Source organism: Gadus morhua, chromosome 3, assembly GCF_902167405.1.
Source record: "Gadus morhua chromosome 3, gadMor3.0, whole genome shotgun sequence".
Classification (NCBI taxonomy): domain Eukaryota; kingdom Metazoa; phylum Chordata; class Actinopteri; order Gadiformes; family Gadidae; genus Gadus; species Gadus morhua.
In genome coordinates this window covers 3,465,754-3,754,111 of record NC_044050.1, presented here as the reverse complement: position 1 = coordinate 3,754,111, position 288,358 = coordinate 3,465,754, and the positions used below count along the sequence as shown (strand labels likewise).

The window sequence follows — 288,358 nt, the reverse complement described above, 5'->3', positions numbered from 1 at the left end:
ATTCAAAGCTTGTATAATGTTACGTTGCATAATGTTACCGGATAAATAAGGTGACTGAATGGTTTTGTAATCTACCACACATGGAATGAGCACATTTCTGTTAGACATCAAAACATTTATGTAACAGTTTGGAAGCATTATGCCCTAGGCCACCATCTACTTCAGATCAGATCATTAATTAAACCATTACACATGTTACACATGTGTAATGTTTTTTTTTATTCTTAAACAACCAGACAAAACAGAGACATTTTTGTTACTGAAGCCATAGTGGGTTCAGGCCAATATTTGCCAGAGAAAAGATTATCATGGATGCATGCCAACATCCACGGAGTGGATGAGTCCATCAACAGTCAGACCATCTAGAATCAGCTATAGGCCTGGTTGCTCCAGGGGATTAAACACACAGTATGAGAAAACGATTCAGCCCGCATGGTAAAATGGGTTAAAGCAGTGGTAGTAAAAGTCACGACAGAGGATAGCCCTTATTAGTTGGTCATATGCAATTCTTTATCAGGCCTATACACAATATATCATCAGAGGAAGCAGGAATGAAACTAGGGAGGTTTGTGTTGACTTTTTACCCAAGTGTGACCAAAACCGAACTAGAAGTAGTCAACAACAACCAACAATAGAAAAATAGCTTTTATCAAATTACATATACTGTATACAATATTTAGCCTTACTAACTTCCACTTGTAGTAGGCTAGGACTATTGCTATTACTGTTCAATATTAAATTAATCAAAAGGAACATTTGAATAAGCAGAAATTACCCTTCAATTAAACATTTACTAGCCTGCTACTATGTCATTACACTGACAAGGGAATTTTAACTATGAAATACATTCTATGATATTATATGATATATATGTAAGGGATACTGCCCGGCGAGGTATCCATTATCAGGAATTAATGGACACAGCGGAGGCCTTAGACGGTTGCCTCCGCGAAGTCCATTAATTCCTGATAATGGACGAAGGGCATTATCCGGCTTATAACACGGTCACTTGCCAAAGAAAATACATTAAGACCATTAATTTATATTTTCATGCGTTTTACAATCCAAATATAACGTTTTTCACAAGACATAACATTGTTTCCCTGATAATGCCTGAGTTTGACTAATACCTGGAACAACCATTACCCTCCCGTAAGGTTCATTCAGTCCAATGCTTAAAATATATCTGTCACATTCAGTAAGCCAATGCTGTGGTAAAGTGTGTGAAGTATGACCAAGTGTTTCTTTCTGTTCAATATATAGAACTTTATCAATCCCCTGTAGGATAAATTTGTTAATGTTAATGCCTATAAAACAATAAAAAAATAAATACAATACATGACGGTAACTCTAAAGTCAAACCGTCCAATCTGAAGGCTCTACTTAACCTCTCCCCTACTCACTTCCACTGCAAAGCGAACAGAACTGAGCATGGGAGGGTGTAGCCTAACTAGTTTGTGAACGACCCAGAGAAACGCAACGCAAATTCAATGTGAACATGTATGAGGCTTTGTAATAAAATCCAGGACGATTTGGAAATTCCGCCCGGACACGGAAGAGGGCATGTCCAGGCAAAAGAGGACGTCTGGTTACCCTACGTACGGGGAACCCATTTGATTCCTACCTGTTCCACTGTTAAATAGCGGCGCAAATTGGTGGGCGCTATACTGGTCATTTCTCTGAGTGAGAAATACGAAGTGTGGCGTATGAGCGTGTGCATTGGTTGAATTGCGTGTGTCTCACGCCGAATGCGTGAGACTTGAAAGCCCTGCATATTTATAATTTGAAATTCATCCCAGCCTTTATACCACAGATACTCTAGGGTCTATTGCATATAACCGCGTTGTCTGATTACAGTTTAATTAATTTTTCACAATTTACCAGCTCTCGGTTTGAAAGCTGAACAGACAATTTGACTGGAACTACTTAGCAGGTGTCCGAATATCAGGAGTTAATGCACACCCTACAGCCAATCAGAATCGAGTATTCCCCCAGGCCGTGGTATAACAGGAATGAATGGACACCTCGAAGGGCATTATCCCAATTTTACCATGGTCACTTGCCAAAGAAAATAAATTGAGACTATTCATTTATTATTATTTATTATTCATTTATATTTTCATGCGTTTTACAATCCAATTATAAAGTTATTCCCAAGCCATAACTTTGTTTCCCTGGTAACGCCTGAGGGTTTGACTAATACCTGGAAAAATCATTACCCTCCCGTAAGGTTCTTATGCAACGGAAACTTTGTTCACTCCTCCAGTAAATAGGACGGACCTTAACTACGCCTTGACAACAGGAGGTATTCTAGTCCGCTCAGCTATGAGCCAGAGAGCTAACGTTGTGCATTGTACATATTTATAATTCGAAATTCGTCCCAGCCTTTATTCCACAGATACTCTAGTCCAGGGGTGCCCAAACTTTCTACCAGTCAAACCTACCTTCAAGCGGGGGGGGGGGGGGGGGGGGGGGGGGGGGTGGTGGTGGTGGTGGTGGTTTGTATCGTGGACCTACGGACTTCAGTGGGGTTTCATTCCGTCTGCACACGGCGTCTTCTCAACAATAATCAATATTATCATCCTCCCACTCAGGGTGAAAATGGTAGGTCTTAACTCGTTTCCCCTCAGCCATGCCAACGTTTAGGACTGCGTAACTACCGTTGACGGCTTTCAACTACTGTTGACAGCGCATGCGCTACCGCGCGTATATGTCCCGCGCAAGACATGATTGCGGCTCTTGTCGCTCTCGCCTCTTTCTGCATAATGACATGCGCATGCATTTTTTTTTTATGCTTTATTGTGCATGCATTTTTTATCAGAATGCTTAACCTAAATAAACAAAATTCGGGATAATAATATTGCCTCGTCCGCTTCATGATTACATCGCCGTGTTCCAATATCCATACTATCCGTACTCAGTAGTCTAAGTTTGAGTACGTAGGGCGTTCCGATTCAGATCGGGCGAAAATAAGTGTACTGAAAACGGTGAAATCGCGAAGTGTGTGGCGATGTACACTTTTCGTACTCAACGGCAGCCATCTTAGCTACGTAGCGGAAGAGGGCGGAGCCAGGCTGAGCCAAAGTCGGCGCATGTTCCACATAGCCTGCATTAATAGTCATTTTGTAGCCGCAAATTTAAATAATGTCCCCTTGTGGTAAAATGTGTGACAGAGTGTGACAGAGTGACACACAAACTGACACACTTATAAGGAGTTTTTCACCCGCTCCGTATCCTTGCTTGCCCCAACAAGTTTGTGCGGCGTGCTTGATGTTTTGTTTCCGGTGTAGGCGCCGCAAACCATTAGGCATACCAGGCAACTGCCTGGGGCCCCACAATTGTTTGGGGGCCCCGGGCCACGGGGGGGGGCCCCTAGAGCCAAAAAAAAAAAAAATAATCGCTCCACTCCGCCGAGGCAGAGGAAGCAGCAGGCACATCGGCGCCGTCCACCACCTCGGAGGTCCCGGGGGTCAACGAGGTCGCTGGAGTCTCAACGGCAGGCAGACGTCCCCGGCGTGGGGGTTGCGCCACCTCCACCGGTCTGGATATGTCCACGTTAGCCGGCTTAACCCTATCCCAGGAAACGGTCTCAGGCCTACCCCCGACGTTCACCACCAGGCACTTGTGTCCGTGGCTCAAAACCCTGAACGGGCCATCGTAAGGAGGGCGTAGGGGACCACGGTGGGCGTTGTGGCGAACTAAAACATAGTCCACCGTGCACAGATCGGGGGGCATGCGGAAAGTGGGAGTGCCGTTTTGCGACGTGGGAACAGGCGCGAAAACCTTAGCGGTTTCCAGCAGGGAGGAACGTTGTCTGGCAGCCGACCAGGGAACCGATGCGTCAGGAATAAAATCGCCTGGCACTCGTATGGCCTGCCCGTAGACCAGCTCCGCCGAAGAGGACTGCAGGTCCTCCTTAGGGGCGCACCTGAGGCCGAGCATCACCCATGGCAGCCAATCTACCCAGTAGCCGTCCTTCAAGCTGGCCCGTAGGGCTGCCTTCATGGAATGGTGGAAACTTTTGCACAAGCCGTTTGCCTGGGGATGATAGGCGGTAGTGCGGTGCAGCTTGACCCCCAACCCCTCAGCCACCGCGTTCCAGAGTTCCGAGGTGAACTGCGAGCCCAGGTCCGAGGAGAGGTCTGAAGGAGTCCCAAAGCGCGCAACCCATGTGCCGATGAACGCGCGCGCCACGTCAGAAGCCGACGTCGAGGAGAGGGAACAGCTTCAGGCCAGCGGGTCGTCCTGTCAACCATGGTGAAGAGGTAGGTGAACCCGTGAGAGGAGGGAAGCGGTCCCACCAGGTCGACGTTGACGTGGTCGAACCTCCTTTCGGGAACAGTAAACTCTCCAAGGGGGGCCTTAATATGGCGGTGCACCTTGGACCGTTGACAGTCAACCCATGAGCTCACCCAAGCTCTAACGTCCTTTCTAAGCCCCTGCCCCACAAACCTCTGGGAAACCAATTTCACCGACGGCTTCCTGCCTGGGTGGGAAAGGCCATGAAACGCCTCAAAAACGGGCCGGCGCCAGGACACCGGGACCAGCGGTCGAGGCTGGCCTGTGGAGACGTCGCACCATAGCCTCACGTCCGAGCCGCCAACCGCAACCTCCACCAGGCGCAATCCCGTGTCTGAATCCCTCAGGGCCTGGACTCCATGGTCGGAGGCCTGGTCCACGCTCATGCGGACGTAATCCAGGCCCAGCTGGACGGCCCCGATGACTGTTCTCGAGAGGCAGTCTGCGACCACGTTGGACTTGCCAGCAATGTGTCGGATGTCCGTGGTGTACTCAGAGATGTACGCAAGCTGACGCTGCTGGCGGGCAGACCACGGCTCCGCCACCTTGGACATGCAGAATGTAAGAGGCTTGTGGTCCACGAAAGCCGCAAACTCTCGTCCTTCCAGGAGGAACCGGAAATGGCGGATCGCCAGCCAGGAGTCCAAGGAGTTCCCTGTCGAACGCGCTGTATTTGCGCTCCCTGGGGGTCAACTGGCGACTGAAAAAGGCGAGCGGCTGCCAGGCACCATCAACCCATTGTTCGTGCACTGCGCCGACGGCGTAGTCAGATGCGTTGGTGGTGATGGCGATGGGGGCATCATGCGACGGATGGGCCAACATGGCGGCTTGGACCAAGGCGGCCTTCGTGGCCTCGAGCGCCTTCTCCCTCTCCGCCGTCCAGTCGACAGCCTGGCCAGGGGACTTGTTCTTGAGAGCCCCGTACAGCGGGCGCATGACGTGAGCCGCCTGGCGGATGCACCGGTGGTAAAACGTCAGCATCCCCAGGAATTCCGGAGTGACCGAGCCGTGTGTGGGCAGGGGAAAGCAGAAATCGCCCCCACCTTCGACGGAAGAGGGGCTGCCCCATCTTTGTCGATGAGATGCCCCAGGAAGTGGATGAAGGACAACCCGAACAGGCAATTTGCCGGGTTGATGATTAGCCCGTGCTGGTCGAGCCTCATGAAGAGGTCGCGTAGGTGACCCTGGTGCTCCTTTTCGGAGGAGCTGGCGACCAGGAAGTCGTCCAAGTAAATAAAAACGAAGGGCATCTCCCTGAGCGCCGAGTCCATTAACCGCTGGAAGGTTCTGAGCTGCGTTCTTGAGCCCGAACGGCATACGCAGGAACTCGAACAACCCGAACGGCGTCACCACCGCTGTCTTGGCGATGTCCGAGGGATGCACCGGCACCTGGTGGTAACCGCGCACCAGGTCCACCTTTGAGAAGACCCGCTTGCCCGCCAGGTGTGCTGAGAAGTCCTGGATGTGCGGGATTGGGTAGCGGTCGGGCGTGGTAGCGTCGTTCAGGCGGGGGTAATCCCCACAAGGTCACCACCCGCCGTCTGGCTTGGGAACGATGTGGAGTGGTGAGGCCCAGGGGCTGTCCGAGCGGCGGATGATGCCCAGGCACTCCATGTTGGCGAACTCCGACCTAGCGACCTTCAGCCTGTCGGGTTAAGTCGTCGGGCCCTAGCGTAGACGGGTGGGCCCTTGGTGTTTATATGATGCTCTCCACCATGTTTCGCCGTGACCGCGGAAAAAGGTAGGTCGGGTTATACCGGGGAACTCCCTGAGCAGGCGTTGATATTCGTCCCCCTCTGAGAGGGAGCTGGAGAGCCTGCCGTAAGCCACTGGACCGCGGGCACATTCAAACGAGGAGAACGTCCGTGCGTCAACCAGGCGGTTGTTTTTTACGCCTACCAGCAGATTGTGCACACAAAGGAAATCCGTGCCGAGGAGGGGAAAGGAGATGGCGGCCGTGACAAAATCCCACCTGAATCGCTGGCCCCCAAAGCACAGGTCCGCAGTCTTTGTACCATACGTGCAGATGGGTGTGTGTCGTTAGCGGACCTCAACTGTGGACCGTGGACGCCAGGGGCGGTGTCCTCCACCGTAGCGGGCAGGACGCTCCTCTGAGCGCCGGTGTCGCAAAGAAACTCGCGGCCGGAGAGAGTGTCCCTGATTAATAGCCGGGTTGACGTGCCTGCACTCACAGCCACTAATGAGCGCAAGCCTTGGCGTTTCCCGTCGGCTTGAAGTTGCACGGGGACCAGCACCTCTTTGACTTAGCGCCGAAACGCGCGTGAAAATAGCACATACCATTGCTGGCACGGCCATCGGCGGTCACTGGGGCTCTGTTGGTTAGCCTGTCACTGTCCGTTGGGTAGGCACTGCGGGTTGGGGCAAGCACTTCGGGTGCGAAACTCTGAGCAGCCAGGAAAAATCGGTCGGCTTCCTCCGCCAACGCGCGTGGCTCAGTAATCCTCGTGCCCGCGAGCGCCGTCCGGACCTGTGGTGGCATGTGTTGGAGGAACAGCTCCATGAAGAGGAAGTTAGGTTCTTCCGCACCCACTAGGTTGAGCATCATCTCCATATGCTCAGAGGGTTTGCTGTCCCCGAGGCCCCGAATAGCCAACAACCGTTGGGCCCGCTCTGACTGCGACAGCCCAAAAGTCTTCAAGAGGAAGGCTTTGAGGTCCCTGTACTTGCCGTGGTCCGGGTCGCAGTGGATCTCCCCTGCGCCAAAACGAAGTGGTAGTAGCGTGTGGTGTCGTCCGTGACGTCACGGATGGCTAACTGCGCCTCCGTCTGCGCGAACCACGCCGTCGGTGAAAACTCCCAGAACTCCGGCAACTTAATAAAAGCATTATTCGCCATGTTCGTATCGGTCCCTGAAGCTTCAGCGAGACCTACGTCCGGGTCACCAGTGTAGTGCCGAGAGACGGGAGTCGGAGGCAAAGTATCCAGCACTAAGTTTTAATGAACAGAACACAATAAAACGTACATTCGGAAAGTCAAACCGGACTGAACTGGACGGTCGTACCGTCTGCTAAAAGGGTCCGTGCTAAACACGCCCCACACCCATAGTTCCGTGGGTGAATTATGTTAACCACCACAATATATATATATTCGGGGCTAATTAAATAATATCCGGGGCTGTAGCCCCGAATAAAACAGCCTAGTGACGCCACCGTCTTTTAATGTGTTGTTCACCCGCTCCGTCTCCAGCTTGTTCCATGCTTTAAGCATCCAGGCTACTAGTATGTGGCGTGCTGGGGCTCTCATGTTCCCCCCTGCGGTGTATTGCTTGTCCCCATCCCTCCCCTGCTATCCAGTTGTCATAAGATTCATGCAGACCGGCTTTTCCCCGGCGTTTCTCCCCCGACAAAATTTGAAATTCGGGCTGATGAACATGCAATTGTAACGTAGTTTGAGAAGGAAAGGAAAGACCAATCGTAATGTCTGGCTCACGTCGGATACTGAGTAGGTTAATGTTTACGTTAAGGATAGGAAAGTGCATCACATAGGCTACACCGGCAGCCAAAATGAGACACTAGTAATATATATATATATATTGTGGCGAATATCAAAAGCAGAGGCGTGCTATATTCTTTCATGGACTTTATTGAAAAATCCTGAGTTCACCGTAAAAGCTCAACGAGCACCCCGTAACCACATCTAAGCTCAACCAGCACCCCGTAACCACAACAAAGCTCAACGTCTTTTTAACTCCTCCCCTAACTTCCGCACCGCAAAGCATGATGGGAACACATCAACCAATAGCAGTCGTACAACAAAACAACAAAATTAACCCCAGCGCTACAATAAATAAATAGCCAAATAAACACTGTCATGCACCTACCCGATGTCAAGTGGACCGGGTTGAATTCACTGCGGATCTCCTGAATCTGTGCAAACTAGAGCAGCGCTAAACAGCAATATAGACATGATGCGCTATACATCGAGAATAAAATGTGCAACATTTTGCAACAAATGATAGTCCATTTATTTAAGCTCTCAACATCGGCCGTTAATCCCAGCACACGCAAAGTACATCCATGGAATCAGCCGTTCAAAGCCAGTCTGCATGAATTGTATGACAACTGGATGCCATCGTGCGTGTGTGTCACTCTGTTCGAGCCTGCACGAGAGTTCAATGTTGTCATCAGGGGCTGTATCACTGGGCTGTACCACTCGGGAGGGGGCGCCCAGTTACTCTGATCTAGACTAAATCGAATTGGTTGCGACGTTGTCAGATTGTACGTGTTGAGTGAGTGAGAGGTTGCGGTTGCACAGATCAGGCTGCCAGACGGCGCTGCAAGGAACTTTTATAAACGCAATATTGTTATCCCGCAGTAATCAACGACCCACAGGGAATTCTTCCAACTATCCCGTTTACCACTCCGTGTGTGTGCATGCAGGTGTTATCGATTGCCTGATAAACAAGTATTGTACGGTAATATTTGTACTGGTTCAAATAATACATTTGATAGTATTTCCCATCTTTGCTGAGCAAGAGTTTTGTTCGAAAGTTCAGTGATGAAACAAATAAACCACTGTCATGCACGGGGCTTCACAGATAATGCCAAAATGATTATCACGATTATTTTGATCAAGATATTTACCACGATTATTCATTGAAAAAAAAATCTTTCAAATTTCTACCACCCCTAGTGGTAGGAGCCACACACTGTGCTCAGCGTGGCCATGCCCCCCCCCCCCCCCCCCTTTTCAGGCTTCACGCCGCTGTGTGCAGGATGGACTCACGCAGTCGCAGACAGGTGTAAAGGGAGCGCTTGGTTTGCTTTGCAGCGGAGGTAGAGCGTATACTGCATGGGCGGGGCTCGTTTCTTTTTTGTTTTTGTTTTTTTTGCGAATTAATTATTTAAAAAAAATATCGCAAAAATATCGCGAGAACACTACGTGTCATCGTGGGACGCCAATATCGTCAGCGCGATAAAAATGAGATATAGTGTGCACTGCAGCCCTATTCTTCGTTTGCAACCACGTCATCAAAATGACGTAAAAAGTGCTTACGTCACGACGGCGGCCATCTTGGTAGGAAAACACAAGCAATAACACAGGCGTCTTCTAGCAGCGAACACAATAGTGCGATACAAAGGTCGGAATATTTCTCAAATTTAAGCGGTCCCGCCAGGGGAAGATACCAGCAGAAGGTTAACCTGTTAGGTTTCGATCCCTACAAGCTGAAAAAGTCTGATTTTAGCGAGGATCAGGCCCTTTTACAGAGCGTAGATTACGGGTTATAGGTTTCCTGGTAAAAATAAACTTAGAACTGCAGGCGCAAAAACTCTCTCACAAATTGATTGAGCCCCAAAACTTACCAGTTATGAAGTGATTACCAAAAATACGAGTGTTGGCGAGATTTATTTGTGCCATGTCGCCCCGGTGGATGTTCGAAATCCAAGTCGCTCCTCGGTCAACTCACGTGTCCGCTCACCTTGAGTTGTGAACACTTTTGGAATCCTTAAAAAACTGCAATTCCCATTCTCCCGTATGAAATTATTCGCACAGCCGTGCACAGCACAACTGGTAGGCATTATTAGCCAAACAAAATAATATAATATCGAAACAATTGAGGTTAGATACGCGCTTTGCGATTGAATGACCTCCACTAACGTGACTGAAACAAGTGGGCGCAATGTTGTGATTGCTTTCCTACCAAGATGGCCGACTTCCGGTGTGGTTACGTATTTTAATTAGCTGTGACGTCAGTTGCAAACGAAGAATACCCGATGTCAAGTGGACTGGGTTGAATTCACTGCGGGTCTCTCGTCTGTTATTTCATAGTATTTCGCATCTTGGCTGAGCAAGAGTTTTGTTCTAAAGTTCAGTGGTTGAAACAAATAAAATCCTGGGCTTTTGAAGTTTTACGGTACCACTGTCATGCACCTACCCGATGTCAAGTGGACCGGGTTGAATTCACTGCGAGTCTCTCTTCTTATAACCATCTGACCAAAGATCTTTTATTACTGTCTTTCTCAATGCATATATATATATATATATATATATATATATATATATATATATATATATACATTTATATATGATATTAAATGCTATATATATATATATATATATATATATATATATATATATACACATTTATATATGATATTAAATGCTACATATATATATATACACATTTATATATGATATTAAATGCTACATATATATATATATATATATATATATATATATATATATATATATATATATATATATATATATATATATATATATATATATATATATATATATATATATATATATATATATATAGCATTTAATATCATATATAATAATTCATATTATCCCTTATTCATCTATTTGAATAAGGCCATTTCAGGTCATAGGGTAGGCTTAGGCCAGTGAAGAACGAATACTCGGTCTCGTTTATCTCTTAGCGTGGTCTGTGTTTCCGGCGCTCCAACTCGACTCATCAGCCTTGAATCGCCGTCGCCAGACTCAACAGGACCGCCGCCTGCTTGCAGGCCTTCTGAGGGGAACCTTATTTCGTGATGATAATAAAGAGACCCGTCGAAGATACTAGATGAAAGGTAGTTTTCTGAAACCCTAAAATGGACCAAACGTTGACATTAAGTAGATTATGTGTATGTTGTGTCCGCGCAACGCCCCGTGACAGTAAAATGGCGTACTCTGAAACGAGCTAGCTGCTATGCTAGCATCATATATAATGTTGCTTGCACAGACCGCCTCTGTGTTTACAGCAGACGTTTGAACGGGTCGATTCAGATGTTTAGCTAGTGTGTTTCAATATGCCAGTTCGAAACACCAGCAGCAGGTTAGCTACACGCAGGCCTGATGGGTTATAACCGAGATGCCCATTCAAGGGTTTTAATTTGTAAATATCTCGACTGTAGCTTAACTCAAACACCAAGTGTGTAACCGCAGCATGCCTCTATCTTCACTTCACCCTATCTCTCATGTTGTCATGAGTAGCATTCTCTAACAACCTCAACCCTTTTGCATGACAAACCTCTCTCCGGGCTAACCTTTTCAATACGTTTCCATCTGGTACAGAAGCATTAAAAGGCAATATTCGGGATAATTATTTCAATGAATTTGACATTGTTTATTGTTTTATGTATACGTCTTCCTAGCGCTCGTAGTTCTGCATGCTGCTTTCTAAGATTATCAACCCAGTTCTCCATATGTTGAGCCAACCACATAATTTGTTTCAATTGTGTGGCCTTTCCTTTCTGGAATTTATTCAAGTTTACCAGCAGTTATACAGGCTGATTGGCTGTCGACAAAACCAAAAGATTATTATTTTTAGCTCTGAATCTGTTCGATGGATGGTGAGTGGGAGGTTTGGTTCCATCTTGATGCGTGTGTTAAACTTTACATGATATGCATTTAATGATGATTTGCATTTAAATCATTGAATTCTATTTAACAAGTTGCGTGGTTGATTAGAAATTATTTGGGCTTTTTGCTGGTAATCTAACAAGTTTGTGCCTTGGAAGCATAGCATTTAAAGCAAAACCAAACTTGGCTGAGGGGAATTGTAAATGCTTCTCAGTGATTCACAAGTGTTGCATAACATACCTTTGCTTTCCCCATCTTGAAAGAAAAATGTGTTGGACATCAGACTTCTGGAACATCATCCTAAATCTTTGTCTGGAAAAAGGAGCGACGCCTAGAAGTATTTTGTAATGTAAATAGGTTTTCTCCTATAACATTCTATTTCTGCTCTCCACCTCCCAGCCTTGCCGTGCTCACAGACAGTCGTTCGGAGTTCGTTCCTTCCCTCCGGTCGTTCCGGAGTGGAAACGTTGGTGCTCACAGCATAAACAGACGGACCCATTTACTTTATGGACCTGTTGCCAGTGCTGCCTTGGTCACAGCCCTCCGATTGGCTCAAATAGAGGCTCAGGCCCAAATTACTTTGAATCAGCTCAAGGTTCTTGCGACAATAACATCTGCCAACCAGTGTCATCACGGCAACAAGTTATCAACACAACCGCCTCACCCAGCCCTCCTTAATCGTATAATTAATATACCACAACTGTCTGGTGTCGGGCTAAACGCATCATCCGGAAACACAAACTACACAAACCCTCTGCAGTATCAGTCAAGAGCCATGTATCACCATCAGTCCCAGCAACAAGGGCCGCCGCAAGCTTTTACTAACAGACCAACACGCCCGTCTCAACAACAACCCGTTCAGCAGCAGCAGGGTCGCTCGGCCACTGATATTCTGTCCCAGGTGTTGGGTTTTCAGTTTCCTCCTCCGACACAGCTGCCCGATGAGCTGGAGTCAGCCCTAGCCATCAGGGGCTCAAGGGACATGGACCACCGTCTCATGGACCATATGAACCAACCAAACCCACACCAAAACCAGGGTTCATCTGAGCCCAGTGGCTACACCAACAGCCCAGTGGGGTTCCCCCCTGATAATCAGCCAGGCCACCCGCAAGCGGTGGACTGGTCAAGATACCCACCACCCAGTAAACTGTTTTCCGGTTCGTCAACTGCTTCCACCCACCAAGCTCAGAGACACCAGCTTCCTGGTGCACAGCAGCAGCAGAGACACCAGCTCCCTGGGGGGCAGCAGCCCCAGAACATGCAGAGCTGGAGTGCCTCTGGTTCTCCCTCTCCTCAGGCACCAGGCTCTCAGAGTGGAGGCAATGGTGGCAGAGGTGGAAGTGGTGGTCTGGACATGCAGGGGTTATACACCCCAGAGAGTGCAGGAAGCATCCTGGCTAGCTTTGGACTGTCCAATGAGGACCTTGAGGTGCTGAGTCACTATCCCGATGATCAGCTGACCCCGGACACTTTACCATTCATTCTCCGGGACATCCAAATCAACAAGTCACGCAGCACTCAAGGCATGCCGCCGCCAGCCTCCCGCTCCTCGCCCGTGAGGATGGGACACTCAGCATCCGCCAGCGTCTCCAGCCTCCTCAGGGTGACCCAGACAGCGGGCCAGGTCATTGACTATGGCCATGCGAGTCGTGCGACTGAAGAGGGCGGTGGCAGAGAAACCTTCAAGCGTGAGCAGTTGTCCAACGAGAGAACTGTGAAGATGGTTTACTCGGCGCCACCACCGCCGCAGCCCGCCACGACCAAACACAAATCAGAAACGCATGAGCGGCGTCACGTGCGTTTGGAACCTGCAGCTGAGTCAAACAAGCACGGAGATCTGGACTACCGACGTCCAAGCAGCGAGAACCGCAAGGCCAAAAGGTCCCCCGCGAGAGAGTTTGCATCCAAATATCTCCGTCCGGATCGTGATTACCGGCGGGACGGAGCCGAACCGAGGCCGACGTCTGAAACCATCAGCGAGAAGTTGTCGTCCAGACAACCCTCCTCCTCTGCATCCTCGTCCAAACCACAGAGCAGCAGCACCAAGAGATTACCGGCTCCCACCATGATATGTGATTTCTCAGCAGAGCCACCAAAGGTCTATCCTCATACCTGTTCCCTGTGCAACGCACAGTGTGATCGGGCCGAGGTAAGTGCCACCATGACATCATCTCAATGTCCACCTGGGCTCTGTAGGGGCCGGTTGATTATTTTGACTATGAAGGCTTTTTTTCCCAAAAGCACCAAATATAATAATTTATTTGTTCTTCTTTAATCCAATGGTATGGTTTTTTATCTAAAGTTCACCAGTATAGTATATGGCCAGACATAACTTCCCATTTGCATCACTGGCAAGGCTTTTTTTGTAGATGATCAAATTGATGATGCACTTTCGCCACCACCATCATTGTGGCAGGAGTTGTGTTGTTACTCCGCTAACGGAGCTATTGGAATTGAATTCTTATGTAACGGGTACTGCTTCAGTGATCAAAAGGTCCTTAAAAAGCACCAATGTTTTTGTCTTTTGTACATCGATATTTCCCCCTCAATATTTTCTTTCAACAACAGCCTTTTTTTTTCACTTGGAATTTTATTCCTCCTATACAAAGAGAGAATCTGTCTTTTCCCAGGGACTGAGCATTTGATGTTTTAAGATCAAGGTCAGTCAATTGGTCCAATTAACCCACCCAGGTGGAATCCTCGTCTATTTGTGGCACCGTGGGGCTTAAAATAACGCGGCTATTTAAAATGTTGCTGATGTTTATGTTCTTGTCTCTTTGGAAAGCAAACCTCTAGTTTTTACAGCTCCTGGTTTATTACTTTAGATGAGTTTTGTGGTTTTGGCTTAAAGACTATTTCAATTACAAAAGATGCCCCCGAATGCTTCATGCAGGGAACAAAGGAAAAGTTTTCTTGGTAATTCAAAGGCGCTATAGATAAACCAGGCCCTATGCCTTAAGATGCATTGTGTAATGGTTTGGCCAACCTCCACAAAATAGCGGGCAGCATATAAACAGAAGGTTTTGGTAGCCAACCCTATTGTGAGAGCTGAGATGATACGCCCTCTGGGCAGCACAGCCTCTTCCCCTCAAGTTGGGCTGCGGGGCGGGCTCCACGCTTGAGTGCCAGCAATCGCCTCTTGAGGTATAAAGTAGTATTCTGAGACAGTTACGGCCTACTTTAGATGGGCTTACTCAAAGGTAGTGTTGGAATTCATTTTAAATGACTTTTTTTTTTTTTTACATCTAACCTGACGGCTATCAGTAATTAAAATACTCTGAAACAATTGTTCCAGTAACTGGCTGTTGCAGGCCTTTTAAAAACCCATCCAATCATTTCATTCTCCCCGACTGGAATGATTGAATGGCTTAGCTGTCTGTTTCCCTACCTCACCGCTGACCTAGGCCCAACTGGCCTGTGCCCTCATTGCACAAGGCGTCTAGCGCAAGGCTAGGCAGACCTATTGCTAGGTTAGCTACAAAATCTATCTTACTCAAGCTGGCTTCTCCAAATTGCTTGCATACCTATGACAACAATTGCGAGTTTATCTTCAGCTTGCTTTGCTTGCTATAGATTTGCTTATGTAGTCAACACAAATGACAATATCATAGGTAAGCAGTATCTACATAATGAAGAGAAATGGAGGCAAATGTGACCTATATCCAAGATATGTATGATGTTTAGGAAAGTCATGAACACTGAATCATCATGACCACTGAAATAATTCGCTATATTGTCTGTTTGCGAGTACACTGCCATATTTCCTGGTCATTGGTAATTTGAGAATGTGTATATGGCTATGATATGAGGTTGACACAAACAACTGGTTACACCTGTTTCAACATCAATACATACTTTCACACCTGGCTATGGATTTAAATCATTCTGAATATTAAAGTCGTGCGTCTTTTATTTGATACATGTTGCTGTATTTGAAATATCAGGCGATGCAGTAAAATAGTCACACCTCTTCTTAAAGATTTTTTTAATTATTTTTTTTTTTTACTGCCACAGTTGTATATTCCCCAGAGTCATGTGGTCAGCGATCTACAACATACAAATCCTATTGATTTCATCCAGTCTCCCTAATTTTCATGTTTTCCAAGCATAGAAACTATTTCTAACTGCTCCTTTAAACCAACGTACATGGCAAACTTCAAGATGTTCGGAAGATTGCCTTTCTGTGTAACATAATAGGCTTTTGTTGTGCTGGAAGCAGTTGTATAGCCATAATATTGTATATCCATAAGAAGCACAATTCAGACTGGAAGCACTGTACTGCACTTTACATGAATGGCATTCTGTTTCTGGTATGAGGTAAATCGGGACCAAATCTTCAAGGAATAAAGTAAAAAAATGTAATTGAATGTCACGCGATTGAGATATCATGTGATGCAAGCTACCTCTCCTGGGAAGAATGCATTTTTGTTAGGTATGGCAGTATGGCCATCTCTTCTCTTGGTTGGGGTTTATATCTTTGTGTCCTAACAGTATTGTGCTCTCTCTTCACTGCAGGATTGGACAGACCATGTCAATACAGTGAACCACACCGCCGCCTGTAGAGACCTTCGCAACAAGTGAGGTTTTTTCTATGTCCGCATCAGGCTGTAAACTGAATGTCCTTGGCAAAGAAAAATCTGGAACTCGAAACAGAAATGTTGTTTTGGCATTTGTTTGCTGATGGTCTTTGCGTTTGCCAGCCACTGAGACTTTCAGATTGTCTTTGGGTACTCTATCTGTAAAATGGGATGTTATTAGTTTGGTTGCAAAGCAAGCAACACTATTGTTATTCAGTCTTGATCTTTTATAATAAGGTTGCTAAGCAAGCAACACTTTCTATTCTCTGTCGGAACCTTTTTAGTATTCTTCCGCCTCATTTTCAAGTATCTCCTCATACAGTTTTTGAGGGATCAACACCAAACCACTACCAAAACGTCTGGCAAATATCAGTGCAGTTTCCGTCTGCTTTTACAGACCAACCATTGTACTCATTTTTATTATCAATAATAATAATAAAGAATATAGAAAGTGATTGAGCAGAAATCAACCAAATGTGTTCCATATTTAAACTAGAGTTAGGCAGGAATCCATGAAATGAAAGACCACTTTGAATGCAGGGGCAGCTCCAACCCACGCTGAGCCGCCATTATGCCGTTATCACATGGCTGCTTCCACGGGACTTCAGTGCTCCAGACATTTGCGATCAATAGCTATTTGGAAAAAAGTACATTTGAAAGGACATTGGTTTTTGTCATCTTTTTTTCCTATTGCATTTTTTAAATGTTTCAATTTGTTAGAACGGATGTTGACAAGGTTTAATTTAGTTAGGTGCACATTTATTTCAGTTTGCGGCAGTTGCTGCATTTACAGAAGCTGTAACAACTAGCCACTTACAGTTCTTGTTGTCAATTTAAATCTGATCTTATATTTCCTTACCAGCTTAACTCCACCTTGTCTAACGGGTGTGTTTATCTCTAGGTACCCTGATTTGAAACCTGAAAGACCACGGTCAGTTCCCCTATGTTTTTAGTATTTTAAAAGGACATGTTTTGTTTTATCTTTGTCTTTTCACCTTGTCTACTGTAATCCTTGATCCATGATATGGTTTCAGGAAGGACCACGATGGAAGTCGGAGCCCATGGCCGGCCAGAGGCCACACCAGCTCCCGCTCCCTCTCCTGGTCCCCCAGCCCATCCCCCAGTAAACACAGACCGGGGCCCCTTCGCCACCGTCCCCACGCCAAGCCCTACCCTGCCCCCCGCCCCCACAGCCATCAGCGCCACTCAGGTAGGAAAGCACCTGTTGTAAAGACACACACACACACACACACACACACACACACACACACACACACACACACACACACACACACACACACACACACACACACACACACACACACACACACACCCACCCAGCAGTGCATGGCAATACATTTGACCTTTCAGATTCTTCATTTTTAGCAATTCTTCACGGTTTTCATTCAGCTGTCACTTTATTTGTTTCCAACCATTTACATTTTCTTAAATGGTGTGCATGTTTACATTGTTTACTACATTTAGACTTTTGAACTTTTGTTCAAATTCTTCACTTGATTCAAGCCATTTAACGTTTCTTTATCTCTTAATCAATGTGGGTTTATTAAAAAATATTTTCAACCTCACTTTGTACTACAGCACTGACCGCATTTACTGCAGGAAATGCATTTTCTAGTTTGATATAAATTGCCATATTATCAGAAGGTTTTAATATGTGCATAGGGACTTTTGAATCCACTTGAATGAACAGCCCTTTCTGATCCCTGTCCCGCGTCTGCTCTCCAAGGTGATAACTTCCATTACGACCACCACCACCGCCGCCGCTCCCAGTCCAACAGCCCCAGCCCGGGCCACCATGCGGGGGGCAACCGGCCGGACAGGAGGTCCTCCGGGTCCCCAGGTACAGAGTCTCATGCTCTATGAGCCCAAAGCTCACAACTAGCACTGTTGGTGTCGCCGGGCTGGGGGCTGTTGTGCTCTTATCATCCCTGCTGCCTGTCATGAAGGGGTTCAGTCGTCGACCCTATGTATCCTTATATTGAAAGTGTTTCCTGGTTTGTGCCTTGCTCTACCGGTGCTGCTCCCCGGCAGCCTCTCCATCATCGTCTTGGGGACAGCGAGTGCAAATCGGTTTTTTTTCTGATTAAGCCGACGTGTATCCACAGGAAGCTCGTCTCGCCATGGTCTGAAGCGCACGTACGCCGACCCGCGCTCCAAGCAGGGCTTGCGCTCCAAGGCTGCAGCCCCACGGGGCATCGCCCACGGGCCGGGGAAGACGGGGACCAAGCTGAAGCCCAGGCCGGTCGGGTCAAAGGTGACGGACCCGGTTAGTCTCTGTCTCCCACTCTTTGCTCTGCATTTTTGGGAACATCTCATGAGCAGATTGGTTGTGATTGGTGATGATCTAGCACTAGTAGTCTCTAGAACACACTTTGTTGAGCCACGGACACGTTGTTGAACCATAGACACGTTGTTGAACCATAGACATTAGGAAGGTGTTGGAAAGCCCTCTCATATGGGAGAACAAAACAAATACATTCTGTAATGTTTTCGTCTTGTATTTCTGAGTCCCAACACCCAGTCCAGCTGTTTTTTTTAACTAGGATTGACCATCACTTTAGTTTTGAGTATCTATCTACTTCAATTGTGATTGTTGGAATTAATTGTTGTCAGCCTCACTTGAAGGCCGCTTTGGATAAAAGTATCTGCTAAATGTAAACATTTCTTACCAATGTCTAATGTAAAGTCATCATCATGAAGTTGTCTAGAATAATGCCTGTATTGTTACAGACCGAGTGCCTGCATAGATCCATGATGCATTCGGTTTCTCTATGCTGAAGTGCACTATATTAAGGCCATACCTACAATCTAGTCACCTTACGGCGAAATTTACAGTTTTTATCTCAAAATAGGCCACTAACATGAATCGTGTAGATCCGAAAAGTTTTTTTTAGGGGGGGGACCGACCGACCAACCAACCATAGACTGTATAATAACCGACAGTATAATGAGCGAGAAACAAGTTTGCTATCTTCACAATGGAAAATCTTTGGCCAAATGACTCGCATTCCACGACCCCCAATCATAATCAAGATCAACCACAGCACGCGTTTTTTCCCCCATCGGTCCAGTCCTGGAAATGACAGTCAGTTATAGATAGATAGCATGGTTGGCATATTTTCATTAAATTTGGCCGGGTGGCGGTTTAACCAATCTAATTAAAGAATATAGACATTGTTTAAATTAAGTGACGATCCATCCCGTGTCGCGTCTCGTTGCAGCGCCTTCCTTATAGGCCACTAAGCAAACTTCTCATAGATGAGATTGCGCCTGGGTTTTTTTTTTTTAGATATTAGTTATATTTGAAAACAGCCCGTCATGAGCCGCGTTTACTTGGACACAATAAAAAATTATCATATATACGCCTCAATCGGAATACAATTCTCTGATCGGAATACAATTCCATGCGGAATAGGTGGTCCCGATTTTAGTCGATTTATAGTCCCCTATAATCAACATGTATACACTTATTCAAATTGGTTTGGGTTGGTGCGGCTACTTTTTACCTTAGAGCTGCAGTTGTTTTCAATTTGCCCGTCTGTACTTTTATGCACACTGAACTTGACTGCTGTCGAGGAATGTGGATTTTTGCCTGATTCACGTCTTTATTAACACTTGACCGGTAACTTATCAACCCCAATGTGTCCAGTTGCTAAGCGACGTCAACGTCTTTGGCAGACTATTTCTCTGCTGATCAACACTACGAATGGTAATTGTAAAAAGACACACCGTGTGAAGATATTGTTTCGTTTTGGCAAGAGGTCGTGTAGTAAGTGGGATAATGTATAGAACGTCGCCGGTCATTATCGAAAATAATAATACCCTTCAGGGCGAAGGATCGGACCGAACCGGACCCCGACGCAAATTTCGGGGCTTATTTTCCCAGTAATGACCGGCGATATTTACAACATTATCCCTTGCATATATCATACAAGTCCAGACTAAAATAACGTTTTTGCGCGAGAGACATACGAACGTGCGCTTACCACTTTTGTAAATACCATATATACAGTAAATTCGGATTGCATGATAGGAATAGATCTATTCTGATTAGAAATCTAATCTGTAGGGCTCACTCTGACTTCTCAGGCAACCAAAGGTCCCCCAGCTAAGAAGAAGAAGAGGGGGACCAACTGGCCCCCGCAGGGCTCCGGGGCTCAGGGACATCTTGTCCACCTGGCCGGCCTCCCTGTGGACGCCACCCTGCAGGAGGTGGCGGATCTGGTGGGGACATTCGGCAAGAACACCATCAACCTGTTGGCCCCTCCTGAGGAGAGGAGCAGGGCCATGTCCGAAAGAAAGGTACTGAACTGGTTGAGCTCCACTAAACCAGTAAACATGCTACACAGATAGAAAGATACTGAACTGGGTGAGCTCTCAAAGAAAACCCGTAGCCATGACAACATTGCTCCTATTCAACCAAAATCAGTTGCTTTGTTTTCTCTGAAGTCTCTGGCATATTTTTAAATGTGTTCTGCACTACTCCTCTCAATACTTGACACCATGGACGATCTATTTTTGCATCTCATCTTTCCCTCCCTCCCTCCTCTTCTCCCTACACCCACCACCATCCAGGCGTCGGTGTACATGGTGAAAGCGGAGGAGGCCCAGGCGCTGGTGGACTGCACCACCCTCAGCATCAGGCAGCAGGCGGTCACCGCCACCCTAGCCAAGGTATAGAAAGCGAGCGTGTCACAGGGACTATGACATGCCATGACTACCAACAATTGTCTAGCCTGTATTCCATGCTGTCCATATTTCTTCCTTTTGCTGGAGTTATGAATGGTTACCCTTTCATGAGACAAAATAAAGCATGGGGAGTTTTATTATCCCAGAACACAAAATATTAATTTCTTTTTCATCTTTAGAAACCCGTGGTGGCGCCAGCAGCCCCTGACCTCAAAGGGTACGTTGTGTCTACCGTTTCATCGCAACTCGCATGTTCTCTGCACTGCTGTCTGATGGTAAAGGTTAACATTCTCTCCTCACAGAAAGCCCAGCCGTGAACCCAAGAAACCTGCTGTCAGTGGCAAAGGTAAAATGTCATTGTGTTTAACTAGTGCAATGCCTGTGCATAAAGAGGTCCCTCAAGAGGAACCCACACTGGATGCTGCACCACTGTCAGTTGTAACCCTGCGTGGAAAGAGGGCCCTGGAGCTTTTGCATGCCACTTGGTCCAGAGGGGCCAATCGAAACCGCTCCACAATGAGCTTCCTCCGGTGTCCGAACAACTGCACTTCCTTTGGTCCATGTGGGGCCTGTTCTGAGCCCGTTCACTGCCTGCGTCCAACGGGCCAATTGTTGTCGTTGCCTTCTGAAGAATCGCTCATCCAGAACGACCTCCAACTCGACATAGCAAATAGGGGGTTTTCAGAATTAGGACGTTGATCTAGTTCGTTTTTTCTCTCCACATTTTAGTAAACGGCAATTGTACAGCAACCTGTTGAGGATACCAAAGGTCTATAAAGTGATGCGTGTTTTACTCAACAATCACTTTGTATTTTAAGCATTTGTGATCATACTTCTAAATAGTACATTCTAATTTATTATTTTTTGCTCCAACAGGCAAAGCTCCACAGAAGGCTTTCAAAGAGGTAGGCACTACATCATGACCATTACCTGATCAGCATTCAGTTTTAGTGGAAAATTGAGTTATTGATTCATTGTTTTATCGGCCTCTTTGTAAATTAGCCAACTCTTCCATTTTCAATTAAAGCAATTGATGCAAATGTTATGGATGGATATCCATGGTATCCTTTTGGTGCATTCACTTATAAACAAGCTTCTTTTCCCAATGTCTGGTTTCGCCTCCAGAAGGGCATGGTATTGATCCAAGGACTCCCTGACTCTGAGTGGACCAAGGCAGACCTCGTCGCCCTGGCCAAGCCCTTCGGTACCCCATCAGACGTTGTCATCGCGAGAGGCTGCCAAAAGGTGGGTGTCCTGAGAGGCTTGCTCGCCCAAAACGCTGTGGTGTGAAACATGGCGATGGCTCGCCTGACTCTGGCTTCCGCTGGGCACAGCATCTATGAATAATATCAGACAAATATATGGATGTTGCGTCCGTGCATGACTGAGGTTTGTTGAAGTTTCTGCCATTTGGTGACTGGTTCGCCAATCAGCAATGGAAACTCTCCATATTAGGAGCAGTGCGACATTGAGGGCGTTTAGATAATGTTTATAAAAACGTTTTTATATAAGAAATGAATTGTGAAATTGTTGTTAAAATTCTTAAATGTTTTTATCAATACATTTGCCAACCAGGACCTCTCAAAATGCTCAACACGAGGATGAACTTGGTGATGAGGTCCTAACCGAACGGCCCAAAAATAAATTGTCTCTGTCCAGGGGCGGAGCTACTGGGGGCCAAGGGGGGGGCCTCCCCCACTATAGAGCCTTGCCTCCCCAACGGCCTCCCTACCTTTTGTGTCCTTAAAAAAACTGTCCTCAAGCCTCTCAAAGCAATGAAACAAACAATAAGTGAACCATCGTTGTATAATTGTAGATAATCTTAAACCCTGCCCCATTCACTGCTGCAACACAGCCCAGCAAAGAGTGAAACGACTCGCCTGTCCTGTTTATCAAAAAGCAGGGATGCCCAGTACCGGTCGATCGTAAAGGTAGTGCAGGTATATTGCGCGACATTACGAAAAAAAATAAAAAAAATGTAACAAAAATTATCATCCCTATGACATGACACCACTTGATTGACGAAAATTGACTGTCAGACTTTGACAAACAGTTTCAAGACTGCTTTGCTTCAGCCGATGCTATATATATGTGCTATCCATTTACGGAAAGTGTTGAGGTTGATTTTACTCGAATCAAAATTGCAGCACTGTTTCACCTTAACATGTCTGCAGTGCAGGAGGATTTTGATAGTACAAGCTGATATTGAGCTGAAGTCCAGGGCAATATGCTACCACATTGACTGTATTATTTGGCTCGACCTATTTATGATGTCAGCCTTTTCCCACATAAAGATTATTAAGGGCAAAACCATTCCACCATAACTGATGGTCATTTGGAAGCTTGAGACTAGCTATAAGCAGCTACTGTACGGACTAGGGCTGGGCGATATGACCAAAATATCATATCCCGATATAGGTCATTCATATCCCGATAACGATATATATCAAGATATAGCACATTTTCTGTAAATTCACTGAATAAATAAATATTTTCCGCACTATAAGGCGCACTGGAGTATAATCCGCAGCAGCTAAATTGAATGATGTGTACAAATATAAGCCGCACTGGACTATAAACCACAGGTGTTTTAATGTTTAATTACCATTAGGGCTGGCCCGAATGCCATTTTTCAGGCTTCGAATACTCATTGGTTTTTCCAAGGGAATATTCGAATACTCGTTTCAGGAAAAAAACCATCAAAAACAACATAAATAATCCCTACGTTCTCCCTGGAACCGATTTTGACAGTATCTGCATATTTTGTTGAAGATTTAATAGCTTAAGTAGGTTGAAGTTCCTTAGTTTTTCCCCGTGAAAGCGAACAGCTGTTGTTCCGTTCCAAATCAGCTGTCCTCTGCCGCACCATTATATAAGCCGCAGAATTGAAAAATGGGGAAAAAGGCGCGTCTTATAGTCCGAAAATTACGGTAGTTTATATAAAATGACCACATGGAAAGGCCTATTTCGTAGCCCGTCTTTTAGGTACGAGCTCACTTTGTCTTGGCTGGTAGTGGGAGTCCTTCTCCTATTCAGAATTGTCACGTTCACTCTCCTCCATGATTGTTTGTGTTGCGTTCATGTGTGTGGAAGAATGTAAAGCGTCGTCCAGATGACGTAAAATATTAACGTAAAGAGTGAGATTTGCGACAAGACGATATAAACGATAGAGGATAATATGAAACGATAGACATTTTTATATCATCCCACGATATATATCGTCATATCGCCCAGCCCTAGTACGGACCATGCAACCCTTGCTGACTCCAGTCGGTGCAAGTCATCAGAGTATGTACTCAGTAGAGATAAATAAAATGTTAAGCATTTTTGTATCTATTTAGATCATTTTGACCTGGTCATTTTGAATGTAACTCCAAGAAGAAAAAGTGTGGGCACCCCTGAAAATAATGTCAGTGTCCCCTGGTAAAGTTTAAATCAACCAATTCAACATAAAATTAATTTCTTTATTAATTGAATGCATGCTAAAGGCGATTGAGCATCAGCAATAACAGCACGTCCATTATTAGCCAAAAGTGAAACGCTCGCTCATGGTGTGTAGAACCATTTTGCTTCTACACAACCCCCTTATTTGTTTTTTTTGTTCCCCTTCAAAGAACTCCAGCATTTTTTTGCCACCCCATGTTAAATTCTAGATCTGCAACTGGCTCTGTCACAGAATAGTTCCCTCCCGTTTCTTCCCTTTGACAAAGTATGCAACGGTTCATTTTGCCACCAAATGCCGCACGCCACATCAAGGCCATTAGAGGAACTACAAGCTAGTGTGATGTTCCCCTAGACTGGGTAGCCCCGCCCATTCTCCCGGCGATTTGAGTTCGCCCTTTACAAGGGTCTGGAGAAGAGCAATACATTTCTTTCTGCCGATACATTTTTGCGGGAGCCAATCACCAAGCTGGCTGTTCCCCTTGGCGCGCTATGGGCACTGAAGACAGGGAAGCGACGGCAAGCAGCCAATCGCGTACAGAGTCAGTTGAACTAGGCCCGTTGATCAAGCCTCTTGTGCTGAAGGAAATGACGGCAGCTTCCCCAGACCAACGTGCAATATATGATTGAGCTTGGTCTGGTGATAGCCAGACTAATGTTCCTCATGAGCCTCCGAACAGACGGTGATGGATGGCGCTTGCTATAACCGTGGAGCCCTTGTGTGTGGTTGTGCCAGGCGCTGCTGTGGCTGCCGGATGTGGCCTCCGCAGAAGAGATGGTGAAGGTTCACACCGTGACCCCGGTCCAGATGGAGGGATCTCGGCTGGAGATGGTCAGCCTCAGGCTGCCCTGTACCCTCAAAACCCCTGTAAGTGTTTTCCTCCCTGCTCTTGGTCCTGCCTCTGCCCCCTCTAGTGTACCCTCCTCCTCTCTCGTGTCCTCCTCTTTCCGAATCCTCTTTCAATCATCAATCTTTGGCATTCGATTTTGTTTCTTAAAGTTCAGTCAAGCTAAGTGTATTTGCGGTTGAAGGACATCAGAGTAAGGGGCATTGAGACTAGGAGGCTGTACTTGACTCGACTATATCAGTCAAACAGAATACAAACCACCCCCAGTCGCCCCCAGAGGTTTGCTTTACAAGCTAATCTGCTGTCTTAAATACAAGGCTAGCGTTATGTTGATGGGAAGAAAACATTTCTGGCTAAACGTTGTGTTTAACACTCTTAACCACATTGTTGTAGTGGAGACCTTGCATTTTACATCTGCACTCCATTATAACTTACCTACTGCACCTTTGAACTTACCACAATATTCTATCGAGATCATGTAATGCTACATGATAGTACTTTGTTAATAAAATATTTTTGTTCTATAAATGTTTTTCCCACCAAACTGAGCGATTTTAATCACATTCTTAACGTTGTACAGGTGGCCTTGTACAATCTGTTGAAGAAGAGGTCACCAGAGAACACAGAGGTGAGTTTGAATCCCTGTCCTCACATATTCCTGTGTTCCATTTGTGTGAGTCTCGAAGCCTAGAAAGTGTGTACAGGATGATGGTGTGGAGTAGAGATTTAGTGCAGATGCTAGTGCGTTCGGTTTTCTGCTTGACACCAACATCTTGTCCTTGATCCCTTCTCTACAAGGAGGATGATGCGGTGCCTGGTTCCCTTGGGGAGGCGCCCTGCCCCACGGGATGGAAGAATGTGCTGGTGATCACCAATGTACCAAACACGCCCTCGGGCCCCGATGAGGTTATCCAACTGGTCCGGCGACTTGGAACGTTACGGAACTTTCTAGTGCTTGAGAACCGCATGGTAAGACACTATTATTGTATACCTCTCTTAATTTATAATAACTTAACCGGGGAGTAGGTAGGACTTGTAGTTGTGCAAAGGTGCCAAAGAGTGATTGATAGGCTTGATCGATTCCCTGAACCAATCAGTGAAGAGATGTCCTGGCTGGTTATAAACACCCTTAAGGGGTCTAAAATCAAAACAGTCTCATACAGAGGCAGGAAATGTGAACACAAACTGATATTCTTGCAACCAAATAATAGCTCTTAAACTTTATCCACAGTAGTTTTAACATTTGATTAATTACCTGAGGCATTTCGTTGTTATGTTTGTTAATATTTTCCAACTCTCCTCCCCAAACATCTTAAATGCCAGACCATCTGCGAGATGGAGACGCCACAGATGGCGTTTTATATTTTCAGACGCTTCCAGAGGTTCCCTGGCGTCGCCCAGAACAAGGTCCTGTTGTTTACCCGCGAGGCCGACCCCAAACTGAAGACCTCCGCCGATCTCCATGTGACCAAGGTACGTCTGTCAGACATTAAGTAGTCTAGCTGTGGTTCTGCAGTTCTTATGGTTTGACTTGCCCCTATCCCTAAGTGAGATTGAGACTTTGTCTGTGCACAAAGCCAACCTTTCTATTCCAATCGGACCTGTCTGATGTTTTGTTATGCATCTCAAAAGTCTTCGCCTGCCAACGGTGACAAGAGCCAAAAGAAGCCAGCAGCTGTCAGGGAAAACGCGGACAGAAAAGCAGAGACCAAGACGGGCAAAGCTGAGGGCAAGGGTCAAGTACCAGAGCCTGCATGCACCCAGGACCGTCAACCCAAGACAGAGCAAATCAAGGCTGCAGAGGAACCGATGACTGCAGAGGAACCGATGACTGCAGTTGAACCGATGACTGCAGTGGAACCTCAGGCTGCAGTGGAACCTCAGGCTGCAGTGGAACCTCAGGCTGCAGTGGAACCTCAGGCTGCAGTGGAACCTCAGGCTGCAGTGGAACCTCAGGCTGCAGTGGAACCTCAGGCTGCAGTGGAACCTCAGGCTGCAGTGGAACCTCGGGCTGCAGATGAACCTCAAGCTGCAGTGGAACCGAAGACTGCAGTGGAACTCCAGGGTTCAGTGGAACAGAAGACTGCAGTAGAACCAATCGCTGCAGTGGAGAAGCAGGATGCATTGGAACCAAACGCTGCAGTTGAGAAGCAGGATACATTGGAACCACAGGGGTCGGTGGTTCCTCCCCTTGGAAAGAAGACCAAGACACCTCACACTGATGCTGCAGAGGGCGTGACTCCTGAACTGCCCAAGGTACTTCAATCATTCCTAAAAAGGCCATGTCTGAAGAAGTCACTCGGGCTTTTCCTATAAAGATAAAATGGTACTTCCAACTAGGCCAGTCACAATAACAAATTTTTCTGGGCGATTAATTGCCCCAGAAATTATTGCGATAAGCGATAATATTGCAGTTTTTCAACTAATATAATGATAATGGCATAATAATGAAAGTATACCCTTTCGAAGATCAATAAACTTTTATTTTTAAAGAACACTGGAACTGGACGTCTGGAAGACATTTAAAATATCCAGAATAAATTAACAAAACAACCAAAAACAATAAATAAAATGGACTGTCTATTTTAACAAAAAACGCTCTTGAATAAAAACCAAACACAACCAAAAACAACGAATAAAATTGACACACTAAATAAAAAGGATGTAAACACGATTGCGCTTCAAAAAATAATAAACACGTGTAACGCAAGGGCTCTGCCTCCCACACAGACCATGCAACAAGTGACTCACACGTGACGAGGGGGTTTACTCGTTGTGCCCTGTAATTATGAGCCCAAGCCCGATTTCAACCCGACATTTGTTACCTTAGGCCTACCCTGCTAAATATATATAATGTATATATAATGTATAGAACGCCGGTCATTATCGGGAAAATAAGCCCTGAACAGGGCGAACAGGCGACCGACGCGCAGCGGAGGTGTCTTGCTTCGCCCTGAAGGGGCTTATTTTCGATAATGACCGGCGACGTTCTATACATAATCCCGCTTATTACACGGCTACTTGCCAAAACGAAAAAATCCCTTCACATGGTGTGTCTTTTTACAATTTATTCGTTAGCAGCATTCGTAGTGTTGATCAGCAGAGAAATAGTCTAATAGTAGAACGGAGCGTTCCACGGCATTGAGAAGACCCGTGTAAAAAAGGCCTATAATATTTCTGTTTATGGCATAGATTTCTTCTCAGATTAGGCCAATAAAGCAATGATGTAAAAAAAAAAAAAGAGTGCGAATGGAAATTATTGTGGCCGGCAAAAAATTAACGCTCATTTTAATTTATCGCGCAATTAATTGATTTATTGCATATCGCGACAGGCCTACTTCCAACGCGAGTTAATCATTCTTTCTGTTTTGCTTAATGTCTTGTGTCTGCGAATCACATCTTGAACATTTCCTTCAGGTCACCCCAGCGATGGTGGAGGCACTGCTGGAGGAATGCAGGACAAGGAGCCTGAGCCGGCAGGGCCAGCTGGAGGCAGCAGTCCCCCCCTCCAACACCGCCGCCGCCAGAAAACCACAGACCCCCCAAAAGAAGAAATCTGCAGGCGGGCCGCCGGAGAAGAAGGAGCGAAGCCGAGAGGAGGGGAGAAAGAGGCAGGAGAAGGACTTGGAGAGGGAGGCCCGGCGGGACAGGGAGAGGAGAGACCGCAGAGACCGGGAGCGGGTTCGGGACTGGGAGAGAGAGGAGAGGAGGAAGAGGGACCGGGACCTGGGCTGGAGGGGGGAGGACGAAAGAGAGAGGAGGGACAGAGAGCGCTATGAGGGATCCAGAACCCAGCGGGAGGGCTCCTCCGGCTCCAAGTCCTCCGGGATATCGGAGGGCAGTCGGCTGAGCTCCAGGAGGGATGGCCCCGAGAGGAGTATGGCTGAGAAGGCAAACAAGGTGAGGAAGATACACGGCCTGCTCAGAGTCAGTGCGCTTGAGGACACCGGATATAAGTCACCACAGCAGCCTCTTCATAAACAAGTATCTTCATACATTATGCCCTCAGATAACTTTGGCATGTTATGTAGAAAGTTTTTTCATTCTTAAAGTAATGATCCCAATCACACAAGTGTGGACTTCTGTCCACACTTGTGGACAGAAGTGATGGCTCCATAATCAGTGATGTTCTGCATTGCTGTGTTCTCTTGTCCTGGCCTCATGAAACGACCACATGTTGAAGTGCAAACTTCAGTCCTCTGTTCCCTGTGTTAACCGGAGGTTGTGGACGAGGAGGAGGAGATGGACTGCTTCCCGTTTGACCTGGACAACTTTGTGACGGTGGACGAGGTGGGGGACGTGGCGGACCTCCCAGACGTCTCCTCTCTCCCCGAGCTCATGGAGGCAGACACGGGGGTCGTGGAGGAGGTCACCAGCGCTGCAGCGTCAGGAGACGCGGCTGCAACTGCCTCACAGGAGGAAACGCAGGTATGCAGCGCTTTGAGGTCACAACCACAATGAGTGAGGTTTCTTTAGGAATAACTACAAAAATTATAAGCTTCAGAAGGGATCACGATTGTTTTTTCCTGTTCTCTGCATAGGCCACAGCGTCACTCAGCGCCTTAGAGGAGGGCATGGCTGCTGGAGACCCGCCCCCGGGGCCTGACTCCCAGCCTGGGGACCCAGTGGACTCAGATCCTCAGCAGGGGGACCCGGCCTCCCAGGTCCTCCCTGATCCACTCAAAGCCCCAAGCCCCTCAGACGAGTCCCCGCCCCGGGTCCACAACCCCCCGGGCCAGAAGGTGTCCCCCTCGGAGGCAGAGGCCACAATCAAACCAGCAGGAACCACACCAGTATTGGGTACGTACTAGCTCATCTTGATTCAAGTGATGCCTTGATGTGTACTCTTCATCACCCCTAGAGTCAGTATGGTACCTTACCATCCATAAAGAATTTCATGCACTGCAGTAAGGGTCAGGTAATCGGTCCCAAATCTAAGATTCAGTTTGTTGACATGCACATTGGAAAGCCAATAATTCCAGCGTCAATCAACTATGAAAACTTAAAGGTATTGAATCTGTTTTGTGGGATTGCCTCCTTCACACCCAAAGGTTAAACCATTGCTGCTTAAATACATTATCCGGCCAACGGTAAAATTTAAATAGCTTCGTTAAAAATGTTTATGAACATGCGTAGAGGATATAAATGACCACTGTAAACATTCCACTTTTCTATTCTTGTTCCCATTGTCTCAATAGTGGAGGAGAGCAGGTCCCATTCCATTTCTGTGGTCCATTCTTTCCCAGCATGCACCATGGTCATAGCGGGCGACGACCCCAGTGTTTGGTCAAAGCCCTCCTCCCCTGGCGGCCGTTCGCCAGGAGACACCCCAGAAGAAGAAGAGAAGGTGGACCCCTGTTCGGACCCCACTCAGGTGAAGGAGGAGGTGGAGCCCATAGTTCCAGGGGAGCCAGGGGGCCAGACCGGGAGCGAGGGGGGGGAGGACGTGCTGCCCTCTGATGCAGGGGAAGGTACGTCTGATCTGCTCTAAGAGTGAACACTTTTACCCTGAGTAAGCCAATCACTGAGCGTAAGATGAACATGGGCGGATCAGTAATGTGGATTTGTACGTTGTGGGCATGTGATCACGTTAAGGATTTAAATTGACCATCTTCTAGCTTAATGGAATAATTCCCACATTATAGAATTGATGGTTAAAACACAGTAGGTGCTAAAATAGCCGTGGCAGAGCTACATTTCCGGCAAGACGGAGATGGGAATTAAAGTAAAACTGGACGATTTTTCAACCTTGAATCACTTTTTGTAATCAGACCAGTATTAAGCGAACACTGCAGCTGTAATCCGAGAGAACGTCTGAAATTTGGTCCAGGTTGAATTTCAATTTATTTTCAGGTCACTGCAAATCAGCTAGAACGTCAAATATTATGCTAACCAAAGGGCACATAGAGTGACTGGTCTGCCACATAAATAATAGATCCGTAATAGTCCCAGAATGATTATTATGTAGATTATGGAGCCATCTCTAACAGAACATATACCATTTCAGTGAAGGAGCAGGGCTCGGAGGACCTAGAGAAGAGCGATGTGGTGAGCAGGAAGAGCTCTCCTGGAGACGACGCCCTTATGCCCTTTGACCCCAGCAGTCCTGTTGGTAAGAGCCGTGGTTCTCGTCGGTATCCTCACACTGCGGCCGACCAGAGTCCGGGCGTTCAGTGGAGATCTCTATATATAAATACATGCTTTGTATTCGGTGGACGTACTGTATATACAGGTATTTAAACCGGTGGTGTTATGGCCTCACTTTGGACTGGTCCAAACCAGTTCAATGACTTCATGAGTCTTAGCAAGATGGATCAAAGCCTTACACAAAAATGAAACACTTTTTAAAGATATGTATTTTATTAGGCAATATTTTGGGCATTGTTTTACAGAATTTTGATTGGTAATTACTAGTGTTATTCGTTTTTAGAAATTTATGTAAACTGTCTAATGCCCGACTTTCTCAATGATTTTCAGGTTTGGAGTTCCTGGTTCCAAAGACCGGATTCTTCTGCAAAGTGTGCAACCGTTTCTTCACCGGAAGCCAGGAGGCACAAATCAGCCACTGCAAGACACTGAAACATTATGAAAGCCTGCAGGTGGAACATCAACATTAATTCATACAGTTAAATATGTAAAATTAATATCAATACATTATGTGAATTTATAAAACCAGTTCATGTTAGTTGAAGGGAGGGTTCAGTGCAAAGATTAACCTCCCTTTTTTTTTTCTGTCTTTCAGAAATATTTACAGCCCAAGAAGATGGAAAAATCTCCTGGCAAATCTACCACAAGCTAGGTCCGCCCAAGACGACCTGAACATCTATCATTCCTTGCCTTTTTTAAACAGTTTCTCCCTGTTGACGACTTAATGGGAGAAGAGGGTCCAGTGTTTTTCTTTTTGTAAAGTCGTCGTTCCTTTTCATTTTGAGTCGTTGATTTTCTGGTTACAATATATTAATTCATTTATTGAAAGTGGAAGTAGGTTGCTATGCCTAATAAAAGAGGATTTTATTAACTTACCTTCATGGTCATCATTTATTCAAACTTTTAAATCGTTAAGATCATTTTCATACTGCCTTATGCTTCAAATTTGCTGCATAATTGCCAAAGCAAAGGCTTCATGCACAGCCCATGTTCACTATACATCATAGGCTCCAGCTCAAGTTAACTACACATCATATGTTCCAGCCCATTTTAACTACACATCATAGGCTCCAGCCCATGTTTACTACACATAATAGGCTCCAGCCCATGTTTACTACACATCATAGGCTCCAGCCTGTTAACTACAGATCAACATCATAGGCACCAGACCGTGTTAACGATACATCATAGGCTCCAGCCCATGTTTACTACATCATAGGCTCCAGCCCGTTAACTACACATCATAGGCTCCAGACCATGTTCACTACACATCAAAGGCTTCAGCACATGTTAACCACAAATCATAGGCTCCAGCCCATGTGTTTACTCCGCAAAGTCGAATCAGGGCCTCGTTTCCCGATAACAATGGATCGACGCTCGTACGATCATTCTCACGTTGGATCTTGCGAACCATCGTGAATTTCTTTGGAGCGTTTGGACAGAGGTGCTGAAACGGGCTATGACGCAGGGGGAGACGCAGGAATTTCGCAGGAAAATGGGGTTAAAAAGGGTTAAAATATCTCCCCATCAAGGCCAACAGCAGAGTAGCATACGAAAAGAATAAACTGCAATAATATGAATGCTAAAGATATAAAAACACAATTGATTAGGCCTAGGCTGACATATATATCAGTCCTAATCCTGAACACACTGTGCATACATTTTTTCAAGTCATTTCCCCCATGAAATAATTCCATATTACAAAAATCCAAAATAGCTTGTGTGACGACTACATTTATCCTAATGTGCTGATTTTTGAAACATACTTGGCGCAGCAAAAGGCGACTTTATCTGCATATTCCGCATACGGTTTCATTGATTGTCTCTCTAGTCTAGAATATTTGTAGACATTAAAAATGCAACGTTCCATTCATTCATTATCATTCAAACGCAGAGGCTGGGCATTGACGCACAGCTGCTGACCCGATTAGGAGAGCTTGGTCTAGATCCTACCCATATTGTTGGGCAGGATGAAGTAGGCTATAGGCAGGGTTCGAGTTATGATTCCATCTCTGTGGGGGTCTCTTAAAGTTGATGACGGGGGGGGTGAAATCAAAAGAAATGTATTTATTAAGCACCTTTAATAAAAAAGTAATTGGTTGGGGGGAGATCTTATGTTTTATTTATGTTTTTGTCATGCCTGTCTGGGGGGGGGGGGGATATAGGACGTAAATATGGGCTATATGACACGGCTCTTCTCAATGCCGTGGAACGCTCCGTTCACTTGCACGGGCGCTTCACAACAACGCCAGCGTCTTCGGTTGCTAAAGGGCCACTCGCACTAGGGCCGCGGCCCCGTGCCCGAGCTCATTTGCATACTAAAGTCTAGAACGTTTGGCAAGTGTGACCAAGCCATTCGTATTCCAGCACGGAACAGCCCCTTGGCCACGGCACACTTTGGAGAGGTGTGCCGTGGCCAAAGTACAGATGCTAATGAGATGACGCGCGGATACGCAACGTGAGCTGGATGACGTAGTCCTTGCGCGACCCTTCTTTCTTTATAGGTCCATGCCCTTCTTTCTCACAACAATCATTTTAAACAATGGCGGCAAGTGGTTCACGAGCAGGTTTACGTTGGTGCGATAGTGAAGTCGAGTGTTTACTTGAAATTTGGGCAGACGACAGCATTCGCGTTGTTCTCCATTGTTATGGCGGCGAGGATGCTTGGTGATGACGTATTTATCGTATTACGACGTGATGACGTATGTATGAAGGAGCAATAATACCCAGGCCACGGCCTTTGGGAGCAGTGTGACCACGGACCAGCGGAGGGAGTGGGGAGGGGGGGAATCGTGCTGAATCTTCCTGCAGCACGGAACAGGCAAACTTGCCTAGTGTGAGTGTGCCCTCAGGCCCCGTTTACACGAAGGGAAAACGCAGATATTTCCATGCGGTTTGGCCTCTCATTTACACGAAAACGCCGTTTTTGTCACAGAAAACGATCATTTCTAAAAACTCTGGCCAAAGTGGGGATTTCTGAAAACGGCGGTTATGTGTTGTCGTGTCAACGGGGGGAAACAGGGTTTTAGGTTCTGAAGCGTCACATTATGCGCCAGGAAATGCTTAACGTCATATGAGCGCCCTATGTTTACAGTTTGTTTGTTAGAGGAAGACGCTCGTGTTATTCGTTGTTGTTCATTCTGCGGATTCTGATGGGCTTGCATGGCTTTAATTGCACTCGACGGCCTATTTATGCGTTTTGATGTAAACAACAACTTTTTTGAAAACGATAGTGTGCACAATGTTATTTTTGAAAACGGAGGGGGGGAAATATTTGTTTCTATAAATACCCTGCTACGTATAAATGTGGCCTCAGTGTCACAGCCCGGCTCAAGGTAATGACAAGGAGGAGACCACACATGGTTTTAGTTAAACTATAATTGTTTATGTAAACAACTAAAGATACAGTAAATTAAAGTGATGCAGGTCAATCAGTAATGAGTGCAGTGTGTGGATGAGTGGAGAATGTTATGTATGTGCAAAGCAAAGCTAACCCAAAACCCCTAACAAACCATACGTCAAAGGAGAGAGAGATCAAGTGGCTGGCTCCTACAGTTTATATAGCTGAGGAGCTCAGTCAGCCCGCATGGGTGTTAGTCATTACACTGATCACTCAATCAGGAGGTACCAGAGGGCTGTCTCATAAGCGACGTCCACGTCTTTGACTAACTATTTCTCTGCTGATCAACACTACGAATGGTAACAAATAAATTGTAAAAAGACACCTTGTGAAGTTATTTTTTCGTTTGGCAAGTAGCCGCTCCAGGTCGCAGCATCTCCGTTCCGCGTCGGTGTCCGGTTCGCCCTGTGTGGGCTTATTTTCCCGATAATGACCGGCGTTCTATTATCCCACTTAACGTCGATGATACTTTGCATGTGGAATGGAAAATAGCTGTATTTGTAATTACAATAATATGCTGCTGTATTTACAGAGACCCCCACAGATAGGCCTATTTGAGTTTGCTGCTTTCATGGGAGACAGATCTCTCTCTATGGGAGCTGAGCTCCCGCTGGCTCCCACCTAACTCGAACCCTGGCTATATAGCCAGGGTTTGAAGTTCCGAACCGGTTGTATTATTGGATCCCCCCGAATGTTTGAATTTATTTATGAATGAAGACACACGCATGCAATAATGAGTTCACGTCTGAGTGTAGACTACAAACGCCATTAACTATGGTCAGGGATGTTCTTTAGGCCTACTTTCTAGGGTCCAATAAATAGTGAACTTCATCACAGCCTCAGCAATGCCCTACAGTGCATAATGCAAACAATCGCAACAAAAAACGCCTGAATTGCCTCTGTCCTCAAGAATGCCGCTGTCAGGATGTCATTAGTTTTATTAAAGTTGCAGCATAAGCCTTAGCATTTAGATGTGTTGAAAGCTGAAGCTGAAGCTGAAGCTGGCTTAAATGGCTAACATTGTTCTATCGACGTTTACTCTAGGATGCACATTATTTACATTCTGTATGTTTCTTGTTGTCTTATATCGAGGACAAAAGGTGGACCTGTACGTTTGCTACATGGTATCCCGTTCACGCTGAGGTGGACCTGTTTGGTACAGGGAATCACCTTCACTCTGGACCTGTTTGGTACAGGGTATCAAGTTCACTCTGGACCTGTTTGGTACAGGGTATCACGTTCAGCCTGAGGTGGACCTGTTTGGTCCACCTCAGTTATGTTCACTCTGGACCTGTTTGGTACAGCGTATCACGTTCACCCTGAGGTGGACCTGTTTGGTACAGGGTATCATGTTCAATTTGTTGAAATAGGTGATCATAAATCTAAATATTTAAACATGCCTTGTAGAGTACCTCAAGGGTCCGTGTTAGGTCCGAAACTTTTCGATATACATTAATGACGTATGCAAATTATCAAATATACTGAAATTTATTCTATTTGTGGATGATGCATAAAAATTTGTTACGGTGATAATTTGAAGCATCTTTTGGAGGTCATCACAGCAGAAATTAAAAAATTAAAACATTGATTTGATGTCAACAAATTGTCTCTTAATTTAAGCAAAACAAAGATTATGCTATTTGGAAATCATGAAACCAAAAAAGTATAGAAAGAGCATATGAAATACATTTTCTGGGTGTGATCTTAAGCCACAAAATCTGCTGTAAATCACAGATTAATCACGTTAAAGCAAAAAAGGCAAAAACCATAGCGAAATTTGGAAAATCAAGATACATTCTGGACCACAAATCATTACTTACTCTCTATAATACACTCATATTAACATATCTGACTTACTGTGTGGAGATATGGGGAAATACTTACAAAACCAACTTACAGCCGTTATGCACATTACAAAAAAGAGCAATAAGGATCATCAATAAAGTTGGATATCTTGAACATACCAACTCATTATTCCTAAAGTCACACACACTGAAGCTCACCGATCTGGTTCAATTTAAGACTGCACAAATCATGTTCAAGGCAATAAATCAACTACTTCCAGGAAACATCCAAAAACTATTCATGGACAGACGGGGTGGCTATAATTTTGGAGGGGAACTTAATAAAAAAAATGCAATTTCAGAACAACTCTTAAAAGTATGTGCACTCTATATAGATGTCATGGTGAATATGAAGTTTTGTTTTCCGCCAGATGCGTTCAACCTTCCTGCATTCTTTTTTCTGGGCTGTTACAGAAGCAGCTTTCCTCCAGGGTGCCTTTTGCTTTCCAGAAGTCGTTTTAACCTTATAAGGGGCAATTACATCAATGACTTTCAACATTTTCAAATGAAAGTTTTCCACAAGATCATCAGCAGAACAAGGGTTGAGAGGTTTTGTAGTTGGGAGGAGCTGTCTCTATCAGAATGGTTGCACTGTTATTTTGTTCCAGCCATGTTTCAGTTAAAAACATACAATTCAGTTTAGAAGTGGTAATAAAATCATTAACTAAAAATGATTTTTTATTAAGAGACCAACATTAAGTAGACCCACCCTGATGGTGTTGTTGATAGGCTTTAAGGTTGTTTTTGGTTTGGAGGGAATAGGTATGAGATTTGTGAGGTTAGCAGTGCGTCTACGTTTCCCTTTGTTTACTCTCTTAGTGGTTACAGCAGGAATGAAAAAGTTGCCATGTTTTGACGTAGGCCACCTTGGGTTCAGCAGATTGTGTGTAACTTCCTTTATACTGTGTCTGCAGCTGAACCCTTTTTGTCTCAGTTAAACTCAGGACTACTATCAGTACGGGGGGGGGGGCTGGGGCGCCCTCCGCTTGGGTGTTATCAGCCTGTGGCCATGATGTGGCGATGCTATCATTGACACAGATGCAAGTTTGATGCCAACATATATTGCCAATAAATTCAGCTGGAGTTGTTGTTGTGGCGTCGGGCGGTGTCGATGGCGTCGGACGGGCTGTTGTCTGTCTTCAAGGTCTGTGGTCTGTCTTCTATCAGATATTGGCAGAGTAGATGTGTGGGGGAGGCTGTAGTCTCGCTTCTTCTCAACCTGTGCTCTGACTCTGGCCTGTGTGTGAGACCAGGGTAGATTTGTGGGAGAGCGAGAAGAGAAGATTAACAGTTTTGAGCCTAACCTGTTTGGGTGTTGGCCATCTGCTCTGAAAAGATATTTGCGCCCCCAGAACAAGTTGTAATTGTCAATAAAGCCCCTTCCGCTTTCATTGCAGACTCTGGAAAGCCATGTATTCAGTGCAAGTAGATGACTGAATCTGTTTATTCCCCTGTCAACTGTTGGTATGGGTCCACTGATGAATGACTTAATGCATATTTTGTCCAGTGTGTTCAATAGATCAGTGTAATCCCTCTTCAGAAGTTCTGACTGTTCTCTTCGAATATCATTAAATCCTGCATGCACAATAGCCTGTGAGATTTTGGGGTTTTCCAATATAATAGTGTATAGTTTCTGTTTGATATCACTAACCATCACATGTGGGAAGTAGCATGTTTTGATCTTCTTGCCGGTTATATCCTTTATGTCTGAGTCTCCTGAGTGTCTGGTTCATCTGCTTTCTGTGAGATGGATCGGCCCTTGTTGGCTTGAGGCTGGCGGTGGCAGACGCATTGTGTAGCTCGCCTCCGTGGCGACTGGTTCTTGTTCCATCTCTGTCCATCCGGACACATCTCGGGGCTCAGGGGTGCACGGGGGACAGATGCAAGCGCAGCTCGCCTCCATGGCGACTGGTTCTTGTTCCGGTTGGGAATTCATGAGCTTCAGCTTCCTCACACTCCTTTTCGGACAAAGACACTACATTTATTTTATAAATCTTGTTTACAACTCTGAAATGAACAAAATGAGGTGGACCTGTTTGGTACAGGGTGTCACCTTCACTCAGGACCTGTTTGGTACAGGGTATCACGTTGACTCTGGACCTATTTGGTACACGGTATCACGTTCACCCTATGGTGGGCTTGTTTGGTACAGGGTATCAAGTTCACTCTGGACCTGTTTGGTACAGGTTATCAAGTTCACTCTGGACCTGTTTGGTACAGGGTATGCTGGTCACTCTGGACCTGTTTGGTACAGGGTATCACATTCACTCTGAGGTGTACGTTTGGATCCTGTGTCGGTACCGCGCTGTTTCACCCTGTGCTGGTGCACAATGGCGTTCTAGTGTTTCTGCTGTGGTCATATTTTCAGCTGTACTGCTGTCTGTCTTGCCTTATCGTCTTGGGAAAATCAATAATCAAGACCGGACAGACGGGACTACAATGTGAGGGGGAAAGAAGGAAACCCAACACAACTAAACCAGCCAGCATCCAGAGTGATGTTGGTTTGTCATTACTTTTGTTTCTGCCTCCAATCTTGGCCACCAGCATAATGGCACACATGCTCCCACAGGAGGATGTGTTGGCCTTTCTTTTACAGCTCAGGTTTTAGCGTGACTACGGTTTTATCGTAACTATAGGTTTTATCGTGACTACAGGTTTTATCGTGACCAAAGATTTTAGCTTGACTACAGTTTTATCGTGACAACAGGGTAGAATTCGCTTCTTCTTAGGAGTATTGATCACTAAATAATAGTAGTAAACTGAGTTGCAGTTTATTTGCTCAGTGGTTAGGTTTGACAGATGACCAAAGGGTTTGGGATGAGTTTCAGGACTTCACAGATACAGAATCATTGAGCATATAATATGTACACATAATTTGCAATGGTGTGCATTTAGTGTTTTTGAATCCAACCTGATTCCCATTTGCGTATAAGGTAATGAGGAAGTTTGAAAATGTTTGTATGTGTATATGGTAAAAAGTTTACAAAAGTAGTCTATTATATATACATATATATATATATATGTATATATAGTATCTCAAAAAATTAGCATATCATGAAAAGGTTCTCTAAACGAGCTATTAACCTAATCATCTGAATCAACGAATTAACTCTAAACACCTGCATAAGATTCCTGAGGCTTTTAAAAACTACCAGCCTGGTTCATTACTCAAAACCGCAATCATGGGTAAGACTGCCGACCTGACTGCTGTCCAGAAGGCCATCATTGACACCCTCAAGCAAGAGGGTAAGACACAGAAAGAAATTTCTGAACGAATAGGCTGTTCCCAGAGTGCCGTATCAAGGCACCTCAGTGGGAAGTCTGTGGGAAGGAAAAATTGTGGCAGAAAACGCTGCACGACGACAAGAGGTGACCGGACCCTGAGGAAGATTGTGGAGAAGGGCCGATTCCAGACCTTGGGGGACCTACGGAAGCAGTGGACTGAGTCTGGAGTAGAAACATCCAGAGCCACCGTGCACAGGCGTGTGCAGGAAATGGGCTACAGGTGCCGCATTCCCCAGGTCAAGCCACTTTTGAACCAGAAACAGCGGCAGAAGCGCCTGACCTGGGCTACAGAGAAGCAGCACTGGACTGTTGCTCAGTGGTCCAAAGTACTTTTTTCGGATGAAAGCAAATTTTGCATGTCATTCGGAAATCAAGGTGCCAGAGTCTGGAGGAAGACTGGGGAGAAGGAAATGCCAAAATGCCTGAAGTCCAGTGTCAAGTACCCACAGTCAGTGATGGTCTGGGGTGCCATGTCAGCTGCTGGTGTTGGTCAACTGTGTTTTATCAAGGGCAGGGTCGATGCAGCTAGCTACCAGGAGATTTTGGAGCCCTTCATGCTTCCATCTGCTGAAAGGCTTTATGGAGATGAAGATTTCATTTTTCAGCACGACCTGGCACCTGCTCACAGTGCCAAAACCACTGATAAATGGTTTACTGACCATGGTATTACTGTGCTCAATAGGCCTGCCAACTCTCCTGACCTGAACCCCATAGAGAATCTGTGGGATATTGTGAAGAGAAAGTTGAGAGACGCAAGACCCAACACTCTGGATGAGCTTAAGGCCGCTATCGAAGCATCCTGGGCCTCCATAAGACCTCAGCACTGCCACAGGCTGATTGCCTCCATGCCAAGCCGCATTGAAGCAGTCATTTCTGCAAAAGGATTCCCGACCAAGTATTGAGTGCATAACTGAACATAATTATTTGAAGGTTGACTTTTTTTGTATTAAAAACACTTTTCTTTTATTGGTCGGATGAAATATGCCAATTTTTTGAGATAGGGATTTTTGGTTTTTCTTGACTTTTTTGCCAAAATCATCAATATTAAAACAATAAAAGGCTTGAACTACTTCAGTTGTGTGTAATGAATCTAAAATAGATGAAAGTCTAATGTTTATCAGTACATTACAGAAAATAATGAACTTTATCACAATATGCAATTTTTTTGAGAAGGACCTGTATATATATATATATATATATATATATATATATATATATATATATATATATATATATATATACATTTTTAAGAAGCAGAAACTAGTTCTTCCCATTTTCTTCATGTGAACACGCAATTCCTGTGCCTATTCCTAACCATATCCCTTAACCATGCTTTGTAGTTAGCAACATGCTGTTCCACCAACAGGAAAAACGATGTTACATTGTTTATAACACAGTACTTACTGGTGTTATTACATTGTAACTAAAGGCTTATGTAAAGTTTGGCCAAAAGTTATATATATTTTTTTCAGAATATATTTATTGTCGTTTTTGGATTTATTTTTAACAACAGACAGAGACAGACATTTGCACACTCATAATAAGGATACCAATAAAGTAATTACTTACATTAAATTAAATGAATAAATAAATAAAAATAAATAAATGAATAAATAGTTAATTTATATACAGAAAAATAAAGACATATATATATATATATATATATATATATATATATATATATATATATATATATAATGATAATCCCCCACTGCATATACAATTTAGTGGAATCTAATGTTTTCATATGTCATGACAGCCATGTATGGTTCCCAGAGCTAAGGGAAAGTCTTTCCGCTTGCCCTTAGCAATATACGTTAATCTTTCTGGTCCAATTGATCGATTGCAGTCACGTGACTTCACGCGAGCGTCCGCCATATTGGAGGTCAAATTTCAAGATGGGAAAATCGTTCGCGCAAAGTTACGTCGAATCGCTTACAAAAGAAGTTTGTGATAGTTATATAACAAAGCTCAAGAAGCTGAACATTAGTAAATGTCCTTCTGAGGACAAAGAGTTCGTTGATGAGCCAAAAACGTGGCCAGTTGTGGAATATGGTGACATTTATTCCTATTTCGTGTGCACAACGTCGCATTACACCAATGAAAATATGAAGGCCTACAAGAGTCTCGAGGCTTACAACTATTTTGCAAGCGGTTGGGTGCGAGATATTTTTGTGAAGAAGTTGTCCACGGATTCATTTCTATTGAAAGCCAAAGTCAACCCTTCCCAACGCTCTCCAGACAAGCCACATGAGGCCTGGGTGAACACACAGAATGATGGGACTGTGGTCAATGGTCACTGCACCTGCATGGCTGGGTAAGTGAATCAACATTGAATAAACTTGCTTGGTCATATCAGTGATAATTGTAGACAGTTTACTAATCAGTCTACTTTAGATGCACACAATGACACTTGTGAATAATTTAGATTTTTGTTTGTTTTTACAGCTTGGGTAGCATGTGTTCCCATGTCGCAGCCATCCTCTTCAAAGTGGAGGCATGTCACCGTACTGGCTTGACTACAGATGCATGTACATCACAACTCTGTAAATGGAACAAGACATTTGTGAAGAAGGTAAGTGTGAGATGATAGCTCAGTTGAAAAGATGACTGTACCATTGTCTGGTAGTTACATTTTTTGATGCCAAAAATGTTTGTGTACTGACAGATTAAATCTGGGCCAGTCGTTGATATGGATTTTTCCAAGCCAAATCACAACAAAACAACACGGACAGTCGAGCCTCAGCCTACCAAAGAGATCAAGGAGCCAAATCACAGTGATTTTATTGCATTCCTTGCTGATGTATGTTATGATTCATGAGTATGTTTATTATCTGATAGCCATCTGACTAATATCTGTAATAGCAAACACTGGTACCTTGTTTTGTTTGATCAAATAATTTCTTGTTGTCTGTTTTAGGTGCAAAAGGTAAACCCCACCACCGTCTTACTCAGTGTAGTGCCAGAGTTTTCTACAGCCACAGAGGAACCAACCCCTCTACACATGCCCATACCTCTTACTACACTACTATACAAACCCGAGTATAGAACCATGTCAACACCAGACTTTCAAAGAGAAGTTGATAAAGTGTTCCTCAGCCTTAAGGTAAGCACTGTCCTCCAGAAAACACTACATGAATGATCTCAACTTATTATGATGCATTTATTGTTTTTTTGGCTTTTTGTGGTGAGATAATATTGTTATCATAGTCTTCTTGCTGTGCTCAGATAACTGAATCTGAAAGTGCTGGTCTGGAGATGTTCACCAGAAGACAGCAGTTGAGTGATGACTGGCTGGAACAGAGAAAGGGGAGGATAACAGCTTCAACGCTATTCCGTGTTCTCCACACTGACCCCACATCACCTGCTCCCTCCCTTGTCAAAAGTATATGTGGGCTGTCATCATTTACTTCCAAAGCCACTGCACATGGGATTAAGTTTGAAAAGAAGGCCCGTAAGATGTATGTGAAAGAGAAATCAACTCAACACACCAAATTCAGGTACAACCTAGTTTTTGCCCTTACAGGTTTAAAACTATAGTTATTCTATTTACTTTCTTTATCATTGTATGAATGATTATTAACTAATATCCTATATTTTACAATTTTGTCATGTGTACAGGTACTCATCCTCTGGGTTGATCGTTAACCCTTTGTACCCACATCTCGGGGCTAGTCCCGATGGTATCATCAGCTGCAGCTGTTGCAGCGAAAAGGGTCTGCTGGAGGTGAAATGCCCCTATAAGCACAGGATGGTCCACCCAGTGGAAGCTAGCCAGATTGACCCAGATTTCCCCATTGAATTTGAAGTTGGAAATGGTGAGATCATTGGCTCATCCCTCAAACAAAACCACCCCCACTACACCCAGATCCAGTGTCAGCTGTCTATTTGTGAAAAGAGTTACTGTGACTTGATGATGTTCACCTTCCGTGGTAGCATAGTTACCAGAGTGTATAGAGAAGACAATTTTATTCCAAAGCATTTGGACAGGATAAATGCTGTATACAAATCTGGAATACTTCCAGAACTTATGACACGCCAATATAGAGATGTGATATGTGACCCCTGTGGCCCATCATCCGGTACCTCGTCCAGCTCAACATCCAGCTCTACTCCAGCCACTCAAAGGGCACCTCTCTCAACTAATGTTCCCCAACAAGCACCCACTGAAGCTGCACAAGAATTGTTTTGTTATTGCAGGAAACCAGATGATGGTTCCGAAGAAATGGTTGGGTGTGATTACCAAAACTGTGTGAACCAGTGGTACCATTTGAGCTGCCTTACATTATCAAAAGCCCCCAAGACCAAACTTTGGTTTTGCCCAGAGTGTAAGAGTTTGCAACCGCCTAAGAAAAAGAGGAAGTGATTTTGTTAGTTTGTTATATTTGGCATATTGTATCATATCTCTTGTTGTCAGTAATTTCCTCTGAAGTTTGCATTTAGTATGTATGTATATAATCATCAATATGTCGAAATGGCTATTGTTTGCTCTTTCAAGTGTGTGGTCACTGTACATATGTTTGAAGGAATTAATTGTATACTCAATGTATATTGTATTCTGTGTTGTGTATGTTTATTGTGTAGGTGTAATCATTCCAGGTCGTGTAATATGTAATTTCTCAATAACTATGTATTGGAATTAATGAATCATTTTTGCTGTTATATACATTTTTATTTGATTCAATACATCAGTATAACAATAATATCATGGGCAATGATACCAGATAGTTCAGAACATAGTATTTACATATTCACACATATCTAGCCAGACTCTGTTGCGGGCAATACACGTCCAATACACAACGAGTCGACCTCCAAAATGGCCGCCGAAGTCACGCGTGACGTCACATGCAATCGATCAATACAGTTCGACAGCTCTTTAATCCACATAGCCAGTGTTGGAGGATCCACATTTTTCCAACAGCGTGCAATGGCTGTCCTTGCTTGACGCAGTCCAAAGAATAGTAGTCTGTTCTTTGACACATGTGGAAAGTCTTTTGGATACACATACACTCCAAGGACACACAATTTAGGATCCAAAGGGAACCAGATTTTAAACATCTCTGACAAACATTTTATAACTGCCAAAAGTTATATTTTATTATGATATCAAAGTTCCAATGCTATTTTTAGATCACTCTAAACTCAGCACCGCTAAATCTGAGGCCATGACTCTTAGCAGGAAACCGATGGATTGCTTACTCCGGGTAGGAAATGAGTCCTTAGCCCAAGTGAAGGAGTTCAAGTACCTCGGGGTCTTGTTCGCCAGTGGGTACTATGGAGCGTGAGATTGGCCGGAGAATCGGAGCAGCGGGAGCGGTATTGCGTTTGCTTTACCGCACCGTTGTAACGAAAAGAGAGCTGAGCCGCAAGGCAAAGCTCTCGATCTACCGGTCGATCTTCGTTCCTATCCTCACCTATGGTCATGAGGGCTGGGTGATGACCGAAAGGACGAGATCGCGGGCGGCCGAGATGAGTTTTCTCAGAAGGGTGGCTGGCGTCTCCCTTATAGTCAGGTGGCTTAGCAAAAAAATGGGGACACGGCGGACAAAAGCACCAAATTTTTTCCACATGCTCTCCATCACTATACCTTTCAATTTAGAGGGGGTTCCACTTAATCAAGATGGTGGAAGGCGGCCATCTTGGATTTCCAAGATTTTCGCATGTAAAACCTATAAATGTCAATAAATCAGCTTCCAAGTCACTTAGAAGGTCAATCTTGGTGTCAAAAATTACATTTCCTGGGTCAATGAATGCAGTAAAGATGTTAGGAATATCAGTAAGTGATGTTTTACCAACAGTAGATCAAGATGGTGGAAGGCGGCCATCTTGGATTGACAAAACTTCTGCTATAAATGCTAATAAATCAATCTTCCAAGCCACTGTGAAGGTCAATCTTGGTGTCAAAATATACATTTTCTTTGTCAATGAATGCAATAAAGGTATTGAGAATATCATTAGATAATTATTTATGCCAAAAATATATTAATATATTAATTCTGGACACAGAATATAAAGGTAAACTGAACTTTAATGTTACACAAACAGGGGAAACAGTGGTGCACAAAAAATAACAAACCCCTTCCCTAAAAGAATTTCCCTTTGTGATAAAAAATCATCGTGCATCGTCCTGTATCGTGCTCAGCCTTTGTCCAACAGCATGCAGGGGAGAGAGAGAAGCGGAACCAGTACATCAGTCCCCCCCTGGAATTTCATTTACCTTCCCCCCCCCCCCAAAACCAACCCTCCTTTCTTATTAGTTTGCTAGTGTATTTAGTTGGTGTAACATTTGCAACTGCAAAGGCCTGTGCAATTCCACTGTGCTTTTTTGCATGAGCACCTTGCCGTACAGTCCTTTATACAACTGCATTTGATTAGTTCACTGCAGGCTTTTGAAGCGATTGGCAAGGTGCTCCACACAGGAAGCCAGGCCTGGCTGTCTACATCCAGTGTCCATCCCCATCCTTCAGGGCTGGGTATTGGCTGCTGGGTTTTTTCGGATGTTGACCAGATCCCAGACTGGTAAGTGACTCTTTTCACGTGTTGGATCAGTGCTCCTTGGGTTGGTGGAATATGTTCCATTGCCTTGGTCTTCTGGCAGAACAACTCTCTTCTTGCACCATTCACTGATTCCAATTCACTCGTCTTGTCATAAAGAACAACAGTGAAGCGCTCCAGACATCGGAAGTGTTGGGCATCTATGGTCACAGCAGTGTGCGGATTTGCTGCTATGTAGTTGAAGGCCTGTGTGACCTCTGGGTAGGAGTTCCAAGCAATCCATGCTGACTTCTTCCCCTTCCCACAGAATGCTGAGGTTGTGTCACAGCCTGTGTAGCAGTGGAAGACTGGAAGAGCGGTTGACTTGTCCTTTCCCAGAGCGTGGCTGATGGTATTTACATGCAGATAGGTGTAGTTCTTGCCAGTGCCAAAAGCAATCCAGATGTTTGCAGCTGGATACTGGGTGAGCAGGGCATGGAACTTGCCAATGAGGATCACAACAACATCTGTATCCACAGTGCGCACCAAGCAGGTAGAAGAGCCATGCTCCAGGGCATCAAGTAGGTGGATCAGTATCCTAGTATCGGCCTCTTCATGGTTGCATGGCAGCATGGAGTGGCTGGTGTCTGTGCCGACCACTCTGGTTCCAGAGGTAATGAAGACCAGCTTCCCCTCTGGCCACACAGTGGACTCAATCTTCCCTGAGATAAAGGTGAAGAGTTCCTCCTTGTTCTTAGGGTCACGCAGGAAATCCGGCCAATTCCCCGGCAGCTTGTTCTGACCAGACACCTTCCGTCGTATCCCTTTGCCTCGCTTCTCCCTGGTTGACTCTTTTAGACTGCTGGGGAAGTAAGTATCCCAGACGACGTCAACTCTTTTAGAGGTCCACAAGTGTTTCATGATGTGGGGAATAAAGACACAGCTGGCATATTCTTCAAACGTGGTGATGTTGGTAGGGGACAGGAAGTGGACCACAGCAGCTCCGTCAAGTACTTTGACATCAAAAGTAGCAGGAGGTTCCGGTTGTGTCTTCTGTGCAAGGACGTTTAGCAGATCTGACTTCTTTCCCAGCCGTAGTTTCCCTCTATCAGATAGAGAAGGAGGGTATGGATGGTTTTCGTGCTCAAAGAAGGTGCTCAGGTCCCCCTCTCTGTGTTGAGTGGCTATGTACAATCGTGAGAAGAGTGCCACATCATCCTTCAACATTGAGATCTGCCCTGCCTGCTTGCTCTTGGTCTTGGGTGTTGGGCATCTGAAGAGCGGCAGCGAGTTATGTTTGATGGGCTCATGGATGGAGTGTGTGCGGTCCACTATCACTGTCTTATTGTAGTTGTTGTACTGATCCCTGCCCACTGATTCCACAGTGCGGACAGTGTTGACCACAGACCCGTCAATCACATTCCGTGTGTCCAGCGTAAGTAGCTCTGGGGTGTTGTCTAGGAACGGATTGCTCATCCCACTGATGGTGGTCACCAGAGTGAGGGCTTGGCCTTTGAATATCTTCTGTGTGGACAGTCCTTCTTCGTGATGTTGTTGTTTCTTGACTTCTTCTGACATATACTCTTGCTCAAACTCTTTTAGGAGTCGTGCTTGTTCAGGCCCTGCGATCATCCACTTCTTGAAGGCAGAGGGATTTTCTGTGAGTCCCACTGCACCCCCGGAACCCTTCACCAGATCGTTGTTCTGCTCATGAGCCTGATCTATCGGCATGCTAGAGAATCTGTTTGTGGTCTTGTTAACGACCCAATGGCCATGTTCTTGATATTCCCTGTGAATGGATGAGGGCAAGCTTTCCATGTCGCGAATGTGGACAGGGATCCATCGTGCGTAGTTCTGGTGATCAAGGGCAAAGAACCATGGAACAAGAGCCTTGAGTGTCTCCACATAGAGTGGAAAATCCTGTTCTCTGTGGGCCCGCACAAATATCAGACCCAGAAGTTCCATGTTGAGGATGGTATCCCAGTACTGGAATGTTGGACTCTTTCTGATCATGTCTTGTCTCCAGGCTTCTTTGGTCTTCTCATCATGTGGTCCCTCAGGCATCATGTACAAGAAGGCATTGTGCTGCAACTTTGCCAGTGCCAGGGCGCTCACTTGATGGGCATGTCTTGTCCTGGTGAGGTGGGATGCTTTGAGGAAGGAGTCGGCTGTGCCAGTGGATGCAATGCCCGCCTCAGTCAGTGCTGTGGTCCATCCAGAAGCTTCCAAATAGTCACCAAATGTCTTCCACATTGCCATTTCGATATGGAGGCCACCAAACATGACTACACATTTGTCTTCACCATGTGTTTGAGGCCAGTTCCACTGAACATATTTGGCCAGTGCGTACAGTGGTGCGTCCACAGCCATTACTGGGATCTGTCCTGGATTCAGGAACTGTGTGGCTTCACGCTGTACATCCATCCCATGCTTGATCATGGAAGCCGTAGCAGCCTTCTCGTAGAACAGTGGCAAGAGCTGAGTGAGAGCAGGCTGCAGGTCATCTGATACATCATGTAGAGATGCGTGGTAGGCTGACCAGGCCACAATGTCTCCCTGGTCTAGCTCCTCCTTTTCGATCACCTTCAGTGAATGCTCAATCCAGCATTCCTCTTTCACATGTGCTCCACTAAGGTGTCCCTCGATTGTTTTTGTCGGATTGGGTGTCTTGGGAACAGCCACATTAGCCTTCTTGAGTGCAACTGCCGGCACATTGGTGAAGTTGTCAGGTAAGCGATGATTCCTTTTTGTTTCTGGCGAAGGCATGCCTATTCCATCCTGGCAGTGTCCCACATTAGACATGGAGGGGAACTGAAAAAGACTGATGCCTGTGCCATGGAAGGAACCTTTGGCTGTGGTGCTTGATGGGTTATGATCAATGTTGTCGAGAGCACTAACAGTGAAGAGGCCTTTGCGTAGCTGAGCAGGACACACAACACCGTTCTTCTCAATGTTCTCACAGACAGCTGTAGCCAGCTGATTCTCCACTTCCACCACCCGATCATAGCTGACACCGAGGCCCAAATCAAAGAGCTGTGTTATCACTTTCTTTGACCTGGTCTGCGTGTGCATACTTAGTCCGATGTAAAGTGGCAAGGGTGGTTCGTACTCCAGTGAATGTCGTGATTTGGAGGTTGAAGCCTTCTTCTTACAGTTAAACAAGATGGTCTGTGAGATAGTGAGGCAGGCCTGGGAGTCAGTAGTGCTCTGATCCTTCAGGTCTGCACCGACCAGCATCATTGTGACCAGGGTCTTGAGACTGGTGGGAACAGAGTTCTGCTGGCATTCCGAGGGGAACGAGGCATTGAACCTGAATCCAGCAGAGTTGAATATATCACGGCGCACAAGTTTGGCAGCCTTGGCTAGAATCAGTGCATCCTCCACATGGTCAGAGTTCAATGTCTGCTTCAACATTTCCTGCATTCCTGGTTCAAAAACAAGTACCACATTCTTTCCATCTCTTTGCTCCTGAGCATAGGGAAAGTACTTCAGGACTTGTTCCTTGAAGCGGACCTTGTTGATTTCCTTTGTGATACCAAGCTTGAGCAGGCGGTTTTCATACAGTTCACGCAGGGATGAGAACTTGAAGTGGAATTGACCACCTTCCACAGAATTTTCCACATGGCTGACAAGCTCTACAAAGGCTTTGGATTTGATTTGTCTCTCTTGTTTCTTACAGTCTGAGGAGTTTTGGCGTTGTCTTGTTAGCGATCGATGTCGATTTCGAAATCCAGTCAAGCAAGTCAGGTGATATTTTGCCTCTAAAGCAATGACGTCACCACCCGCAAGTCTGCTTGATAGTTCTGTATCACCCAGTTCTGTGGCCTTAACCTTGAGATTCTCATCTGCATCAAGACTCTCGTAGTTGTGAAGTCGTCCATCAGACTTTCCACAAAACAAACATGCGCTCTTGTCCAGAGGCTCACGCCGCTGTCGTTTCTCAGCTGCAGCACAGGTTTCAGAAAAACTAGCTCTCGCCCTCTTCCGTGCTCTTTCCAGTTTGTCTGCACAGAATTTAAAGTGACAAGACTTATGCCACTGTGCACGATGCCTGGCGAACTGCTCCACATTACTGGCCTCATCAAAAGGGAGTGGTACTGGCAGTTGATTCACCTCCCTGAAATAATTCACATTGTCCAGGAAGGATTTGTATGGCTCAGAATTCTCTTCAAATCCATCCGCATTTAAAGGGCATCGGAGTGGTTCATGAGTAGACTTTTGGCATACAATACACAATGTCCAATCCATCATGTGCACCAGATCATTAGTTCAAGTATGGCCCTGTCTTGTATCGTATAGTATCAGCTTGTCTAAGACAGTTCCTCTGATCCTGCAATATGACCAGAAAAATACTATTAGGCTTATTTTACCAGTAAAAAACACATGGCAATGACTGACCTTGAAGAAATAGCCTACTCTGCCTTATCTACCCTTACCTCTAATATTAGCCCATGCTTTCTTTTCTGAAAGAAACCTCGCTCTGCTTTCTCAATGACGAATTTTATGAACATAAAAACCACTGGACAAAAGTTACTAGCTTACATGAGCTACTGTTACAGGTACAGCTGTACGTTAGGGCTTTGACTTTTGGCCAAAAATCATATTCGAAGTTCGTTTGTTTATTAATATTAGTATTCGAATATATTCGAATATTTATTAATAATATTTTGACCATTAAATGCCTTCAGTAATACCTGGGCTGAATCCGAATACTTAGTACATACTATTTATGTTCAGTGTCTACTACTTGACCGTACTACACTTAGTACGGTCTACAGCTATACGTAGAACGCCAAGAACGGTCTACAGCTATGCGTAGAACGCCTCTGAACTCTTCCGAACACCGCCGTAACTCCACCGGATGTTTGGAGATGACGTGTCTCCCCTCAGATTCCGTACTACACAATGCACACTGAGCATTCGGACGCGCTATATTTGTGGCGTACTACAAAATGCATACTATAAGTATGAGTATTCGGATTCAGCCCTGGATTGGGCTTTGCGAGGTTTGTTTACAGGCGTTGCTATGGTTACCGGTCTTGCGTGTTCCAACGGTTTATTATGTTTCTAATAAATCGCTGTCTAATCAATACTTCATTCACTGCCTCTTCCGTGGTCATGGCAATATTATGAATAGACTGCATGGGTTCTCCGACGTCTCTCACTCTTGGCCTGCCCATAACAGGTTCGAATATTAAGGGCTGCCTAATATTCGTTCGAATTTTGATTTTTTTTTTTATATTCGAATCACGAAGTTCGAAGTCAAAGCCCTACTGTACGTATAATCTCCCTCTGTCTATTCCCCATCAATTCACAAGGACAAGAGAAAATGTATTTTGTACTTACATTTAATACCCCTGGAATTCACTGGAAGTTGATTGAAGATGGTATAGTTAGTAGTGTTGTTATAACCAGTCAACTGAACCAACGATCTTTTCACCAAACTGACAAAACCAAACTGTCAAAAATCCATCAACATTCCGTGCATGAGCTACTGTCCATTCTATTGGCTCCATTCTATTTTGAAGACTTGTGCTGGCTGCACAAGTGTAATTTAAGGCTCTCACAAATAATAGTATGGGTATATTATACATTTTCTGAATCATCAGAGTGCCTTGAGTATTGAAGTTGTTGAGTTTTGTGTCCCTGATGTTCCTTCATGCCCCAAGGATAAAAGAAAGATTGCAGTTTAGGCGGAAATTGTGATAAAATGTGTGTTATTTCTAGTTTAAAGTCGTCATGTGACCTCTGCATTTGTCAGACAGATTCAGTCCTGGGCTTAAATGAAAGCCTAAAAGGTCCCCTTTCCAATGATACCAAGCACCATATTATAGAATATTGACAATATCCCTATCATGAGCCTAAACCAGATATACACCAGTTCTCAAAAACTGAATTTATCTTAGGGGGTTAATAACCTCATGAGCTGAAAAAAAGTGATTTCGCTACCACCCCTGCACTGCTATCGTGATTTTTCTAGTACTAGGGGTGTATACCTTGCCAAAAAACAATGATAGCATTTGTCCCCCCGATGATACTGATCAACCCCCCTGGCTCATGGACTAATTGTAACTAAGATAATTGTCAACTAATTTGACTAATTGTGTAAATAGCATGCAAAAAAAATGATCTACTGTTGGTAAAACATCACTTACTGATATTCCTAACATCTTTACTGCATTCATTGACCCAGCAAATGTACATTTTGACACCAAGATTGACCTTCTAAGTGACTTGGAAGCTGATATATTGACATTTATAGGTTTTACATGCGAAAATCTTGGAAATCCAAGATGGCCGCCTTCCACCATCTTGATTAAGTGGAACCCCCTCTAAATTGAAAGGTATGGTGATGGAGAACCTGTATAAAAAATTTGGTGCTTTTGTCCGCCGTGTCCCCATTTTTCTCAAATCTGGTCCTAAGCCGCCTGACTATTAGGGATAGGGTGAGAAGCTCAGCCATCCGTGAGGAACTTGGATTAGAGCCGCTGCTCCTTTACTTAGAAAGGAGTCAGCTGAGGTGGTTCGGGCATCTGGTAAGGATGCCCACTGGGCGCCTTCCTTGGGAGGTGTTTCAGGCACGTCCAGTGGGGAGGAGACCTCGGGGAAGACCCAGGACTAGGTGGAGAGATTATATCTCAACACTGGCCTGGGAACGCCTCGGGATCCCCCCGTCAGAGTTGGTCAATGTGGCCCGGGAAAGGGAAGTCTGGGGCCCCCTGCTTGAGCTGCTCCCCCCGCGACCCGACCCCGGATAAGCGGACGAAAATGAGATGAGATGAGATGAGAAACTCACTCTAGGGGGTCTACAGAGCTGGTTTCATGGTGCTGTTGGTAAGATTGAAGAGTTTTTATTTGAGTAATTTCTTAGAAATGACGATGCCTTCCATGGGCTGTCTTTGAGTGAAATACTCTGGGAGGATATTGGTTTCAACTTGCCTACACATGACTGTAGAAGTAAATTAGGAGAACATCACTGCAAACTATTATATTTAATGATTCATTGGAGGATCATGGGAAGAGATTTCGCATCCACACACACCCTACATGATCATAAAATAGCTAAGTAACAAAAGTTGGTAAGCCTACATTGTTTCACCAAAAAGAGGTTTTAATACCCGATCAGACATCAGAGAAATCAATACAAATGTGTAATATACATAGGATATTTATTTCAAAACAGTTTGCCTATTGAACTTCTTTCTTTGGTTCATGATCGGCAACTGTATAAACTATGACTGCTGAAAGCTGATTCTAGTAAAGCCAGATTCTGCCTCAACTCGGTTTGCATTCCTTTTTCCTTATCGGTTCCCTTATGTCATATATTTTTCCTCTTCAATGATGCCTGTTGCTCCTCCTTTTGTCTTTATGCCAGAACAAAAGAGTTGTGAAACTTGCCGTGGCACGTAGGCCTATACATTGTTGAGGTTGATTGACATTTACGTCAACATGCTCATCAGTAGCAACATTCATGTCATGTCACCTGCATGCTTCTGGAATTGCACATAACAACTCTGTTGCTATTTTATATTGTTTTATTAAAAAAAATAAAAAAGCATATTCAATCTGATCTTGTAGACCTTTGGAAGCTATATTCTATACATTCTATATGTTATATTTTACATAGCCTACTTCCGATAAACATTATTCCTAGCCTTTTTATCCAAGCAGCCTATTTCGTTAAGGTGAGAGAGCAGGATAGCCTAAGTTAAGTTAAGTTATCCTTTATTTTCCCTTTTTTTTGGGGGGGAAATCCTTTCTCTGCTTTTGACCCATCCGGGAGCCGGTGAACACATGCACATACGCACACAGGAGTGACCTTGTCGGAGGTCCACATACATGGGGGCACACCGGCACACCCGGAGCAGTGGGCAGCCGCAGTGCAGCGCCCGGGGAAAGAGATTTTTAAAAGGTTTTAAAAGGATAGAGAGCAGGATAGAGAGCGGAATAAAGAGCATGACAGAGAGCGGGATAGAGAGCGGGATTAAGAGCAGGATAGAGAGCATGTTAGAGGACATGAGAGAGTGGGATAGAGAGCGGGATAGAGAGAAGGATAGAGAGCGGGATAGAGAGCTGGATAGAGAGCACGAGAGAGAGCAGGATGAGCGGGCAACGAAAACAACACCATCATAACGTGCTCAAGAAAGTTGAAAGAGGTATTTCTGGAAGGTTCCCGTGAGTAGGTGCACCTGTCGAGCCGGTTTGGTGGGACGTGGAGAGGAATGGTGGGCGGGCACGGGCCAGGGGTTCAGTGGTGAGGAGAGCGACGCACACAAACCTGAGAGGAACCTTACCTGAGAGAGCAGAGAGCGGCTCTAAGGAAGTGGGAGAACGCAACAGGTGCGTACTTCATTGAATAGAAACCTATATATTCAGAATACAGAGACTGCACGTTGCTAACCATTGAGAGAGAGCGGAGTTAACCAGGTGTGGTATGAAGTTGAGCACATTGGTTGTTGCGGTAACAACCTGTAGTTCCGCTCGCTCCCTGACCCGGCTCAGAGGAACCACATCTCAGCTCGGCGTTTCGTTGTGGTAGCAGAACATTAGGCTTTGTCTCTAAAGTTGAGTGAACAGGGTCGGTCGACATGCTAATGAAGAGGAAAACTGTTCTCAAATGCACTGAAAGCGGCTTGTCAACATCGTTGGAGGATTCTGGCATGAGGCCATACCTATGACAATAAGTCCCATTCATCACACCTGAGAAACTGGAACTTGGTAGTGTAACGCTAAGCCTATGGGAGGTCATTGAAAAGATTTTATTTGAGAAGCAAAATTTGTACTATAGCCTACTTTTAAACACATTCAGCATGCTTTTCTTACAACACCTTCTAACAGGAAATGTAGGACCTGTCTTTAAAATATGTGAGAAGAAGGCATGGGTGTGTGTGGATGGCTGTGTGCGTGCGTGCGTTTGTTCGAGCGTGTTTTGTGTGTTCGTGCGTGAGTGTGCATGAGGGCAAGCCAACAAAATGGGTGGTTAAAGATTATTGAAAGTTAACATTTAAGGTCAATAAATCCTATATTGTTTTATTTTATTGGCAGTAATCATTCATTTACTTTTGAACAAATAACAAGTCATGCAATTTGGTCAAACATAAAAATCACCAATGGCTAATTCATTATGGATTATTTGCTATAACTGTCCAATCTTTATGTATGTTAAATTGTACACAAAATTTCGACAAAACAACAGTTGTCAGTCATTTGAATGATTTGAATCTTTTTTAAATCAACCACGTCTTTCGTAAACAATCTTAATGCATCTTAATTCTAGGCTGCATAATCAGGAGTCAATATTTTTCCTTTCTCTGTCACTGCTGTTTGCCACAGTGCATACCTTGTTACATATAGATAGTTTGTGTGTATGTGTCCTTTCCAGATGAAATATTAACCAGATCATTATTTTTGATCATACCCAACACTGTAGAATATCGATACAAATGACTCTGAGTATCAATGACAATACCAAAATAAGTTTGTGTTTACATGTTATTCTGCGTTGTGGAATCTTATATTGTATTCATTTCATAAGAAACGGAACAGGGTATTAATACACGCATTACTGCTATGTTGAATGAACTATGAATGAATATCCCTATATCTATGAATGAATCTCATCCTGGTTGTAACATTGATTTAACAAGAGGTTAAGTTTTTAATGATGCCACCGTCAACTAACGACGTATTCGTGCAAGACATTTGCATACATATAGGCCTCTAAAGACACTATCATACATCAAGTCCCCACCTCTATAGGCCTCTAAAGACACTAGCATACATCAAGTCCCCTCCCCTAGAGGCCTCTAGAAGACACTAGCATACCCCAAGTCCCCACCCCTAGAGGCCTCTAAAGACACTATCATACATCAAGTCCCCACCCCTATAGGCCTCTAAAGACACTTTCATACACCAAGTCCCCACCCCTATAGGCCTCTAAAGAAGGGCTGTACGCTTACTTTTTAAAATGGTAGCACTGGTGCTAGCAAGCGAAAAAATTCAATAGCACAAAAATAATTTTGGTAGCACACATACTACAGTCAAAAAATAAAAATACCATATGAACAGAATAGGACGTATATACAAAAGTAAAACTATATGAACAAATTTAACAACAGTAAAGTGACAATGAACATATTCAATAGTAAAGTGACTATGAGAGCCTCTTTTAAGTCATCAGCAGCCAGAAGTGGTGAACACATTCAACAAAATTAAATAATTATTACAAATTTAACAAACACTTATTTATTAACCTCTGATGTCCTTTCCCCTACCTCGAGGCAATATTTACAAAACATATGCCGCTTTTCCACTGCATGGTACCAGCTCGACTCGACTCGACTCGACTCAGCTCGCATTTTTGGCGTTTCCACCGCGCAAACATGGTATCTGGTACCTGAAGTGGCTGCTTTTTTTAGTACCGCCTCGCTCTAGGTTCCAAGCGAGCTGAGCCGATGCTAAAAGGTGACGTCGGCAGACGGCCGGCCACTGATTGGCCAGAGAGTGTGACGAAGTCACGAGAGCAACATGGCAAACATGCTGGTAACAGCCATAGCAGCGCCGCAGCCAACATATTCCACTGCTTCAACTTCTTCAACATGCCAGCTAATAATACGAACACAAATACCATCGCATCGATGTCCTCCATTGTTGTTATGTGGGTTCTGTCCATGTGTGGGTTGCGTAGGTGTTGTTCGCGTCGCGTACAAAAATACGTCACGGCCCTTTCGCGCAGCCGACCCCGCCCACGTACAGGAGGTACTATTTGCGGTGCTACCGTGTCGAGTCGAGTCGAGTCGAGTCGTAGACCAGCCAATTGAACGTTTTTAACCACTAGGGGTTTAACCTGTACGTTTTCCCGCTGGCCGAGACGGAGTCATGGGTGGAGTCGGCTTCGTCCGAGGGTGCCGGTTCTGTGCTTGTGGTCGCCGAGTCAATCTCTTCCATACGTGTTTTTTTTTTCCAAGTTTCCATCTTTATTTGATGAAGAAGAACTTCCGAATACAGGGAAATACCTTTTCATTTTTCTGTTTTGCTTAAAAAGTAAATTTCCCGCGAACGTTACAAAGCCTCATCCTCAACGTGTGAATGTTGGGGAAATGTAGTTTTTTAGTAGTCGCGCGGAACTGGCGAGCCTCTAACTCAAAATACATTTCCCAATATTCAACGCTCCCATCATGCTCCCACACACTCGCGCTTAGTGGTGCTATTGAAAGCCGTACAGAAAGACATATTTTTTTTCGGCACGGGTCCTTCTCACCCTTTCGGACCGGTGCGAGTGGACTTGTATTTATCTTCGCACGCTAAATATTTCAATAGCAAATGCGATCAAAACTGTCGCACTGTACAGCCCTGTAAAGACACTAGCATACATCAAGTCCCCACCCCTAGGCCTCTAAAAGACACTAGCTTACCCCAAGTCCCTACCCCTATAGGTCTCTAAAGACACTAGCATACATCAAGTCCCCACCCCTATAGGCCCCTAGAAGACACTATCATACCCAAAGTCCCCACCCCTTTACTGTAGGCCTCTAGAAGCCTCTCGCTGCCTGGCCCTCAGCCCTTGGCCCGGCCCTCAGCCCTTCCACAGGATTGCCGGGAGAGTGAATCATGGATGGATGTTGGCATATAATTGTGCGTGCATGTGCGGCTACAGCTTGACTATCGATCATCAACAATTGTGACATCCATCTCTCTCCATTACGCTCTCTTCTCTCTCTTGTAAACACAAATAAATACAAAGCATGCATCTCAATATTCAGATTCAACTGAACTTCATTTATATTAATTTAGAAAAGCCCACACGCGCTTCAGTAGAGCCTGTGTACAATTTACTAAAGCGCGCATGCGACTTACTAAAGTGGACGTGCGAGAGATAAATCGTACTTGCGCTTTCTATAAACAATTACTCCAACTCCATGTCCCCTCCCGGGCTCCTCCTTCTGTCTATGGCACTGTCTGATCAATGCAATAGCGTAGGGCAGGGGCGTGTTAAGCCCACACAACCTTTAGTAGAGTTTGCATTCTACTTAATGTATGCTGTGACCAGTGTTGCCAAGAAAAACACACAAGAAGTTGCTTTTAGTGCTCTGAAAAGTTGCTAGAATTCGCTAGTTCGCGTAAAGACGTCAAATGTGACGTAACCATGCCTCATTTGCATACGTTGTGTTGTTGGTTCTCTGAAAAGTCGCTAGAACTCGCTGGTTTGCCTGATGACGTCATTCGTGAAGCCACGCGGCACGCCTCATTTGGATACGAGGGTTATAGTGTGGTTGAGATGCATCGTGCACAATCCGCACAAGTTGCTCTTGTGATGTAATTTCCTGGCTTGTAGCACATACAGCGCTCCCGTTTGTCTTTGTGAGTCATTGGCTAGTCATTGTAATTGTTAGCTACATTAGCCTCTTTAGCAAACTAGCTCGAAAACAAACAACAAAACTTTAAATTGTATTGCACGCACAGAGAGACTGTGCAATGCATAAATTGGTGACTGACCGGATTAAAGCAGCAATGTAATCAAGTGTAAGAGCATTTGAAATCAACATTAAAATGACTAACGTGGTACAAATACAAAGAAAATACATCTCTTTACGGGTGCAGCCATCTTTTTTTGTTGAGTCGTACGGTAGTCTCTCTGAACTCTCTGCACTCTCAAGAGCCCGAAAGGATTCGACCAAAAGGGGGCGTAAAAAAGCGTGAAATGACGCAATAAAGCTGGGGGATTTCCCACTGTGCAACTCGTGCGGGTGGTGTATGACGCATCTTGAACACACCAATATCCGGCCGAAGAAGGAAGGAAATTTAAAGGTTGGGTATGGGATTTGCGAAACGCCAGCAGATTCTGAAAATACACAACTCAAATGGTCCTACCCCCTCTCCTTCAACGCTGACTCTGACTCCACCCATTCAAAGTACATGGACGCGCAATCATGCACGAGCGCAAACATATGCACGAGAGCGAGCCAGGCTAGCTAGGTTGGAGTTTAGGGTTGTCTTCTAGTGCTAGGTCCAAATGTGGATTAGCTAGCTAGTTAGCTAGCTCCAGTAGGTACCGCAGGATAACAACAAACAGAAGCTTGCTCTGGGTCACAAGCTTTGAGAACGAGCACGAAGGGGTCACGAGCGGGGAGGGGGAGTGCAGTACGACCGTTTGATTGACGTACTTACTGTCCAATGCCACTCGGTGGTTCTGGAAATCATTGGCTGGAGTTTTTCGAGCCCTGCCCGTTCCACAGATGATTGACTTGTTTAATTTTCATGTTAGTACTTCTAACTCAGTGGCTGTAAAAGTGGGTTATGATAAGGATTTCAAGTAATTTTGCAAAAATGGCCGAAAAAGAGCATTCCATACCCAACCTTTAACTAAAGTGCGTGTGCGCTTTACACAAAATGTCCCCCCATCTCACGTCCCGGGCTCTGTAGTATGACATGCTGAAGCTACAGATAGCAACATTCCATTCCATTGCAAAATGTTATTTTAATCCACACAATTAGTCACTTCAAAGGTGCCGTGTGTAGGAGAGGCTACTCATTTCACTCCTTAATTACAGTCTTATATCATTAACACAGTGTTTTTGTGGATCTTCGTCTGAGCAGTGGTGTATTTTGATGTCCATATCCGATTGAGGGTTAAGCTTCTCCAACACTGATAGTATTACTCTACGTTGTGTGGGGCATTTCCTATACAATTTCTCATAACACTCATAAACAGCGACTAAAGAGTATCACAAAGTTGCCGTTGGTCCTTCCTAGAACTCTCATGTTTTTAGATCTCATGGTCTATATTTAAGGCATGGCAAGGCAAGGCAACTTTATTTATCTAGCACTATTCATACACAAGGCAGACTCAAAGTGCTTCACATATAAACATTGTCATACAATAAAATAAAATAATAGATAAGTAAAAAAAAACATATGCAAAGAAATGAGTAAAATAGGAAGTGCAATGTATTTAAGATCAGATAAACAGTCTCTCTGGCACCAACGTTGGGACTCCAACCCGACCTAAAGGAATTTGGTGTCCACGTCGGGACTCCAGCCCGACCTAAAAGGAACTTGGTCCTTTCTCTGGGACCCCAAGACGGATTCTAGTCAATTTCTATTCTAGGACTCTAACCCAGATTCTAGGACTCTAACCCAGACACACGTCGGGACTTTAACCACGAACCAAAGGCCTCTAACAAACAAAACTCAGGCCTTTCTCTTGGACTACAACCCGACCCAAAGGAACTTGGTCCTGTCTCTGGGACTCCAACCCAGATTCTAGGACTCTAATGCCGCGTTTCCACTGCAGGGTGCGGAACGGATCGGTTCGCAAAGGTGCGGTGGGGAGGGGGTGGTATAGCCCAGCTCAGTTCCGAGGTCGCGTTTCCACTGCCGACAGTACCCTTTAAGGTAGGCCGGATGTCGATCGCCGCGGCATCTACGTAAACATCGTAAACAACGTCTTCCTCCCCAAGAATGCAGACGAACGTCTCCACCTCCTTGTTCGCCCAAGCAAGCGTTTTACGCGACATGTTAATTGTAAAGAATAATAGTATATTATTAACAGTAGCCTCGAGGCTACTGTTGGTTTGTTTTTATCCCCACGTCGCCCGGAAGTGATGATTCTGTCGACCAATCAACGGAGGGGGTGTGTAGCTAGAATTTCCCGGGACCCTTTCAGGCGTCTCGTCTCGTTTTCAGTACCCCAACGGAGGAGTCCTGAAAACGAGGCCAAAACGGGTACGGCTAAGTCCGGGTCACGCCCACTTTTGGCGGTGGAAACGCAACCCGTACCGCACCTTTGCGAACCGATCCGTTCCGCACCCTGCAGTGGAAGCGCGCCATAAGCCAGACAGAACTTGGGTCTCAAACCCTTATCCTTAGTTCCTCACTGGTTTCAGATCATGTATCTTTCTGGTAAAAATAGAAAATAAAGGGAAAGTTAAAAAGGCATTTTAGTAATAAAATAGAAAATAAAGGCAAAGTTAAAAAAGCTTTTTTAGAAAGTGCAATGTATTTAAGATTTAGCAGAAAGCTAAAGCAAACATAAAAGTCATCGATCTTGTTTTAAAGGTGCTCAGAGACTCAAGACTCACCTGTTCAGACCTAGACTCTGCATAACCAGCCAGTCCCATCCCTCCTATTGGTTGTATGTTGACGTCTTGGCACTTAATGTACCGACTTAGTTTATGTCAAATTTAGCTATAGTACTTAGTTATGGAGCATCTTATCCTAGCTATCTTTGTTGTATTTGGGGAATGCGTTAACATAGCGATTGTTTTAGCTTTGCACTTGGCTTTACGAACATCCTTACTGTAACGACAGAAGCGATATATTTTTTTTTACTACATCCCATGTAGCCCAAGCCACAAATCCCATCCATCTACATACTAGTATATTCGATACATCTCCCTTAATCTAACCATCTTGATCTTACTCTCCTCAGCGTCTGTTTCTCTTCGTCTGTGGTCAAGTTGCGACCATGTCATCGGTGGCATCCTTCCTGTCCGAGGACCAGTTCACCTGCTCCATCTGCCTGGACATGTTCACCAACCCCGTGTCCACGCCCTGCGGACACAGCTTCTGCCTGGCCTGCATCTCCTGCTACTGGGATAAGTCGACCGGCCACAAGGCCTTCCTCTGCCCCATCTGCAAAGAGTCGTACCGCAGGCGGCCCGAGCTCCATATCAACCGCACCCTCAAGGACATCACCGAGCAGTTCAAGCTGCTGTCCGAGGGGGGGCCAGAGTCAGAGGGCTTCAGTGGGGTGGTGGGAGTTGGAGAATCCTCCAGGGAGGGCGGAGATGAGGGGCTGCGCAACGCCAAACATCCTCACCATCATCGGCCATCGAGGCAGATGCCGGGACACGTGATGGCCGAAATGAAGCTGCGGCTTCAGCCTGTGCAGGGCAGTGAGGAGGCATCGCATCCCTCTGGCAGGTATACGCATTGTGCAGAAGGTACAACACATGGTTATGTCAAGGTATTAGGTTACCAACGGTGAACTTAACCCCTTCATGTGATGTTATCTATATTTCTTTACATTCCGATGAACAAGTCCTACCAGCTCCGTCAGAAATACATACGAGAACACAAGATGAGAAAAAATGAGAGGCTGGAACTCGAGGACTTGAACGTTGTCCCGACTCCATACCAAAAGTATGACAGTGACAGAAAGGGACTTGGTGATGGCATCAAATTGTTGCATGACGAGTTGGACTTTGTTTTCGTTTTTTCTCTCTCTCTCTCTCTCCTCAAGGCCCTCGCAGAGCGATCCAGCCGACGCATCCGCCAACGTGCCTCTTTGCCCCATTCACCAGCGAGGCCTGAACTACTTCTGTCACAATCACCAGGTCTGTGTGTGCAGCTCCTGTCTGGAGACGGCAGAGCACCAGGGACACAGCGCCGCCCTGGCCAAGAGGGAGTGGGAGATGAGGAAGGTATGTGTGTGTGTGTGTGTGTGTGTGTGTGTGTGTGTGTGTGTGTGTGTGTGTGTGTGTGTGTGTGTGTGTGTGTGTGTGTGTGTGTGTGTGTGTGGGGGGGGGTAATTTCAAACCGGTGAAATAGCCTCATTGCAGAAGACCCTGGGACTGACTGAAACCATTGCTGTTCCACGTTCCTCTCTTTACAGTCCCAGTTGGGGATCACAGAGGGGGAGCTCAAGGACCTGGTCACACAGAGGGAGAGGAAAATGGAGGAAATAAAGAGAGCACTGAAAGATATAAAGGTTTTAGAGTCTGCAATTTCTACATCTCATCAGCTCCATATCCTTTTCTTATTGTTTGGTGTAGGAAAATACAGATGCACTTAAGTGATTTTGTTGTCTATGACAGAACAATGATGTATATGTTTGGGTTGGTGTCAGGAACCTAACCAAAAGTTAGATGGAGAGTCTTCTTTAATTACTCTGGGAAGGATAGGATTGCAGATAAAGTGGGGCACTTTCTTCCTCTTTAGAGTAGCTAGACTTGAAGGAAAACTGGATTTTTAACATGGAGCCTATGTTCCGATCATTTGGCCTCTAAGTGGACGAATGCGGGCAACGATCTTTAAGAGAGGTCCAGTATTGAGCCAGAACACCTCAGTGGTAATCTTTGGCAAAAGACGGTGTGGTTCTCTGGGGCGATATTCGGTGTGGTTCTCTGGGGCGATATTCGGTGTGGTTCTCTGGGGCGATATTCGGTGTGGTTCTCTGGGGCGATATTCGGTGTGGTTCTCTGGGGCGATATTCGCTCAATGTAAGCGCTTATGTTACCACTGACCGTCTCAGATTATATCATTATGGAATGGATCGAACAGAGAAATAAAACTTGTTTCTCTGCCGGTCGCTTGATCGCGTTGGTTTGATCCGTGCATTTACTTCATAAATATACACACACACACCTTTGTGATTCTGATGGCCATTCTAAACTCTCTTCAGTTGTTTTTCAACTAGGTTGTGCTGCTTTATAATTTTATATACAGTTACTCCAATTACAACTTAATTCTTTGATTATTCTTACCCTCGAATGTACGTCACTTTCATATATAGGCTACTTAGCTAAATAACTAAGTATATATACATATATATCTGTGTGTATGAATGGATGGAAGCAGATTCAGCCTCCTCTTCTCCATGTTGGATCCAGGTGTGTGCAGAGAGAGAGACGGCAGGCAGTGTGCAGGTGTTCTCCCAGTTTGTGTCTTGTGTGGAACGCTGTCAGTCCGAAGTCTTGGAGGTAACCACCTTTTCTGCACATGTGTACACTGTAATTTTCCACACACAGTAGTATACACACCCAACAGGCTTGTGCTGGGCCCTAGCGCTTTCTGGTGGCCCTCCTTTAACCTCTCACTACTCCACACTAAAGCCCAGGCGTGTCGTGGTCTGATCCTAGGCAATAGAACTGCAGCAGCGTTATGCCGAGCAGCGAGCCCAGGGTCTGGTCCGGGAGCTGGAGCTGGAGATAGCCCAGCTGAAGAAACGAAGCGCAAAGCTGATTCAGCTGGCGCAAACGGACGACTACATCACCTTCCTGGAAGTACGACTGGGGGGGGAAGAAAAAACAAGCAGGCAGATTGAGCCATTGATCAATCAATCTATCTATCAAAACATATCATGACCCCTCTGTCTTCCCATACCGGGAGCGTGCCTATGTTCCTACATCCCTATATTCCCATAACCCTATGTTCCCACTGCCCTATATTCCCACAGCCCTAAAAATTAAATTTGTCTTGCGACCCAGCAGCTGTTGCATGTAAAAACAGAAAACATGAATTACACACATTGACATGACACATTGAAACACAACATATTTACATACATGGGTACAGATAGTCGAGAGCACATTGTCCACCACTTCGCCTATCTCCGGTTTAGCATCAAAGTCGATTGATGGACAAAATACTTTTTTAGTCTAACCTTCTTGAAAAGTGGTACCTCGTATCTCCTTCCTGAGGGCAATAACCTGTATTCACTATACAAAACATGACTAGTGTTTGAGGTGATGTTTTTTGCCAACCTCAGCATGCTGTTGTCATACGTGGAAGTATACAGCTCCTGAAGTGGTTGTCGAAAAATCTTTGAACAAATGTTTAGTTGTTGTAACATTTGTGACTTTAGGGCTACAGATAGACATCCATACCAGTTGGTACTGCAGTACTGAAGAACACTCATAATGACAGAAGTGAAAAACAAAAGAAGAATCCTTCTACTGGCACCAAAAGATCTTAAACGGCGAAGGAAATAGATTATTTGCTTTGTTTTCTTACACACTGATTCAATCTGATCTTTCCAGGACAGAAGATGGTCTATTACTACTCCTAGGTATGTGTATGAACATACCTGATCGATCTGTTCACTATGAATAGTAATAGGAGATTTGCATATCTCCAGTGGTGCACCAAAAACAATCTCTTCTGTCTTTTTTGTGTTTATGATAAGAGCGTTGTTGTCACTCCATTCAACCACCTTATTTACTCTCTGCAGGTGCAGTCCAGGGTCACTGAAACTATTTAAAAGAGAAATTAAAACTGTGTCGTCAGAGTACTTTAGAATGTACTGATCTGGTCCTTTGCTCCTACCCTCAGACAGACATTCTTCAGAACGACAACTGTCAGTATAAAGAGTGAAGAGTACAGCTGAGCTTACACAACCCTGTGGAGCGCCAACATTTGTAGTTAATGCTGAGGAAAGGGTTCTGTTCACCTTTACTCTCTGTACTCTGTTGGTTAAGAAACATGCATACCAGTGAATCAAATATGGATTCAGTTCTAATTGGACCTTCTTTGACACCAATATATCAGACTGTATCGTGTTGAAGGCTGAAGAAAAGTCCAAGAACAACACCCTTGCATAGTTGTCTTTAGACTGATCTAGATGTTTTGTAATCAGGTGGGCCAGTGTGGCGACCGCATCCTCTGTACCGCAGCCCTTTTTAACAAGATATTGTAGCAGTATTCTTTCAAGTGATTTCATGATCACTGAAGTGAGGGCTATGGGTCTATAATCCTTATGCTCTTTAGGACATTGGATTTTTGGTAGTGGTTTTATGCAGGAGGTTTTCCAAGACAGAGGGATTGTGTGTGTGTCTACAGAGGTTTGGAATATAGGTTGCCACACTGGAGCCAGCTCAGATGCAAAGTTCTTGAGGAGGAAAGCACTGCACTCATCTGGCCCATTGGCTTTCCCTGTATTAGTACACCGAAACACCCTTCTCACATCCTCTTCGGTGATGGTAATTCTGTCTGAGGGGGCAGGTATTACAGCCTTAAGTATCTCAGTGCACTTTGAGGAATTATCTAATGATTCAAATCTAGCAAAGAATGTGTTTAGGTCATTGCTTAAGGCACCTTCATTTTCTGTCAAAATAGGTTTGGATGGGGATGACATTCCTGTCCTATTGAATGCGTCTTCCAAACGCTGTCTATGTGCCGTTCTTCTCGTCAGTCCAAGTAGTATTGTTCATTATGGAAAAGATCCGCTCAATGGGAGCATTTGTGCCAGGCAGACACAGCAAACTGACAAATTAGACATCGATTTTTGTATGGAATCTCCCTGCTTCTGAAATGCGCAAACATCTGCGCCCAGTGCGCGTACGCTGGTTTCCATCAGCATTCCACTGTGCGACCATCCCTGTTGCGTATGAGTTAATGATCGGGCTATAATAAGACCACATTGGCTATGTAATTGCTGACAACAGGGGACATTTCATAGTGGTTGGTGGAAACGGGGACATTTTAGCGTCCCAACAGGCTTTGTTGGGACTCGGGACACGCAAATCAAAATCAAGAATGTCCTGGCTAAACCAGGATGTCTGGTCACCCTATCTGACCACCTAAACTTTATTTGTCTCTCTCTGAACTTTTCACAAGAAACTGACGTATCAGGTGCAAGGTTTTCAGCGAATCAACGATCAGAGAATACTGCACTGAGAACGTAGTAAGCAGATATTAAAAGCAGTTACAGCTGTGGGCCTTAAACTCCTCGCCTGTAATTAAGAAACAACACGCTGTGGTCTGGTCTACTCTAGCCTAGTAATCAACAGCAAAATGAATAGATTAATAGAAATGTGGGACCATAGGGTTTCATTTTGAGAAAATTCTTAGAAATAAGAAAATTCTTAGAAATATGGGAACAAAGGGCTGTGGGAATATAGGGCCTCAAATACTTAGAAATGTGGGAACATATGGCTGTGGGACCATTGGGCTGTGGGAATATAGAGCTGACCCCCCCATACCCACCTTAACTTACGTATAAAATGCAAATATCCTTTCATATTTTAGTTATGTAAATATCAAAGCATTTAAGCTATAGTATAGTTTATTAGTAAGTGTGCCTTCAGTTTGACATCCCCTCCACTTTAGCTGATTTGGAGGGGTGGGGACTTTCTTCACTAGAGATCAACGTTACTAGCTGAATTTAATGTAATTTGAAGTCATCACTGATGCATTATCCAGCGTTTGGTTTGGTCTGTTTGGATCTCAAAGTAGTTGGTTCTTTAAATAGATTTATAACTGTTTCATGTCGTTAGGCCTCTGTTTCATGTCGTTAGGCCAGATCAGAATCAGTAAACTTAAATCAAAGATCTGGACCATTATAAGCTAAGTAAGTAATCTGCAAAGTGACCAGTGAATGACAAACAACTTGCATGTTATCTTTTAACCTTGCTCCCTCCCTTTAGACGTTTCACGTTCTTGCCAGCCCCCCACAGACAAAGAAATGGTCGGAGACCCACTTGAACTCTGAGGTGACGTCAGGGTCTCTACTCCAGGCCGTCACTGACATGATGGAGCGCTACCGGGAGGAGCTCTGCAAACTGCCACAGCTGGTGCTGAGGACCGATGGCAGCACAGGTGGGTACCCAGTCTTCTCAGATGAAATGTCTGTCTACCTTTTACTATATCCATTATTTATGGCTTGATTATGAAACAAATACCTGTTGTACTAACAGTAAATAACTCCTCAAGCTGTCAAACTTCATACACATGCCATGCATGTCTTTACAAGATTCCTGTACTATTGGTGCTGCCCAGAAGTGTGTGCCTGTCTTAACTCTTTATTGCCCTTGTAAGCTCTTTATTGCCTTTCTAAGCTCTTAAGTGCCTTTCTTAGCTCTTAAGTGCTTTTCTTAGCTCTTAATTGCTTTTCTTAGCTCTTAAGGGCCTTTCTTAGCTCTTCAGCACCATTACCACAATGTGACAAATCCACATTCTATTCTAACATGTGTGTTTTACATCAACAACTATCAAACTTATTATATAGTACTATTCATTGTAGAGCATAGCGACCTTAAGCACCTGTTAAGCTTTGTCGCCATATTGCATAATCTTTGGTTGTCTACATTGAACATTTGAAGATTATGTATTCAGGGAAATGAAATAAGTCAGTCGGTTAGCATCAGTAGGGTTTAGGGTTGGCTGCAATAGCAAATGTTACTGTAGCCTACTGAAGTAAACAATGTTTTTTTACGTTTTATGAACTAGGTCAGCATGCTTCTTCAGAGCAATCTGTTCCCCGGATCATTCCGAGTAAGTTTCTGACCTTTACTTTCCCACCACACACTTTAAAACACACTTTAAAACTTTAAAAGTTTACTTGAAGGAACTGAATGCATGTTAGACAGCAGGATTGTCTAGTGGTAAAACCATGCATCTGTCATCACAAAACTAAAGTATTTTTCCTCTGCAGAGGTGAGAAGGGTGCAGGAATATGCAGGTAAATACACGCACAGACATAAAAGCACACCTAATCTAAATCCAGACCGTTTGAATGGCGTAGGATTCCAACCCTGTTTCCCCCCCCCTGCCAGAGGACGTCACCCTGGACCCGAACACGGCCCATCCCCGGCTGATCATCGCAGTGGATGGGAAGCAGGTGTGCTGCGGGGACCGGCACCAGCCCGTGCTGGACACGGCTGAGCGCTTTGACCGTGTGGTGTGTGTTCTGGGACGCCAGGGCTTCACCTCAGGGAGACACTACTGGGAGGTGGGCACGCTCTCCACTTCCCCCCCACCTGTCCAACCTGACTGTTACCGGTCTGAAGTACACATAGTTGTGTTCTGTACAACTTTATCCTGACTTTGATGTATTTACCTTTTTTTCTCACCAGCGACAAGGTAAAATCCCTGTGTGTGAGTGTGCGTGTCGGTGTGTGTGTGTGTCTGTAGTGACATTAACCAGGCCTTGTTGTCCCTCAGGTGAAGGTCGGAGACAAGACAGACTGGGATCTGGGTGTGGCCAGCCGCTCCGTCAACCGGAAGGGCAAGATCACCGTGAGTCCGGCGCAGGGTTATTGGTTCCTGAGCCTGAGGGACCGGACGGAATACGCCTTCCGCACCGAGCCGGCGACGCCCCTGGCGCTCAGCCTCAGACCCTCGCGCATCGGCGTGTTTGTCGACTGTGAAAAAGGACAGGTGTCGTTTTTCGATGTGGAGGCTAAGAAGCTCATCTTTACGTTTGTGGATCATTTTGATGACATGATCCACCCCTTCTTCAGCCCGTGCACCAATAAGTCGGGTCAAAATGACGCAGCACTCGTTATCTGCCCTGTTGCAACACCAGAATAGACCCCAGAATAGGGTTCAACGTTGAAGAAAATTAAACACTGGCCTCAAGACAATCTTTATTGGCGCTCACTCAAAGTTCTTTACCTTCTTTACTCAAGTCACTGTTGGTTTTACCTGCCGTCCAATACTAAAGCAGTTTGTGCTCTTGGCATTTTATGAATTAAATATATATATTTGTATGCGTATAATCCCTTATGCTAAACCTTTATAACTGGTTGATGAATACACTTGTTAGTACATGTACTTCATCTGGAAAGAACTATGGATCGATTCCGCACGATGACAATTGAAACTAAGTACTAAGTCTGTCTTTACCTCTGCAAATCAATGATCACAATGTTTTGAAATAAACAATTGATTTGTTTTTGGCATATCTAAATAGTAAAACAGGGACAGTGTGAATATGTTTCATATGACCTGAAATACTGCAGCTAAACATGACAACTATGTTTCTAAACATCACCTTCTCAACCTGCACAGATTTTACAGAACTACGAAATATACTGAATTAGTATATGCTACACTTGAACCTCCTAAGATGGCTCAGCTTGATTGGTTCGCTATCTTGGGATATTGGGCAATATCACATGATTGAGATCTCATACTCAGGATATTGCTTTCCTCACAAAATGTCCCGCTTGTTCGCTAATAAAAAACAATAAATCCCTGCAAAAAGTGTTAGCTTGTTTACTTTTGTAGTGCTCACAGGCAGTATGTACTAAAATAATTATTCACCTCAGGCTCCTTGAACAGTGGGGAACTATTCCCCACTATTCACTTCGCCTTCGGCGAATAATTGTTAAATATCACTTGCTAGTGTTTTTTTCTCCACGTGGCCAGCATTCACTCAATAAGACCCAGCAACCAAAGCCAACAGACTGGATTTATGTCAAAACTCAGACAGCAGAGACGCCGGAACCAGTGGTGCAACCGAACCACCACTTTTATGAATAAAAACTACATGTATATTATATATATTTTATATATGTCGACGTCATGGCGTGGCAGTGGTGGTTGCAGCATGAACTAGGTCGATTCACAGTGTTGTGAGGGCAGCTCTCTGACCAAGCCCTTAATTTACCTTGCAAATCGCTGTGCAATGCTGTACCTGCATCTGTAAATAAATTCTAAGATAGACTACATCATCACTACACTAGGCTACAGTCAGTGTTGATCAACAATGAAAGCAGTAGCATAAGCGTTCAGACGTGCGTTTGTGGGTTCATGCATAGGCTACAGACTGATGGTACTTGGACAAATGTAAACAATGACCCAAAGGGTAAGGGGGTGTTATACCACAATAGTTTCATGTCAGAGTATACAGTTGGAGAGAATAATTGCAAATCACTTCAATAAAAACGAATAATGTGCTTGTGATTTACGTTATTAGCAGTCTAGTTTAGTTTAAGGTGACGTCCAGATTTTGAGTTGCGCGTCCTGAGTCCCGACACAAGCCTGTCGGGATGCAAAAATGTCCTGGTTTTCACCAACCACTATGAAATGTCCCCTGTTGTCATCGATTACATAGCCAACGTGGTCTTATTATAGACCGATCATTAACTTGTTCGACGAAACCTCATCCGTGAGGGCATAGGCCTACGCAACAGGGATGCTCGCACATTTGACTGCTCATGGAAAACCAGCGGACGGGCGCTGGGCGGAGATGTCACGCATTTCAGAAGCAGGCAGATTCCGTAAAAAATGTCTAATTTGCAGTTTACGTGTGCCTGCCTGGCACAAATGCTCACGTTGAGCAGATCTTTTCCATAATTAATAATAGCCTACTTGGACTGACGAGAGGAACCGCATGACCGTTGACCTTAGGGAAGACGTTGCTTGGCCAATTTTGATAGCACCCCTCCGCAATTCCACTGCGGCAGCTGTCAGCAAACAAATCGATTTTGGAGAAAATCACTCCTCGAACAAATGTGCGTAGGATAATTTGAAGAACGTTTGTCTCTGCGTTGAGATTTTATTTTATTATATTTCTTTCAAAAACTTTCTTCAGCTTCAGGCTGATGCATAAAGATAGTCCCACTGGATGTATAAAAAAAGACTCAATGTCTTTTTTTATATATTTTCCCTTAAATGTGTAGGCCTAAATAGGCCTGACAACGAATTAATATTGTAAAACATGTACAGTACTCATAATTACAATTTTACTTTAACCTTTCATTATCAGCCTAATTAAACCTTGAAGATTCATCATACATATTATACACTATTATTTAAATATTAAAAGTATGCTTTTTTTTATTCTTACTGTGCTTACCTCCAGTAAAACCATTATTGATTTGATATTGATAGTATACAGTGATTGCCGGGTTTTTATGTATTTAATAATTCACACATATGAACATCTCAATGCATTCTCTCTTATGTCTTGTTCACACCGAAATACATCTGAATACCTGAAAATCAAAGATTTTGATTGACCTAAAAATAAAGTAGCTTCCAATTCATTTATACTTTTATGATGGTTTGTACATGTCTCATCATCGCAATGGAAAAAAACACATGAATTAATTGTATATTAGGAAAACATAAAATTGAAACAATTCTTTAAGGAAAAATACATCAGTAAGTATATTCCAGTATATTCCATAGTAGGCACAATAGTGACTAAAATAAAATAAAAAAATATTTACAAGGCTGAATTGTTTTACAAGTCATGTCATGTTATGAACAAACCTCTACAGGGCAATGTTAAGAAAAACAGTTTTTAATATACATTTCTATGAAGTGAATAGAAAAAGACAATAAGTCATATATTCAGTAATTCATTAATGCATGCATCAGTATGTAATAATTGTTCCACATAACACAAACCAAGTTCTAATTGAGTACATAAAAGACGCCTCAATTTTTTTTTTTTATACATTTACAATGACAAAAGAACAATGCCCTTCTGATAACATTTTATACATGATGAGGCCAGCATGCGAATCAAAACGTTTATTTATTCTCCACACACTCAGATGCAGATATGCAGATAGATCATTGCATTTTGTGGGCATAATGTCATATCCATTGTGCATAATGTATACATCGGATATCAGTAGCTTAGTCATGTCTAAGAGATGAAGGTCCACCGGCAATGTGGGGTTGGGTTATTTGCTGACCTATTTATGCTTATGGGTCATTTTCATACTTGATATCATAGGCCACAGGTCCCTCCATGCTGAATCCAAGGTAGAAAGATACTATCTCCTGGCTGCCACCACTGCGAATATCTCCGAGGTAAACTGGACGCACTGGTATTTTAACGTTGCCGGGATAATGAACGTAAATGCCACGGCTTTCAGATTTACCTTTAACGCGGAGCAGCATCTTTTGGACGTCAGGGTCTTTCCATACAACACCAGATTGCCAGAGATAATGGGCTTTGCATGTTTTGCCACTGAGAGGGGGATGTTGCTTTGAAGTGACAATTTCATCAAGTTTCCGTTTAGAAACTATTTGTTTTAGTCCAGTGGACTTCCCAAGGAAGAAGTGAGCAATGGCACTTCTTGCTTGCATCATATGGGAAAAGCGCCGCTGATAAGATCTCTTAGCTGATGTCACATAGGCACTGATGTTCTGGTATGTAGCTAGGTCGAAAGGGGTGCTGCCTCTCGTGGGCCACATGAGCAGCATGGGTAGGTAGTACAACTCTGTACGATTTGAATTGGTCCCTTCGATTTGCAGTGCTTTTTTGACATGGTAGACCAATTCCTCATGTTTTTTCAGCAGTTTTGAAGTTGGTTTGATATTGTGAAGGACGATGTTTGCCAGTATGAAATTGACCATGTCTGATGTTGATGACTTACATTCCTCATTATAAAATATAAACTGCCATTTTTCAAGAATTTTCTCCATTTCAATCCCATTCTTGTCGTACAATATCTGCAGGATTCCAGCAAAAGTGTCAGCACGTTTAGATTCTAGGTAAAGTCTCTGATCCACTACCTCCTGGCCTAGACTTATTTTGGGTTTACTGGATTTTTCCTTTCTTTTCTCCTCCGATGACGGACAGAATATCTGGATGTACTTTCTAAAGCACTCGAACACCTTTGATTTGTTTCTAGAATCCAATGACTCCCTCTCCATCGACCTAGGTTTCATGTATGTAAAGTACTCCTCAAACACACAGAAAATGGCCTTTAGCCTTGGCTGCAGAGATACCAAAAACTTATCATGATCTCTTAGGACAGCTATGAAGTTAGCATTTGTTTCACTGTTTTGAAAGCTGCTCATTTGTAAGTTCCCTTTGAGCATTTGTAGGATGACATCTTTTTTGTGTCTTTCACTGATGGTAGAAAGAGGCAAACCTTGAATGACCTGAAGAACGTTCAGAATGACTTCTGACTCTCCATTGTAGCCTGACATATTGTAGGTCCGTTGCCTTTTTCTGTAAAGCGGATCATTTGGGTCAACTGACTCCTCCCGCTCAACTGTCTCCTCCCGCTCAGCTAGGTCCTGTGAGTGCCTGAAAGCATCTATAGCTTTGGATGCTAATTTAAGAGACTTGTCAAGGACCTCCGGGCTAAGGTCTTCAAGGTGGCTGCTTTCTTCTTTCAGTTGACTCTTGTACACTTGGCCAAGTGTATCTGCAATGTAGGAGTTCGATTTTTTTGAAAGTGCATCCTTTGCCCACTGTAGGGACAACGTGAAGTCTTTGGCTTTAAGGTAGAAATGTCTTGCTAGTGCTTGTGGCAATGTTGCACTTTTTTCAAATCTTAAAGTTGCCCTTTCTAAGACTTCCTTGACTTTGTCCGTTATCTCATCCTTATATATATGCTCAATTAAAGGGGAAAACAGCGTATCTTTGTCATCTCCCTCTTCTTTCCTGTTCCTTTTGAGTAGCATACTTTGGATGTTTTGGACAAGTAAATCTTTTCCCATCATGGTTTTGTAAAGAAGGTCACAATGCAACATGTCAATAATGATCTCACCATGAGAAAGTGTGTGTTCCTGAGTAAAGTGGTCAAGGCAGCTTCTCGCAATCATCCAGTGTAAGAATCGGACTGCCTTGTAGGTACCATGCTCTTCAACAGTGAAGTTGATAAGCAAAGTGAAGTAGGGATTCATTTCATTTTCAAGTGTTTCCTTCTTCCAAAACTCAGATTGTATGCCGACTAACTCCTTGCATAAAGAGAGTGACATGTAGGATCCATCAACATACGTGTTCAACAATGCTAAAAAACTGATCAGTCTGCCTTTTTTCGATGCTTTGTCCAAATCCTTCAGAGTGTTGTTCACCAAATTTGTGATATAGGTCTCACTGAAATTCTTGGTCATAATCATGAAAGCATAAAATGTTTCAGGTTTCATGTGGTGATCCTTGAGTTGTTTAAGTTTTTCAGAAAACAAACTCTGCTCCTTTACGGACAATTTGTTTGTGATAAACACATTCCCAAAATAGCTTTTTCTAGAGCACTCTCTGGGGAACTGGGATCTTTCACAATTCAGTACTATGATCTTTGGAGTATTTTGTGGATTTCTTTCAAGGACATTGAGCATGGACTGTTTTAGATCCCCTATATCATTCCAGTTGTCCACCAACAGCAGAACAGGTGTGTAGGCTGATTGGTCCTGGTTTCCACATGTCAAAAGCTTCTTTACTTGGACTGCTACCTCGTTGTTCAGTGCCATACTGTTATTCACAACAGCACATCGGAATTTATTCCTCAAATTCCAGAGAACATGCATTGCGAGAGTTGTTCCCCCACAGCCCGGGTGATGAAAGAGATTAACCATAACACATGGGGATGTCGAGCTCTCTGGGAAAGTGATCAGCTCATAAAGATCCTTGTATTTGTCTCGTTTGATGAATGGCAGGCATCCTGGCCTCTCTGAGAGGTAAAAGTCCCACCATGTGACTCGTCCGCCTCTGTAAAAGTTCTCTTCAGTTTTCCTTTTAAACTCGCCAAATGTCTCAGCTGTCTCAATTTCTGTGTTCTCACATTCATTTTCACTCAATATATCCAACACTGTCATCATCTCCTCCTCTTTTCTGCTCAAGATGACTGAGCTAGAACCAGTGGATGGCAGGTATCTCTCAACAGACAGGGTATGAGGTCCTTTCAGCTTGTGGATGGTACAGTTAACTTCATTCAGGCTCAGTTCATGTATGCATTTATTAGTGATATCCACTTTGCAACGTGTCTCAATAAGTTGCCTCCATTGCTTGAAGACATCAAAGTCTTTGCATAGGCACAGCATATGATCGCTGCCTTCCAATGTGCGATAGATTGCACAAAATGCCTCCATAATCGGGCTTGAGATGTCAGTTACTGCTGAGTGTAGAATGAAGAAAACCAGTAATCCATCTTTAGAAAACAGATCTGGATTACAGAGGAATGAAATCATGTTGTTGATTTCCCTGCAACGTTTCTTAAGCCAATCTCTGGGTTCTAATGGTTTATTAGCCATACTTTCCTCATTTACCCTTCCATTGCAGAACACCCAGCTTGTTTGCTTAAAGAGGTTGAGCTTTCCAATGACAGATGAATTACTTTCTCCAGTAGTGTACATGGATGGGTAGTGAAGGTTATCAATGCAATCCTTGCGGTAAAAACTACACGTTCCATTTATGTCTGACTCTGGGTCAAATTCCAGCACTGCAAAGGGATCCATTTCTTTCAGAAAGGTGAGGTTCTCTAGCTGGTTTGAGGGACATTTGTCGGTAACAACGATGAGCTGGAAGTCGTCGAATGTATCTCTTCCGCACATTATCAGTCGTTTAAGCTTTTGCCCCTGATGGCCTTGTGAGGGTGGTCTTTTATTCCTCTCTTCTGCTGATTTGCGTGCTAGGGCCCACACCTTGACTTTGTCAGTTATGCTTCTTATTTTCTCTTGTGTGACTCTGGGATTAGGATCTGCCAAAATATTGATGGCTACTGGGCCCTCACGAACAAACAGACATTGTGTTTTACATTGATGTGTTTCCTCTCCTGCTGACGCTGTTTTCAGGGAAGTGTAGAAAACATTTTCTTGTGTTATAGAATATGATGGAATGACATCAACCTCAATTACCCACTTATTTAAGCTTGTTCCATCATGACCCAGAATCTGAGAGAACTGAGGTGGCCTTATGCATGTTCTTGCAACATTTAAGTGTTCCTCCTCGAAGTACTCATTTAGGCACAATTCAAATTTCTCCATCAACTTACTGTCTGAAATTATTTGTTGCCCAATAACTTGTCCACATGCTTTTCCAGGCTGTTTTTTCACTCCAAAATGAATAGTGCCATTTGTACGAGAATTCATGCACCCTGCAGCAAAAATGAACACTCCCTGTATGAATTCATGAAGCACCTCTTTTTCAGAGAGCTCTTTTACGCTGGGTAGCATGTGGTACTCATGCACAGGGTCCAGTAGATTGCCCGGAGCCATTTCAGGAGGAAGTTCGTCATTCTCTTTGTAAAAGAAGGATTGGTCTATGTTGTCAAAGGGCCGTGTTGGACATATTCTAGTCACCAAGTTGGAACCAGTTGCAGAGTTTTTGGATGAATTCCCAATCATATCTTGGAAAATTGTCTTGTTATCCATCGTCTGCCCAGCTCCTCTGGATTGATCTAGCTCAATATGTTCCTCTACTAGCCGCATTGATGGAGATTGGCTTGAGAATCCACTGTCTGAAAACACAGTTTCAACATCTTCATTTGAATCCAGAGCTGCTGATTGCCCATTTCTCGCTTTCTGCATCACTGGACTGTGATGCTTTGGTCCATGGACATGGATCATATCTGTCTGGCTCCTAAACATCTTTACCTGACGTAGGATTTGAATGGCCGGTGCTGGCGAGACACCTAAATCGAATAGGTCTTTTTTTTCATAGCAGACCAAACAAGACCCGGACAACTCTTGTTCATAGAGACAAATCACAATCTTCTGTTGGACCTTAAGAAAAGTCAGCCACTCTTTCACATGCTCCTTAGTCCAATCCTCCATATGTTGTGGTAGTCCATCAAGCGCTTTCTGCAACCACACGTTCATGTTTTATTTGTATGAAGTAATGTAAGGTTACTTTTTATTTGAATTAAGAATTAATAGTGATTAACCACTTTTACTGTCTGAAGATGATTCACGAAGACAACATACCGGGTTTCCCTCTGCCCCTCTAACATTCGACTGTAATTTATCTGGACTCAAGTTCCTGTAAACATGAAATATACCATATATTTAAAAATATGAATATAATGCCAATTGGATTCATCGAACACATCCTTCTCAAGGGTTGTGTAACACTTACCGGCTTTGCCATTCTTCCTCTCTGCCATGATCTTGCTGAACATTTGGAGGAATATCCATAGAATCATTGCTCTTTAAAGACTCTGCTTTTCCGTCTTCTGTGGTATTCATCCCAGTGCTGCTGTGATATATTAAGACATCCAGTTATACTTCAGTCTGTTTACCTATAATTTGCCTACAAATTTGAAATTCATGAATATGAAGTACATTTTTGGCAATTCTAAGTAAGTAAATATTTTTATTGTCTCTCTCACGAGAGAAATTTGCTTTGGGCAAACAGAGAGCGTTGGCGACACATACATAAAGGTTTTACATAGACATACATAAAACATGAAACATTTAACACATTGCATTGCCAAAAACATGGCCTCACCCAAACACATGGCCTCACCCCCACCTTGAAACCCATTCTAAAAAATATAGTAGGCCTATTGCATAATTTCCCCCCCAGTTATTGCACTTGTTCCATCACGGAAAGCTCACGCCATTAAGTATCTTAATTGATAGCGGTACTAGGGAGAACTTTAATCAATTTAGCCTACAAAATGGGAGCCGGTATCTTTTGTCCAGAGGCAACAGCTCATAATCCATGTTTAGGACATGGGTTGGGTCTGTGGCTATGTTAGCACCCTGCTTCCTAACTGTGTCCTCAAAAATCTGGGTCTGGGTCCCCATTATTTTCCCTGCCCTCTTAACAAGGTTCTGGAATTGTGCTTTGGCTCTTACGGTAAGGTTACCGAACCCTGTTGTGATGCCATAGCGTCTTATGGACTCAATGGTAGCTCTATAAAACAACATCATAATGTACGTATCCCACACCATGGAGCCTTAGTCTACGCAAAAGATATAGCCGCTGACAGACCTTGGAACAAACATACTCCACATCAAAGCTCCACTGTAACTTGCAATCCAAAGTAATACCCAAGTATTTGAATTGAGTGACTTGCTTGACTAACTGTCCTTTAATGGACACAGGCTTATGATCACCGACACTCCTGGGATGAAAGACCATCTCTTTTGTCTTTGTCGCATTTAATATAAGGTTGTGACCGTCACACCATGATACTATGCGCTGCACCTCTGTATGATACACAGTTGTGTCTGAATGAGTATACAGAAGGCTCAATAGAGCTGTATCATCAGAAAACTTAATTACGTAAAGTTCACTGTGCTTACTTTTACAGCTGTTAGTATATAATGTAAATATAATTGGAGAACTTACGCCTCCCTGTGGAGCTCACATGTTGATATCCTTTACGCTAGAGAGAGTAGAATTGACCCTCACCTGTTGCTGCCTTCCAGTGAGGAAAGCAAAGTACCACTTAATAACAAAGGGGTTCACCACCATTCGGTTTAGCTTTTTTATATCTAGCCAGAGTATCTGGGGGAGAATCGTATTGAAAGCTGAACTAAAATCCATGAACGATAGTCTGGCATAGGCCTTGGGGTTTTCAGTATGTTTTAGAACAAGATGAGTTGCTGTGTTAAGAGCATCATCAGTGCCCCTGCCGCTCTGATAGGCAAATTGGTAAGGATCTAGGAGATGTTTAACCTCATGCTTTAAAATGCCCACCATTATACGCTCAATAACCTTCATTATTATCAAAGTCAGGGCCACAGGTCTAAAATCATCGTTTTTCTTTGGGCAAGGTTTCTTAGGGACTGGAATAATAATAGCTTTCTTCAAGCTTTTTGGAATTGTATAAGTGTCAATGGAAAGTTGAAAGAGAGGGCTCCAAGCTGGAGTTAACTTCAGGGAAAAAGATTTAAGTTGAAAGGCAGAGATGCCATCCAGCCAACTAGCCTTTTTTATATGTAGCCCCCTGAAAACCCTGGCAACCTCCTCAGGGTTTATTACAATAATACTTAGTTCATCACATGTTACTGAGCTCAACACACTTTTACACTCATCCAAACTCATTAGCGTCACAATCAAATCGGAGATAAAAATCTTCCATCTCATTTGAAACATGCAGTGCTTCCCCCTTCTTAAAGTTCAAAATGTCTTTCACTGAATCCCAGAGCTGTTTACAGTTCTTGTTGGAGAAGGCCTCCCTAACGCGCAGACTGTGCTGCTCCCGTGCATTCTTCAGCATCACCCGTAGCTCCTTTTGCGCAGACTTAAGTTCAATAACATTGTCACTCCTGAATGCCTGCTGCTTCCGTCTGAACACTGTTTAATTTCAGGCGTGATGTAATCCTTGTTATTCGGGTATGATTTAATCGTTCTTTTTGTAGTCACGGTATCAACATAGAAATCAATATAACCAGTGATGGCCCCAGCTATATTGTCTATGTCATCGTTATCCTGATAAAAAACGGACCAGTCTGTGGCAAAGAAACGTGGTGATTTTAGTGGTCTATTTTTTTCTAATTAGTTTAGAGTTTTTTCAAATGTGATACATACATTACATTCAACAGGTGTATTATAAACCATACCAGTCTTGTAGTGGGACAGTCTCCTGACATTTAAAATTGACCGGTTCAGGCATTGACCTGTCACTCTTCAAGGAGAGACAGCTGGGGGACCCGGCTCTTTCATCCGGCTCGTCGTCCATCTTCCTCCCCTCCAGGGAGACTGGCTTTGGGCTATCACTTCAGATTCTGTGTTTTGGATGACATTTGTGACAAAAATATATTAAAAAAAAACGACAACCATTATTATAAAAATATTCACTCTGTTGTGATGGAAATAAAAGCAATTGTCACAAAATAGTATTCAGTAGTTAATAATAATACTATTTCAAAATGGGTAATAGGACCAACAAAACAGGTTTTGCAGGAACGCATGCAGGGACAAAACATAGGGTGCAGCACCACACTACTACAATGTTCATTCCCATCTACGCCCGTACTCTCAATACTGAGAGAAGACAACCATCATGGAGGAGCTGGGTATAGTCTGCAGCAGCTGGAGTTGGTATTGAATACAGACAAAACTAAACTAAACTTTTACAATACTAGTGAGTTACCAAATTCGTCCAAATATTTTAAATTCAGAAGGAAAATAAATTGAATTGGCCTAAAGGTATAAGTACTTGGGCTTTCTCATTGATCGCCAATTATCTTTTAAGGCACAATACAAATCTATTCTCTCAGCTCAAGTTGAAGTTAGGCTTTTATTTTAGATATAAATCCTGCTTCTCTTTTAGAACTAGGAAATACCTTGTGTCTGCAAACTTCTTGCCTCTGCTATATTATGGTGACTTGTTGTATACGAGTGCTTCTGCCCGATGTTTGCAGTCGATACACTGTATCATTGTACCTTGTGCTTTGTCACTGATTGATAACAACTTACCCACCATAGAGCTCATAAGTCCGCCCCTTCCGGTAGACCCAAATGGGACCTATGAGATTGTAAAATATGAATGGGTTTCAATGGAGAGAAAGTAATTATTTTCTGGTCCCAGTCTTTATATGCCCTGGATTACACATATGTCTCAATCTCTCTGCTCCACTTCACCGCCCTTTTCCAAGGGGAGGATAATCGAAAGAGGTGAAAACCATTATAAGTCGGGGCATGTGTTGATTTGCAGTTATGCCGATGGGGAGATTGTCGGTCTTGTCCATACCAGTCGCAGGGAGCGTGACATCACATACGAGACATGGAGTCTTTCTCATTGTGTTTCCTCTAAAGCCTTTAACTGAACAATTTCACAATAAATGGTCAAACTCTTGTATGAAAATTATAATTTAAATCCACAAACAACATACGTGTAATCCAGGGCATATAAAGACTGGGACCAGAAAATAATTACTTTCTCTCCATTGAAACCCATTCATATTTGACCATCTCATAGGTCCCATGGGGGTCTACCGGATGGGGCAGACTTATGAGCTCTATTGTACCTTGAATGCAAAGTCTGATTGGCCATCTCTGTATACCCATACAGGCACACCCATTGGTTGAGTATTATTGCCTCCTGTGCCTCGAAACCCTCCAGAAAGACTTATATTGTCAGAATGGTTTTCATTTGATTCCTTTGGCTCATGACCAAAAATGTGGAAGCATTGGATATTTGCCCTGTGTCTAATTACTTCACTATGAAATCCCCAAACTGTCTTTTAATTGTGTTAAATTGTGTGCTCTTGTTTGTACGAAACCTGGTCTCTCTTTGAAAAGAGATTTTAAATCTCAATGAGACTTTTATCTGGTTAAACAAAGGTTTAATAATAAAAAAATGAAATAATATGCTGGTCAAACAGTCCATTTTAGTAGCCCGCCAGATGGTCCTGAAAGATAGCAATAGTGGTTACCTGCCAACATTTTTTAGTTCACCACAGACCTCCAACACGTGGAAGGAATAAATAGTGGTTGAAATGTGGTTTCAAATTACTGGCCATTATCGATGCGCTTCACAGAACAGCGATTAACAATTACATTTTTGTCATGTGAACATGTGTAACCTTCATGTAAGCATCTGCATACAATTTGACAGAAAATATAGGCTGCTATTGTGCTGGATAAACACTTTAAAAGGGACATATTATGAAAACACTTTTCCTGGGCATTGGGGTTTTGTTTTGGGTCTCTGGTGCTCCCACACGCATACAAACTTTGAAAGAAGTCTGTAGATGATTTTTTTTCATTTCTGAAGTACCCCACCTACAGTTACCAAACAAGCGAGTCAGTTTCGGCGCCCCCTCCTACGTAGGAAGGGGGCACGTTTGAATATTACCTCCCACTTCCCCACCCCCGTCCAATCAGAGCATAGCTAAGATTTTCTGGACCAGCGGACGAGCGCTGCCGGACTGCCGCCGAGCTCCCCAACCAGAGCCACCAGACTGCCGCCGATACTCCGGCAGCAATCCGGAGGAGGAGACATGGAGGAGAAAGGGAGTGTACTCCCGGAGCTGAGGTGCCGGACTGCCGCCAAGCTCCCCCCGCTAGAGCGCTTCGGCCGGACTGGCCGGCAGCTCCGGCGGGGAGAGCTCGGCGGCAGTCCGGCAGCTCAGTTTGGGGGAGCTCGTCGGCAGTCCGGCAGCTCAGCTCCGGGAGTACAATCCTTTCTCCTCCATGTCGCGGTTCAATATATGGACTTCAGAGAGTCAAGGCCAAAGATCCTTTCCCCCAATTCTTCTCAACCACGGCCGAGATGACCCCCACTACGAGTCTTTGCTTGTTTGTGAAGTACCAGAGACGTCAGACGGAGTCTTTATGATTCATAATATCATCCGAGGCACACATAGATTTTGGCCGTGATATTAGATATCATATTATATAATACCTATGTATTATACAATAGTATTATTATTATATTGACATAGAGCTCCAGGAGTCCGCAAACTGCAACAGTCACTTCTCCTCCATGCTGTGGTTCACTCTGACAGCTCATTGGTCAATGGGCAGCAGCTCATTTGCATTAAAGCTACAGACACAAGAATTCTGAAGGGACTGAAACAGAGGGGAATAGCGGAAGGCAAGATCATTGTTCCTAAAAGCTATTTCCAACAAAAAGCTTCAAAACATGTTTTCTTGAACTCATATAATAATAATAATAATAATAATAATAATAATAATACATTTAATTTAGAGGCGCCTTTCAAGACACCCAAGGTCACCTTACAGAGCATATAGTCATCATAAATCGTTTAAAAAACAAGACATTGTGGAAAAAATAAATAAATAAACATTTATTTATTCATATATGATGTTTACTTGTTGAGAAAACACCATAATATGTCTCCTTTAACAAAATACGAGCGGTAGAGAAGCCGGATTGAAAGATAAAGCCTTGGGATCAGGCTTCAGGTTATGTTTCCAAACTGTGTGGATCCCTCATCCATGCACTGACCAATCACAACCTATGCATCATGCCTAGAAATGAGGCTACTCCTCTGTGTCCCCTCCCCAGTTCCTCACTTACTGAACACTCTTATCCACTCTAATCCTATTGCAATGTAAACAATGGACGAATCTTTAAACATTACAGTTGTATAGGATGTAGACCAGTGAGGTACTGTTTGATTGAAATCCACTTTTTCCCTTATTCATATAAAACAGACATAATCTCATGAGCTTATAAAATGAAATGCCTGTCGGCTTGAGATAGTTTACATCTTGTGACAAACACATTCTCGAGTAAATTAGCCATAAATGTACCCTTAGATCAAAGAAAATAGTTCCATTTATGACATATATGAGTTAACATAAAGATGTGCGATGGATGAGCACAATGACAATCACTGCTACTCAGACAAAAAGCATGCATTCAACAAATGACAACACCAGAGTATGTGCTTGTGGAATACATTCATAAAGCAAGCAGTGTTTGACTCTGAGTGTAGTATTCCTCATCCTCATCCTCATCCTCATCCTCATCCGCTTATCCGGGGTCGGGTCGCGGGGGGAGCAGCTCAAGCAGGGGGCCCCAGACTTCCCTTTCCCGGGCCACATTGACCAGCTCTGACGGGGGGATCCCGAGGCGTTCCCAGGCCAGTGTTGAGATATAATCTCTCCACCTAGTCCTGGGTCTTCCCCGAGGTCACTTCCCCACTGGACGTGCCTGAAACACCTCCCAAGGAAGGCGCCCAGTGGGCATCCTTACCAGATGCCCGAACTACCTCAGCTGACTCCTTTCTAAGTAAAGGAGCAGCGGCTCTAATCCGAGTTCCTCACGGATAGCTGAGCTTCTCACCCTATCCCTAAGGGAGACGCCAGCCACCCTTCTGAGAAAACTCATCTCGGCCGCTTGTACCCGCGATCTCGTCCTTTCGGTCATCACCCAGCCCTCATGACCATAGGTGAGGATAGGAACGAAGATCGACCGGTAGATCGAGAGCTTTGCCTTGCGGCTCAGCTCTCTTTTCGTTACAACGGTGCGGTAAAGCGAACGCAATACCGCCCCCGCTGCTCCGATTCTCCGGCCAATCTCACGCTCCATAGTACCCTCACTCGCGAACAAGACCCCGAGGTACTTGAACTCCTTCACTTGGGCTAAGGACTCATTTCCTACCCGGAGTAAGCAATCCACCGGTTTCCTGCTAAGAGTCATGGCCTCAGATTTAGCGGTGCTGATCCTCATCCCAGCCGCTTCACACTCGGCCGCCAGCCGATCCAGTGAGTGCTGAAGGTCACAGGCCGATGATCCAATGAGGACCACATCATCTGCAAAAAGCAGTGACGAGATCCTCAGACCACCGAACTGCAACCCCTCCCCACCACGACTACGCCTCGATATCCTGTCCATGTATATCACAAACAGGATTGGTGACAAGGCGCAGCCCTGGCGGAGACCAGCACCCACTGAGAACGAAACTGACTGGCTGCCGAGAACACGAACACAGCTCTCGCTTTGGGAGTACAAAGATTGGAGGATAGACCCCCTTACCCCATACTCCCGCAGCACCTCCCACAGTTTCTCCCGGGGGACCCGGTCATACGCCTTCTCCAGATCCACAAAACACATGTAGACCGGATGGGCATACTCCCAGGCCCCCTCCAGGATCCTTGCGAGAGTGAAGAGCTGGTCCGTAGTTCCATGTCCGGGGCGAAAACCGCATTGTTCCTCTTCAATCTGAGGTTCGACGATCGGCCGAACCCTCCTTTCCAGCACCTTGGAGTAGACTTTACCAGGGAGGCTGAGAAGTGTGATACCCCGGTAATTGGCACACACTCTCTGGTCCCCCTTTTTGAACAGGGGAACCACCACCCCGGTTTGCCACTCCTTTGGCACTGTACCCGACTCCCACGCGATGTTGAATAGGCGTGTCAACCATGACAGCCCCTCAACACCCAGAGCCTTTAGCATTTCTGGCTGGATCTCATCAATCCCTGGGGCTTTGCCACTGCGGAGATGTTTGACTACCTCAGTGACCTCCACCAGGGAAATTGACGACGAAACACCATCAACCTCGAGCTCTGCCTCCAACATAGAGGGCGTGTTATTCGGATTCAGGAGTTCCTCAAAGTGTTCCTTCCAACGTCCGACGACCTCCTCAGTTGAGGTCAACAGAGTCCCATCCTTACTGTACACAGCTTGGATGGTTCCCCGTTTCCCCCTCCTGATGTGCCGGATAGTCTTCCAGAAACACTTTGGTGCCGACCGAAAGTCCTTCTCCATGGCCTCTCCGAACTTCTCCCACACCCGCTGCTTAGCCTCCGACACGGCAGCCGCTGCAGCCCTTCGAGCCTGTCGGTACCCTGCAACCGAGTCAGGAGTCCTCCAGGATATCATATCCCGGAAGGCCTCCTTCTTCAGTCGGACGGCTTCCCTGACCACCGGTGTCCACCACGGTGTCCGAGGGTTACCGCCCCTTGAGGAGCCTAAGACCCTGAGGCCACAGCTAGCCACCGCAGCTTCAGCAATGGAGGCTTTGAACACCGCCCACTCCGGTTCAATGCCCCCAACCTCCACAGGAATGCCAGAAAAGCTCCGCCGGAGGTGTGAGTTGAAGATACCTAGGACGGGGGCCTCCTCCAGACGTTCCCAGTTCACCCGCACTACTCGTTTGGGCTTACCAGGTCTATCCGGAAATTTCCCCCATTCCCTGATCCAACTCACAACCAGATGGTGGTCGGTTGACAGTTCCGCCCCTCTCTTTACCCGAGTGTTCAAAACATGCGGCCTCAGATCAGATGACACGATCACGAAATCGATCATCGATCTTCGGCCTAGGGTACTCTGGTACCAGGTACACTTATGAGCACCCTTATGTTCGAACATGGTGTTTGTTATGGATAATCCATGACTAGCACAGAAATCCAATAACAAACGACCGCTCGGGTTTAGATCAGGGAGGCCGTTCCTCCCCACCACGCCTCTCCAGGTGTCTCCATCGTTGCCCACGTGGGCGTTGAAGTCTCCCAGCAGAACTACGGAGTCCCCTACTGGAGCCCCATACAGGACTCCATTCAGGGTCTCCAAGAAGGCCGAGTACTCTGAGCTGCTGTTTGGTGCATACGCACAAACAACAGTCAGAGTTTTCCCCCCTACAACCCTTAGGCGCAGGGAGGCGACCCTCTCGTCTACCGGGGTAAACTCCAACACCGCGGCGCTCAGCCGGGGATTTATGAGTATCCCCACACCCGCCCGGCGCCTCACGCCCTCGGCAACTCCGGAGAAGAATAGAGTCCAACCCTTATCCAGGAGTACGGTACCAGAGCTGAGACTGTGCGTGGAGGTAAGCCCCACCAGATTTAACTGATAGCGCTCCACCTCCCTCACAAGCTCCGGTTCCTTTCCCCACAGCGAGGTGACGTTCCACGTCCCCAGAGCCAGCTTCTGCCGCCCGGGTCTGGTCCATCGAGACCCCTGACCTTCGCTGCCACCCATGTGGCTGCGCACCCGACCCCAACGGGTCTTCCCACAGGTGGTGGGCCCATGGGATGAAGAGAGGGGGGGTGCCACGTAGTTTGTTCGGGCTGTGCCCGACCGGGCTCCGTGGCAAACCCGGCCACCAGGCGCTCGCCATCGAGCCCTCCGTCTGGGCCTGGCTCCAGACGGGGGCCCCGGGCTTCCTCCGGGCCGGGTCACATCTCCTCTTTTTCCGTTATTCATTGGAGTTTTTTGAACCATTCTTAGTCTGGCCCCTCACCTGAGACCACTCTGCCATGAGAGACCCTACCAGGAGCACAAGGCTCCAGACAACACAGCTCTCAGGTTCACAGGGACACGCAGAGTGTAGTATTAACAAGTATTATTTAACATATAAGTCAGGATAAGTAACCAGGGTTGATCTCAGGGGCAGCAGACGATGTAAATGAGTGAATGAGAGGCCTTTTTTGGCATTTCCTTTACATGGGCCAGATGATGACAGTGGATGCATTCCTACGGCCGGCAGAACGTTTAACTTTGACTGAGACATTAATTAGTTAGCCTAACCGTGTAAGTGAGTTGAGAAAAAGGGAGGTTATGGGATACACTGAGTTTACAGCTTCATCCTGGGGCAAGCTCTAATTTAAACTCTTTCCATGAGGCGCTCTCCTGCTCTTCATGTCCAGGTGGGGTGAGCCAGACGTAGATAGGTCAACGGTCAACCTGGACCCGGCTCATTTAAACATGAAATGAATGAAGGGGCTCCTTTCAGAGGGCTGTCAGGAGGTGTGATGAGTCACACGTCGGTTTCCCTCGGAATGTGGTCTTTCGTTGACTATGCTTTTTTCCACACTGATTTCATGTCGATAACAGAATGCTTTTACTTCCCTTAACCCTCAGTACATTTCTCCCATACTATTAACCTAATATACAATAATATAGGCTAAAATAACAGAACTAAACTAAATAAATTACAACTATGAAGTGAAAGTAGAGACAGAGAGCTTCATTCTGACTACACACTGTATTCACATCCAATCCTGACAAAACCCCCATCATAAAGAACCTAGAAGCCAGGGGCTTCTACACAGACACATATATTTAAAATAAAGTAGGCATACTTAAAGGCTAATTTTTGGGGACTTTTGGGAACAGAATTTAGAAATAAGTGTGGTTGTAAGAAGGTATGTGCAGTGACATGAGATGGAGATCTCTCAGACCGGGGAGGGAGGAGTATAAAGAGGTGTGTACAGACAGAAAGACGGGCTATGATATAAATAAAACCAAAACGACTTTATACTATAAACGTAACATTCTTCCTTTAATATAGGACCTACTTATGAAAATACAACACAAATAGTTGATTATCAGAGGCTGAGGCAGACACTGACGATGGTGGAGAGAATAGTCATATAAATGTATTCAGTTGCCCTACACTTGTGCTATCTGATATTTTATATCCTGTGTCTTGGCCCTGATGCTCCCTGTTCTGCCATCCCTTCATCTCGCATCTAGGAATGCAAAAAATGTTTATGAACACAGAATTGGCTTCAACAAAAACTCTGATGCCATTGGCCTTCTTATGTAAGCTAGTAGCCATCCATACACTTTACAAGCATATCCTCTCCCCTTTCTCCTCATATGACCTGCCGGTCATCCTCTGTCCTCTATCTCCTAAAATATTTAAGGATGCTCATCTCTGTGTGAACATTTTGATTAATGTTACCATTAAATCGTTTATGGACACGAAGCAATATACACATATACCCAATCTTGGCTGATTATTAACTATGAGAGCATGTAGTACGATTTTAATGTGTTGTAGCTAGCAAATGTATGCATATTTCAGTTTCATAAGCAGTTCATAAACTACAATATCCTACCTCAAATTATTAAAGTTGTGCAAATACATATCTGAAAATAAATCAAGGCTTTGAAAACCAGGTCTAACATTCCAGACTATCACCTCCCGAGTCACAATTCCATTTTCATTGTCCTAAAGTAGCCACCTCTCTGAAAGTCCATAACAGGTTTTGCCGCTTGCTATCCTGCAGCGACAGTACTTGGCTGCTGTCAAGGCGACAAGTAAACAGTTGAGCGAGCTCCCCTGACCTGACCTTGTCTACAATAGCTACTGTCTAGCTCCAGAATCAGTAGACGGACAGGCAATGAGCAATATACTATGAGAATAGAAAAAGTGGGGTGGACAAAACCTACTACGCCCTCGGTAGAAGCGCTTCACTGATTAATGGTGATAATAACATGTTGAAATTCAGCATATAGAACAAATGTGGCACCATTCAATTGAACAGAACAGCGAAAGTGCACTACAGAGTACAGAAGGAGAGAAGCAAAGAATGATCTCTGTTTGGAAAATAAATTATTGGATAGTAACACTACCATTACACAAATATCAAACAATAAGGACATTTATTTGAAAGCAAAACATAACAGCAAATTGCACAGAATACTGAGTCAATCCCCCACCCCCACAAAAAAAGCAAGCAGGCAATCCTTGCTGGATTGTCCCACTGATACACACACACAACAATACCAACACAACGATTCAAGACAATGTCTACTTGATGTCTTTCTATGGAAGCTCCGAGGTCACCTCAAGATAAAGGTCACTGTGACCATGGGGTGGCTTCTTCAGATACAAATAGAAAGATGGTAGCCTATAGCCCTGGTGTAACAGTAAGGTTATTCTCAGGCCGTTTAATTGAGGAAGGATATCACTGAAGGCCTAGGTGTAAAATACACGGCCCGCCACTGCGTCATACCCAACATAATATCCCTGTGTAACAATCAAATCCAGCAGGCCATCAGCAATGGCACCAGAAAGATAAACATGATTCTCAGGACATATTACATTTCAAGAAAATTCACATTACATGTAACCTATGATTTACAGATATCTTCATTATCCCTCTCTCTAGCATTACAAAAGTGTAGCTCCTTACCTCTAGAGCCATAGGTCTGTAGTCCCCAGGTCCAGCTGACTAAAATCACTCTGCTCCTGAAACACGGGCATACAGCAGGTACTCAAGACACGGAAATGAAACACGAGAAGTGGGCGGCTGATCACACCAGTTATATAAAGGGGCGTCACTTTGTGTTTGAGGTTGTTTTTGTTCATGACACGACTTGTTCATTGTGTTCCAGTCATGCCTGTGTATGCATGTGCAACATTCCATGAACAAACAGATTCAAATGATCAACACATCCATCTCTGTTTCTTCCGTCATTGAATCATACTCCAATGTAATGTTCTACATCTGATCATCAGAACACAGAAGAAAGTGAGGACAGCATGGCCAATTGGGAAGCATGCATCTCTTACAATCTAGTATTGCATAGATATTGAGGTGTCCCCTAAACATCACAGAGACTGATGATGCTTCACACCTATGAATTACACCTGGCCTGTGAATAATACAAATAACTATCAGTGAAAGAGGATGCAGATCTGTGCTAATCTGAAAAAGATTCTAATAATATTGAGTCATTTGGGCAGGGACATATCAGATCCACGTTGACTGAATACAGATGCATGCTTTTAAAAGGCCAATCACACATCCTGCTCATCCACAGTCAACCCCTTCTTGTAATGGATCGGGACGGACCCAAATGCAGCACACGTAGGCAGGTAGACAATTAGTAATGTCTGTTATTTACTGTAGATCGGGACAGAGACGGAGCAGGCAGGTCGGGGACAGGCAGGGTCGATAATGGGGAATCAGTCCGGAAAACGCTGGAGAGGCAAGTAGAGAAGACATAGAACAATCTGGCACTGAGTCAACTGAGAGGAGACTCTATATACCAGGTTGATAAGTCATCAGAGGCAGCTGAGCGCAAACAGGTGAGGAGAGTTGGCAGGCAGGTAGTTGAGGAGAAGGAGGGGCCGTTTGAAAAACACTGGGAGCTAAGGTGAACGAGATGATTGAGAGGGGAGATCATGACACTCCTTCCGCTTCACACATGCTGAGATCAATGTGAGCACACTTCAACTGCCCCACCTCCCTCTTTATGTTAGTGGATCTCTCTCTCTCTCTCTCTCTCTCTCTCTCTCTCTCTCTCTCTCTCTCTCTCTCTCTCATGAAACATCCAATCCATGGTGTTTCCCATAAGAATAGTTTTTTCTATTTGTGTATCTATAACAGACAAATACCCTATCAATTTTGCATGTTTTTTCTTTGCTTTTTGATTATTATTTTTTTGTTTCTTCTTTGTAGCTGCAGAACTTTAGTTGGTTATATTTAACCAAATAACTTCTAGTCTTGTACGTCTGTACAATGGAAGTTCACACAGTTTACACACCAACAATCTATAATGAATTAATACAATCAATTAAAAAATGATAGATTTAAACATACCTTCATCTCAAGCCACTAGAGCAGGGGTGCCAAGATTCTTCCCAGTAGGATTTTTTTAAATTTTGCAGTACATTCAGTTAAATATGGGTATATATATATCATGCGTGTGCAATATAAATATTAAACAATGTCAAGTTGTGTGACACCGTTTATTATGCTTCACGTTAATGTTCAAATATTTACTGAACATCAATGTCTTTTTTAAATGAGAAAAATAATTGAAGCATTATGAAATATTTGAAGACAAACATGGAACAAAAGTAGGCCTTGGGCCTATTTCTTCAAATAAAAATACATTTAGGACAGGCAAAGTAATATGGAACAAAACATGCCCCCATTGGACCAAAATACATTCATCACTGGTTTGAACAATCATTTTTAATTAACAGCTTGAGAAGGTTTGTAGAAATCATTACTGTACTTGGTGCAATTAACAAAGTAACATGGGACACAACATGCCCCCATTAATCAAACAGAGCAGAACATACACCAAGGTGAAACAATGGAGGCCTAGGCCTACACATTTGCCTAGAGTAGGCCTATCGTGGGAGATATGAAACCTGTCCTTGGTTTTTAAAAGTCTCTCAATAGCTGCTTTCACACATACGCTTAAATCCTGCTATCATCCTGCTATACTCCTGATGGGCCGTGTGTGTGAACAACATATCCTGCCATTGGTATCCTGAAATCGTCCTGAAGAAAGACTACCCCTGAGGTAGTATTTTCTCTGTACGAAATGTAAACTACCTTTTATGTGTGAATGAGGCCTAGAAAGTCTGTATTTCTCACACCACTTGAGTGAGCATGTTGATGACGCTTCGGTCTTTATTTGCATGTCATAGAGTGGCACCCTAAATGATAATCAGCATTTTGCCTTTTGTTCGCTGAATTGTTTAAAAATATTTTAATGTTGGCACTGCTTTTCAGTCATTCCTGTTGAACGCTAAAAGATAGGTCTTCATACAATAATCATACAATAAATTACAATACGTGAGTTCACAGCTAAACGAAAATGTTTTTTTTATTATTAATATTGACAACAGTTATAAGGTCCAATCCTTCCACTCACTGTTTTCTCAGTTAAACACAGAAATCAACTCCATTTGTCCCAGTGTTTGTTATTTGTGAAATGAAGCAAAAAAATACGCTCTCTTTCTCCGGTAACACAGTTGTTCGCGACGCCTTTCTTCTTCAGCGTTTTTTCTATAGAGGGTTTTCACCGACGTCACGTCTTGGGCAGTAACCCGGATGCGCGGCCATGTTGGAGGCACTCGATGTAAACACTGCGCTGTAATGAATGTAAACTCTGCGCTGGATAAACGAAAACGCTGCGATGGATAAAGGTCATAAACCCAAGAAAAGCTCGTCAAACGGCGTTATAGATGCAAAGGCATACAGGGAAGGACTTGGACCGGGCGAAAAAGCACGATATTTGAGGAAGTTAGATTTGATTGGTGGTGCAGATCCCTACGAGTTGGCTCCCTCGTCTTGGATCAATGACGACCCGGAGAGTCTTCCGTCTGTTTGTTATCCTGACATCGTAAACTACCTGGTTTTCTCGCCAAGCCCATACACAGCGGAAGACCTTAAAGCGTACAAAAGTTTGGAGGCCTATAACCAGATGGTGTGTGGATGGGTGAGGGAGATTCAATACCAAGTCATCGACGACAGATGTGTTGCGAAGGCCAAAGTAAGTAATGCAATAATGTCTTTAATCAACCTAACCATAACTGTATGATATCATTGCAATACCCAAGGTGTAGCCAGGTGATTCTCAACCGTTTTTCATTTCAAGGACCCCCAGTTTGATATGCAGTCCACAGACCACAGTCTAGATTGCTATGTACACTGTACACTATCAACTTTATTTATAGTGCATTTATCACTATCAGAGTTTATAACCTCTGGGGGCCTGTGTGGCCACATTGTGAACAAGTGATGCAGATAAGCCTAACTGTTATTCATTTTTTTAAAGTGAAACGGTGAGAAACTATTTTGTTATTCTTACTTATTTGGTTGTCATGTCTTTTATTCAGGTTCTCCATTCTCAATCAATCCGAGAAACACCCCTGGAACCCTGGATAATCGCTGAGAAGTCTGGTCGGATACTTGGAGCCCACTGCACGTGTATGGCTGGCCTCGGAGAGACGTGCACACATGTTGCTGCATTATTGTTTCTCATAGAAGAAACAGTGAAGTTGAGGGACTCAAAGACAGTGACGCAAGAGAAGGCGTATTGGCTGTTACCTACTGCACTGTCTAAGGTGGAATACAGGGAATGCCGGAAGATTGACTTCACTGTAACCAAGAGGTCTCAAGTAAAAGAGCTGGCAGGATGAAATGTGCTGCTCTTGGACAGCCACTTGAGGACCCAAGTGATACTTCCACTTCTTCTACTGTTACAGTTGGGAAACCGCAACAGCCAACCAGTGATGAACTGTCATCATTATTCAGTGCTCTTAGCGCGACTGGATCAAAGTCTGCTATTTTGTCCCTGATTGAGCCTTACTCTGACAGTTTTGTTCCAAAATCAATTGGAGAAAATTTACCTCTTGTGTTGACGGAATTGCGAAAAGACGAAGCAGTTCACATGGACTATAGTGTTTCAGAGGAGCAAGCAAAGGCAGTTGAGGCCGCTACAAGGGATCAAGCTTCCTCTAAACTGTGGTTTAGATTTCGCGCTGGTCGAATCACAGCATCTAAAATGAAAACTGCATGTTGCACTGATCCAAAACAGCCAGCTCAGAACTTAATCAAAAGTGTATGCTATCCTGAGTCATACAGATTCACATCAAAAGCCACTACCTGGGGATGTAATCATGAGAAATTTGCACGTGATATGTTTATAGATGTACATAAGGAATCTCATGAAAATGTTAAAGTACACGACACAGGTTTTTTCATAAATCCAAGTGTGCCATTCTTGGGTGCTTCTCCCGATGGCCTTGTTTCTTGTGATTGTTGTGGTGTCAGTGTAATTGAAGTGAAATGTCCATTCTGTGTGAAAAGTGACATGTTGGACAGTGTATCCTATTTGGAGAAGGACAGTGAAGGGAAACTGACACTTAACCGAAACCACCAGTATTTCTACCAGGTGCAAACTCAACTTGGGGTGTGCAAACTGGAATCTGCCTATTTAGTTGTTTGGACAGAAAAGGATTTGCACGTTGAGTGCATTTTATTTGATGAAGAGTTTTGGGACACAATATGCCAGAAAAGCAAGAATATTTTTGACACAGCCATTATGCCAGAGTTAGTTGGCAAGTTTTACACAAGGCTTTCATCTACCATGGCCAATGTGTCCTCGCAACCTGGAGTATCTACCTCGGCTGAATCACATGGCTCTGATTGTGCTGCAAGTGCCAGTGGCCAAGAAGAAACCTGGTGTTTCTGTGGCCAGGTTGAGTTTGGAAAGATGATTTTGTGTGACAATGCAAAATGTCATATTAAGTGGTTTCACTACTCGTGCATTAATGTCAAGGTTGCACCAAAGGGAAAATGGTATTGCCCAAAGTGCCAAAAGCTACCTAAGTTTGAGCCAAAAAAGGGAAAGAAACCTTTGAAGTAAAAAAACAAAACTGTATTTTTTAGTGGACTGTTGTGAAGTTACGCACTTCAGGCACTTTGTTTTAATGTTGGTTAAAACAATATTTAATTTATTTAGAAACGTGTACCTTTTTTGAAACTGTTCCTTAAATATTTTTAGCATTTGATTTCAAGTTGGTGAGATTTTGCAATGCTATACTGACAAAAAAAGTTGTAAAACTCAAATTACATACAAAATTATGTTCGCACTATAGTATACTGTATATACTATAATTTATAGTACTGTATAGTTTATAAGCTATCTGTTCTGATAACTGTGTGGTTTTCCTTTAATAAATCTGTGTTCTGATGATAGTGTTATGATGTGTTCTCTTCCACAACAATACATTAACAAAAACTGTAAACTAACAACCATTTATAAATAATTTTAGGCTATATAGTCTTTTTATTGACAAAGTGCATATAAAAATATTCTTCAGTCAAAATCAACAATGGATGGGCAAAGGTTCACCAGAGCACAACAGACAAGTCCAATCTTATCAATGGTACAATAACCATCACTATCTTTGCACATCAAGAAATCAATTGGTAATATACCCCCCAAGATGGTATATTTCTGGCGCACGCTACCAATTACACACTCAACATGAATCCTGACATGGGCAATTTTTCTTGTGGTTTCTAAGTCAACAGGAGCCAACTGTGACTTTCCACGAGTGAAGGCTGGAATTTTTACATGAGCCAATATACAACCCAAAGTGGCAAGAATATTAAAGCCACGGTCAGCAAGGACAAGATCACCAGGAACTATGTTGTCCAAAAAGCCACAGTTTTCAGTTAGGTATTTGTCACTGACTCTTCCTCCCCATGCATTTGAAATGTAAGACACTGTGCCCTGTGGTGTAATACCAATCAAGAATTTAACTGTGTTATGGTGCTTGTAGGAAGACCATGTTTCTGCTCTGGCTATAAGGTTAGACGGACGTTCTATAAAAACCTCAAAACAGTCAATAATAACAGCACATTTTTTCCCAAAATGTTTCCTGAATTGCATTGGCATAGTTTTTTGTAAATGCTCTCTTTCTGGCCATATGATAAGTGGTTTCATACGAATAAACATGACATCAATGACATCAGTGACTATCCTAGAAGCAGTGGCTATTGATATGTTAAATGCATATGACAGGAAGGTCGTGGAAACATTAAGCCTAAGGCGCATCAGTGTCAGCATCAACTGCTTAAACTTATCAAGTGAATTCTTCACAGGGAGGTGGGGACTAAGGAATGTGAAGAGTACCAACAGTATCTGGTATGTAGGTAGGCCAGTGAAAAATAAAACCTTTTCATCATTATCAACAAATGCACTTTGGTCATAGGTAGTGGACAAATGTGCAACATCAGAGCACAACTGGATGTTTTCAGTTCTAAGATTTTGAAGTTCGCTGGTCATAGCCTCAATTAAATCACCAGTCAATTCACTTTGAGTCTCTGTGCTGCACAAATTGCTGCTGATATAACCACTTGTAGTAGGGTCATCAGTCTTAGAATCATCAGTCTCTGCAGCAACTCCAGCACCAGCAGCAGCATCAGCAGCAGCTTCTCTCAGTCTCTGCTGGGTTCTATTCCCACGACGGCTGTAGCGTGATGATGTCCCAGCTTTTTCAGGAGACCTTTGCTGACCTGTCATTCCGACAGATGGCACCCAATCTGGGTCATCCTTTTGATAAAGGTCAGACCTTTTACCTGGAATACAATGAGAAATACAGCACATTGTAGCTCTACATTTTAAGAACTGTGTTGCTACTGTAGCAGGCTATTAAATATGATCCTAATCAGATATTAAGTCAATAATGCAACATAAAAACATGTCACTTACCTGACAAGAAATGGGCCGAACAAATTCGGACGTTGTCCAGATTTTTGCCACGTAGATCCTTGTTCAGCTTCGCTAACCACAAGCGCCTCCTTTCCTCTGACAACTTTTGGCATTGTTCTCCTTGATTAGTTATAACTTTTGGCAGTCTGTAATACTCCAAATGTTTTTCGCGGTCTGACCGATTGGTACAGCCAAAAACACGGCAATAATTTACCATTTTCCACGAAGATATTCGGGATCTACTGAGGCGTGCGCTTTATTTACCTTGGCGTGCGGTTTATTTACCTTGCCGAGTACCTCCAACATGGCGACTGCCGGATTGATGACGCGCTGATGACGCGCCGTGAAAACCCTCTATTTGTCTGTAACTCATGCTCCAAACTTTCAAAGATCGATACTTGGATGTTGTGGATGCAACTGAATATATGATGCATCGTTGCAGCAACATTTAAGATGATCGCGATGTGTTCTGCCCGTTCTCCCTCCATGCTGTCTGTGGTCAAACCAAAACAAGCTAAAGTAACAGTGGACAAACTTATCCTGCCTCTTGCGAACTTAGACCCTACGTCATATCCCTCCCCTTGCAAGCCCACCCCCCTAAACCCCCTGTTGATTCGAATGATGTCTGAATGACATCGATGTCCGCAAATAAAGTGTGTGAATCAACATCAGGGTCAAATCTCCTGACATACAAAAGTGGCGAAAATGCAGAGGACATGTGTGAAAACAGCTCATGGCATCTTCCAATCGGTATTTCAACCTTTTCACAGCTGTCCTTACTCGGACTCTGGCAAAATCTAAACCTAAGAACAATGAGCGCTGCATGCAGCCCTAACCTAACTAATATACAATTGTAAACAAATAATATAAACCACCCCGTGTGGTGGGAACTTTGAGCCACGTCAATAATTTTCTTCCTCAACTGTAGAATGAAGAGTCATCAGAACTTATACAAATTATGGTCATATATTTGGTTAATAAAGGTAAAATAACAAACAATAATCATACAAACAAACAAACAATAATACGAAGCTCAAATGGGAGTTTCCCGTGCGTCTCTCCAAGAGGCTCCGCAAGCAGAAATCCCAAGATGGGAAATCACCTGCAAGCTGAAGTCCGATGCATTGGCTAAAGCATGGACCTCTTATACAGTTTTGTCAGGATGCTGAGGGCAGCTGTGCCCTCCAATGAAACTAAAGAAATTGTAAACCAGGGCCTCGTTTCCCGATAACGATGGATCTTCGCTCGTAGGCCTACGATCATTCTCACGATAGATCTTGCGAGCCATCGTGAATTTCTTTTGAGCGTTTCCCGAAACTCCTCTTAACATGAACGCGCGTTCACTGCACTCACGACGTTCGTAGGATTGTAACTGTCTACTGACACGGTGCTGAAATGGGCTCCGTACTGAGGGAGACGCAGGAATGTTGCAGGAAAATGGGGTTAAAGCGTTAAAATATCTCCCCATCAAGGCCAACAGCAGAGTAGCCTACGAAAAGAATAGACTGCAATCATTTGAATGCTAAAGTCATTAAAACACAATTGATTAGGCCTACGTCGACATATGCATCGGTCCTAATCCTGAATGCACTGTGCGTACATTTTTTCACGGCCTTTTCCCCCCTTCCATATTACAAAAATCTAAAATAGCTTGCGTGACAACTAGGTGCTGATTTCTGAAGCATGCTTTGCGCAGCATAGAGAGCCGACTTTATCTGATTCTGCATAAGGTTTGATTGATTGGCGCGCATTCTCTAGTCTAGAATATTTGTAGACATTAAAAATGCAATGTTCCATTCATTCATTATAATTCAAACGCAGAGGCTAGGCATTGACACACGGCTATTGCTGACCCGATTTGAAGAGCTTGGTCTAGACCCTGCCCATATTGTTGGCCAGGATGATGTAGGCTATAGGTATTTTTACGCTGCCAAGCCGGCACGCCCGGCGATTTCACCTTCTCATTTCAAGTTTCCTGTGTAAAGCCGAGGGGGTCACCCCCTGGTCGTCACGGCGCGGGCTTTCTTGGTTCACTGGAGAAGGCTGGGCTGCGCACGGAGTCTAGACCTCTTTAGAATAATTTGCATTATTGCATGCTCCCGAATGTTTTATTTTTTTTATGAATGAAGACACCCGCATGCAATAATGAGTTGACGTCTGAGTGTAGACTACAAACGCGATTAACTATGGTCAGGGATGACCGTTACCGTCTAGACACGGTCGAATAAATAGTGAACTTCATCACAGCCTCACCAAAGCGCCTAAAGTGCTTAATGCAAACAATCGCAACAAAAAATGCCTGCAGAAATTATCCGACGCCCGCTGGTCTCAGCATGATTCATTTCTACAGTAGCCTATGTCTTCTGTCATTGATCAATATGAGGACATTTTAACCACGATGGTTGAATTAAAATCAGAGGGAAACAGCAAGTGCAACTCGAAAGCGACCTCCCACACAAGAGCAATGGAATAAATTGATTTTATTATATGCCTTGTGACGTGGCGATTGATTGGTAGGCTACATTTCGGCTGCGCATGTATTTTTGGAATTTTAAAATGCTGCAATAAATTATGCTGTCGTTGACTTCTAAAATGCTTCTATCTTTGCTGCTTAAATCTATCAGTAGTCTATGAGTAATATATCGGTGTAACCACAGTTTTTGGTTGCGAATTTGTGTGCATTGTGGGCATTCCGTGGTATTGGATGTGTTTTAATAAAACACATCCAATACACGGAATGTCCGCTGGTGACGCCACTGAGGCTATAGTAGGCTAACGATGCTCTAGCATCTTTCGTGTACCCCTGGAGTTCTCGTTAGCTACGAGTGTTTTCACAACGTTCCAACGATGCTTTCGGGAAACGGTGTGAACACTTTACGATGCTCGTACGACGCACTTCACGATCCACTTAAGCTAACGATGCTTTTGGGATATGGGGCCCAGATGTTAAACTATCGATTGAACCTCTTCAGAATGTCCTAAAGGTGGTCATGGCCGTGCCCTACCTTCCCCGGGAGAGGAAGGGGTCAGGAGAACAGGTTTCAAACACATCTTCACGAAAACAGGCACATTCCACAGCACTCAGAGAAACAGATTAGGAAAATTGAATTACCCATTACACCCTGTCCATATAATAACTAGCAAATAGAAAGTAATTTCTACACATTACCCTTGGACCTAGAGATAGCCTACCTCCCGTCTTCTCTAATTGAAAGGTATTAAGAAAGGTTTTGCATTTGCATTGTCACTGTAGCCACAAAGTCTGATACTGGCCAATCAACTTCTTTGTTGTGTAGACTCCTGTAACTGTCTGGCAGCCAAGTCAACTTTACCCAAACTGTATTGCAATTGAACTTGGTCTCTCCTCTGGCCAACCCTAAACTCTCCACGATTGTCTTTCCCCCTCACCTTTGTTTCCTTAGTATTTAACCCACCATGTGAGTTTCCCACAAGAATCATTTATACCCATCGTCAAATTGAATGTATGTTTTGTAACTTTGCTGCCTCTATCTTCCAAATCAACAAACATTTTGTTGTCCGAAGTGTCCAAAGAATCTCTTCCTCATCACACGTCAATTATTTACAACAATAAAAACTAAGGGAATCAAAAGTTGGAAAGCGTCAGTTTGCTAACAAATATGCAGCAGTAATTTCAACGAATACAGGATAGAGGTGTCAATCAAAGCACCCTGTTGACCCGTGTTGAGCATGTGCAAACGCAAATAGCTCGAGTTGCTGAATCTGGCGTTGCACTGCAGACACACGCAGGGCTTCTCCCCAGTGTGAATCCTCATGCTGATCTTCAGATTGGAGCTCTGAATGAAGCGCAACCAATGCGTGACGCATTGGTTGCGCAGCACCTGTAGGGCTTCTCGCCAGAGTGATGGTGTGTTCCTGAATCCTCGGACGCCAGCCTTCCGAGTTGCACTTTAACGTAATTTCCGGTCTCAGAGCATTTATAGCGTTCCCGTTCGTCTTTGTGATTGTGTCATGAAATTGGCTAGTCATTGAGCTAGTCGATTAGCCCCTTTAGCAAACCAGCCCGAAAACAAACAACACAACTTCACATTGTATTGCACGCACAGCAAGACCGTGCAATAGGTGGACGTTCCAGGCTCTTGGCCACGCTGTGGTCCGCGGACAGCAGGCTCAAGACCTCCACGTCGGATGCAGTGAAAAGGGTGTCATGGCTGTCCAATGACAATGCCCTCCCCTTTTCCCTGGACGCTCAGAATTCGGAGCTCCCCTTTGTGACTGGACATGTGGGCATTCACATGCAGACTCTCCGAGGTGGCGCCGTGCTGTGTGCTGCGGTTTCTAATGTCATTACAGTCTTCTACAGAGAGGAAAACGAAGATGTTGCCCCCTTGACCTAGGGGTAGCCAAGAGGGTATGCGTGCCCCATCTAGTGGCTTCGTGAGTCATTCTAGCGAAAGCCGACATTATAAAATGTGATTATTCGATTATTATAGTCAAAATCAAAAAAAAAAAAGGGGTGTCTACTTTTATATTTTACTAATGCCCCAAATGTATTTATATTTTTCAATAAGGAACTATTTTGCTAACCAATTACAAAGACAGCAGAATATTTTTTTTGAAATCATTATTTGCACAAAAGGATACTGTGGCGAGCAGACCGATAGTTCAGGGGGCCGGCGGCGCCGCCTTAGCCCCTGCCAGCGGCGGCCCCGTTGCGGCGCAGCCTTCCTCCCTGGTTGGGACGCCCGTCTCCAACAGTCCCTAGAAGTCCTGGGGGTGTGGTCGGGGATCACTTCCATCGTGGCCCCCACCAGTTTACCCACCAGTTTCCGCCGTAGGGGGGCGCTGGAGTGCAGTTCAAGGACCCCATCTTCCGTTGCCCTCCGGCGTCTGGCCCGTCGACGGCCACGCCGGCAGCTGGGACGAGGATGGGTGGCACGCTGCTCCATCCACCCGCAGTCCTCGACCAGCCCCAGCTGCCGACACTGCTGCGGTTCAAGGTCCGGTGGCCTGGGTTTCCGGAACCGCTCCTTGTCCTGCCCGGACTGTCATTGTGCCACGGGAGAGGGCTGGCCCAGCTGCGTCCAACCGGGCACCACAGCGATGGCAGCAGTGCTTGGCCGGGCCAGACTGGTCCTGGCAATCATCCTCCGTGGACAGCTGCAGGCTGGGTTGGTCGGAAAACTCCTGCTCCGCCCGTTCCGCTACGTCGAAGGCCACATCGAGGGTCGGGGGCATGATGAGGCGGACGTGCTGCCCCAGCTGCGGCGGGTTAAGTCCCTGAAGGAATGCATGAAGGGCTAGCTCATCCCTAGCCGCAGCAGGGAAGTCGGGGTAGCCACACCGGGCGTAGAACTGAATGTCCGCTGAGTAGGCCCCCTAAGCGTTCCCCCTCCCGGCGGCGGCGGCGGTTGGTTAGCAGCTCCCGGCTGTGGTTCATGGCCGCCCACTGCCCGAAACGCCTCTCCAATGCCCGGATCAGAGCCCGGAGGTCCCGTTGGTCCTCTGGGGCCAGGTCCAGGAGCGCCTGCACCGCCGTCCCCTCCAACGCCAGGGCGAGGTGGACAACCGCCTCCCCGGCCCCCCAGCGATTGTGCCACTCAACAAGCCCGACCTGGGCAAGGTACGGCTCAAGCTGCGTTGCCCCGGAGAACTTCGGCAGCCTCATCCGCCGTCCTTGCCACCAGGGGGCGGTTGACAGCTGCCATTTCTCCATCCGTGGGCCGCTGCGCTCCCACAACGCAGGGTGCGTCGGCTTCGGTTGGGGCTTCCATGGGCTCGACCGTCAATCCCAATCCTTTATCCGCTTGCGCAGGCCAATCCCACTTCTGACACCAATGTGGCGAGCAGCACGGGAAGGATGAGACGGGAGCCCAGGTTCAACCAATTATGCAGTTCTGTGCCCCATACACCGCACGACTACGGACTGCATTTATTAACGACCCACGAACATAACAGAAACACGGCACACCTGACCAACACACACAACACTCTCACTAATGGTCGCGATCACACAACAATGGAACTACACACAGTTAACACACAACCAAATAACACCCTGAACCCATTAACCCAACTTAACCTAGTAACAAACAAGGACTTAAAACCCCTTTCATCAACTGAAAACACTTAACTCCCAGGAACCCCTGCACGACCCTGGAGGGGTCGCCACAATACATTATGTACTTTGTACACATTTGTGTATTGGAATAATTCTATTTTGACATTCTTTCTTTCTAACTTCTATTTGTTGATTATGCCTTTTCCTTGTGGTCAAGGGTCAAAGGCTCCAGCTGAGAAGGCACCGCTATGTCTCCCCCTTTTAAGGATGTGGGGAGGTCATAAAGACACAACCCAGATCATATGTTGTTTCCTATCAACTGTTTAAGAAATACTTTAGTTATATGGGGAATCAGAGATGTATGTAGAAGGTTTAAATCATTCTACTATAAACTGTATAAGTAGTTCTCGTGCTTTAGCAGGGCTCTGGTCATGATGCACTTCCAAAGGAGGACCAGGCTTTTTAGCGCAGATCGGATTGAGTGCATTTTCAGTGGATCCAGGTCGTTTGCTTGCCATCATAGCACAGTGCCAGAGATCAGCCCAAAAAGCCACTCACGTTTTGCTTTTCTCACTTTCGTTTCAGACCATTAAAATAGGGCGCAACGTGTCACTCCCTATAACCTGATCGGCTAAAATGTATACTGTCACCGCCCGGTTCCTCACCAACAATCCATCCTGCACAAAATAACCATTAGCAGCGCTCCTTCCATCTGCATCAGTGACAACCCTGTCATACAGTGATTTCAAGGAGGAATCTGCTCTCTGTTCTGCCATGAGGTCACTGCAGGAAACAGACAAAAGAGGATCAGGAAAGGACACCGGGAATGTCTCCTTGTCACCCTTTTCAATCTGGTCAAGGTCCCGTTCAGCATGGCGCATGGCCCGTGTTACTGCACAAGCGGGGAACACCTCAGGAAACCCACATGCACCTTCATCCAGCTGTCCCATAACCAAGGGTGAAGTAGTCACAATGGGCGGTGGTGAACCCTTAGCCCACACACGACTGCCTGCCAGATCATTCCCTAGAATGATATCTACACCATCAACAGGCAATGCAGGGGGCACTCCCATAGCAACTTCACCCTGGACCAAACCACAGTTTAACACAAATTTGTGCAATGGAACAGGTGACGCTGTCAAACTCATGCCTCTCATGAGGACATAATCTCCTGTATCAGATTGATGAGAAAAAGGCAACACCGAACTCACAATATATGAATTAAAAGCAGCAGTATCCCTTAGGATTTTTACAGGTACAGAACTGTCGCTGCCCACCAAAGACACACTCCCATCAGACAGAAAAGCAGAGAACGAGTCCTTCAAACCGTCCATAACTTCAGCCTCCACCTGCTGACAAGAAATAGGCCCGACATATGGCACAGAGGTAGCACACACATTCGACCTAACCTGTACTCCTTCCTTCCCACGTCCAGCTTTGGGACAGTCAGCCTTCCAATGCCCCTGGCCCTTGCAGAAGTGGCACCCCTTCCCTAAATCCAATGGCACTCGACCCTGCACCGAACGCCCTGGTCTACTCAGGCCATGATAACGCGTTTCCTCCCACTTACTTGCAGTACTGAGCAACCCGGTATCGCTCCTGCTATCTCTACCGCTATACTCACGTTCAATCCTGTGTGTGAGCACATACTCATCTGTTAGGGTGGCAGCTTCTGCCGCAGTTTTCACTTTATGCTCACTGATATAAACAGCAATATGACTAGGAACAGAGTTTTTAAATTGTTCCAAAACAATCAGATCACATAGAGCATCAAAAGTATCTACCTTCACAGCAGAACACCAGCGACTGAAATGAGTACACTGCTCCCTCGCAAACTCAACATGCGTCTGCCTACTCGACTTCTCCCATGTCCGGAACCTCTGCCTATATGCCTCAGGTACAAGCTCATATGCGCGCAACACTGAAGCTTTAACTGTCGCATATTCTCTACTCTCAACTATAGTTAGAGCAGAGTACGCCTCCTGTGCCTTACCCGTCAACACACACTGCAAAAGTAACGTGCGATTGGAGTCGGACCACCCCCTACTCTCGGCCACACGCTCGAAGAGTGAAAAAAAAACGTCTGGGTCCTGCTCACAGAACCGAGGAACCAACCGCAAGCTACCCACAGCATCAAATACACCAGAGACCCTTGGAGAAAAACTCACCCCTGTCTCAGATCCACCCAAACTCAGCCTACGCTCCTCCAACTCAAGTCGCTTCCGCTCCATAACGAATTTCTCTCGTTCCGTTTTCGCTCTCTCCCGTTCCGCTTCCAGCAGAAGCAACTCCCTCCTCTGCTCAAACGTCAAACCAACTTCACTCAAAAGCGCATCCGAAACATCCAGCCGTGCACCAGCAACCTGCAATTTAGGTCTGAGAACCCCTGTTTCAAACAGATTAGCTTTCACAATTGCCTTAATGTTTTCCTTCATTCTTTTATCCCCAACATCCAACTCATAATACTCTGCAATTTTCACTAACTGTTCACGTGAGCAGCGCTCCAGACACTCCTCTGATGGAGCTCGCAAAAAATCCTCCACACTAGCCATTCTCAGCTCCAGCCAACCAAACCGTTACCGTGGTCTTGTCCCTCTAACTGCCTAATCAAAACTAACTAACTCACCCCCTAGTCTTCAGGCGTTTTTGCGGTGGGTATTTACGCACTGAAACCCGCAAGCCCGGTGGAGCAAGCAGTAAATGCCGACCCCACCAGCAGCTTGGGACGTGCTCCCGAGACAACTGCTCCAGCCACATTTAACACCACACTACAAAACCCCCCAGCAATCTTCCAAGGGAAGTTGCTCTTCACCTATCAGGGACAAAACAACGGCAACTCTAATGATCACACATAGGACAAAGCACAGAAAACACTACCTTTAGCACAATTTCCTCCTGTTACAGCCACTTAAATTAACCAAAACAAAATGGATTGCTTACCCTCTAGTCCAAGTCTCCCGCGTCAACAGAATGTGAAGTCATTCACCAATCACTGAACTTAACAAGCTACAACCGCTCACTAACGTAAAACCTAACAGATCTTACAAACTACCCAAATACAAACCCCGGTCAACCGGAAATGGACGAGCCCCCACTTGTCACCGCCCGGCTCTTGACGGTGGCAAAGATGGGAGACCAGACTAAAGAGTGAAATTAGCTTACATTTATTCCAAACCAAGAATATAAACAACCAAACATATATATAAATGTCAGTAATCAGTAGTGTAAGCATGTGTGTGAATGTGTGTCAAACAAATAGAACAAAAGCAATGGCTGCATCAACAAGAGCCAGCCCAGATCTGCAGAAGGGTGAGCCTTAAATAGCACCACACCAGCCCAGGTGTCTCATCAGGAAGATGACCCTCCCACGACCTGGAACCTGCAAAGGGAGAGCAAAGCAGCAAAGAACACAGAGGCCCCTAGTGGAGTGGTGGGGTCGTCACAATACGTTTTGAATTTATTGATGTTTGAGAATTATAAACCAGCTCATGTGGCGTCTGTCTTGAAACCCTCCTCGGCTCTTGACTGATTCCATCTTTGAAATGCAACTCCCAAGTTTGACTCGTGTTTCATCAGGGCTCTGGTCAGGATGCTTTCTAAAAGAGCACCAGGCTTTTTAGCGCAGATAGAATCTAGCAGTCAGCCTATAATCTATGCTGACTAGAAACCGTGAAATGTATTAATTAGTGACCGGGCTGAAGTAGCAATGTAATCAAGTGTGTAAGAGCGACATTAAAATGACCAACATGGTACAAATGCAAAGAAAATATTTCTCTTTACGGCCACAGCCATTTTTGTTGTTGAGTTGTATGGTCAGCCTCACTGAACTTGTTCTACTCTCAGAATCCAGAGTGAGACCGATCAAAAGGGGGCGTTCCTCCTGGGAGGTTTACCCCTTACGACTCGTACAGGTAGGTGTACCATACAAATGGATCACAGCATTAGTCTCATTGACGTTGAGGCTAGAGCTTGAAGACGTTCTTGCCCAAGGTGGATATTTAGCGATAACCCAAGGTAGCTATTTAGCGATAACCAAAGGCGGCTATTTAGTGATAACCCAAGGTAGCTATTTAGCGATAACCCAAGGTAGCTTTGGCTTACCATTGTAGACGTCGCAGAGCCTAAACAACGTCAATACCTAGAAAAACAAACTCAGGCTTATAGGCCCTACGGTTCTGTATTTCTTGTTACACTTGCGCTAAGATTATTAATCGATTGGAAATATGATTGTTATAAATCAGGCGTTTGCCTGTGGGGACCCCGTTTATATGGCTAAAGGCTAGGTGCTTGCTACATATCCGGGCGTATAAGCTAAATGATAACAACAATGCTTGGCTAATATAGCTGCAACAACATTGACTGTTTTGGGCATGTGTTGGTAGCCTGCCTCTCCGATATAAATAATTATTCAATGTTCATTTTTAATCATTATTATTATAACTTTGTCCAATTACTAAAAATACAAAAGGGGACCTACTTGTGCATACACATTAAAGGTCATGCTTATGAAGTGTAGCTTATAGCTGGGCTTCTTACCGGGCTGGTAGAACGGGCACACCAATGAAGCCATCGATAAGGTGGAGCAGGTAGGAGCACTGACGCAGAAAATCAATGAAGATCAAATACTTCCGACTTTGACTCATCTGGAGTCAGTCAACCCGTGCTTTTATAGAGCGCAACAGTGACCGCCCCCTTTTTGAAAAAATCTAGCTCCGGAAGTAAACTTCCCATACGTTTTCCCCCTTGACTTCTCGTAAAATCGTTACATAAAGAGTTTTAAGCCTGGAATCAAGCCAGTCGTCATGAAGGTAGTCATGACCATAAAACATTTGATCCGGGGCCAAATTACCATTTGGAAAATTGAAGAATGGCCAAAGGTACACAAGTCTGTGTCGGCCGACATTATATTTTGCAAACGAGTGAGGAACTACTCATCCCATAAACCATTGCAAGCTTTTTTGCAATGGTTACAACCGTTACAACCCAATAATTCAGCGCATTTCTTTCATCTTATAACCTTTGTCTTTATTGTATTGTTAATACAAGTTGTGTCATATATTCTGTGGGTGTGTGTCCATGTATCGTGTTTCATATAGTGTATAGCGTTGTCTTCGACATTGTACATTCCTTCGTTCCTGACTTTTAAGCCTGGAATTTTAAGCCTGGAACCAAGCCAGTCGTTCATCAAGGTAGTCATGACCATAAAACGTTTGATCCGGGGCCAAATGATAATTTGGAAAACTGAAGAATGGCCAAAGGTACACAAGTCTGTGTAGGCCTACATTATATTTTGCAAACGAGTGAGGAACTACTCATCCCATAAACCATTGCAAGCTTTTTTGCAATAGTTACAACCCAATAATTTAGCGCGATTCTTGCATCTTATAACCTTTGTCATTATTGTATTGTTAATACAAGTTGTGTCATATATTCTGTGGGTGTGTGTACATGTATCGTGTTTCATATAGTGTATAGCGTTGTCTTGACTTCGACATAGTACATTCCTTCGTTCCTGACTGCAGTCACCGCTTAATAATGTTACTCGTTATTAATACATGTGAATTCAGTCTCGTATTCCAGTTCCGTATTCATTCAACATTATGTATTCCCAGCTTTTATAATATCAAAATTACTAAAAAAGCACTGCTAGTGCTCTGCATATTTAAATTTAGATCATAAATTCGATTTCAACATATTTTTCAACACACAGCTGATTTCTTCTACAGTTCTTACAGCAATTCTAAATGTACATTAGTCAAAGGGTTGGTTGCTGTGGTAAGCTATCGAGTTCAGTGGCAGCAGTCATCAACCACTTGACTTTCGCTGGTGCAGTAAACGTTTCCTGGTAACAGCGAGCTCCAGCAACCATCAGTCGTAACCCTTTAGGATTGTTTGGGTTTAAGTGTATTTCTGGAATGCATGTTGTGTGTGTGTGTGTGTGTGTGTGTGTGTGTGTGTGTGTGTGTGTGTGTGTGTGTGTGTGTGTGTGTGTGTGTGTCTGTGTGTCTGTGTGTCTGTCTGTCTGTCTGTCTGTCTGTCTGTCTGTGTGTCTGTGTGTGTGTCTGCGTAGACATTGACTGCCGGTGGCAGTGTAGTCATGCTTGTTTTGGCATCTTGAGAATATGTGATGAGCTCAGCGTTGTCACAGGGCCATTGATGATGACAGTCTCCTCCAGTGATGAGGCCCATGTATCTCATGGGCATGTAGGACACGTAGTGGACACACGTAGAGCGGGGCATGTTGCCTCCACATGAATCAGAAAGTCAGATGGCTCTGTATTTGGGAAGTGTGGTTTCAAAGTCATCAGGAATAAAATGTTTTTCTTAAAACCTGTGTTTTCGTCTTTAACTTGTGGCTTCTGCAGGAGCATATGCCATCGATTAGCAATATAACTGCCCGTGGTACGGAGACTGAATTGATTTTTTTTAAATTCCGCAATCACACTGTCGAGCTCTATTGGCTCACTTATACTTATGGTGTGTTCCTCAATCCTCGGACGCCAGACTTCCGAGTCGAAATTCACAGAGAAAATAAAGGCATTTTCACAGGCATTTCTCAGAGGCACGCCCTCTTTTGTCTTCATCTTTCGGAAATCTGAGAGCAGACCGAGAGCAGTGATGAAGTTCTCAACAAAATGGCTGCGCCAGTGAAGAGATTTATTTTTGTATTTGAACCACGTTCGTCATTTTAAATGCTCTCACGCTTGATTACATAGCTACTTTATTCCGGTCAATTTATACATTGCATGGTCTTGCTGTGCGTGTAATACAATGTAAAGTCGTGTTGTTTTCGGGCTGTTCCCTATAGAGGCTATTATACCCAACGACTAGCCAATTTCATGACAAAGACGAACAGGAACGCAATAAATGCTTCGAGACCGGAAATTACGTCAAGTGCAACTCGGAAGGCTGGCGTCCGAGGATTCAGGAACACCATTAAGCCGGGCCTTGGGAGGTCTGTGCGCTGATCATATTTTGTACTTCATGGAATTAGATATACAATCATCTTATTGTGCTTCATGTGTAAGGACTGTCACTGGGCTGTATTAACCTCCCTTGAGAAAAGGTCAAGATCAAATTTTGAACAAGCTCCACATCCGCAATGCAGCGAGTTTCATCACTTCGTAAAGCACCCGAATAACGACTGCATTTGTGTCCAAAGTTCACCGCTTGAAATTGGACCATATAAACCCCACAGGTGTTGAGCAAATATTTTATTTGATTGCAAAGAACACCAAACCATAGAAATTCAAAACACTACTTTAAATGCATTCTGTTCACGGGTTGAACCGTATGGCAGCCAAGGGAACGGCAAAATGCAATTTACATGCAAAATGAATTGAAGTCTGGAAACATGTTTATACATGAACAACAAACCATCCAATAGTGCATGAACTGTTCTCCTTAATCCCTGGTCATGACCCATAAACAAATGTGCAAAGCAACGTTTTGAGGTTGGAATAATGTTGCATGATCTTCCATTACCGGCCACATAAATTACAGACAAGGTCTTTTTTTTGTTTGGCACCAACACAGAAGGTGGCGTTCCTTTTAGAACCAATCTGCTTCAAGCCAAGCGACTGTAGGTGACGTGCAGATGCTGCGTCATTGGCTGCTTGTCCGTTGACATGGAAAGAGTCTGCTCCAGCTTCCCGTCTGGTTGGAGCTGGAACACTCTGGAGACCTGAGGATTTTTTTTCTTTTATAATTAATGAAACCCTACTGGTAAGATTAAAACAAACTCTATGCATCGCCTTTTGTGAAAAATTGCAATACAAGGGGCTTAATACAATGAACATGAAGAAAAATATATAGAATGGATTGAGAATGCCAAGCTGAATAGGTATGGTTCAAGGTTTCTTTTAAGACGGAGTCATACAGAAAGCTCAAACGCAGCTATATAATGCCATCCGACACAAGCCAGTCACATGGGTCAATTTATGGCTCGTTAGAGACAGTCCACACTGCGGCCATACCTCCTTGACGTGGGGCTCCTTGGCAAACGATGGTCTGGCCAGAGCTTGTGTATGTAGGCTCAGCTTCTTTCCCACCAGCTCCCCCTCCTCAACCTCCACCAGTCCTGCACACAGAGTCTCAGCTAAAGCATGTACACAATAGATACAACAGTCACCGTTCACAAAGTCTTGGAGGCCTAGCCGAGATTTCGGATTAAAAGGGGTGATATTCTGCCACCTGGTGTGGGTGAATGGCCATTACGAGCTTTCTGCTAAATAACTTTGCCTTTATTTTCTATTTTAATACTAAAATGCCTTTTTAACTTTCTATTTTTGCATACGTTTTTCTTTTACTTACCTGTTATTTTATTTTATTGCATGACACTGTTTATATGTCAAGCACTTTGAGTCTGCCTTGTGTATGAAAAGTGCTATATAAATAAAGTTGCCTTGCCTTGTCACCCTCACACATTTAAGGCCAAAACTACTGACAAAGGAAAGTCAGATGCATGCATCTTTCCAAAAGAGGGTCGACACATGTTTGGATGGGTGTCAAACTCCCTCCATGTGATGTTGATGTGTACGGCACTATTGCATGCGAGCCAATTATTCAGAATCAGGTACGTTGTGAAGTACCAGAGTTCTGTGCGATGATGAACGCCACTCGGTTGGTGCCCGTCTGCATTCGGATGAAGCCACACTCCCTGTGAAGTATCTTCTTCGTCTCTGCATCGGAGGCATTGAACCTGCGAACACAGGCGCCACATAAACCTAGACCGACGTCTATAGCTACCCACCACTCCCCTTCCGCATGGTTTATGCTACAATGGAGTCATCTGTGCTTTTACAAGCCCAGAGATGAAACGAAGGATCAGTCAATGGAATAAACCAAAAAGAGCAATAGAAAAAGGGTTGTCATAGGACAACCGCAAGTGTTGCTCATAGCACTAATTATGGATCTGCTATTTTGATCTACCAGGGCCAATAAAGGGTAGACTTAACGTGTGAAGAGAATACCCATTGAGCACTTGACTTGGTACATAAAAGTAGCAGACATAATTATTATTTTTGACAGCTGTGCAAGTCCTAAAATGAACCCTATGAAAATGCAGTGGGCCTACTGCGTTGTTTTTGAATGAGCACAAAACACACGCACATAAAGTTGATGATGGGCTGTCCCATTTGGGCGAAGTGAAGATCCTCCGTGTAGCGGAAGTCCTTCAGGCTGGGGAAGGACCCCTTTCCGGGCTCGACTGATTCCCAGTTACCCAGGAGCCAATCCAGAGAAGAGACGGCTTTGTCCAGTTTAGCTAATGTTGGAAAACATACAACAGAAATATAACACGCACTTCGGGAGGTATAGATTTACCAATTGTATGCTTGCTAAATGTCCACAAGAGGTCAGCATTTCAGGCCGAGGACACAAGCAGGCAGCACCAGGGAAACAAACGTTGCAGCACAACATGGTTGAGGGCATGGATTTAAATTAAAAGACCCTTACGTAGACCTACATGGTTTGTAAAGAAATATATGCACCACACCACTCGTGGTAATGTTTTTAAAGAACGGTCCCGAAAAGGCCAACACATTAGCTGTATAACTGCAGCCTAGCATTATAGTAGCTATATATCTCATACGACAACGTTTCAAAAGAATTCGGGTGTTGCAGCGTTCGTCGAACACACGGACCTACTTGTGCATACACATTAAAGGTCATGCTTATGAAGTGTAACTTATAGCTGGGCTTCTCACCGGGCTGGTAGAACGGGCACACCAATGAAGCCATCGTTAAGGTGGAGCAGGTAGGAGCACTGATGCAGAAAATCAATGAAGATCAAATACTTCCGACTTTGACTCGTCTGGAGTCAGTCAACCCGTGCTTTTATAGAGCGCAACAGTGACCGCCCCCTTTTTGAACAAATCTAGTTCCGGAAGTAAACTTTCCATACGTTTTCCCCCTTGACTTCTCGTAAAATCGTTACATAAAGAGTTTTAAGCCTGGAATCAAGCCAGTCGTTCATGAAGGTAGTCATGACCATAAAACATTTGATCCGGGGCCAAATGACCATTTGGAAAAATGAAGAATGGCCAAAGGTACACAAGTCTGTGTCGGTCTACATTATATTTTGCAAACGAGTGAGGAACTACTCATCCCATAAACCATTGCAAGCTTTTTTTCAATGGTTACAACCCAATAATTTAGCGCGTTTCTTGCATCTTATAACCTTTGTCATTTTTGTATTGCGCGAGACACGGCAGGCAAAATCATCGATTTTTCAGTCACTGGTCAATTTTGATATTTTGGGCTATTTTGCACCATTAACATGTAATGTTTCGCACAAAAGAAAAAAAAATGTCAAAACGAAACATTTAGGTGTTTGTTTTATTATAGTTTGTCAACTTGCGCCTCTGAATTTTACAGAAGATTCACCAAACGTTTGCTCTATTACGCACCGTTTCAAATACAGCCGGTCTCTGTCATATGTGTTCCGTGGTATCATTGGAAAGCACTCGATCTGCTGCACAACAGAAAATCTGATTGGCTGGACTCCATTTCCGACCGGACGATTGGTTCGAATGTATCACGTGGTATGCTCTCATGCTTGGTTGGCTTTTGCCATAAGAATCTTTAAAAGCCGTTTTCTCAAAATGAGTTTTTCCTCACACGCCAAGCAAGGAATCTCCACTTCTGTAGCACCTACATGCACCAAACTTTAGAATCTTATTCTCAGCTATTATATGGAGATTTTTACAGTGGGATTTGTTGATATATCATTCTTGGCCTGATTTACATGACATTTTATGCATAAAAATAGGGCGGCAATACATTTTTTTAAGGCATTGGCAGTATTTTCTGATTAACTGGATAACGAAAGGAGATATCCATAATCCCCTTTGTAAATATTTTTCTATTTAATATAGCAACAACATGAAAAAATAATTTTGAGCCTGGCTTTTTCCAATGGTCCGATTCTTCGTTTCAAAATGTATGCATATTTGCGCATATTTTATTAGATATAGCCTAATTAGCATATCTTAACATACAATTACAGAAAACTTTCAATGCATTTTCTTCTTCTAATCATGTGGCTAATCAACCGGTAAAGTTTCATAAAGATATCTGTAAGTTAAAAAAAAAATCGTATTCACCTGCCGTGTCTCGCCTTAATACAAGTTGTGTCATATATTCTGTGGGTGTGTGTACATGTATCATGTTTCATATAGTGTATAGCGTTGTCTTGACTTCGACATAGTACATTCCTTCGTTCCTGACTGCAGTCACCGCTTAATAATGTTACTCGTTATTAATACATGTGAATTCAGTCTCGTATTCCAGTTCCGTTTTCATTCAACATTATGTATTCCCAGCTTTTATAATATCAAAATGACTAAAAAAGCACTGCTAGTGCTCTGCATATTTTTATTTTGATCATAAATTCGATTTCAACATATTTTTCAACACACAGCTAATTTCCTCTACAGTTCTTACAGCAATTCTAAATTTCCATTGGTCAAAGGGTTGGTTGCTGTGGTAAGCTATCGAGTTCACTGGCAGCAGTCATCAACCACTTGACTTTCGCGGGTGCAGCAAACGTTTCCTGGTACCAGCGAGCTCCAGCAATAATCAGTCGCGTAACCCTTTAGGATTGTTTGGGTTGAAGTGTATTTCTGGAATGCATGTTGTGTGTCTGTTTGTGTCTGTCCGTCCGTCCGTCCGTCTGTCTGTGTGTTTGTGTGTTTGCGTAGACATTGACTGCCGGTGGCAGTGTAATCATGCTTGTTTTGGCATCGTGAGAATATGTGATGAGCTCAGCGTTGTCACAGGGCCATTGATGATGACAGTCTCCTCCAGTGATGAGGCCCATGTATCTCATGGACATGTAGAACTTCAAATAAAATAAGATATATCGAAAACGCATCCACACACACAAAAACACACAACTAGGCATGGCAATATAATGGACACTTATGGATTTAAATGATTTAAATCATAATACATATCACAAATACACTTTGGATCTAAAAATCAACGCAACCATCTACTAATTCCGTAAATATATATCATCACTCACAAGAAAAACCCCAATAAAGCCAGCGTGGATGACTGCGGACTACGGGGCGAAATCAAAAAGCTCCGCCTCCTTCTCTTTCCAGAAGGCGAAGCTGCGGTCGATGTATTTACAAATGTCTCCGTTGCTGAAACAGGAGTCCGCCTCGCTGCTACGCTGGTCAGCCGACTCCGTGCGGGCGGCGGGCCCCCGGGGGACGAGGGGGTCTCCGCGGGTGGCCGAGGGTTCGCCGAAGAAGTGTGCCTTGACGTCCTCGAAGCCGTCGCCCCAGCGCCGCCTCCCGGCCTGGACGTCCCGCACCACGGCCTTGTGGAAGTCCCGCACGGTCTCCCAGGGGAAGCCGCCCACGTGGTCGAACACCTCGAAGCACAGCAGGTGCCTCATCTTCCTCTCCTCGGGCGGCAGCTCCTGCTCCAGGATGCGGAAGTAGCCCAGCATGAAGAGCTCCAGGGTCAGGTCGTCGTGGGTCACCACGACGACGCCGTCCGACGCCCGTAGGAACTGCTCAGGGGAGTACGTGGTCCGGCTGGAAGCCGAAGCCACGGCCTTCCCGGGCCTCTCCGCGCGGATGTTCCTCCAGGAATGCAGCATCTTGTCCACGGCGGTTCTTTGGCAGCAGAACTGCAACATGGTGGTTCTCTGGCCAACCCCTAGCTCCTGGACCCCGTCAGCCTCTGGCCCCTGCTCCTGTCTCCGCCTAGCTGCTCTCACCGTTATGGCGTACGCCGATTTCTTCCAGTGGCTGAGAAACAGCACAACTATACGCTCTTTCCTCAAGCTCACAGTCTCCAGTCTCCGCCTCATCGTGGGTGGGCACCAGGGAGTCGATGTCGGCGAGGATGACCTCCACGATCGGAACCTCCCCCTGCCACAGCTCTTCCTCGGCGTCCGGCTTCTGTCAGGGTTTCAGCAAGGAACAGGGCTTGTACATTAGAATGCATCATGGGAGTTGTAGTAACATAATTCCCCCAAACTTAAAATACAGAAGCTTAGCCCAATCTAAACTTTGTGTTGCCACGACTCGCATGAGAAACGCTGTGTCAGAATTAACAATGTCAATGTCTCCACATCATGACAAATAAGTCACGATTCCTTCCTAAACACTGACCAAAACACCATTACTATCAATAACACTCCTATGCTGCTATGCGTCCGAAATACATGCAGTTTTTGCGATGGCACGTCATGATGTACAAAGCCCATACAGGGTTTGGACATTCTACAACAACATACATTATGTCATTCAATCCAGCCTTTCTTGCATGAACAACAAAAACAGACATGAAAACGGTTTCTGCAATGTCTTGAATGTGTGCTGTACATCTCCCTACAGATCTTGTCAGCCTCATTATGGACGTGACACCTGGTTCACCGTTTGTCCCGTGAACACTGCGGTGAAGCCAGCGTGCTTCATGGACTGGATGGCCTTCATCTGAGACGACAAGGTGTAGTCCTGGTCTGGAGGCCTCAGCAGGTTGAACGACCCGACCACTGGAAGGAGAACGTCATGCGTTCATATTCAGCCGATGAAAACATGTACTTCTGTTTACCGTTACAGGAAGTGCCCTCCCACACGATCTGAAATGTGTGTCATTTGAGATGTAAGGCTGTTCAGACTTATATTGCAGGGGTCTAAACTGAAACAATTTGTTTAAGTTGAGTCTCTACCTCCTCTACCGAATTATAACTCTTATGGTTTTAATAGACATGAGAGGCACTTTAAAATAGTACTTAGCATTGTGTATGGTCTTATTCTAGCTATCTTTATTTGAATGGCTTATCCTAGCAATAGTGAGTGCTTGGCTCTTGTTTCTATGAATATCTGTACTGTAACGACAGCGATATATAGTTTTTTCTCTTTCTTATGACCAACGTACTTATTGTAAGTCACTTGGATAAAAGTGTCTGTGAAATGCCCTAAATGTAAATGCAAATGAGACATTTGTCATTGGTCAATGCATCATGACATCACCAGGTCGATGCCGATACCAATGAGGAGCAGGGCTGTCTCACCCGAGGAGGCCATCTGCACCTGCTGCATCGAACCCGAGGCGTGTTTTATGGTCGGGCACACAGAGGGCTGGCGAGGGACCGGGGACACCGCCTTCACTGGCTGCTGGACACACACACAAACACACATGCACACACACGCATGCACACAATCAGGCGCACACACACAAGCACTCGCGCACACAAGCACACACACACAAGCACACGCATGTACGCACATGCACACACACACACACACATACACTCACTCACACACACACACATAAGCAAACATGCACATGCAAGCACGCACGCGCAGACACAAGCACACGCACATTCATGCCCGCCCGCACACAAGTACCCGTACGCACCCACCCAAAGACACACACACACAACGCAGTGATGGTGAGGAAATGCTGTTCAGAATAAAAAAAATACAGCGTGTACTTCGTCGGGACTGGAATCTGGACAGATTCAGAAAATAATTAATTCCTTGAAATGAATTGCTGGAAATGGGACATGCGGCTAATCCTAATCAAGCTTAATTTGATGTTTTCGAAGTCTTTGGATGCAGTGGGTGAACAGTGGGTACACGTCTGCTGAACAAGGCTTCTCCATTATGCAGACTTCCCAATGCTTCAGTGCACAGTACAGTAGGTGCCCACTCCTTCGTCACTCACCTTGCTGTTCTCCATGCCGCACGGGGGGCCGGAGGAACACTCTACTTTCTCAAGTTCCACCAGTGTCTAGGGAGGGAACATACCACAAAAAAGAAACAAAACAAGGAGGTATACATTGTTTATCATTTCACCATGACTTAACCAGTGAAGCTTTATTTGAGTACAATTGTTTTGTTCATCATGGAAATGTGTCAACAAATACACAAATCATACACAAATGCTAAATAGCATTCAATATCCAGACAATTTGTCATATTCTAATATCAAGTTGTTAGTACCCTGGTATAATCATAATCATGACCCAAAAGCCAAAGCAATGACATAATAGTGTAGATTAGACAAAACTGTCCAACAAACGGTTGAAAGACTTGGAGGGAAATAGGACACACTCCTCTGTTTCAGAGGCCTGAAAGTAATCTCTTTAATGTCTAATACAACCCCCCCCCCCCGCCCCCCTCACACACACACACCCACACACACATACCCCTGCACACACACACACACACATACATACACACACCCCCGCACACACAAACACACACACACACACAAACAAACACAACCCCCCCCCCCCCCCCCCCCCCCCCCTAAACATACACACACACACATACAAACGCACACACCCCCAGCGAAGGCACACATGGTTGAAGCCATGTTAATGTACAGATCCTGTGTGGCACCGTGCCTGGCGTGCAGGACAGACAGTTGAAACAGGAGACGGGTCATTGACTGTATCGTGACCCACCTGAAGTGCGTGGAAGTTCAGCATGACATGATCTGCTGCTTCCGATAACCATCGCCCTCCGCGAGAATCCCTCACAATCCGTCCGGCCACTCGCAATCAGCTCCACACTAATGTCAAAATGCCTTAATTACCTTGCCTTGATTACCCTATCCACTCTGGAACCAATATGTTCTACCAACACAACAAGTGTTGCCAAAGATACAAGCCAAGCATCTTCAGTGAACAAGGTTGGACATGTATACTGTTTAATTGTAAGGTGTGGATCCCTAAACATAACCTTTTACAGTCCCTACTGTCTATCTTCCTTTTTTTTACTTTCATTCCTATCATATTTAATGTTGACACATAACATAAGTTAAAGAATCTGATAACTCAGTGAATTTATACATTACATTATGAATTGGTTCCACATCATATATATTATTTTGCCCATGGTTGATGTATTTTCATGCATTCATTCATTCATTTTGGTAATAACGGTATCATTTTTGTAAACATGACAACATTAATGTTGAAAATATGTTTTAGTAAAGTCACTGTGTGTGTGTGTGTGTGTGTGTGTGTGTGTGTGTGTGTGTGTGTGTGTGTGTGTGTGTGTGTGTGTGTGTGTGTGTGTGTGTGTGTGTGTGTGTGTGTGTGTGTGTGATAGTAACTTAAAGTATGTTATTGACCTTATTCCTTCTCATCTAGTAAGCTGAGGAGAAAATGAGGAGGCTTATACCGTTGACTCCTTTGAGTCTCAGCTTTCATATGGCATATCGTTTGTGTAGATAGCATGTGTTCCCAGATTGGATTGGCAATTTCTAGCCCAACTATAGACTAAAAACCGCCCATTTGTGTAGATCGCATGTGTTCCCAGATCGGATTGGCAATTTCTAGCCAAACTATAGACTAAAAACCGCCCAACTAACCAAAAACCCGCCCAAAACATATATTGCCAGAAAAACGATAAATCAAATACTTCTGCAATCGCAACTACACGAATACAAACCTAAATGCAACCTAATTATTAACTATGATGTTATGTGGTATACAAGGAACCTCTCATCTATCTCTCACACCCACAAACCTCACAAGTTCTGTGTAAAGAATAAACTAACAGCAGCAGAAAATGTTTCTTCAATGAGATTACATTAATACACAGCACACAAATTAAGCATGTAAAAGACCAATAGTGAGCACAATAAACACCTGGCATCTTGACTCCATAACTTATAAGTTACAAACACACACACACACACACACACACACACACACATGAGCGCTCCGTGTGCAGGGATACAGCCACAGAAAATGTATGGTTGGTTGTACATGAGCAAAAATAAAGCAACCCTCAATAAAGTCACTTCTGTCTTAAGTAGTTGAAGTGTCAGAGAATTTACTTCCATTTAAAAATATAGATATTTTAAAATGAGAATATCTTAAAAAAGTTGAAAAAAAGTTAAGCTGCATGCAGCACTCACCTAATAAACATTGGTCACAATGAATAGTGCTTTTGATTGCTCACATGTTAAACCTTAAACAAGCACAAAGATTATGCCAAAAATGAGGGCTCCTGCTGCTCAAAATACATGATTTCAATTTGTAAGTTAGGCCATCGTATATGGTCAAAAGCACTTTACATGGTTTGGTCTTCAATAATAAATAACTTTAACCCTTGATCATGTGTTTGCACAAACAGCGGAAAATAAATCAATAGTAAGCACCATGTTTTGAGGAAAATACATTATGTAGGGTATGTTCATTTCTTAAAAGAAAAAAAGTAGCTTTTCATTTTTCATTGTATAGATGGTTTAAAAATATAGCTGCATTCGCAAAAAAAGCAGAACTTGAATCATTCATCCGGTGACAAAACTCATCGGTAGCAGGGTATAACCATTCACATAGTATAGTAACCAGTTTTATAATTTGTGTGTAAATACCAAGGAAGGGACCAGATGTCCACGTTATCCGACACTTAAGCACTTTTCCATTGGCGAGATAACCAATGATGACCGAATAGACCTGGGCCTCGTTTCCCGATAAAGATGGATCTTCGCACGTACTTCGCATTCGTAGGATCGTAACTGTCACCTGAAACGGTGCTGAAACGGGCTATGTAGGAGGGGGAGACAGGAATGTCGCAGGAAAATGGGGTTAAAATAAGCGTTAAAATATCTCCCCATCAAGGCCAACAGCAGAATAGCCTACGAAAAGAATAGACTGCAATAATATGAATGCTAAAGATATTAAAACACAATTGATTAGACCTAGGCCGACATATGCTAGGCCTATATCAGTCCTAATCCTAAACGCAGTGTACATCCATTTTTTCACGACACTTCCCCCACTGAAATAATTCCATATTACATATTCTGCATAAGGTTTCATTGATTGGTGCGCATTCTCTAGTCTAGAATATTTGTAGAGATTAAAAATGCAATGTTCCATTCATTCATTATCATTCAAACGCAGAGGCTATGCATTGACACACGGCTATTGCTGACCTTATTAGGAGAGCTTGGTCTAGATCCTTCCCATATTGTTGGGCAGGATGAAGCAGGCTATAGGTCTTTTTACACTGCCGAGCCTGTTCGGTCGCTGCTTGGCACGCCCGGTGATTTCACCTTATCTCAAGTTTCCTGTGTATAACCGAGGGGGTCACCCCCTGGTCGTCACGGCACGGGCTTTCTTGGTTCACTGGGGAAGGCTGGGCTGCGCACAGAGTCTCTGACCTCTTTAGAATAATTTGCATTATTGCATACTCCCAAATGTTTAAAATTTTTTATAAATGAAGACCCGCATGCAATAATGAGTTCATGTCTGAGTGTAGACTACAAACGCAATCGATTAACTATGGTCAGGGGTGTTCGTTACTGTCTAGACAGGGTCCAATAAATAGTGAACTTCATCACAGCCTCACCGGAGCGCCTACAGTGCTTAATGCAAACAATCGCAACCAAAACCGCCAGCAGAAATTCTCAGCATGATGCATTTCTACAGTAGCGACTTCTGTCATCAATATGAGGACATTTTAACCATGATGGTTGAATTAAAATCAGAGGGAGACAGCAAGTGCAGCTCGAAACCGACCTCCCACACAAGACCAATGGAATCATTTGATTTTATTATATGCCTTGTGACGTGGCGTTTGATCGGTGATGTATTTGATTTGATTGATGTATTTTTAAATGCAGCAATAAATTATGTTGTTGTTGACCTCTAACATGTCTCTATCTTTGCTGTTTAAATCTTACAGTAGGCCTAGTCTATGAGTAATATATCGGTGGTAACCACTGTTTTTGGTTGCGAAATTGCACCAGCTGGGCATTACGTGGTATGTGCTTTAATAAAACGTATCCAACACACGGAATGTCCGCTTGTGACGCCACTGAGGCTATAGTAGGCTAACAATGCCCGTAGCATCCTACGAGTACCCCCGGAGTCCTCGTTAGCTACGAGCATTTTCACGACGTTCGTTACCAACGATGCTTTCGGGAAACGGTGTGAAAACTGTACGATGCTCGTAGGACGCACTTCACGATCCACTTACGATGCTTCCGGGAAACGGGGCCCAGAGCAATTTTTTTCGCATGTACAGTGACCCACCGACTGGCTTGACTTTGCGGGCTTCTCATTTTCTAATTCTTAACTTCTACTTATCTATTTTTTTTTAAATAATCACACTCACACCTGGTGGTATAATATGTCCCCTTTAAACTATTTTCTGGTACTTTCTGGTGTTCTCCCTCTCCAAAGCCCATCCAAGCGTGCTTTAATGTTCTTAGAGGTTGAAAGTGTCGTGTTGTCGTGGAGTTTGGCTGTGACTGACCAGAAAGAACCACGCCCACTGGAAAAACCTGACAATGGGATCTCTCCGATCTCTGAACCAAGGTCACTCTAACCTTCTGATTAGTGTCTACCCACAATAATGTATCTCACATTTCACAACAATACAATAAAACAATAAAAATCTTGCACGTTGTAGCATACTATGGCAAATATTAAAATCTAAAAAGTATCAATAGAATTCAAAGAAGTAATTAACAAGTGATAAAGAAGTAAGAATATTTTTTTTGTTGGCTCTCATAAAACTCAACACAACCTGCTTGGTGACTTGTCCTCCTTGGACGGGTGGAAGGCGGGGTTGGAACATTTTACATATAACAGTTACATATACATATAACAGTTTACGTGTTTGTGTGTGTGTGTGTGTGTGCGTGCGTGCGTGCGTGCGTGCGTGCGTGCGTGCGTGCGTGCGTGCGTGCGTGCGTGCGTGTGTGTGTGTGTGTGTCTGTGAATTTGTAAGATAATAAGATATGAGGCATTGTATGCATGTGATATAAATATATTTTCTTATATATTCCAGCCTTACATTTTACACTATTCTGTTATGAGCAAAGAGGAAAAGCCTTCTGGGTCCGGCAACTGTTACAACCGGTTACCGGTAATACTCAGATCAGAAATTGACTGTTAATCCTTCATTGTCTTATTAAGAATTTGAGTCATTGCACTCTGTATTGATCCATACATCCATGTTGGGGGCCACTTTGCCAGTGCAGGTTCAGGTTGTTGGCGCTGGTCAGCTAGTTTTACCTCCAACATTATCATTGAGTAACGGACCAACCAATCCTTATTGAGTTCTGCTTCCTGAAGCCCGGCACACATCGGGTGTCATACTTACATCTCCTCCTATTTAGGTCTTACATATATGACCAAATTATGATTACAATTAATAGTTAAAACTGGAATTACACAAAATTATAAAAACAATCAGAGAAATGGCCCATCAGAATATAGTGCTAATAGGCTCTGTTTTATGAAAACAAAAATAAAACTGCAGATTGACCTTAACATAAAGGCTAATGAGCTTCAAACCAGGCTGACTGGGTGTCAAAAGACAAAAGAACAAAAGAATGATAATATCAGTTTGAGTCTTTTGGAAGGTGCACATGTTGATGATGTGGTCGCCCAGCAATTAATCAAGTGGTCATTTTTACATAGTGACATGTCTTCAGTATGCAAATGTCAACGTGTGTTCATGCATGAGTGCATGTATGTGTGTACACACATACATATGTACATGAATTACTTGTTCATTTGTGTTTAACATGTAGAGGTTCTCATTAGTTTTTGCAATTCAATCTTTCAAGTATACGCCAAATTGTTTGTATGTATTTTGTATATATATACATACAGTATACATATATACACACACACATATATATATATATATATATATATATATATATATATATATATATATATATATATTAGTGCTGTCAAGCGATTAAAATATTTAATTGCGATTAATCGCATTAATGCCATAGTTAACTCACGATTAATCGCGAGCAATTGCGATTAATCGCAATTCTTTTTTCTATGCTAAATATCCCTTGATTTCTTTGTCCCATTAATTTTTCTCATTTTAATGCTCTTATCAACATGGAAAAGTGCATCGGCTTGCCTTGTGCAAATGTTTTTTTATTGATAACAACATTGGCATATATGGCAAAACAGGACGATACAAATAAAAAGCCTATAGTGCAATTAAACGATGAACATACAAAGATACTGCCTTGAACATAGCAGTCAGGCTACTGCTTCTTTGTTTTGAGCGCAAAAAAACAAAAAAAAATATATATATCATTTTCCAAAAGAAATAAAAGAATTGCGTTAATCATGCGATAAAAAATGAACGCAGTTAAAATTGGTTTGCGTTAACGCCGTTAATAACGCGTTTAACTGACAGAACTAATCTATATATATACATATTAACAGTTGATCTAGATTACAATATATTTAAAGATACAATTTCGAATATCATATTTAAGCAAGCATTTATGTAATGTTATGTTTGTGGCTGTGTTGTCGGGTCATTTCCTCTTGTGGCTGCTGCTGTGTTTCCCCTGGCTGTCCTTCTCCATCCCCAGACACTTCACCCCCTCCTGCAGCATGGGGGTCCCGTGGTGGGGGTCTACGAGGGCACAACAACGAGGAGATGAGGTACACACCAGGACGAAAGGACGGGAGGATTCTTCTCACTCATTTAAGTGTATGCAACTTGTCTCGTTTTGTATGGTTGCTGTCTGTTGCCATTGAATGTGAGACATGAGATGTAAGTCATAATATAATCTCTGGGATGTGAGCGTTATTCTACTGTCTACTGTAATTCAACAGCCCTTGAACACACACAAAATAAAAAGGCTGCAACTACAAGTGGAAAAAAAATGGTTGATGTATTTAACCCGTTATAATGCAAAGTACTACTAACGTAAAGGTTAGTAGTACTCAATACAGCCACTGCTCGCTGCGTGGTCTTTAAAGGGGACCTATTATGCTTTTTCGACTTTTATGACCTATAAACGTTGTTATAATGATTGATAGTCATGTTTAACCATACTAAAGTGTCTGATGTACATGCATTTCGACGTATTCCCTGCTAACAGTCTGGGGTGGCTGTGCAGAGCGCTAAACACTCGGGACAACGATTGCGATTCACTTGTTCATATTTCCGGGAAACATCTACGTAGACGTACTCCTGCCACGCCCCCATATGCCTGGTCAAATCTGCCCGTGCGCACGCTCCAAGGAAGGTAACCAATCACAACGGAGTTGGGTTGGCAGGAGGGGGGCGAGGGGGCGGAGAAGGACGAAGCGGAGCGTTGACAGAGAAGGCTGAAAGCGCCCAGATGAGAGGAAGAGTTTCCCGAAAATCTACATTGTTTTTTGTGTATGGTTAAACATTATAACAACGTTTATAGGTCATAAAAGTTGAAAAGCATAATAGGTCCCCTTTAAGAGAAGAAGTGAGCTGCATGATAGGCAGGTTTTATATTTCAAAGGCGTGGAGCTGACGGGCTGTTTTCATAGCAACATTCTGGAGTTTTGCTGAAACCAGTTGCCGAGTATTTAGCCTTGATCAACATTGACTTTTAAGCAATAAAACAGCGTGAAACCCATTGAATTTGGGAAAGACCCAAATGGTGATGTACAGAGCACCCAGGTCCTGTTTTCATATGTGATATTTGCAGTTTGTCATTGGCTGTCGTGTCAGGTTCACGTGAAGTTCTCCAGTGTGCTGTTTTCTTACGTTACCCAGAGTGACTTTCACATGTCAACATCTGGAGGCAACTTTCTATCCGATGTACAATTATCCATGAACAATTGGATCAAATGTACTTTCATGATATGTATAACAGGCTTTATCAATCTTTGTGAAAGCACGACATATACAATATTCCACACCGGCGATCAAATTTGACCAACAGCCGCGGGATCAGAGGTGACTTGGCTGGGAGAGCTAGCCTGGCAACGCTAGCTCTAGCTCAGCTACTGGTGGAATCCACAGCACTCAATGGCAGTAAGTTGGTGATGGGTTTGGATGTCCTACCCCTCGTTTTGGGAAAAAACTGCTGTGCAGCTATTGCTGAGCTCTGCAACTTTATGCTTAAAGAAAAAAGGAAAATCCAATGAATCAGTGCCTGACGGATCAGACATCTGCCATTTCTTGGCTCCCCGCCACGTAGTTCATCTCAGATTGATGGGAATGAAACTAATATCTGATACTGATGGGTGATGTTACAGCGATCTGAAGATACACTCTCTTATAAAACCCCATTATAACTACTGCAGCAATGTCTCCGTGGGACATACTAGCGTCTGCATAAAGCTAATTTAGCCGCTGTAAAGTGAAGTTCTGTGGAAACCGGTGAATTAGGACCTTGGGTGCATTGAGTGTCAAAGTGTAGGCTGTGTTATTCCTGTAAGCTAAGTAGACAATGGAAAACTAAAGGAGACATCCTATGGAAGTCGCGTCGTTTTGGAATCAAGTTGAATAAGTCACTGGTGACGTTGTTTTTTTATATTATATATGTTATATGTATAGTATAATTATTTTCCCTTTTAACAAAAGGCTACTATAATATAGATCATAGGCCTAATTAGCATGCAGCGCTATATTAACAATCCAAACAAGAATACAATTATGCACACTTGTGCTGAGTCACTCTCAAAGGGAGGGACTCATGTCATAGATGCATAGTTTGTGTAGGCAGCAATAAGGAAAAGTTAACCGAAGTGTAACAGGAGCCCAAGTGAGGGTGTACCCACCCATGACCCGGGCCTGCAGGTGGACCTTCAAACACATGTCTTTCCTGCCTTTGGTCACCAGGGTGATGTCCTCCTGCAGAACGCCCTCCTGCCGGGTCCGGTACTCACACGTCACCTTGATGCCCCCTGCAGAGAGAGGCCAAGAGACAGAGGTTGGACTAATGACCACGGACGGACACCAGTCCAGTCATCATATGTGTGGATTGAAAATATAAAATATATGGTTTTGAGGCACATTGCGTTGAACGATAGTTGGATTTTCACTAAATGGACATCACTGCCTTCACAAGGAAAATCCAAGTTATTTATTATTAACTCCAGACAGACAGTCAGGCAGACAGTGTGTGTGTGTGTTTCTGTGCGCGCGCGTGCAAGACTGTGGGTGTAATCAGAGCTGTCCTATTGATTTTTGAAGCCTCCCTTGTCAGCTCGGGCTCATGATATCAGTACTGATCTGTCCTTTGTGCTTGGACTGATTGCATTAAGTCCTTCCCATCATTCTTCCGAGGCAACAACCTTGGTCATGGTTTCTTGTATGTATATATTGCTATTGATATTCAAACAATTATAAGATTTGTTTGTGAGATTGAAATGCAATGCAAATGAGAATGATTAAATTTACTTCCATGTACATTTGTGAAATTATAATTACGCAGTAAATGTTCCTCCCATGAATTTACAACAAAAACATTTTTTGCTTATAATTTAACATCATATAATCTCACTAGAAGGAGGAGAAGTCATTTTTTCACCTGCTTTTGTTTTTACCACAGCAACAACTGTTACTGTGGTGCAGCCTTTCTGAATTTGAAGCCATTAAGCTCCTGCCCTCTGGATTCAGTAGCATTAGGGCTATCAGCGTTTGGCTGTTTGTAGCATGGGGCTACTGGCTTTGGGTCCAAATGTTTTGGTGTTCTTAGCCTTGTGGCTAGTAACGTTGAAGTTAGTAATTCAGTGTTCGTAACTTTGGAGCTAGTAGTTTTAGTCTGAGTAACTTTTGATCTAGTAGATTTAGTGCTAGTAACTTTTATGCTATTTAGATAAGATAACAACTTTATTAATCCCCTGGAGGAGAAATTCCTTAATAGCTTCAGTGTTATTATTGGAGCTAGTAGTTTTAGTCCTAGTTACTTTGGGGTGTTGCGTTTTTTCTGAAGAAAGTAGTCCAATCGGTCGCTTTATTTGTCTCACCGGCCGGTGTGACGTAATGGCTCCGCCATCCTCACCTGTCTAAAGTTGCTGCCATCTGTGGCTGGAGTAGTTATTGCAGCTTATGTGTTCGATGGGCTTCCTAGTGGCTATGTGGGGGCAGCTTATGTGTTTAAAATACGTAACAGGAGCTAGGGGTGCAACGGATCACAAAACCCACGGTTCGGAACTAGTCATGGTTTTTGAGTCATGGGTCGGATCATTTTCGGATTGACAACAAAAAAGATAACAAGACAATAAAGTTTTATCTTGGTTGTTGAACAGAACGATCAGTGTCAGAGTGTTGGCCAACATAATACATAACGATAGCATGAACAATTTGCCCAGCAATCGTACATTTATGAATCTGCTCAAGTACGTCACTTGTGTAAGGAATTACAGGGAAATGGATTCAGAGATTGAGACGGTATGCTGTTGCTCGTCCCCCAGGAATGTTGTCATAGGCAGATGCTGTGTCTGGAAGATTTGGGACACATTTATGTTGACATGTAAATGCTTGCAAATAAACATTGTAAATAAATATTATTGTATATGGTTTTAAAATGTTTAATTTTCTTAAATAACAGATGTTTGTACCACCTTTCCTTCATTTGTTCAATAATACACACTTTGGTTAGAATAATATTTATTTTGGATATTGAAAGAAATGCGAGTGACAGTTCTTCATGGTTTGTTTTTTGCCTTATGGCTATTGTGTAACATCTTCTTGAGGGTTTTCTGGATTTCCTCGTGACACTTGTACCCGCACAAGTTCGGATGTGGGTGGTGGCTGTACCAGGGCAGGCAGGCCGATCTGTCTTGGGTCATCAAGCCTCCTCATAACAATGCTGTTTGCCAACGCTTGTAACTAAGAAAAAATATGAAGCAATCCTTTTACAAACATGTTTACAAGCGGGGAACTACACTAAAGGTTAAACATGGCTAAAGCTATAATAGAGGTTCACGTATCGTAACAGTTCTGTTACCGACGAATATGTGCTAACTAGCAGCTCTCGTGCAGGGTACTGCATTATATGGCCAGCCGGACATATCACATACACTCATCGATAAATCTGAGGCATTCGAATAGCGGTCTAATGATCTAAATAAACAAGAACCTGGATTCTGGGATTTAGCCTGTATCTGGGGGACGAGACAGAGGAACAGCAAAACAACCATGGAAACAAAGGTTTGGTAGCGAGTAAGCAAGCTAGAAACATACAGGGCTCACAACAAAGCGGTCGAGCAAACACATTTTTACAGAGACTATCAACATCAAGAAGCCACAATGCAAAGAGGACAAAGTTCACCCAAGGTTACTTACAATTTCAAGAGCAACACGGCCATGGCAGGTCGGCATCCAATTTGCAGTCTTCTTGTTCTTTCAGTTCACTCTATTCCTGAGAAGCTCGCCCAACGCTTACTCGTGTCTGGCCTCTCTGTCGGTCAGTCTCCCTTTTCTCTTCTTCTGTTTCTCCGACATTGGGTTCCTCTTTCTCATTTTAGTCGGCTGATCCATGATGAATGCAACAATCCCTCCGCTACTTGTGTTACATCGAGCCGGTTCCGTGTTTGTGGGTCTGTATGCCGTAAAGCAATTCGGTGCTTCGCGAGACCCGAGACTCCCGCGAGAGTGGGCTGCGGGTCGCCGGCAGAGACTTGCATATTCCCTTTTTCTCTCAAGATGCGCTAGGGGGGAGTCGAAACAGCGACCAAACGACCCATAAAGGGTAATAGAACCATCACAATGACTCTTAAGCTGTTATATTAAGATAAATTAAGCCACAAAAGTTGTGTAGCTCCCCTTTAAATTCCGGATGTCTTCTTTGCCTGGGGAGAGTTTAGAGTCTACGCTCTCCCCAGGCAAAGCAGACATCCTCATCTAGGTAGTTTGATAAGTATTGTAGCGAAATATAGTTTCTGTTGTGTTTTATTTGGCATTTTGTTTGAAGACTCATTGCTCGATGACCGGAAACGGAAAGGGGGGTTGTAGTCTTTTCGCTCGGTTCTAGCCCTACTGTTGATACGGAGAACCGAGCGAAAAGACTACAACCAAACATAAACAGCCCATTTCCGCTTCAGGTTTGGTTTCCGTGTCAATGGGATTTACAAAATGCCAAATAAAACACGACAGAAACTGTATTTCGCTACGATACTTGATAAGGAATATAGACGAAAACCACTAACCACTCGGGGAGTTGCACATTTCTGAAAACAAACGTTTAGTGTTGTTTTAAGGACAGTTTTGTCAATGCCCTAAGTCAGCCATTCTGAAGCAGGCAGGGTTGATTCGATATGAGCAAAATACCCGAGACAGGACCAATAGTCAACATTTCGTTGTGTCAACCACTATATTTCGTCCTAGACAAACCAGAAAGGGGGCTCAATGTGCTAAATACTGGAATTGTCCTTTAAACATACGCCGATAACGTGAACGCACAACTTTTATTTATTTTTTGTCAGCCGATCCGCGGATCACTTGCGTCCCGAACCGTGAGGGCTGACCCGTACGGTTGACCCTTTGCACCACTATTTGGAGCTAATAGCTTCAGTGTTAGTAACTTTAGAGCTAATAGCTTCAGTGTTAGTAACTTTAGAGCTAATGGGTCAGTATTACTAACGTTAGATGTTGCGTATTGGATGGGGTCACAGTTCAGACAGGGTCTGGACCTACCTTCCAGTGTGCTGGTGATGCAGTGGACTCTGAGGCTGCTATGTGCGGCAGGAGGCAGCGAGAAGAGCTCCTTGCCCACGGTCTGCACGTCCGGCACGGTGAAGACCACCTCATAGCGGTGGTGACTCCTCAGGAACCCGGCCTGGGCAGGGGGGTAACATTCAGTCAAGAGTAAGACCACAAAATAAATGGAGAAACATGTCTTTATAAACAAAAGGAGTTGTTGTTACAAAGTTAATGTCAAAGCAGAAGAAAATGTCCAACTTACAGACGTGTGTGTGTGTGTGTGTGTGTGTGTGTGTGTGTGTGTGTGTGTGTGTGTGTGTGTGTGTGTGTGTGTGTGTGTGTGTGTGTGTGTGTGTGTGTGTGTTTGAGTGTATGTGTTTGTGTTTTGTGTGTGAGTACACTAGGATGAACATGGACACACCTTGACCAGGAAGCTGCCGTCCTTCTCTGGGATGGCCGTGATGGTTGCCGGGGAGGTCTGGTCATCACGGCGTGTAGGAGAGCCTGGGGGCTCGTTGTCGTCGGGGAAACGCACCCCACCCCCTTTACTGGAGGTGGACCCTTGTGATCGGTAGGACAGGGGAACACACCACAACTAAGGCTAAACATGGCCGTACCATTCAAAGGTGCTTTCGCAAAGACTCCAGGGTTGTAAAGAGAGAGCAGAAAAGATTGTCAAACTAAACAAAAACATCCCCTCCCTTAGTTCCTCCGCCATTTGGAGGGTGCCTTTACTGTCAATCAGGGAGGAGATGCACAGAAAAGAGCTGGGAGCTATTAGCTCATAAATCATCACCTTCAATCCTAAATTCAAACATCTGGGTCTCGTGTCTCAAGTAGTTCTTTTGACACATATGTTGTCAAACATGCAGGATGGCAAGAAAACTTCTAAACGCTGTCTCTCCCCATGGCTCCGATCACAACCTATAAGTTGAATTCTTTCAAACGTGTGTGAAAACAAACACATACACACGCACACACACGCACCCACACAAGTCCTTGGAAACACATACACACGGACACACACACACATGCACACAAATCCAAAGTAACACATATACACACACACACACACATATATCCTCAGAGAGACAGACGGATGGGAACCAACCCTTTCTGCCTGTTGCCATGGCGCTCTGGTTATGAATCAGGAAGTGTTGGATCCGTAGCGAGTGAAGTCATCACATCACTGTCATGTTAGGAGAGAGGGAGGGAGAGGGAGACAGAGAGAGAGAGAGAAAGAGCGTCAAACGTCAAATTGATATATTGGAATTTCATATTTTGTTCAATCCAAATGTCTTCCAGCACAAAGCACTAAAAGCACTAAAATACCAGGGCACCAACCCAGAAGAAAGTCCCGCCCCCAGCAAAACCCTGGCCAAAACGAGGTATCTCCAAGCACACCCAGAACCCGATCCAAAAGGGACAGTTATTGGCCCTGAGCCATCAGGACACACCAGCAGAGAGTAGAGCACCGCATCTGCCTTCACACCCAGGGAGACGCAGAGCAGATCCGGGCTCAGTGGACCAGCCCTAAAGACCGGTCCAAAGACAGACCAACCACAGACAGACAGAGAGAACGGTCCAAAGACAGACCGGTCGACAGACCAGTACACAGACAGAAAGGCCGGTCCACATTAGACCGGCCCACAGACAGACCGGGCCACAGACAGACCGGCCGACAGACAGACCGGTCCACAGACAGACAGACTGGTCCACGAACAGACCGGTCCACAGACAGACCAGGCCACAGGCAGACAGACTGGTTCACGAACAGACTGGTCCACAGACAGACTGGGTCACAAACAAACCGGTCCACAATCAGACCCTGGAGACGGACCAGAGATAGACCAGGCTTGGTGTACTATTACTGTTCACATTGTGTTTTACTCTGCAACTAATTCTCTAGTTCTTTGTACCAACTGTTACTGATGTTTACTGCCTTGTCTCTTTTAACATTACTTGTTTCATTGTGTTATTTATGTCCTTGCTATTGTTTTGCTTTGGCAATATCAAGGAATGCCTTTTTCATGCCAATAACTTACATTTAATTGAATTGAATCTCTGTCTGTCTGTCTGTCTGTCTGTCTGTCTGTCTGTCTGTCTGTCTGTCTGTCTGTCTGTCTGTCTGTCTGTCTGTCTGTCTGTCTGTCTGTCTGTCTGTCTCTCTCTCTCTCTCTCTCTCTCTCTCTCTCTCTCTCTATCTCTCTCTCTCTCTATCTCTCTCTCTCTCTCTCTCTCTCTCTCTCTCTCTCTCTCTCTCTCTCTCTGACCTTGAGGTTTTTTTTTTGCTCTGAAGGTAAATAGAAGCAAAGGTGAGGTGTAAATACAACATAGCAAAGTTGTAATGATGACACATCATGTCAGCCTGTTTTCTCTGCTGCCTCTATTGCCCTTTACAACTCCTTATTTATACTATTTAATTTTTTTTTTTGCTAAATCACAACTCTGCCAAGGTCAAAACATATCTTAAACCATCAATGTGCCGTGTGTGTGTGTGTGTGTGTGTGTGTGTGTGTGTGTGTGTGTGTGTGTGTGTGTGTGTGTGTGTGTGTGTGTGTGTGTGTTTGTATGTGGCCTCATGCATTGTCTTAGAGTAATGACAGAAGACCTAACATGTAGGGCAGCATAATTTACATTCCTTTGTTGTGCAAGCAGTGAAATGTGTGGACTGTACACGCTGTACACATGAAATGTAAGAATAAGTAAAGCAAATTAGCCAAACTACATCCCATAATAACTGGATCTATTGTGATGACGGGCTGCCCCGTCACCTCTATGTTCCCACAAGCATCACTCCCCTCAAATGCCACATCTGTAAAACAGTGACCTCTAGGGATTAAATCGCAGTCCCATCTTTTTGTCTGAAGCCAGGATCCCCATTTGGAACCTAATTACCATTTTTGGGTGACGATTTTCTAGAAATAATCGATATCATCCCTTTCAGCTATCAATTTAACACTGTAGACTATTTTAATGGTTGTTGCTAAAGGGGAACCATCTCCCCTGTGGAGGCGCCTGCGTGTTGTCCCGTCCAATGTCCTGGGGTGTTCAGACGAAGAATGAACACGGACGTGTTGAGTCCAAAACATGACATTATTTTAAGTTGTAGATCCCAAAATACTAAAGAAGTCCTCATCCCTACCAGCGTCCTCAGAGGATGACCTACCGTCTCCGGTCCCTCAATCGACTATGGACACATTCCGTTTGTAGGGAGCTGATGTGAAACGTCGGTATACTGGACAACAGGGACTCCGATGCAGGCCCATCAATTCACAATCCTGCGGCAAAGCGATCGTTTCACCTGCGATACAGACTGACCTAGACCGTAAAGAGATAGAGAGAGACCGGATCCCACTTACCGCCTCGGAGTAGGGATCAGCCAGAAGGATCTGGTGGAACTTCTTCAAACCTGACTGGGTGGCGGTGGGCGATCCCCCTATGCATAGACATCAAGACTGGTCCTTAAACACGTCGGGTGTGTGTCAGAGAGAGCGAGCGAGAGCGCGAGCGAGAGAGAGCGAGAGAGCGAGATCTAATCGGCAGCCACACCCAGTTCACGAAAACCTTTTTCCTTTTATAATTAATGGATATTGACAACATATTGCAAAACAAAAATACATCTCATCGGTTGGCTCAATTTATAACATAAATGTTCTTCTCCTGATGATCAACCCAAGTCCCCCTGGTTTCAACTCTCTGGTGTCTTCCTTTTTTGAAAGCAACATTCACTTTATTTTAACATTATGGTCGCTGAATGCAGTTAGAAATGGACGGAAGAGGACCGTGGGACACGGACAATGTTTCCATCGCAGGTTCAGCAGAACCAGCCAGACAGCAGCCTGTAGGTGTCATGGACGCGTCGAGAGGAACAGGAGACATGAGTCGCTGCCGCCTGTCATCGCTGCTCCTCGGGACAGACGCTCGCGCTGTCCGTGGTTCTGGACCCAGTCGACGACACGCAACTTACTGCGTACAGAAACACTTCTATCATGATGAATCGCTGAATTAGTCAAGAGAGGATCAGCGTGCTGATGCTTTGACTAATTCAGCGATTCATCATGAATTAAGATTTTCAGATTTGTATCTTGTCCATATAACAATACTAAATTGCATTTTAGTTAGGATGATTTCTAAACAATGCTGATCCTATACCAAAGCGTATCAAACTACCTTTAAACCTAAAAGACGGGCTTTAATAACAACCGTATTAATAAAATGGTCTAGTTTGCCGGTATCACATCATAAAGTATATGGAAATACCGTTTGTGCTTCATATTTTCTAGCATAAGGAGTGGGGGAGCTTCATGTGACTAAAATAATAACGCACATACCAACGGGAACTGGAACACAGGAAGGACATTATGGTTTAATGGTTAACATCTGCTGCACATCATCCCATCCCATTCTGACTAACAAATGAACAACAGAAACGCACGCGCACATTAGACTACGGTTTTCCAACACCTCCATAAAAATGTATCCTTTAAAATTCCATTTGATTAACCCGCGCACACACACATGCGCGCGTACACACACTGCTCAAATGAACATATTAAATAGTATTGAGACATTGATATTATTCGTTTTTCATCATCCAAGTCATATTCCAATCACAGTGTAAAAGAAGACATTCACCTTATAGAAAATCAGTTTGAGAAAATGTTGGCCTTTCCTTAGATAATCAAAAGTTGTTAATATAGCAAAAATACTTTTACTGAAACTAACGTGCGCAAATGCACTGACAAATAGTTGTAAGCAATCAGTACAAATATAGACCAGCGCCGAATGGAGCACAGCGGTAAAACAGTTCAGCACAGCTGGACTCGGGTCGGGACAGGAGACACAGCCGTATACAAAGTGTTATTTGGTCCAGTACTAGTATAAAGCTTTAACACCATGAGGGGCGGCCTACGACCTAGCCTGTCTTCAGCTTGGATTGCAGCTCCTGTGTCCTTTGCTCGGTCTGACCACTATCCCCGTGGTCGTGGTCTCGTGTGAACATCTCTATGGAGTGGCTGGTTGCCGTCACACATTCAAAGCCCCTGTAGCAGCAGACTGTAGCCCCCCCCCCCCCCCCATGCAACTGTGAGTGTGGCGTGCTCAGGTCTGAGCCTCAGGCAGCGTCAGGCCCCGCCCCCGTGGCGCCCCCACCGTGGCCCCCAGTCCATTGGCCCCACTACCCATCAGGGTGCGGGGGGCGGAGCTTGCCGAGCATGAGGGTCCGGCCGGGGAGGCGGCGGTCCGCGCACCGTTGAGGTTGTGGCGAGGGGGGGGGCGGCGCAGCTTGGGCAGCAGGGAGCTGGTCCAGGGCCGGGCGGACGGCAGGGCCAGGCCCACCAGGCAGCAGCTGGGGCAGGACCCGCCCGGGTCCTGCTCGGTGGGGGGGGCCCCAGTGTAGCCGCTCAGCCCCCAGCCGGCCCCCAGCCCCCCCCACCGGACCTGCCGTCCCATCACGCACGCCGGCGACGGGCCGTTGTTGTTGTCCACGCGAGGCAGGGGGGGCAGAGAGGGCGGCCCGTTGGAGATGGGGAGGGGCCAGCCGTTGGCCTGCAGGGGGCAGTAGGAGGAGGAGGTGCGCAGGGGCCTGCTGGCTGTGGGGGCTCCGCCCTCAGCCTCGGGGGACTTGGTGCAGTCCATGGCCTCACTGAGACCCTCCGCCTCCCCGCCCTCTTCCGGCTCCTCCTGCTCTTCCGGCTCCTCCTGCTCCTCCGGTTCCTCCTCTAGGCGCTCCAGGGACAGCGTCTCCAGAGCAGAGTCCTCCGTTGACACTTGTGTGGCCCCTACGTCCTCCTCCCCTGCGGTCGGCCCCCGGTCCCGCTGCTCTTCCACCCCCAGAGCCTCCCCAGGGGAGGACCCGTCTGTGAGCCCGGCCTGGGGCGCCACCGGTGGAAGCTCTGTCCCTTCCTTCCACACGTCCTGGTGATTCCATCGCGAGCCGGCCGCCAGCCCGCCCAGGTCCGGGGTGGAGGGCAGGGACAGACACCTCCTGGGGGGGCCGCTCCTCCTGCGCCCCGCCCCGGGGTGGTGGGCGTGGGGCGACAGCGGCGAGGGCCGGAGGGGCGGGGCGGGCAGGGAGAAGCTGAGGGAGATGACCGACATGCTGGGCGTGTCCAGCAGCTTGCAGCGGCCGCCGTTGAGGTCCCGCCGGCTGGAGAAGGGGTTGACCCGCGCCGGGGTCCCGGGAGCTGCCGCAGGGGCGTGGCTGGGGGTCACGGTCGCCGCTGGCGAAGCATCCGACTGGCTCCGGGCCAAGCGTTGGGGCTGGCGGTCGGCCGGGTGAGAGGATGAGCCGCGCCGGTCAGGACTGGTCTCCACGCCAACGGGGTCTGAGGACAGAGACCAGGGGAAGAGCAAAGGAAGAGAATAGCTATCGATGTCAAGGTACCTGCACATCAGCAACACCAAGACCCAACGATAAGCAGTTGGCCAACACCAATCTGACATGCGCACCAATGAGACACTTCAACAGCCCCCTGGTCGGCCCCAACGGCCCCATGTTGGTGGTGGTTGGTCTTTGTCGTTGTGTGGTGGGCCAGTGAGCGAGCGTTTTTTTGAGGAGGTCAAAGAACCCCTCTGGTTGTCAGCCATTAGACCATTAAAGGCTCAGTGTATTGTGTTACTGTGTGAGGCTCTGAGGGCCCCAAGTGGAGAAGGAGAAATGCTTATTCTCCTCGTTTTCAGCGAGCCGAAGCCATGCTTGGTTGGCTCTGTTCTATTCTCGGCCTCAGTGACAGGGGGCATTATTGGCAGTGGGCATCAGAGCCCTAATGGATAGTGTAAACTGATTTTATGCTATTTAGCCCACAGCTGAAAGCACACACAGTGCAAATTCAGACACAACACAAACAATCAATAGAATCCTATCATTCAAACGGAGCAACACACAACCAGCTCTGAGGTGTTCTGCTTGCTTCATGTTGGGACTCGTAAGACGTTAACGTTTGTAATATTATACGTCTGTCCCTACACTGCCTTATGCTTTCAGCTTTATACAAAAGTATTTTAATTCACAAGATGTAATCAATATTTGAATTGGAAATCTCAAAGATCTCCAAAGATTTTCCATAAATGACATGCCACCACCGAAGGAGGCGTCACAGTGGAGATGGAGGCTTCACTCCACTCATGTCAGCCCTTGCATTCGTGATATTATGAATGTTACACACTGGATTTTGGTGTCTTTCCATCCATGCGGTCACACCACCAGCAGCGTAGGGAGTGGCACTTTCCCCACGGCCCAGCAGGGGGGGTTCTGCCAGAGAGGGGCTGGTGCAATCTCCCTCTTCAGCTCACTGATATGCGTAGCGACGTACTGTTAGTTTCTACCATAGGTTCCCGAGAGGGCGAAACAGATCTTTCAGATTGACACTTTAAGCAAATGTATTAAATTGTCTATACCCAGAGTGATAGGATCATCGCTCTCCCCCCCTTCATCGTGCATCACCTCGAGCGTCAACACAACTTCGGAAAACGCAGGCCGCTGAACCGCACTCATCTGAGGAACACAAGGTGAATAGACCACATCAATTCGCCTGTTTGTGTGAAGTGTCATTTGAGCAATGGAAGCAAATGTAACATGCATTAAGACTGACTCTGCATCGAGCATTGTTTATGCCTACTGTATGATCTCACAATCAAAAACAAATCAAGACACATATAAAGGCAGCTGCCCTGACAAGTCACACATCTCTAGTAAGACTCTAGTATGTAGATGATTATTTGTTTGAAAACGAATATGTCAAATATGTTTGGCACAGAATCTGCTGCATGTTCTTATTGAATATTCTTAAATTATTTCAAGCAGGAGAAATGGCAATGATACCATACCATTGCGTGGCCGCAAGTGTGTGCATGTTTGTGGGAGGGATATTCTACTTACATTGCAGCAGGTTACAGCCAGCATAAGGAAAGCTTGTGGACAGTCCCCGATCAAGTTCTCAAACGACTCTACATCAAGTCCAAAGTCCTACGCAGGCACACCAAAAAGCAGTAAATAGACAAAATGTTTTTTTCCATACACAACTTGTAATGTAAATGAACTTGTAAGCCCTTAACTTGTAAATATTCTATGAAAACAGTACTCTGAGTAATTACAATCTCAGAGTATCTCTGAGGTAGTAGGGCTGTACGGTGTACAGACCATGTGTTTAAAAGCATTAGCTTCTGAACAGGATTCAAGTGTTCCCTCTAGCTCCAAGAAGTTCATTGAGCAGTGCTGGCAGTGAGCTTGGGTTAGCTATTAGCTAAACGATGCTTTGGTCTCAGTAACCGACAAACATCATCTTTGTTGTCAATGGATATCCTAGATAGAGTTTCCAGATGGAACAGTGTAAGAGAAAGCTTTCTTACTCATCCCAAGCTACAGGATTAGTCAAAAGATTGCAGAAGTAAAAGTGAAATGCTTTGTCTGTCTGCAAACAGTCACCTTCCCTCCAACTTTTGTGATTCATTTGAAAGTTAGGTTTCTGAGACTGCTTGTTGCATCTCAGTCCTTCCCAGCGATCACCCAGAGGGAACTGCACTACGTACCTGGGTTATTGATTCAGATTTCCAATTTTGCTATAAAAGTGTGTCATCAAGCATTTATTATACTTTGCTGAAAGTGGGAGAGGAGAAAGGTCCTTATGCAGCGTCTGATTACTGATCTCCGAAAGAAATAGATCCATACGAGATCATCGTAGAGAATAACATCACATAAAGTCCACATTACACATGATATCCAACACTGCACACAATCAAGGACAGGCTCATATTCTGAAAGATGCTCCTGTACACCAAACCAACAGGATAGGGATGCCTACCTCAGTTCTGGGTAGGAAGTCCGGATCAGCTTCAATCCTGGCTATGATCTCACAAAGGATGATCCCGTATGCAAACACATCCACCTAGGGCAGCAACATGAGGAGGTGAGTTACTCACTTCCTCTACCCCCCTCACTTTGTAATGCATTGGACCGTTGCTATGACGACCCCACTAGGGTCCACGGAGGCCCTCACAGACTTACCATCAAATTCTAACTAACTCTAAAACTCTATTTCCGTATATGAGATAATCCGGTTGACCTTTGACACAGAGGCTTCACCGTAGGTCAAACTCAGGGCACAGGCAGTAGATTAACTAGTGAAGACAAGTCTACCTCCCCTGCCCTGGTCCATAAAAGCAGCAGACCCATACTTTCTGTCATGAGCTACACCCTTTATTGTCCTATGAGGACGCCTCTAAAAAAAAAAATTGATGTTGTTTCTTTCTCAACTCTGCGTTGTACCTTCTCATTATAGAACTCTCCTCGGAGAACTTCTGGGGCCATCCAGTAGGGGGAGCCCACGGTGGCCAAAGGCTGCTTCTTCACTCCGTCACTAGGATTCAAATGGTGTAATTGTGATTATAATTTTCATCTGTGACTAAAACCAATTCTGCCTGATTAGTGGGTTTTGTCATCGTCAGGATATGAAAACATTTAGGTCATAGCAGTAAGATTCACTCATGTGGTCTATTCATATTCCCTCAATAAATATTCCCTCATTAGTTACCTGCCAACAAACCTGGTGCATACATTATTTAAACCACCTTATAGTGCACCACCACCTTAGTAGTGAACCAGACCAAATTTTTTGTTTTTCATTCTAAAAACCTAACCATTTTCATTTGTAAGGGAAAAACATTCTATAAATTGTCATTGGGAAAAATTGTGAATGTATACAAAAGGAGACACAGACGTCCATGAAGCCCCCAACTCTTATGAACCTTTGTGCATACACTGAGTTCTCTTGAACTGTGATTCACAACAGCTACTACTGAACCCTTCTCAGAGAGGCCGCTCGAAGGACAACACAGTGTTGATCACACTTACTGTGGGCCTGCTCTTTGTATGTACTAGCAGACTGAACCTAGTCCAGGTGCACCACGTAGACTATGGAGCAGGTGCCCTGGTTCATAGTCCAGTTGTCACACGTAGATTATGGACCAGGGCCCCGTTTCCCGAAAGCGTCGTTAGCCTAAGTGGATCGTGAAGGGCGTCGAAAGGGCATCGTAGAGTTTTCACCGCGTTTCCCGAAAGCATCGTTGGTCACGAACGTCTTGAAAACGCTCGTAGCTAACGAGTACTCCAGGGGTGCTCGTAGGTACTCGTAGGTCGCTAAGAGCATCGTCAGCTATAGCCTCAGTGGCGTCACCATCGGACATTCCGTATATTGGATGCGTTTTATTAAAACGCAATGCGCCTTTATGTTCCTAGTTTGGTAATTAATAAAGATTATTAATTAATTTATTAATAAAGATGTTAAAATGGCCAAAATAAAACGGGACAGTCCAGAAAATGTTTGCGCAGGCAGGGCACTCAAAATGTGTGAGAGAAAGTGGGGGGATTTGTGCAGACTGACATAGGCTACTCATAAAACGTAGCATAAAATAATGTAAAAAAAAAATTAAATTAAACAAATTAAAAAAAATTAAAAATAAAGAAATAAAATAAATTATAAAAAATAAAAAATAAAGAAATACATTTTTTTTTTTATAAAAAACAAGCAAAGAAGCAGGCAAAAGGCTGGGATATGGTGGGGATTGGTCACGTTGACGGGAATGTTTAGTGACATGAGGGAGGGTGGAGGGGGTTAAAAAAAAGTCTCAATCACTATTCGACGCGCATGAAAACCAGCCGCGTAGTTATGAGGGAGGCCGTCCTCACACCGATCTTCCTCATCGTCATCGTCCTCAACGTCCTCCGGTTCAAGCAATGCCACCCCAGCCTTAGCTGCAATGTTGTGCAACATAGCCGTCACACATATCACGGCGCATGACTTGGCCGGCGAAAACTGGAGCCCTCCGCCTGACTTGTGAAGGCATCTAAAGCGCAACTTCCACCTCCCGATCGTGCGCTCAACGATGCACCGGGCCAGACGGTGGGCTTCGTTGTATTCCTCATCATGGACGTCTCCCGGGTTATTCACAGGTGTGAAGAGGAATTATTTCAGGGGGGAAAATGCCGTGAAACGCACAGTGCATTCAGGATTAGGACTGATATATGTCGGTTTAAGCCTAATCAATTGTGTTTTAATGTCTTTAGCATTCATATAATTGCAGTATATTTTTTTTGTAGGCTACTCTGCTGTTGTCCTTGATGGGGATATATTTTAACCCTTTTTAACACAATTTTCCTGCGACATTCCTGCGTCTCCCCCTCCTACGGAGCCCATTTCAGCACCGTGTCAGTAGACAGTTACAATCCTACGACGTCGTGAGTGCAGCGAATGCGCGTTCACGTTAAGAGGAGTTTCGGGAAACGCTCCAAAGAAATTGGTGTGGAGCCACACTTAGACTATGGACCAGGTGACTGAACCTAGTCCAGGTGTCACACGTAGACTATGGATCTCTGATAAAGGTTCCTGCCATAAGATCTGCATGTAGTGGTGTTGTGGACATGGGGCCTGCTCCACGGTACAGACCTGTAGTCTGGAATCTTCTCAGCCAGACCGAAGTCCCCCACCACGACGGTGAAGAGCCCGCTGTCGCAGCGCACCAGACAGTTCTGCCGGGAGTGACCGGAGCCACACGGGAGGGGAGGAAAGGCCCAAACATTTAAAGCAGCGCAAGTCTTGGCCCATTTTCAACACCGCTGAATATAGGTCAACACACAGTAAAGAATCCTTATGTCATCACTGACCACAGCCCTAATGGAGCTTCTGAAGGAGATATACATAGTAGAATATTCTGTACTGTACATGATGGAATATTCAATATTGTAGATTGTTTAATATTCTATATTGTAGAATATTCTGTATTGTACATTGTTGAATATTCTATTGTAAATTGTGGAATATTCTATATTTTTGTAGAACATTCTATTTTGTACTTTGTTGAACATTCGATATTGTATATTTTGGAACATTCTAGTATATTGTACATTGTGGAGTGAAACATTTTATATTGTAGATTGTTGAATATTCTATATTGTAAATTGTCGAACATTCTATATTCATACTTTGCAGTCACGTGACTACCATGGCTACCCGGAGGGCAACAAACGCAGACAAAATTCAGACGAACAGCGGCCAGTCAGGGGAATTGCAGCCTAGTAGGCCTACTACAATCAATAAACTATTTATACCATTAATGTTCAAATTAGATATCAAGAAAAGATAAACATACTCGGAACTTGTGATCCAAGAAGCTTGCTCTGGGTCACGAGCTTTGAGTACGTGCACCAAGGGGTCACGCGCGGGTAGCGGGAGTGCACTACGACCGTTTGATTGACGTACTTACTGTCCAATGCCACTCGGTGGTTCTGGAAATCATTGGCTGGAGTTTTTCGAGCCCTGCCCGTTCCACAGATGATTGACTTGTTTAATTTTCATGTCAGTACTTCTAACTCAGTGGCTGTAGGTGGGGTATGATAAGTATTTCAAGTTATTTTGCAAAAATGGCCAAAAAAGAGAATTCCATACCCGACCTTTAAGGTACGGCCACACTGAACGTGTTAAGCGACGTGCCCTCCCTAGGTTGCAACATTGTTGAGATACCATAGCCGAGGAGACGAGTCGACTGTACGCCTCTTGCCCATTTTCTCAAGCATTTCTGAAGTTCAAGCGCAGCGGAGCTTTTTAGTGCACTCTGAAATAAAACTGCTTAGGATCGTTTAGTGACGCCTTCGCCAGTGCTTCCAGATTGGGCCAGATTTTTCGCCCAATCTGGCAACACTGGCGATCCCCATGACGGCAGAGGGAGGGTTATTTTCATTTTGTAATAATTGTAATTATAATGTGTAATTAAACAATATATATTACTTATGGCAAATTCTAATCTTATAGACAACAATACAGTTTTTCTCCTTTTTGGATGGGGTAAAAACATTACCCCGGCCTCATACTCGGCGGTTAGTTGGCTACATCCAATCGCACAGCAACTATCTGGCATATCGTTTTCACCTCAAAATACCAACTTTCGTTTCGTATGGTAAAACCGGCGACGTCCTGGCAGATCCATGATTAGGTTAATAAGTTGCTAGAGAACGTTGTTCTCGCCCGCCAGCCAGTCGTCGTGACGTCACGTGCAAAGTATGAATGTACATTGTGGAATATTCTATGTTGTACATCCCAGAATGCAGCAGGCGTCTCTGTGCGTAGATCCATTCAGGGCTAAAGTAGTCGTACTAACACCAAGCATCTCTCTCTAAGTATATCTTCTCCTCGACACATACAATTAACAGTATCTTTCTTTCTATTTCTATGCACAACTCGTGATAGTCTAGATCTAAAGTAGCTTTCTAGCTTCTTAAGTGGTCAGCTCATACATGTCGGCAGAGATTAACATTAAAGCTTATGCACATGTTAATATTTTCAATATGTAATGTGGCATGGTTATCTAACCTGACCAACAATTCCAAACTGAACAATCCTAGCATACACATACACTGGAGCATCTTAAAAAAAAAAAGACATACTGCAGTCAAGTTAAATAATGACTGGATTCCAGTAATCGAATGACAGATTTGATACTTTCCACAGTAATGCGTAAAAAAGGATATGTACACACATATCCTGTCTACTTGGCTTCTTTCCAGTCCCAGTGTGATGCTCTACCTTGGAGGTTAGATCTCTGTGGAATATGCCCATGCTATGCAGGTACTGGAGGCCCCTAGAGATGTCCAGCGAAAGGCCCCTCCTCACACACCAGGACAGGTACACATCGCTGTCTAGCAACTGCTCCAGACTTCCCCCATTGATGTACTGAAATAAAGTGGCATACACATATGAATATTAATACATTACCACACACACACACACACACACACACACACACACACACACACACACACACACACACACACACACACACACACACACACACACACACACACACGCACACACACAAATTGGACTGCAGCAGAGAGGTAAACATGATCAAATGTGTCCAAAACACAAATTAAGATTAATCTATAGATTTGAAATCAAAAGCCTTGAGGAAACAGTATTGGTCTTCTACTGTTCACATATTGTGCTTACACATCACACACACAGACAATAGAGCAACATAGAGGCAGACAGTAAGACGCCCGCAACGCACATCAATCATTCATTGCCATTTGCAGGAGGGTATCTTGAATTGCTCCTGTCAGCGGTCTGACATATCTGTTGCTGTTCCCATGGTTACCACCGTAAGAAGTGTCCGTGGAATACCACCGGGACTAGTGGGGGGTGGAGGGGGGTAGACGGAGGAGCAGGAGAGGAGCGAGATAGAGAGGAACAGGTCCCTATGCTATGTAGGAGGAGTGTGGGGGGGGGGGCCTGACATTTACCTCCGTCAGCGCATGCAACTGGCCTTCATGGACACACACACCAATAAACCTGCACACACACATATAGATAAAATAAAGAACAAATAATGGGCACAATAAACATTTTTAATTTTGAACAAATTAATAAAATATATATATATGTGCCTAGATCGGTTATGATTCTATGTCCTTTCTCAATTGTTGGTGACCATTTGACCCCTGTGGTGTGCAAAACTGTTCAAATTAAATATCATTGTTACACACTGCAACATTTCATATTTTCTTCCCAATGGTGGATGGATTTTACAGTCTGAGATTACCAGGAGATAATCGGTTATAATTTATTTTTGCATGCATTGTAAAAAGTTGTATGCAAAGTAGGATGCATAACATTTCCTTTGAATAAACTCCCTCTGAGCTCTGTAGAGACAGTTTAAGTGTCTCTGAGGTGTGAACAACACCTACCTGAGGATGTTAGGGTGACAGAGTCGGTTCATGAGTTGAACCTCCCGCAGCATGTTAGCTTTGTTGCTAGCAAGCGTGTTCATCTTCAGCGCCATCACCTGGCCGGTGTTCCTGTGCTGCACCTGAATCAGATGAAGACAAGAACGCGTCATTAGGACCCAGATAAGCAAGCAAACCTGGGCAATGACTTACATCACTGTTCCCCAAACCTTTCTCTGGGCGACCAAGTTCACATAGGCATGGAGGGAAGAGACAAAATCCACGTTTATGAGCCGCCCTCACCCTTTCCAAATCACTCGACACTAGGCAAACTGTACTGCAGACCTATTGAATTGATATACAACGAATTTCTTTGATATCACAGCAATTTCTTTTTAGTGTAAATTTGAACTTTGTTTACTAGCCAAGCCTATAATATTGAATCAAAGACATTTGAAAAAGATGGTTACAGCCAGAACAGCTCCTCTGCGAGCCAGCTGGGTTTGGGATGAACGGGAATCCCGAATGCCTATTGGTGGAAACGGGAACACCATCGTGAGGACCAAAGATCTAATGCAGATGAAACAATTAAAATCTGTTGCAAACCATCCTTTGAGAGACACTGACTAAGATCAATGGTGTTCTGATCTACGTGTGAAAATAATGTTGTAAACAATGGCCAAATGTTGCAAATACTTTTTAAATGATCTTCTGTGGTATGTGCAAAACATTGCCACATAAGGATGCGTTAGGTAGTGTGAACCCTACACATTAGTGAATGAAGCGTTTCCTTCCAGTTTGCCAGTTCAGAAATGGCCCATGCTGAATCCCAATTTCAGTTGCAGTGTTGCTGCTTGTGTCTCCTCCTCAACAGCTCCATGAGGAAGGCCATGTGTGAGTCCCCAATGTGCTCTGGGCATTCCATCTTTTGCTGGAGAAAACACTGATATCTGTCTTCATGAAAATAAACATTTTCAATATGTTCTGATCATTTGTCCATTGGGGTAGACAACTGAAAACAAATTAAAACCAATGTTTACGTGGATTTTGGTGTCAGGGACCTTTAAAGGGTCATAACATAATTGGAAGTAATAATCACGATAAAATCTAAATAATGAACAAATAATTAGACGGCTATTAAGTTTGGGTAATTTTAGGTCAATTACGGGGTGATCTTTTTAAGATGCACACACAAACTGTGTCGTACTCTAGCAAAACTTCACTCATTTAACAGTACACTAATGTTGACAATCTTTTTTTATTCTCAGTCAAGTAACATTTTAATGATATTCTCTCTCCCAGTTTGATGTTTCTCAGTGCAGTTGGATGTGCACAGACACTAGGAGGACAACTTTGGCATACCAGATACTGATTAGCGTACAGGTTGTATGCATGTGTGCATGTGAGTTTAGATTCTCTAGTGTGTGTGTGTGTGTGTGTGTGTGTGTGTGTGTGTGTATTAATAGCATAGCAGCACTAATAGGCTTACTGGATTTTACATCACCCTGACTGATCCACACAAATCCATTGGAACATTACACCGGAGCAGACTCGACTAGCACCAGAGAAAATCGATAGAGTAGCCTGAACACACACACACACACACACACACACACACACACACACACACACACACACACACACACACACACACACACACACACACACACACACACACACACACACACTAACACACACACACACACAGGTTTAAATTATTTTATTTGGATCTACAAGCAAAACAAAGTTTTCTTTTTTTTGATCCAAAAATTAATTAGAAGGTTTCAATCTGAAAACTAACCAGACACTGAATGTGCAAAATGCTTAAGCACGCAGAGGAGTAGAGATGAAATGATGATGGTTTAGCTGAGGCTAAAGCATTGCATATGACAATATTGCATTCAGGGATACACAACACAACGTCTCTTCCAGATGTGGAGGCTGCCTATGGTCGCTGAGACTGAGCAGAATTTTTGAACTCTTTTCGCATCAGCCTTTTGCAGTCCACCCATCTGCAAACCTCGGAGCACAACTTTGTGTACATGCCCCAGACTTCCGAACACAAGTATGATTAATTGGCAGTTATATCCTAGAGCTGTGATACATTCTACCAATGGCTGGTATTTCATGAATTTGGATGTGAAGCAAGTGTCCACATACAGATCAAACGCACAGCCTATTTCAAAGATGGTAACTGATTTTCTGGCTTGGTTAATGAAAACAATGTCTGGGGTGTTTGGGATGTTACACAGTATGTTGTTATCAGTACAATTATGATCAAACCAGTTCAATTTCACAGTGCTGTGCTTATACATGTGTGTTGTTCTGTCCTGTACTTGTCTGAGTTATTGTGAGACCAAGTCAACCAGACGGTCATGTCTGGCGATGTACAGTCCTTTGTAAAAGCTACAGCCGTTTAGGATATGAGCCATTGTCTCTTTGTTGTCTGGGGTGGGATGTCCCAGGTGAAAAAGTAGTATACTTTAGTGTATTACAAGTATAATTCAATCATACAAAAGTTAGTACAAGTATACTTTTACTTTTTGTGCTTAATTTAAAGTATACTTAACACTTTTAAAAAGTATACTTTATTTTAAGTTTATTTAAATTGTACCTGAGTGTACTTAGAAAAAGTATACTAAATTGCAAATACTTATAGTGGTAATTTAGTGTACTTATAAAAAGTGTACTTTATTGTAAGTGTATTGTAATTTGTACCTAAGTGTACTTCTGAAAAGTACACTCATTTTCAAGTATTTTGGAATTCAATTTTTTTAAAGTGTAATTTAATTTCACTTCATTAGAAGTGTATTGAAGTATACTTCCGTAAAGTTCACTTTAATTTAAGTTAATTTTAAGCTGTATTTCAGTATACTTAGAAAAAGTATACTAAGTTGCACATACTTAAAGTGGTATTTTAGTGTACTTCTGAAAAGTGTACTTAAGTATATTTAAGTTAATCTTAATGGTGTCTCAAAAGAGTACAGTCAAGTACACTAAGATGTATTTTAGTATATCTTAAGTAGCAATAGTGATATATCATTAGTATACTAAGTACGTTTTTAGTACTCGAAAATAACACACTTTGAGTACAATAATTTTGTGCTTATGAAGTACACTAAGTGTGCTTAAATTTAGTATGTTAAAGTATACTTTTTTTTCGCCTGGGGTAGGATGCAGTGTGGGTTGTGTTGTGACGGATACCAGATTGCCAGGTTGTATTTTGTTGGCAATACCTGTAAGCGGGCCTTAATGCAAAAGATAAGGACGTCCTCTCCAATGGTCGTGTTTGAGAGGATTGAGTGGGACACAGAGTGGTTTGCAAAGGGTAGCAGTGCCAGTTTGCCCTGCAGGCTTAAGCTAGTCCAATGCTATGCACTCTCTTCTACTTTCATTCTTAGCATTGTGGCTCTCGCTGTTTTGATTGACAGCTCGTGTTGCCCATCTTCCTGTTCAAAGGTCGCACATACATTGATGAGAGGGTCCATGACAACAGAGTTCAGTGCAACAGGTGTACCATCGGGCCCCGCCCACTTCAGATTTATTCCTGAGCGGTGGCACAGGTCATTGAGATCCATCCAGTCTGACCGCACACCGAAGCCTGCAGTTTTGACAGACACACACACACACATACTTACGCTAACCTATTTGTGCTGTGTGGACCATCTGAACATCAGAATTTACGATTTATAACCCCAACTTTGTATACAACCTTCTACTGCTGTATATGTTTTATCTATCCATTTTCCAGTCTGATTTGAGATGAGTCTAATTATTGTTACCATCAATTTGAATAAAATTCACGGATCCAGTTTGAACAGGATACAGAAAAACTAGAATACATCCAAGGGTAAAGATTACCGCCATATGGACCGGACTGGCCTGTAAACTATTAAGGTAAACGGGTGCCAAGGTTTTTCTGGATAGAAAGTAGGGCTGGGTATTGGCAGGGACTTCGCGATACGATACGTATCACGATACACTGGTCACGATACGATATATCACGATATATCGCGTATCATGATATATCACGATGTATTGCGAAATTCAACATACACAAATGTAGTCAAAACAATTTCATTCAAAACTTCCTTTCCAATTTATTTTGGTTTTGACAAACACTGCTGCAGTTGCCATAACATCAAGATAACAAATGCAATTCAATATTGCACTAACTGGACACAACACACTGACAATGAAAACATAAAAAAATTCATGTGTGTTTATGCGTCAATTAACTTATGTAAATAAAGTGCATATGCAGCACTATATGCACTTTATTTTTTTTATTTATTTTTTTATTTATTTATTTTTATTTCTTATTGCTTATGTTTATTTATTTATTTATTTTTTAATTTTTTTTTTCCACAATGTCTTGCTTTTTAAAAAATGTATGATGACTATATGCTCTGTAAGGTGACCTTGGGTGTCTTGAAAGGCGCCTCTAAATGAAATGTATTATTATTATTATTATTAACAAGTATGCCTTGTCTTGTCACTGAACATAATGAATTAGGAAGGGGCAGCTCTAATGCTATCCTCGCTGTTAGCCATGTTTTTTTGTAGCTAAGCCATAAACATGAGAAGAAGGATTCAAGCCGATTCCAGTTCTCACTGTGCCACACCTACTGGAGCGGATTTTGTAGTTCACGTTTACAACCCTTTAAAAACATGTTTTTATCTCTGTCTATGTCTCGTCCCTACGTCTGTGATGTCTTAAATGTGAACACACAAATTGTCATGTCACGTTAAGAGGAGTTTCGGGAAACGCGACAAAGAAATTATCGATGGATCGCAAGATCCATCGGGAGAATGATCGTACGAGCGAAGATCCATCGTTATCGGGAAACGGGGCCCTGTATCGCATCACTTAAAAGAATAAAAAAAAATATATATCTATAATATATATATATGTATTAGTGCTTTCAGTTTAACGCGTTATTAACGGCGTTAAGGCAAAGCAATTTTAACGGCGTTAATTTTTTTATACCGCGGTTAACGCTCTTTTGGCTTGGCAAACGTTGATGTTTTTTCCCCTGCTGTCTAGCAACAACTAGTCACGTTAGAAAAAAGACAACACCATACCGGATCTAGCTACACCGGAAACAAAACAACAAGCACGCTGCACAAAGTTGTTGGGGCAAGCAAGGATACGGAGCGGGTGAAAAGCTCCTTAAAAGTGTGTGTGTTTGTTTGTGTGTCTCTCTGTTCGAGCCTGGGCCCAGTTTCCCGCAAGCGTCGTTAGCCAAGTGGATCGTGAAGTGCGTCGTACGAGCATCGTACAGTTTTCACACCGTTTCCCAAAAGCATCCTTGGTAACGAACGTCGTGAAAATGCTCGTAGCTAACGAGGACTCGAGGGGTACTCGTAGGATGCTAAGAGCATCGTTAGCCTACTATAGCCTCAGTGGCGTCACCAGCGGGCAATCCGTGTGTTGGATGCGTTTTATTAAAACACATCCAATACCACGGAATACCCAGCTGGAACAATTTCGCATCCAAAAACAGTGGTTACCGCCGATATATTACTCATAGATTACTGTTAGATTTAAACAGCAAAGATAGAGACAAGTTAGAAGTCAACAACATTATTTATTGCAGCAATTTAAAATTCCAAAAATACATGCGCAGCCGGAATGTACCGATCAAACGCCACGTCACAAGGCATAAAATCAAATGATTCCATTGCTCTTGTGTGCGAGGTCTCTTTCGAGCTGCACTTGCTGTCTGCCTCTGATATTAATTCAACCATCGTGGTTAAAATGTCCTCATATAGATCAATGACAGAAGACATAGGCTACTGTAGACATGTATCATGCTAAGACCAGCGGTAGTCGGAAAATTTCTGCAGGCGTTTTTTGTTTGCGCACTGTAGGCATTCGGTGAGGCTGTGATGAAGTTCAGTATTGGACCGTGTCTAGACAGTAACCAACATCCCTGACCATAGTTAATCGCGTTTGTAGTCTACACTCAGACGTGAAGTCATTATTGCATGCGGGTGTCTTCATTCATAAAAAAATTTAAACATTCAGGAGTATGCAATAATACAAATTATTCTAAAGAGGTCTAGACTCTGTGCGCAGCCCAGCCTTCTCCAGTGAACCAAGAAAGCCCGCGCCGTGACAACCGGGGTTGGCCCCTCGGTTTTACACAGGAAACTTGAGATAAGAAGGTGAAATCGCCGGGCGTGCCAAGCTGCGACCAAACCGGCTTGGCAGCGTAAAAGACCTACATCATCCTGCTCAACAATATGGGCAGGATCTAGACCAAGCTCTCCTAATCGGGTCAGCAATAGCCGTGTGTCAATGCCTAGCTTCTGCGTTTGAATGATAATGAATGAATGGAACGTTTATATTCTAGACTAGAGTGCATGCCAATCAATGAAACCTTATGCAGAATCAGATAAAGTCGGCTCTCTTTGCTGTGCAAAGCATGTTTCAGAAATCAGCACCTAGTTGTCACACAAGCTGTTTTTGATTTTGTAATATGGAAGGGGGGAAAATGCCGTGAAAAAATGTACGCACAGTGCATTTAGGATTAGGGCCGATACATATGTCGGCCTAGGCCTATTCAATTGCGTTTTAATATTAGCATTCAAATTATTGCAGTCTATTCTTTTCGTAGGCTAATCTGCTGTTGGCCTTGATGGGGAGATGTTTTAACGCTTTTTAACCCCATTTTCATTCCTGCGTCTCCCTCAATACGGACCCCATTTCAGCACCGTGGCAGTAGACAGTTACAATCCTACGAACGTCGTGAGTGCAGTAAACGCACGTTCATGTTAAGAGGAGTTTTGGGAAAAGCACCGAAGAAATTCATGATGGTTCGCAAGATCCATCGTGATAATGATCGTACGAGTGAAGATCCATCATTATCGGGGAACGAGGCCCTGCAAGAGAGTTCAATGTTGTCATCAGCTGTTACGTCTTTCTGACCAATCGCAGTTCAAGGCCCACCTAGGCTGTACCACTTCGGGAGGGGCCGCTTAGTTACTCCCCTCTAGACAAAATCGACTTGGTTGCGATGTTGACAGTTTGTGAGCGTTGCGTCTGTTGAGTGAGTGAGAGGTTGGGGGCGCACAGCTCAGGCTGCCGGACGGCGCTGCAAGAAACTTTTATAAAACGCAATATTGTTATCCCGACAGCCCCGAAACGTTAACGGCCCACCGGGAGTTCTCCCCGGTGGGCCGTCCCGAGTCTCCTGACTACCAGTCCGCCACTGTGTGTGTGTGTGTGTGTGTGTGTGTGTGTGTGTGTGTGTGTGTGTGTGTGTGTGTGTGTGTGTGTGTGTGTGTGTGTGTGTGTGTGTACGGTAGGAATATTCATAATAAATAATAAATGTTATAGTATTTCCCATCTTTGCTGAGCAAGAGTTTTGTTTGAAACTTCAGTGATAGAAACAAATAAAAGCCTGGGCTATTGAAGTCTTTTGGTAGGCCTACCACCTGTCGTGCACCTACCTGATGTCAAGGTGACCGGGTTGAATTCACTGCGGGTCTCTCTTTTTGCATCCATCTTACCAAATATATTTTATTACTGTCCTTCTCAACACTCTGATCTCACTAAAAGGCTGGCAGCACGAAATCAAGGGCTATTTAGAATACTTAGAAAATCGCGATTAAATATATTTAATCGCGATTAAATATATTAATTGCTTGACAGCACTAATATATATATATATATATATATATATATATATATATATATATATATATATATATATATACACATACATTTATTAATAATAATGTTTTTCTTTCTTCAAAATATCTAGAGCAAACAAAATATCGCCATAGCGATTTTTTGACACAGCCCTAATAAAAAGCACTTTGTTAAAATGTATCAACAGATTTCAATGAGTGGTTTTTTATTCATAAGAAAACATTTTTATTTTATATTTGTATTATTATTGATACATGTTTAATAAACCCTTTGATTAAAACTACTCAATGAAAATGATTCAGACATCTCAATGCTACAGTAATGTAGTGCCGGGGCTATGTTCCTTGTATTGTTTATACCACTGCTATTGGTTGCTGATGTTTTCCCATCATGCTATGTTTTAAAAAGGATTGAGAGTTCAATGGTGGGGTCGACGGTAAGTGATTTCGATTAGTCGATGTCAGGTTCTTGGTCAAGTTAAGTATTGGTGTACTCTTGTAGCGATACAATAAAGTCCCTGAAAGAATATCACGCCTCAACTTTTGACATTCACCACAGTGCTATTTTTTACTTAAATAAAAACAGCTCCCCTTATTTGTGTACAAGCCATCTTGTTCTCATATGGCGGCGACGTCGACGTAACACAAACAATGTGGCGTCTATGTACATAGGTCTATAGGTCCATGATAGTAGGTCTATTTACACAGGTCTATAGGTCCATGATAGTAGGTCTATGTACATAGGTCTATAGATCTATGATAGTAGGTCCATGTACACAGGTATATAGGTCTATGATAGTAGGTCTATGAAAATAGTTCTATAGGTCTATGGTAGTAGGTCTATGTACATAGGTCTATGGTAGTACATATATGGTTCTAGGTACATAGGTCTATAGGTCCATGGTAGGGATGGGCGTGAGGAATCGATTACTCGAGTACTCCTCGTTACAAATGAACTCGGTTGGTGGACAGGCAAACTCGAGTTTGCATATGCACACACAAACAAAGTTTTCTGAAGCAAAAATGTATCCATTACTGTGTGGCGCCCACTGGCGCGTTCCGTGCCGTGTGCAGGCACGCCAGAATTAAAAAAGTTAAGAGATGGCGGTTAAAGCAAAGCGCAGCGAAGAATTGAAATACTTTAAAGAAATAGGAGATCATAAGGTGAAATGTAAAATATGCCAAAGGAAATCGAGCTACCAGAAAGTACTATGCGGCAACATATGCTCCTGAAACACAACGGTGAATTCGGGAAAGCAGACCCACAGCCAACAAGTGTGTCGGCTATTTTCACCGCCGCAAGACGCAGCTTTAATCCCGGCCGTGTAGAGAAGATCACAACGCTGAGTATTTCCATAGTCCATTTGCTGCCGTTTTATTTGCAGCTTTAAATTATTTGCAATGGTTAGGCTACATATTTCGTTTTGTTTTTTTTAACTGTGATTTTAAACCGTGATTTAAATTGTGAGACGCATATTTATTTTTGTAAGGAAAATGTGTTTTGAACGTTTGCAAAAACAAATAATGATTACATGTTTGGTTGGTAATATTGCCGTTCATCATCAGGCCTATTCCTGCTGCAGATGCGTTGCATTCTAAAAATAGATTCGATTAAACGAGTACTCGATTGATCCTCGTGGAATTCCTTCGATCACTCGAGTTTGGAATTTACTACTCGTGCCCATCCCTAGTCCATGGTTGTAGGTCTATGTACATAGGTCTATAGTAGTAGGTCTATGGTAGAAGGTCTATGTACATAGGTCTATACTTGGGTATCATGTGACGTCACAGCGTAAAGCCGGCGCCATCTTTAGGACCGCCCAGTGACCGAAAGTAAACAGTAAAAATGCCTTCTATCTGCTGTGCCGTGGGCTGTGATAACAGCAAGTCAAAAAAAACGGGACAAACGTTTTATAACATTCCCAAAAACACAGAAAGGAGACATAAGTGGTTAGCTGCCATTAAAAAAATAAAAAAATAAAAGGGATCACTGGACTCCGACAGAACCCTCCAGGCTGTGCAATGAACTAGGGCTGGGCGATATGGGCCAAAATGAATATCTCGATATTTTTTTACTATATCTCGATACACGATATATATCTCGATATATTTTGAATCTCCTCTAGAGCACATCATAAATGCTTGATTCAACCATGTCTGGCATAATGTTACGTCAGTAATAATTCTAGTATTCCTGAAATATAAGTCTGCATGTAGATTACATGAAACAACATATTGTTTAAACTCATTAGTGCTTTGTATTGGAACAATTTAGAACTTGCACATAAGAAAAGTAAAATCACAGCAAGTTAGATTTACCAACACAACATTTATTCAAACCGTTAATTATTTATTAACTGTTTGCATAATAATTATTATATATACACTGCCAGACGACGGATCCAATGCTATTCTTTTTCAAAACCAAATCCTCAGTTTCCATCCTTTTTTCTCTCTCTCACTGTTCTCACTCACCGGTCGGAGGTACACACACCTACAGCAGCACACCGTCCAGACTACGTCACACACGCGCGTCCATGAGAATCTCGCGGACTCGCAACGGGCGGGGGGAGTGAGTGTGTTTGTGCCATTGCATGTCTTTACCTTTTGTGGAAGAGGGAGAGACGTCGGAGGCGCAAAGAGCTTTTGGCCGTGATATTATACAATTATATTATATTATATACTATTATATATAGAGCTCCAGGAGTCGCAAACGGCAACAATCACTTTCTCCTCCATGCTACAGTTCACCCCGGACTGCACTGCACTGAGTTTGACGGTTGAACGCTGATTGGCTGTTTACGTTACACATGTCACTCAGTGGCCACGCTGTTGAACGCTGATTGGCTGTCATCACGAGAAATTAAAATACATTTCAACTCGAGCGAATTTGTCGCGCCACAAATCCTCGTGAACGCGCTCGCCTGTGCACGACGAAAGTGTGGCGCGACAAATCAAAACTTGTTGCCGGTTTTCACTCGCTAAGAATTCGCCAGATACGCTTCTACGTTCACTTTATATGGGATTTTGTCGCCCCGTCGCGTTTGGTGTGAACGCACAATGAGTATGCCGGCGGCGGCAAAAAGAAACAGATTACGTGCCAATTTGTATTCGATGTTCGCGACAGGGGCATTTTATACATCCCCTGGAGAACATCTCACGATACATCGCATATATTCGATATATCGCCCAGCCCTACAATGAACACTTTATTTCGGGTAAGTTAACTCCTTAAAGGGACACTGTGTAACATTTTAAGTAATTTATTACCTCAAATCAACGTAATCATTTATAAATAAGTCCTCATTGGTGTAAAATTATCTCTGCCAAAAATCGCACTTATCCTCCTGAGCGAAGAATAATTAATAGGTAGTTGCATAGGACGGGTAAGCTTCATGGAGGCTTCCATGTTCTTCTGGTCTATGAACTGCCGAGAGGGACAAAAAGCACTATGTGGTACAGGAAATGCAAACGCGTTTTCACTCTGAGCCAGCGTGAATGATGACTGAAACAATTCACCATCTTGCTCGAGGAGTAATTACTCATACATCATTAGCTTACACTAATGATTCAATGCAGTTTGAAATTTGTTTGAAATAACGAACCTCATCATCACTCGAATGACGCGATGAGGTAGTATTGGATGTCATGACACAGCTTCTTGGCACATACTGCCCACCGTAGTTTTTGAACAAGCGAGCACTATTAGTTTGAATGCAATATACAATTGTACCACTAGATGGGAGTAATTTTTACACAGTGTCCCTTTAACTGACGTTAGCTATCAACCCTAAGATGATACAATGACATGCCACACAACAATGTTGATGATGACAGTGATTCACAAAATAAGATCAGTCACAATTATTTTATCTTTGCTCATCTATAACATCATATAACATCTGTAACATTACTTGTTTCTGGTAGAGATGTAACAAGGCTACACAAGGCACGTAACTGAAGTGTTCCGTTCGCGTTGCGTCTGCTGTAACAATAACCTTCTGCTATAATCAGATGTAATGAAACTAGTCTTCTAAAACTATTTGTTGCGAACGGAGCGTTTCACTTACCCAGTGTAGCCCACCTGTTAGTCTCACACACGGTTCATTAATCTGTCGAAGGGACAGATACAGGAAATTTTTCCTGCCACATGCCACTGTACAATAACAGCTAAAACTCATAATAATAATAATAATAATAATAATAATAATAATTAGAGGTGTCAAGCGATTAAAATATTTAATCGTGATTAATCGCATTAATGTCATAGTTAACTCTAATTAATCGCGATTAATCGCAAATTCTTTTTCTATGCTAAATATCCCTTGATTTTTTTGTCCCATAATTCTTCTCATTTTAATTCTCTTATCAACATGGTGAAGTGCATCGGCTTGCCTTGTGCAAATGATTTTTTATTGATAACAACATTGGCATATACACTGATCAAAACAGGATGATACAAAAAAAGAGCCTATAGTGCAATTAAACGACTGCTTTGAACAAATGTCATTTGAACATAGCAGTCAGGCTACTGCTTCTTTGTTTTGAGCCAAAGAAAAAAAAAAAATATATATATATATTTTTTTTTAATATAAAATAATTGCGTTAATCGCGCGATAAAAAATTTAACGCCGTTAAATTTGGTTTGCGTTAACGCCGTTAATAACGCGTTTAACTGACAGCTCTAATAATAATACATTCTCAAAGCACCTTATATGTTTTATCTGTTCACTTGCACCTTATATTTCTACTTTGCACTACAATTATACTGCTTATTTATAAAAAAAATATGTTACATTTTATATTGCTTCTTTTTTATATATATGTCAAGGTTGTTTCTCTGTACTTGTGCAATTTCCCAGCTTGGGATCAATAAAGTATATCTATCTATGTATCTATCTAATGTGTCACTATATGTCATTCTTACACCCCGACTATGTGCCAAGTTTGTTTGATTATCTCACACCTGAGCAACGCAAAAGAAAAAGAAATAGCTACAGCAAATTTGAGCAAATCCAAGCTGTCCAAAGAAAGAGAAGGACGCATGATGTTGGACCTGTGGCACCCTGTGATGACACCTCAGCTCAGGAGGGTAGAGTTCAGACAGCTGATCACAACTACTGTAACTCCACAGTCGATGCTGAGAGCAGTGTACCATGCTCCAATGAAGCCTGCCAAGAAACTGTCAGGAAACTGACAGAAGTGTGTACTGCACTGAGGTCAGAAGTTTATCAGCTCAGGGAAAAGGTTTGCAAGTTATCCTTCAGCCAGGAAACCTTCCAAGGACAATGATGACATGGTGCAGGACTTAACTGGATTCCATCCTTTGCCAAGCTGATGGTTGTCCTCACTTTTGTGCTAGAGTTCCTCAAGGTGGGACCTTGACTGTCTCCCTTTCAAAGCTTTTTAATGACTCTAATGAGAATGAGACTGAATTTACCACTGCACTTTGTTTCATTTATATTTCATGTGTCAAAGCCTACTGTGGGCCGAATTTTTAACAGTACATTAAATGTCTTGCATGATAGGTTGTCTAGATTCATGCTGTGGCCCAGTAAGGAACAGATTCAAATAAGTTTACCCATGTGTTTCCAAAAATAGTAGTTACAGAAATTGTACATCCATAATAGACTGCTTTGAAATTTTCATTGAAGGACCTAAAAACTTAAGAGGCCGAGCACAAACATATTCACAATACAAGCACCACAATACTGCTAAGTACTTGATATCAATAACTCCACAGGGAGTCATATCGTTTGTGTCTTGTGGCTGGGGAGGGCGAGCAAGTGCACATTACAGAGAACTGTGGCTACCTGGAAAATCTGGTACCTGGTGACCATTTTCCACCGGGCGTGGCTGCGGAACGTCTCAGCAACGTCCCAGGAGCGGCTCGCCGTGCCGCAGCGCTATCATTCCGTAGCATTTCTATTTTTGCCGCAAGCCGTTGCTGAACCGCGTACATTTCAACAGAGCAGATCGAGCAGGGCAGGAAGTGAAAAAGTAAAAGCCATAGAGCATCCGGTCAATTTTCAAAATAAAACACAATACTCAGCTCATGCAGCCTATCACAACGTAATTTATGTACCAAATCATCCTTTTTATAAGGGCAATGGCCGGAAGGACAAAGCGTGGCATTTAATTGCAGTCGTTTTGGGAGTGGAAGTTGAGTACATTAGGTTTAGGATTATCGCGTGATCTCGTGATCTCGCGTGAATACGGCCGGCTCGCAACGCACGTTGCGCTACCGTAACGCGCCCGGTGGAAATGCAAGCAGGGCAGGGTCGCAGCCGTTCCGTGCCGCAGCCGTAACGTTGCCGCGTCCAGTGGAATCCCCGGGTAAGGGACATTTTCCTTATAAAAAGGATGATTTGGTACATAAATGACTTCATGTTGCTGAACTTCGACAATGAGTCTCTCGTCGTCCATGTTGCCGACCCTCTGAGACCCTTTGATTGATTGACTGCTGACCTGGTGCCACCGGTCATGACGTAATAATGTTGATGTGAAGTTACATGAGCTGAGTATTGTGTTTTATTTTGAAAATTGACCGGATGCTCTATGGCTTTTACTTTTCACTTCCTGCCCGGCTCGACCTGCTCTGTCGAAATTGACGCGGTTTAGCAGCGGCTCGCGGCAAAAATAGAATTGGACGGAAAGATAGCGCCGCGCCGTGGCACGCTGCTCCTGGGACGCTGCTGAAACGTTCCGCGGCGCGCCCGGTGGAAATGGTCTCATTGATTAGAGTGGAAGCGATCAGCAGCGGTGACCGCGGCGCAGCCGTCCCGCGGCGCGTACGCCTCCGGTGGAATCAGGCCTTAAGGGAAGGAAGGCTAAGGGAAGGAAGGCTAGAGAAGCTAACGCTGGCAAAGGACCGGCAGGATCTGTGTGATCGCCTGGCAGTGTGGTACGCCCTGAGAGAGGGAGACAGGTGGAAGGTGTTTGACGGACATTGAACTGGAGCAAAAAGGAGGTGGATGACCCTTTTCCCACCCTGGTTCGGTTTACTCTGTAAATAAACCATTCTGCGTTTGAACTACTCTGTGTGTTGTGTAATTTTATCTATCCGACTTGGTAGCAAGGAAACCCCACACCCACTGGCCCGCTATAATAGTTATATGGGTCTAAAGTAGTAGGTGTATGGTAGTAGGTCTATATGTTTATAGGTATATGGTAGTTTGTCTATGTACATAGGTCTATGGTTAAAGGTCTATGTACAGACTGAACTTAGTAAAGGGCTCCCACATGGACCATTGACCAGGGTTAGCGAGGAATTAAAAGGTAGCTGACCCGAAACCATTGTTATGAGCAACACATGTCTGTCAACAATGACACCTCTGGGAAATGCGTCTCTGGAGTGAGGAGACAGATGGGGCTTCAAGAATGCCTTGATCAAGGAGCACCTGTTATTTTAGGAGGAATACTCTTAATTTATCCTCAAATGCAAATATTGCATTGTTGCAACATTGTCACAACTAGCGTTGCATCATTAATGAAGTTAGAATAATGATCTGCAGAAAATATATTTTTCTACCTGCATGGAAATGAGAAACTGCATTCAATGTTGCACACTTCAGTGTTTCCCTCAGCACCGTATGGTTAAGGCCGCAGCCTTAACAGTAGGGCCCCGCCTTGACTAACAATGTATAAAATATACATATATATATACATTTTTTCAATAAATATTTTTTAATTATTATGCAATAACAAGGTACAAAACTCTCGTAGGGAAAGAAAATATACTTCCATCAAGTACAAAAAATAAAGATAAATAATGCATCGGTAATACTGTTCAAAACAATAGTCGTGCCACAAAGCGTTTTGAATGGAATTGAAACAGTGGCATCAGGTGGTCACATATATTGTTGCGAACTGAAACTCTCACCGAAGACCACCCCCGACTCCTTGACCACCTTGACTAAGACATTTCTGTGCGAACAATATGCCATCTATAAACTCTACATAATATATAAACTCATATATAAATGAAACAATGTTTTCCCCACATCACCAAACCAGTGATATTTAAATCGCAATGGTAATAGACACTGTTCCTCTGGGAAAAGGGTCTCTGGACTGAGGAGACAGATGGGGGTTTAAGAATGCCTTGATCAAGGAGCACCTGTTATTTAAGGAGGAATTGTTACAGAATACTCTATGAAATGTTATGATATCTTGCTCTAATTTTGTTTATTTTGCCTTGAATTAAAAGAGTTGGAATTTTAAGAACACAATGACCAATTGTCATTAACTCTCCTGAACAGACTTAAAAGACCCTAATTGTTGTGGAATTTCACTTCTTGAGGAACCAGGGCGGGTTCCTGAAGAAGTTAATCTCAGAAGCATAACCAGAGAGCAAACACTTTGAAGGTTTGGCTGTTTGCTGAGCCTCCTACGCAATGAGTATGCAGTGGAGAGCAGGGCTACACGCTGGCTCAAGTTGAAGCACACAATGTGTGGTCTACCAATGGAGAGTACAGAATACAGTGCACACTGTTAAACGTCAAGTTCTCAGAGGAACTTGGAGAGTCTTCAATTTGAAACTGAAATGATCGAAAACACAGACTACTGTATAGTTTCCATAATTTCCTTGATTCTTTATCATTCCATAAAACTATCTTGGTCTTTGAAGGACGGAAACAATTTTAACAAACTCTGGGTAAATACAGAACGCTAGCAAGGAGGTTTATCAATGTACAACAGATGATTCACACTGAACAAAGAAACCAGCACCTGATAACAACTCCTTTCCTCTGTTGTGGATGTTGAGCTGTAATGTTATTGCGCCCTTTGGTATTCTTAGTTGAGGAAATCAGATGGTTATTGTTGAATAACCAATAATCGGTTTATTCAACAATAATTCCAAAAAGGTCTAAAAGGGGATCAAAGCACCTTTTAGGTTTAGATGTTCTGTTAAAAAAATAATCTCTTGGATACGAACCGATTCCTGAACTTGAGTATCGGACGATACTCAAGTTATATAATTAAAACAATACATTTATAGGGTTAAGCTTCCATGCATCCATGTTTTTGCTGGTAGCTCAAACACATGTAGGTTGGAGATGATGCGTTTCACATTCCGACTCTCCACCTCCGACCATTAACGAACACAGCATAACACCACACATGTTTGTGTCTTCTTTGCCTGTGTAGTAAATGAGCTAGTCATCATGTGACGGTATCGGAACAGTGCATTAACCTGCGTACTTGCCGATACCCGACTGCATTTGAGGCAGTACCGGAGGAAGTTCCAATATTGGTATGGGTATCGGAACAACTCTACTTTTAGGAGCCCACAGCGGTCCCATCTTACACCTACTCAGTGGCGGCTGGTGATCAAAAATATTGGTGGGGCACAGTAATAGACAGGGTTCCCCCCCCCCCCCCCCCCCCCCCATAAAAAATATTGAATTTAATAGATTTTATTTCCTGTATTCTGGTGCATTTTTGGGATGGCCACTTCCTATTACCTATTACCTACTATTCATTCAGATTCATAGCCTACATCCTGACTTGCAGGGCCTGGACAAGCTTACATTGCTATACAGACCTATGTTATGGCCATTCCACCAGCCATTGCTATTTTACCCATTGTTGTTATTCTGATAATGAGACAAATCATGATCACTGTCCTATAGCGTCCATTTTTTGTGAGTCTCAATGTCTACTTCAAATGCAGTTAGAAATATGGGACAGTGGCTTAATTTTGTTTATATGCTACAGGCCGAAAGACTAAATTAATATGTAACTTACTTGCTCCTTTTAAGTATAACATTGCTTGGGGAGTCCAATTCCGCTACTGTAATGGGTGGAATGTGCTTACAACTCTCTGGTAGTTAGCGATCTATCTCTTCTCTACATGTAGTTGCGTTGCGCGAATGCTGCTGAGGGAGGTAACCTATTTGATTGATTCGCTGAATTGTCCAATGATGTGGTGATAACAAAAAAGAAAAGCGACACCATTGGCCTTGGGCGCACACTGGTGCGACCCGAGGGCGAATTTTCTTGCGCCAATGAAAAGCTGTCTCTGCTTGATAGACTGCAAAAAGTTAGCGAGCTTACATTGACTTCAACGTGGCCGGCGCCCCTGACTTGGAGGAGGGCTTTATTTCGAATGACCAATAACTAGCCTAGCCCAAATCATTGACGTTCAGACGCATTTAAATGGTTGCTGGCAGTGAAAATTATATCACACAATTAAACGAGGATAGACGCTATGTATTTTTGTTGATTTATTACGAATTGATAATAGTTGATTAATAGTTGGTAGATATATTCAAGTGAATATTTCTCGGAGGGGCGGCGCCCTAGCGCCCTCTATTGACCCACCGCCACTGCACCTACTACAGAAACCCAGAGGCCGACAAAAACCAATCAAACGGCTGACAACAGGCCTACCTTAAAGACCTCGGAGAAGAAGCCCGACCCGATCTTCTCGCAGAAGAAGTCGTCGATCCGGGCCAAACTGGAGATGGCGCTGCGCAGGGCCCGGTAGGACGAGGGGCGTATCCGGTTGGGCGCCTGGTGGCAGTGGGCCACGGGCCCCTCCGGGTCCCTGTCCACGGGGTCCGGGCAGCGGACACAGCAGTCCTTGTCACCTTCGTCATAGTCCATTGTAGCGTTTGTCTACTATATGCCCTTCTCTGTTAAACTTGCACCAGGCAGGTTTTCCACTAGCAGCCCCTATGAGTTGTAGCTAACTGTAATGAGAATTGTAGAATTGGTTGGTTTCGCCGGCATAAGAAGACCCGGTCGACCAGCGACCGGTAGACCAGTGACCGGTAGACCAGCAACCCGGTGGACCAGTGACCCTGTCGACCAGCGACCTGGTGGACCAGTGACCCGGTGGACCAGTGACCTTGTAGACCAGCGAACCCGTGGACCAACAATCCAGTAGACCATTGGCCGACAGACCAATGACCCGGTGGACTAGTGACCCTGTAGACCAGCGACCCGGTGAACAAGCGACGAGCAACCCGCTGGACCAGCGAACCGTTGGACCACCAACCCGCTCGACCAGCGACCCAGTGTACAAGCGACCAGTGACCCAGCGGACCAGCGACCCGGTGGACCAGCGGCGTGGTGGACCAGCGACCAGATGGACTAGTGACCCGCTGGATCAGTGACCCGGTTGACCGGACACCAGGTGGACTAGCAACCCAGTGGGCCGGCACCCCGTTGGGCCAGCGACCAGCGACCCAGTGCACCAGCGACTCGTGGACCAGCGAGGTCAGAACTGCCCGAGTGCGCAGCTGACAGCACGTCCCTTCCTGGCGGGTTGTATCATTGTGGTTCGGTCCCTTTGGTCAGTCTTGTCCAGAAAGGCTCGGGTAACCCTTTCCTTTATCTGTATGTCGTTTCCCGTCCTGAAATTGAGGAGAGAAGCAGAAACTGTGACTCAAATACAACTGACATTCTAATTCAGCTGCAAATAGACATGGTCTAGACCGTGCTCTCCACAGAACTTTGAGCAAATGCCAAGCGCCCACCTTGCAAACCACATCGAACACATTTATCCATCCTACTTTACAGACTTGCATAAAAAAGGAAACTTTAATGCATTCCTCATGATAATGGTGGTTGACTTCTTTGCGATGCGTTTCCTTCTTTTTGGTCCTGCAGCAGCAGCAGCTATGCACGGTGCGGTGGAACCATAAGCCATCACCTCCATGTCAGAAATAGGTCGCCTGGGGCTGGAAGCTGCGAGGCTTAACCGACAGAAGCCCGATGTGAGGCCGTTTACACTTCACTGTTCAACACCGGTGCGTTGTTTGCAGGTTCGCCTCCAACATAGTACATCGATTGTGGAATTCATTGTAAGAAAATTCCCACCAGCATGAAGCTGGGATGACCGCTATAGCGGAAGATCCGCTACCTCTTGCATACCTCTAATCTTACCTCTTTGGATTAAAATAGCGCCATAGTCATGTTTTTGGTGAAGAGGCGAGGGTGTTTGTTTGCGGCAGTACGCAGATCTCCGTGCTGGCTTTAATCCCCCGTTAGGAGTTGATAGTGGTCCAGATCGCAGCTCCAGTGACAGCTCAGACGGCCCCCATAATGATCGGCCGCGGTACACCGGCTCAGCTATCCTCTGATTGGTCGGAATAAAAAGGTCGCGTAGACAACATACAGACAGTGACGTCAGAAACGTAATTGGTTGGCGGCTGAACCTAAACCAGTTCCCACTGTTCACATTAGGATTTTTAATCATAGTTGAGATACCATAAAACCATATCCAGATCTGAATTGCAGTTTAACAGGCAGCACCTGTTAAACCTTCGTTTCTGAGCCGGATATGACGAAACACGACGCTGGCGAGGATGATGCTGTGTGGAGGATGATGATGAGGATGATGGTGCATTCACGTCGCTGGAAATTATGGGGGAAACATTTTCGCGGCGTCGGAAAGTTCGCGTGAACGACACCTCATGACGCTGTTATGATTCTACTTCCCTTCGGCAACTCGGGCCAAATTTTGATCAAGCCCCCAGGAACAGTGCATACTTCCGCAATCCACCAGTGCTCAGCGGCCAAGCCTGGTATTGCAGCTGTTTAAGCGGGCTGTGGATGGGTCCCTCGATTCATAGAGCCCAGAAGTAGATATCTCCGTTCACTCCAATTCAAGTGGGGGACAGGAATGTTTCTCCGCAAAAAATGAATGGATATCAATCATAGGCTCATAATTATCTTTATGCCATGTTCTAAAAAAAAAAAAGTTTTCTCTTTTCAAAACGCCACCTCAAGCGTTTTATTAGCCGTTTCATGCTATTATTTTTTGCTGGAGAAGGAGTTGTGGGCAGCTGGGTGTCTTGAAAGGCGCCTCTAAATTAAATGTATTATTATAGTGAAACATTTTGGCTGAATCCGAATACTCCTACTTGACTGCTATAAAGGCCTAGTATGCATTTTGTAGTACGCCACAAATATAGCGCTTCCGAATGCTCAGTACGCATTGTGTAGTACGGAAAACTTTTCCGAATGCGTACTACCGCCACAGTAAACAACGGAGTTCACTACACTATCCCACAATGTAACCGGAGTCTGGTAACGAACGAAGAAGAGATGGCTGACCCGACTAATGGTGTGTTCACTCTCCAGGGGCCGTTTCTCAATTCCTAGCACGCGTACTACGGACTCGATGACTTGCAAGCACGTACTTGGCAAGTCAAGTCTGTGCTTGAAGTACGGACTTGCCAAGTACGTACTTGCAAGTCATCGAGTCCGTAGTACGCGTGGCGTGCTAGGAATTGAGAAACGGCCTACACTGACCAACAGAGGGCAGTGTGAGACGTACACCGACCGACAGAGGGCACTATGAAACATACATACCTTAAAACAACTACGTCACACGAAGAAGAAAATATAAACGCCCCTCTTAATGTGGGTTTTGTTTTGATGAAACAGCGAGAGATCGTGAGTTTAATACAATTTAACTATATCGCATCAAAGCCATCTTTGTTTCCATTAAAAGCTTCGGTTCGTGTTAACAGGCCACTGATGAATGATAAACGGCTCTGTGCTTTGATCGAGACTCCATAAGACGCTTCCATAAATACATTAACATCATTCATCCGCACTTGATATTACTTCTTCATCCAGGGTTTTGCAGAGGAGATTACATTTTTTGGTAATATTTAATTTATCAAGACAGATTATTAATCGGTATTAATCAATAAATTCAGTACAGGCTTTATTTGTATAGCGCCCTGTAGTTATATATTGTTAGACATGCGTGGACGAGGAATACACTAACTTCATTAAATCACGGACTGTGATTCAAATCATGGCTATGTGCTTTGGCAGGCCTTATCTTTGTTTTGGCTTTTTTTGGGTGAACAGACATTTTCTGCCCTCCTTTCCCTAACCGATCAAATCATAAGTCTAAGTGCACTTTCATCTAAGGGCGTAGGTTTCTTTTGACTATTTGTGGGGACATTTATTGTCAATTGTCAATGCTGCCAATACCCATGCCAAGTGGTGCATGTGCATACACGCATGGACACAAACTTTCAAAAACATTAAGCTCCATGTAACAAAATGTTTCCCCTTTTCAAGCATATATTGCTATTTTTTGATTATTAACATAATATTTATCATCTGTGCAACCATTTTTAAGGCATTCAGAGCTTAGCCCAGAATCTGGCTGGTACAGTCAGCGGCCGAAAGAATGATCGAGTGCCTATTCTGAAACACAGACAAACTGTACCTGCAATGTTTTGCTAAATGATCGAGACGACTCAACATCTTTTCCGATGAGCTCTTCTTAATTTACCATATGCTTTGACAAACTGGAGATACAGAATAGTCTTAAATAATGGGCTGGTGAAGCCATGGATATTGCTTGTATTTTTAAATACAGGGACGACATTATTGAAAATGCAGGATCCTATTTGGATCAGGTTGGTCAGGCTTTGTCCCAAACAATAACCCCGTCTTCACTTGTACACTGAACTGCATTGACAATCTCACTGTCGCTGCTACGGTCACTTATCTTCTGCGTCACTCCTAGCCTGTGGACCTGCACCAGTCTTCTTAAAAATACATTACAAATGTAGCTTCTCTGTATAATGCCATTCATTTGACTCATCAAAAGCACATTACGCTTTAAGAGCTCAAAACGTAGTCTACTACACTGTTATAACGACTAAACTATTGTAAGACCTGCTACACCTCTCTCCTGCCTTTTCTTGTTAGAACCTGCTGGTTGCATAAATTATTTACATTTATTTATTTATTAAATAAATGTAAAAAAAATAAGAATTTATGCATAAAGAGAAAAAATATAGGCCAGCTCTGCTAGTAGAGTGTAACTAAAATGACATGAACCTGATTTCTCAATGTGTTCAATGTTGCTGACAGCAACGTCTTTGTAAATATATTTTCTGTGACTGTTATCAATGCATGTTAGTCTACTTACAGGTCTGCAGAAACAAGTCCTTATCTTCATTTTTATTCTTTTGGGAGGCGTTTTTAACGGTGCACCTAATTAACAATATGGATGTCTTTGAGGTCTTTGTTTGTGAACAACATTACATTGTTCATAGAGTTGTGCTCCATTCTAGAGGAGATAGATATATAGAGATAAATAGAGATAGATATGAACGTGTCCGTACCTTCCTGAACCCACCTCATCCCTCTTCCTTCAGGTCCTCATAACCATGACAACGAAGCGCCGCCTGATCACAGACTCCTTCATGGTGGTCAAGAAACGACGACATGTCAAGAGGGAAAAGAGACCCCCGTCCCCACCACAGAATGGTACCATCTGACAACATTTAGTTTGTATACTAGTCGACCTTAACACGAGTGGGGTCAAGTTGACTGGTTAATGAAGATTTAATTAATGGTTATCAAGAAGTGCATTAAGCATCAGGAAATTATGGTCAATCAAATCAATTGACCTTTGTTCCTTTAAGCAGATGTTTTAGGCAGAAACAAGTCACTGTTTACAGAAAGTGTCAGGGAATGACATGCTGCGTGTCACGGCCGCTGGCCAAGGTGCAGAGCATGGACCGCAATGCAGAACTATATACTTGAACAAAAAAATATAGATTTTCTTTTAAATACCCGGGCCCTGTTCATATTTTAAACATGGGTCGTAGGCAACAGGCTCCAACGAGCGCAGGCAACAGTGGGGAAAACTAAGGAGCTTGGCTAGGCACTGGGGCACTAAAGTCCAGGGGAACAGAAAACTAGTGGTCGTAATGACCGGGAAAATGTCCAATAGGAAGTCCAAAAAAACGGGAGAGAAGAATGCAACTTACGGGCAAGGGCCAGGGAGAGGGCACGGGCAAGGGCAAGGGCAAGAGAAAAGACAAGGGGGGGTCCTGGGCCGAGCACGGGCTTGGCGTTGAGCGGCTTGACTTGGCATGGCTGTGGCTGTGGCTGTGGCTGTGGCTCCATGAACAAAGATCAAAGTCAAAGTCATTTTTAATGTCAATTCAGCATCTGATTCAACTTCTTTCTTAAGTATAAGTGGAAAAGTACAGGCTCTAAAATTAATCTAATTTCAGAGCCTGATCCTCACTTCTTATTCATGTATCTTTGGCCGATATGCAGCACTTTTCATCTTGTTACGTGCATTTAGGTTGATATCTGTCTTGATGTTAGGAAGGTACCTAATGATGCAAATAAAATGCTTGGTATTTCTAAGGAGTAGAAGGTAAAGATATTTGTGTCCAGATGTAGCTAGTAAAAGTAGACCGTTGTTTGTATTTACGTACTTCCCAGATCTGTAACCATATAAGCCTAATTAAAAAGGGGGATGAAGGTTAATATAGAAGTGCACCGCTGTGATTTTAGATTGGCGTAATATATTCTTGCATAACAAAATAATAACTTGATGAAAAGGGCAGATTGCTTTCAGATTAGTCTTAGTCAAAAGAATGGACATTGGGCAGTATGTCACACTATTAGATAGCTGAAATTTATGCTAATGCTTTTTTTTCCTTATATCAAGGTTATCGTTTGGCACTCGCTTAACAAAACATACCTGAAATATGTTATAGTGTTAAATATGTTATAATGTTAATAGTTTTCTGAGCTATTGAGATTATGAGGCAAACAGCTAGAATTTGGATGGTCAAACTGAATTTATCTTCGCAGATATAATTTTGTGTGTGTCTGTCTAACACAACTCAAATATATTAAATGTCTCTTAAACAATCAATCAAATTTCATCGGAATACTATAACATAAAACAATGTAGGCTACAATGAGTCTGTGTTGTTTTGTCATAGACTCAAGACAACGGTCATCAGTGTTGTGATGGTGATACAAATTCATTTACAATTACATTTAGGGCATTTAGCAGATGCTTTTATCCAAAGAGATTTACAATAAGTACATTTGTCAGAAGAAAGAGAAACAATATATCACTGTCGGTAAAGTAAGGATGTTCATAGTACCAAGCACTAACAATTGTTAGGTTAACCCATTCTCCGTATACAACAAAGGTAGCTAGGGTAAAATGCTACAGAACGCTAAGTACTACTATTACAAATACCAGCAGCCATGCTGTGCTTCTGTCAAACCAAGTGAAGCCAGGGCAGTATAGTCACATGGTAAAATGTCTGCGTTCTCTCATGACTGACTTATTTTACTTCGAGTTGTATATTGAAACGTCTTTTGAGACGTTCATGAAAAGATGGATATACCTCTTGTCCGTATCTTTAATATAGTTTTTTGTTCACTCAGAGACTGAGACCATAACAGAGCAAGAATTGGAGCTGCAGGAACTGAAGCAGTTTGATCTGGACTGGAAGTATGGGCCATGTACAGGTAAAGCATGTAGCACGGTTACTGTACTATGATCTGGACCGAACAGGAAATACGATGGTGTGGGAAAATGCCTTCAACTTTGTCATAGGTTTCATATTTGAAAGGTGTCATTTATCAAGCAATGCCTCAACATGGCTCCTTCAACATTCACCCCTAAATTATTGACCAAAGATAACCACCCATCCATTATGGCAAGGGTCCCTTTTGCTACCAGGCAATATACAGGAAATGATATATACGCCATGGGGCTTTTATCGAGTGCTTACAGTCTGCAGCCCAGTGAGACTCAAACCCCTTTATTGGTTTTATTATTTACTACTCAGCAGTAGAAAAGTAGAAAGCCGTAGAAAATAATGTTAATGCCAAAATATAACACCACTGCACCCTCTCATCCATCATAATTCATCAATTACACACAGATAGTTTACAATTTACACATTTGTACATTGAACATTTACAATTGAAAATGTTGTTATATTTTGGGCGCCTGGTCTCTGAGGTACAACAGTGGGATCACCAATTAGAATAGAACAGGCAGAAGCGGGGGTTGCGGTGAAATCAACTTATGTCATTTATTTATAAAAAAAAAAAAAAAAGGTGCAGGGGGAAAAGGGAGGGGGCAAAAGGCAACTCAAATCTTCACCCGGTTGGCGGCTGTCGTCAGGGTGCCCTTTCTGGCTCTGCCTGGGGTGGGGCCAGAGAGAGAGAGAGCAAGATAGACCAAGGTTAGTGGGGTCTGTGGTCCCTGCCACTGACCTCTTCGCCCTAGCTCGGCTAGGGTTTCCTCTTGGAGTCGTTGGGGTTCCTCTTCAGCTGCAGGCCTTCTCTCGGGTTTCAGCACGACACAATTCACACACTGACAAAACAGCTCTTCGGTCCACTTGAACGTAACTTAATTAATTAGGTTTGGAGTGATCAAGAGGGTTGGCCACAGGCCTCTTACCACGAGACTGGCCTAACGTGTCTTTGGTCTCCACACGCTCCTCCAGCCAGTCTGTCTTCAGCCTGTTCTGGTGGAGTTAAAAAGGCCCTCTGATTGCAGGGCTAACTCAGCACACCTGTGCAGGGTAAGCTGAGTAGTACCTCCCGTCCAGCACCACACCCCTTGGCTGCCTTTGCCTGCCATAAAAAATGACTTTATGAGGTTTTATAACATTAATATGAGTTCCCCTGGCCTGCCTATGGTCCCCCAGTAGCTAGAAAAGGCGTCCATAAATACATTAACATCATTCATCCGCACTTGATATTACTTCATCATCCAGGGTTTTGCACAGGAGATTACATTTTTTGGGAATATTTAATTTATCAAGACAGATTATTAATCAGTATTAATCCTTAAATTCAGTACAGGCTTTATTTGTATAGCCTGTAGTTATATATTGTTAGACATGCGTGGACGAGGAATACACTAACTTCATTAAATCACAGACTGTGATTCAAATCATGGCTATGTTTTTTGGCAGGCCTTATCTTTGTTTTGGCTTTTTTTTGGGTGAACAGACATTTTCTGCCCTCCTTCCCCTAACCCTCACGTTATCGATCAAATCATAAGTCTAAGTGCACTTTCATCTAAGGGCGTAGGTTTCTTTTGAGTATTTGTGGGGACATCTATTTGTCAATTGTCAATGCTGCCAATACCCATGCCAAGTGGTGCATGTGCATGCACGCATGGACACAAACTATCATTGAGCTCCATGTAACAAAATGTTTCCCCTTTTCAAGCATATATTGCAATATTTTGATTATTAACTTAATATTTATATATTGTAGGACTTGTGTTCCTTTAAGAATATGTTTTAGGCAGAAACAAGTCACTGTTTACAGAAAGTGTCAGGGAATGACATGCTGCGTGTCACGGCCGCTGGCCAAGGTGCAGAAAATGGACCGCAATGCAGAACTATAAACTTAAACAAAAAAATATAGATTTTTTTTTTTTTTTAATTGACTTTATGAGGTTTTATAACATTAATATGAGTTCCCCTAGCCTGCCTATGGCCCCCCAGTAGCTAGAAATGGCGTTGGGTGTAAAACGAGCACTAGGTATCCTGCTTTGGTTTTCCCCCATATGTCGTCATACGGGGACATGTTACCTCCCCTTCTCTGCTTTGCCCGCCCAGAGAATTTGGCCTGCCAATGAGACAATGAGCTAAGACTGTTGTGCACTTCTTTGTTATTTGGATTTTGGGTGGCATTGGCAGATAAGATTTGGTACATTTTTCATGGGCGCAACCCACATACTCAGCTCTGCTGCTCATCCCACAAGTGCATGTTCCTTACAAATGTGGCACCATTTGAAAGGGAAATATACAGGCTTTCCAACGGTATAAGATTTATTGCCAAAAAGCTTTTTTATATCAGAGAAATAATCAACCAACACAAATTTCCTAATTTTTCAAAGTCAAAGTCAAAAGTTTATGCATAACATCTATCTATCTAAATCGATATCTATATATATACATATATATATATATATATATATATATATATATATATACTCGTAAATCATCTATGTATATGTATGTAGACAGCCCGTATCAACAGTCTAAGAGCCCAATCCCCAGCGTATGTCCTCCCCCAGGTATCAGCAGGCTCCAGAGATGGGAGCGGGCGCAGGTCCACGGGCTGAACCCCCCCCAGGAGATCAGGGAGCTACTGCTGCGTACAAACAACGATCTCCAGTTCACCCGGAGGTGAGCAGGGCCCACACGCATGCACACAGACACACAGGGACCCCCAGTCTCAGGAGGAGCAGACTGATAGTATAAACGTACACCAGACGCTTGCTGACGATGCTATCTTTAGCCGTGTTCTAGACAACGTCTAGGACGGTGTGTCACACTCCACGGTCACACCAATATCATTTATTTTATTCATTTTCTTAAAAAGCTTTGACTTTGGGTCAAATGTAAATAAAAGGACAAAAATCATTTCACCTTTACCCCTGTATTTAATTATAAATATTCATAGGAAAAATATTTCATGTTATACTATCGGTGTCCGAGAAGCTTAACCCTCTCTCGGACACGGTCATCAGCCCTAACTGCTGCCAAGACGGAGCTCCACACATCTCACCTCCGTTGCCGCTGTGTCTTCTGAGACTTCAAAGCGTATACTAGTTAGGATGTTAGGTTTCAGCGTTCATAAACTGGACTACGCAGACCGGCAAAAAACATAGGATATTTCTCCTGCTTTCTCTAAATCACATCTTACTTTTAAACCGTGACTAAATGGCATATACCACTATGTTGAAAATCATATCAGACATATACAGAGAAAAACGATTTAGGGGTCATAGCCCCTTACATTTTCTTTTTCAAAGTTACCGTGGGTGGTAAACATGAGGCTAAGACCACCCCCCTCATTCCTAGATCTCAGCCCAAAATGTGATGGTACTTGCTTACCCTTCAACAACACTCAACAGCAATCACAGAATTAAAGATTTCTCCTGCATCTCTGAATAATATAATCTTATGGACTATAGATATTCGACTCATCCATTCTCGTAAAAGGCTTGTTATACCCCAGTTATGATGGCATCACCTGTCACCTGTTCACCTGGGGAACTATTGTAGAAAACAGCTACAATAGTGAGTCTTTGTCTGACATCTGTCTTTGTCTTTCAGCTTATGGAGTGACTATCCCTTGTGAGAGATGGAAGAAGAACAAGAAGAATGGCCATAGTTGATTTAAATCTGTGAATTTTAATATTTGTTCATTGGTTTTGTTTCATAACACTGTTACTGTTCTTCCACCTGCCTTGACTTTAAACCAACAGACTGTTTAGACCTGCTTCAACTCTGGTGGTGGTGACATAATGACAACAAATAAATAACAAACACTATAATGCCAGTCTTGTCACTCAATGCCTCACCCTCCTTGCACTACACGCATATTAATTTTCAACATATTATCGTACTCGCGTCTCTTACACTAGTCTGCATCTCATGCATCCAAATTACCTTTCCTCCGGATGGAACTGTCCACTATTGAACGTCTGTTACCAGGGTAAAATGTTCTGCAATCTGGTAAGACAATTTTAATTTTGAATGTAGGTGGCTTCTATACAGTATATAAGTAAACCATTACGCTATTTCTTTATTTAAAAAAAAAAAAATATATATATATATATATATATATATATATATATATATATATATATATATATATATATTTATACCACGGTCTGCGGGAATACTCGATTCTGATTGGATGCAGGGTGTGCATTAACTCCTGATATACGGACACCTGGACAAGTAGTTCCGTCAAATTGTCTGTTTACCGTTCTCAATTAATGCGCTAGCTGGCGTATCGTCTCTAAAATAGTAGTAACCATAGCAACGGGAAACAAAACAAAGCTCAGCGGACTATAATACCTCCCGCTACCTCCCGTTCTAAAGTCGTAGCTATGGCCCGTCCTAATTACTGGAGGAGTGAACAACGTTTCCGTTGCATGAGAACCCAACGGGCGTGTAATGGTGGTTCCGGGTATTAGTCAGACCCTCAGGCGTAACCAGGCAAACAAATGTATGTTTTGTGGAAAAGTTTATATTCGGATTGTAAAACGCATGAAAATATAAATTAATGGTCTTAATTTGGTCACCGTTGGTAAGTGACCGTAGTATAAGCGGGATAATGCCCTTCGAGGTGTCCATTATCAGGAATTAATGGACTTCGCGGAGGCAACCGTCCTCCGCTTCGCGTCGGACGGTTCACGCCTCCACGTCGTCCATTAATTCCTGATAATGGACACCTCGTCGGGCATTATCCCTTACATATAGTGCAAACGACAGTAGAGTGTCATAGGGCGTCAGAGCCATGACGTCTGGAAAACATAAATATTGTCCTGATAACGTCGGAATAGCACCCGGCATAAACTCCCTCAATAACGTCTCTTTATTCGATTGCTGCGCTGCCACTCATTCAGGACGAGGCGCTGATTTGTTCTTAGTTATATCCGAAATTTTAGCGATTGGTGAATAGTCATTTCTAGAGGCGGAACCGTTGGCAGCCAACTCCTAGCAGGTGGGATTATGGAAAATCCTCCAATTTGATTCGCCTAGCACTGCCGTCAATCCTTTTCCGAGATGTCTCATTGGTTCAGCTTCCCTGAACTCGTCAAGGCAAGCCGAACACCGTTAATCGCCTCCATTCTGTGGCCTATTAACACTATCCAGCGGTATCTTTTCTATTTTCCAGAAGGAATATTTTCTAAGGACTGCGGTTAATTGCGCTCCCAAACCTGTAGTACACGCGAGGACTTTTGCCTGTCTACAGCCTTTACATTTTAACCGGCGACATTTCTACTCATCTGAGAATCGGATGCAGTTTCTATGACAACATCGACCTTTAGATGTGAAGGATGAGAGGATGAAACGATAGTCCTTATTTAACGCAGACCCCCATGGTACTCTGATCAGTGTGATTTATAAAGCGGGATCGATAGTTCTCTGGACGGACGCGGACTCACTGCATCGGTAAGAAACCCAGACGGGCTGACCGCCTGCTCTAATGTAATATATATATTATATGGTTATATATTAAATGATCATATGTGTGCTAAACGTTCCCGTAAAGGACGAGGCTAACCTTAAGCGTGAGGCCAGCCGTGTTCCCATTGTGTGTTGAGATCTCTCCAACGTTATCACCGTCCAGTGTCACTCGGTGTGTTGCATTGGGCCTTCATCGGGCTTCGCGTCTCCATCATCTGTCTGATGGTTGCCATACGCTACTGTTTCCTGACCAGGGTGGACCAGACCTGCCCTGCTGGTTGGGCTCTTTAACACGGGCTCGTTTATTGTATCCCGTCCAGGGTTTATACAGTATGTGCTCATGTCGCGTCTGCATGGCGCTGTAGTTGGACCAAGCGACGGATCCAAGTCCATCCAGTCCATCCATTCCCTCCGGTACCCCGACCGCTAATGAAACCGCTCAGGTTCCAGCTGTGAACCACTAATCAGCCACTCAGGCTAGCGTTCCGGCCTCTGTGGACCACTAGTCAGCGTCCTGGCCTCTGTGGACCACTAGTCAGCGTCCTGGGCTCTGTGGACCACTAGTCAGCCTCCTGGCCCCTGTAGACCACTAGTCAGCGTCCTGGCCTCTGTGGACCACTAGTCAGCGTCCTGGCCTCTGTGGACCACTAGTCAGCGTCCTGGCCTCTGTGGACCACTAGTCAGCCTCCTGGCCACTGTGGACCACTAGTCAGCGTCCTGGCCACTGTGGACCACTAGTCAGCGTCCTGGCCTCTGTGGACCACTATTCAGCGTCCTGGCCTCTGTGGACCACTAGTCAGCGTCCTGGCCCCTCTAGACCACTAGTCAGCGTCCTGACCTCTGTGGACCACCAGTCAGCGTCCTGGCCTCTGTGGACCACTAGTCAGCCTGCCGGCCTCTGTGGACCACTAGTCAGCCTCCTGGCCACTGTTGACCACTAGTCAGCCTCCTGGCCACTGTGGACCACTAGTCAGCGTCCTGGCCTCTGTGGACCACTAGTCAGCCTCCTGGCCACTGTGGACCACTAGTCAGCCTCCTGGCCTCTGTGGAACACTAGTCAGCGTCCTGGCCTCTGTGGAACACTAGTAAGCCTCCTGGCCCCTGTGGACCACTAGTCAGCCTGCCGGCCTCTGTGGACCACTAGTCAGCGTCCTGGCCTCTGAACCACTAGTCAGCCTCCCAGACTCGTGTCCTGGCCTCTGTCGCCCTGCATGCTGAATGGGCAGGAAGGCCCTGATCAACGGTGACAGGGATGTTAAATCTGCGGAGGCCAGATATTCACACATAGCTTAGCCTTAAATAGACATTGATATTATGATCGGGAACATTGTTCCCCCCCACATAACGTTACCTAACTGCCAGTTCATCTCTCAGGGGCATGTTTGGCTCTGCGTTTAGCCTGGTTTAGTTGCCTGGCTATCCAGTCGCTTAGTTTCCCAAGCCGGTATGTGTGGTAATCGTCTGCGATTTCTATTTAGGTGCAAAGGCAAGCTATTTTGTTTTGTTTCTAGTCATGGATTCAAATTTGATTTGCAGATTGTGAACTTAAAATTTTAAATTTGTGCCTTTGTCTACTTAGCCTAATTGCTTTTCCATAGCTTCATTGTTATTCTCTAATTCTGTCCCTGTCTCCCTCCTCTATTCCTTATCTTCTCCCCATCATTATCTGCCCTCCTCTTCTCTCATTACATCCACTGACCCATTACCCACCCTGCCCATCACTCTCACTCTCTCTGTCGCTGTCTCTCTGTCTTTCTCTCTCTCCCACCTCCCTCTTCCGCTGCTAGTAATAATGGACAACGGTCACACCAAGACGGTGGAGGAGTCTCTGGGCTTCTTCAGTGTCAATGAATCAACCGGCCTGAGCTGTGAGCAGCTGAGGAAGAGTCGGGACAGATGGGGGCCCAATGGTAGGCGTCTCTCACTATTGTGTTTCATAATGATCCACACATCAGTGTCACACCTCAGGCTGAATGAGTAGGCCTAGGTTAGTGGTGTTGCATACATGTTATGCTTAAGAGGGTTAGAGTTCATTGGTATGCTATAGGGCCCGACCGATTTATCGGCCTGCCGATTTAATCGGCCGATTATAGCCTTTTTGAAAATAATCGGCATCGGCCAAAAAGACGCCGATTACAACCAATTTATTTATTTTTTTTATTATTTTTTTTTTTTAAATGTTATTGCGCTTAGTATCCTGCAGATTGCGCTCCTACTCGCCTTGCTAACTAACAACTTTAGCTGGAGTAAAAAAGAGGAGATTGAATTTACCGTACAACATGAAAGCACGCTCGCTCAGGCAGCTGCGCGCTCACCTCACCAATGTACACAAGACGCGTTGTTTGAGCATGCCGTGCCTGTTTTTCTTTAGGTCCCAGGCCATGTTCATTTGTTATACTGTAGACTCTAATGGTGAGACCATACTGCTCAGCACGCACGTGTTAGTCACTGCTCACGAGCGCAGCACATTGGGAGTTAGTTATTTATTTTACATTTTACATTACACTCATTTTTGACTGTAAATGTATTCTAAAACACTCAAAGGTTCTGCATTCAATTCACATATTCGTCAAGTGTTTAAAGTATATTTAAGGTATCAAAAACTACGTTTTATATGCTTTTTTTTCTTTTCTTTTTTTAATCGGCCGATTAAATCGTAATCGTAATTTTTCTCTGAAAATAATCGGCATCGGCATCGGCACTCAAAAATCAATATCGGTCGGGCCCTAGTATGCAAGGATAATTTATTATCCATACAATTTACGTTACATTGTAGTATTTCTGACCAAATATCTGGTGACATAAATGCAACTGCTTGTGTATGAAGCAGCTATGACTACTGTCTTATTGTTTCATACATATATCCCTTTCTTCTTTCTCTTCCAGAGTTGCCTGCGGAAGAAGGTAGGATGGTTTCTTTTTTTCACAAAACGTAATTAGTCTGGATCGTTTTATTCATTTCGATTTCGAAGGGATATCCCCTATGGGTGCGGAGCAGATTGCCTCTAGGCCTGCAACCAATCAGAGCGACTAAACGGGTTGTGCAGAGCTGGTCTTAAACCAGCAATCATTGTTAAAGGGGACATATTATACCACCAGCTGTGAGTATGATTAGCCTTACATGCCGTTTCAAAAATCTGCCCCATATGACATCACTAGTGGGCGTGTCCACCTAGATCTGATCACTCTACCAGCCTACCCAGTGGACCGAAGTAAACGTTGCTCATCTATCCTGCACAGATCTAGGTGGACACGCCCACTAGTGATGTCATATGGGGCAGATTTTCGAAACGGCTTGTAAGGCTAATCACACTCATATTGGTGGTATAATACGTCTCCTTTAACAGACAACATGCTTGCAGCAAAGACATCTTTTCACGAAACAAAAGCTTTTAGTGAAGTTGTTTGTTCTTCTTTTAATGACAATATACTTTGTAGTTTGTTTAGTAATGCCTCAATAGCGTAATCAACAGCCCTTTCTACATCAGTGGCAGCCATCTTGGTTGTTGTTGGTATGCCTCTAGAGTGTTCCTCTGCACCGTCTTCGTATTTATCCCGCCTCATATTAGATTAACGGTTGCGGTTGGTCGACCTATCTCGCACTGGGCAGGAACATTTAGTATGGGAGGGGAGACAGACCTTATCTGTAGAGCAATTGAAATTAGCTCAGGAGATTCGTCTGGTGTTCAGACGAGGACACAGGTGGATGTAGGCCATACTTTTGGAGACAGTCCTATAATTTTGATGCCAAAAGTTTGATCGTGCTTTGATGTAAAAAGAAAATGAAAAGTTGTCTAGTCACACATAATGTATATACCGACAGGTCTGTCTGAGATGTTGCAGACCCTACCCAGGGAATGTCTGAGAGTAGAGGGATTACTAAGGCATTTTATGGACCCGACAAACCCAGTTACTCAGCACTTCCATGCGTTCCTCTAGGAATCAGTGCCGATCCCTGCTGGTCCCAGGTCTGCTCAGATTCACTCGGGTTTACACATGATGATTGATAAACCGACCGGGCCTCACAGTCATAGAATGGGACCTGACCCGGACCGGATGTAAAATGAGTGTAATAAAGTGTGGACCCTAGCCCGTGCAGTCGTCTGTCTCGGACCCTAGGGTTCAGGTAGACCTCTGTGTGGGCCCTCTTTCCTTCTTTCCTGCATTCCTGATTCTGCCCCTCTGGTTCCAGGTAAATCTCTCTGGGAGCTGATCCTGGAACAGTTTGAGGATCTGTTGGTCAGAATATTGCTGCTGGCCGCATGTATTTCCTTTGTAAGTAAACACAGACACCTCATACAAAATCTAGATCATGAAATGTTATAAAGATAATGCAGAAGTGTATAATGTATGTCTTCTTGTTGAAGTTCAAAGCATTCTTAGAACTGAATTTGTTTTACTACAGGGTTACCTGCTGATTTGTGATCATTGTAAATCTATTCAGTGGGTTTATTCAAGTGCAAAATGTAATATGTGCATCACCTGTAAAGTATGAATGCTCTTTCCTGTAGAAATACAGTAGTAGGGGTGTAGCAGCATTTTGTAGGTAAATGATCTCCTAAAGGGTTGCTTAAATATACGAAGAATGACAAACAAGCCACAGAAACAGACATAAGTGCAATGGTTTGCATTGCATGGGTTTTCATCTCAAAGTAACTCCACCATGGTTGTTTCTCAGACTCTGGCTTGGTTTGAGGAAGGACAGGGGACAATCACAGCTTTCGTGGAGCCATTTGTCATCCTCCTCATCCTTATTGCCAACGCCATCGTAGGAGTATGGCAGGTAAGGTGTGTGTGCGTGTGCGCGTCTGAAAGACCCTCTCGAAAAAACCGAAACAAGGAAATAGGGTTGAGTAATTGATTGATGGTGACGCTTGTAATGTGCCTCATTGGATAATTCCCCTGCTGCATAGTGGTGTGGGGTCAGAGATCCACCTGCTACATGGGGGCAGAGCAAACCCTTAAGAGCGCTGTAGTTTACCAACCTATGTGTGTTTGTTCTCCAGGAGCGTAATGCAGAGAACGCCATCGAGGCGCTGAAGGAGTACGAGCCGGAGATGGGCAAGGTGTACCGGCAGGACAAGAAGAGCGTGCAGAGGATCAGGGCTAGAGACATCGTCCCGGGGGAGATCGTTGAAGTAGCTGGTAAACTCCACTTAACATTTAGCTGTTCTAGATTTACCATTCTATTGTACAGCTTCTATCAATGCTGATGAATTTCTAGTTTTTGTGAGGACAAAATCGGTTGCCCTGATAATCATCCTGGGTTACTATTTAGTTTCTTTCTATAAATTGAGTGATTTGACCATGTTGCTGACACCTGAACCCAGCAATAAGCGGATAGCGATGACTTTGTTCCAAGTTATTATTTAGATCCAATATTTCTGGATGTTTTTTTTATTTTTATAGAATTCATCGACATTAACAATGCTTTAAGTCTCACTTCAAGGACCTTAGTTAAGATTTAGGAGTGTTATGGATTACAAATGGCCTTGCCACCTGCCCGCTATTATTGAATGAACCATGAGTGTATGCATGGTGAGAGTATTTGTTTCAGGTTGAATCTAAATTGAAAAACCAGGAGTAAACCAGCCAACAATTAACTGCATGGATGTGTGGCTGATAAGCTGAACGCAAAATTGGAACGGTGGTGTTCTTTCTGTTGAGTCGTGTGTAAATATTAAACATTTCAGACCTATTCCATTCAATCACAAAAATAATTATAAATATAACCGCAAGCGGTGATTAACGGGGTCCGAGCAAAATTAAAAGTCAAGAACACACTAATGGAAGATATATAAATTAGAGCTGTCAAGCGATTAAAATATTTAATCATGATTAATCGCATTAATGTCATAGTTAACTCTAATTAATCGCGATTAATCACAAATTATTTTTCTATGCTAAATATCCCTTGATTTTTTTGTCCCATAATTCTTCTCATTTTAATTCTCTTATCAACATGGTGAAGTGCATCGGCTTGCCTTGTGCAAATGATTTTTTATTGATAACAACATTGGCATATACACTGATCAAAACAGGACGATACAAAAAAAGAGCCTATAGTGCAATTAAATGACTTCTTTGAACAAATGTCATTTGAACATAGCGGTCAGGCTACTGCTTCTTTGTTTTGAGCCAAAGAAAAAAATAAATAATAATAATTGTTTTTTTTTTTAAATAAAATAATTGCGTTAATCGCGCGATAAAATTTTTAACGCCGTTAAATTTGGTTTGCGTTAACGCCGTTAATAACGCGTTTAACTGACAGCTCTAATATAAATATAACATATCATTTAAGGAAAGATGTTCCACTTATAAACCTGAACTGCAGCCTCATTCACATGGTCAAATCATCTATTGATAAGCACACAACATCCAGAAAACTCAAAGCACACATTTCTCAAGTGATTTAAGGGCTTTCTACAAAGCATATACCTGAAAAATCTTTGAAATTCTGGGGAAATTAAACATTTGTAGTCAAAAACACTAACGGAAGAAAAACAAATATGACAGAGTTAATGGTTGGGTACGGAATTCTCTTTTTTGGCCATTTTTGCAAAACTATTTGAAATCTTTATCATAACCCACTTGCAGCCACTGAGTTAGAAGTACTGACCTGTAAATTAAACAAGTCAATTTCTGTGGAACGGGCAGGGCTCGAAAAACTCCCGCCAATGATTTCCAGAACCACGAGTGGCATTGGACAGTAAGTACGTCAATCAAGCGGTCGTACTGCACTCCCCCTCTCCCCGCGCGTGACCTCTTCGTGCACGTACTCAAAGCTCGTGACCCAGAGCAAGCTTCTGTTTGTTGTTATCCTGCGGTAGCTACTGGAGCTAGCTAACTAGCTAATCCACATTTGGATCTAGCACTAGAAGACAACCCTAAACTCCAACCTAGCTAGCCTGGTTTGCTCTCGCGCATCCAGTGTTCACGTTAACCGGCTTTAGCCGGACATTGGCCGATTGCACGCACGCATGGCCGGTATAATAAAATGTAAACGGCCCACATGTCCGAGGAAAAAAAAGAAAGAAGTTTGCATTTATGTATGAATTAATCAGTAGCATATGAAAACCAGTAGCGGTTCCTGGCCGAGCTCACCAGGGAGGCAAACACGAACGTGCATTCATGAACGCGCGCAGTGCACCCGCACATGCATACACATGTCACTCAGTGGCCACGCTATTGAATGCTTATTGGCTGTCATCACGCGAAATTCGCGTCAAAGTTGAAATATTTAAACTCGAGCAAATTTGTCACGGCACAAATCCTCGTGAACTCGCTCACCTGCGCACGGCGAAAGTGTGGCGCGACAAATCAAAACTTGTCACCGGTTTTCTCTCGTAAAAAATTCGCTCGATACGCGTCTCTACGTTCACTTTGAATGGGATCTTGTCGCCCCGTCGCGTTTGGTGTGAACGCACAAATCTTTCCCGACTGGGCAAAGCTGGCCAAAATCCCCAGTACAATCCCCGTGTCCAGTGTTCATGCGGAACGAGGCTTTTCTCTCCAAAACAGGATTAAAACATCTATCAGAAACCGCCTAGCTGAGCAAAAGGTGACGAGGCTGATGCGCATATCGAGCCTTGGGCCGGGGTTGAAAGACTTCAACTTTTCGCGAGCAGCGGAGCACTTCCATGCCATGAAGTTGCGCCGAAAAAAGCCTGCAAGAATTGCAATTATCGGAAAAAAATGTTTTTTTCCCGTTTACCATTTTTGCAGAGACTGGCTGTTATGTTTTTTTGCCTAGGTTAATTTAATAAATGGCATTTATTGAAGCAACTTAGTTTGTGTCGTTTGTCGTTTAAATAAATTATTAGTGAATAACGTCCGGAAGATATTCCAAGTGTCCGATATTCTGGAATAGTGTCGGACATTTGCCCACCCAAGAAAAAGTCTGTGAACCCTGCGAGCACCTGTGTTCGCGCTCGTGCATGATTGCGCGTCCATGTACTTGGAATGGGTGGAGTCAGAGTCAGCATTGAAGGAGAGGGGTTGGGACCATTTGAGTTGTGTATTTTCAAAATCTGCTGGCGTTTCGCAAATCCCATACCCAACCTTTAATTATGAAGGAAAAATGGTAAACGGAGATGTTCCCCTTAATGTCATACTGTGTCTTGGCAGACCATTTCTTGGAAACTAATGAGCCAGAATGTTGATTGCCTGACGAATTTCAGGTGCTGTTCAATGTTGTGCTTCTTAAATGAGTGGCAATGACAGAATGCATGTTCAGCTTGTTCATAATGCTCTAATCAGTATTCAAACTCTCAACCTAAGGATCACCAGTACACGGCTTTATCCCGTTGAGCCACTGACATTCTTATAGGCAAAATGGGTTGAGACTGTGGACGTTTGGCTTTTCTACGAAATTGTTGGAAAAGTAAACATTTTTAGAGCAGAAGTTGGGTTTATGGGTAGAGGGGGGCATTGGCAGGGTTGGGAATGTTACTTTAAAAAAGTAATAAGTTATAGTTACTCACTACTTGTTCCAAAAAGTAACTGAGTTAGTAACTGAATTACTCTATAATAAAAGTAACTAGTTACCAGGGAAAGTAACTATTTGCGTTACTGTAAAAAAGAAGAAAGTTGCTATGTGTCAAAGAATTTGGATTTTTCTGAGCAGTTTTCACTTGGCCTTAATGTGTTAAATGGTTGAACTGCCCATTAAAGGCCCTGATATGCTTCCAACTGAGACCCCGTCCACACTAACCCGGGTAAATCTACAAACGCATAAATAATCATCCGTTTAGCCCTTCCGTCCACACTAAAACTGAGAATTCGGACACTGAAAACAATGCTTTTCGAAAACGATCGCTGAGGTGGATAAATGTGAAAACGCTGGGTTTGCGTTGTAGTGTGGACAGGGTAGATGGAGGCTTTCAGAAACGATGACTTTCGGTTGCCATGACACTGCCACAAGCATGCGCTCGAGACCGAGACGCTCATCAAAAAAATGGCAGGTGAAATGAAAATGATGATCTCTCTGTACAATGTACTAATTTATCTCCAGAAACTACTCAACGTATTGGCTCAAACATATTCGTTGCTCCAACGCCGGAGGCGAGCGCTGTACTAATGTTCTTCAGTGATGGTAAAAAACCCGAAAGACGACAGTTCAAACCGTATTTGGAGCGGCGTTTCTGGACAAGACCGGGTTGAAAATGATTAACCAGCTGATTAACCAGCCTGTAATCTCAACAGAGAGGCGTGGCTATATATATATATATATATATATATATATTAGAGCTGTCAGTTAAACGCGTTATTAACGGCGTTAACGCAAACCAAATTTAACGGCGTTAAAATTTTTGTCGCGCGATTAACGCAATTATTTTATAAAAAAAAATATATATATATATTTTTTTTTTTTTTTTCTTTGGCTCAAAACAAAGAAGCAGTAGCCTGACTGCTATATGCATAGAAAAATAATTTGCGATTAATCGCGATTAATTAGAGTTAACTATTACATTAATGCGATTAATCACGATTAAATATTGTAATCGCTTGACAGCTCTAATATATATATATATACAGGTGCTGGTCAAATTATTAGAATATCATGAAAAAGTTGATTTATTTCAGTAATTATATTCAGAACGTGAAACTTACATATTATATCAATTCATTACACACAGAGTGATATATTTGAAATGTTTATTTCTTTTAATTTGGATGATTAGTACTGACAATTACTGAAAATCCCAAATTCAGTATCTCAGAAAATTAGAATATTAGTTACGACTAGTACAAAAAATGATTTTTTAGAAATGTGGGCCAACTGAAAAGTATGAACATGGAAAGTTTCAGCATGTATGGCAATCAATACTTAGTTGCAGCTCCTTTTGCCTGAATTGCTGCAGCAATACGGCGTGGCATGGAGTCGACCAGTCTGTTGCACTCCTCAGGTGTTATGAGAGCCCAGGTTGCTTTAATAGTGGCCTTCAGCTCTTCAGCATTGTTGGGTCTGGCATCTCGCATCTTCCGCTTCACAATACCCCATAGGTTTTCTATGGGGTTAAGGTCAGGTGAGTTTGCAGGCCAATCAAGAAGAGGGATACCATGGTCCTTAAACCAGGTACTGGTAGATTTGGCACTGTGTGCAGGTGCCAAGTCATGTTGGAAAATGAAATCGTCACCTCCATAAAGTTGGTCCGCGGCAGGCAGCATAAAGTGTTCTAAAACTTCCTGGTAGACTGCTGCATTGACCCTGGACCTCAGGAAACACAGTGGACAAACAGCAGCAGATGACATGGCACCCCAGACCATTACTGACTGTGGAAATTTTACACTGGACTTCAGGCAACGTGGATTCTGTGCCTCTCCTGTCTTCCTCCAGACTCTGGGACCTTGATTTCCAAAGGAGATACAAAATTTACTTTCATCTGAAAACATAACTTTGGACCACTCAGCAGCAGTCCAGTCCTTTTTGTCTTGAGCCCAGGCGAGACGCTTTTGACGTTGTCTCTTATTCAAGAGTGGCTTTACACGAGGAATGCGACAGCTGAAGCCCATATCTTGCATACGTCGGTGTGTGGTGCTTCTTGAAGCACTGACTCCAGCTACAGTCCACTCTTTGTGGATCTCCCCCACATTTTTGAATCGGTTTTGTTTGACAATCCTCTCCAGGGCGCGTTTATCCCTCTTACTTGTACACTCTTTTCTACCACATCTTTTTCTTCCCTTCGCCTCTCTATTAATGTGCTTGGACACAGAGCTCTGGGAACATCCAACCTCTTTGGCAATGACCTTTTGTGTCTTGCCCTCCTTCTTTAAAGTATCAATGTTCATCTTTTGGACAGTTGTCAAGTCAGCAGTCTTCCCCATGATTGTGTGTCATACAGAATCAAAACGAGAGACCATTTAAAGGCTTTTCCAGGTGTTTTGAGTTAGTTAGCTAATTAGAGTGTGGCACCAGGTGTCTTCAATATCTGACCTTTTCACCATATTCTAATTTTCTGAGATGTTGAATTTAGGGTTTTCATTGGTTGTCAGCTATAATCATCTTCTTTTTGGCAAAAAACACTTATAATGTATCAGTCTGTTTGGAATGAATGTATACATTCTACAGGTTTGACTTTCTAAATGGAATTAATTAAATAAATCAACTTTTTCATGATATTCTAATAATATGACCAGCACCTGTGTGTGTGTGTATATATATATATATATATATATATATATATATATATATATATATACCGTAATTTTCGGACTATAAGCCGCGCCTTTTTTCCCATTTTTCGATTCTGCGGCTTATATAACGGTCATTGTGCGTCACAAAAATGGTTCAACGCGCCTTACGTGCCTACGCATCTAGATGAGCCCGCCCAATACTTATTTTCCCCCCCTATTTTTCTTTTGCTCCACAAACATGGCTGAGATCACCACCATCACTGCGCTGTATTTGTTGTGGGAGTCCGAGGAACGTAGGAAACCTAAACGCCGCCGTGTTTGGGTGAATGACATCCTCCTTAGGCACTCACAGCTGGGTGAGTCTCCTCGCCCAGTCTCCTCGCCCACGGCGACCCACGACTGCTCCTTCTTGTTTCTATCCCTGTACGACACCAACGTGGTGTCGTACAGGATAGGACGAGCACACACTGAAACGATGACTTGGTCGTCCCATGTTCTTTCTGCTTCTGTGCGTCCTCCGTCTCTCAGCCAGTGACGTCGGGTCAAGCTCAACGCTGATTGGCTATCGCGGCTAAGCGTCACGCGTAAGAGCGTAAAAAGTTAAAAGTCTTGAACTCTGCGCGTAAGTGCGTTGGGCGCGTTAGCTCCCTAAAAAAGTGGCTAACGAGCTGTTTTAGCGCATTCTTGACACTAGACTGACACACGCTACCGCTCGCTCTCCTCACTCGTACTCACTCGCTGACATCACTCACACATGCACTGCCGCACGCCACTGCCAAAACAGCACTTTGTGTTAGTGCTATTTCAATTTTTGTCCCTGTGTGTTTGTCTGTAACTGTGGTTCATTGTTCTGCTGCCTGTCTTGGCCAGGTCACCTTTGAAAAAGAGATTATTAATCTCAATAGGTTTTTCTCCTGGTTAAATAAAGGTTAAATACATAGAAAATTCTTGCGCACACACAAACGCTACTCTATGGTAGAGCCAAGAAGGTTCTACGAGCGCTTCAGACCAATCTTGCCAACGAACGACGTACGGAAGAGATGCGTAGCGAAGAAGGTTTCGGGAAACATGTGAGATGTTAAGGTCCAACTTAAAGTAGAGGTTACGAATGAAGTAGCGCCAAGAAGGCTTTAAGAAGGTTTCGGGAAACTAGGCCCTGAGCCTTAATGCGTTCCACAGACTTAAACTATCCTCATTCATTTGTGGGTTTATCTTCATGCAAACAAGATTGCATGTTGAGGCTCTTGAATAAGAACAGACAACAAAACAACAAAAATACACCAAATGTATGCAGCCTTTGCTGTTGTCCCTAAATACCAGGATCTGCTATGAAGGTTAAACCAATGTCAAGGCTGTGGTTTATGTTTGCCTCACTTCCATAGAGAGTGCTGTTTCCAAGCAAAGTTCCAGCAGCTGGTTTCCATCAGTGTGTTTGGACACAGTTGGAATAACATTGCAGCACCTCTGTTTAGTTCTCCCTTGACAAGCGTCCCGTGTACATGCTTACCCCTGGCCCTGTGCCTCTCTCTCTCCCTCTCTCCAACTACCTCTCTCTCTCCCACTGTTGCTCTTTCTATCTGCCTCTCTATCTGCCTCTCTTTCTCCCTCTGCCTCTCTATCGGCCTCTCGCTCTCCCTCTTGCTCTCTCTATCTGCCTCTCTCTCCTCTCTCGGCCCCCTTGTTAGTAGAGCAGTGAGAACTACAACAAAAGAAAACTGATAAAATGGAATACACACAATAGAGGCAAAGCTATTCATTTCAGAGGTTTTTTATTTGAGTATTTGGCCAACCTTGAACTGGAGTATCATCAAGCTCCTCCCACTGAAACTTTTTCCATATCTGCTTTGGACAATCCTGAAAGCACTTTTGCACATGCACAAATCATGTGATATCTCCTCATGCGTACTTGATGACAATATCTTAAACACAGCCCTCTCTTTTCATATGGGCTCGTAGGAATACACTGTTGAATCTTCCAGTGTACACGCTGTCTCAGGCTGGGGTTCACAGAAGTGTGTGTGTGTGTGTGTGCGCGCGGAAAATCCTGCAGTTTTTCCTACAGATCATGGGAACACGGTGACATTAGTCAGTGATGTAACAGCAGGAAGCTGGATTATGTGTGTTTTTGTGTGAGTGCTTGACCCACCCTACTCTTTAAAGCAATACAACACTTTTTTTTTACTTTTGCGTTCATTCCAGTCGATTCTAACATCACAGTTTTGTGACTGATTAGGATCTGCCGAACAAATATATTTATATTTGTCTTTTTACTTTGAATGGTAGTGCCATTCCCGGCTCTGTGAAAAAAAACTCCTCTTGGTGCATATTTCACTGCTGCCTTCCTACAAGGTTTGCTCTGCCTCAGGACGTTCAGGCTAAAACAGTGAATTGATTCGCATGCGAATAGATACATTTGTCGATCAACAGATTTGTTATTATGCGTGGAAATTCTAATCTAGAAGTCTTAGCTAAGATGCTCTGTCGTCATTTCTGCCCTCTTTTTTTTTACAATAAGGTGAAGATGATATACCAATTACATAAACTCTCCTATTTAACATAGAAAACACAATGAATATACATATCCCTATCTCCTCACCTCTTGATTATAAACCGATAATCCTAAACCTGGCTATTGGAGTTTTTCTAATTGTGTGTGTGTGTGTGTGTGTGTGTGTGTGTGTGTGTGTGTGTGTGTGTGTGTGTGTGTGTGTGTGTGTGTGTGTGTGTGTGTGTGTGTGTGTGTGTGTGTGTGTGTGAAAATATGTGCTATTGCAATGGATTCCATGGGACATGGTTTTTCTGATGCTTCATGCACACCTTGATGAATTTTATTTAGTGTCTTCTTCTGGATTCCCCTTCTCACCCACAGTTGGTGACAAGGTGCCTGCAGACATAAGGCTGACCTCCATCTGCTCCACAACCTTGAGGGTGGATCAGTCTATTCTGACGGGGGAGTCCGTCTCAGTTCTGAAGCACACTGACCCTGTGCCAGACCCCCGCGCTGTCAACCAGGACAAGAAAAACATGCTTTTCTCAGTAAGATCTGTGTGTGTGTGTGTGTGCCAAGTCATCACAAATACCATCTGTAATGTAGTTGTTGAATTGGGAAAGAAGTATTGCGTATAGGGAAGCAGCGATTCCACTTTTCACAGGGTGGGTATGTAGCGATTTTTTATTTATTTATTTTTTTTTTTGCCTCTAGGGGGCCCCCTTGTAGTAGCCCGGGGCCCCAAGCAATTGCGGGGCCCCAGGCAATTGCCTGGTATGCCTAATGGGATGCAGCACCTCTGCTCTCATGCAATCCCAATGAGAGCGACACGAACTTCGTCTGAGCAAAAAAATAAATAAATAATAATAATAATAATAATAATTCATGTGCACGCAGAGACTATGGCGGCCGAAATTAGACTATGGCGGGGCGCCATAGTCTCGTCAATGTGTGGGAAACACTGCACCACGTTTAAAAAACCCATAAAAACATATTTTGGTGCACCGTTGGCTCCTCAACATTACATCACGTTGCGTAAAGTGGTATGGGGTGGTTGTAATGGGCCCGACTCAGAGTACTGGCATTTGTACCGGTGCCTTAATATAGTCTATCATAGCCTGGGAGAGGAGCAGCATCAGAGACCAGACGTTAAACTGGTCAACACATCGTGTCAGCATCGGTGTTGGTGAAGCCCAACTCATTGCCACGAGAGCCATCCACTATAACTGACTTATTTGGCGGTTGTTACAGCCCCACCTTCTCCCTAGGATCCACACAGGGGCTTCACTTCCTGTTGTGTTACTGTGTGTCCCTTCAGGGCACCAACATAGCGGCGGGGCGGGCCATCGGTGTGGTCGTGGCCACTGGGCTCCAGACGGAGATCGGTAAGATCCGGGACCAGATGGCCGCCACGGACCCGGAGCGCACGCCCCTGCAGCAGAAACTGGACCAGTTTGGAGAGCAGCTGTCCAAGGTACTGAACCAACTAATCACAGTTCAGCATCTGGGGATGTCAGTGTTCAGGTTTGCACCCCATCCCTGGTTTGAAGGGGCGGAGACACAGTGGCCGTGGTGCACCAGTGCTTTAGATGATGGTGCCAATCATCTTTAAGGATATAATTCCAATGTTATTCAATTGCATATACAATTGTAGAATGGTATAAAGTAGGCAATGCACAGCAATGATTCAGATATATTAGCATATTGCAGTGTCACGGCCCGGCTCTTGGCCAAAACATATATGGGGACAAACCAAAATCTAACTGCAAAAGTAATCATCATTTATCGATGAACAGAACCAAAATAATGGTGTATCAAAAGTCAAATGATGTCTGGAGAGGGAGAGAGCCATGGGAAGACTGGTGAGCCTTATATCTGCAGCCACCAGGAACCACCTGATAGGAGCAACGGGTGTTGCCCCAAGCTACACAAAAACACACGAAGACAGCAAGAGCGCCGTCACAGCAGTCCCTTGTATGAGCCAAGCATTAGACTCGAAAACATTTCTGTGAAACATTAGGTAAAGACGACAAGCTACCCCTATGCTAGGTTGAAGGAAGGGTACACCACCTCCAGAGGTATCCTGGCATTGGCATGCGACAGCAAACTGCATTTATTCTGAAACCAACGGGCACAGACCAAAATGCCCCTGGATGCAATTGGATAGACCAATCATAGCAACAATACAAATGACACAGCACTGAGTGATGAAAAAAAGGAATGTTAATTTGTCTTTGGGTGAAAATATATCGTCCAGTTAATACCGTCTCGATTGTGGAATCAGCAGACTTTTTTCAGTCAGCCATCTTTGTTGTCGTTGATGCCTCTATTGCTTGATTAACGGTTGTGATTGGTCGGTCTAGCTCGTACCGGGGACTCATCTTTTTGAATGGCAGCCAAGCCTGATTTGTAGAGCAGGTGAAACATGAGCTGGTGAGATTGGTTCCCAGGCCTCTCCGGAGGTGGTGTTGACCATGGTTGACCATCCCTCGTACAACCACTCCCGCCTGTTCAGATGGAGAAGACCTCCCTTTGTGCATTGTTATGTTTTAATTCCCACTTCCAATAGATACAGAACATCCGCGTCCACAGGGCGATTGCTTCACGTTAGGCTGGAGGAGGGTTCAACCAATCATACGAAAAGAGTCCCAACTCTCATTTCCTCTAAGACATCGTACATGTTTATCCATATACATCAGGGAATATGTCCATTTTGTAACGGGTTACTGTAATGTAATTATTCATCCAAGTTCTCATGACTCTCTCTTGGAAAATAACTGCAAAAACCCAATTCCAAAATATATACAAATAAATAAAAAATGGCCAATAGTATTTCTCAAATGTCTCTATTTTTATAAACGATGCATGAGATGGTCCGGCGTGTGTGGTCTTTGATAGTAACTAGACCGGCGCCCCCTCCAGGTGATCAGTGTGATATGCATCGCGGTCTGGGCCATCAACGTGGGCCACTTCAACGACCCTGTTCACGGCGGCAGCTGGCTGCGCGGTGCCGTGTACTACTTCAAGATCGCTGTGGCGCTGGCCGTGGCGGCCATTCCAGAAGGTAGGGCTGCCATCTTCTGTCTCCCTGCATTCGTTAGGTTCCATCCCTTGAACCCATTTGAGAATCGAACCTCTCTTCTTTGTTTTAGAATCGTTGAGTCCATGCAATTTTTAAGGATAGTTAATAGTTAATTATGTTCCTTTATATACTTTTCTCTATTTCACATTTATCTGTATAGGTATTATATATTTTACATTTTGTATTTGTCAACCAGTCTTTGGCCCTTCATGCTCATCCTTCTGTCTCTGTCTCTGTCTCTGTCTCTGTCTCTGTCTCTCTCTCTTTCCCCCCCCCCCTCCCGCCTAGGTCTACCTGCTGTGATCACCACCTGTCTGGCGTTAGGCACCAGGCGCATGGCTCGCAAGAACGCCATTGTCCGCTCCCTGCCCTCCGTGGAGACGCTGGGCTGCACCTCCGTCATCTGCTCCGACAAGACGGGCACCCTGACCACCAACCAGATGTCTGTCTGCCGGGTGAGATGGCCCTCGTGTCGCGGCCTCCAGAATTCACGCCAATTTGGCCGGTCCCCTTGAAATGATTCCAACGCTAGCTTGAAAATACGTCCATCGCCTGCAACAATTAGCGTGACTTTAACCAATCATCTCACTTTCCCTGCAATACTGACCAATCATCTCCCCACCTCCCAGTCTGTTACAGAAGGACTTCCCTGGGTGAACTTCCACAGGGAACCTCCCTGTTGAGGAATATGGCTATGCAATCATGTCAAATGCATCTCATTTACCAGTAAATTGCAGAATTGCGATTCAAATTCAAGCTCTTTGAATTTTACACATTCCTGCAACTAAAACCACTAAAAATAATTAAGGTTGTAGCAACTTTAAATTAGCTGTTGGCTACTGTTGCAAATTTGGTCATTGAATGTTATTAATCCACTACCGTTAACTAACAGTGTGTGTGTGTGCATTGTTTGTGTGTGTGTGTGTAGATGTTTGTGGTGGAAAGTGTGTCAGGAGAACGCTGCAATCTAAGCGAGTTCAATATCACCGGATCAACATATGCCCCAGAAGGGGAAGTGTGAGTGACCTTTAACCTTTTAAAACCTGTTAACATCATGCCAACACCCCGCCATGCAAATCAAATGTCGCCTGGTTCTATTTCTACTATTGGTATTAATGCTTCATGCTTCTCCAAACAATAAAAGTGTATTTTGTCCATTCCAAACTCAAGGCTTCCCCTTCCCGCCCAAACTACTTTGTGTAAAAGTTTACTGTAGCATGTCCAACTCCCCTTTGTCCCTGCTGATCCTATTCCTTTCTAACATTCCTTCACCTCCTTCTTACCTCTGTCCTCGTCAACATTTGGTTTATTATGGTCCACTTCCCTTCCTCCATCCTTAATCCGTGTCTTCTCCCTGTGGCCTGCCTGGATCTGTGCTCTGTGCTGCAGGTACAAAGAGGACCTGGCGGTCCGCTGCAGTCAGTACGAGGGCCTGGTGGAGCTGGCCTCCATCTGCGCCCTGTGCAACGACTCCTCTCTGGACTTCAACGAGGTCAGACGTACTTTCATCACAGCGCGTAATCTAGAGAGAGGAATTAAGTTAACTTGACGACCCTATGGTTGTTTGTTCCAATCAAAGGTGCTCTATTCTCTATATCAATGAGATAAAAAAAGACTACTCAATATCTATTTGGATTTCAATTTGTGTGGGGGGATGGATGCACTGTACCGTCATGTTTTTAATATTTGTATATTCTACAAAGCCATTATAAAAGAAAAAAGGTGACTACTCACATGAGAAGTATGTTTCCATGATGGCTTACTCAAGGTTGATGTTGGTTCAGTCCAAGGGTGTGTTCGAGAAGGTGGGCGAGGCCACAGAAACCGCCCTCTGCTGCCTGGTGGAGAAGATGAACGTGTTCGACACGGACCTGCGAGGCATCAGCCCGTCCGAGAGGGCCACCGCGTGCTGCTCCGTACGTACTGTTGTTCCTCCTCCACACCTCCGACTCCTCCCACAGCTTACAGAACGGTCACTGCCCGCTTTATACGCGATGTTGACTTTCGCTAGTACAAGCAATTGAATACATCTGCATCTGCAACACATCAAGCATCACGGCTTGGGTCATTCAGAGTCCTGCAACAACAAGCTCTTCAAATCCCATATTAATTCTGTTATTTAGATAAATAACAGAATTTAGATAAGATTTAAGAGCTGTAATTGGTAATAAATCACGGAATGTCTAAACAGGTAGATGAGTGTCTCATACACCTGTGTCCCTGCCGTAAAGCTGTATGTCTACCATAAACAGGTATAGGTGTCGCACCAGTTACTCAATTTAGTCATTTGCGCATGTGCCAAGCAGCCTGCACCTACACACCGCATACACACACCGCACACACACGCACATGCGCACGAACATACACGGAAACGCACGCACGCTCGCAAACACTGCACGTCAAGACAAAGGCAGCGACGCATACTCGGAAGCGCACACACACGCACACACTGCACGTCAAGACAAAGGCAGCGGCACAGTCGCCGAGGTAAGATTTATGTTTTTAAACATAACAGCTCCGCCATCGACACACGCGCAGGTAAGAACACACACGCACGTGACGCTCCGTAGCGACACTCGCCCAGGTAAGACGTTATGTTTTTAAGCATAACGGCACCGGCATCAACACACGCGCAGGTAAGAACACACACGCACGCGCACACACCGCAGCGACACACTTGCCCAGGTAAGACGTCATGTTTTTATACATAACGGCTCCGCCGTCTACAAACACTCCTAGGTAAGACGACTGTAGAAATTGTGATAAAAGAAGGGAAGACGATTTCTCGACCAGGACAAGCAACAACAGGTCGTTCATTTTATTACATAAAAAACGTTAAATTCAAACATTGCGCCAACCGGCACATCAATACACAAGTGACGTGATCTTAAAGAGACAGTGTCCCTATAACACAACGAAAATATGTTATTAAAACAGTATGGTGAATTATGTCTATAGAGTCTACCACAAGACTACACTTTGTTGCTCAAATGTAATATTACTCCCCTCCTTGAGCCTCCCGAAATGTCTTTACACTTAGTTGCTCAAACTTAACATCACTCTCCTCCTTATCTTGCTATATTGATATCCCCCTTCCTCCCTGCAGACTGTTTTAATTTTCCTATGTTTTGTGTGTATGCTATGTGTGACTGTAGGCTACGTCTGCCTGTCTTGGCCAGGACACTGGAAGAGATGTTTAATTTCAATGATTATTATTTTCAACTAACCAATAGTAGTTGCCTTGCATTTTAAAATGTCAATGCACTTTTCAGCCCTGAATAACAGTAAAAGCTATTTAATAATTGATTTGCCTGCATAGTATACTACACTTTACCACACTTTACATTGAACAATTACCACTATATTACTATAACTAGAGTTTTCACGTGGGCGTTGCGCACGCTCAACCTCTAGTTGTATTAACAACAATAATATGTCATTAGTTGTGTGTCGTTTGTTGGAAATACAGGCTTTATCCGTCGTCCGGTAGTGAGTGAAATGCTCTGAGAATATCTTTTGATAGAGAGACACCTGCCTCTGTATCAAAGCATCTCTCCCCTGATCGGTTCAGACATACGATGCACAACACTGAACCTACCTCCCCGATCTCCTTCAGGTGATCAAACAGCTGATGAGGAAGGAGCTGACCTTGGAGTTCTCCAGGGACAGGAAGTCCATGTCCGTCTTCTGCTCACCCAATAAGCAGAACCGCTCCACCACAGGAGCCAAGATGTTCATCAAGGTTGGATCTGACTCTTTTTATCCTCTTCCGTCCTTCAATAAGTGCGTGAAACAGCTTGTTTTGCCCTCAAACTTTACTTCCGTAATAGTGTGCAGTGGGTGTGTTGCTGAAGTGCAGAAGTCGTGCCTCCCGGCTACGCGCAATGTGTACAACTTCTCGGGAGTGTGAATTTGCCCACACACACGAAAAGCTTTCGACCAATCTCAACAAAGTGGCCTTGCTGACCAATCACAGCAGGCTGGGCTACTCGGGAGGGAGGCCTTATTGCGACATGATACAAAACAAAGTTTTTGAAAGGTGTTGTAATTGGTTTTGCAGAAATGAACAGTGAGAATAATAAGGGGTATTTCTTACATACAGGCATGTAACCTTATTATAGTAGTACCCCCTAATGCAATTATTAACCCTTAAAAAGCATGATATGGGATCTTTAACGTACCGTTACTTCCTGTCCCCTCCCTATCCATCAGGGGGCGCCAGAGAGCGTGCTGGAGCGCTGTAACTACATCCGGGTCAGTGGGACGGGTTCGGACGCCGTGTCCACCCGGGTGCCCCTGAGCCCGGCCGTCCGCGAGCAGGTGCTGGCCACCGTGCGGGAGTGGGCCTCGGGGAGGGACACGCTTCGCTGCCTTGCCATGGCAACCAGGGACACCCCCCCGGACCACCGCTCCCTCAACCTCGAGAACTCGGCCACCTTTGCAGACTATGAGGTCAGTGGTGTGGTGGTGGAAGAGGGAGGGAGTTAGAGAGAGGGAGGATGAGGGTGGGAGAGGGAGGGGGAGAGGATTGGAGAGGATGATGGAGGGAGAGGATGGGAAAAAAAGAAAGAGGGTGGAAGAGGGAGAGGGTGGAAGAAGATGAGGATAGGGAGAAAGAGGGTGGGAGAGGGAGAGGGGGGGGGGGGTCTTCATAACAATCAGATATATGGAGTGCGACTGATGTTGATGAAAATGAATCATTCTTATAGAAAGAAGGATTACAGCTGGATGTTTAATAGGAGCCATTTCTCATCATAGCTCATTTTATTATTTCTTTCTGTTTGCAAACCCTTTGTGCAAGTGCAGTAATGGGTTGCATTCAGTGCTGTGCCTGTGCAGTATTGTCGTGGTCCCCCTGTCTGCGATGAGCACATGCTCTTATGTGAAAGGCGTCCTTGTTTTGAACACGGTGGACTCTTTCCCCTCTGCTCTCCCCAGTCGGACTTGACGTTTGTGGGCTGCGTGGGCATGCTAGACCCCCCCAGGAAGGAGGTGCTGGGCGCGGTGCGGATGTGTCGCCAGGCTGGCATACGGGTCATCATGATCACAGGTAATCCCGCTGGCTGGAGGCCCTCTCCCAGCGCACCATGTCTGCTCCTCCGTGGGGTCAGTAGAGATACTTACCAGGGTTAGGGTTCTGTGCATCTGCTCTAGGGCTGTAGTCAAGCAAACAACATCTTGGTCCACTGAAATGTGACCAACTCTGCGACCAATCGATTGGTCGATGGGAAAAAAATATATGAAATGATAAATCAGCATTTTATCTGTAGTTAATTTCGGCCACATTGCGTTCTATAAATAGATCACTTGAGAGCTGTTTGGAGAAGGGCAGTGGGTTTCAGATCCACTCTCGGTCCGATTCGGACCAATGGGTCCTGTTAGATTAGGCTTTTGGTTTTGTCCTGTGTTTAATATAATGGGTCCAACAGGGAATTTCTGTTTTGGGACACAACCCTTAGGCAGAAACATGGTGGAGGAGTCTGTCCATCCGACCCTTTATGATGCGTCAAATATAAAACAAAGCGTAAACTACGCGATGCTAGTCTATCACGTGAAAACCCTGTGTGAAGCGCTTCCTTCTCCCAACCAACAAGTGCCTCATCCCAGCGCCTCATCCCAGCGCTCCAACTCTATGTGGACAGAGGGCAAACCCTACCGCTCTGTAGGCCTACACAGACGGCAGGCTGCAGCAGTGGTCGTCTGGTACAGGCAGGAACTATGATCTACCTGTTTAGCACTCTTAACTATTCATGTGTTCAAATGATAAAAGCTGATTTGGAACAAATAGGAACAATTTGTTTATTATCCCTGTTCTTTAGAGTCAGAACCGTAGTATGGCTCCCCCACGCTGGCCCGAGGCCAAATGGCTAGTAGTTGGGTAATCTATAGAATTTCCGTGACGGTGTAGAGCAAAGGTTTGTTTCTCACTGGATTTGTCATCTATAAAGGTTAAATACAAAAATTACCTTGGGTGCCCCTCACAAAAATGTGGGGAAATTATGAGGGAGCCTGATATCCAAAATGGCTGCTGTCAGCCAAGATGGAAACAAAAAAAAATTCTGTTTCTCAATTTGCGTTCTTTTGTGTACTTGTGAAACGTCATCAGTCGTAGCCCAAGTACTGTTCCAATTCAAAGTACGCATCAAGTCATGTACTGTCGTAAAACCCGGAAGCGTTCTTGATGCGTTCTTAAATTGGCCATTTCATCGAGGATGCATCGGAGGTGACTTGTGTTGACTTGGGACAGTTAAATATCCCAGGATGCATTTCCTATGTTTAAAAAATATCAGTATGTAAGCTACGATAAAAGGCTACATAGGAACATTTTAAAAGTATAACAAAAATGGAGGCCTATTCATTCAAAATATTTACATACTATTATTTAAAAATGAAAGAGGGGTTTTGTTTTATATCATTTGTTTATATTGTATAAGTCGCTGATAGAGGAAACCCATAGCAACGGAAATCCCGGTCGGATCCATCCGATCGTTTGTGTGTGTTTCTATTCTATTCTTGCTCGTTTGTGATTCTTATATCAATAGCCTACTCTCCAATAACATAATAATAGGCTATATAGGAACATTGAGAAACGGCAATCTCATACAATCTTTTTCAAGCCACTGATTGTTTATATGTAGGGTACAGCTGGCGTACCGTGTGAATACGCATAACTTTTACCGTATTTTCCTCACTATAACTGCGTTCACACCAAACGCGACGGGGCGACAGGATCCCATACAAAGTGAACGTATAGACGCGTACCGGGCGAATTTTTCGCGAGAGAAAACCGCCGAAAAGTTTTGATTAGTCGCGCCACAATTTCGCCGTGCACAGACGAGCGCGTTGACGAGGATTTGTGGCGCGACAAATTCGCTCGATTTGAAATATTTCAACTTTGACGCGAATTTCGCGTGATGACAATCAATCAGCGTTCAACAACGTGGCCACTGAGTCACATGTGTAACGTAACAGCCAATCAGCGTTCAACCGTCAAACTCAGTGCAGTGCAGTCCGGGGTGAACTGCAGCATGGAGGAGAAAGTGAATGTTGCCGTTTGCGACTCCCGGAGCTCTATATATAATATAATAGTATGTAATATAATATTTGCATAGATAATATCACGGCCAAAAGCTCTGTGCGCGTCCGGATGGACGTAGTGCGGGGAGCTCTAATAGGGATTGGGCTTCTCGGGGTTTGTTTACCGGCGTTTCTATGTTTCCGGTCTTGTGTGTTCCAACGGTTTATTAGGTAGGCCTATCTAATAAATCTCTGTCTATTCAATACTTCATTCACTGCCTCTTCCGTGGTCATTACAATATTATGAATATACTGCGTCAGGTCCTCTGACGTCTCTCCCTCTTCCACAAAAAGACATGCAATGGTGGTCATCTTGTTGTGGCGCGTCAAATTCGACAAAACTTGCACAGCGACAGATTATGATGTGTGGCGCGACAAAACTTCGGCGACAACGCTGAAGTTTTGTCGCGCCCAGGGGCGTTTCTAGGTTTCTGAAACATCCGGGGCTTAGCCCAAGAGGGAATAGGACAGTGCGTGTGCAAAGCGCGTGCGGCAAATTTTGTTGTATACTTCATTGCGCAATGCGCATGCACATTTTTTTTCATAATGCTTTACCTAAATAAACAAAATAGGCAGGTAATTATAGCTTTGAATAGCTACCTGACTGCTGCTTATCCCCAGACATCTAAAGTTCCATTCAAGTTATTTCAGAGTAAAATGAATACAAGTGAGACAGACCTTACATTACCTATATCAGGGGTGTCAAACTCATTTTCACAAAGGGCCACTCCATGATGAAATGATAATCACACCAAGGGCCGGCATGGAGTTTGCTTACATGCCTTCTTTTTAATCCAAAAAGTAAAAACAACATATCTATGGATATATTGTATACAACCTGCGTACTTTCTGCAAATTGAAAACATATCACATGTTTTGGGTATTTCTTTTTCAGGAATCATGACTCTTATGACACTTAACATTGGTAATGAAATGACAGCCAGCATTGGAATTGAAAAGGGTGGGCAGCTAGCTAGTTAGCTAAATTGTAACTTAAGGCAAAAGTTGGAAACAAATCATGTTAGCATTCATCCTTAGACACTTGACACAATCAGTCATCAATATTGGCATGCTAATTAGCCTCATAGATTGGCCTATTTACAGCCCACAGAAAACTGACATATTTTCTTCAATGCAAGTTCATCAATTCATGGCTTAAAAACTTGAGCAGTAGAACAGAAATTCCTAGAAGTAAGCTACGCAAGAGTCCTAACAAATGGGAGCATGTGCGACGTGCGGATATGGCACAGGCTCTGCATGCAGCAAAATATATAAAATAAATCTAATATTTTTGGTTTTTCTAATCTTTTTTTAACAAAAAAGATTCGGGGCTTATCAAATTAGATCCGGGGCTTTAGCCCCGAATAAAGCAGCCTAGTGACGCCACTGGTCGCGCCACACATCATAATCTGATTTGCTGTTACGTTACACATGTGACTCAGTGGCCACGCTGTTGAACGCTGATTGGCTGTCATCACGCGAAATTCGCGTCAAAGTTGAAATATTTCAACTCGAGCGAATTTGTCGCGCCACAATTCCTCGTGAACGCGCTTGCCTGTGCACGGCAAAAGTGTGGTTTTCAACACTTGGGATTTAATTGACATTTGATTATGTGTTTACAGTGTCACATAAAAATGATATGTTATTGACACATGTTGGACAGATGCTTTATTCCATGCAGTCGAGCCGTCAGTGGACAGCATGGAGTGACGGGATTAAATATAGAGAATTTTTTTGGTTTCTATTCTAAGGAGATGTTTCTGCAGTTATAACTGAGAAATAACGCAGTTGACTTAAATTATTTTGATTACATAGATTTAACGCATGATATGGGTTGAAATTAAATGTATGAAGGCCGATGATAAAACATAATCGTTCTTCTCACTCTACAATTCTTCTGTCTGACTTTAGTTCACCACCACACCATCTGTGTCGCCAATTCTCCTTTTCCTCCAAACCATGCGTACGCATGGGTCAGAGTTTGCTTAGGGCTGTGCACATTCTCCCGTCAAGTTGGTTTTTTATAGATCACAACATTGGCGTGGAAAGTCACGTACACCAATTTCAGCCGCGTTTTGTGCATACGCAACGGTTATAAATGAGACCCCAGGTTTGTTGACGTTTCTCCCTTGTAGTATATGATGTCCCCATGCACATGACCCGCTTGTCTTTTCATCTGTTCCTTTACAAGTTTCTGTAGTCTGACCTTATTTCCAGAATTAACCATGAGTTGGTTTAACTCAGCAGCACCTGGGAACCTGTCTTCGGGCTTGGGAAAAACATTTGGGCCTTTTGGATGTATTGCTGCACAACGATCGTGCTCATCATCCTTGATGCTGAAAGGAAGGTCATGTATGTCATTGACAAGGATGATAAGATATGCGTTAGAGAAGATCATAGCACAGATTTTATCCAAGTAGTCACCCCAGTGGTACTCTGAACCTTCCTGCTTCCGAGACTCATGGTCTTCAGGTGTGGGGGTGGCAAGCCGCCAGATCAGCCCCATGTCCACAAGGCTAATGTTGTCTCTCGGTTTTTCACTTACTGGGTCTAGCTTGAAGAGCTCTAACAACTCTCTTCACAGTCTTGCACATTGACCCATCTACATTGTAGAGTGAAAGGCACTCCCTAGTCACTCTCCTCTCAAGGGCTGACTCAAGTTGGATCATTCCTGATCCCTCTGCAAGGTCCACTAGGGTTGCCAGCCCCGATCTCTCCATATGGGCAACCATCATATGAGCACCAGATGGTGTACAGATAATTTCTCCAGTGAAATTGTGCCTCTTATTCCTGTGGATGGTTGCAGTGAGAGGCTTGATCTTTGCGAACACTCGCTCTTGCAGGAAGGTTTCAACCTAAGCTTAGCCATCTGGAATTGCAGTCTTTAGGTCATGCACTAACCGGTGAGGCTCCCAGGCCAGACTGTAGCGACGTGTCAAGGGGCTCCGCAAAATCCTTCATGCATGCCATCAGGTCTTGAACTGCCTGCTCATCCTTCTTCATCCCTGCTGGCTGGCATTCAACATGCTTCCCGTGACGGTGCTGGCACTTGAGGCTCTGCTTCACAGAAGACTTCACCCTTGCAACATTGTTTGCGTTTCTTGTTGTTGAGAACTGTTGCTCCTCATTCTGTAGAAGCTGAATCCATCCGAGTTCAGATTCATGGTTGTTTCTATCCAAAGTTCGAGTGGCCGACAGGAGTAAGGTAGCCCTGTCATTGACTGGATGAAGTGAATGTTGAAGAATGCCATTCTCTTATCTGACAGCGAGGAGATTATTGCCCAATAATCACCTTCCATAATCATGGTTGTCGTATGCCATCAGTCAAGGCAGCATGTTGTATGTTGACACTAGGTACTATTTCTTGCATGACATGCATTAAGACATTGTACAAGTGGGTCGATCATCTCCAGGAACGAGAGCCAAAAGTCCCCCATGTCTGTGCCAGGTTTCTCATAAACTCTGTAGATCAGCTCCTTTACATCACCATCCTCCTCAAGATCCTTGTGAGCTTTCTGTAAGGTCCTCCGGAGTTTCAGTGAGTGCATTGCGCAGGGTCTTGAGATTCTCTTTGATGTCCTCTGATAGCTCTTCATGCTCAAGAATCTTTGCTAGCCGTTTATCTATTAGAGCCTCTCTCCACAGCTGGATGCAGCGCATACCCCGCCTGTAGTGCTTCCCTCGTAGTGCTTGGTCTACAGAACCCTCCACTACTACCCCTTCTGTAAACAGAGTGTCTGCCATTCCAGAGCCTTTGAATCTCTTCTAAACAGCATTGATCTGGGACATATGTTGTTGGAAAGCGCTGAGGATTGGGACAATGTCCTTTTTTTGCGTATTCTCTGCCATGAGCTGAACGATTTTAACGATTTTTTAACGAATTACTGCAGAAGGACAACTTTAGAGATATTTTATGCAATTGAGAAGTATTCATTATTTTCCAGTTCATAATGAAATTAAGAGACCAATAACACAGTTCAGGTAACTCATAACATCAGCAAAGTTTGTTTCTCATTAACCACCAACCATGATCTTTTATAACTTTGAGATGACTTCTGCATATGCTACTTGTAATTTTACTGTCCATAACTGAACTTAGTATGAGCAGACCTTTCTTTTTAGCCTAATATTAAGGCTCTATGAGGATTTTGAAAAATTGACATTTAAAGAGCCAAAAGTGGCAGTCATCTTGTATTTGAAGGTCAAAAATAGGTCAAATCAATAAATCTACATAATTTGTGAATTTCTTGACTCAAATAGTCTCAGAAACCATGCATTATGCAGCACTGTGGGCCAAACCATTAAAAGTTAATTTCCATTTTGGATATAGGGCTCTCCCAAAATTTCCCCACATTTTTGTTTTATTTAACCTTTATAGATGACACATCCAGTGAGGAACAAACCTTTGCTCTCCACGGTCACGGAACTTCTATAGATGACCCAACTATAGTCACATTTCAGCCAGGCTAGTTGAGATGTTGTTCTACTGGTGTCAAAGATCCACCCTGTATATCTAAAGAGAACGATGATGCTCACCAAGCACATTGTGTCCTATAACACTCATATTAAACTGCCTTATGTTAACACCAGAGGGCACAATACCCTGTATACTAACCCTCTGGTGTTACTTTAACACCAGAGGGCACAATACCCTGTGTACTAACCCTCTGGTGTTACTTTTAACCCAGAGAGCACAATACCCTGTGTACTAACCCTCTGGTGTTACTTTAACACCAGAGAGCACAATACCCTGTGTACTAACCCACGAGTACATTTCAGGGGGGAGGAGGCTGCTCCAACAGTTCCTGCTGTATTACCCCATTGTGTTGTTTCACTTCCTTGTGATACAGTAAATTGCATGTTAAACAGGTCTGTGCGTCAGTAAACAGGCACGGCTCATTGAGATGCTCCCCTGGCGTCTCCCCCCAGGTGACAACAAGGGCACGGCCCTGTCCATCTGCCGGCGCGTGGGTATCATCACGGAGCAGGAGGAGGCGGAGGGCGCCGCCTCACCCTTCGGCGTGGGGCTGACGGGCAGGGAGTTTGACGAGCTGCCTCCCCACCTCCAGCGCCAGGCCTGCCGCAACACGCGCTGCTTTGCCCGTGTGGAGCCGGCCCACAAGAGCCGCATCGTGGAGTACCTGCAGAGCCTGAACGAGATCACCGCCATGGTGAGCCTCTGGCCCAGGAGACCGGTCTAGACCCTACAACCAACTGTATCTAGATCACATCGCAGCGCCTTTATTGGGACTAGTTGGGTTTCAGTTCAAGACCTTCTGGACCAAAAGCTAATGCTGAAGAAGATTTAGATGTACATTTAGCTGTAATCTAGATGTAGTTTCAGAGCCCTTTTTCCCAAACAAGTATGGGACATGAATGCTGTTTTTCAAGAGAAAAAACGCATACAAGGGGGGCACTACAGAGGCCGTCCAATCAGTAACTGTTCTCTAGGCTCTACAAAAGGTGCAAACCCCCGTATCTTGTATTTGGTTAGCGTTTCTTGAAGAAGCTGATCCCAAACTGCCCACGCCCGCTCTATGGTTAATCCACAATCATGACGTGATTCATGAGAGGGATCAGCACACGGACCAGTTGGTCTGTTGAGCATCTAGGTTTTGACTGGTCCAGGAAAGTCCGTACGATGATCATCCCAACCAGCCAGTTGAGGGCCATTCCATATTTACGTCTTATCCTACGTCCTAAAACAGCGTGCATTTCTAGATTTGGACTGGGATCAAGCCATAGCACTACCATGTGACCCGCTACACCACTCTCAATCTGAAATAGATTAAAATGCTTTGGTTTATCTTTAAACAACTGCTGCTGCTGCTTGCCTCCCGACCAATCAGACGGGAGACGGCGTGAACGACGCTCCAGCACTGAAGAAGGCGGAGATCGGCATCGCCATGGGCAGCGGCACGGCCGTGGCCAAGTCGGCGTCAGAGATGATCCTGGCTGACGACAACTTCAGCACCATAGTGGCGGCGGTGGAGGAGGGCCGCGCCATCTACAACAACATGAAGCAGTTCATCAGATACCTCATCTCCTCCAACATAGGGGAGGTAGTCTGGTGAGGACCGTCAGTCCCAGTAGCACAATTTCACTGCAGGAGTGGCCGTGCCACCATGTACGTTGCTTTAGTTAAGAAGTCTCAAAACTGTTGGTACTGTATTTTGAAGTTGGGAAGGACTACATAAGTATTATTTAGGTATTTCTCTGCAGGGTTCCTTCCGAAAAGTTAGGGTATAATCTGAGCACTTTCAGAGGACATGCAGTGACAGGGCCAATGATTATGTGAATGACGGTTCAGAACTCGCTGTATCTCCCAGTATTGACTAACCACGTGCGGTGGTGTTTCTGTCACCCTGGTTCTGCAGCATCTTCATGACGGCGGCGCTGGGCATGCCCGAGGCGCTCATCCCCGTCCAGCTGCTGTGGGTCAACCTGGTCACCGACGGCTTCCCGGCAACCGCCCTGGGCTTCAACCCCCCCGACCTGGACATCATGTCCCGCGCCCCACGCACCCCCAAGGAGCCGCTGATATCCGGCTGGCTGTTCTGCCGCTACCTCATCATTGGATGTAATTCCATTCAAATATTGTTACTGCTTATCGATAATGGATAGGACCTATACTGCTTGTGATTGGTAAATACTGGGGCTAATAATTAGCATGGGAAAACTGGTATTGGAGCATGCAACACACACACACACACACACACACACACACACACACACACACACACTCTCACGGATGTATTTCCCTTTCCAGGCTATGTGGGGGCAGCCACGGTGGGAGCTGCTGCCTGGTGGTTCATGGCCGCCCACGATGGCCCCAAACTGTCCTTCTACCAGCTGGTAAATAACCACATCTCCTCACTTCAAATGTGAGACCATCTAAGGCCCTCTCAATAGAAAACAGTATTATAGAATTATACCACATCAAGTGACAATACCTGTTGTCTCTCTCTGTCTCTCTGCATGTCTGTCTGTCTGTCTGTCTGTCTGTCTGTCTGTCTGTCTGTCTCTTTCCCGCTGTTTCAGTCCCACTACCTGCAGTGCAGCGAAGGCCACAGTGAATTTGCCGGTGTGCAGTGCTCTGTGTTTGAGTCCCCCTACCCGATGACCATGGCGCTGTCTGTCCTGGTCACCATCGAGATGTGCAATGCCCTGAACAGGTAGGAACAGATCAGGTTTCCCCTGGATACTAGCTGTCCACTTCATGTCAGGCTTATGTCTCATATCTCATACCTGAGCTAAAGCTACATTTGAAGAACCGTTACTTATGCTACTTGACGTAGGTAAGAGGGAGACGTTGTGGAGGTGGGGTGGAGATGAGGAGATGATCATCTCAGATCACATCCTCTATTGGCCGAGTCATTGTGATGCTTCAGCACAGAAATGATTTGCTAGTTGGCTTCCGACCGTGCTTGACATGGGAACAGACCCTGGCACTAAAGGTAAGCCACACTGCAGGCGCGTTGGCGTTGAAAAACGGCGTAGGGAACCATTGGTTTAGGCGCGTAGACATGTTAAAGCGGCGTGTTAGAGGCGTTATAGCGGCGTTAGACGCGGCATACGCACGTAATGACGCACGTAAACGCACCAACGCGCCCAACGCACCAACACGCAAAAAATCTAACTTTTGACGCGCCTTCGCGTGACGCTTAGCCGCGATAGCCGACCAGCGTGGAGCTTGACCCGACGTCACTGGCAGAGAGTAGTGACGCTTGCACAGAAGCATATGGCGGACATCTTTCTTTATTCTGGGTGGAAATAGTAACATAGGTACGCCATTAAAAGCGTTTATGTAAACATTTTCAGCGAGAAATGTGCATTTTACTTTCATAATGTTCGCTCTGTGAATGTGAAGGATGTTTGGTTTAATAGTTATGACGAAGAGGGAACGCTCCATTCACTTGCATGGACAGCGTCTCTGGTTGCTAAGCAACCTCAACGTCTTGGCGGACTATATCTCTGCTGATCAACACTACGAATGCTGGAAACACACCGGACACACCATGTGAAGTTATTTAATCCGATTATTGTTATTTATATCCGAGATTATTTAATCTAACCCGATCTAAACTCTATCATGCACCCAAACACGGTGGCGTTTGGGTTTCCTACCTCGGACTCCTAAATCCAACGCAGCCACAGGCGCATTAGGCGCGTTGAACCATTTTTGTGACACACAATGATGAGGCGTCAAGTTAGGCGCATTATGCATGTTTTTTAACCCGAAAAACGCGTGCAGTGTGGCCTTAGCTTAAGAACTGGATAAAAATCGACCGTGCCCACCACAGCCTCGGCCCGCACCCATGTCCCGCACCCACGTCCCGCACCCACGTCCGGTGATCATCAAGCTCCAGAACTCCAGGGATAACACAAGGCTAAAGGTACTTCGTGTTCGAAGGACAGCGGATCTTCATCCATCAGGACCTATCTGCTGCGATTCGAGAGAAGCGCCGGGCCTTCAACAACGTGTGTCAGGATTTGATTGTCAAACGCATTCGTTTCAACATGCACTTTCCGGCCAAACTGTCTGTCAACCATAATGGCACAGAACACAAGTCTGAAGCACGGAGAGATGCGGAATGCTTTCTTAACACACTGGGATAGAATCTGTCAGAAGCCGCTTTGGTTCAAACATAAAACTTTATTTTACTTGAATTTAGGGTAGTTTAATATACATCTATTGATGCACTTAGACACATCATCAGTGATGGAACCTGGGGTCATTGGGTGTTTCGGGTCTCGCAACATCATACACCCTCAACCAGGCGACCCAGCCGGGATTGATCAAGTCCCAACTTGTGTCTAAGTAGCATGTACCCACGGATCGCCCCTCTTGATCCACAGCCATCTAGAGGCCTTCTCAGCTGCCTCTGTGGTGGTCTTGATGGCCTTTCTCTGACGTGCACCTGTGACTCCAAGCATGCTGTATGCTTTGCAGAGAGATTGCGCTGCAAAGCCTCTACAGCCCACCTCTATTGGCACACACCGGGCACGCCACCCCCGTCTGCGGCACTCCTCCACTAAGTTGGCATACTTGGCACGTTTCCTCTCATTGGCCTCTTCCATGCGCTCCTCCCAGGGAACTGTCAGCTCCAGTAGGACCACCTGTTTGGTTGAATCTGAGAACAGAACTATGTCTGGTCTCAGGGTGGTTTCCACGATGTGCTCTGGGAATCTGAGCTGCTTCCCCAGGTCGGCCTTCATCTGCCAGTCCGGTGCGGTTCCAAGGAGTCCCGCTGCCCCCCTTGGCTTGGGCTTAGGCTTCTCCCCTGCTCGAATGAAAGCAATCGCCTGCCTTGCTGGTCGGAGAGGCTTGTTCTGGGTGATGCTGGTGAAGATGGTTTCTGCTATCGCCTTCAGCACCTGGTCGTGGCGCCAAGTGTAGCGTCCTTCTCCCAGGGCTTTGGAGCAACAGCTGAGGATGTGCTCTAGCGTTCCCCTTCTGAGGCACAAAGGACATGATGGTGCGTCAACCTTGCCCCAGCAGAAGAGGTTGGATGGGCTGGGCAAGACGTCATAGACGGACGCAATCAGGAACTTGATCCGGTAAGGCTCAGCTTGCCAAAGCTCAGACCAGGAGATCTTGCGGTCCACTGCCTGTTCCCATCTCGTCCATGCGCCTTGCTGTCGCATCCCCACCATCTGGCTAGCACGCAGTTCCTCCACGCCAGTTCTCACTTCCTCTTGGACCAATCGGCGTCTGTCTTTGCCCAGGGCTTTGTCGTAGCGTGTGGTTGCAACGCTACCAAGCCCTGCTCGTCCAGATGCCACTGGGCCGACCAGCACGCTGTGACGCAAGCGTGACTCCGCCTGCTCGACTGCTTCCTGCGCCCTCCACTTCCTTCCAGTCCTGACTTCGATGCCAGCCTGGGAGACCTTTGGATCACTCGATTCCCTGTACTGCAGCACCTCTCTTGCACGGGTTACCATGAACTCCTCATTCAGGCTGCTAATGGGGAGCTTCAGTTTGTTGTTGTGCCCGTATAGAGCGATGCTACTCAGGCTTCGTGGCAGGCCCAGCCATCTACGGAGGTAACGGCTGATCCTCCTCTCGAAGCCCTGTACTGTTGTTATTGGGAACTCGTAAACAAGCAGGGGCCACAGAATCCTGGGGAGAACACCATGCTGGTAAATCCAGGCCTTAAATTTACCAGGCAGACCCGACTTGTCCACTGCTGAAGAAGCGGAACTTGTCAGTCACTTTCCCTCTCTTGAGCACCAGGGACCTAGATTTTGCAGGCTTGAAACACATCCGAGCCCAGGTGATGATCTTCTCCAAGCCCTGAAGGATCCATCGGCACCCCGGCACTGACGTCGTCGTTACTGTCAGGTCGTCCATAAAGGCTCTGATGGGGGGCTGGCGGACTCCAGACTTGGTGAGCGGACCTCTGCACTCGACTTCTGCTGACTTGACCAGCATGTTCATGGCCAAGGCAAAGAGAATCACTGAAATAGTGCATCCAGTGATGATCCCTTTCTCCAGCCGATGCCACTCAGAAGTGACTGTCCCAGAGGTGACTCTCAGCTTGAAACTCTTGTAATAGTCCAAGATAAGGTCCCTAATTTTACCTGGGACATGGTGCCGGTCCAGTGCTGTTTCCAGTAGCTTATGAGGAATGGATCCATAAGCGTTGGTGAGATCGAGCCACAGCACTGCTAGGTCTCCTTTCCCTTCTCTTGCCTCTCTGATCAACTGTGTGACCACACCTGTATGTTCGAGGCATCCTGGCACCTTTGGGATTCCGCCCTTCTGTACAGAGGTGTCGATGTACTCGTTCTTCAGTAGGAGCTCCGTCAACCGACGGGATAGGATGGCGAAGAATATCTTCCCCTCAACGCTGAGCAGCGAGATCGTTCTGAACTGCTCGATGTTCTTAGCATTCTCCTCCTTGGGAATCCAGACACCTTCTGCAAATCTCCATTGTTGGGCTACCTTTCCCCTCCTCCAGATAACCCTCAGGATCTTCCACAGCCGGTGAAGGAGTCTGGGACACCTCTTGTACAGTTTGTAGGGCACTCCGCTTGGTCCAGGGGCTGAACTGGCTCTGGCTGCCTTAACAACTTCCTGAATCTCCTTCCAACTGGGCTCCTTGCTGTTGAAGTCTGTGGTGGGTCCTGGGGGGTCTATCAAAGATCTGTAGGGACCTAGGTCTTCCTCCCAAGCAGCATCACTGTATGTGTTGCAGAGATGGTTGTCAATCTCCTCTTTGGGACAAACGAGGTTTCCACTTCGTTTTTGCCCAAACAACTGCTTGGTGACTCCAAAGGGGTTTGCGATGAAGGCAGACCGCCTCTTGGCCCTCTCCTTCCCCCGCCGTCTGTGCCATTCTGCCCTCCGAAGAGTGGTGAGCTTCTTCCTGAGGATGCCGCGAAGTTCTGATAGTGCATCCCTTTCCTCTTCTTGCGCTACCTTGTACTGCCGCTTCAGGACCGCAGCTCCTGCCTTAACTGGCTGATCTTCTCTGCCCTACGGTTGTTCATGTAGGGGGTCTTGGTACCCAACTTCTCCACTGTACCAAACCTCTCGACAGCAAAGCTGATGATGATGGTTGCCATGGTTTTGAGCTTCCCGTCTGTGTCACCCTTGGCTGCTGATTCTAGGATCGTATCCACATCATCATCGAACTGGAGCCACTGTCTCTCCTTACTGGCCGGAGGCCACTTGACCCGACGATGTTCGGTTACTCTGCCTGGGTCTGGGGCTACTGGTACGTGGAGGTTCCGAGCACTGTGGGGTGATTCCGTGCCTGGCTCCTCCTGCGTCTCATCAGGGGTGATCCCTGTGCGCTGTATCAGTTGCTCCTTCAACAAGCATTTCATCTTGCCCTGGTGGATCTTCAGGCCACGCGGGTTTTTGCATACTTTGCCGCAGACACATTCTGCAGTCGTTGTCGATAATCCGTCTGCGTTTGTCGTTAACTGTAGGTCCGTCCTATTGGGGTGCTCATTCTCCCCCCCTCTCGGGCATCCCTGGGGGTATATTACATCAAGGCTTTCCGTAGCTGATTTGGGTACTTCCTCACGGAAGTTGCAGGTTGGGTTGCTGGCCCTTCCTACCCCGGTTGCCGTCTCTCCGAGCTGTCCACTGTCTCTCCAGTTGTCGCCACACTATTCATGGTTGTCATCCAGTCTGTTCCTGAACGTCACTGGCCAGGCCAGGGTAAAATAGTTTAATATACATCTATTGATGCACTTAGACACATCATCAGTGATGGAACCTGGGGTCATGGGTGTTTCGGGTCTCGCAACATCATACACCCTCAACCAGGCGACCCAGCCGGGATTGATCAAGTCCCAACTTGTGTCTAAGTAGCATGTACCCACAGATCGCCCCTCTTGATCCACAGCCATCTAGAGGCCTTCTCAGCTGCCTCTGTGGTGGTCTTGATGGCCTTTCTCTGACGTGCACCTGTGACTCCAAGCATGCTGTATGCTTTGCAGAGAGATTGCGCTGCAAAGCCTCTACAGCCCACCTCTATTGGCACACACCGGGCACGCCACCCCCGTCTGCGGCACTCCTCCACTAAGTTGGCATACTTGGCACGCTTCCTCTCATTGGCCTCTTCCATGCGCTCCTCCCAGGGAACTGTCAGCTCCAGTAGGACCACCTGTTTGGTTGAATCTGAGAACAGAACTATGTCTGGTCTCAGGGTGGTTTCCACGATGTGCTCTGGGAATCTGAGCTGCTTCCCCAGGTCGGCCTTCATCTGCCAGTCCGGTGCGGTTCCAAGGAGTCCCGCTGCCCCCCTTGGCTTGGGCTTAGGCTTCTCCCCTGCTCGAATGAAAGCAATCGCCTGCCTTGCTGGTCGGAGAGGCTTGTTCTGGGTGATGCTGGTGAAGATGGTTTCTGCTATCGCCTTCAGCACCTGGTCGTGGCGCCAAGTGTAGCGTCCTTCTCCCAGGGCTTTGGAGCAACAGCTGAGGATGTGCTCTAGCGTTCCCCTTCTGAGGCACAAAGGACATGATGGTGCGTCAACCTTGCCCCAGCAGAAGAGGTTGGATGGGCTGGGCAAGACGTCATAGACGGACGCAATCAGGAACTTGATCCGGTAAGGCTCAGCTTGCCAAAGCTCAGACCAAGAGATTTTGCGGTCCACTGCCTGTTCCCATCTCGTCCATGCGCCTTGCTGTCGCATCCCCACCATCTGGCTAGCACGCAGTTCCTCCACGCCAGTTCTCACTTCCTCTTGGACCAATCGGCGTCTGTCTTTGCCCAGGGCTTTGTCGTAGCGTGTTCTAAATATATCACTACCCACTGGGTAGCTCTTTATTTTATTTTGTTTTTGTTTTTTCATGACCTTTATGCACTGTTTTCACATTAGTATTGTTTTTTGGGCATGAAGAAGGTTATATGTGTTCTCCCATATTTAGGGGATGGACATATTTATGTTTATGACTACACAGTTTATCTGCTGATTTATACTAAATTGAAGATTTCTCCTAATGGGTTGTTTCTTTGTTTGGAATGGATCATTTGTATTTGTTACATGAATAGAATCTACATAATGAGTTACACAAAAATCATTACACTAAATGTCAAAGGTATAAATAATGTGGTGAAAAGCCGTAAAATACATTCCATGCCTAAGAAAGATAAGGTGCAAGTTGCCCTATTACAAGAGACCCACCCCACTGATCTTGAAAATTTAAAGTAAAGCGAGACTGGGTTGGTCAAATCCCTTATTCATTATTCCACTCAAAAAGCAGAGGGGTAGCAATACTAATCCACAAACATCTTATGTTTACACTTGATAAAGTCATCCAGAGAGAGGGCTATTCGATCAACCAAGCTAAAGGCAAAGCCGGGCTTATTTCGCTTAGCCTCGCTACTTTCAGCTAGAGTTGCGTTCCATTAACGTGATTTCAGGGAATCTCCGCTAAGGAACCATGGCAATTTATCCGACCAAATTAACCTGGTCAGTAACAGGCTAACTGTCAGGCTTACTTGATCTGTGTTTTAGAGAAGTCAATCTGTCGGAAACAAGTGTACCATCAGAAGGTTCCGGCAAGCCTAGTCCTCACGATTTTGTCATAAATGTACATATCTGAAGTACAAACAGCCTATATTTTCACTAAGAGTCTAAGATGAAATAATGCAAATAAAATAGTTAAATTAATTGCTATCTATTGTTATCCAGGATATTATCTCAACACATTTTTAGACAAATAGATGTATTCTATGAAAACTGGGAACCAGCAGTTGGGTGAGTGGTCTAGCATTAGCCCTGTAGTATGGGCGACCAGAGTTAACGTCCTGAGTACGTCATTGAATTCTTGGCGTTGCCATATTTTTGTAATTACCTTTTTATATCAGAGAAATTAGGCAATTAACTTTTTATATAAAAAATATGTCTTACAATATCCGTAGAACTGAAATCTAACTTGCAAAAACCAATGTTAAAGTTTATGATAATATTAATGTTACTGATAGTGAAGCCTTTGTCACAATGACAAAGACACTGCTGCATGGAAAATTGTCAGCCACATAAATTCCATTCAGGTGATTTTCTCAGCAGGCAGCCAAAGATCCCGCTCGGGCCTTTTCGGACATTTGATCCATGATTCCACATTCACAGTTCTGGGCTGGTTACATATCTTGTGAGTGCGCTTAATCCACGATAACGTAAGCTTGGCTTGAACTAACCTGAGCAAGGCGTGGCTGAACTGCGTTGATGGAATGGCTTTAGCCTCAAGTGGAAGTTGGCGTTAGTTCTAACTGTTGTCTGGCCCCAATATGGATCATAGCCCACCTAAAACCCTACCTCCCTCTAAAATGGCTCGAGCCACAAAGGAGCTATGCTCAGATTTAGGCCTTCTGGATGCTTGGAGGATCATGAATCCACTAGAGAAAGACTTTACATTTTTCTCTCAACCCCATCACTCATTCTCAAGAATTGATTATATTTTTGTCTCATGATCGATCCTGGATAGGACCAAAACCTGTGATATTAACACCTCTGCCATCTCAGACAATTCCTCAGTCACTATTGAACTCCTTCCACTCTACTATGACCACATATCAAGTAGTGATGCAACGGTTCACGGGTTACCCGTGATCCGTACGGATCAACCATCACGGTTCGGGACGCAAGTGATCCGCGGATCGGCTGATTAAAAAAAAAAAGTTGTGCGTTGACGTGATCAGCGCATGTTTAGACGACAATTCCTGTATTAACAACATCATCAAGTATCGTAGCGAAATACAGTTTCTGTTGTGTTTTATTTGGCGTTCCGTAAATCCCATTGAAACGTAAACCGGAACCGGACGTCTTTAGGTTTGGTTGTAGTCTTTTCGCGTATCAACAGTAGGGCTAGAACCGAGCGAAAAGACTACAACCAACCCCCCTTGCAATGAGCATGAGTCTCCCAACCGAAATCAATGGATTTACAAAATGCCAAATAAAACACCACAGAAACAGTATTTCGCTACCAAACTAAAAAAAAAGAAGATAAGGATGTCTGCATTGCCTTGGGAGAGTGTAGACTCTATACTCCCCAGACAATGCAGACATCCTGAATTGTAAATCCAGGGTTAGGGATTATTTACTAACCTATCCATGTTAAAAAGAAGGAATATTGCAAATCTCAAATTGCAAATTTTTTAAATATTGACCATGCTTAAAGGAAGCAGGATTATTACCTAATTTTTCACTTTATTTTGTTTTTACACAGTTAAAAGATTTTATTTAAAGTCACATTTGTCTTGTTATCTTTATTGTTGTTGTTGATCCGAAAATGATCCGACCCGTGACTCAAAAACCGTGACCCGATCCAAACCGTGAGCTTTGTGATCCGTTGCACCCCTGATATCAAGACATGGCATTTGAACCCATATCTTCTTAGCAATCCTACATTTTTAACATACTTAGAAACACAGTGGGAACTTTTTATTTCCATAAAGGACACACCAGATGTTTCTGCTTCTACCCTATGGAAAACGGTTAAGGCCTTCTTGAGAGGGGCCACCATTTCCTATACAGCCGCAATGAGAAAAAATATCATTAAAAAACCAACTACAAATGGAGCAGTTAATTATTACCCTGGATAGATTTTAAAACATCCTCCTCTACAGCTGTACTCAAAAAGCAGAATCAGCTCTATATTTTGCCAAGCATGTATTATTTGAATCTGGTAACAAACCCGGCAGGCTCCTTGCTCGATTGGCCGGAGGCCATGCAGGGTCTTACACAATACCATCAATCAGAGATGACACTCTTCTGAGTGTCAAAATACTACAATGTCGAGAAAAAAATATTTTGAGGGGTTAAAACTCCCTACCTTATCGGAAGATCAAAGAAATTATTTGTGTAGACCAATTACAGAAGAGGAAGTCCTAGAGGCAATTAAATCCCTACAGAGTGGGAAATCTCCAGGCCCTGAAGGGTTTGGTCCTGAATTTTATAAAAAGACGGCTAAGCTAGTAGTGGGACCTCTAACCAACATGTTTATCGAATCATCTGAAAGAGGCACACTTCCGCCAACTCTAAATCTTGCACACATCTCTCTGATTTGAAAGAAAGATAAACCTTCTGATTGCTGTGCAAGTTTCAGACCTATTACTTTACTCTGAGTAGATCTTTTTTTTTTTCTATCAAAACTCCTTTCTAGAAGACTGCAGGATTTATACAAACAGATATTCATACTCTAATGTTTGACGGCTTCCTAATGTAATACAACTCTCACAAAGTACAAACAATAGGGTCCTTGATGTCTCATTGGATGCTGAAAAAGCATTTGATCGGGTGAAGTGGTAGTATCTATTTGATGTCCTCGATAGGTTTGGGTTGGGCTCTGGTTTCACAGAGTGGGTTAAACTTCTATTCAGCTCTCCAGCTGCGAGGGTCCTGGTAAATGGATCTATGTCTGACATCTTCCCCTTGGGTAGAGGTACACGTCAAGGCTGTCCCCTCTCCCCTCTATTATTTGCGCTTGCGCTCAAACCTCTTGCAGAGACTATTAGGACACACCAAGAACTGTCGGGGGTCATATTAGGAGACACTGAGTACAGAATTTCACTCTATGCTGATGATATATTACTGTGTATTACCAATCCAGAAGGATCTATACCTTTTTTATTATCATCAGTCAATTTGGAATGTTTCAGGGTACAAAATTAATTATGACAAGTCGAAGGCCTTGCCACTGGGTGTTTTGGGGACCGGGCGGCTCTTGTCAATTTTCCCTTCAGATCGTCAAATTCAGGCTTTAACAGGTGATTTAATCTCCCTCTATCATGGATGGGTAGAATTAGCTTGATTAGGATGGATGTACTTCCCAGACTATTATACCCAATGCATATTCTTCCACTTAAGATCAATAGAACAACCATTTTAGATATTGAAATATTTCTCTCAAAGTTGATATGGCATGGATTGAAATCTAGATTAAAGATGAAAACTTTGCAATTACCAATAGACAAGGGGGGTCAAGCATTTCCAAATTTTCTGTATTACAACTGGGCCCGCCATGCTCGGATAATTTCAGGCTGGCTCAAGCAATTTCTACATCAAACATCGCCTTGTGGATGCATGGTGTCGTGCCCCCTTCTCCCTTTACCCTTTACTTAAATTAAAATGGTTGACATCTCAGCAGGGGTTAAAACAATCCTATCATATCTAAAATACTTAAGGTATGGCGTGATATTGCTAAACACGTGGGCCGAAGAGGTTTCTCATCAACGCTACAACCTTCAATTCTAAATAAAGCCTTCCCTCCTAGTGTAGGAAAGAGTATTTTCGATGACTGGTGCTCAAAAGACCTAAGATTTGTTTCTGACTTGTTTGAAAGTGATCATTTTATGTCATTCACACAACTTCAGACTAAATACAGAATACCTCACAGACACATTTTTCTTCAGGTGAGGCATTTTGTAAAATCAGATTTTATACCCCCAACAGTCAAATCAGTCAAATTGAAAGCTTCCCTCACAATTTTAATTCAGCTGCCTTAAACAATAAGAAAATAATCTCATTTTTTAATCAAAAACTCTTCTCGGCTAACTGTGTAAATGCAAACGGAAATAGGGAATTATGGGAAAAGGACATTGGGGTTGAATTTGATGCTGAGATATTGTCAGAGGCCTTCGAGTCTGCTAAGAAGTTATTTACATGTAATAGACTCAGAGAGAGCCAATACAGAATATTGCAGAGACTACAGTGAAACACCTCACTTCTTACACAAGATTGATCCCCAGATTTCTCCCATTTGCATCAAATTTAAATAAGAAGTAGGAACGTACTACTATTTTATCTGGTAATTCTCCTTGATATCCAGGTATTAGAAAAACATTGCCAAGGAGCTTAGCTCAATTTTCTGCAAAACCACAAAGGTTGAACCAGTCTTGTTTCTCCTGAATATGCCTACAAGACAATAACTCTCTTTATCCACTGGACAGCAGACTTTAATGGGTAATCTCCTGCTTCTAGTGAGACAATGCGTTATTTTCCAGGGGTTTGAGGAGAAACCCCCCACAGTCACACAGTGGTACCGAGAGACGACTAAAGGGGGCCTATTATGCTTTTTCGACTTTTATGACCTATAAACGTTGTTATAATGATTGATAGTCATGTTTAACCATACTAAAGTGTCAAATAACGACGTACATGCATTTCAACGTATTCCCTGCTGACTGTCTGGGGTGGCTGTGCAGAGCGCTAAACACTCGGGACAACGTTTGCGATTCACTTGTTCACATTTCCGGGAAATCATCTACGTAGAGGCAGTCCTGACGCGCCCCCATATGCCTGGTCAAATCTGCCCGCTCGAGCGTTTCAAGGAAGGTAACCAATCACAACGGAGTTGGGTTGGCAGGAGGGGGGCGAGGGGGCGGAGAAGGATGAAACCGAGCATTGACAGAGAATGCTGAAAGCACCCAGATGAGAGGAGAGATGAGAGTTTCCCGAAAATCAACATCGTTTTTTGTGTATGGTTAAACATGACTATCAATCATTATAACAATGTTTATAGGTCATAAAAGTCGAAAAGCATAATAGGTCCCCTTTAAGGTTTTTCCAATGGAATGCCTCAATGCTACATTAAAGGGGTAACGATAACTCCTTTTATGATATTTGGCAACCCTTCATTGATTATCTTCCTGTTGATATTGTTGACCTTCGGCAGAAAGGGCGCCCATGCTTTGCTTTCCTTTTCTTTTCTTTTTTCATTATTATCTTACCCTCTCCTTTGACAACTTGTGTGTATCTGAATACAACCCCTCTATGTTAATTATTTTATTGAATCTTGTATTATGGTTTGACAATGTCTTTGCTATTTGGCCTCTGTTATAATATATACATAAAACATAAGTTTGATGAACTTTGTTAGATACTGTAGAGGAAAGGTGGGGTCCTCCGTTATAAGCCGTATTGGGTCACACGTCAGGGCAATAGCTGAGGAGACCCTAGATTCCAGCAGTGGACTACAACAGTACACACTCGGGTGCAGCCATTAGTTTGAATGATTCATGTCTCTATGGTACAGAATTAGGGACAGCTTGATATCAATTTGAAATGTGGAAACACATTCATTTAAAGGGTCCAACTATATCTAAATTCAAAATGTGCGACTAGTTTAATCTTCAGTGAAGTGTGTATTACTGAGAAGTACTCATTTGTGTTCTAATGTTAATGCATGTATGTCCCCTTTTCTCCAGTCTGTCAGAGAACCAGTCCCTGTTGAAGATGCCTCCCTGGTCCAACCCGTGGCTGGTGGGAGCCATCTGTCTGTCAATGGCCCTCCACTTCCTTATCCTCTACGTAGACCCGCTGCCTGTGAGTTATCACATCCTGCCGATGCAGGCGTGTCTCACTGTGCACTTCACCATCACTTGCCTAGAGTCGTTGTTCTGGATTCTGGGGTAACTCCCCCTCTCTCTCCCCCTCCTCACCTGCAGGTCGTCTTCCAGATCCGTCCTCTGTCCTGGACCCAGTGGGTGGTGGTGCTGAAGATGTCACTTCCTGTCATTTTCATGGATGAGGCACTCAAGTTTCTGGCTCGCAACTATATCGAACCTGGCAACCAGCTTCTGGTCAGTCAGCCAAACATCCTGTCGGTCTGTTTTGCTTGTTTGACTTGTTTGAGTAATTGGATTTAGAAGGGGTCTTGAAGCAATGTACACACAAACTCAATCCACCATCCATCACGTTCTTACAATAATCTAGAGTTCGCACTTAATATACATATTCTTCATTACTATGCATCACTGTATTCATACACATGAGTCCAGGCCAGGTTAATCCAGTCTAGATCATTCATAACTTAAAAATGTATTTATATTGACATTTCTACTTCATTGAACATGTTCTTCATCTACTATTGCTTCATTAAAGCCCAGACCCTGTCTGACTCACGCTGTACTAAACATCACGCATTCTGTCTCTGTTTGCTAACGTCTGCCATGGTTCACTTCCCTGTGATACAGGAGGATGAGGAGGAGCTCCAGAGGATGAGAGGGGCGGGACTAATGGAAGCCATGACGACGAGGGTCAGCCGGCCAATGAGAGGCGTGTCATGGTCCTTCGTCTTCATCTCTGTGCCGCTATTGGTCTGGATCTACAGTCTGGATTCTGACATCACCAACATCTTCTGGGAATGAAGACTGAGCGAGCATAAAAGGAGAGGGGGGGGTCTGATTCATGGGGTGGGATTCATGGGATATTTCATAATATATTCCGAAAGATTAGGATGAAGGAGAGGATGGGATCCTAATGCTGAAGCAAAGGGGACAAGGAAGGAAGAGGGACAAGCCGGGGGAACCAGGATGTTAAGAACATATAAAAAATGCATTTCATCCTAGCATAAACACACAGACTCGATATTGTTAAGAAGGAAAGTAAAGTGCTTAAGATCTGTTGACAAAATGGGAGGTTGTTTGCTGGTCATTATAGCCACTGGTCCAGAGAGAGTGGGACGTAGTGGGGTGGGGAATGATGATGTAATGTCAAAGTAAAACATGCACACAAACATAAGATCATACACACAAAAACACAAATACGCATTTTCAAGAGCTATTTTCAATCAACGGTTAATAAACAGTTGTTTCCTAATCAATAATTATTAACAGGTTGAGAATGTCCAATCCCAAAACAGCCTCAAAAAGGCTACACTAAATAAAAAATATTATTAGTAGATTTTTTTTTTTTTTCTCAAAGCTAGAACCTGCAAGTGAAGACTAAATCGACGCGGCCATATCAAGTACAAGGCCTCGATTACATAATTTTTTTCGGTTCTTCCAACGGATTCAAATTAGTTTTTTTCACATGCAATATAACGTTAGATATAAAGTTTGATACATCACCAGTAATGTTTGCTGGATATTTCATTTTTAATTTTAATGGGATTTTTTTTCTCTGCCTATGTTTGCTACAAAGAAATTCTGCCTGAGCCAAGTGTGACAGAATATTACGACAACCTTAATTTTTTTAAATAACATAGTGCTGGAGGCCAATGCCTTGGACTTGGTAGAAAGGTGCATTTGAAAGGTACAATTTATTTTACTTGTTTGAAATTTGCTAAATGAGTAGGCTACCATGGCTATTCTAACAGGGAATGCAGTCATTGGTCTAAGGCACCAGTGTTAACTTAACCTTCCCTAATGCCAATAGTCTCGTCTTACACTGTATGCTAATAAAGATGTTCCTTTATCTATACATGACCTTGTGTGGGAAGCATTTTTTAAATTCAACATGAAACGCAAAACATGTACTATGACAAATTGTATCCCGGAAATAACTACCGCTTGTTTAATAATGGGCCCTTTTAACCTTTTTTACTAAATAACAGGTAAAACATTTAGAAATATGCTATATTATGGAGCATACATTTTAAGTTAAGCATAGGTTACTCAACAATTAAAAGTACATTTAAGTTAGAATTAAGAAAAACGTTAAACTGCTTTTAAAAGAGACATTTTAAAAACAGTTTACAAAACAATGCATTTAATAAGGGTTAAATAGTAAATTGATGATGCTGGCTCTTGAAAACAACCTCTGTTTTCTGTATTAATTTCCTTGTTTTTCCCTTGAGCAAATAATTTTGCACGCTACTTCACAAAGACGAGTTGAGTGTCACTGCAAAAGTGAAAGCGGAGAATGTACAGAGATTTTATTCAGTTTGGACTAGTCACAAGATTCAAGACTAAGCTTACACCGATGCGTCATTAAAAACCCCATTAGATTGGCTATTTCCTTTCTTTTTAAGAAACCAAGGTTGAGAACAGCTGCTTTACTGAATGCTCTATGAACAAAAAAAAAGACCATTATTCAAAAAGTTATTTAATAAATATTCAAAAGCAATTACAAACAAGCATCTTAAGGAATTATGAACATTAACCCTAATAACCCTATAATTCAAAACATTACAATAGCATATGTCCTTATATCTTTTTGCCTTTTCTTGGTACCCCGCCACTCCTCTCAGGTGCGTAATGCAGCCACTACTGCAGTGCACCCCTGTACTGCAATTCAGTCAACTTGCGTTCAAATTGACGAGCAGTCGCTGTAACAAAAAGAAAAAAAAAATCTTCATATAGTAAAACAATGGCACAGTTTACGTCTACTCCGTGTCTCAGAGGAGGGCACTGGTCATTTTCAATGTCCATTAGCTTGAAATTATGTCACTGGTAGGCCGGTTTCAGAACTGTCCACAGACCGCCTCTGAGAGGCAGAGCGAGTAAACAGAAGTGGTGCCATCCTATTGTGAGCATTAGAGCAGTTGTTCTCAACCTGTGGGTCAGGACCCCCACATGAATCTGGGGGCTGTCCCCAGATGACAGGGAAGTGATAATTTATGGACTTTTAAGACATTTTTAATGCCTCAGAAAAAAAAGACTAAATAATACCATTAATGCATCAAAATTAATCAACAAATTATACTATAAAACTTGGTCAAACATTGGCCAAATTGTCATATATAGACAAATTCAAGCACAATCATTCCTCCGGCATACGATCTCCTCAGAATAAGAGTACCTCTATAGATAGACGTCTACAGAGGTCAGAAACAGTCCACCGGAAATCTTATATTTGCAAGATGTACAATGGCTTAATCTATTCTATATTTGCTAGACGAACACAGGCCTGATTGACACCGCAGGAATGATTGCGCTGAGCGCTGTGCACTGTGGATTCCTCTATAAGAAAGAGGCAAAAAAGTGAAAATAGCTGATCTACAAGCTCCCAGCGCCTTCACATTGCGAGCTTGTAGATCGGCTATTTTCACAATATTTATCTTTGTAACAGAGTCAAACTAAATACAATGCCTCAACACCAACAATTCTTGTTCAACTGCTTGTCAGGGTCGGGGGCCCCAGGTCAAATTTGATTATTTTTGGGGGGGGGGTCACAGCCTGGAATGGTTGAGAACAACTGCATTAGGGTGCACTCACACTAGGCCATCTGGCCTTTCCCGAAAGCATCGTTAGCCTAAGTGGATCGTGAAGTGCGTCGTACAAGCATAGTACAGTTTTCACACAGTTTCCCGAAAGCATCGTTGGTAACGAACGTCGTGAAAACGCTCGTAGCTAACGAGGACTCGAGGGGGTACACTTCGGACGCTAGGAGCATCGTTAGCCTACTATAGCCTCAGTGGCGTCACCAGCGGACATTCCTAGTATTGGATGCGTTTTATTAAAACACATCTAATACCACGGAATGCCCAGCTTGAGCCATTTCGCAACCAAAAACAGTGGTTACCGCCGATATATTACTCATAGACTACTGTTAGATTTAAACAGCTAAGATAGAGACATGTTAGAAGTCAATAACAACATAATTTATTGCAGCAATTAAAAATTCCAATAATACATGCGCAGCCGAAATGTACCGATCACGTCACAAGGCATATAATAAAATCAAATGATTCCATGGGAAATGCTGTGAAAAAATCAATTGTATATTGCCACGCTGAGAATATTCCCATGCTACAACTGTCTGATCCTGTGTTAAAGTCTGGGTTAACAAAGGTGTTAGCCTCTGCTACTGTCAAAGTTTGTGGTACTGAATATATGCTTCACAATGACATGCTTTATCAGGGGGAGAAACCAGGTAGCGGAAGGTTAGTGCAGACCACTTGTACTACTCTTAGCACACACCATCCCCTGGGCAGGACACTTAGGTCACTATAAAACCTATCTAAGGCTAGGTGATTGTTTATTTTGCCCTTCAACGTACACTGATGTTCAGAGGTATTGCAAAGCATGGCCAGAGTGCCAAAAAACCTGTGCTATCCGTCAATCAGACCGTGCACCACTCCAAGCTATGCCAGTCATTACCACCCCTTCAAGCGAATTGCAATGGACATTGTGGGTCCCCTGGAAAAGAGCTCAGCAGGATATCAGTACATTCTTGTTATATGTGACTATGCCACTCGCTATCCAGAAGCGTTGCCCCTCCAGTCAATAAACACTCAAAAACTGATAAGTTCTCTTGTCCAGCTGTTTTCTCGTGCAGGTATCCCGGAGGAGATCCTGACCGACCAGGGAACCAACTTTACATCCCGTCTTATGGGTCAGCTACATAAGGAGTTGGGCATAACTGCCATCAGGACGTCTCCTTATCACCCTGAGACAGATGGCCTGGTAGAGAGGTTTAATCAAACCCTCAAAAGGATGCTCAGAAAGTTTTTATCTGACACGGGGAAGGATTGGGATAAGTGGTTACCATTTCTTCTCTTTGCATACAGGGAAGTGCCTCAAGCCTACACAGGATTCTCCCCCTTCGAGCTCCTCTATGGCTGGCCAGTTCAGGGACCTCTCGATCTGCTGATACAAAATTGGGAGAAGAAGGTAACCACTGACGGTGAGAAGGGCCGAGGTGTTGTACAGTTTGTCCTCCAAATGAGAGACCGGAGATCGGCTGGGGAGAGGCGAAGTCTGGCCTCAGGTGGACAAAGTGGAGGCAATCCTGAAAAGCCCAAGACCACGTACCAAGACCTCCAGACGGACCACAGAGCCCTTACCTGGATTCAGACAATGAAGGATCGGAATGCCAGGGTAACAAGGTGGTACCTGGAGCTCCAACCTTTCAAGTTCTGTGTTCGACAAAAGCAGGCAAGGAGAATGTCACAGCGGACTACCTCTTTATTTCGAACATGCAAGCAATAAAAAACATGATTATTAATCAATTAATGATTATCAATTGATTATTAATAGATGAAATAAAAAATAAAAGCCTATCACGAGTGCCATACATTGTCGCTGCAGGAGAGGAGGGTGCTAATGTGACATGAAGGCCATGCCATTAGTTGCTGGTTAAGACATTATATCCATTCATTTACTTATCCTTCCCTTCTGTTATTGTGGTGAGTGCACGCACTACAATACAACTTCCCTTTAAGCTCATAATCTTACACAAATCCCCTGCAGGTTAATACCAACAAGTAGACACACACAAATGGAACTGTTTATTTGATTTAGTTTCATTCCTTTGATACTTATGGTTCTTCTTCACTCATTTCAGGGTGCAATCAGAGTGCTTGCTTAAGGCTGCTTTAAATAGAGGGCACAGCAGGTGGCTCAGATGTGCTGATGGTGGGAGATATAATCTGATATTAGCTCATGGGTGACATATGTATATGAGTGTGTGTGTAAGTTTATGTGTTTAAGTAGGATATATATGTTGGACTTGGTAGATGCTGTGAGAGTTATTATGTGGTGTATTGAAGGAAGGTTATCCAAAGTGTAATATGGGTTAAACATGTGTTAATTGAATAAATGGGTAATGGTTTGGCTAAGGGGAGGGGCTAGGCCTTTAAAAGCCTGCCAACCACAGTTTACTGGGGGTAGTCAGTCTGGAAGACAGTCAGTGTATTTGACTGTAGGGCATTGATCATGGAGAACCTTTTTGAACGATCCTTTTGAATATTTGTTTTGCTTTCTTTTGGACGTCCAGTTTTTGTATCTTGTCACTCCTTTTTTTGGAAATAAAAGCACCTCAATTCTTTTTGCAACTTAAGCCATCTCGTAATCCTTTTTTTTTAAGTCAAAGAATCCGACTCTTTGTAACATTTTGGCCCTCCCACCCATTGAAAATTGTCTTCTTCATTTTGAACGCATGGCAAAAACTTGGCAATAGCCGAGGGGCCAATGGGCCTGTCGACTAATTCCCCCGCTGACTGGAAAAGCCTTGGAAGCCAATACAGCTATAGATGAAGACAAGTCTGATTCTTACCAGGACCTGAGGGAGGCGCTGTTGGACAAGTTTGACATCTCTCCAGAGATGTATCGTCAGCGGTTTCGGGCTACTTCAGGACCACCTGGGGAGACACCATCGGAGGCGTACCACAGGTTGAAGGGCCTCTACCGGCGTTGGATGCGGCCGGAGCGGAGGAGCAAAGAAGAGTTGGCGGAGTCCATCATCTTGGAGCAGCTGCTTCTGGTGCTTCCTCCTGACACCAGGACGTGGGTGAGAGAACACGAACCCGAAGATGGATTAACGGCAGCAAAGTTGGCCCTGCAGTAACTGAATGCGAGGAAGGGGTCCACATCACGTCCAGCACGAGAGGATATAAGGGACTTCAACCGGCCCAGGGACAGCACTCCGGGGGTCTTCGAAGGTAATCGGGGGACACACTGCTCAGTCAGGTTTTCAGACATTGGTATGTTATCATTGTCAGCAGCAAGGACACAAAGCGTCTGTTTGCCCCCTGAAGAAACCAAAACTGACTGGTCTGTGTTATGTACCAAGAAAAGGTGAGCAGGCTGATACAGGTTGGTAGAGGCTAGATCTGTTCCAGTTAGAGTTAATGATAAACCTATAACTGCTCTCCTTGATTCTGGTAGTTCAATGTCATTCATAAGAAAGATTCTTGTTCCATGTGCTATTGACTACAGCCAGCAAACAGATGTGTTATGTGTACATGGTGACTGTAAGCCAGAACCACAGGTAGAGCTTACTGTGGAAGTAGGGGGGCAGTCAGTCTGGAGGGCAGTCAGTCTGGAAGACGGTCAGTGTATGTGACTGTAGGGAATTGATCGTGAGAATGATCGTACGAGCGAAGATCCATCATTATCGGGAAACGAGGCCCAGATCTTATGTTTTATTTATGTTTTTGTTATAATGCACACCGTTTTTCGACTTCATGCCCGTCTACTTCCAACTCGTGCTGTGTGCATGTTGCAGAAAATGTGCAACAGCGCCCTCTGGGGTCACACTTTTCGGTGGGTCGCAGAATTCAGTGTAACACCGGCGTGATGTCAGAATTAACAGCAGATAAGGACTTTATCATTCCAATCATAATATGGCAGTCTAAAATCTTTAATTAAGTCATACGATTATTTTTTGTCTAGCATTTTCTAATTTTTTGCAGTTTAATAACTTATTATCCACCCTCTGCACGTGGCTTTAAAATCCTTTTCTATTTGGGCTGATTGTCCTGAGTTCCGATAAATGGCTAAGAAATCAGACATTTCTTTCTCTTATTTTATTATTATTTTCAAAATCACACAAAAATGTAACATTGACGATCTCTATCATAACTCTATATTTTGCTTTCGTTCCGTCTTCGTACTGTCCTTGGGCCTCATGTACTAAGGTTGCGTACGCACAAAAACGTGGCGTACGTCCTTTTCCACGCTCACGTTCAGATGTACAAAACGTGAAATGACCGTAAAAATGTGCGGTCCCCACGCCAGCTCCAGAGCTGTCGTACGCACGTTTCTACAGCTATTGTTCCTTTGGCGACACTTAGAGGTGACGCTGGGAAACTGGGAAAAAAGGTGAAAACCATGACTCCTCAGAGTGATTTGCACATCATAGACACACTAATGAACGATTAACACACCTTGCAATTATATGGGTGGCTATAAAAGCATGCGCAATGGATGAAGAAAATTGTTTTAAAAATGGCTGCGTTAGCGTTGTTAGAGGACATCGCAAATGGTCAAATCCGAAGGGAACGTATATTTAGGGAACGCGAGAACTTACTCGCAAATGATGATGATTGGCTCATGAGCCGATTTCGTTTCCCCAGGCCAGTATTACTGGAGCTGTGCGCAGAGCTGCGGCCGGCCCTAGAGCGCCACACAGCCAGGAGCCAGGGGTTGTCCGTGCCCACACAGGTGCTGACCACGCTGGGGTTCCTGGCAACAGGGGCCTTCCAGCGGGAGCTGGCCGATCGGTCAGGAGTGTGCCAGTCCACCCTGAGCCGAGCCATGCCAGCTGTGTGGGACGGAATCATCATCATATGAGATTAATATGAGTCCAGACCGGCCTCATATGCATTAATGCATTAATATGAGATAATTAATGCATTCAAAGCCGAGCCACGCCGCCTTGCCCTGTGAATTCAGTTGCAGCGCAAATATAGCAGCAAATACGTTACATTCTTAACCCAGCAGCGGTGTTGTTCAGGTACTGATTAAATGGGTTTGTTAACCATGCGTAATAGTATGGCTCCATGAGTATGCGCACACGTTCTATGTGTTCTTCATCTCTGGGCACTGCGTCCCTTTATGTTTTGCAGCGGTTGCATTTGTTCTCTGTTAAAATACATGGTTAATGTATTATTTTGGAGTTAATAAATTTGAAAAAAAAAACAGGAACACCACTAGTTTCTGGCTACGCCACTGGTGTCACCGATCAAAGCGGCCACTCTCAAATCGAAGGGGGAGAGTTCCCCCACTCCCGTCCCCCCTCCTGTTGCGGTCACGCTTCGGCGGTGGGCAGAAACCCTCCGCTTCACCTCCACCTTGAGGTCTGACCACTTTTTTTTAATTTCCGAGTGTGTGCGCTGCTGAGAGCCAACTGCATTGACGGCCTCGCAAACACGCTCCCACTCACTTCTCTTTTGTTTTGCATTTATCCCTGTTGACAGGGTTCCAAATAGCATATGCTTGCGCATTTCTACCTCGTGGAGCAAAATCTCGAGCTCGGACTCCGTGAAGTTTCGTTTTTTGCCTCTGTTCATGGTGCCAGGTGATCGGATTAAAGGCCCACTATGCAACTTTTTTAGCCAAAATTACATTAAGTATGCAGGTTGAGAGTTATGCTGATGGTTCTGCATCCATTTCTGGGTCGATTGGTGGGTGTGTCATTTACCCATGTCGCCTCTCCAGTGAAAAAGCGCATATGCAACTTGCTCTGTTCGGACCGACACAATCCGGATGTGACGCAACGGAAGTATCCTCGAAAATGTAGTCAGATTGTAGTTTCGAAAATGCTTTACGGCACAGACACACACCCAAACATGGCACCGGCTAGATATAAACAGCCAGTTGCGAGGCAATTGTTGCATTCATCATGGATCAATCGACTAATGGTACGGCCACACCAACCGCGTTACTCGCGTTGGATAACGCTAACGCGCCTAACCTGACGCTTGATCATTGTGTGTCACAAAAATGGTTCAACGCGCCCAACGCGCATGTGGCTGCGCTAGAGTCCGAGGTAGGAAACCCAAACGCCGCCGTGTTTGGGTGCATGATAGAGTTTAGATCGGGTTAGATTAAATAATCTCGGATATAAATAACGATCTCATCTCATCGTCATCTGTTTATCCGGGGTCGGGTCGCGGGGGAAGCAGCTCAAGCAGGGGGCTCCAGACTTCCCTTTCCCGGGCCACATTGACCAGCTCTGACGGGGGGATCCCGAGGCATTCCTAGGCCAGTGTTGAGATATAATCTATCCACCTAGTCCAGGGTCTTCCCCGAGGTCTCCACCTAGTCCAGGGTCTTCCCCGAGGTCTCCTCCCCACTGGACGTGCCTGAAACACCTCCCAATGGAGGAAGAGTGAACGCTCCGTTCACTTGCATGGACAGAGTCTCGTAACGACGGTGCGGTAAAGCGAACGCAATACCGCCCCCGCTGCTCCGATTCTCCGGCCAATCTCACGCTCCATAGTACCCTCACTCGCGAACAAGACCCCGAGGTACTTGAACTCCTTCACTTGGGCTAAAGACTCATAAATAACGATAATCGGGTTAAATAACTTCACATGGTGTGTCTGGTGTGTTTCCAGCATTCGTAGTGTTGATCAGCAGAGAAATAGTCTAGCAACCAGAGACGCTCTCCATGCAAGTGAACGGAGCGTTCACTCTTCGTCATAACTATCGAACCAAACATCCTTCACATTTACCGAGCGAACATTATGAAAGTAAAATGCACATTTCTCGCTAAAAATGTTTCCATAAACGCATTTAATGGCGTAACTATGTTACTATTTCCACCCAGAATAAAGAAAGATGTCGGCCGTATCCTTCTGTGCAAGGGTCACTACTCTCTGTCAGTGACGTCGGGTCAAGCTCCACGCTGATTGGCTATCGTCGCTAAGCGTCACGCGTTGAAAGTTCTGAACTCCGGGCGTTGGTGCTTTACGGCACAGACCCCGAAACAGGGAACCGGCTCGATATAAACACAAACAACTAAGGGATTGTTATATTCATCATAGATCAGCCGACTAAAAAGAGACAGAGAAACCCAATGTCGGAGGAACAGAAGAAGAGAAAAGGGAGACTGACCGACAGAGAGGCCAGACACGAGTAAACTTTGGGCAAGCTTTTCAGGAATAGCGTGAACTGAAAGAAAAAGAAGACTGCAAAACAGACGCCGACTCGGCCGTGTTGCTTTTGAAATTGAAAGTACCCTTGGGTGAACTTTGTCTTCGTGGTATTCTTGATGTTGATAGTCTCTGTACAAATGTGTTTGCTCAACCATTTTGTTGTGAGCCCTGTAAAAATTGTTTTCTCGACCGTTTTGTTGTGAGCCCTGTATGTTTCTAGCTTGCTTGGTTGCAACCATATAAACACCTTTGTTTCCATGGGTGTTTTGCTGTTCGTCCGTCTCGTCCCCCAGATACAGACTGAATCCCCGAATCCAGGTTCTTGTTTATTTAGATTATTATGTTGGCCAAACCTCTTACACTGATTGTTCTGTTCAACCTAAGATATAACAATTATAATCTAGGATATAAATTCTCCCCGTCAACTATAAAAAAGGATGGATTTATGTTTATTGCAATACAAATACACCATTTTAAAAATGTATAACCTTGCCTACACTTTATGAACATCTACTTCGGACATGGCTCCACGCATTCGCCGGCTTCTTTGAAAACAAAGTGCATGGGGAAGGGTCGTCAACGAGTTGTTACGACAGTGTTGTGAAATATCTACTACGAAGCTGTAGGGGGCGCTGTGTAGAGAAATGTGCCTGCCAAAATCAAGAAAACAGCCAAGGAATGCCCGAAGTTGCATAGTGGGCCTTTAAGAGGTGAATCTCAGGTCCAGAGGCCTATTTAAATGAAATTGCATATTTAAATGAGGGCGTGGACAGGGAGGAGTTTGGCAGCTCGGCATATGCGCTCAATTCCACGTTGATTGAGATGTACAAAAGAAACGTGCTTGGATCCATGCGTTCGCACACTTTGATACATCTGAATTTATTTTTGTGCGTAAGACAGTTTCTGGGTTTTGGCGTACGCCAAGTTTCAGTATGAAATCCACGCAAGTCTTAGTACATGAGGCCCCTGGGGTCTCATTTATAACTGTTGCGTACGCACAAAACGGGGCTGAAAGAGGAGTACGTGACTTTCCACGCCAAGGTTGTGATCTATAAATAACTAACTTGGCGGGAGAATGTGCGCAGCCCTTAGCAAACTCTGACCCATGCGTAGGCCTACTCATGGTTTGGAGGAAAAGGAGATTTGGCGACACAAACGGTGTGGTGGTGAACTGAAGTCAGACTGAAGAAATGTAAAGTGAGAAGAATGATTATGTTTATCATCGACCTTCATAAATTCCAACTACACAGTGGATGAACAGGCTGAGATTAAAAGGCAATTTGCAGCAATCTCCGATTTCCCAAACGTAATCGGCGCAATTCACTGCACTCATATTGCTATACGGGCTCCATCTGAAAATCAATGAGTTTGCTTACGTCAACCGAAAGCCTGTGCACACTTTTAATGTTCAAGTTATATGTGATAACCATCTGAACTTAACAAACATAGTGGCACGTTGGCCTGTGCAACACATGATTCCTTCATTCTGACACACAGTAGTGTAGGGAACAGACTACAGGCAGGCGCGGGGCGGGATGGCTGGCTTCTAGGTGAGTTTTTTTAAAGAGGAAAAATGTAAAATTGTGGTTCAGTTGACAGTGGATACCCCCTGAGACGCTGGCTCCTCACCCCGGTTTTGAAAGCGCACAGCGCAGAGGAACACAGATACAATGAGGTCCAAGGCGCGCTCTGGATGCGTCGGGGGGAGGCTTTTATACCAGCCTGCCAAAGTGTGCCGCATTATAAGGGCCTGCGGCGTGCTGCAGAATTTGTCCCAGAGGAACGGCATCCCTCTCCCCCCGACCAACCTCCCCCCGAGCTTGACCCGGAGGCCGAGCCCCCTCCGAGGCAAGTAATAAAATAATAAAAAATCTGTTAAAAACCGAAATCAGCTTTACCTTGTTCTTCTGTGTTGTCAGTGTCTCCTTCCCTTTCGGACACGATGCCACTCACGCTTGCGGTGCCAATTATTGATGCAACTTTCGTGTCAATTGGTGTTAGGTCAGGAGTACTGGGTCCCCCTCCAGTTGCATTCACGCTCTGGCGGTGTGAGGACAGCCTCTGCTTTGCACCCACCTGTATTAATGATCTTCACTATACGATCAGTAACATTTGACCATTTAATTATAAACATCTGCTGTGCGTGAGGAAATACAAATATGTACCTTTATGTCAGACCACTTCTTTTTTAATTCTGGGACTGTGTGCTCCGTGCCACTGACAGAGTTCACTGCCGCAGCAACATGTTGCCACTCACTCTGCTTTTTAATGTTAGTGATCCCAGTCCCGTGACCGCCGAACAAAATTACTTTTCGGGCCTCCACCTCACCCACAAGTGTCTCCACTTCAACCTCCGTGAAATTTCGCTTTTTTGCTTTTCTCTATCCTGCCATTGTTTCAGACAAGACATAATACCTGCATCTGAGTCTGTTTTATATGCAGATCGCATTCATGAGGTTGTTTGCATTGACCATTTATGGTTAAAAAGGGGCGTGTAGAGGGCGGAACGTGAAGCTGATTCAGCTGCGCACAATTGTAGTCACTCTGTGATTTATAAAGCAAAGATTGCTTACAGGTGTGCGTACGCAGGGTTTTATAAGTCTGAATATTTTTTGGCGCAAGCAAAACTTGGCTTTTGGGCGTACGTACACTTTAGTAACGATCCCACGCACAGTTTTATAAATGAGACCCCTGGTGCCTATAGAAGATTTCACGATTACTGACAAGATCCACCTTGCAAGCAGTTTTACATGAGAAGAGAAAATTTACTGTTTCAACTTGGCATATTCCATACTACTCACATACTGAAAAGCTGAAAAGATATATTTGAAAAAAAAAACTTGTGACACATTGGGGTTATTATTATCTGTGTTATACAGTTGGTTTGACATCTTGAGGTCAAAAGGTCAAGGAGCGTAATGAGTTTCTTTCGTTTACATTGATCAGTGATGTTGATAGGTTTTCAATGTAGTGAGTCCCCGGGACCCACAGGTGGCGAGTTGGGTGGGTCCCTGAGAAATTCAATGGGTCCCGACTCCCCAGTTTAAAAAATGTGTTTCTTCTTTATTATTATTCTATTTCTTAAATTAAATTAATAGTGTTAAACTCCTTGATGGTGGTATGATATGGTTATAATAAACGGATATATTCATGTATGTTCAACAGCACGTCCCCTAAACGTTACAACATAATCGACACGAATGAGCACAGCATCGAGCAGTGGAAACGTGGGTTTATTTACTATGAAGTTTGTATTTTTAATTGTTGAAATGAAATCAGCGGTGACGAGCTAGTTGTTTTGGTAGCGGCTAAATTAGCATGTCGCGATACTTTGTACAGGGGATCACGTCTGCGCCGAGTAGATGCGCAGAGGGTTGAAACAGCGCTTGTCCGGTCTGCTCACAAGAAGGTTTCTTTGGCCAGTTACTGTGATTAAACACGAGTTGTTTAATGTTCACAATGTATCGTTTTTCATGGGGAAAATGAGATAGTGAGTTTCGTGCGTCCTTTCAGATTTTAATGCGTCAGGGACGCAGGACGCGTACCTAGCAACATCACTGATTGATTGTAAAAAATTGCTGAAATTATATGTTTGAAAAATAAGCCTTGTGGCACATGGGGGTTATTATTATCTGTGTTATACAGTTGGTTTGACAACTTGAGGTCAAAAGGTCAAGGAGCATAATACGGTTATTTATTAATTTTAATTGTGAAAGAATGCCGAAAATATGTATTTGAAAAATAAGCCTTGTGTCACATGGGGGTTATTATTATCTGTTTCATACAGTTGGTTTGATAACTTGAGGTCAAAAGGTCAAGGAGTTTAATGAGTTTATTTATTTATTTTAATTGTGAAAGATTGCCAAAGATATATTTGACAAATAAGCCTTGTGGCACATGGGGGTTATTATTATCTGTTTCATGCAGTTGGTTTGACAACTTGAGGTCAAAAGGTCAAGGAGCATAATAAGTTTATTTATTAATTTTAATCGTGAAAATTTGCAGAAAATACATATTCGTAAAATAAGCCTAGTGGCACATGGGGGTTATTATTCTCTGTGTTGTACAGTTGTTTTGATATCTTGAGGTCAAAAGATCAAGGAGCAAAATAAGTTAATATTTTTTTAATTTAAAAAATCGATGAAAATATATATTTGAAAAATAAGCCTTGTGGCACATGGCGAACATTAATCTGTATGTTGCACAATCATTCACTCAAATGGTTGAAGTGCATAATAGGTTTGTATTTTGAATGTTAAATGAATGTTGAATATTAAACTAACTTAATGCCGGTACCTTTCTCTACGTGCAGTATCACACAAAAATACGTAATTTGGGGACGCAATGGTTGTTGTATATGGTCTATAGAGGGGAGTTTCCTTTTTATTTAATATTGCATAGCTTCCAATAACTCCCGCTCAGCCCCTCACTGCTTACATGTGACCGTGACAAGTGTGTCTCTAACCTTCCCGGGAGTAGCAGGATTTGATACAATTAAATTCAAAAACGGTTTGCCTAGTGTTCCAAAACCTTTAACCGGCTTGTCTTCCACCCTACTCATAAGTCTGCCCCTACCACCGCAGCATCCCCACGGCTAGGTGGTGTCCGCACATCCTTACCATCGGTCATTTTTGCCAAAAATCGCTGATGAGGCTATGTCAATAATATGTGGATAACTAGCAAATACAAATATCAGGAAAAGACAAAAAAATGTCAAAATTTAAAATGATACTAGCTGAGATAGAGGCAATTAAGAGTTACAGGCTATAGGCTACATTAACATTAGCCTGTGTACTTGTCAACGCCCCGAAGAGGTTCCTACTCGTCACAGCAACCACCGGCGATCACCCTGGCGATGATCTGAAGCGAAGATTCGCGGGTCACAGCACCAATGGAGCCCGCTCAATCCATAGATATATATAGAACACTAGATGTCTCTTCTGCTGGCCAATGGAGTCAAACGTCCGCACTGGCGGCCATCTTGCCACAGTCAGCAGCTGCTAAATCTTCAACCGATTTTCAAACGGTTTGGTTTGTTATAAACTTCAGAGATGTAGTTATGACACTGAATGCTTATGAATAATTATGTTATTAAAAAAAAGAATAATGTTCTAAAATGGTTACACGATTATAAGCACGTTAATAACGTTTATAAGACACCAAACCGTTTGTAAATCCATCAAGACTTCAGAGAGATAAGAGTATTAGCGTTTGTGCAGATCACTGACTGACCACAGATTCTATGGAGCCAGTATCCTGTCATCATTCAAACCTGAAAAAAAGGCTTGTAAGTCTGTGTTTGAAAACTCAACACCTTATAAAAAAGGTTTTGCAACACTGAAAAAAGAGATTATAGCCTGAATTTATTTATTCAAACATCTGCAAACATTATTTTGTGTTCTATTTTATCTTCTTAATCATTTTGACCAACACATTTTCAAAGTTGAAATTTTTTCACAAACACATTTTTTACCAGTGCATTTGCAATTCAATAAGTCATTACATTATGCAATTGACAATTCATTATGCAATTTTATAATGTAATTTGTAAATACCTTATTCAAAGGGTATTTTAATATGCAAAGGGACAATGCAATCCTCAATTAAATTTGCAAAAGTTGTAACAATAAAAATAGAATTACATTTTGTCAAATTCTTTGAGTTCCATTCCAATTGAAAAGCTATAGCGTCCCCGTGATTGCAATCCACTTCGCCATGCTCCGTGTGTTGCGATATTCAAATGACATTTCAATCCGCAAAACGCTTTGCAAAAGATTTGGCAAAACGTTTTGCAAAACGAAATCCAAAACGTTTTCCAAAAAGTCAATATTCAAATTGGCAAGCGTATCAGCCAATCAGCGTCTGGGCGGGATACGTCACTGAAAAAATACATTGGAATTGTGTAAATTTACACCTTTTCAAGATTTTCAAAATAAATATTCAACTTTTCAAAACTTATTCCTCAATATATGAACACCTGTTTGTAGAATCCCATTTACAAGGTTTCAAAACCGGGAAACAAAGTAATACACTGTTAGAACAGTGCAATGTGTTGGTGAAAATGATGAAGATAAAATAGAACACAAAATCATGTTGGCAGATGTTTAGATTTTTTTTACATTTTTACAGGGTGTTGAGTTTTTAAACACAGACTTACAAGCCTTTGAAACTTTTTTTTTCAGGTTTGAATTATGACAGGATACTGGCTCCATAAGATTGTGGTAAGATGGCCGCCTGTGATGACGTTCTAAACGCCGCCGTGAGACATAAGTGTTCAATGTATATCTATGGTTCAATGTGCACTTTGCCAACTACTGCGTTGTGTTCCGGTGTACTCAATACAGGAAGCTGACGTTCTCTTAGGCAATTTATTCTGTATAATATCACAGAGAGCACACATTCAGAATTCCATCTTTAATCAGAATCAGCCTCTTAGTCAATCAAAATTAATTAACAGCTTTCGACACAACACGACTAAATTTATATGCAATAATCAAAAAATACATGTACAACAAGCTATAATGTGCGCTTAAACTTAAGTAACAACAGGTACTTTTCAAATTATCATTAGACTGCTGTGAACGCTCTCTCTTAGTCAATCAAAATGCGGACTGAAAAAAGGACGTGCACTTACACACAAATAACTCCCAACGCCGCGAGATTTTGGTGAAATAAACACACATAGCCACAAAATAGAAAATGAAAGGTGTCGAAAATATATATCATCCTTTAGCCTGTTATACTTACGCATTGCATCGCGCAGTACTGATTTTCTTTATTGATTGTTTTTTTACAGCTGCTGGAAGCGAGAAAGAATCACCTGAGGATGAGGTGGACCTTTGGAAGTGCGCCAGACCTGATGTCTGATGAGGAAGACGGCATTGTTGAAGGGGTGTCTGGATGGATTGTGTGACCTACGTCCTTTCGCAGCCAGGAGCTCACCGAGCTCTTTGCCACGCTGCAGTCGAGATTACAGGCGATTCCGAAGTACAGGGCAACGCACCACAGATGTCTGCAAAATGGACAGAATTCTGACAGAATGCCGCCAGTCACCTACAGCTCCGAGGCGGCAAACACACTTCATGATGCTGTAGGATTTTCATGTATATGCTAATTAGAGCCATCTCTCCACATACGTCTTGGTTCGTATCCGTCAATATGTGGCACAGATGAACGCGACGTTCACATGAACGTCATGAATTGTCGTTATCTACCGAAAATTAGGGAGATTTCCGGGGCGCTTAAGGAAATTATGAAAATCAGTGTTTTTTGTTTTTTCAACAATGTTTTTTGGGAAAATGTCACGATTAAAGTCTTCAATTGTGTGAACTGATAGACTTTTACCGGAAACAGGAAAAATAATGTTGCCATCTTACTTGCTGCTTATTCTATTTTACAATGAAATTACATTACGTAATTAAACACAAAGTGAATGAAACCTTCATACATAACCTCGTCTGTGAACGTGATTGCTGCTGAGTCGCATCAGATCGATGTTCACTGGAAATGGTGGTGAGGACCAAGGGCCTCTATGAATTCTCTTTTTTGCATAGGAAATTTCCTTTCCTATGGAGACGAGCCGGAAGTGCTTGGAGGAAAAGTGGTTTGAATTCTAAAAATGCTTAGGAAAGGAGCCTCGATGCTTCCTTTAACCCTCCTTAGGCATAGGTTACTCCTAAGCAGCCTTTGCGAAAGGAAAGGACATAGTGGTATCACATAATCCTTTATGGCGGCAATATTTAAAGCAACATGCCACCGACAAAGTTTACAGACTCTACGCGAAGACGCATGAGGGACGCGGTAAGGCAGAAGAATAGAAGAGAAGAAAATACAATTAATAATAATGGATACCAATTCCAGAAATATATTATTTGAATTTAAATTAAATAATTTATTGCTGGTTATTAAGCACACAATATACACCGTAAGAAAATAAAATGTCGACTTCACATTTAAGAAAGACTACTGGGGGCAGTTAATAATAACAAAATCAACATAAGTTTAGCCTCTTTTTTTTCACATGTGACTTCAACTGGCAATATGGCCAGGATTCAACTGGCCATATTGTGGCAAGTGGCAATATTCCCGTTGGCCAAGTCTGACCTAAGTTATTCACATTGTTGGCGACAACCTGATTCAAAATCAATACGAAAAGAACGCAGGGATCGAAAGAGCGCTCGTTTTAGTGGTCCAACTTCGGAAAACTGTAGTTTCACTCTAGAGACGCTAGAGGTCAGCAATACTCGCCGTCGCACAATGACATCGGTTAGGTAAAGTGGAGTCTCATTCATTTTAAACAGTGCTGTCTTTTTCTATGTTCGAAAGGAAGCACCTTTTCATCTCTCCTTGACCCGATGACGTTTTCCACAAAGGTTAAGGAAAGGAGGCATGAAGTTTAGGAGATTTGACTACTCGTAAAGGTTCCTCTCCGGGAACCGTCACCTTATCGTGGTGGAGAGGTTTGCGTGTCCCTGTGAACCTGAGAGCTGTGTTGTCTGGAGCCTTGTGCTCCTGGTAGGGTCTCTCATGGCAGAGTGGTCTCAGGTGAGGGGCCAGACTAAGAATGGTTCAAAAAACTCCAATGAATAACGGTAAAAGAGGAGATGTGACCCCGCCCGGAGGAAGCCCGGGGCCCCCGTCTGGAGCCAGGCCCAGACGGAGGGCTTGATGGCGAGCGCCTGGTGGCCGGGATTGCCACGGAGCCCGGTCGGGCACAGCCCGAACAAACTACGTGGCACCCCCCCTCTCTTCATCCCATGGGCCCACCACCTGTGGGAAGACCCGTTGGGGTCGGGTGCGCAGCCACATGGGTGGCAGCGAAGGTCAGGGGTCTCGACGGACCAGACCCAGGCGGCAGAAGCTGGCTCTGGGGACGTGGAACGTCACCTCGCTGTGGGGAAAGGAACCGGAGCTTGTGAGGGAGGTGGAGCGCTATCAGTTAGATCTGGTGGGGCTTACCTCCACGCACAGTCTCAGCTCTGGTACCGTACTCCTGGATAAGGGTTAGACTCTATTCTTCTCCGGAGTTGCCGAGGGCGTGAGGCGCCGGGCGGGTGTGGGGATACTCATAAATCCCCGGCTGAGCGCCGCGGTGTTGGAGTTTACCCCGGTAGACGAGAGGGTCGCCTCCCTGCACCTAAGGGTTGTAGGGGGGAAAACTCTGACTGTTGTTTGTGTGTATGCACCAAACAGCAGCTCAGAGTACTCAGCCTTCTTGGAGACCCTGAATGGAGTCCTGTATGGGGCTCCAGTAGGGGACTCCGTAGTTCTGCTGGGAGACTTCAACGCCCACGTGGGCAACGATGGAGACACCTGGAGAAGCGTGGTGGGGAGGAACGGCCTCCCTGATCTAAACCCGAGCGGTCGTTTGTTATTGGACTTCTGTGCTAGTCATGGATTATCCATAACAAACACCATGTTCGAACATAAGGGTGGTCATAAGTGTACCTGGTACCAGAGTACCCCAGGCCGAAGATCGATGATCAATTTCGTGATCGTGTCATCTGATCTGAGGCCGCATGTTTTGGACACTCGGGTAAAGAGAGGGGCGGAACTGTCAACCGACCACCATCTGGTTGTGAGTTGGATCAGGGAATGGGGGAAATTTCCGGATAGACCTGGTAAGCCCAAACGAGTAGTGCGGGTGAACTGGGAACGTCTGGAGGAGGCCCCCGTCCTAGGTATCTTCAACTCACACCTCCGGCGGAGCTTTTCTGGCATTCCTGTGGAGGTTGGGGGCATTGAGCCGGAGTGGGCGGTGTTCAAAGCCTCCATTGCTGAATATGCGGTCGCTAGCTGTGGCCTCAGGGTCTTAGGCTCCTCAAGGGGCGGTAACCCTCGGACACCGTGGTGGACACCGGTGGTCAGGGAAGCCGTCCGACTGAAGAAGGAGGCCTTCCGGGATATGATATCCTGGAGGACTCCTGACTCGGTTGCAAGGTACCGACAGGCTCGAAGGGCTGCAGCGGCTGCCGTGTCGGAGGCTAAGCAGCGGGTGTGGGAGAAGTTCGGAGAGGCCATGGAGAAGGACTTTCGGTCGGCACCAAAGTGTTTCTTGAAGACTATCCGGCACCTCAGGAGGGGGAAACGGGGAACCATCCAAGCTGTGTACAGTAAGGATGGGTCTCTGTTGACCTCAACTGAGGAGGTCGTCGGACGTTGGAAGGAACACTATGAGGAACTCCTGAATCCGAATAACACGCCCTCTATGTTGGAGGCAGAGCTCGAGGTTGATGGTGTTTCGTCGTCAATTTCCCTGGTGGAGGTCACTGAGGTAGTCAAACATCTCCGCAGTGGCAAAGCCCCAGGGATTGATGAGATCCAGCCAGAAATGCTAAAGGCTCTGGGTGTTGAGGGGCTGTCATGGTTGACACGCCTATTCAACATCGCGTGGGAGTCGGGTACAGTGCCAAAGGAGTGGCAAACCGGGGTGGTGGTTCCCCTGTTCAAAAAGGGGGACCAGAGAGTGTGTGCCAATTACCGGGGTATCACACTTCTCAGCCTCCCTGGTAAAGTCTACTCCAAGGTGCTGGAAAGGAGGGTTCGGCCGATCGTCGAACCTCAGATTGAAGAGGAACAATGCGGTTTTCGCCCCGGACGTGGAACTACGGACCAGCTCTTCACTCTCGCAAGGATCCTGGAGGGGGCCTGGGAGTATGCCCATCCGGTCTACATGTGTTTTGTGAATCTGGAATCCCCCCGTCAGAGTTGGTCAATGTGGCCCGGGAAAGGGAAGTCTGGGGCCCCCTGCATGAGCTGCTCCCCCCGCGACCCGACCCCGGATAAGCGGATAGGAGACCGGTACTTTGGAACATGAGGATCGACATATACAGAGATAAAAACAAAACCAACAGGCTTGGAAAGAGATCGCTGAGGAGTTTGGCCTGCAAGGTACTTAGCCTACAAGTTTTGTGAAAAACATAAAAACTTTCGTACGGTATCTCCGTAAAACGACGGCGAAAGTTACATTTTTTGAACGTATATTACGGACATACCGGACAGAAATTTTACGGAGGGGAGGAGTCTCGGAGGAAAAACGGACATTACGGAGAATCACATGGGAATGAATGGACTTTCGGTCGGAGACGGTTGGATCGCATACGAGAATGTACGTATGTGGAAACGAGGCGTAATAGCCGCGGCTATTAGTCATTTACTCCGGCTATTAGTCATTCACTCCGGCTATTAGTTATTCACTCCGGCTATTAGGTATGCAGAACGAGCCCCTCCCTCTTCTTTGCTTGACCACTAAGTTTGAAGGCTGTCTAACCAATCAGAGCTGCAGTGCCTCCATGTTTCGCTGTAACATAAAGCTGTGTTGTCTTTACTAGTTTCACTACAATGTAATGACCACGATTAGCTAGTGGAAAATACATTTGTGTCTAGTACAGTGATATATTTGTATATGTTAGGCTATATATTGAGATGGCAGTGTGCGAAATACCCGACAATATTCGGGGATGTCCTCATCCCCAGATTGTTCTCGATATGCAGTAGCCATAGGCCATAACATTACATAACATGAACATGAACTGAATAAATGCCAGGTATATAGCATATCGGAGACGGGCACACAATCAGTGCATTTGCAAATAAGAGCATGCAGTATGACCGATCTTGTGACATGTGGTCGGAGAGAGTCGTGTGCGTGTGTGTGTGTAGAGCAAGTTGTTGAAGGAAGTGTTTCTACTTGACGTTACAATATTTCATGGATGCAAGCAAGCCAAGACAATCAATCTATATCTATAGCCTACATGACAACACACACACACACACACGCACACACACGCACACACTTTAAACACACTGGTAAAGCAATAGGAGCCTGCATTGGCTAAAGTTGTTGCGATGCACGTTATTTTATAACAGGGAGGGGCAAAGTTGTGCATTGCAATTCTGCTGAATTATTTGGAGGACTTATAGCCTACTTGTAGTGAAGTATTTTTAACAGTGTGTGGAATCTACAGCTGATCACTTTTACTAGCTAAGCAAAATGAATCCCGAAAAGTTGAACCTCTGAATTGATCCTGAAAGCCTATTGTTTCAGTTCAAGCTTTTAATGAATGAATACACATCAAACGCGCACTGCCTTATGGGCTTCAGCATAACGTAACATAACACTAGAACGTAACGTAACGTAACACACTCAACATCCATAACATCTTCCTTCCTTTAGATCAATGTTCTTAGATTAGATTAACACTTCAAATTCTTCACTACTCAATAATCATTGCAGGCTGTAACAACATTGATATCAACAACTCTGTTATAGTTTCACAATCGAACATGCATGGCATTGGACTCTTTCCACAATCATTCCCTTTTTTTTTTTTTTTTTTTTCTTTTTTTTTTTTTTAACAGACCAACAGTCTCTCGTGAGGTTTCTTCAAGTGTGTGTGTGTGTATATTGGGAAAGGGCAGCGATCCGCCTACACCCTAATCCAACCCATGTTCTAATGGCACTTGTCAGTGTATGTGTGCTTTGAACCTAAGTTCTCCTAAAGTCACCAGTTCAGTCTCTGAGGTGGGCGTGAGAGGCGGCCACAACGTGTGAAGACCTCCTGGCCCGGGGTGCAGCTGTGCTTCTCCGGTGTACTCAGGGGGTGAGGAGCCGGACTGCTTGTGGGGGGTGCGTCTTCCATCCCGTCTGGTTCGCCCTGGCTTGACCCATGCCCGGTCTCGGCTGAGGCTGACTTCTCAGTCATATGTCCCTGTTCAGGACTGTTCTGCTCCAGCCGTCCCATCGGCCGTACTTCAGCTGAGCGCTCTGCCACTCGAAGATCCACACGGTTGCGCCTGTAAAGTGTGCCGTTGACATCCACTACGAATGAGCGGGGAGCAACTTTCTGGATACATTGGCCCACCGGCCATCTTCCTGTGCGATCACCTGGCAGCGGTTTCATCCTGATCCGGTCTCCCACATTCAGCTCAGGGAGGTCCCTGGCGGATCTGTCGTAGGTTGATTTCACCACCCGCCGTTTCCACCGCAACTTCTCTGTCACTCCGATCACCACGTGTGGCTGCAGTAGGCTGTCTGCAACTGGCAGCGAGGTCTTGAGCCTTCGTGACATTAAGCGTTGGGCGGGGCTGCTGTCCAACCCCTCTGTGGGCGTGTTGCGCCAGTGGAGGATGGCCATCCATGCATCTGTGCCATCTAACTTTGCCCGCTTGCAAAGTGATTTTACAATTTTCACAGCCGCTTCGGCCTTGCCGTTTGACTTTGGGTGACGTGGGGAGGACGTGACATGGGAAAAACCCCAGCTTGTTGCAAACTTCCTGAATTGTTCACACGCAAACTGCGGACCGTTATCAGAGATCACTTTGTCAGGCTGCCCATAACGCGCAAACTGGGCTCTGCAGCGTGTGATAAGCGTGTTGGCTGATAGGTCTGGCAGCTGGTCGATTTCCCAGTAATCTGAGTAGTGGTCTACAAGGATGAGAAATTCCTTGCCTGCATAGGAGTAGATGTCCATGCTCACAGTTTGCCATGGACGTGTAGGTATCTCATGCGACATCATGGATTCCTTCTGCTGATTTCTTGCGTACTCATTGCATGCAGAGCAGTTGGCTACATAGTCCTTGATTTCAGCTCTCATGCCCGGCCAGAAGAGGGTATCCCTGGCCCGCCTATAACAGGCCTCGCCACCTATGTGGCTAGAGTGTATCCGCTTCAGTAGCTCTGCTCTCAGGGCCTTTGGGATAATAATGCACTGTCCCCTGTACAGCACACCATTTTGCACATTCAGCTCATCCCGGAATGGCCAGTAGTCCCGCACCGCCAGTGGAGTGTCCTCCTTGAAGTCAGGCCACCCGTCCAGAATCACCTTCTTCAGCTCTTGGAGTACATCATCTGTTTCTGTGTGTTGTGTTATTTGACGGAATCTGAAAGTAGTGACATTCAGGTGCTGGGCTTGGTCCAGCTGTGTGTACTCCGTCTGGGTGGCAAACACTGCATGTCGCACGTGTGGGGTGTCTGGCCCTTGGTGCGGCAGAGTAGCTCGACTTAAAGTGTCACTGACGTACATTTCTGGCCCAGGCTTGTACACAACATCTAGGTTGTAACACTGCAGCTGCATCAGCATTCCCTGGAGACGTTTCGGTGCACTTAGGAGTGGCTTCTTGAATATTGTGATCAATGGTTTGTGGTCTGTTTCAGCAGTGAGCGTTTCTCTGCCATATAAGTATTGGTGGAATCTTTGGCATGCGAAGACTATGCTCAAGCACTCTTTCTCTATTTGAGCATAGTTTTGCTCCGTTTGAGTCAGGGCTCTAGAGGCAAAAGCCACAGGCTGCCCCCCTTGCAGCAAGCAGCATCCCAGCCCATTCATGCTGGCATCACTCTGGACAGTGACAGGCTTTGTAACGTCATAGTATCTGAGAACGGGTGTATTTGAAACCAGTCGCTTTATTTCTTGCACTGCGTCCTCATGTTTGGCTAGCCAGTGCCATTCTGTGTCCTTGTCCAGGAGCCTGCGGAGTGGCTCACAGACCTCTGAGAGCTTTGGCAGGAATTTTGCAAGGTATGTCACGAAGCCGATGAAGCGTTGGACAGCTTTTGCATCCGTAGGGGTCGGCATCTCCAGCACAGCCCGCGTTTTCTCTGGGTCAATCTTCAGTCCTTCTGAAGACAGAATGTGTCCATGGAAGTGGACTGCTTGAAGTTTGAACTGAAGCTTGCGCTCGCTCAGTCTTAGCTTCACAGCTCTGCATCGCTCCATGAGGGCACGTAGGTTGGTGTCATGATCCCGTTCCGCGTCCACCTCTGTGTCGCCACTCCCAACCACCAGGATGTCATCAGCTATTGGTTCAATGCCAGCCAGGCCTGCTAGCAGTTCGTGTTGTTTGCGTTGGTAGATCTCCGGTGCTACAGAGACACCGAATGGGAGTTTGAGCCACCTCATGCGACCCCACGGTGTCCAGAAGGTCGTCAGGCGGCTGCTTTCATCATCAAGCTTGCACTGTAGAAAAGCATCGCGAGCATCCACCAGTGTGAAAATGCGAGCCTTGGGTAGCTTGTACAACACATCTTCCAGTGTTGGCATGTGATAGTGAGACCTCAGCAATGCTCGGTTAAGGGGTTTGGGGTCAATGCACAGTCGTATTTTTTCTGGTTTTGCGACAGTCACCATATTACTAATCCACGCCGTGGGCTCGCTCACTGGTGTGATGTTGCCTGCTCTGATGTGCCTATCTAATTCTTCCTTGACTTTCTCCCTCAACGCTACCGGAACATTTCGAGGTGCACATTGTACAGGGGGTATATTTGGGTCCAGCTCAAAGTGTATCTCACCTGGGACTGACTCGATTGGGCCATTGAAGATGTCAGTGTAGTTGCTTAGCAGCTGATCTTTAGTGAGGGGCGTGCACTGATCTGCCTCTATCTTATGCAGCTCCTCTGGAATTGTGAATGTCATTAGGCCTAGGCGCTCGCATGTGGCCCCAGAGAGGAGAGGCTCCTGCTGAGTTTCCACTACCTCAAAGACCAGGTCATGCTTTTTCCCTCTAATGACACATTCTGTGTGGAATCTCCCCTGTGATAGCATAGTTTCCCCAGAATATAGTTTTAGCTTAGTTGTGCTCTGTTGTAGCGCTGTCCTAGGTGACAACTTCTCTTTGATCTTTCTGCTCATCACGTTGCAAGTGGCACCTGTATCTAGCTGGCATGCTTGCTTTTTTTTGTTCAAACGCAGGTGCACGAACCATTTGAGCCCTTTAGATTTTATATTGCTGATGCATTCTGTGGCCAGGAACATGTCATCTGTATCTGTGTCCCCTTGCTCAACATCTTCAAGCGCATTTACTTTTTTTGTCTTGCTACTAGCCTGACATACTTTTGAAAAGTGGTTTGAGATGCCACACGATCGGCATGCCTTACCGTAGGCTGGGCACTGCTCTCTGCCCCGCTTGTGGCTGTTTCCACAGTATTTGCAAGCCTGCTGTATATCTCTTCCTCTCCTGTCTTGAGGTCCACGTCTCCCGTATTGCCTGTCTGCGGAGTTTACACTGTCCGTTTGCAATTGTGGGCTCTCCAAGGTTTTCATGCGTGTATCGGTTAGCTCTGCCAGGCGACATATACCGACTGCCGTTGCTAACATCAGATCACGTTCACGCAGCAAGCGCCTCCTGGTGTTTTCGCTTGCGACACCAAGCACGAGCTTGTCCCGAATCATCTCGTCCTTTGGCCCACGGTACTCACACGATGCAGCTCTCTCCCGTAGTCTCGTTATGAAACTGTCAATTGGCTCATCAGTCTCCTGCTTGCAGCATCCAAACTTATATCTCTCATAAATCACATTTTTTTCCGGCTTAAAATATTCTCCGAGAGCATCTAGGATGGCGGTTGGGTCTTTCTTTTGGTCGTCATCCAAAATCACATTGTGCATATAGATATGACGGCACTCGCTACCCATTAGCCGTCTTAGCGCGGCTGCCTGCACTTCTTCTGCCTTTTCATTAAGGCCCGTAGCTAACACAAAGTCCTCGAATTCCGCACGGAAAACTTCCCAGTTCTTCGCCAGATCCCCGGACATCTGCATGCCCTCTGGTGCCGGAATCATATTGCTCGAGTTCGCCATATTATTCTAGTTAACTTTGTCAACTATCCCACTTCTGACGCCATGTTTCAGTTCAAGCTTTTAATGAATGAATACACATCAAACGCGCACTGCCTTATGGGCTTCAGCATAACGTAACATAACACTAGAACGTAACGTAACGTAACACACTCAACATCCATAACACCTATGTCCTAGAATAATTAATTTGTATTCCGTTTTAGGCCATCTCACTAAAGGTCACTTAAATGTAGCCTATTTAAGCTCACCAAGTCCAGTATTCAGAATGAAAAGCATTTATTCACAAATACGTTCTATTTTTTTGACAAGCGGATCCGACAGTCACGTGCAAGTATGCAAATTAGCCATGTGCGCCAAACAGAAGATAGACGCAATGAACTGATTGTTGTGCATTGTTGTGGATATGTAGGCTGTTTAGTTGTGGTTGTTTGTGGTCTTAGTGAAACAGTCTTGCCTTGGAGTTGGAGAAGTTGGAGTGATTGTGTGAATGTGCGAGAGAGAGCGCACCTGCCGTGGTGATGTTGGGCTTGTAATGGGCTTATATGTGATCAATGATGTATCTGTCTGATCGTATTAGCTGTAGATGGATGGTTAAATAATGTCACAAGATCGGTCATACTGCAGGCTCTCATTTGCAAATGCACTGATTGTGTGCCCGTCTCCGATATGCTATATAGCCGCGGCCACATATGGAAAGCCAAGAAGGCCACAATCCGGCCCTAGAATGGCGCGGTAAAAGTGCAAAACCGTACGGAATCCGTACGGAATTCTTGCCAAATCGTACAGAATCCGTACGGAATCCGTACGGTTTCCGTACGGATTCCGTACGGATTCCGTGCGGTTTTGCACTTTTACCGCGCCATTCTAGGGCCGGATTGTGGCCTTCTTGGCTTTCCGTATGTGACCAACCCTTAGCCAAACCAAACCCTTCTGGTGGAATTACGTCCAAGGGGACCAAAGAGGTGTTTCGTTGACGTGTGTAAATTGTTTATTGTGCTTAAATGAGAGAGAAGGCCTGCAGCTGAAGAGGAACCCCACTCCAAGAGGAAACCAAAGCCAAGCTAGGGCGAAGATTTCAGTGGCAGGGACCACAGGCCCCACTAAGCTTGGCCTCTCTCTCTCTCTCTCTCTCTCTCTCTCTCTCTCTCTCTCTCTCTCTCTCTCTCTCTCTCTCTCTCTCTCTCTCTCTCTCTCTCTCTCTCTGATTTCACCGTTGATTTCAGTTGTTTTCACCTTAAACCCTTTTTCTGCCTGTTTCTGGTTGGTTAATTGGTTATCCCACTGTTGTGCATCATAGACCAGGCGCCTACAATATATATATATATATATATATACGCGCACACACGCACACGCACACACACACACACACACACACACACACACACACACACACACACACACAGTATTTTAACCATTAGGTGGCAGCAAAGTCTTTTGTAAGTTTATTCATGATCCCTATTGACCTGTAGACCTTCTATTTAAGGCAGTGGTTCTCAACCTTTTTTGAGCAAACGCCCCCCTGACCTTACGCTGATCCTCTGGCGCCAAAAATGGAATCACGTTCCCAGCGCCCCCCTAGGTTGTGCGAACGCCCCCCAGGGGCCCGTTGAGAAACCATGATTTAAGGAGTAGGAAAACACCCGTTAATTTGATAAATTGTGTTTACTGTCAAACGTTCAAATAGTCCTACGTTCTTAAAACATGTGTTTTCCACAGAAAGAAAGTTTGAGAGAGACATGTATTTTGATGGTAGGTCCATTTTAATTCTGGCTTTTTCTTTGTTATATTTATTTCATAAAGACTGAAAACTAAGTAGATTTTCTGGGAATAGTTATTCTTGTAACTGATACTCTATCGTCCAGTTTATGGTCGGTCAACTCTAATGACTCCCATTGAAAATCCAGATGGGGATCTGTAATGTGAACATAAGAATATGAAGGCATGTCGATAGTAGCTTTCAGCTGTTCACTCCATATGTTGATAATTCTGTTGACTATTAAGACCAGCAGATGCTGGTTTAGGTAACAGAATAACAACTCATATAACCCCCTCCATTAGGAAATAATTGCGTCCACGTGACTTGTGGATATAGGAAACATTTTTGAGAGCTGGCTCTGACCTCATGAGACCCGCTGCTCCAGTGAGTCATTAATGCAGCAGGACCTGTTCGAATATGTAAGTTAGGACAACATTGTATTTGTTTAAAATGCAGGCTATAAGAGCTGAGTCATTTAAAGTTTGTTAATCTAACATGCTTTTTGTTCTTAATTTCCTTAATTTGTACATATATATATATATATATATATATATATATATATATATATATATATATATATATATATATATATATATATATATATATATAATAAAAATACGAGACAGAATAACCAATAATTCCTGTTTTTTATTTCGACTTCAAACGGATGGTCTGCAGCTAAACTCACGCACAGCATAACAAGGTCAAAACATAGGTAGGTAATCTGAACAATAGCCATTAACTGTACCGTAATTGTTTACAATATCTTAATACATATGTCGGTTCTCAACCAACCTACCGTTCCTGACCTAAGGGAGAAAACCTTCATCCGACTTTCACACCAAACGTGTCTGTAGATCTTCCAGTGTGGGGGTTTTGGGGTCATGGATCCGAGGAGGAAGGGTCGTTACACTGGGCTGCACTTACTGGCGATACTGGGACTCAGACAGCCGCAGGACTCTTAGGTGATTCATTTAGAGGACCGCCTGGATCAATCCACGACTGGAGGTCCTCGTACCACACTGACTACCGCTGCAGGTTTAGGATCGTTACAAGGATTTGGCGCGCTTGCGCCCAGCATGCGTGGTATGTGTGTGTCTGTGTGTGTGTGTGTGTGTGTGTGTGTGTGTGTGTGTGTGTGTGTGTGTGTGTGTGTGTGTGTGTGTGTGTGTGTGTGTGTGTGTGTGTGTGTGTGTGTGTGTGTGTGTGTGTGGGGGGGGGGGGGGGGGGGGGGGGGTTGCGGGCTCCATTTATAGACATATGGTGAGAGCGAGGTGAGACCGGCACAAGTTTTTTGCACTAGGTCAACCAGCGAGTCCTAGAGACTGGTCACAATAAAAAATCTACTGGAATTCAAGGATACAGCGCGGACACTATCTAACTCAAAGGAAACAAGAAGTAAGTTGACTTGGCCTGTATTTTTATTCTGCTCTATGTTAGGGCAGCTCGTTTAGCCTGCGGTGGTTTAAATGCGCCCAGAACGCGTGGCTTTATGGCCGTCTCTCTGCTGTCTGCTGGCCACACTGTTAGTCAAGGTCTGGAGTACAAATAGAGAAATGTGCTTTCCCCGTGTCCGTGCGCACACATCTTTTGTCCCTGTGCACTCATCGATATCGCTTTTTTGCCTGCTTTTTTGGACTCCTGGACGGGCTGTTGGCTAATTCCTCCACCGACTATGTGTATATAAGTAGCCTATATCAGTATTTTGCTTTATCTCAACAATGGTTAAAGTAAGATTAATAAGTGTGTGTGTGTGTGTGTGTGTGTGTGTGTGTGTGTGTGTGTGTGTGTGTGTGTGTGTGTGTGTGTGCGTGCGTGTGCGTGTGCGTGGGGGGGGGGGGGGGGCTAGGTGGGTGGGTGTGTCTGTGTGGGTGTTTCTGTGTGGGTGTGTCTAGGAATATGCTAATCAGCTATAGGACTCAGACACTGCCGCATCTATGTTTACACCTGCTTATCTTGTATCCACCTCTCGTGGATGTGTCTGCCGTCGGAACTATGATGTATTCTGACATGTGACTCGGTGGGCTGATGGGTGGCCCGCTCTACAGACACTGAGGTGGGGCGAGCGGTGGAAGACCTTGTATGCCTTCTGCTGTGCAGCCGCTGCATTCAGAGCGCTCTAACAGATGGATCAGGAGTTCTGCCACACTTGTATCGTATATGCCCTACCGCAACACCCCCATCTCTCAGGGAGATAAAACTACGTCCAACTCCTGTGGAGCTGTAGCCACTCAGTACATTCATGTTCTGAAATGTTTCTTTATTTCCTGAAAGAGGACAGTACATTCCCAGTCTGAAAAGCTTGCCTTTACCAGTAACTCACTTTTTGATACTTTAAAAGTGCTATTGTTTTTTGTTGTCTGTGGACTGTATGTGTGTGTGTGTGTGTGTGTGTGTGTGTGTGTGTCTGTCCGTCTGTCCGTCTGTCCGTCTGTCCGTCTGTCCGTCTGTCTGTGTAATGCATGTATGAATCTAGCAATGTACAACCAGTTTTACATTTTACGTTTGTGTATGTGTGTGTCTGAAGCACACTTGCTTTCTCAAAGTCACCTTCCTGCCCTGAGACCTTCTAGGGGTTGAAATAGTTTCCATCTCACATACAGAAGTAATTGTACTCTCTTCACACAGACATCTGAATACATGTATATGTGCCAAAATGACATACTATACAGTAACGGAAGCTCCTTATGGTTTCTTTGCATATGGATTGGTTCTGGTGACTGCGTGTGTTTATGCGTGAGTAAGCATGAGCTCATAGACTCATGTTTTTCGTGCCCAGGATATTTGATCTCCCCAGCTACTTGGAAAGGTTAGAAGGGGGCGTGCATCTATGTCTACCCCTATTCCCTCTCGTCACTGCCTGACCCCCCCCCCCCCCCCTCCCCCTGTTTATATCATTACGAATAACGCTGTCACTACTTAGGAAAAGTGGTACTATTGTGAAGGGTACAAACAAGCAAACCATGAGATAGCTTTGTGGTCATTAATATAACTTGATGAGCATTTAATCAGGAGTAGTTATCAGCAAACACACATTAAACCTGCACTATTTAACTCTTTCACAGCCATCCTCTTTCTTCAAACCTGTTTCAGACTGTTACACTGCAACTATCACTGTTGTTGATATGATCTGAGTGTCATTCAGTCAGTAAACCCTGTGGTGTGGCGGCTGCCTCTCCCCAGCATGGCACCCAGCCTGTCCACAGCGTACCGGAGACGGTGGTGGATGGCCGTGACGGCGGTCATCGAGAATCTGCTCTTCTCCGCCGTGCTGCTGGGATGGGGCTCGCTGCTCATCATGCTGAAGAAGGAAGGCTTCTACTCCCACCTGTGTGCAGGTAGAGTCGTCCCATGCTCGTAGTCACACTCTAAAAGGGATTCACTTTATGAGACCCCCACTTGCCCTACCCCCCTCTAGTGGGCAAGGAGGAAAGCCAGTAACGGACTGTAGGAGACAGAGCCCTTCTTCCATGGATCGTGTTCAGTGCGATGGTTGCCTGAATGGGCAGCTAAAATGGTAGGATAAACAGACGAAACAGGGGTTTAGAAGAAGGGAACCCCCTGTTTCAGCTTGAATCTGAACACTATCAGAATTTTTAAATATATTTTGGGCTGGGAGTTCTTGGTAGGAGAGGGATCATATTATTCCCCTGGTTATGACCCCCAATGTCACTTTGTGTTATTTGTTTTAACCTAGTACCTTCATTGTGTATGAGCGTTATAACAAGAGATGTTCTATTTCAAAAGCGCCACACACACCGTGGCTTTATACTGTAAGTGTCCGAGAAGCCTACCTTATCTTGGATGCAGGCGTCACCAGACGGAGCTCCACGCATCCACATACTCCTAGTAGAGCGCTCACAAACTTGTTGGCAGTGCTTGGCAAGAACACAGGAACTGACAGCTGTTTCCTCTAAACAAGGGTCCTACAATAGTAACAGTGACAAAATAGCACTATGATGAACATAAAGCACAAAATAGCACTATGATGAACATAAAGAGGCGATTTAGGTTTACTGTCCCTTTAAATAAGATTAAAGCCATTGTAAGTAAGATTCAAAGTCCTATGTCACATAGTCTCACACATCAGACTTGAGATTAATATTTGAAGTCTGATGGAAGACTCAAATCTGTGTTAAAGATCCCATGCCATTAAAATCTAATTTTTCCTATTGTTCGTTAAATAACATTGGTCAGAATAAGTTTGTGACCTGTGGTAAGTTTTAAATCTATGCAGTTTGTCTGCTGTATGCAATAGCCAATGAAAGGAAAAAGGCCGAAAAAATTAGCCAATCTGGATAAGGTGACACTGCTACGTAGCGTTGTCAAATTATTATTCATGGACCTGCCCACTCGGGTGGTTCGTAACCACCCACAGAAATTCTGAAGGAGTCGAGATTGAGCTAGTGCTGCTTAATAACAGGCTAGTTACAGAATTCTGAATGCAATGGCAGAACGAAATCGAACCTGTGTGTCATGCTAAAGCAAAACGTCCACATTGCATCTCCTGCCGAAGACGGACCCAAGGGAGAAATGGTTGCAATTTTTTTTAAGAAAAATACCACAAAACTGGAGCCAGATTAGTGCTGTGTTCGGCGCATTTCAGAGACGATGACTTTGTCTCGTCTCTGGTATTTCCACAACGAGACTCTTAGTGGGGGTTATCTCAGCCATGGTGGACATAGAATTGGGGGAAAGGAACTTTGGCTTTGACTCCCTGAAGTACAAGAACCACGACATGAAGGAGAAAGGGATTGTTGCCCGCGAATGTCTCCCGCATGAGGCCCGCTTCCCGCTCCCTGCTGCCGATGGACCACTGCTTCGGCGCCGCCTGCTGCAGGAGGCGGTGGTGCCTAAACGCTGTCCGCTGCCGAGGCGGTGGTCCCTCGGCAGCGAGGCTCCGGCGGGAGACAACCGCGGTCAACAATCGCGGGCAACAATCCCTTTCTTCTCCATGTCGTGGTTCAGTCTACTTCAGATTGATGTGGACTTGGAAGAACCAAAGACGTCGGAGAACCCGACGCAGTCGTTTGAGATTCATAATATCGTCTGTTTTGGCCGTGATAATATATATTACATGATATCTATGTATAATATGATATTATTTAGATATAGAGCTCCAGTACCATCGCCGGAGCACCCGGAGTGTTCCAGAATATTTACAGAACACGGCCAAAGGCTGTGTGCGCCTCGCCATTGCGATACATCCACTGTAAACATAGCGCATGGTACCGTGGCCGCAAGATGCTCAGGGCCACACCCCCACCCTCCTCCTTGGCCCGCCTCCCTCCTCTTCATTTGCATTAAAGTGGAAATGAAGCAATGAGAACTGTGACCATTTTTTGGTTGCTTTTTCATTTTTGAGAATACATGGATTTTCATTAAACCTGAAATTCAAGTAGTTTCACTGGAAAATGAAATGTTGATAACGACTTTCGCAACTAGGGCGGCCATGTTTTAAAAATGCAGGCGCTACGTCATCAGAATGGTTAGCGCTTTCAAATAAACATGTCAAATCTTGGAAGAAGAACAGGGGGGTCATTTTGTATTGCCCCTGGATGTTCAAACAAATATTATCGGGTAAAAGAGAGTGGTAAAATAGTTCATTTCGATGTCATTCCTGTCAAGAAGCCTAAACTGCTCCAAAGATGGTTAGCTGCATTGAAACGCCTCAGCCCCCGAATGGGATGAGGGCAGAGAGTATGTAGCGACCACTTTATAGAGGCTGATTACATTGAAGAGGGAGCTTTTGCTGTCCCACCAATCGGCTGAAGCCAGATGCTGTGCCAACAATTTTTAATTTTAGTGGCTATAGTGCTGGAGACACGGACAGACCTGTCAAATCGGACCCGGGCGCTGCTCTTATGCGCAGAGAAAGAGTGCAGAAACGCGCTTGCCAGGCAGAGGAACAAGAGGTAAACTTAGCTTCTAGTACTAGAGAAACAGAGAAATTAGTACACTCACTGTTCGAAGATTGTCTTGTTTGCAGACTCGCTCCATGCTCTTGATCATTTCTAATCCATCGCCAAAATAATCCATTGATTTCGGAAATAATCCATTTGCAAACACCGTCGGTTGCACTATTTTCACATATTCATGTGCACACCCAAATGGTTTATTAATGACGTGTTTGCGTATCGTAGTGTCCGCGTGCGTCCGAGATAACTGTAAATGACTAGGCTACTACTTGTACTTTTGCAGGCTGAACGTTAAAATACTTCTTAACTTAGAGAGATGGCAGCTGCAGTAGTTCGCAATTGGACCTTCGAGGATTCCTGGTCACTAAATTCCCGTAAGACCACTCTCTCCCAGCAGTCTTGGCTGCGGACTCGCATCCAAATTCCTCTTGTTTGCGGCGGAGCTTAGGGTTAATATATAATAGTACGTTGCTGCGCTGTCCTCCTCCTTCTTAATTGAAGCAGCAGGCAGAGAAAAGCTCTCTCCTGCTGTGCTTTCATTAAAATCAAATTTAAAATCCCCGATAGTGATAAGACATCCATTATGTCACCGCCGGTCCAGAGATGTGTCAGGTGTGCGCGAGAGACATAACGGACACTTTTGTTACTGCCATGTATACAGTACATTCGGAACACATTTTAGGAACAGATCTATGCCGCATAGAAATCTATGCGGATCAGATGTGCCATGTAAACGCGGCTAGTGAGGCTATGAGCCGCTATGTTAACAACATAGAATGTTACCAACCATTCCCGTGACGTCATCGTATTCTGAAAACAGAGATGGCGGCGCACAGGCTGAAAACATTATAATTCATGCAACTTGTTTGTGCTTTATTCAGAATAATGGTTCATATTTCCGACTTTATTTGTATTTATGGTATATTGAAATATTTAACTAGTGCTATAGACATCTGTTTATTTGATTGCTTCGTTTCCACTTTAAAGCTACAGACACCGAAACGGCGCATTTGAGGAAAGCTCAATGTGCGACTGGCTCGTAGTGGCTGTAATTCTGCACCACGGCTGAATTTCAGGAACATCTTCAAATACTGTGTTAAGGGCCCACTAATATCTATATTCAAGCATCCATAAAGTACCATGCCATGGGACCTTTAAGGGGCGTTAACCTTGCTTCAAATTTATTTTTACCAATCATTTGAGTGCAGGTTGGGACCTGTAAGCGAGTAACTGGTGAACACAAACTCGGCCGGCAGTAGTAAACTGAAGAAAAGTGTCCCCTTCTGAAACGTGATCCACTACTTCGGTCTAAAATCTCTGTAATGATAGAGGAAACAAGGTGTAATTCCACTGATTGTCTGTTGGCTAATGTCTTTATCACAAGCGATCTTCTGTCTTATAATACATCCAAAGATCCATTAGGTATGGCTTCTGGGTTGTTTTCTTAAAAAATTGAAACAAATGAGCAAGTCAACCTTACTATTTTGCATTAAAATGCCCTTAAAGGAATAACTCTAAAAGTGACGCTACGGCTACACCAGACGCGGAAATTCTGCCGTGCGGAAATAGAACGTTCACCAAGCGGAAATTTTAAATTAACCGGCTACACTGGACGCGATAAAAATGGCTCCTTTATCTTTTTTGATCTCTGTATTACTATGGTCCAGTTCAATATCTGCTTATAGTATAGAAGTGTAGTATAGAAGTTACTCACCAGTTATGCCAACTGCCTCCGAAACAGCTCTCCATCCGGCATCTCTTTGACGTTTATCCTTATATTTCAGGTCACTGTGGTCGTAAAGCTGTACTCATTTTTCAACTTCATGAATTAATAAATAATCATCCATTCTTGAACTATCAACTATCTAGGCCTACTTGCTATCTATATACTTACACTGTCTACGTAGGCCTATACTATCTATCTTATACACTGTCGTCTTCAAACAGAAAAGTAATGTTTTAATCGTTAAAAACGTTAAATCTCCATAGTAACAGCTCTCGAGGGTTTGGGAAATAATCCGATTTATTGATTCCCTCATTATTCACAGCAAAATATATAATGGTTTTCATTACATTTCATTGATTTATTACCATACTCTATGTTAAAAGGCCCACGCAAACCTCGCGGAAAATAATAAAAATAGAAACCAGTCTATGTCTTAATTTTCCGCGCGGAAATGTCGGCGCGGTACATTCAGTTTCAGCGTCTGGTGTAGCCACTCTCATTGCTTTCAACGGTTTCGAATTCTGCTGCGTTCACACCGCGTCCGCAAAGCAAAATTTCCGCGTCTGGTGTAGCCAGGCCCTAAGGGTGTTTTCACAAGTATAGTTTGTTAGGGTGAACTAATAATTTAAAGAGTAATCAAACTCTTAAATTCCAGGCAGTAGCTGATAGGGCCATTGTATGCGATCTGCGATCTTCTGTCTTATAATACATCCAAAGATCCATTAGGTATGGCTTCTGGGTTGTTTTCTTAAAAAATTGAAACAAATGAGCAAGTCAACCTTACTATTTTGCATTAAAATGCCCTTAAAGGAATAACTCTAAAAGTAAGGGTGTTTTCACAAGTATAGTTTGTTAGGGTGAACTAATAATTTAAAGAGTAATCAAACTCTTAAATTCCAGGCAGTAGCTGATAGGGCCATTGTATGAGAACAAGGATTTAGATTTAGTCCCTATTTCCCTGGTCCAGATCCATATTATCCCTCTAGTTAACAACGTGATTTATAAATACATTTGCTTGTCTGATTGCTTGCTTGGGTAAGTCAGTTCATTCAAGGCTTTCTCTTTATATATTATGGATTAAGAAACATAAATGATTTGATGCATGCCGCTTTTGATAGGATTGAACTTCAACGAATTTCAATGAGTTGATTTAATGACAGAGGAAATACCTTGGTTTCCGTGTAGAAGAGAACCAGACAGGCGGCAGCAACCTGACGTCCCTGGAGAACGGGGAGTGGCAGAGCTGTGTGGACCAGGAGGAGATGCTCAACCTGGGCTTCACAATCGGCTCCTTCCTGCTGAGCGCCGCAACACTTCCACTGGGCATCCTCATGGACAGATACGGGCCCCGTCCTCTCAGGCTGACCGGCAGGTGGGTCTGTCTGCACCGCGGTGCCTGGTGGGATTGAGTTGATGGGATAGTCTGTTGTATATCGCTAGCCTCATAGCATAATTGCCCAAGTCATATTTTCGGCCAATTGGGATTACTTAACTTTACTCTCCTAACGCTGTGCCTCGTTGGCTATATCCTAAGCCAATCAGGGCGTTTTTTACATTCCATAAGCACTATCTGCCTCGGTCATCCATTTGACTGGCCTTTTTCACCCTGAATAAAAGATGAACCTTAAAATATGACGTTGGCAGTTATGCTATCGATATTATTTCCATTGTTTGAACTGTGGCCTGTATTTCAGTGCGTGTTTCGCTGCCTCCTGTGCCATGATATCTGCAGCAGCCTATAATCCTGAAGGTGAGACAACACATCAATAACCGTATCATAAAAATACACACACACCGTCTCTGCGCCTCATTCAGCTATAAATGAACTCCACCTTGACATTCTGAGAGCTCCTCATGCGGTCGGGTCAGTCATGTGGCTCCTGTGTCAGCCCACCGGGTCAGGGGAGCCTCACTTCCTTCTCTCTACTTCCTGACTCTGTTGTTTTTCTTCACCTTCCTCATTCCACAGTACTGTCGCCCATCATCTTCCTCGCTGTGTCCTTCAACGGCTTCGGAGGAATCTGCCTCACTTTTACCTCACTTACTGTAAGATGTGCATCAAATACACAAGCATACGCATAAACACACACAGAAAAATACCTTGAATTTCAGCTTTAAACTAAACTAGTGACCAGTTTAGTAATTTGTTCTGTACTTTTCTATTGACTGGTCAAACATGGCACTTTCATTGCATAATATCTTCTTGTTTTGAGTAAACAGAATGCATGGACAAAATGTTTTGCACGATAAGTAGTGTTGCCTTGTACTTCTTTTCATTTGAAAGTATGTAGAGACATTTTGTACCCTTAAGCAAGCACCCTGAGATGCTTGTTGTCAGCAGTAGCCAAACTCTGCGTCATCTCAAGTGCTCTCTTCAATAACAGCTGCACTCGCTCACCCACATGTTGCCAAACATAACATTGTGCGTGTCTCTCAGTGCGTGTGTGTGTGTGTTTCTGAGTGACATTTGCTGTTCCATTGTGCGTGTTGAATACTAGCGGGGCGCCCCTAGCCAATGACAAATGTGGACAGCCTACACACCCCTCCCATACCTTCCTAACCCTATCTAAAACACACAGTTAGACCCTCCCCCCCCCCCCCCCCCACACACACACACACACACACACACACACACACACACACACACACACACACACACACACACACACACACACACACAACCACACACACATACACAAACACACACTCCTTCCCTCATGTCCTTGCCCTTATTTGTCCTTAGCTCCCATTGTGTGTGAGTATAACTGTGAACCTGTAAAAGGGATTTTAAACTGAAGCCAGGCAATTTATTTTAGAAGCCTTTTTTGTTGTATTTGTTTAAATTATCTTTACATCTCAACAGCAATCATTAAATCAACTGCTCCGACATAAATAGAAAAATATCTGGTATCTGTAGCTGTCACAGGCCTTTATAAGCCAAATAAGGGTTAGCCAGGTAGGCAGGAAGTCAGGTAGAATAGCCAGGTAGGCAGGAAGTCTCTTCCTCAAGACCAGGGTCTTCCATAAGAAGACCCGACCTGTTCTGAAGCCAGCTGGTCACTCGTTTTTGGGGAGTGGCTTTGAGAGAGACCTGAAGGGAGGAGTGGGCGTTTTTTAGGTTGGGTACTTTAAAAATGTGTCTTTATCTGGCTGCCTACCATGGCTTTAAGTGAATCTGTGCATGCCTGTGTGATTTTTAAGAATATATATATATATATATATATATATATATATTAGAGCTGTCAGTTAAACGCGTTATTAACGGCGTTAACGCAAACCAAATTTAACGGCGTTAATTTTTTTATCGCGCGATTAACTCAATTATTTTATAACAAAAAAAAAAAAATATATATATATTTTTTTTTCTTTGGCTCAAAACAAAGAAGCAGTAGCCTGACTGCTATGTTCAAATGACATTTGTTCAAAGCAGTCGTTTAATTGCACTATAGGCTCTTTTTTTGTATCGTCCTGTTTTGATCAGTGTATATGCCAATGTTGTTATCAATAAAAAATCATTTGCACAAGGCAAGCCGATGCACTTCACCATGTTGATAAGAGAATTAAAATGAGAAGAATTATGGGACAAAAAAATCAAGGGATATTTAGCATAGAAAAAGAATTTGCGATTAATCGCGATTAATTAGAGTTAACTATGACATTAATGCGATTAATCACGATTAAATATTTTAATCGCTTGACAGCTCTAATATATATATATATATATATATATATATATATATATATATATATATATAAAGATGAGTTATAGAAATGCCATAACTTGAGACTTGATTTGACTAGATAATATTTCCACTGTGCTACTGGCTACTATAATTCAAATTACATCTGAGATAAGGGCTGGTTGGATTCACTCCATGTTCCCACACCATTATTTGTTGTTCAGTGTGTAGTTTACTTCAGGTCAGTTTCACCTAAAATAATCACTGACTAGCTGCTTGGCTGGCTGGCTGATGTTCAAGCACAGCTGTAAAATAAACAGGCATTGTAGGGAAAGTATGTACCATGTGCAACATATGGCACATTAGCTTAAACGGCTAGCTTTCAGTAGAACGTGTGGCATGTTCATCTCCGATGTGGTTCAGAGGCTTTCACAGCACAGCATGTCGTTCTATGAGGATATGATCACTTATAGCTTCCTGTCAGCCTCCGGTCATCTTTCATCCAAATGCAATACAGAAAGATTCTCATGTTCTAAAATACCATAGTGGGAGCGACAGTTGGTTACCATAGATTTTAGTCATACGTTAGTCGAACCCCAAGATTATTTGGGCCAGATCCCCAAGCCAAAAAAACAGCAATATTGTTGCCACTCGCGCCTTATTTGATCACCTTTGCTATCTTTGGTGTGGAGGGATCTTCTCAGCACTGGCCAATATATTATTCTTAACTACTAATACAGAGGCAATTGCCAGGGCTACATTGCCACCTGCTGGAAGGGGACAAGAGTCACTGGTCTGCCGATGGGAATTTGGTGTGCGTATAGCCAGTGTTCAAAGATCCAGCCCAGCGTTGCATTTTGATAATTAATGTCAAATAAATTAAGTAATGTGCTAGATGAAGCTGAAATCAATGAAATGTGTGTGTATGTGTTTGTGTATGTGTGTGTGTTTGTGTACGTGTGTTTGTGTGTGTGTGTGTGTGTGTGTGTTTGTGTGTGTGTGTCCTCCCTCTCTGTGTCCAGCTGCCTAACATGTTTGGAAACGTGCGCTCCACCATCCTCTCCCTGATGATCGGCTCGTATGCGTCCTCTGCTGTGACCTTTCCAGGTGTCAAGGTACCAACCAGCACACAAAAACACACACACACACACACACACACACACACACACACACACACACACACATTCATAATCTTTCATGATCTCTTTCCCCGTTTTTGTATCGCGTATGTGTTTGTTTGTGTGTGTGTGTGTGTGTGTGTGTGTGTGTGTGTGTGTGTGTGTGTGTGTGTGTGTGTGTGTGTGTGTGTGTGTTTGTGTGTGCAGCTGATATACGACCTGGGAGTGTCCTTCCGGGTCATCATGTGGGTCTGGTCTGGGATGGCCTGCCTGGTGTTCCTCAACTGCTTCCTGAACTGGCCCGCAGAGTCCTTCCCTGCGCCAGAAGACATCCGATACACGTTAGTAGAAACACCGACACACACACACACCGACACACACACACCGACACACACACACACACACTCACTCACTCACTCACTCACTCACTCACTCACTCACTCACTCACTCACTCACTCACTCACTCACTCACTCACTCACCCTCCTCACAGTAGATGGTAGATAGAAGGTTATATGGTTCCTTGACTGTAGTTTGTCGGTGTCTCGCTGTCCCCCCCCGAGGCAGACTCAGTACGGGTTTGTTGCAGAGTGGGTAGGGGCCTTTGGAATAAAATAGTCTGCTAAAATGCTTTCCTCACCGTCTCTCCTCTACTCCTTACAGGAAAAAGGTGAAGCTGAGTGGCGTAATGATAGAGGACAAGATGACAGGGGACAGGTCCTCCTACACCCATGTGTCCACCGTGGAGACCACCAACAGCCCCCAAGTAGACGAGCCCACCCAACCCGGCTCACAGCCGCAGGGTGAGGATCGGACGTCAATAAGGTTTTTTTGTGGTTCATATCGTCTGTTTTTTGTTTTGCGTTAAAACGCTAGTGAAGTATGCACAATAGTATACACTCTAGTATACACACTAGTTAGGTTTTGCAGATTTCTGTTTGCGGATACAAACACTCTTTATCAGCCTGTGGGACTCCCAGTGTTTTCTCTCTGCAGTATGAGATGTACCCAATTTTTACTTATTTTCCATTTGCTCATTATCATAATGAAAAGTGAATCCACGTTGATGGTGTAACCCATGCTATTTCACTCTCTCTGCTAATATATGTATATGTCAATTTATATGAATGTATATATTATAATAATATATATAATGTAGTGTGTATGGTGTATATCTATAGTATATATATATTCCCAGTATATTGTAGCGACCAGTGTTCACGTGCTACAATATATTCCTGACGGCCGCTAACTGAAACGGTTGCCTGGAGACCGTTTTTTGTTGACGCTCCCAAAAAAAAGTGGTTCTCTGCTGGACGCGTAAGAAGAGCGAACATAGACTTGAAGAACGAACATAGACTTGAAGAGCGAACATAGACTTGAGTGAACATATAGACTAGAAGAGAAACGAAGAAAAGGTTATCACGGAAGAAATAGAAGATATGGAGGAAGATTTGACGTTACTTTGAACAAGAGGACAGCCTGTCATCGACTGGCCCCTGCTCAAGAGCGTTCGGCCGTAGCGGTAGTGGTAGGAACAGAACGCCCCCTTTCATTGAATCGAGTGCACTCAAAGACTTGCTGGGTACCCATTTTATTTAGTTTGTTATTTTTCTTGGGGACCTCTTTTGGGTTCAGTGTTTTGAGTTCAGTGTTTTAGGTTCAGTGTTGTTATTATTATTATTATTATTATTGTGTAAATAATCTGATTGATTCTGATTGATCGTTAGATAAAAGGTCAAACGTGCCTCACTGTGTCTGTGTGCTATTCCTTTTATCAGAGTTCTATTAAGAATACAAGCCAGTCTCCTTATAACCTGGGATTGATGCACCACTGCATTGTTATATTACCTTTAAAAATACAGTTGGTTACATAAAGCGGCGAGCTTGCCAGGAGACTGGTTATATACTCTGATCAAAGGAATTCATATTTTTCTTATATATTCACCGCTACAATATTTTGCATGATAGAGAACCTAAGGTCAAAATAGAATATTGTAACCGCTATGATGTGCATGGACAGAGCTGCCTTTTTGTCTCTGGTATTGACGAAACGTATTCAGACGATTATATTATTGAAATTTTTGAGGTACATGGTGGCATAGTGAAATGCATAAGAGTCCCTGATGAAATAGGTAAACCTAATGGGAGGGTTCTGGTCCAGTACAGAGATGAAAGATCAGTAGCTCGTATGGATCCAGACTTCTTAGGCAAAATGTTTAGTCCTGATGATTCTAATGCTTCATGGCACGTCACCGCCATACAAGAAGCGATGGCTCCGAAACCTGAGGAACAAAGTAACCCAGATGAACTAAAGTTTGTTGCGGCGGTTGCAGGCCTAAGCAAGACCCGTCTGATCCAGATGCTCCAAACTCAACTTTCCAACCTTCAGTTGGGTGGTGATACAGCAAGTGATGAGGACACAAATAACAATGTGCCTAAGACGCCTCAGAGGCCGTCAAGTCTAGATGAGAGCCTCATCAATCCCCCCAGTGTCCCCCCAGAGAGTAATTGTCGAGCATGTAATAAAAACGGAATCTCAGTCCTCGTATGTCAGCAAAATCCGCACCTTCTCGGGAAGAACGCCAAAGCCCAATGGAGAAGTTGATTATGAGACGTGGCACACTCAAGTTTAACTGTTATTAAGTGACCCTTCCAGCCCAGATACCCAGAAGGTCAGAAAGATTTTAGAGAGCTTATTGAGCCCAGCTAGTGACCTAGTCAAAAGCCTTGGCATCGACTCCCCGCCTGCACTGTACCTCACCCAGCTTGACGCTGCTTTTGGGGTAGTAGCAGATGGAGAAGAGCTGTATGCAGCATTCCTGGGCGCAAATGAGAACGCTGGGGAGAAATCCTCTGACTATTTAAATCACCTACACCTGATGCTTGACAAAGTTATTACCGGGGGAGGACTGTCCATTGAAAGTTCAAACAAGCAACTCATCAGACAATTCTGTAGGGGTTGCTGGGATCATACAATGCTCATCGAGCTCCAGCTTGAGCAGAAGAAGACTAACCCCCCATCCTTCCCTGAGCTCTTGCTACTCCTCAGACAGCAGGAAGACAGACGGTTGACAAAACTGAACAGAATGAAGAAGCACCTCGGAAGCGCCAAAGCTATGTCTCACATGCACACAGTCTATGGCCTGTCCCACCGTGATGAAGAGTCAGATGAAACTGAAGCTGTTTTAAACCCGAAGGCAGCCAAAAAGAGCCTAACTGAGAATCAGAAGCTCGCCCAGGAAGTGGCTGACCTAAAGAAACAGCTTGCTTCCTACAAGCCAGCATCGAAGCCCAACGAACCACAACATGTAGAGAACCTCAATGAAAATCCTGTTAGGGGAAACTGTATGGTCTCAAATGTGACAAACCGCAGGATCGGCATGAACACTTCCAACATGCCCCGAGCCTGGTTCTGTTTTAAATGTGGAGAAGATGGCCACATTGCCGCCCTATGTTTAAACGAGCCAAACCCTGCTGCTGTACACCAGAAGAACCTTGAGCTCAGGGAAAGACGCGACCAATGGAGGATGCAGCATCAGGGCCAGCCCGAGTTCTCGTTAAACCGGTAAGGGCTTCTGCTGCGGGACGTTCAGAAGCCGTGCACCCCCCTTTATCTAGTTCCATTTCAACCAATCTGAAAGCAAATGTAGTGAGGGCCGAACAATATGCCCAGAATGGCTCACACCTCGACTATAGACCCTTACCCCATGGTCTTGTTGGGCCACGTTGCAGCACGACAGCCCTTGTTGAAGGCTACCAGTGTAAATGTATTTTAGACACCGGGTCGCAGGTTACTACGGTCTCAGAGACCTTTTATTCAGACCATCTCTCATCCTTCCCTGTTGAACCTATTAACGCACTGCTTGAGATTTTGGGTGCTGGGGGCCAGCGTGTCCCTTACATAGGTTACACCCAAGTCCTTATATCACTCCCAAAGAGTGTTACTGGCATAGACGAGAAGATTTCCTCCCTGGTTCTCATTGTACCGGACTGTGACTTTAACCGTGAGATTCCCTTACTGATTGGGACCAATGTACTTGACAGATTGTACCAGAACGGAGTTAAATGAGAAGGGCTGAAATTCCTACAGGGGCATGAACTCAGTGACGAATGTCTCATGCTATTCCAGTACATTGCTCAGACTCACAGTGAAGAGGAGGAAGCAAGGCCAGTGAAGCTGCTTGGACGTTACCCAGTCGTCATTCCAGCTGGACAAAGAGTGTGTGTACTAGGAGGTGTAAAGATTAAGACATCCCCAACCCTCACGTCATATGCAATGGAGCCTCCTGCAAACCCTCCTCTGCCAGGTGGCATCTTCCTAGTACCAACACTACTGGACGTTCCCTATCAGTCCTTCAGCAAAGTCCCTGTACTTCTTCTCAATAGGAGTTCACACGACATCACATTGCATCCAAACCGTGTCATAGCAGAGATGATGATGGCTCAGTGTGTGGTGCCCGTGAAACCCCATGACACTTCTATATCCTGTGGCCTCCAGACAGTGGATACAGAAGCCCCCCCAAGTGACAAAGTATCATGCAGCCTGGAAGATTCTCCCATTCCAGCAGAGTGGAAGAAACGCATCAAAGACAAGTTGAATACCATACCTGAGGTATTCGCTGTTGATGACTTAACCCATGGTCGCACCTCTGCAGTCAAACACAGGATAAGACTTCAGGATGAAACCCCCTTCAAGGAGAGGCCCCGGCCGATTCACCCATGTGATAGAGAAGCTGTTAAGCAGCATCTTCGAGAGCTACTCGAGGCAGGGATCATAAGGGAATCAGAGAGCCCGTTTGCTTCCCCTATAGTAGTGGTGAAAAAGAAAAACGGGAAGATCAGACTGTGTGTGGACTATCGGAAACTGAACATGCGTACTATCAAGGACGCGTACGCTCTTCCCAATATCGAAGAAACTTTCTCGGCCCTTAGTGGAGCAAAATGGTTTTCCGTTATGGATCTGAAGTCCGGTTATTATCAAGTTGAACTTGCCGAAGAAGACAAACACAAGACCGCATTCACATGCCCGCTGGGTTTTTGGGAATTTAACCGCATGCCACAGGGCGTTACCAATGCACCCTCCACATTCCAGCGGTCAATGGAGAGATGTGTGGGAGATCTGCACCTGAACGAAGTCTTGGTCTTCCTAGACGATCTGATTGTCTTCTCAGACACCTTGGAGCTGAAAACAGGCACGAAAACAGGTTGATGAAGGTGCTGAACAGACTCAAGGACTACGGGCTGAAGTTGTCCCCAGACAAATATCACTTTTTTCAGTCTTCCGTGAAATATCTGGGCCACATTGTAGATGCTCGTGGCGTCCACACTGACCCTGAGAAGATATCTGCCTTAAAAGACTGGCCCAGGCCCACCAATCGTAAAGAGCTAAAGTGCTTCTTAGGCTTTGCGGGGTACTACAGGCGCTTTGTACAAGGCTATTCGAAAATAGCAAAGCAGTTGAATGGCCTCACTGCTGGCTATGTGGCTACAAGGAAAAGGGGAAAGGACTATAAGAAGCAAAAACCTCACACTTCAGTGAGCCCCAGCCAGCCTTTCGGAAGTGAATGGACACAGGACTGTGAAACCGCTTTCAGAACACTCATAGACAGGTTGACCTCAGCACCTGTACTGGCTTTCGCCAATCCTAACCTCCCTTACGTTCTCCACACAGACGCCTGTGGAGAAGGCCTTGGTGCAGCCATTTACCAAGAGCATGAAGGGACACTTAGGGCCATAGCCTATGCTAGCCGAGGGCTATCGAAAAGTGAACGCAACTACCCAACGCACAAGCTTGAATACTTAGCACTGAAGGGCTGTGTGTGAGAAGTTCCATGATTATCTGTATGGTACAGAATTCACAGTCCTTACTGACAACAATCCTCTCACCTATGTGTTGACCTCTGCAAAACTCGATGCAGCAGGTCACCGCTGGTTAACAGCTCTGTCAACGTACCGTTTTGAAGTGAAGTATCGGCCTGGTAATACAAATCAAGATGCAGATGGGCTGTCAAGGCGCCCCCAGGAACCCTCACAAGAAGACGATGCTTTCCTCCAGGAAAAAGAGAGGATCGAGGAGCTCCGTCAACGTGTGCTGGGCGGGAATCACAAAGTACTCTCAGAGGACACCTTCACTGCCCTCTGCCAAAGACACTCAGTGCGACTGGAGCACTGTGAATACCCCCCGGAACCCCCCGCCTTAGCAGAGTCCCTAGCGGTGGACCCCTCCGCCATTCCCCTGAGTTACACCTGCCTTGCACAAAAAACTGTTCCAGGGATGACTCAAGAGGATTGGCACAATTCACAGAGGGCAGACCTGTCAATAAGGCGGGTCATCCAACTCATTGAGAGAGACACTAAGCCCTCGTTCAGAGAGACTAAGTTAGAGCTACCGGAGGTGAGGCTTTTCCTCAGAGAGTGGAATCGACTTGAACTCAAAGACGGAGTCTTGTTCAGGAGGTATGTTGACAGAGGAACAGAAGGCTATCAGTTAGTCTTGCCCGAGAAATACAGAGCCAAAGCACTAGAAGGTGTTCATGATGAAGTGGGGCACCTCGGATTTGAGCGCGCCCTTCACCTGGCCCGCGCCCGATTCTACTGGCCAAAGATGGCTCAAGCAGTCGATGTGAAGTGTCACACATGTGAGAGGTGTTTCAGAAGGAAAACAAACCCTGAGAGGGCTGCCCCAATGATGAACATCAGTACAAGTTACCCCCTTGAATTAGTCTGCATGGACTATTTGTCTATCGAACCAGACAACAAAGATACAAAAAATGTATTGGTGATTACAGACCATTTCACTAAGTTTGCTGTGGCAATTCCCACAAAAGACCAAAGAGCAAGAACTGTAGCTAAAGCAATCTGGGAGAACTTCATCGTTCACTACGGGTTCCCTGCCCGCCTTCATAGCGATCAGGGAAGGGATTTTGAAAGTCACACCATCAAAGAGCTGTGTTCCCTGATAGGAGCAGAAAAGGTGAGGACTACCCCCTATCATCCTCGCGGGAACCCAGTCGAAAGATTCAACAGAACCCTGCTCGGCATGCTTGGAACGCTGGAGGAGAAAGACAAGTACCATTGGAGAGACTTTGTGAAGCCACTTGTCCACGCATATAATTGCACAAGGAACAACACCACCTTGTGCAATTATACATAGACACCATCACTCGCCTTATGAGCTGATGTTTGGCAGACAACCGACCCTTCCCATCGACCTCGTTCTGGGATTCCAGCCACAGGGGAATCATGCCAGGACTCACTCTGAGTATGTAAAGAGCCTTCGAGAAAGTCTGCGGGAAAGCTATGCTCTAGCTGCAGAGAGTGCACGGAAGATGGGAGAGAAGAACAAGACAAGGTTCAATGCCAAGGTCAGAGCAGCAGAACTGATCGCAGGTGACAGAGTCTTAGTGCGAAATGTCAACATCAGAGGGAAACACAAGCTTGCGGACAGATGGGAGAGAGGGACCTATACAGTCGAAAAGAGGATGGGAGATGGACCGGTTTATGTCGTCAAGCCGGATAAGGGTGGGGGCTCCCTACGCACCCTCCACAGGGACCTCCTCTTGCCATGTGGGTTCCTACCTGTCACCGATGGGAAGGAAGTTGAGCAAAAAGGCCCCTCTAAGGTGATGAAGTTGAGATCCGGAGAGCGGCCAACGATGGATGCAAGGGACAACATGCTGAGCCATGAAGAGGATGTTGACGCCAGCAGCAGTAGTGATGAAGAGAAGCTTGTGGTGGTGCACAGGCCCAAAGTGACTGAAATGGGACCCTTCATCAAGACTGTGGAAAGGAGTGTCGAGAGGAGACCCCGCAGACTCAGATCAGACTCAGATCAGACTCCTACTGCTGAGAGCTTAGAAGCTGCCATTGGAAATATTCGCCATGCCCTGGACCACTCACTCCAGGGAGAGCTTCAGGAACAAGCGGCCATCAATCCTCTGCTTCAAGCTGAACAGTCAGAAAACATAGGAACACAAGCTGAAATCAGGAGATCAAGCAGAACACGACAACGACCTGATAGATTGCACTATGACACTCTTGGGAGACCCTTGATCCTGGCCATTGTTGCCTTCTGTAAGAGTCTGGAAGGCCTCCTCCAGGGTCCTGCCAGGTGGCAGGCGCATGAAGGGACTAATGCGTTCTAGGGGGGGAGTATGTAACCCATGCTATTTCACTCTCTCTGCTAATATATGTATATGTCAATTTATATGAATGTATATATTATAATAATATATATAATGTAGTGTGTATGGTGTATATCTATAGTATATATATATTCCCAGTATATTGTAGCGACCAGTGTTCACGTGCTACAATATATTCCTGACGGCCGCTAACTGAAACGGTTGCCTGGAGACCGTTTTTTGTTGACACTCCCAAAAAAAGTGGTTCTCTGCTGGACGCGTAAGAAGAGCGAACATAGACTTGAAGAACGAACATAGACTTGAAGAACGAACATAGACTTGAAGAGTGAACATATAGGCTAGAAGAGAAACGAAGAAAAAGTTATATTCCTGACGGCCGCTAACTGAAACGGTTGCCTGGAGACCGTGTTTTTGTTGACGCTCCCTAATAGAGCGAACATAGACTTGAAGAGCGAACATAGACTTGAAGAGCGAACATAGACTTGAGTGAACATATAGACTAGAAGAGAAACGAAGAAAAGGTTATCACGGAAGAAATAGAAGATATGGAGGAAGATTTGACGTTACTTTGAACAAGAGGACAGCCTGTCATCGACTGGCCCCTGCTCAAGAGCGTTCGGCCGTAGCGGTAGTGGTAGGAACAGAACGCCCCCTTTCATTGAATCGAGTGCACTCAAAGACTTGCTGGGTACCCATTTTATTAGGGGTCCAAGCCAACAGGTTGGATCCCTATTGTTTTTGTAAGGATTTTTTAGGGGTCCAAGCCAACAGGTTGGATCCCTATTGTTTTTGTAAGGATTTTTCTTATTATTATTACAGCACCTAAAAGTGTGCCCACAGCCCAAAACCGTAAATGTTGCCGACACGCCAATTGCATGACTAGATCCTTTCTTGGGGACCTCTTTTGGGTTCAGTGTTTTGAGTTCAGTGTTTTAGGTTCAGTGTTGTTATTATTATTATTATTATTGTGTAAATAATCTGATTGATTCTGATTGATCGTTAGATAAAAGGTCAAACGTGCCTCACTGTGTCTGTGTGTTATTCCTTTTATCAGAGTTCTATTAAGAATACAAGCCAGTCTCCTTATAACCTGGGATTGATGCACCACTGCATTGTTATATTACCTTTAAAAATACAGTTGGTTACAATGGCACTATCCGACTACGTTTTGCTTTGACAAAGACTCCTGAGGCACACGGTGTCACATTGCGTCTCAAGGGGCTTCTTAGAAGCTGTCCATAAGCTGCTTGAGACTAGAAGGATTTGCAACGCACCAGTGTGTTTAGCTTAACTGCGGAAGATCAGCATTTCCATGATTTAAAGTCGCACTTTAATCAACATTTAGAAATACACTTCCACACGCTAATCATGTTCTCTTCGGTAGCATAGCTTCGTATACATCCTGATGTTCCTCGCCCTGCCCCCTGTTGTCCAGGCGCTGTTCCCCTCTCTCACTCCGTCTGCTCTCCCATCTTCCTGTGGAGTCTCATCACCATGGCGATGACCCAGCTCAGGCTCATCTTCTTCATGGGAGCCATGAACAAGATGCTGGAGTACCTGGTCACCCACGGCGAACCGTATCGTGAGGGCCCACATTACTCACATACTGTACACTTCAGGCACAGACACATTAACACATTCCATAAAGCATGTATTTATTCCTTATGATATAATGTGGCCGACAAAGTCATATTTTTCTACGACATTTGTCTGTTTATAAGCTTGCTTTATGATCGTCCGTAACAATAATAATCTCTCACACACCTTATTTCCTCAACCGTAACTGTGTAGCAACTGCAGTAGCTGCTATCATGGCTGTAACACAGGGAATTGATTGACCTAGCGATTGTGGTACTTGCACTTGGTTCTATGAACATCCTTTCTGTACCGACAGCGATATATTGATGCACTTCTTATGACAAATGTACTTATTGTAATTCGCTTTGGATAAAAGCGTCTGCTAATACCCTAAATGTAAATGTAAATGTAAATGTAAAAGACAAGAATGGGTCTAAGCATTAAAGCTGTCTGTCACACTTATATAAAGTAGATCTAAGTGGAAATGTTGGTAAAGAACGAGTTTTGATTGGACTCTACGTTAAGTATCAGAATCAAACTAGAGCCATGTATTTATGTTTTAAACTTTGGGCGGTCACCGTGTCAGAGCCCCCCCCACGGTTACACAGTTTTCCTTCACATGCTCAGTGCTGAACACATTTGGAAATAGTGTTTCATAACAATAAGTGACTTTTTGTTACAGCATCTGAAGAGCTGCTTCTGCAGTCCGAGGAACAAGGTGAGACCTCAGCATCTGGAAAGGAGAGGGTTTTCTGTTTTCCTTAAATATCTCCCCTTCTCTCTCTTGCTGTGGTCTCTCAGCCTCTAAATGTATTTGTGGGAGAGTGTGTGGAGGATGTCTGGTTTAAGCAGCCTCACCCGGCCGAGTCTGATTGGACTCAGGGGCTGGGTGAGGCTTCATACCCGTTGCACATTGAGGGAACCATTTTTGGGGATTTTAAATGACACTTTCGGGATCACAAGAGAAAATGTATGTCTTGTTGTTTGTGATCATTGATCTTTGACCTCTGATATTCTTTCCTCCTCTAGTGGGGTTCTACTCTTCCATATTTGGCTCTCTGCAGCTGCTGTGCCTGCTGACCTGCCCCCTGATTGGCTACATCATGGACTGGAGGCTGAAGGAGTGCGAGGAAGAAGAGGCGGACGTCCTCGCTCTCACAGAAAAAATGTAAGATCAGCTGCAGCTGAAGCATTTAAGTACTGGTGCATGGCAATGTCACTTCTGTACATATTACATTTACATCTAGTCATTTAGCAGACACTTGAATCCACATCTTACTTATAGGTGAAGCTGGGAACAATCAAAGTTGACTCAAATTAGTGTCACTATGAAGCACAGTCTCGTCTCAAACATCCCATCTTGGGGGGATTCATTCACGTCTTGACCTTCTCTCTTCCAGCCAATCAGTTTCCCCGAAGAGAGATAAGAAAATCCAAAAATTAACCAACGCTCTGAGAGCGTTCATCTTCACCAATCTGCTGCTCGTCACATTTGGAATTATTTCTTTGATTGACAACTTGCCCATACAGGTAAGAAAAAAACATACTGTGATGTTATAGGGAACTATAAAGGTAACCAGGTTGCGAAATGGTGACATTGTAAATAGTTGTGGACACCCGATTTTAAACAGAACCAATGTCTTTCTGAGGCCTGTAAACACCATCAGAATTCATCTTTGATCTGGTGAAATGTTCACAAGTGGACAGCTCTGAAGACGTCAGCTGGGACCTGGTATAAGAACGAGTCTTGTGATCAGATCTTACTTCCTGTATTTGTCAATAATGATGTACACCACCTCTGTTTGCAACGACCGAATGTGTCGTTAATTTGAATTGGCAGGAGGCAGCCCTGCACTTCCTCGTGCCTAGGCTGCCTGAAAGGAGGAGAAGATGTAGTAATCAGAACAACACCGACTGTGTCCGTCCCTTAGCAAAGCACATCGACAAAGATGTTTGCAGCACTAGTTATATATCTCTGTGCTTTTGAAAATCAAAAGCACAGAGACATCTGCTTACGCAAAGGAGTTCAGAAGGTGGTGTGTGTGTGTGTGTGTGTGTGTGTGTGTGTGTGTGTGTGTGTGTGTGTGTGTGTGTGTGTGTGTGTGCGCAGGTGGTGTCGTTCGTCCTCCACACGGTGGTCCGAGGCTTCATCCACTCCTGCTGTGGGGGTCTGTATGCGGCCGTGTAAGTAAACCACTAGGCTGTATCCCCACTAATGTTCCGTCTCCCCCCCATATAGCCCTGGTTCAGTGTTTCCTCCAGGATCACGTTCAGCAGCGAGGGACAGGGTTTTGTGGCACCTGGGTGGTGCGCAGGTTTTACATACATCATCTAAAGGAGAAGTGTTCAGGCTTTAGTGGCCTCTACTGTTGAGGTTGCAGATTGTGAACAACTGAATAAGAAAATATAGAATATATTATATATCTCAGCCAGGTATGTCTTTAGTTCCCCTATGACAGAGCTTTAAGGCTCTGTCATAGGGGAACTCGCTCAGAGGTGTCCAGTTGTATTTAGGCAGCGTTTTGAAGCAGGATATATAATGAAATATCCAAACTAAAGCCTTCAGCATGTCTAAATAGGTTTGTTTGAGTCTTACAATAACAACCAGCTACGTCCCGACATCAATAGTGAAGCACAAAGCATCTCTGCATGATGCTACAGTGTTGATGTATTCAGATAATCACACATCTCGAATAGCAGGAAATGTAGTTTGAACGTTTTTTTTGAAGCAAGAAATATATTGGATATTTACTGTCTTAATACCAGTGATCTGACAAGGTGAACTTGAGATGCAATCCCCGGTTAAATTCCTGAGTGTCTAGTGGTGTTCACCTGCCCAGGAGACGGGCAGCAGCACTCCTCTTCATATAGCCCATATTTCTACTCAATAGGCCAATATAAAAGTACCCTGCACTAAGTACAGCCTAACTAAAACGGGGTTAAACAGGATACGTCTCTCTCCAAATGTCCCCAATGGATGTAACACTAACATCTGTTTAGAAGTGTATCCCAAACCAACATAGATTGCATAAAGTACAAGCTGAACTGACTTTGGCTATGTGTAGCATGGTGGAAACTAAAACGGTTGTCAACATGTCTCTTTGCATGACCAGAGGCTCCTGGGAACAGAGCCCTAGTTAGATATGGATCCTTTATTATTAACGGAGAAGCAGATTAGCAGGAATGAGCGTCTACAAGTTTTTAATTTAAGTTTATATTACACCAAGTTTAGGTCTTTAGCTCCTTCTCCTCATCATCGTTATCATTGTGTTACACAATCGCTGTCACTTCATTGTTGACGTAAATAAATGGCAGTCTGTCTTGGTAAATCTGCATTGTAAATTGTGGATCTGCTTGGTAAACTGTGAATCTGCTTGGTAAACTGTAGATCTGCTAGTTAAACTGTAGATCTGCTTTGTAAACTGTAGATCTGCATGGTAAACTGTAGACCTGCTTTTAAACTCTAGATTTGCTTGGTAAAATGTAGATCTACATGGTAAACTGTAGATCTGCATGGTAAATTGTCAATTTGCTTGCCCTTCAAAGGCAAACTGTAGTAACCAAGGCCTTTGTCAAATCGAGTTATTACTCAAGAATAACTTGTGGATATATGTCTGAATAAGTATCTTGGTTCAATCTTTCCCCCACACAGAGACTCTGATTCTGCCTACCTTTCTTTAGGACAAGGTAAATCTCGAGAGACAGCATTCGATGGCATCAGGCGTAGTTCTGATACTGTTTCGTCTAGACGCAAGTCTTAGATTTGGTCTCATCTAGGCGTTGTTGTTGTATGCCTCCAGCTATCCGGCACAACCACTTTGGGAATAGACGAAAATGATCGTTCCGTCTAGTCGCAAGTCTTAGATTTGGTCTCATCTAGACGTTGTTGTTGTATGCCTCCAGCTATCCGGCCAACCACTTTGGGACGCTGACCGGTATGCAGTCTATGGTCAGTGCCTTGTTTGCTCTGCTGCAGCAGCCTTTGTTCATGCTGATGGTGGGACACCTCAATGGAGACCCGTTCTGGGTAGGACTCACACAGACACACTCATTGTATTCTTATTGTAGTTTTCCTTTATTCATATTATTGGCTGGAAAGACATAGAATAAATTGTGGGATCAAACATATGACACTAACTTGGCACTTCTTCTGCCCAATCAACAGATCAATGTCAGCCTGCTCGGTTTCTCTTTGGCTGGCTTCCTGCTGCCTGGCTACCTGTTTTATCACCGTAGAAATCTGTCGAAGGAGAAGAAGAAGCGGGAACAATTATCAAACAAAGAGAAGACCCCTCTGAATGTAGCGAACCCAAGCAATGCTGGAGTCCTAGTCAAAGGTCACACAACCAACGGACAAGCTGCCAATGGACTCACGGCATAGACCAACTCTGCTGTTTTGAGATAGGTGGAATAGCATCCGGTATTGGCCAGAGATATGGACTCAAGTCACATGACCTGGACTCGAGTCAGACTCGAGTCATGATTTTGATGACTTCAGACTTGACTTGACAAAATGACGCATGACTTATACTTGACTGCTATTGAATTGAGACTTGACTCGGACTTTGCCTCTTTGACTTGTAATGACTCGAACTGTCTTGAGTCAAAAACATTTATTGTTTTAGCTATCTAACATATTTCCTGCCTGGAGGGCTAGACTCCCAAGACGCATTCACTTCCGTGAAGATGAAAAAAAAACAGCTAGCGAAGACAAATCTACACTTGTATCTTCAATCATTTCAAAACAAAATTTCGATATAATTTATGCTTTCTTCAGAATTCGCAGTTTAAGTTTCATAACGGCTTTGTTTCAGTTGGTCTCATTGATTTACGTTGACGCTGGGGGTGAGGACGTTCAGGAGTCTTGCCAAATTGGGCGGTTTTTGCCACCCTATTGGGCTACATTTTGAGGATGTTAAGGCAGTGTTGCCATATTGGGCGGTTTTTCCCACCCTATTGGGCTACTTTTCACAACATAAGGATTTTGGTGCATGCGCATATCATAACACATTTGAAGACAGAAACAATGACCATATTATAACTCTATTGATAAGAAATGGGCTCTCAAGTCTCACACATTTGGCGTGAGACACACGCAATTCAACCCATGCACAGGCTGACACGCCACACTTCGTATTTCTCACGCAGAGAAATTACCAGGATAGCGCCCACCAATTTGCGCCGCTATTTAACGCTTCGTGCGTCACGCCTCGTGCCCACTACCTCCGTCCGTTGACTGATCCCCATTGACTTTGAATGGGGACAGACGCGCAATGCATTGTGGATCCGTCCGTTCCGTTGGAGCCTTTGGCTCCGTCAAAAAGTTTAAACATTTTCAACTTTTTCGGCAGCGACGGATCCGTCATCCAATCAGATCGCGTATGCAAATGTAAGCACTGTGACGCGACTCGGGCTCTGACGATACTGGAAAGCGGGAAAGCGGGTCATCTTGCATCGCAACAAGCAGGAAGAAGCGGGAAGAACCCGGCGAAGTGATTTGATTGGCTGACGGATGTCTCTGCAAAGACTACTCCCCCATCCGTCAGCCACGCCTTCCCACGTCCGTTGACTGACGGCGCAGTGGGCACGAAGCGTTACCCTACATGCCCACTACCTCCGTCAGTCAACGGACGTGGGAAGGCGTGGCTGACTGATGGGGGAGTAGTCTTTGCAGATGCATCCGTCAGCCAATCAAATCGCTTTGCCGGGTTCTTCCCGCTTCTTCCTGCTTGTTGCGATGCAAGATGACCCGCTTTCCAGTATCGTCAGAGCCCGAGTCGCGTCAAAGTGCTTAAATTTGCATACGCTATCCGATTGGATGACGGATCCGTCGCTGCCGAAAAAGTTGAACATTTTTCAACTTTTTGACGGAGCCGAAGGCTCCAACGGAACGGACGGATCCACAATGCATTGCGCGTCCGTCCCCATTCAAAGTCAATGGGGATCAGTCAACGGACGGAGGTAGTGGGCACGAGGCGTTAGTCAATGGGGATCAGTCAACGGACGGAGGTAGTGGGCACGAGGCGTAAGAGTGGAACAGGTAGGAATCAAATGGATTTCCCGTACATAGGGTAACCAGACGTCCTCTTTTGCCCGGACATGCCCTCTTTTTGAGGCATTTAAAAGAAAATGTGTGGCGGAATCGTCCGGGATTTTATTAAAGCCTCATACATGTTCAGATTGAATTGGCGTTGCGTTTCTCTGGGTCGTTAACAAACTAGTTAGGCTACGCCCTCCCCTACTCAGTTCTGTTCGCTTTGCATAGGTGGAAGTGAGTAGGGGGAGTGGTTAAGTAGAGCCTTCAGATTGGACGGTTTGACTTACTTAGTTACCGTCATGTTTTGTATATATTTGCTTTACCATTATTGTTTTGTAGGGGCAAACATTAACAAATTTCTCCTACAGGGGATTGATAAAGTTCTATCTATTGAACAGAAAGAAACACTTGGTCATACAACACTGTACCACAGCATTGGCCTACTGAATGCCAAAGATATATGTTAAGCATTGGACTGAATGCCACATAAATATATAGTTATATATATTTATGCTTTTTTGCAAAAGTTATGCTTTTGCAACGTTCAAAAGTTCAGGGAAAAGTATATGTCTCTACTGGTGTTGCTTAAGCCAATAGCCTTTTGCGGCAGTGTTGTTTCTGAATATTAGTGTTAAGGGCCAATAATGCTTACTATCATACATTAGTCACCATGTCACCTTTGTATGCAGTTACATGTTAATATCCCCCCCCCCCCCCAACAAAATCTCACTCTTAACTGTACATTAGAGTGATATGTTGAAAGTATTATCAATAGCCTAATAATGACAGTAAGAAAAAAACATGGTGATCTGTTCAAGACTTTGGAAAGTTTGGGACTTGGACTTGGACTCGACTTGACTTTGGTGTGACTTTGACTTGGACTCGACTTGCCTTTCCCTGTCTTGACTTGGAACTCGACTCGGACTTGACTGCTAAGACTTGGGCTCACTTGGGACTTGCCAAACAGTGACTTTGTCCCATCTCGGGTATTGGCTTTATCATATCCGGTCAATAGGTTGCAATAATTCCCATCACAATGGCTTCAGAAAGCAGGCTTCACACACAGACAAAACTAAGTAATTCTTCATGGACTAGCCTAGCGGGGTTTTATTTTATTAAAAGACACGAAAGATAACCTTGTGGTTCATCCTGGACGGGTTCATATTTTCAGTTTCTCGCTGAAGATCAGTTTGGCCTCGCTCCCTTAAAACTACCAAATCCCAGAAAGACGACAAACAGCACTCATAACCACTTAAGTGCACCAATTCCAAATGCTTTATCTGAAATTCACTGAATAACAATGTAAAATAAGACGTTTGCGCTGAAGACTTTTCAAAGAGGGATATATGTTTTTGCTTTTCTTCCGATTGGATTCATCAATAGCAAAGTGAGCCAGAGCTTCACTCCTTCTTTGATTCTGAGGAGAGTTGTTTACAGCGTAAGGCTTATAGACGTTCCTAAAACATTCTCTCCCTAGCGCTGATTGGTCCATCTGCTTTTTAGGTTTTGAAAGTTGGTTCATGGGAGTGAAGTCAGACAGTTAATTAGCAGGAAACTGAAGAATAAACTCGCAAGTTCAGGATTATCTCAAAAGGTTGGGGAAAAGATCAGACCCAGGCGGCAGGATTGACCAGACAAGGGGGCATCAGAAATGACAGAGGGCACAACTGTCCCCCTCAGTCTTATGACTCTGTCTAGCAACAAGAATATGGGCTGTCTCGCCACACTAGTGCCGTAATACGCTGCGTATGACCACAGCAGACACTGGTCAGCCTGCCCACCCTCATTGATGTAATGCAAAACAAGCACCAATTCTACCGAATGAAACAACGTTGACATCACTGTAGCATAGCCAATTGCTCCCCAACTCCACCTGGGTGACTTCTATTGGGCTCCTCCCGATAAAGGGTGGTGATGTTAGAGATCCGGGTAGTGTAAAGGTTGCAGTAAATTAACATGATAATAGTGCTCAACTGCCATGCAGGAGATGTCTCCCCAATGGTGTGTGGTGATTGCTGGTTTAACCTGGCCACATTGATTACTCAATATGTATGTTATAAGTATGTAAATTATGCAACAGGCATGCCGCCTCACCCAGCCGCAGAGTCCAATCAGACTCGGCCAGGTGAGGCTGCTTAAACCAGCCATCATCCACACACACTCCCACAATCACACCCTCTTCTTGGCAGCAAAGCCAATGATGAAATAATGTGTACGCTTGTCACTGACATTTTCCACACATTTCCAAAAAGCAACAAAACAATACATGCTCAAACAGGCTGACTCTTCTGACCCTGACACCTTGAAGATGTGATGAACCTCCTCAGCAGTCCCTCCTTCCGTTCCCCATGGAATATGCTTGTAAGGTTCCTCCTTCCTTCCTTGAATGCCAGGTGAATCAGCTGTGATTTCCTCCTGTGCAACATGCTCCGTCTGTTCTCACTGAATACTGTTCAATGTTGAAGAAGAGTTCTCGCAGCTTGCCATGGATGCTTTAAATACTAATCCCAGCTACAAGGCCATCATCCTGTAGGTATGGATGCTAGTGAACCGGAGTCTCTATCAAAGAGATTCTGTGTATTCCATTTTTCATCTGTAGATAGGCGATTTCACTCTTTAGAAACTGGCATGCAACAGTAAACTACTGCAGAATTAAATCTAAAGGCACACAGCAACAAGGTGGCTGTTTCGTTCCTTAAATCTTGCTGCCATGTCTCCCTTCGCACGATCCAGAGTGCTGAAAAACGGTATTTTCCACTCCGTTCATTGCCCTAACTTTTGTTTCGATCACATCATCTTTCAGATTTATACTCGCTACTCCATGCCGTTTGCTTGGAGAGGGAGTTGGCTGGGTTCAAGGACATGGATTTCTCCCACAATTCTTCAAAATCATTCAGGTCGCAGTCGTTCAACCCAAATGTGGGCATTGCGGATGACTGGGATCCCAGTGGAGGGATCAGTTGCTTCAGCTTGAAGTAACTTGTTAGTGGGGGTTGAGCTATGGAGGTAGATTTGTGTCTTTATTATGCAATCAAAAATAATAGGTTTGAGAGCAAAACTTTCCACACTGCAATCAAAAAATAGGTTTGAGAGCAAAACTTTCCACACTGCAATCAAAAAATGTTTTATTGCAAGATAAATTAATGTGATAAAAAAAATATTAATGGGAATCCAAAAGTTTTGTTTGCAAATCCAAAAGTTTTGTTTGCAAATCCAAAAGTTTTGTTTGCGAATCCAAAAGTTTTGTTTGCGAATCAAAAAGTTTTGCTTGCGAATCCAAAAGTTTTGCTTGCGAATCCAAAAGCTTTGCTTGCGAATCCAAAAGCTCTGCTTGCTGTTGAGCTGAATCTCATGGGCGGGACCTACGCCGAAAGATGTAAGTAGGTCCCGCCCACGAGATTCAGCTCAACAGCAAGCAAAGGTTTTGGATTCGCAAGCAAAACTTTTGGATTCGCAAGCAAAACTTTTTGATTCGCAAACAAAACTTTTGGATTCGCAAACAAAACTTTTGGATTTGCAATCAAAACTTTTGGATTTGCAAACAAAACTTTTGGATTCCCATTCATACAATTTTTATCACATTAATTTATCTTGCAATAAAATTTTTTTTGATTGCAGTGTCGATAGTTATGCTCTGAAATCTATTTTTTGATTGCAGTGTGGAAAGTTTTGCTCTCAAACCTATTTTTTGATTGCAGTGTGGAAAGTTTTGCTCTCATACCTGTTATTTTTGATTGCATAATAAAGACACAAATCTACCTCCATATTGAGCAGGCTGAGGACTGTGTGGATCATGAGGGCAATGAACTGTTATAAACTCCTAGTAACCAAATCAAATGTACTGCTGGAGAGCTGTAGTTGTATCGCAACCAACTGATATTACAGTCCTCTGAATTCACCAGGTGCCTTCATTTATTCTGGCTGTCAAAAAATAACACTACACCTGTTCCCTGCTTGATCAAATCCCGATTGGTTGAGATTAACCTCCCAGACATAAGCAAGGTGATGTTAAATTCTGGGAGTGCGCCTCTGCATACAAGCAGAAGTGTATTTCAGGCTCTACCACACATTAACATTAGACCACAGAGCAGCACCATTACTGGTCAAATATACACCAATTGCATTATATTTATTTTGTGTTTGCTAACTATTTAATTTGTTTTGTTCCTTTGTTTGTTCGATTATTGCTTTTCCCTTGGACAGAGGCCATAAAAATGCTCCTCAATGGTAATTGCTTTGAATAAATTAGGAGTATCAGAGAATGCTTTTCTATTAAACGGACAATGTAATTGCACTGTTGCTGTATCATAATGTCAGGAGTAGCTTTATGCTACGTAAATAACTCTGTACAATAAGTACTGTTATGTAATTATTTCTTTCTCCACTTGAGGCTGGGAGATCTTTATCATCTATCAGATAGTACAACTTTATACCCATCATGCTATCTTTTCACCCCCTTTTTTTCCATACCAAACTAATGTTTTGTGGCATAGGTTGGTGACCATGTTAGAATTATCTTGTAAGCGTAAACAATATTTTTTGTCTTATCATATGTAGGCATGTGATTTATACATATTTCAAAGTATATATTTTTTTCTTTTGATGGTGTTGTTTCTTGCTGGCAATTTTTTTTACTTTTAAGTCCTAGCTCTGTGCTGGTCAGTAAGTATTTCTTAGTGACTCTTAAGGGGTACTGTACTGGTGTATGTGTACATCACAAGAATTAGAAGCTGTTTTAACGGACCAGACCTAACACTTGTTTCCCATGTCCATTGAAGGCTGGGTAGTTCAGTAGTGAATGGAAAGAGAGTCGTCCGATAGACTTGGGTTATCTGTGATGACATTTGCTCCCCCTCTCGACAACTGTTTCTGTGCAGGCACAGTGTGAGCAATAAATGTATGCAATTGATTGTATGTAGTAGACAGTTAGAGAAAACCTTTTTCTAAAATCTGGACTTTTTGCTTTTATTTGCCTTATGTCTTCTTATGTATGCTTACACAATGCTTAGATTTTTTGTCATTTTTGGGTTTTTAATTTTCTGCTTTCATATGCTGTAATCTGTAACATGTTTTAATGTCCAAAACATAGTGATTAATTGCTAGCAATTAGGCATACTAGTTTGTGAATAGAGCTATGACACAGAATCTACATAGACAGTGAATATGATTTTATTTTCAACTAACTAACTAAATTAATTGTATGTATGTGTGTGTTTGTGTTTAAATGTGTGAACGTTTTTATCTATTTATTTGATGTAGCTCCCTGCCTTAACAAGGGGACAACAGAATTGAGTGGTCATCACAGCACAAAGTGCTCCAATAAAGATAGTGTTCATCAGTTTGGGGGAGTTTGTGTCCACATGCTGAAAAAGTAAAACATGTGTAGGCTTAAAATCTATTTAAAATCTACTCATAAGACAGAAATATGCTTTTTTTTATAGTTGACAATACAAAAGTGGCTGTAATACATTGCTAACGTTTCAACATCCCAAAACCTTGTTCTTTAAATGAAGCCAAATCATATATCGATTCGTTTTTTTTTAAAGGAGACATATTATGGTGTTTCTCAACAAGTGAACATATTCGAGTTCCAGAAAACATGTTTTTGAAGCTGTTTGCTGGAAATTGATTTTAGGAAAAAAAATCTCGCCTACCGCTATTCCCCTTGGTTTCAGTCCCTTCAGAATGCGCTGTTTCTGGTGTTTCTGTAGCTTTAATGCAAAGGAGCTGCTGCCCATTGACCAATGAGCTGTAAGACTGAACCACAGCATGGAGGAGAAGGGATTGTTGCAGTTTGCGGACTCCTGGAGCTCTTTATCTATGTAATATAATAATAATATTACATGGGTATTTCATTTTATATAATGTATCTAATATCATGGCCAAAAGCTTTGTGCACCTCAGCAATCATAAAGACTGCGTCTGACGTCTCTGCTCCACAACAAGTAAAGACTCGTAGTGGAGGATATCTTGGCCATGGTTGAGAAGAATTGGGGGAAAGGAACTTTGGCCTTAACTCTCTGAAGTCCATGAACCGGGACATGGCGGAGAAAGGGATTGTACTCCGGGAGCTGAGCTGTCGGACTGCCGCCCGAGCTCCCCGCGCTGGAGCTGCCGGACTGCCGCCGAGCTCCCCGCGCTGGAGCTGCCGGACTGCCGCTGAGCTCCCCCGCCGGACCTGCTAGCTTCGGCAGTTCAGCTCCCGGAGTCCACCCGCCGGAGCTGCCAGACTGCCACCGAAGCATCAGCTGCGGCTTGACGGCTTCGGCGGCGGCTCGTCGGGGTAGCTCGGTGGCTGTCCGGCAGCTCAGCTCCGGGATTACAATCTATTTCTCCTGCATGTCTTCTCCTCCGGACTGCCGGCAGTCCGGCAGCTCCGGCGGGGGGAGCTCAGGAGCAGTCCGGCAGAGAAAGGGATTGTACTTCCGTAGCTGAGCTGCCGGGCTGCCACCGAGTTCTCCCCGCCCAAGCTACTCGTCTGCTGGTCCACAAAATCTGCTTGTGGGAATTTTCTTAACTCAAAGTTTTCCTGAGGGCGGAAACATTTTTGATTGGTTCAATCTCACAACCAATCGCAAGACAGGAGAGAATTGTGAATTCTTGTTCCGTCAACAGCGGCACGAGCCACTGTCATGCCAAATTTGTACCGGCTGCCAAATTTGTACCGGGCGCGTCATCCATACGTAATCCATTCCAAACCTGCCTGGCAACAGATGATCGCGTCGAATGACGTGAAAGGTTCACGGACATTCGCGAACCTTCTATCTAGCGATCCGTTATCTGTATTGTGCTATTTCGTCCTTGACCTGCTTTAAACACTCAGTTTACTTGCTAAATTTGATTAAACAATTAAATACAATACAAATATAAAGTAAAAACCAGTGTTATCTAGCGATCCGTTTTCTGTATTATGTTATTTCGTCTTTGGCAACATGAGCGCGAATGTTTTTTGAAACCCGCTTTAAACACTCAGTTTACTAGCTAAATTTGATTAAACAATTAAATACAATACAAATATAAAGTAAAAACAAGTGTTTTTACTTTATATTTGGACGACGCGATCATCTGTTGCCAGGCAGGTTTGGAATGGATACGTATGGATGACGCGCCCGGTACAAATTTTGCAGCCGGTACAAATTTGGCATGACACCACCATTTGAATCCACAGTCATTAATTTTGGAGCAAGGTGAGCAATTTTCTGTGAAATGGAGCATAGTATGTGCAGCTATGTCAGTGATAGTGGCCCTCATTTATCAAACGAGCGTACGACAGAAAACGTGCGTAAAATGGACGTACGCTCATTTCAATGTTGAGCTTGGCATTTATCAATTTGAACGTGAGCGCAGGCTGCGATGAAATCTCACGTCAGGTCTGAGCTCGTGTACGCAAGTTTTTTTGGCGCAACATACGGGTATTTCAATGATGAATAGTGCAGCACAAGTAGCCCATGTTCAACATCTGTATTAATTACTAAATAAATTGGAATTAGCCCAGCCGTTCAAACAATTACAATCAAGTCAGGCCTAATTAAAAACAGTATTGCTATGAAAATAATTAGAATGTGACAGGTGAAATGTTTATTCAGCTGTCTATATTAACAGGAGCTTTGCCAAATAGGTGGTCGTGTCTCAGCGATGGCAGATCTGGCTCTGTTAAGGACCTCAACGCACAGACGAGAGAGTTTTTCGAGACTGCGCCGATTTTTTTAAGGAGGGCGATGAATGGCTCTTGAGTCGTTTTCGTCTCCCAAGGCATCTCCTGATGGAGCTATGCAATGCTTTGGAGCCACAGTTAAGGCGAGAAACTAGGCTATAAAACGCAATACCTGTGCAGGTTTGCTCTACCTTGGGATTTTTGGCCACCGGGATCTTGCAGCGGGAGATCGGGGACAGGTCTGCTATTTCCCAGCCAAGTATTAGCCGAACCATGCCAGCAGGTTTGGCAGCTATAATGTCCCTCTCCGAACGTTATATTAAATTCCCATATAATAACGATCAGCAAACTGGAATCAAACGGGATTTTTATGCTATTGCTAGGTTTCCAAATGTGATTGGTGCGGTTGATTGTACCCATATGCGCATCTATTAATGATTACGCGTACATCAACCGCAAAAGCTACCATTCAGTTAATGTTCCGATTATTTGCGATGCCAGAATGTCAATCCTGAACATGGTAGCCCGATGGCCTGGGGGCACGCACGATTCTTTTATTTTCCAAAATAGCAACGTTGGGCATCGTCTACATCAGGGCGCACTACATGGTCAGAGTCATCTCGGTGAGTTATATGGGGTCAGAACAGTCTCATTAATAATGAATGCACAGAGAAGGATTCACAAATGTATTTTGTGATTTATATATAAATTACTCTCTTCCCACAAATACATTTCAATGCACACATAAATGGATATCGGTATGTATAAATGTAAAATAAATCCATAAACAAAAATAAGTTTCACAAACACATTTCTAATCCACACACAAATGTACCTTGTTTTAAATAAATGTAATATAAATCCATAAATATATTAATTAAAAAAATATTTGCAATTTTCATCACAATGTATTTGGATGTTGTAACATTTATATACAAACTGTTAAACTTGTATTTACAAGACGTTTTTCATTTGTGAACTTGCTTGTATTTGTGTGGGAACTGGTCTGTATTTATGTGTGGATTTTTGAGACTCTCCTGACGTCGCTAGATTCACAAATGCATTTTTTTCAACAAGGAAGTCTCTGTAGCCAATCAGATGCCTCCCTCGTTTTCAGTCAACTACATGACTGCTGTGACTGGGTTTTTACGTCGGTGCCGTTTACTACTTTAACGGCACCGATAATCCCAAAACCCAGTCGAAATTAGATGGAAAAAGTGTCGTGACGCAGCATTCACTTCTTCACCACCTAGAGATTGTTATGTACGATCATTCAAAAAACCATGTTCTTTCCGATAGAGTAGACATTTGACAGAGAACCGGGAGGCTCGGAGGCTGGACTCAGAGGTCGGAACTGCAGCCATGTGATTGGCTGAAAACGAGGGAGGCATCTGATTGGCTACAGAGAGTTCCTTGTTGAAAAAAATGCATTTGTGAATCTAGCGACGTCAGGAGAGTCTCAAAAATCCACACATAAATGCAGACAGTTTCACACACAAATGCAAACAAGCTCACAAATGAAAAGTGTCTTGTAAATTCAAGTTTAACAGTTTGTACATAAATGTAACAACATCCAAATACATTTTTGATGAAAATTGCAAATCTTTTTTAAATTAATATATTTATGGATTTATATTACCTTTATTTAAAACAAGACATATTTGTGTGTGGATCAGAAATATTTTTGTGAAACTTATTTTTGTTTATGGATTTCTTTTACATTTATACATGCCGATATCCATTTGTGTGTGCATTGAAATGTATTTGTGAGAAGAGAGTAATTTATGTATAAATCACAAAATACATTTGTGAATCCTTCTCTGTGCATTCATTAATAATGAGACTGTTCTGACTCCATAGAGTTACGCTGTAGTCGCACTGCACCGGCCTCCTCCCGTTTCTTGCTTGGCCGGCTTCACAGCCGCAACAAGTTTTTTTGGTGCTGAGCTGCATGTCGGACCATTTTTTCTTCACCTTATTCGGAATTAAATAACTTTAACGGAATGCAAACAATAGCATATATGTGAAATGTTTTCAGCTGGATAACAGAAGTTGTACATTTAATTTATTATTTAATTAATTTAATTAACAAACCTCTTCCGTAGCCCGACGAACATTGGAAACACTATTCACTGCAACAGTTATTTCCTTCCATATAGCATTCTTTTGCTGGCCTTTAATGCCAGCTATAGGCTACCAAATAAAACCAGACGGTTCGCATCCACCAGTGACCCGAGCGTCTCCATTTGGGTCTCGGAAAAATTCCTCTATTTTACCGTTGGCCGTTTCTCCATGTCGTAAAAGTTAGGGGCGGGACTTCTGAAGACGTGCTTTTATATGGGCGTGTTACGTTAATTACGATCGATCTCAGCCGCCGTATTTATCAACACCAAGATCCTTCGTACGCTGGGATTGGTGTGATACGAAGGTTTCGTAAATCTCACGTGGGTCCTATCGTAAGATGAATCATGCGTTCAGATTTGCGCTCATTTCTACGTTCGTTTGATAAATGAGGGCCATTATGTGCAGCTATGTGTGATTACATGTGTGCTAGCTTTAATGTGTGATACAGGTTAAGATAGCTGAGCACATTTTCAGTGAAATGAAGCATACTATATGCAGCTATGAGTGATTACATATTATCTGTGAGATGGAGCACAGTATGTGCAGCTATGTGTGATTACATGTGTGCTAGCTTAAATGTGTGATACATGTTAAGATAGCTGAGCACATGTGTGCTAGCTTAAATGTGTGATACATGTTGAGATAGCTAGACTGCTAGTAAAGCTAATTAAGCTTTACTGTACTTATATTCAAAAACAATTGTTATTTAGGGTTAGGGTAACCCTAAACAATTGTTATTTAGGGTTAGGGTAACCCTAGGATTACGCTAACCCATGGTTTCTCAACGGGGGCGGTACCGCCCCCTGGGGGGCGTTTGCACTACCTAGGGGGGTGATGGGAACATAATTTTTAAATATTTTTTGGGGGAGGGATTTCAAACTTTCATGGTTTTCAAATGTTTTTGGTTGCAAAAATAGGCTACCTGAAATAAACAGCCATGCTCAGTTTAACAGTGGTCATACAGCGCGGTTCGGTCCTTCACACGCCCGGACTCCCGCTACATCAGCTATCATGATCAGCTATCTTGTCATGATCTCTAATGTAACGCTGATAAACATAACCCAAGTTCGCGGGTTAACAGTTCAATAACCAACACAACACAATCAAACATGGGCGATAGCAAAAAAAATAATAATAATTTTGTTTCATAGCCCGTGTTCCTCCTTTCTCTTGCTGTTGTTCAGTTCCAGCATCTCCGAGCGTAGTCTCCATGAAAAGACTGTTGCATTTCAAATACAAAATATATAGGCATAATTAGGCCTCTGTGCGCGATCTGTTTTCGCGGTGCCCAAGTTGCCCGGGCTGCGGTGCCCGCGTTGCGGCGCCGCGTTGCCCGGGCTGCGGTGCCCATGTTGCCTGGGCCGCTGTCACGGTTCCCACGGTTCCCGGGACATTCATTCATTGACGGGGCATGGCGGGAGGTGTGGGAAACGTGGGAGTGCCGTGGCCGCGGTTCCCGGGCCGCGGTGCCCGCGTTTCCCGGGCCGCGGTGCCCGCGTTTCCCGGGCCGCGGTGCCCGCGTTGCCCGGGCCGCGGTGCCCGCGTTGCCCGGGCCACTGTCACGGTGCCCGCAGTTCCAGGGCCATTCATTCATTCACGTGGCACGGCGGGAGACGCGGGAGTGCCGTGGCCGCGCTCACGGTGCCTATGAGACTAGGGAACATAGGAGCCTTTTCCCAAAAAGGCTCCTATGTTCCCCGATATGTATGTGACCGGGGAACAACGGACCCTCTTTTGAAAAAGGGTGAAAGTAACGCTCAGTTACTTTCTCCACCATTACTGCCAAATTCCATGGCAAATAGGCCTGTGTAGGCCTACGGCTGTTTTTTCACATATGCAAATAGGCCTGGACGAGAAAATAGTAGCAATAGCAATAGTTGAGGTGTGTCGCGACGCTCAAAAAATAAAGGTTAAAAGGTTAAAGACAGGTATTTAGCAGACGCTTTGGGAAAGTGAAATGGACTTGCAGCGGGGGCCTTGAACACCGGTCTCCCGGATGTCAGTCGATGACGTTAACCACTGATCCAAGTTGGAAACCTTGGCCGAATTGGAAACCTAGAGTTTTTCCTGAGTGGTTAGAGTTTGTCTTCCCCTATGTTCCCACATTTCTAAGGATTTATTTTCCTGTGTTCCCCTCCTGAAGTCCAATACAAGACTAAGCTGACAATTAAATATATGTTTTGTAAATATAAAGTGTGCCAGTGATTATTCAATAGATCGGCGACTCAATAGTTTCCGTTCTTTAGCCTGTATTAACATACATGGTTGTTAGCTTTATGTTTTTTCTAATGAAGGTAGTTGGGTTCTTGTTCTGCCCTGATGTAGCCTATTATATGTATTATATTTGTATAATATCTGAAACAGATATTTATACATTTCGTACAGTACTCATATTGAAACGGATCTAATCAAACAAAATAAATGAAACATTAGAGGTGAATGTATGATGACATTTAGTTTTAAACTCTCCACAAGGGTGCACAATGCAATGGAGAAC

At 44.2% G+C, this 288,358-nt stretch overlaps 12 protein-coding genes and 2 long non-coding RNA genes across 23 annotated transcripts; 7 read left to right on the top strand and 7 right to left on the bottom strand.

The window, feature by feature from the left end:
- The first annotated feature begins 10,710 nt into the window (after positions 1 to 10,710).
- On the top strand, positions 10,711 to 32,229 carry LOC115540233 (zinc finger protein 638). Of its 4 annotated transcripts, none has more exons than XM_030351353.1 (25): positions 10,711 to 10,859; positions 12,031 to 13,780; positions 16,147 to 16,208; positions 17,110 to 17,139; positions 17,243 to 17,418; positions 17,956 to 18,069; positions 18,335 to 18,483; positions 20,319 to 20,531; positions 20,805 to 20,903; positions 21,098 to 21,135; positions 21,221 to 21,264; positions 21,795 to 21,823; positions 22,044 to 22,163; positions 25,096 to 25,227; positions 25,788 to 25,835; positions 26,006 to 26,176; positions 26,531 to 26,680; positions 26,840 to 27,463; positions 28,625 to 29,107; positions 29,429 to 29,635; positions 29,749 to 30,007; positions 30,406 to 30,678; positions 31,215 to 31,319; positions 31,685 to 31,806; positions 31,950 to 32,229. In XM_030351353.1, the coding sequence occupies exons 2-25, from the start codon at positions 12,407 to 12,409 to the stop codon at positions 32,004 to 32,006; spliced, it is 5,079 nt and encodes a 1,692-aa protein (XP_030207213.1). In that variant the 5' UTR covers positions 10,711 to 10,859; positions 12,031 to 12,406; the 3' UTR covers positions 32,007 to 32,229. The 4 variants fall into 4 exon arrangements, with proteins under 4 accessions (XP_030207213.1, XP_030207212.1, XP_030207210.1 ...); XM_030351352.1 differs by having other exon boundaries at positions 18,335 to 18,495; positions 22,047 to 22,163; XM_030351350.1 differs by having other exon boundaries at positions 10,712 to 10,859; positions 18,335 to 18,495.
- Positions 32,230 to 42,555: 10,326 nt separating this feature from the next.
- Positions 42,556 to 44,383, top strand: LOC115540687 (uncharacterized). Its single transcript, XM_030352181.1, has 4 exons — positions 42,556 to 42,686; positions 42,804 to 42,989; positions 43,112 to 43,383; positions 43,505 to 44,383. Exons 1-4 carry the CDS (start codon positions 42,576 to 42,578, stop codon positions 44,247 to 44,249), a joined length of 1,314 nt encoding a protein of 437 aa, XP_030208041.1. The 5' UTR covers positions 42,556 to 42,575; the 3' UTR covers positions 44,250 to 44,383.
- Positions 44,384 to 54,387: 10,004 nt separating this feature from the next.
- btr01 (bloodthirsty-related gene family, member 1) lies at positions 54,388 to 70,068 on the top strand. Its single transcript, XM_030352605.1, has 11 exons — positions 54,388 to 54,700; positions 61,791 to 62,284; positions 62,604 to 62,784; positions 62,976 to 63,071; positions 63,973 to 64,062; positions 64,222 to 64,365; positions 67,507 to 67,678; positions 68,309 to 68,353; positions 68,514 to 68,540; positions 68,635 to 68,810; positions 69,023 to 70,068. Exons 2-11 carry the CDS (start codon positions 61,827 to 61,829, stop codon positions 69,389 to 69,391), a joined length of 1,758 nt encoding a protein of 585 aa, XP_030208465.1. The 5' UTR covers positions 54,388 to 54,700; positions 61,791 to 61,826; the 3' UTR covers positions 69,392 to 70,068.
- A 1,781-nt stretch (positions 70,069 to 71,849) lies between these two features.
- Positions 71,850 to 89,970, bottom strand: LOC115540676 (sterile alpha motif domain-containing protein 9). 2 transcript variants are annotated; one of them, XM_030352161.1, is made up of 5 exons: positions 89,847 to 89,970; positions 80,066 to 80,230; positions 77,628 to 77,747; positions 77,477 to 77,531; positions 71,850 to 77,353 (listed from the first exon to the last, which is right to left on the bottom strand). In XM_030352161.1, the coding sequence occupies exons 2-5, from the start codon at positions 80,182 to 80,184 to the stop codon at positions 72,524 to 72,526; spliced, it is 5,124 nt and encodes a 1,707-aa protein (XP_030208021.1). In that variant the 5' UTR covers positions 80,185 to 80,230; positions 89,847 to 89,970; the 3' UTR covers positions 71,850 to 72,523. The 2 variants fall into 2 exon arrangements, with proteins under 2 accessions (XP_030208021.1, XP_030208023.1); XM_030352163.1 differs by having other exon boundaries at positions 77,628 to 77,744.
- A 2,560-nt stretch (positions 89,971 to 92,530) lies between these two features.
- On the top strand, positions 92,531 to 95,155 carry LOC115540860 (uncharacterized). The gene is made up of 2 exons (XM_030352457.1): positions 92,531 to 92,949; positions 93,296 to 95,155. The coding sequence occupies exon 2, from the start codon at positions 93,595 to 93,597 to the stop codon at positions 94,825 to 94,827; it is 1,233 nt and encodes a 410-aa protein (XP_030208317.1). The 5' UTR covers positions 92,531 to 92,949; positions 93,296 to 93,594; the 3' UTR covers positions 94,828 to 95,155.
- Positions 95,156 to 109,965: 14,810 nt separating this feature from the next.
- LOC115540597 (THAP domain-containing protein 4-like) lies at positions 109,966 to 112,555 on the bottom strand. Its single transcript, XM_030352034.1, has 5 exons — positions 112,429 to 112,555; positions 111,833 to 111,986; positions 111,313 to 111,422; positions 110,698 to 110,801; positions 109,966 to 110,405 (listed from the first exon to the last, which is right to left on the bottom strand). The coding sequence occupies exons 1-5, from the start codon at positions 112,460 to 112,462 to the stop codon at positions 110,289 to 110,291; spliced, it is 519 nt and encodes a 172-aa protein (XP_030207894.1). The 5' UTR covers positions 112,463 to 112,555; the 3' UTR covers positions 109,966 to 110,288.
- A 1,818-nt stretch (positions 112,556 to 114,373) lies between these two features.
- Positions 114,374 to 115,941, bottom strand: LOC115540942 (espin-like protein). The gene has a single exon (XM_030352618.1). The coding sequence runs from the start codon at positions 115,548 to 115,550 to the stop codon at positions 114,789 to 114,791; it is 762 nt and encodes a 253-aa protein (XP_030208478.1). The 5' UTR covers positions 115,551 to 115,941; the 3' UTR covers positions 114,374 to 114,788.
- Positions 115,942 to 123,606: 7,665 nt separating this feature from the next.
- On the bottom strand, positions 123,607 to 133,618 carry adisspa (adipose secreted signaling protein a). Of its 2 annotated transcripts, none has more exons than XM_030352154.1 (6): positions 133,482 to 133,618; positions 131,231 to 131,308; positions 130,541 to 130,680; positions 130,114 to 130,255; positions 126,252 to 126,377; positions 123,607 to 124,116 (listed from the first exon to the last, which is right to left on the bottom strand). In XM_030352154.1, the coding sequence occupies exons 2-6, from the start codon at positions 131,247 to 131,249 to the stop codon at positions 124,016 to 124,018; spliced, it is 528 nt and encodes a 175-aa protein (XP_030208014.1). In that variant the 5' UTR covers positions 131,250 to 131,308; positions 133,482 to 133,618; the 3' UTR covers positions 123,607 to 124,015. The 2 variants fall into 2 exon arrangements, with proteins under 2 accessions (XP_030208014.1, XP_030208016.1); XM_030352156.1 differs by lacking the exon at positions 133,482 to 133,618 and adding an exon at positions 133,289 to 133,467.
- Positions 128,073 to 129,322, bottom strand: LOC115540671 (uncharacterized). Its single transcript, XR_003976216.1, has 2 exons — positions 128,764 to 129,322; positions 128,073 to 128,307 (listed from the first exon to the last, which is right to left on the bottom strand). It is a non-coding gene; the product is annotated as an uncharacterized LOC115540671 (long non-coding RNA).
- Positions 133,619 to 134,460: 842 nt separating the features above from the next.
- On the bottom strand, positions 134,461 to 164,927 carry LOC115540669 (dual specificity testis-specific protein kinase 2). Of its 2 annotated transcripts, XM_030352152.1 has the most exons (11): positions 164,390 to 164,927; positions 162,890 to 163,857; positions 144,857 to 144,978; positions 144,413 to 144,461; positions 143,697 to 143,843; positions 141,564 to 141,646; positions 139,388 to 139,478; positions 138,924 to 139,007; positions 138,002 to 138,088; positions 137,521 to 137,617; positions 134,461 to 136,448 (listed from the first exon to the last, which is right to left on the bottom strand). In XM_030352152.1, exons 2-11 carry the CDS (start codon positions 163,103 to 163,105, stop codon positions 135,223 to 135,225), a joined length of 2,202 nt encoding a protein of 733 aa, XP_030208012.1. In that variant the 5' UTR covers positions 163,106 to 163,857; positions 164,390 to 164,927; the 3' UTR covers positions 134,461 to 135,222. The 2 variants fall into 2 exon arrangements, with proteins under 2 accessions (XP_030208012.1, XP_030208013.1); XM_030352153.1 differs by lacking the exons at positions 162,890 to 163,857; positions 164,390 to 164,927 and adding an exon at positions 158,308 to 158,416.
- An 841-nt stretch (positions 164,928 to 165,768) lies between these two features.
- Positions 165,769 to 173,620, top strand: pold4 (DNA polymerase delta 4, accessory subunit). Of its 2 annotated transcripts, none has more exons than XM_030352419.1 (5): positions 165,769 to 165,904; positions 167,638 to 167,749; positions 169,688 to 169,771; positions 172,350 to 172,461; positions 173,395 to 173,620. In XM_030352419.1, the coding sequence occupies exons 1-5, from the start codon at positions 165,806 to 165,808 to the stop codon at positions 173,417 to 173,419; spliced, it is 432 nt and encodes a 143-aa protein (XP_030208279.1). In that variant the 5' UTR covers positions 165,769 to 165,805; the 3' UTR covers positions 173,420 to 173,620. The 2 variants fall into 2 exon arrangements, with proteins under 2 accessions (XP_030208279.1, XP_030208280.1); XM_030352420.1 differs by having other exon boundaries at positions 165,838 to 166,118.
- Positions 173,621 to 174,874: 1,254 nt separating this feature from the next.
- On the top strand, positions 174,875 to 220,705 carry si:dkey-28b4.8 (sarcoplasmic/endoplasmic reticulum calcium ATPase 2). The gene is made up of 24 exons (XM_030351609.1): positions 174,875 to 175,245; positions 177,048 to 177,170; positions 178,147 to 178,164; positions 179,453 to 179,535; positions 179,939 to 180,043; positions 180,267 to 180,405; positions 189,266 to 189,432; positions 190,203 to 190,358; positions 191,807 to 191,948; positions 192,255 to 192,421; positions 192,895 to 192,983; positions 193,356 to 193,458; positions 193,751 to 193,882; positions 195,583 to 195,708; positions 196,179 to 196,418; positions 196,905 to 197,016; positions 203,973 to 204,214; positions 204,893 to 205,113; positions 205,421 to 205,623; positions 205,813 to 205,898; positions 206,085 to 206,218; positions 218,710 to 218,827; positions 218,950 to 219,084; positions 219,478 to 220,705. Exons 2-24 carry the CDS (start codon positions 177,053 to 177,055, stop codon positions 219,649 to 219,651), a joined length of 3,210 nt encoding a protein of 1,069 aa, XP_030207469.1. The 5' UTR covers positions 174,875 to 175,245; positions 177,048 to 177,052; the 3' UTR covers positions 219,652 to 220,705.
- Positions 220,706 to 247,920: 27,215 nt separating this feature from the next.
- On the bottom strand, positions 247,921 to 249,075 carry LOC115540723 (uncharacterized). Its single transcript, XR_003976220.1, has 3 exons — positions 248,680 to 249,075; positions 248,244 to 248,287; positions 247,921 to 248,036 (listed from the first exon to the last, which is right to left on the bottom strand). It is a non-coding gene; the product is annotated as an uncharacterized LOC115540723 (long non-coding RNA).
- On the top strand, positions 248,023 to 275,231 carry slc43a1b (solute carrier family 43 member 1b). Of its 3 annotated transcripts, XM_030352246.1 has the most exons (16): positions 248,023 to 248,299; positions 248,548 to 248,595; positions 251,064 to 251,218; positions 256,710 to 256,896; positions 257,219 to 257,274; positions 257,494 to 257,570; positions 260,227 to 260,319; positions 260,530 to 260,663; positions 260,985 to 261,124; positions 269,904 to 270,050; positions 270,729 to 270,764; positions 271,076 to 271,214; positions 271,447 to 271,576; positions 272,157 to 272,230; positions 273,950 to 274,073; positions 274,212 to 275,231. In XM_030352246.1, exons 3-16 carry the CDS (start codon positions 251,065 to 251,067, stop codon positions 274,425 to 274,427), a joined length of 1,707 nt encoding a protein of 568 aa, XP_030208106.1. In that variant the 5' UTR covers positions 248,023 to 248,299; positions 248,548 to 248,595; position 251,064; the 3' UTR covers positions 274,428 to 275,231. The 3 variants fall into 3 exon arrangements, with proteins under 3 accessions (XP_030208106.1, XP_030208107.1, XP_030208105.1); XM_030352247.1 differs by lacking the exons at positions 248,023 to 248,299; positions 248,548 to 248,595 and adding an exon at positions 249,096 to 249,278 and having other exon boundaries at positions 256,713 to 256,896; XM_030352245.1 differs by lacking the exons at positions 248,023 to 248,299; positions 248,548 to 248,595 and adding an exon at positions 249,097 to 249,278.
- The last annotated feature ends 13,127 nt before the right edge of the window (positions 275,232 to 288,358 follow it).

Bases quoted from the DNA above. Each gene is read 5' to 3' on its own strand.
- pold4 (XM_030352419.1), top strand. From the start codon at position 165,806: ATGAAACATACATACCTTAAAACAACTACGTCACACGAAGAAGAAAAT. The intron at 165,905-167,637 runs GTGAGTTTAATA...CTCTTCCTTCAG, and splicing joins TGATGAAACAGCGAGAGATC to GTCCTCATAACCATGACAAC. The intron at 167,750-169,687 runs GTACCATCTGAC...TTGTTCACTCAG, and splicing joins CCCGTCCCCACCACAGAATG to AGACTGAGACCATAACAGAG.
- si:dkey-28b4.8 (XM_030351609.1), top strand. From the start codon at position 177,053: ATGGACAACGGTCACACCAAGACGGTGGAGGAGTCTCTGGGCTTCTTC. The intron at 196,419-196,904 runs GTCAGTGGTGTG...TGCTCTCCCCAG, and splicing joins CCACCTTTGCAGACTATGAG to TCGGACTTGACGTTTGTGGG. The intron at 205,899-206,084 runs GTAAATAACCAC...CCGCTGTTTCAG, and splicing joins AACTGTCCTTCTACCAGCTG to TCCCACTACCTGCAGTGCAG.
- LOC115540597 (XM_030352034.1), bottom strand. From the start codon at position 112,462: ATGGCTTCATTGGTGTGCCCGTTCTACCAGCCCG. The intron at 111,987-112,428 runs GTGAGAAGCCCA...TTCCAACATTAG, and splicing joins GTGCCCGTTCTACCAGCCCG to CTAAACTGGACAAAGCCGTC. The intron at 110,406-110,697 runs GTATGGCCGCAG...AAAAATCCTCAG, and splicing joins AGGAGCCCCACGTCAAGGAG to GTCTCCAGAGTGTTCCAGCT.
- LOC115540942 (XM_030352618.1), bottom strand. From the start codon at position 115,550: ATGAGGCGGAGACTGGAGACTGTGAGCTTGAGGAAAGAGCGTATAGTT.
- btr01 (XM_030352605.1), top strand. From the start codon at position 61,827: ATGTCATCGGTGGCATCCTTCCTGTCCGAGGACCAGTTCACCTGCTCC. The intron at 62,785-62,975 runs GTATGTGTGTGT...CTCTCTTTACAG, and splicing joins GGGAGTGGGAGATGAGGAAG to TCCCAGTTGGGGATCACAGA. The intron at 64,366-67,506 runs GTACGACTGGGG...CCCTCCCTTTAG, and splicing joins ACTACATCACCTTCCTGGAA to ACGTTTCACGTTCTTGCCAG.
- adisspa (XM_030352154.1), bottom strand. The intron at 130,256-130,540 runs GTGTGTCCATGT...CCCCCTGCCCAG, and splicing joins ACGGCAGCTTCCTGGTCAAG to GCCGGGTTCCTGAGGAGTCA. The intron at 126,378-130,113 runs GTAGGTCCAGAC...CTCTCTCTGCAG, and splicing joins CATCACCAGCACACTGGAAG to GGGGCATCAAGGTGACGTGT.
- LOC115540676 (XM_030352161.1), bottom strand. From the start codon at position 80,184: ATGGACGACGAGCCGGATGAAAGAGCCGGGTCCCCCAGCTGTCTCTCC. The intron at 77,748-80,065 runs GTATGGTTTATA...AATATATCACAG, and splicing joins ACTGTCCCACTACAAGACTG to CAGCACTGGGATGAATACCA. The intron at 77,532-77,627 runs GTAAGTGTTACA...TCATGTTTACAG, and splicing joins GAGGAAGAATGGCAAAGCCG to GAACTTGAGTCCAGATAAAT.
- LOC115540669 (XM_030352152.1), bottom strand. From the start codon at position 163,105: ATGGACTATGACGAAGGTGACAAGGACTGCTGTGTCCGCTGCCCGGAC. The intron at 144,462-144,856 runs GTAGGTGTTGTT...GTGTGTGTGCAG, and splicing joins TGTCACCCTAACATCCTCAG to GTTTATTGGTGTGTGTGTCC. The intron at 139,479-141,563 runs GTCTGTACCGTG...TTTGAATCCTAG, and splicing joins GAGAAGATTCCAGACTACAG to TGACGGAGTGAAGAAGCAGC.
- slc43a1b (XM_030352246.1), top strand. From the start codon at position 251,065: ATGGCACCCAGCCTGTCCACAGCGTACCGGAGACGGTGGTGGATGGCC. The intron at 257,275-257,493 runs GTGAGACAACAC...CTCATTCCACAG, and splicing joins AGCAGCCTATAATCCTGAAG to TACTGTCGCCCATCATCTTC. The intron at 274,074-274,211 runs GTAGGACTCACA...CCCAATCAACAG, and splicing joins TCAATGGAGACCCGTTCTGG to ATCAATGTCAGCCTGCTCGG.
- LOC115540860 (XM_030352457.1), top strand. From the start codon at position 93,595: ATGAAATGTGCTGCTCTTGGACAGCCACTTGAGGACCCAAGTGATACT.
- LOC115540687 (XM_030352181.1), top strand. From the start codon at position 42,576: ATGGATTTTTCCAAGCCAAATCACAACAAAACAACACGGACAGTCGAG. The intron at 42,687-42,803 runs GTATGTTATGAT...TGTCTGTTTTAG, and splicing joins TTATTGCATTCCTTGCTGAT to GTGCAAAAGGTAAACCCCAC. The intron at 43,384-43,504 runs GTACAACCTAGT...TCATGTGTACAG, and splicing joins ACTCAACACACCAAATTCAG to GTACTCATCCTCTGGGTTGA.
- LOC115540233 (XM_030351350.1), top strand. From the start codon at position 12,407: ATGTATCACCATCAGTCCCAGCAACAAGGGCCGCCGCAAGCTTTTACT. The intron at 16,209-17,109 runs GTGAGGTTTTTT...GTTTATCTCTAG, and splicing joins TGTAGAGACCTTCGCAACAA to GTACCCTGATTTGAAACCTG. The intron at 31,320-31,684 runs GTAAGAGCCGTG...AATGATTTTCAG, and splicing joins TGACCCCAGCAGTCCTGTTG to GTTTGGAGTTCCTGGTTCCA.